At 39.0% G+C, this 288,358-nt stretch overlaps 1 protein-coding gene and 1 pseudogene across 4 annotated transcripts; both read left to right on the plus strand.

The window, feature by feature from the left end:
* The first annotated feature begins 33,855 nt into the window (after nucleotides 1–33,855).
* Nucleotides 33,856–191,917, plus strand: ARAP2 (ArfGAP with RhoGAP domain, ankyrin repeat and PH domain 2). Of its 4 annotated transcripts, none has more exons than XM_070398186.1 (33): nucleotides 33,856–33,928; nucleotides 49,257–50,323; nucleotides 61,214–61,272; nucleotides 62,959–63,035; nucleotides 63,740–63,831; nucleotides 65,586–65,939; nucleotides 77,620–77,689; nucleotides 85,219–85,339; nucleotides 91,381–91,559; nucleotides 104,508–104,623; nucleotides 107,214–107,413; nucleotides 110,734–110,819; nucleotides 111,579–111,761; nucleotides 113,639–113,813; nucleotides 114,271–114,405; nucleotides 123,088–123,232; nucleotides 124,980–125,082; nucleotides 125,746–125,944; nucleotides 126,150–126,213; nucleotides 135,141–135,304; nucleotides 139,494–139,706; nucleotides 143,081–143,186; nucleotides 146,622–146,769; nucleotides 148,258–148,326; nucleotides 151,056–151,130; nucleotides 154,234–154,351; nucleotides 162,542–162,670; nucleotides 170,166–170,305; nucleotides 176,726–176,808; nucleotides 178,341–178,376; nucleotides 180,284–180,347; nucleotides 185,869–186,003; nucleotides 189,760–191,917. In XM_070398186.1, the coding sequence occupies exons 2-33, from the start codon at nucleotides 49,416–49,418 to the stop codon at nucleotides 190,150–190,152; spliced, it is 5,139 nt and encodes a 1,712-aa protein (XP_070254287.1). In that variant the 5' UTR covers nucleotides 33,856–33,928; nucleotides 49,257–49,415; the 3' UTR covers nucleotides 190,153–191,917. The 4 variants fall into 4 exon arrangements, with proteins under 4 accessions (XP_070254287.1, XP_070254302.1, XP_070254311.1 ...); XM_070398194.1 differs by lacking the exon at nucleotides 33,856–33,928 and adding an exon at nucleotides 34,543–34,605; XM_070398201.1 differs by lacking the exon at nucleotides 148,258–148,326.
* LOC138999545 (U2 spliceosomal RNA) lies at nucleotides 89,741–89,883 on the plus strand (annotated as a pseudogene).
* Nucleotides 191,918–288,358: the final 96,441 nt, after the last annotated feature.

Raw genomic sequence — 288,358 nt, forward strand, 5'->3', positions numbered from 1 at the left:
GAAATGAAAGCTCTTTAAAGGGAGCTGGAATGCTTCCTCCCACGGGCATTGTGTTATCTCATCTGAGGCACTGGAGTTCTTAGAACTACACTCAGGACACCTGGAATGCAAGATGGGGAAACTCAAACCTAGTGCCTAAAGAACAAGAATGAATGCCACAGGTCTAAGTCCTACCCAAGCTGCGTGTGGTGGGAAGAGCCCGAAAGAAAAGGGAAGGAGCAGTGTGAGGAGTGGTGGCTAGGAATGGTGGCTAGGATTCTCTAGGAGAAATCGGATTTTTAAGTGACCTGATTCAGTCATAACATGAGTCCATATCACATCATGAATCACATTGTTTTAATACTTTTCATCCTCTTTCAATACAAAAGACTTTCTGGTTCAATTTTCTTTTTAACTCCTGAAATAAGTGTGACTCTCAATAATAAATGTATACATGGCTTTAATTCAATGCCAGTTCTGAAAACTTTCTATATCATTTACTGTATCTAGTCGCTGGGAATAGGGCATGTTAGAACTTTGGAGAGAGGCAGACACATGAACAAATTATTAAAATACAGCTTAGGCTGTGTTGAAAGCTAGCGCAGAAGTATGAATAAACAGAGCCATAAAAGCTTTGAGGAGTAAAGCATGAGTTCTGATTAGAAGCCTGGGAGGTGTTTGAATTAGGAGCTAAAGGATGATCGGGATGTGAGCATGCCAGACAAGGGAGGGAAGAAACGCTCCAGCATAGCAAATATGATTGAAGACATCGGAACATGAAATGACAGTGTGGTCAAATAGGGGAAAGTTGCCTTAGAGGAGGGTTCAGTCAAGGAGTCAGGGATGTGGCAAGAGCGGAGTGTGCTAATTGTGGGGAGTCAGGAGAAGTTGGAATTTTGTTTTGCAGTTAAAAAAAGAGAAACTAAATATTCTTGAACCAAGTTAAAATATGATCAAACCTTTGCTGGAGGGATGCAAATGGTTAGGTGGTTAAGAGTTAAGAGCGTTAAGGGTTATATTAGACCAGCAACAGTGCAGGCCAGGGTAGGGGATGCTTTGAGAGGGGATTTGAAGCAGAGTGAATAGAACTTGCTGACCCACTGGTGAGAGGGAGATGAATAGAAAGCATTGAAAATCCATCCTTTTCATTTATTTGAGAAACAGTTATTGGTTGCTGGTGCAAGAACTGTGCTGGTAGTGGACTATGACTATAATTTTTAGTTTAGGTGACTGAGCAGATGGTAAAACAAATAATTAAAGTAAGGAATTTAGAAAAAAGAGGCTTAGTATCTAGAGTCTAGACAATTTGATTAATTTTGGATTTGTTGAATTTGAGATAACTCAGGAAAATTTTTTGGAATGTGTTAGAAAATTAGAAGAAAAGTCAGAATATTGGCATATTTGACTATCATTAGTGAGTGGGTGGCGAATGATTCCCTGGAAGTGGAAGAGACCATTGGAGATCATTTTAAGCATTGAATAAAACTTATAATAAAATGCTAAATCACTGGACCAATGTATATTTTTTTCCCTTTTGTTATGTAGAAAAAAATTCTTTCTCAGGGCAAGGAAAAAAAATCCCAAAGTATTTCTCCTTAGCCTCATTGACATTCATTCTTCTCAAGTCTAAACTTGTTCTCTGTCTGGCTTCCCAAGAACATGTAACATTTGCAAAGTGAGACCTTCCACAAGCCATGCTGCCTCTACTTGTTAAAACAGGCATCTGTATGCTCCTGCATCTTGTTTTTCAATCAACTGATGTCACTAACCACAGAAAGAACCGACACTTGCAGGCAACATTTGTGACACCCACAGAAGTTGTTTGTAAAAATTTATCCTGATAGATTTAACATTTGATTAACACCTTAACCCTGGCTATTAGTTAGTATGACCTTTAATCCTTTCTTATACTTTTTTTAAAACTAAGAATTCTGTTCTTCCACTAACATTAAAGGAATTAGTATGCAGTCTTGAATATACAATACGTTAGGTAGTTGAAAAGACAACTGTTCTTTTTTATATTAAAAGCAAAATGAATAGAGACCAAATTCAAGTAAGTTGGATAGTTGCTTGTTTATTCTGTCAGGCAGAAGATGAGTGGAAAAACTCAACACAGGAAGAGAAAAACCCTATCAGCAGTGAAACTTTTAGTGTCCCTCCCCCATCCCCCACCCTAAAGAGCCCGCCCTGCTCCTGCCAGATATCAACAACAAAGCACCTAGTCATAAGCCCAATCTAAATATATGAACTTCCAATACCTCACTTTCAAGTATAAGATAACAGTCAAGGAGGGCAGGCATTGGAGAAAGACTTTAACATAATGCTAAAGATTAAAGAAACACAAACAAAGGACTTGAAAAAAATAGAGGCAACACAAAGAAGAGTAGAAAATATCATATAAATCTATAATTGACATTCTTAGAGTCAGGGACAAGAGAGGTTAATGTGCCCACAAAATAAGAAACAATTTTCTAAAAAAGGGAGCTTTCAGACAATAAGAAAGATTACATTGAAATTAAAATATGGTAACATACATTTTTTTTAAACTGGTGTAAGGGTATGAAGAAGCAGTTGAGGAGTTCTCCCGGAAGGTCAAACAAAAAGACAAAGAGATGATAGGGAAAAAAGGAGGTTAAAAATATTAATGGTTCAATGCAGGTGGTCAACTTATATGAGTCCTAGAGAGAGAGAACAGAATAAAAGAAATAGTATTACAAAGTTTCCCAGAATAGAAGCACCTGAAATCTCAGACTAATAGGCCCAGAACAGTACATGCAAACAAACAAACAAACAACAGTACAACTGGTCATAGTATCATGAGTATTCAAAATACCAAGAACAAAGGTCCTCATAGCCCCCCAAAAGGGAAAAAAGGTCACATTTAATGAGTAGGCATTTGCTGTCTCAACAACAACCACTGAGACCTAGAAATAAATAGAGTTGTGACTTCAATATTCTGAGGGAAAGCTCTTTTGAATTTAGAATCCTGACTCCCCCAAAGTCTCATTCAACTGATGTGAGAGAGAGGGGGCGTTTTCAGGTATGCATATCAAAAATTGGCCTCCTGTGGGTCTTTTCTTGAAAAGCCATTAAGGGATATACTCTAATAAAAGCAACAGAGTAAGAGAAGAAAAAAAAGTCAGGGAATAGAAAATCCAGCAGAGAGACGTAGCGCAGATGCCTAAAATGAAGCCGTAGGTGACAATAATGTCATGGGCCTCAAGAGCTCTAGTCCAGGTTATAACAGCCACCTGAGCATCCCAGGAGGGCTGGAGAACTACCTGATGTTTAACCATTTTAATAGAACATTTGCAATTCCATTGGAGATTTCTGGGAAGAATTATTGATAACTGAGCAAATGCAATAAAATGAGACAACTGATCAACTAAATTCAAAGGAAAGGGCATGCTTTGAGAAGGGATCTATAATCATAGTATACTACCCTTGCTATGCATAATATTTACATAGCCATAATAACAAAAATATTTATAGTTACTTTAACTAAAACTGGTGACATAAGTCCATTACCAGGACCTGTGGCCTTTGGCTGGGTGCAGGGGCGTATATGTGGAGAATGAGTATAGTAGTATGGGTATGAGATCAAAAAGGCTTATTTCTACAGTAGGAAGTCAAATAATTAAAGAAGAAACTAGTATTTAAGAATCTGGAAGTAAGTGCCAGATGAAACTGCTAAAAAATTAAATGCTGTTGCTTCTGTAGAAAGATGTGGGAGAAAGGAAAGCCACTCTTGACCTCTAGGAACTAGTCCAGAGCTATCTGGTAGGCCTTGGTGTCCACCTGTCAAACATGAAGAATTTTACAGAACATCAATATCAGACAAGGCCACTCAGTGGCCATGATTGATCAAGACAAAATGAAAACCACTCCATAATCATATCCAAACACAGACAAGATATGAACATTGTCCGGGCCACAAAATACCAAACATATCTTCTTCTTCCAGTTACATGAGTGAGGGCTGCTTCCTACTGCATGTAGCTTTAGCATCTTTCTAGTCTGCCCTGCCCACTTACAATTTATTGAGATATTCACTCATGGAATTGTCCCCACTTTTAAACAGCATCCAATCTAGAGCAGGAAACTTTCCCAAAATTACACAACCAAAGCCCAATCCTATAATACATTTAACGCTCTTTAACTGAGATGCCCCACAGCTTCCCATGGTTTAAGTTTATCATTTCCTCACTGAAATGAGTGATAAGCCCATCCTGTTCAATGACAGGTGTGTTCCTACACTGTCAGATACTTGGGTACTTGGGTTGGGAGGAGGATAAGGACCAAGTATCTATTGCTTTTCTCAGAGTTGTCAAATTTTGGTTCTTTAAAAGCACTAAACATGTATTACTTTGAGACAAGCTAAATGCACATATTAAAAAAGAACTATGGCCAAAGGTTACATTCACTACAGATCCCTTGACAATGAGATTAAAATTGACATAGCATATTCACCTCATGTGGGTTACTTAAGAACAGCTAACACATACTCTATTAACTTTATAAAGAGTAATTTAGCATTTGAAATGCTTGGAATTCAGTGGCAAGTGTACAAGAATGAACTTAAATTATAAGTAGTCAATGGGCTGGGCATGATCTTCAAGCAGAGGTGGAATAATTACCACCTGACCATGGCTCAGTATAAAATAATTGGAAGGTCAACAAATGTTTGATGATTAAGACAATAATGAAATGTAATAAGTAATCCACATGTTCTTTTAAAAAATCAACATACTATTCTCCTAAAAACATAATTTAAAAAATTTCTTCATGTCAAATACTTGGGCAAGGTTCAAATCTCCAATTGTCTCATAAAAGTCACAAATGCCTTTATTAAAAAACACACATTTTAAAAAGTGAGCTCTAAATAAGGTCCACACAAGCAACTAACTCCATGTTATTGATTTTCATATAAATTAAAACAACTGAAAACTCATTTTAAAAACAGCAACTTATGCCAACAGAAATGGTGATGGAGCAGTTTAATTATAGATTTGAAATGTCTTTTATTTTTGTCATTTTCATGTGTTGATGAGAAGTGGTTGTAAAGTTGATTCAGACAAAGTCCTCAAATTTGAAAATGAAAGCAGACAAATTTGCAGGGATAGTTTCATTTCACTGAGTTTAAGTACATTCTTGAATCTTTACCAGTCAATGGCAGTGAGGATTGATTTTTGAGATGTTTTGTCGTACCTTGGATGTTAGTAGTGAAAGTTCTTATTGGCAAGTTTGCATTTACTATGGAAAGAGCCTGGTTGTTCAGGGTGTCCGGAACTGTGTTAGAATTGAAAAGTAGGCCCTGGCCGGGTAGCTCAGTTGGCTAGTGTTGTTCCAATACACCAAGGTTGCCAGTTCAATCTACAGTAAAAACACATACAAAAATCAACCAATTGCCCTAGCCGGTTTGGCTCAGTGGATAGAGCATCCACCTGTGGACTCAAGGGTCCGAGGTTCAATTCTGGTCAAGGGCACATGCCTGGGTTGCGGGCTTGGTCCAACATGCAGGAGGCAGCCAATCAATGATTCCCTGTCATCATTGATGTTTCTATCTCTCTCTTCCTCTCCCTTCCTCTCTTAAATCAATAAAATTTTTTTAAAATTTAAAAACAAAACAAAACAAAAATCAACCAATAAATGCTTAAATAAGTGGAATGACAAATTAATGTTTCTCTCTCTCTGTCTTCCTCTCTCAAATCAATAAATAAAATTTAAAGAAAAGTAATGAAGAGTATTTCATTAATTGGATAGCACACACTCCTTTTTTAAACAGCATTAATGGCCTCTGAAATGAATATCAGTGTTTTGGGTAAAGGTTTTGCAACACTTCTCTACTGAGTCATTGTGTTTGTAGAGATTATGACTCATTATACAGTCATGGGCCTATGATTTAAAAGCAATGAAGTAAATTTTAGTGTGAAATGAAAACTAGACAGTTTTCTGCTCTGCCAGACTTTCTGAGACAGATTTTGTAAATGAGGGTGTGCCGGGTGCACTCCTACATGACACCCCAGTATTTAGAAGATGTTTCTATACCTTCCTCATGCTTGACTTCTACCAGGGCATGGTCAGAGATTTGAGAAATAGTTCCGTCAAAAATAAAGAAGAAATAGTTTTTTAAAAGAAGAAAAAGAAAGGGTGTAATATATTCTGACACTAGGTATCCCTCCAAGTTCACGGCTAGGTTCCTTCCTTCCCTTGGGGCAGGAAATCCAGTGAAATACACAACTATATTCTAGATCTCCCTCCATAGAATGTCTGTTCTACCTACACACTATCACACCTCTTAGCAACCTTATGGCTAGACTTATCATACAAGGATGCCTCTCTCTGGAAGTGGAGTTGTCATCAGAAGTCTTATTCCTCACACTGCAAAAATAAATCTGAAAGACACAAAGTCTTCTGCATAAACTATACCCTTAACATCATGGAAACTTTTTTGAAGTGAAAAAGTATGCTGAGGGATGCCCGACTGGAGGCTTTTCAGAAATAATTGAAGGTTTCCCACTAAATTTGGATGGGCTGAGGTCCCCCTCTTAAACCGCCCCCCTTGTCCATCATTACTAGAAGAACAATATTGTGCACGTTGAATCCTCAAATGTCTTTGTTTCTCAGAAATAAAATTCATTATAAACTATTAAGTTCATCAGAATCACAACTTCCCTCCCCACTTAGATCTTTATCTTGCCACATTTGATCTCACACTTACCAACTGCTGTCTCAAATTACTTATTAACCAGATATTAACCATATTTGATATCAGAAAAAAAACACTAGCCATCTTTGTTTTTTGCTTTACTTTCCCTCTTCAGTGCTCTCATCACCCCATTCAGGGCCATCCTAGGACTCGGTGAGTGGGAACGGGAGGGAGGACCAGCCGAAGGTGGCCCGGGGCAAGCATTTTCATTGTGAAATGATCACTGGCGTCTTTCTGGCCTTGTTTTCCACAATCCCTCCCTTTCAGCATATCTTCCATGTTGTTCTTCTCTCCTGCTTTCTTGAATCACCTGCCAAAAGTCATTTGGATAAATCCATTTGCACCAGAGTCTTGGCAGGTCTGTGAGTTTCCTCACCAACATGACTTGAATTTCTTTATGAATCTGTAATGGTAAAATCGGAGCTTCTGTGTGATGTCTTTCCAGGTGCCGCGAAGCCTACATGTTAACCCTGCAAGTGAAGTGATATCATTGGGAACATTTTTCTCTTTCTGTTATATTGAGCACTATCAGAAATGCATGATTTTTTTACTGGTCCATTTCTTAATTCAGAATTACCTATAAAATGTTAAGGGAACCTCATTTGATTTTTTTTAACTCTTTGTGATAAGAGTGAGAATGTGAATGAGTTAGTTTCTATTCTCATTAAGGACTCAATTATTGTTAGGGCACAGTTGATCCAAGAATGTGCCACCTTTTAAAGATGCTGTTACAGTTGCTGGTGGACCCAGATAATAGTGCCAATGTAATCCCTGGTTCCCATACTGAATTAAACCTGCTTTGGGTTATTTAGGTCACATACTGCATAGATGCCCTTCTCTGTGTCATTTCTCTGTAATGAGTGAGTGTGCTTCAGTTTTTCTCTATAATATACGTTTATTTTGGGAGCTCATTAAATGGGTTAGAAAATTTAAATAGGTCTAGCGAGTAGACGGAAGCTAAAGCTGAAGTTAGAAATACTCTGTGGTATTATCTAACACAAGACGAGGATCCTTTTTAACTCTTGGCTGCTACCTACAAAGGAACTGCGAAAGCTGTGAAAATCAGGCCTACACTTCTTTGATATATGTTTATTGTTATTGCTCAAGAACATTAGTTTTGTTTTAAAAGCAAAAATCCAAATAGATCGTGAATGCTCTAAGCCATTTTGTCCATGTGGGGGTGAAAGTAAGAAAATACTAGATTATATAGTAGAGTCCAATTTATCCTCCCCACCCCACCCCTCATACCGCCTTTTGCTATAAATACATGGTTGTAATCCCTCCTTAATCTTAAATTGGTTTGTATTTTTCTAAAGTCTAAGATCACTCCTGAAAAATAAAACTAGGTGCTTAGGGATGAATGAATTAATTGCATTTCAGTAAAGATGCTCTATGGATCCATTTGAGTACACAGGACGGTACAGTTAGTCTGCATCTCTGCATGGGAAGTGGCTACCTTGTGTTTTGAAGGAGTTCATTCCCTCAATGCCTTATTTATATCCTAAGAAGGAGAAACAGGCCAGAATGTCCAATACCAGAGGATTTCTCTTGTTTCAAATGTACAAGAGAAATAATATATTCATCCATGGGAAGAACTGACTCCTGTTTGGGAACTCTTAAAAACCATGATTTCATTCATTAAAGCTTCAAAATTTTAATGATAGCTTACAGTAGTAAAAGAGTTGATAATTACTAACTTAATAAGTAGAAGTGTAAGGAGTTTACCTTGTGTGATAAGCTATAAGATTTTAAATAAGAATTTCTCACATATTCAAAATAGTCTCATTAAGAAATTCTAGATTTTTTTAAAGTACCCGGCTCTCAAATATTTTCTTGTACTTTGTTTGTTCTCATTTCAACAAGCTCTAAACTTAATGCGTGGAAAACAATGCCAACATTCTTAAGAACTCAGAAAGTGGAGTACTTCAAGGATGGACAGCAGAGGACATGCTAGGAATTAAAAAAACAAGAAAACATTTTCTACACGGTTTTGAGAAGAAGAGGTGATCCACAGAGTGGCTATTTGTGAGTAAATAGAAGTGTTTTGAGGATTTTTACAGTTGAAGTCCTTATTTTCTTTTTTTACAAAAAAGGAAATAGCAGTGTGTTTGCATGACCTTGAAGACTGATATTTTCAGCCATTACTTATTTCAGCAGCTCTGGCAATGCCCTTGTGTATCATACAAAATAAACAAAGAAGCAGAATATAAGAAGGCCGTGAATTCTTGAGAAATTTTGCTATGTGGATACAGCTTCAGCCTCTGTGCGCTGCTTTTTCAACATGATAACCGTGATATCCTTCCTACAGCATAGCTGTGAGAATTGGGCCAATAATAGATATTGCAACTCATTTGGAAACAACTTTAAAATATATTTTAATTGATTTCAGAGAGGAAAGGAGAGGGAGAGAGAGATAGAAGCATCAAAGATGAGAGAGAATCATTGATTGGCTGTCTCCTGCACACCTTCCACTGGGGGTTGATCCCACAACCCAGGCATGTGCCCTGACCAGGAACTGAACCATGATCTCCTGGTTCATAGGTCGACACTCAACCACTGAGGCATGTTGGTTGGGCCATTTGGGGACAACTTGAATCAATGTCACCTGTGAACCATGACTAGACCAAACAGCAAGATCACATCATCTGCAATAACCTATTCAAGTGAAGGCCAATTTTTATCACCAAATCTCTGCTAGATAAAGTGAGGACAACTGACCCGTGCACATACAAATTCCAGAGACGGGTCCTGATGTGAGACATTTGCTGACCAAGCAATGTATGTTTGGGTTTATTGTGTGCTAAGCACTGTCCTAATATGTAAATAGCTTAAAAGAAATAGTATTGGGTCCTTGTGGATCTAAAAAATGTAGTTGGAGTGACTAAACATTAAATTTAGTGATGATCATAGGAAACCAAAAGTTTATATGAAAAGAGCCAATTAGCCATGTGTTAAACAGGGTTTTTAAAGAGAGAGTGCTGTAGATTAGACAAGAAAGGCAAAGGGAAGAGACAGCAAGTAGCACAGGCAGGCAAATGGAGTGGTAGATGTTAAATATAAAAAACTTTAGACATCCTCAAGTGCAACTTCAAACCTGTTGGAAAGTCCCCAATTTGCAGAAAACAGCAGGTGAACCATGAGTGTGGCAGCCAGGAGAGCTAAATGGTGAAACCATCCCCAGGGATGCTGCATCATCTAGTTATACCAAGCACATCCTGTTGCCGTGGGGACAAGAATTGTAAAGCAGCCAACATCTTGAACTTAAAAAAAAAAGACCTCTAGGTTATATACCAATTTATTTTTTAACAATGACATTTTTATACTCAATCCTTGACTCTCTCAAGCTGATATATACTTAAATTTGGTTGGCTCAGAGAAAACTTCATGGATGTGTGAGTTTGAATGAAAATGTAAGCATTGTGTGTGTGTGTGTGTGTGTGTGTGTGTTTGTGTGTTTCCTAACCTACAATATATGAAACACTAAAAGAAATAGTTTACTCACACCTGCTTCCTCTCTAGGATATCCTGGGATTTTTACTACTATTCTATGTTAATTGCCAATATGACCCCCCCCCCCCATGTTTACTCTCAAATGATGTTCAGGGACACAAAAATAGCAAACCAATGGAAGCATGCAATAGCCAGTCATTATTTCTAGCCCCTGTCAGCTGAAAATTGAGAGTTAAAGCCTTGAGGAAAGTGCTGTTTTGTGCTGTAGCTGATTGCATCTGCTACATAAAATATAGTTTCCTTTGAGGTTTTGAAAGATATATCCTTTGGAAAGCCTCAATACCGTGATAAAATCGAGCTTATAACACTTTGTCAGCTCAGACTCAAGGGATTTTCCATAAGTAGAGAGTTCATGTTCAATGTTTAGAAGAAAACAATAGCCACCACCTCAAACAGTTGTGTCCTATACCGGAAATGTAAGGGGCGTCTGAATATACATACATATTTACACATACATTCTAAAATGTGTTCCATGTGTTGTGAAGAAATGAAATCCATCCATTTTGGTGAGCAGTAATCATTTCAATTTTAAGCCCTAAATTGAACGAGATAACTTACATTCATTCATTACGACTGTTTGCTAGGCATTTACTGTGTGTCAGGTGCCCTTTAAGCACAGGACACAAGTCCCATTCCTCATGGAGCTGGGTATTAAAGTGGGCGACTGGCCCTGTTAGTGTAGTTTCGCCTACCAGGAGAGGCTAGCTAGCCACCTAGTGCAGACAGACTTAAGTAAACAATCTCTAAATACTATGTAATCTGAATGTATTATATATTTTTGTTTGGTATTTATATGAATGCTACAGGTAAAAGAGCTGTTCTCAACATGTTGCAGCATGTAAAGATTATCTGATATTTCACAACAAAGTTAAAACCAAATGCTTTTAGATCTGATTGTTTTGTTTATCTTGACTGTTAGAGTAAAGTAATTATTAACAGTTAGGCTTGAAGCAAAGCAAACTGCTCTATTTCACAGAGTTACCGAGACTATTCCCCATTGTTGTCAAATATGGTGTCTGCTTTATTCACTATTTACTAAAAAAATGGTTTAAGTTGGTTATAGTTGCACAAAACTACTACAATGACTAAGAAATTGTAGATATTTATAGGATCGTTTTTTCCCCCTATAATGAATTAGCTCTTTTGACTGGTTGAGGATCCATTTTCATGAGGTCAGATCACTGGATGGAATTTTGAATTCTGGAAACTTCAAAAGGCTCATTATGTGATATAACATTCAAATTAAATTTGAGAGGAAATGCTTCACTAGAATCCATTTCCTGACCATGTCTTTGTAAACAGATGTGTTTGGAAACTTCCTCTAGCCAATGCCACCTCTTTTTTGTCATTCCTGTTTGTGTTCTTTTGTGATAATTAGATATTTAAATGTTTAAATTGATTAAGCTTAAGTTTATAAGGTACATACAATGCCAGAGCTGAAAATGATTCCTACATCCCCTTATCCCGCCTCCTTGTTTTATGATCGAGGACACTGAGGATGAACTAGCTGCAGAGAGGAGGTTTCACTGCAAAGCTACATCTGCAAGCAATCAGTTCCATATTCCAGCTCCAGCACCTGACTTGGGTGAAAAGGAAAGATTTATTCTTTTAAGTAAAAGAGTTACATGTAAGCTTTACACACTCACCTGAACTGGAACTGTTAAACAGTCCACAACTCACTTAAATATTATTTCTTTCTGTAGGGGATGAAAATGGTTCCTTTCTTCCCTTCTCCTCTTTATATAGAGGAAGGAATTGGAAGAGGCTTGAGACTTTGAGTGAAGAAGAGAGAAAGAGAAAAGGAAAGAAGGAAGGAAGGAAGGATGGAAAGAAGGAAGGAAGGAAGGATGGAAAGAAGGAAGGAAGGAAGGAGGGAGGGAAGGAAGGAAGGAAGGAAGGAAGGAAGGAAGGAAGGAAGGAAGGAAGGAAGGAAGGAAGGAAAGAAGGAAAGAAGGAAGGAAGGAAGGAAGGAAAGAAGGAAAGAAGGAAGGAAGGAAGGAAGGAAGGAAGGAAGGAAGGAAGGAAGGAAGGAAGGAAGGAAAGAAGAAAGAAAGAAAGAAAGAAAGAAAGAAAGAAAGAAAGAAAGAAAGAAAGAAAGAAAGAAAGAAAGAAAGAAAGAAAGAAAGAAAGAAAGAAAAAGGGAAAAGGGAAAAGAGAAGGAGAGATTTTAGATGGACCTTGCTGTTCTAAGGAAAATTTAGCATTTCCATTTGGGGGTCTTAATCCAAAGTCTCCACTGCTACAGGAATCCCAGGTCTCCCAGAAGCTGACCTGCCTTAGTATCACTGTCATACCCAGTCACTTGCTAGCAGCCAATGGGAAGGTGTGGCCCTAACACATTGAGGTGGTGGGTTCCAGAGCTTAGCAACTGGGACATTAGTTAGTTACACTCTCAGCAGTCAGATAGTCAGAAACCTCAGAGACACATTCCTTTTTTTTTTAAATCTTCACCTGGTCACATGGTTTTATTGATCTTAGAGAGGCAGGGAGAGAGAGATAAACATCAATGTGAGAGAGAAACATCGATTGGTTGCTTCCTGTACATGCTCCACTCTGACCAAGGATTGAACCTGAAACCTAGGTCTGTACCCTGTCTGGGAATTGAACCCAAAACTTTTTGTTGTGCAGGATAATGCTCCTAGCAATTGAGCCACTGGCCAGGGCAAGACACATTCTTAAAACCACTTTAGTTTACCTTGTACATATTATGGTCTTAATTTACCTTGAGCAGAGTATTTTCCATTTTTGTTAATCTATTTAATATGTAATGATAAAAACCATTTTTGAGTGTTTACCATGTTGTAAACACCTAAAATCTTTATACACATTATGTCATTTCATCTTCACAATTACCCCATTATTACTATTATGCCCATTTTACACAAGATTTCTTGGTTTTTGCACAGACAGGCTGTGATGGACTATTACATCATCTTGGTTAAACTGAGAACTGTTTCCCAGCATCCCCTCACCTATATGATCTCTTTACTATTGAGCTCGTCAAAAGAAGAATTTCAAAAAGTTTGACAACTAGAAGTAACATGGCAGACATTACTCTCTGAAAGTTGTTTTGCAGCCAGAATAGATGATGGACAGATGAAGTGGTGATCACTGGGTTCTGCATGTCTTAGTTCTCCTTTGCTCGGCTGGTAGGTCTTCTCCCAGCCTGCTGGCCCTGAGGATCAACAGAGGCGTCATGTACACCCCTGGGTGCTTCGCCGTGGTCCCAGAGAGTGGGTCTTCACAGAAAGAACAACTGTTTGTAGCTCTACTTGGGACCCCCTTTTATGATACTTAATTTAGTAAATGGATGTAGTGGTCATCTCAGAATGGCTGCTTGCTAACATGTCTGATCCTCTAAACCAGGGGTTCTCAACCTGTGGGTAGCGACCCCTTTGGGCAGCGGTTCTCAACCTGTGGGTCGCGACCCCTTTGGGGGTCGAATGACCCTTTCACAGGGGTTGCCTAAGACCATCAGAAAACACATATATAATTACATATTGTTTTTGTGATTAATCACTATGCTTTAATTATGTTCAATTTGTAACAATGAAATCGGGGGTCACCACAACATGAGGAACTGTATTAAAGGGTCGCGGCATTAGGAAGGTTGAGAGCAAGCATTTCAAACTCATGGCCCGCCAGCAGCATGCCCCACTTATTTGGCCTGTGTTAGCCTTTGAGTTTGACATGCTTACTCTAAACTCTTCCTTTTAGACTTTCACTTTGCTGGCTCCTCCCACAATTGCAAAGTCTACTTTCTATAATAAATCCCTTTTGCCAGAACAGATGGTGACTCTCCTCCCCTGCCTGAAGCTGACTGATAGAATAACAGTGTAATAAACATTTATTGAATGAATGGGCGATTTAGACCTAGTTTAGGGATTGAGATCTGTGCAGTTAGGCTTTAAAGTCCAATAATATGCACTTTGGGTTAAAGTGAGCACAATCCAATTTAGTATTTAATATTTGTTTCAAATACTAAATATTCAAGAAGAAAATTTGACTGGACATTATTAACATTAAAGTACCTCACTATAGTTTTCCTGTACAAAAGTTCATCCTACTGTTATACAATGTGTGATGTGAGTCCAAAATTTCATCAAATAAAAATTAAATAAGTTCAAATGTACCTGGCTGAGAACCCAGAATTTTGTGTCCTAGAAAGCAGGGCAAAGCATTTTAGTGAAGAAACTTTTCAGAGCAGGCATTATCAGACACGCCTCTACTATTAAATAATTTCTAATGTGCCTAAAATTGGCTGCAAAATATACTTTCAGGATGCTGAATGGAGTCATTTAATATTATTATGTCAATATATAAAAATAAATGTTAAAAATATCTTTCCAAAGCAATGGCTTTCTCATGTTATAGCAAACATTTTTATGAGAGTAATATTACAAGACATTTATCTTTCGTCTGCTTTTTTCCCCTTACCACTATATTTTTATTGAGTTCAGAGAGGAAGGGAGAGGGAGAGAGAGATGGAAACATTAATGATGAGAGAGAATCATCGTTCAGCTGCTTCCTGCACACCCCATACTGAGGATCAAGATGGAAACCCAGGCATGTGCCCTGACTGGGAATTGAACTGTGACCTCCTGGTTCATAGGTCAACCACTGAGCCACGCTGGCCGCGCTCTTCTGCTTTTCAACTTTAAATATTGAACAATACAGCATCACACCAACCTGGGAGGAAAGAAATCCTATATAATAAAGAGCTAATATGCTAATTAGACTGAACAGCTAAATGACCTTCCGGACAACCTTTCAGACAAAGCCAGGGCAACAAGGGCTGAGCCCCCTTGCACAAATTTTGTGCATCGGGCCTCTAGTAGGGCCAAATAGCAGTCACACCACACAGGTCTTTCCTGTGTTTGCTCTGTGTATCTACTGTGCCTCAGCCCCCAATCTCTTTTTCTTTAAGCTTCTGCATGTTACAGCTCTGCCAGCTGACATCTTATCTGGTTCTGCCTGTGGGAGTCACTGGAGGCGTTCATAAGGGGGAGGAAGAGCAGAAATGACCTTCCTTCTCGGTCTTGTTTTTTTTTTTTTTTTCCCTCTCAGTTCTGCCTAGCAATGCAATTAACCCCCAGAGTGATTGTTCCCACTCCTTTTGGCATTTCCAGAACAAGTCTCACCAGATGCCTTAGAGAAACCAGCACCAGCCAGGTGGGACCGCGATCAAAAGTCTGAGCCTCAGTTCTGTAGGCCCTCCTCTAAGTTGCTACTCTAGTAAATTCCATTTTTCCATTTTGTTCGCACAGCCCTTGGGGAAGTCATTGTTTATTCTTTTTAGCTCTGGGTGTATTCCAGTGTTCCCTTTATTCTCTCAGGGCCTTCCACAACTGGGTCACCATTTCATATATTAAAATCCTCTTTGTGGAAACACTCAACGTGAAATCCGTTTTCTTGAAAAACCTGGTTTGATATTCTCACTGTTATATGACTTATAACAAATAAAAGGGGATTGAGATCTTCCCTGCCTCCTTCTTCCTTTAATTATTGATGAGTGATTCTAAGGTATGTCTTACATGGCTTCAAGAAACATCCTATCAGCTACCAGGGGGCATCTGCAGTTTTTTTCTTTTTGATTCCTCGTGACATCTGTTGCCAAGACCTTGAAAGCTATAAAACCCAGGTTCTGCTAATAGGCATCAAAGGTGAGATCTTGCCTGGAAGTCCAAATACAGACCTGCTCCTCATTCTGCTGCTCAACCTACTGTGCCCTCTTCTTCCAAAAAAATCCATCATGATATAACCTCTACTTTCCAGAGCTGCTTTCTTTGAGGTACTTTGCATATGAATTTTGTGTTGGGCGCTCAGTATCTTTTAGACAAGGAGGCAACAGCTTTCGCTTTTAGACTTATTTTATTACAAGTCCTACTCCAGGGCATAGGTCTAAGTCACAGGGCGGAGCTGCAGGGCAACCTGTGTCACTGATAGAAGGAAGTACTTAGAGTTACCCAAGATCCCACAGAGGTGAAGAGATCCCACCCCCATGCCTGCCCTGATTCAACCAGATTATCATCAATTTCATCTGTTTTATTTTCATTTCCTTTGAAGATTTCATTTGAATAAAGGAGTCTTCTGCTATAAATATATTTTCAACGCTGCTAGCATAGGACCTCCAGGTGTGCCTAGATTGAACCTAAATCCGAAGATAAAAATGACCAAGTTTCAAGCTGAGACCACTATAAATGTAAAAAAATATTTACATGGCCCATGATTCTTAGGATTCAATATATAAATTTCTCCCAAGTTTTATAACATTGAATAAAGAATAAATTCTTCCTTTATTTGTTGAAGAATATTAATGTGTGTACATGATCTTCTAGGAGATTCAAAGCTTACTTTCCTTAAAATTGTATTTGAGGTTTCAAAGAAGTTATTGGAAAAGATGTGGTAGTTACACTTAGTGCTTTGGAGGCTCCAGAGTACAAGAAAAACTCCCATAAATTAAAAAGATCATAAATCAGAACCTGTGAATTTCACTAGTTAAACAAGAGAAAATTAAAGAATGTATTGAACTTTAGAGATCTCTAATAACACATAGTACCTTGAATTAATATGCATTAGTTTCAAGAAGTAAATGAAATTTTCATATGAAAGCTATAAAGTACTAACAAAAGTGAGGTGTATATATTTGTAGTATTCTTCTCAATAAAAGTCAATACTTAGGCAAATATTTGAAAAGGTAAAAAAGAAAAGAAAGGGAAATGAAAATACAGAAATTTAAAAGAAGTCAGAAGTCTATATAGTGGAAGCCATTAAAAACAGACTTATTTCTGTCATTGTGTTAACACTATATATTAGTGTTTATTAGTTAAAACTAGCAAAATGTGAAAAAAATAGTTCTCAAACATTGGGTCATTTACTTGTGATATTTTCAATAATTTCTGTATGATTCCATTGATTTTTCATATTGTTTTGCAGAGGAAAATGGGTCCCAATAGACATTTCTATAGAATTGTTTGATGTGTTCTGTCCTTATGGATTTTGGAATGGATTGCTCTCATAGATTTTTCTCTCTTGTGTTCTCCAAGTTAATCTCATAGATAGCTCAATGGTTTTCACAGTGTTTTTAATTAGGATAAATATTCTTTACTGCCTATGATGTGACTTTTAATTGGTGAGTAATACCTGTTCATGTTTAGTTTTCTTATTTATGATCCATTTAACCCAGTAGAAATAAATGAGACTGTTAATAGCTTTAGTGATTAATCCTTGACTTTTGTGGACATGTATCATTCATGGACTCAACTGCATGAGCTCAATGTTGATCCTTTATGCTTTTATTCAATCTACATCTTAACAGCATCACAGAGACACAGCAAGTATTTTTTTAAATATATTTTTATTGATTTCAGAGAGGAAGGGAGGAGAGAGAAAAGAAACATCAATGATGAGACCCACCAATTGGCTGCCAACTGCACACCCCCCCACTGGGGATTCAGCTCACAACCTGGGCATGTGCCCTGACCCGGAATCAAACTGACCTCCTGGTTCAGAGGCCGATGCTAAACTACTGAGCCACGCTGGCCAGGCATAGTATGTGTTTTTTATCTCTAGGTTGATCAATGATTTCCAATGACTTTATGATAATTTTGGAGAGTTAGTTGTATCTTCCATTAGAAAGATCAATATATTCCCATCCTTATGAAGAAACTTTTGTTGACTCAGACTTCACATACCATTCCAGCCAAATAGCCCCAGTATTCAATTTCTAGCAGAAAAAAATTAGCTAATATAAACATTCTAAAGCTAAAACACTATTTTTGGTAGGAATCTCTAGCTAGCCTGTAGCCATGACTCAGATACAAAACTGCTAGTTTTCCTTAAAGGACATTTGCCCCTCATTCTTGTAGTACTAGAACCCTGGGATTTTAACTGAGCATATCATTGCATAGGATAACGATTTCATTTCTCAGCCACCCGTAAAGCTAGTTGTAGCCATTTGTTTAAGTTCTAGTCCATAAGATATGGGTAAAAGAAATGGCAACTTCAGATATGGACTATAAAATAGTATATTGTGCCCTTTCTTCTTTTTCCTTTCCCTTTTCCCACTAGCTTGGATGTGGGTGTGATGGTGAGAGCTACAGTAGCCATCTTTGTCCATGAGATATGCACCACATGTTGATAAAGACGTAAAGAGCTTAACCCATTTCTGAACTACTTTCACATGAGTTAAGAGAGGAATAAACTTCTATCTTATTTAGATTGACTTTTATTTTTGCCTTTGTTCCAACATCTAAACAGGTATCCTAACTCACAAAAACTGAAATACATTAAAATCCTATAATAGGTTCTTGAATAGAGTGGGTAATTCTGGCTCAACCACTTATTACCAGTATGAATTTGAGCAAATTAGTTAAAGTCTCTTATCCTCAAATTCCCCTTCCTTCTAAAAATTGTGGGTTGCTATGAGGATTAACATAGTTAGGCCATGTAATTGTTCACATTGGTACTTGCCACAAAATAAGCCTTCAAAAATATTAGCTATCATTATTATTAAAGCAGTTTGCCAACCCATTTAGTTATATGGATGTACTAGAGGCCTGGTGCATGAAAATTCATGCACTGGAGGGGGGCGTCCCTCAGCCTAGCCTTCTCCCTCTCACAGTCTGGGAGCCCTCAGGGGCGGAAGGCGACCCAGTGATCAGGGGAAGGTGATGCCCCCATCACACCTGTACTGCTGCCACTGCGGGCAGCGCAAGCCTCAGCCAGCCCTTGTTACCTGAGCCTCGGGCGGCCCTGGGTGGCTGGGCAGCTGCCACCCAAGGCTTTCCTGCACCCCGGGCCGGCCCTGGGTGGCTGGGGAACTGAGGGGACTAGGGGACTCTGGAGGCAGGCGTGCGGAGCAGCTGGACCCGCCTGGGGGCGGGCCTGGCTGTGCTGCACACCTGCCACCCCAGCGGGGCCGAGGAGACTGGGCACCGCCATCTTGTGGCTGTGGGTACCTCCATCTTTGAGGGCATGGCAGTCAATTAACATATTCCCTCTTTATTGGCTGTGGGCACTGGCATCCTGTGAGGGCATGATAGTCAATTAGCATATTCCCTCTTTATTAAAAAGGATTTTTGGCAAATAACAATTTCAATAGTTTCTTTGGAAATCATGTAACCAAGCTAGTTAAACTAGTTATTGATTGTAAGGATACTTTAGTAAGATCTTTTAGGGTTTAGATCACAATTTTTTTTAAATCATAAATTCACAAATTTTCTAGGTTAAATTTTTCTATGATATGGAACTTTATGATATTTATTATTTTTATGCTATGGGTTGGATTATATTCAGGACTTATTTTTAAGTAAAATCTTACCTTTACCCAGAGAGGCATCTTCTTTCACTTTTCCATGAAGAGGTGGACTGATCTATTGCTGCTCATATCGCTGAGGTTCTATAATTCTCATTTGAGTTTGCCAGTCCTATACCCAGCTTGGTGTCTATGAAATTTGAACAGAATACTGCATGTTGGCAACATTTTAAAGATTATGTCCTTAAACCATGCCCATCAAAACATTCTCAATAGCCTTGTTGTAAGAAGCTATAGTTATTCATCTTCTTTGAAGGACTGATTTTTAGAATCTGGGGTTCCCCAATTATGCTGGATCAGCTCTTCTGAAAGTGTGGTTCAGTAAACTAAATGTGTTAAACAAAAAGATGATTTCTTTATCAAATAAATCTAGGGGATGCTAAATTAAACAAGGTTCAACATATTTTTGGTGTGTTTTTTTTTTTCTGCAGGACTCCTGTGAAAAGTTTAATATGATAAATATTCCATAAATCTCTAGGAGAGAGTATTAATTGAAGAATTTTTCAGAACTTACTTGATCAAGTAGTGTTTGCTTTTTATAAAGCAGTATGTGGACCTAATATGAAAGCCTAGTTGTGAAATGCTAATTTTATGGTTGCTTAAGCATGGCCATTGGAGAGTGGAATGGTCATATGGATTCTCTGTTGGCATAACCATCCCATCAGGTTCAACTGTTAGTCAAAGGCTTTATTGGATCTGTCCCTTCTTCCTTAACCCCCTTTAGACACTATGTATTAAAATAATGACCATTCCCAGGGCTTATCCTCAGGCCTGAATCTCGGCTTTCTCTTCTTCCTTGATTCTTGCTACTGAGGTCCCTGTTGGCCTACTAGCCAAGAACTTTTTTTTTTCTTCAAGACTTTGAAGTGCTGTCTTGTCTATTAAGCAAATCCATCTGCTCTGAATTCACAATGATACCAATATGGCTTGTGGATGACCCACCTGCTAATGTTATTGACTGAACCCATTTTTTTCCTCACAAACTATTATAAGTAATAAGATTATTTTCAGTACTCAAAGATGCCACCAGGAACCTGTAAGCTGAAATTCAAAATGAATAGCTAGACTCCTAGAAATCATAACTAAGTAAACTATAAATTTCATTAACTGTAAGAAGAAAGTTGAATCAGAACATTGTTGATTGTACTCTTGATACAATATACTAGATGATATTTGAGGGAGTGGATGGATGACTCTGGAGACTTAGGTCCTGTTATTGTTTTGTATTGTTTAATAGGAAGATTACAGTCTTGTACAGGCCTATACCTGGGACACGCCTTGCTCAATGAAAGATTTTTATCAATAACACAGAGATGAAAGCTGCATTACAGTTTGTTATCTGGGTAAACCTTTGGCTAAGGATGCAAGAATCCAGTTAAGTAGCCTAACTGCAGTCACTACTTATACTAATAATACTTTGGTTAAAGGAGAGGTGGCCTGATGTTGTAATTATGGTGAAGTCGGCCTATACCTCTGATAGTGGTACTAAGCTTGAATTCCAGATACTGTATACCATTTACAAGGTATGTGGCCTTGGGCAAGTTACTTAAACTCTTAAACCTCTAAGTATCCTCATCTATTAAGTGAGACTAATAACAGAATCTAATTAATAGAGTTACTTGGGGATGGAGGGAGATAGTTTATGTGCTGAGCTTGTATATTAGTAACAAGCACTTAATAAATACGACCACCCACACATGCAGGCACTCCTACAAACATGAATGGCTCCAGCTTGGTGGATGTAGTGACACATTCTTTTTATAATCTGTATCTACCAAATGATATACTTAGCCCTAGGCCAGTGGTTCTCAATCTTCTGGCCTTTTAAATACAGTTCCTCATGTTGTGACCCAACCATAAAATTATTTTTGTTGCTACTTCATAACTGTAATGTTGCTACTGTTATGAATCGTAATGTAAATATCTGATATGCAGGATGGTCTTAGGCGACCCCTGTGAAAGGGTTGTTCGACTGCCAAAAGGGTCGTGGCCATAGGTTGAGAACCGCTGTCCTAGGCTGTTATTCAATATATTAGTCATGTTAGATGTAGTATGTAAAGCAGCTTGAGGGGCAGCTGTGAAGAAAGGTAGACAACAGTTAGTACGTCTGTAATAATGACGGCAGTGTATCTTGACCCTTGGTGAAGGCTGTGGAGTATATGTGAGAAGTCAGGGTAGGCATGCAATTTGTTGAAAGAAAGCAACTTAATATACTCAAAAGGGGGCTGAGGAGGGGCGTCAAAATCTGGCTGAGAGGATGTATTCGAAGCATCTCAGGAGCATCTAAATCAACAGGTAGACTCCAACAGTGGTTTTTGGGGATAGTGGAGACAGAGTTGGGGAGAACTAGGAGAGAAATAGCTAGAAAATTACAGCTGTACGCACTAGTTAAGAGACTACCTTTCCTCTCAATCTCCATTTCCCAATGAATACACCCTTGAGGGAGGGATCTGATGTAGTGAATGAGGGAAGAGGTGAGTAGGTGAGAGAAGAAAGTTCTCTCTGATTCCACTCACTACCTCCAGGAAGGCTTCCTGACCTGAAGCAGGCTTGTAGGAAAGGGGTTGGTGACTGAGGACAGCACATTATATATTGAATGGACTGTACTGGATTTAGACTGTCTTGCTAAATCATTTTGGACATTTTTGTCATATAATTTAGATTGTTCTTGTCATTGACACAGAACAGAAAATCTAAGGGCCCACCCTATATTTCATTCAGGGGCAGGAGAAGAGTTAAGTTCAAAAGCACAGTTTGGAAGGAACAATGGAAGAAAGACTAAAGTTCTTTTTTTTATTTATTTTCTTTATCCATTTATTTATTGGCAGATACTTAGGTTCTTTCCATGTCTTGGCCAATGAAAGCGGGAGCAGATAACTTTTTGAGTTAGTGGGTTTTGTTTTTGCTATTAATTTTTTTTTCAATTATAGTTTGCATTCAATATTATCCTGTATTAGTTGCAGATGTACAGCATAGTGGTTTACAGAGAGGTCTCCTGCTCTTGCAAATACCCACCTGGCTCCATACATAGTTATTACAATATTATTAACTATATTCCCTGTGCTATAATTTATATCTCTGTGACTATTATGGTTTTATTTTTCTTTATTTGTTGACAGTATTACGTATGTCCCAGCTGGCTGAATAAGACATTTACCAATCTAATGATTGTATGAATGTCTTGCTTCTTATTTGAAAGTGCACTCTGCACTTTATAAAGATAATCTCATGAGTTAAATTGGTGCGTGTTTTTTATTATTATTACTGCTTTAGTAAAAATTGTCCACACCCAGGGCATAAAGAAAAGTGACAGATTTCAGTGCTGTTTTCTTTTCTTTTTGGAAATAAATGAAGAAAAAAAAAACACCCTCCTTTTTTAGTGGCCTAGTAACTGTAATGAAAACGCCAAGCATTCGTGGCTGAATGAATGCACGAGCAGCAGTTCCTTTACAAGTGAGAGAAAGGAAAGTTCAGTCAAGCATGACTGCCACGGTCTCCTTAATACGCTTGCAAAATGTGCCAGCAGACACCATGTATTCAGATGGCTAACCCAGATTGAAGGTGAAGTATTGTGGGTAAGAGTTTCCACAGGAAAAAATATCAAACCATTACACAGGATGCTTCAGAAGCCATGTGGAGAGAAGGAAATGCAAACTTGAGAGTTGGGTCTTTGAAGGGCTGTGCACCTGCTGTGCAGCATTACTGAGGTGGTATGTCATATTTTACACATAGAAAATGATCAAATGGCAGATGGATATCTTTTCTAAAAATGTGTTTTAAAAAAATGGAGAATACTATCTTTCCAGACAGAGAAGGCTATATGGAACTTTGTTTTTCTCTAAAGTAAGAACAGACATTGATGGCATAGAAGTTACTAGTACAATGTACAAACGACCTGAAGTCAATGATGACTGAACTTTTAAATCATGTGTCCATTTCTGGCATTCTTAGATACAGAGAGATTAACTTGGTTAGTATCTTCATTCTCAAAATCTGCTGAAACTTTTTCATCAAGTGCTAGGATATTCTTATCTTCTATTCCCCTTCTTAATTACCTGCTTCAGGGAAAAATTATTGAATTTGTTTACATAACACAAAAGAGGTGCTTCACAGTTAAAAAGTTAAATTTCCCCTAACATTGGAATTTTACAGTAGAAATTGGAATGAATTTGTTGTCCATTTTATTTCCTAAACATAGAGGTATCAAATGACAAATACCAAATAATTTTTATAAATCACTCAAAAAATGGTTAGTCATATCTACTATTTGTAAGTCATAGTCTACAAATGCATATTCCCTGAAATTTTTACTTATTAGACTGTAGAATCTTTTGGATAGGTACAACAGAGAGTGATTAAAAGGATGGTCCCTGGCATCATATATATGTTCCATCAAGTAGTAACATTTGCCATTTAACCTCTCTGCATCTTAAGTTATTCAGTTGATACATAGGCATACTAATAATAATACCTTCCATCAAGAGTTTTTTTGAAGACCATATAAGATAAGAAAATAGTTATGTTCTTCTCTGCTTTAGTCCCTTTGATGACTTCCCATTCCCTTCTGATAAAATCCCCAGACCTCAGCACGGCCTATAAGGCCTTACATAATGTACCTGCCCGTCCCTCCAGCTTAAACTTGTTCTATTCTATTCACTACCCAGCTGATAGACTTTCTTTCAGTTCCTCCAAAACAAATGATCTTTACAAATGCTCTTCATTGCCTGGAATATTTCTCTATCCACCCCCCCCCCCCCCACACACACACACACAGCACATGCAGCTGACTCCCAGCAGCCTTTCCTTCCCAGTTTAAACGTCACTTGTCACTTATTTAAAGAGGACTCCTTTGATTTATCCATTAAAAACCATTCCTTCCCCTATTATTCTCAGGCATAAAATCGTGTTCATTCCTAATACAACAAATGTTAGGTACCTTGTTTGAAATGAATGGAAAGATAGGAATCAAGCAGATGAAGAAGGAATTATTACTTTTATTACCTCTAGACAAATGTCAGACTATGTAAGCCACGGAGAGATTTAAACTTCCCATAGGTTTACAGCTCAGAAGAGCAACACAGAACGTGTGTTGCAAAAATGAGGGAATGAAAGAGCAGGGCTCATGGGCCAGTTTCTCCTTCCAAATGCACTAAATAAACAAGTTACCATAGTATCACACAGGACAGTGAGTGAGTGTGTGTGTGTGTGTGTGTGTGTGTGTGTGTGTGGTGGGGGGTGGGAGTGGAGACGGGCAAAGAGAGATCAGGAGGGGTTAGAAAATTCTTCTACGTGAAGTAAAGATTGGGAGTAGGGGGAAAACATTTTCTCCATTCCAAATTAAATTGTATAAATTTGAACCCTATACAATAATCATTTTTGAAGTTAATATCAGCAAATTCAAATTGTTTAAACATAACCATGCATGCATATGTTTTACGCACATGAAATATATAGATATGTTTGCATATATAGAAATGTTATATTGTGTATGTAATATATGTGTCAATGTATATGAACTTTATACATATAGTATGCAGGCATACCTCGTTTTGTTGTGCTTCATTTTATGCACATTATAGGCATTTTGCTTTTTACCAACAAAAGGCAAGACCCTCCACCAACAAAAAGAGTACAACTCACTTTATTTTGACACTTACTTTATTACGGTGGTCTGAAGCAGAATATGCAGTATCTCTGAGGTATGCCTATACTCTACTATACATTATATGTACATGTCATACATATATCTGTGTGATTATTATTATACTAGTGGCTCAGTGCATGGATTTGTGCACATTGAAAGGAAAATAATTAAAATAAATATTTTAATATTGCTATTTGCCCTTTCTCCTTCAGCACCTGGGAGCTGGGTGGTGGCTCCGTCCCCCACTGCTGCCACTGTTGTTTGCCGTCTGTGGGGAGAGAGATAGAAACATCAATGATGAGAGAGAATCATTGATTGCCTCCTGCATGGCTCCTACTGGGGATGGAGCCCACAACCCAGACATGTGCCCTGACCAGGAATTGAACCATGACTTCCTTGTTCATAGGTCAAGGCTCAACCACTGAGTGCACCAGCTGGGCTTGCCTTATTTTAAGAACTCAATAGATACTAGCTATTGTGATGATCACACTGCCACTACTTCTGCTGAGAAAAAATCCTTAATATTTGTATATTAATTTTTGATCCGGGCTGTGTAAGTTCCATTTCACAAGTCCATAACCTTGCTCCAAGATTCCCTCATATAGTTTATCTTTCATGGAGCATATTTTCAGCTAATGTCCCATAGTTGCAACCTCCACAGTTCCTAAGGCATAACCTCAAAGAAAATAGGGTGAGTAGCAACTATGGCAAACTTGAAAGTGTACATCCTGTCCAAAAAGGGCAGCCAGTTTTCCAATCCCTTCAAACTTGTTTTGTGAAAATGTGATGTTAGTGCTGTCAGACATTGATTTTTTCAAGAGAAGCTGGAAATCCACATCTATATATATAAAAGCCTAAGCAACCTACCAACCGAATGACTGGAATGACCAGAACAACCTATTGCTATGATAAGCACTGACCAGCAGGGAGCAGATGCTCAACGCAGGAGCTTCCCCTGGTGGTCAGTGTGCTCCCACAGTGGGAGCACCGCTCAGCTGACCAACCTGTCCTGGTGGCCCTCCAGCCCAGTGACAGCCACTCACTTCTTCAGTAGTCTTGCAGGTCCAATCTCCAGAGAACGGGCCAGGCACCAAAAGACTAGCACCACCGGTCTCCTAAAAGTTGGCCTCAGGCACCATCGTCGCGTCCCTTCCCAAGATGCTCCGCAAGGAAGAAACAATATAAAAGTAGCCACCAGGTAGCTACGACAACCAGTGTGAATGTCAGCAGGATAGATCTGGATCCCCGGCTGGTAAGGGCATCTGACAGCCTGCCTGGAGGGCCAATTGTGTCCCGGCTCCCTCCACAGCCATCAGGACCCCACCCATACACGAATTTGTGCACCAGGCCTCTAGTTTTAGTATAAAATCTTCTAAATTGGGGAAAGTAATTAAAAAATTGCTGAACTCTATGTGGTTTGAAAGATACTTGTACTTCATACTACCCAGGGGCAGCTAGTTGGTGACCTCTGCTTTTATGGCAGTTGTCTTGTGGTATGGGGTTTCATCAATCCTTTGTTATTCTTTATTTACCTTTAACATAGATATTAGCCTGTGCTTTTCAAATTATTTTTTTAAAAGTTGAATTTAATTGCTTTGCAGGAGATCCGTTTCTAGCTGTTGTTTTTGCATTCCAACCTCTCTATCTTCTGCTTCTCTAAATTCCTAACTCTTTATTTTCTTAATGTCAGAAGAGTTTTCAGGTATATTACATTATAAGGGCAGATTTTTTAGCAAAAAGGAGAAAAAAAGAGCTGAACAGTATTTTCAAGTATAACACAAATAAATAGAATTTTGTGATGTGTTTAGTAAACTCAATTTTGAAAATATCTGAGAAAAGTGGACACAAAAAGTGGAGGCAATGATTTTACACTCAGTTGATATATTTCATCTATAAACCCATTGGGCAATAGTTACACTTTCTCTTAAAATTATTTTTCCTTAAATCATAGAAAAACAAGATTAGCTTTTTATGTTAGCAGTGGTAGAAACTACTGGATGTCAACAATGCTAAAATGCAATCAAATTTCAGATACATGAACATATTCCAAACTATGAGAAAAAGTACCACTGTGGCCTAAACTGTGTCATAACACTATTCACTTAGAATTTTTATTATATATTACTGGAAATGCTTTGAGAATTATTTAGACATAGATTTTTTACCAAATATCATATTGTTCTGTTTCCTTGCCTTTCTTCAAAAAACTAGAATAACAATTTTGAGGACATTTCAAATGATAGTTAAATTCAACATGCATATCACTGTCAATGCAAGTAACTTAAGTGAAGTGCCAAGTGAAGTGACTTGGTCAACATCTGTGACCAAGTTCATGAGCATGTAAGACAATCACAACTATGTCAGGACTACTGCCTTGACAACAGCAATTCTCTTTAAGATAAATCCCCATTTCAGAAGAAGTACAGTCTAAAAATATGTGTTTCAACATCAATGATATATTCTAATCTCTAGTGCCTAAGTGAGTTTCTGAAATATTACTTTTATAGGAAAACTTAAGTTCACTTTTTTTTTCTGAATATCACTTAATGCTTTCTGAAAAACTTGTATTTTAAAATAAATTAATTCCAGAATACCACCAAATTTTAGTCAGTAATTCAGTTGATGGAATATTTTATACTGCTCCTTTGTTTGCTTCACAGCAGACTTCCACTAAGCTGTTTCCTTGTGGTGAAAAAGAGTTAAAGAGGAAAATCTTTCAAAGCAACTCTTAAAACTTATAACAGAGTACCAAAAGAAGCCACCCTAATGAATATAAGTACTTCAACTTAATAAAACAAAAATTTATCTAAGGCCTTATGATAGATACTTCAGAAAATTAAAATAGTAATAAAGATTCCAAGTACCCATAATGCAAGGCAAACTGATCAGAGTACTCCAATAGAGGTAATGGTATACAAATAGTAATAAGGAAATATTCTCAATATCCACAATGCAAAGCCCACTGGCAAGCTGAATAACAGTAAAATCAAAGGGCAATGGGAAAATCCAAGAGAGAGTATAATATGTGCCTGAACATAAAGCACATACATCATTTCTCCCCAAAATTAGGCATCAGAAATGCGGTCCTTGTGGGCAAAACGTCAGATCTTCTCAGAGGCATCGCCGAAGAATGCTTAAGGCATAGACTATTAATCCACCTTATCTGGGTTCAAATCTGATACCTTGGTTTCTTTACAGGCCAAGAAAGGACGTAATGATTATTCCTACTTCCCAGCCCTGTTGAGAGGATTAAGAGGTCATCATGTGTAACTATGCTTGATACACACAATCTGTATCACAGGATATCTACCTGTCTTCAGGGTTGGGGAGGTAGTATGAAATATCTTTAGTCCTAGTGTAGGATCCATACAGAGGTCATCTGACAAAATTGGTTTAAAATACAAGAAGGCAAAGCTATTTAAAACAGATTAAATAATTATTATTGGGGTATCACCCACAATTTTTAAGTGTTCCATATTAGTGCAAGCCTTCTCTCTCTCTCTCTCTCTCTCTCTCTTTCTCTCTCTCTCTCTCTCTCTCTCTCTCTCTCTCTCTTCTATCTCTCTCTTGTTAATCCTAACTGGAGGATATTTTTTCCATTGCTTTTCATAGAGAGTGGAAAGGTGAGAGGGAGGGGGATAAGACAGAGGAGAGAGGAGAGAAACATCGATGTACACATTATTGATTGGTTGCCTCCCACATACTTTCCTACCGGGCAGGAATCAAACCTATAACTCAGGTACGTGCTCTTGACTGTGAATCGAACCCGATAGCCTTCAGTGTGCGGGTCCATACTCTTATCTGTAGTAGGCAGTTAGATAGACATGAGCAGAGCAAAGAGAATGGGCCAGGTACAGAGGTTACTAGGCAGGACATCCCAGACACCTAGCAATGAAAAAAACCCGGTAGAGCAGATATTGAACATATTCAATTCAAGACCTTGAACCTAGAACTTCTCTCCACCCTAGAATGCCTCTGGTCATCGAGGTGGGATTCTCCTGACCTTTCTTCTCTGGCATGTGGTTAGTCACGTGGCAGACCATCCTCCTTAGAGGAGAACATAGGGGCTGGAGGAAAGCCCCATCTAACTTCCATGCAAAACCAGAAGATAACAGCACAGGACCTGATAGGTCAGTCTGAAGAAGAAAGCAGTTAACTGCCTTCTAAGGGTTTAATAGGAATCCTAGCCCACTCCCCAGGGCAACTCTTTGAGCTGTCAGCTTGAAATTTCTCTTTGAGTGTACTTTCTCTTTACTTGCTCAAAAGATTTTCTCTAGTGAGAATGAGTCTTGATTGAATTATTTTCTTAGCCAGAACTCAAGTACCAAGGTTGCTGAACCCAGGTTTGGTCTGATCCCACTGGTCTGACACCTGGTGCCGTTCCTGCTGCCTACAACATATCCATTAAGCCACGCTGGCCAGGACAGTGCAAGCATCCTTTTAAAAATCATTCAAAAGCTGACCAGTGTAGTTCGACCTATGAACCAGGAGGTCACAGTTCGATACCTGGTCAGGGTACATGCCCAGGTTGCAGGCTCATTCCCTAGTAGGGGGCGTGCAGAAGGCTGCTGATCAATGATTCTCTCTCATCATTGATGTTTCTATCTCTCTATCCCTTTTTCTTCCCCTCCGAAAGCAATAGAAATATATTTTAAAAATCATTCAACAACCCAAAAACTGGTGGAGATAACTCATTTACATATTTAGGGTGAATGAGAAAAAAACAACTTCTTAATATGAAGCAAGTGGAAACATGGTTTGTAACAAAATTCCCAGTGACAGAATCATAAAAGGATTCAGGAAGTTATAGTGTCAAAAATATAGACAGATGTGAAGAAATGCTCTGAAAAAAACCCACTGATGATTCAAAATGTGGCTTTCATGATGAAGTTACTGATGTCAAGTTGCATGTTATAATTTGAATAAAACTTTAAAAAATATAAATGGAAAAGGCAGTATTTATACATTAATGCATAATTTTACTTTTATATTTGTTTATCTAAAATGACAAATTAAGTATTAAGTAAATAATTAAATAAGTAGACATGACTATTTTCTCTATCTCCCTAAAATTTTATATTTGGCAAAAATAATAGTAGGTTTTCTTTTTGAGAACAATGAAGAAATTACTTTAAATTCTGTTGTGTAAATAATTCTGGGTATCAGTGATTCAGAAAGGCTTGAGAGGGAGGTGGGATTTGAACCTATCTTGAAGAATCATTGGAGAAAAGAGAAATACATATATTAAGGGACTTCTATTTTCTAGGGCCTTAGACATGTAATCATATTGAATTCTCATAGATATTATTCTTCCCACTTTACAGATGGGGAAATTGAGGCTAAGAGAAATTAATGAGTTTGCTCCAAATGCCACAACCCACACAATTAACTTTCAATTCCAGCACTGAGCTTTCCCTGAGAGGCAATCTCCAGCAGAGAATGTATCTAAAAGACTATGTTGGACTTCTCTCTCCCTTACCGTCCTAATTGGTGTAAATTGCTCAACCTCTCTTAAGTTTCTTATCACAGGGATAATAACATCTTCTCTTCAAGGAGCTGTTGAGATAATTAAATGAGCTTTTACAAGTAAAGTGCTGGGAATAGCAACTGGCTCTTAAATGCTCTGTGGGTGTTAGCTTCCATGATGCAAGGAAAAGGTTAAGGAGGAAAAGGAGGGAGAGGAGGAGAGAAGCAGGAGGACTTTCAATCTCTCAGATGCCTCTTTCAGAAGCACAGGGCATTCTGGGTAGGAGGGGTGGGAGGAGCATAGATGCCAAGTCTGGCCAGGACAGAGGTCTGCCTGCTTCTTACTCAAAATGGAGGAGCCGGTGGGAGTGGGCATTTTGGGATAAATCCAGCTTAGATGAAGACTGCTGGGTATACATACTCCAATGGCCTTGGCAGTAAACAGATTTTCATACCTCAATTCTTAAGTTAATTTTCCTGTTTTGTTCCCTGAATGCCCCACTATGAAGTCTGCTACATAAATAATTTACAGCCTAGTTGTGTTCAATTTATCTACTATTTATTATTTAACCTCTTTAAGTCTCAATTAAGCCTGTATTTATAAAATTGGGAAAAAATTTCCAACTCATAGAGTTGTTGTACACATATGACATAACATATATGTTAGATATTTGCCTAGAATCTGGTACGATTAATAAAAGGTTGTTTTGCCACATTTCCTTTGCCTTTTATTTTCCTCCATACACTAAGGTTCTTTTTTAAAAAATGTCTGTGGACAATTGGACTCTTTAAAAAATGTTTTCATTGATTTTAGAGCGAGTAAGGGAGAAGGATAGAGGTAGAAACATCAATCGGTTGCCTCCTCCATGCCCCCTACTGGGGATTGAGCCTGCGACCTATCAATGTACCCTGACCAGGAACTGAGCTGACCTGTTGGTTCATGGGTCCACTCTCAAAACACTGAGCTGTACGGGTTGGGCATACTTAAAACCAGAATACGTCTTATAACCAATGTATACATTCATTGGGGGAACTTTTTTTCTTTTTTCACTTCCCGGAGCTATTATTAAATCATCAGTGTGCCTGACACAGCTCTGAACTTTATTTCCCCTCAGAGAAGACTAAATCCAGAGGTTGTATTGTATGTACTAAGCACTGTATTCTCAAACTATTAAAAAGTAAGTGCTCAATAAATTTTTTAAACAATAAATGACTGAATGATAACCAAGGAACTAAGATATTGTTACAAAGAGGCACAAAGTCCAAATTAGTCTACAAAATTTACTAAAAGAAGTAACTTGATCACACAATGCTTGATATTCTGAGACATATAACTGATGTAAGAGTTTTTGTTTATTTATAACCCACCGTATTAAAAAAGGGATGTAAGATGGCTCACACAGATAAAAATAAATGAAAAAGTATGTGAGAACCCTGAGCGGGAGAGAAAAAAAGACCCAAAAACAAACAAACAAAAAAACCCAACAAAAACAAGGGTATGGAGTTAAAATGAATATGGGCTTAAAATGAAGCCAGGAAAGAGCAAATAAATAAAATTCTACAGGAATCCAAAGAAAAGAGAATTCCTGAGGTTTAGAAAATGTCAAGAAAACTTCCCTGGTGGAACTAGGGTTTGCTCTGAAGTACTGGTTAAACACAGCCTCCCCCCTCCTCCCCCTGGCTTGGTACCAGCCCTTTCAGAGCCTGGGGAGCAGGAATTTTGATGAAGATGAGCCTCCCCAGGGCCTGGGCTCCTGGGAAGCCTTCCACACGCTGGATCTCACCAATTATCTCATTTTCATAATAAGTTCACCGCTTTCCCTAATGGCTCCACTTCCATCAACAGGTACCGGGGAAAGATCAGGACACTGCATCTTTTAAGGGAGATAAATTCAGGTCAGTCTGTTAAGAGATGATTATTTTAAAAATAAAGCCCAGCCAGTGTGGCCCAGTGGTTGAGCCTCCACCTATGAACCAGGAGTTCACTGTTGGATTCCTGGTCAGGGCACCTTCCCCAGTCTGGGGCGTGCAGGAGGCAGCCAATCAATGATTCTCTGTCATCAGTGATGTTTTTTTGTCTCTCTCCCTTCCTCTCTGAAATCAATAAATATATAATAACAAATAAATAAATAAATAAATAAAAATGAGTTGGCCTTTGAACTCATGGCAAACAAGTGGATTTTAGAAACTCTGGTACTGGGGTGGGGGGGGGAGCACAGATTTTTTGTTGTGTTTGTTTTTGTCCCTTTATTTGCTTTTGCTGCCTCCTTAGGATCACTTCCAAGAGCACAGTGTCAGCTCCAGGGGGAAATGTCTTTCAGGCTCTAACAATCTCAGGTGTGGGCAGGACTGGGGCATGGTGGTGTCTCCTCTCCAGCGCAAAAGTGAAGAAAGGGGAATTTATTATTCAGAGGCTCTGTTTCTCAGGGGAGAGCGTTTCAATCTAAATTGAAAACCACGTTCAGTCTGTAATGCTCTGTCTGCTCTGGCAAGTTGCTCTGCGTTCTCAGACTCACTCACCAGAAAATGGGGATCATCACCCCTTCCCTGCAGGGCTGACTTGCAGGAGAATCCTATGTAATGGGCTCGGCTTACTCGTTGGCACGGGGCGTGGTGAACAGATCCCGGGCCCACGGAATGCACCTTGACTGGGAGCAGCCTGGGAAAGCGAGCGCCTTAGGTGAGTCTCAAGTTCGGGAAACGCTGAGGCCACCTGGCAAGTGCAGGAACACGAATGATCAGGGGTGGGGAGGTGCCGCCCCGCTGCCAAACCACCCCCAGCAGGCCGTCCGCAGACACCCACCGGCTGGCAGGAGCCGGGGAGCGGTCCCGGGCATCCTCCTCCCGGGCGATCTCTATTCCGGGACGCGCCCTCGCAGTGGCCCCGCGGGTCGGCGGGTCGGGAGCTCGGAGCCGAGGTGCGCCAGGTGCGCGGGGGGCCCGGCGCGGCCAGGTCGCTGCGCACTGAGTCAGCCGCCCAGCTATGCCGCCCAACCAGGACGGCCGGCTCAGCCGCCCCCGCCGCTGAGCCCGCGCTGCCCCCGCGCGGGGCGCCGGTCCCCGCCCCCGCCCCCGCCGGCCGGGAGGAAGCGGCCGAGGCGCGGCGCCGAGCGGGGCACCTGGGCTGGGCGCCGAGGCGGGCGCGGCGCTTCCGGAGCTGCGCGCTCCCCGCGCTCCCGCCTCCAGGTGCCGCGGCCGCGGCGCCGGCGGGTGACAGCGCCGCCCGCGTGGCCGCCGTCCGGGCTGCAGACGCCGCGCGGGCAGCCGGCGGGACGGGAGGAGGCCCTGCGCCTGGGAACCACGGGTGAGGACCCTGCGAGCCGGCGGGGAGAGGCGCGGCCCCCGGGCTCCCCCGTCCCCCTCTCCGCCCGCCTCGCCTCCCGAGCCTGGCGGCCCTCGCGCCAGGCGAGTCCCGGGCCCCCGGGGTGGGCTGGGCGGCGTGGACCGGGCCGGGGTGGGAGGACCGTCTCGGCTTGGGTCTGGGCTTTTGGGTACTTTTTTCGGGTAAATTTCCAGGACGCCCAGGGCTGGACTCTGGTTTCAGCCCCTTGGATGGCGTTCCCGCGTGTGGGCGTCTAAAAGGAAACCAGAAGCGGGGAAGGGATACAGAAACCCACTTACTCGGGCGCGTTGGCCCGGGCGGGTGACCATCCGGACAGTTAGACTCTCCCTTCATCCCCCCGCCTCCGAAGGGACATACACGGAGAGGAGGCGCCCCGGAGCGAGTTTCAGGCACCAAGTGATTTCCTCGGTGGAGATGATGAGTTTGCTCTGATCTTCCAGCTCCCCCGCATCCTGCTCCTGGTGCGCGGGGGACGCAGGCCTGTAAATACACGCTCATGACTGTCATCTGACTTCACCTGCCGCCGCCGCACACCTTGCGCGGCGACCTGTGGGCAGTGAGTGGACCAGATTGATCTCGCGCCTCTACTGTGGGAGGCAGGTCTCTTGGGGGGATGGGTGTCCATCTCATTTGGAAAAGTAAGTTCATCCTGGTTTGTTTCTTAAACGCTTGCGCTCTCCTCCTGGCAGAGATCTGGAGTTACTTTGCTGTTTGGCTGTGGGGGAAAGCGTCGTGAAGTTAGATTGTGAACTATAACCTTGGGTAAATTAGAGGAAAATGGAAGCTGGTGTGTGTGGAATCGTGTGTTAGGCTCTTGCAAGTTTGTACGGTGATAGCAACTTTGACATTTTATTTTCTGCACGTTTGCCCTTGAAGTAGGCTGCTTTTGGTTTTAAAAAAAGTGTCCTGAAACAGGAACTATTTTTAAAATTACTTTTAATCGGATGTCATTGTGATGACCAATAATAGTATTGTACTTACAAGCTCAGTATTGATTTTCCCGCACTTAAGCACTCTACACCCCAGAGAATTTGTGGAACATTGCCCACAAGTAATTGGAAGATGAAGTTATGGCTTTTCTTTTTCTTTTTCTTCCTTTTTCTTTTTTTTCTTTTAAAGGAAGCTAACTTTTTTTTTTAGGAAAAAAAGAGAGATAAATACCCTTAAACTTTTTTTAGTGATGACTTTCATGCACTTACAAGAGAAATATTGAGGGGAAATTCTCAGGACATTCCACTGTTTAACCATGTTTTAAAAAGAAAGAAAAAGTAAAATGGGTCATGGAACTAGGCTAGAGTTTTAAAGTGGAAATATCTCCTTGGCTCCTTTTTAAACATATAGGGTGGGGCTGAAGTAGGTTTACAGTTGTTTGTATGGAAATTAAGACAAGAATTAATAAATAATAATACAAAAATGAATTCTGTATTTCCTGTACTCACAACTGTAAACCTACTTTTGCCCACCCCTGTATATTAAACACACATGTACTATATCTTAACACCAGGAGTGTTTTATATGGAGTTGAGTTGTCATACTCAAAGATTTATATAAAATACCTGGAGGGTCAATCAAAGGATTTAAGCTTATGTATGAGGGCCTATATGTGTTTGCGTTTTTTCCTTCTGTAAGCCTATTAAATTTTATGTGTTGTCCATGAAAGGAGAAGCTGGTGGTACATTTAAAAATATATATATTTCTGTTGATTTCAGAGAGGAAGGGGGGGAGAGAGAGAGAGAGAGAAACATCAATGATCAGAGAGAATCATTGATCAGCTGCCTCCTGAATGCCCCCTACTGGGGATTGAGTCCACAACCTGGGCATGTGCCCTAACCTGGAATCAAACCGTGGCCTCCTGGTTTACATAGGTCAGTGCTCAAGCACTGAACCACACCAGCTGGGCTGATGGTACATTTGAAAAGAAATTTGTAATCATCTATCACTAAAACTTCCTAATAGTGTGAGGCTCACAGATATTCAATTAATAATTTTCAGTTTAACTATTCTTAGTTATTGTGGTTAAATTTAGGATTCATTTTATAATGAATTGCTATTTTCTTGTAAACTCTGAGACTATGAAGGTTTAACAACCTGCTTAGATGGAAAACAGTATGGAGTTTCCTTAAAAAATTAAATATGGAACTGCCATTCGACCCAGTGATCCCACTTATAGAAATATATCCTAAGAAACCCAAAACACCAATCAGAAAGAATGTATGCACCCCTATGTTCATAGCAGCCAGATTTACAATAGCTAAGATCTAGAAACAGCCCAAGTGCCCATCAGTAGATGAGTGGATAAAAAAGCTGTGGTACATTTACACCATGGAATACTATGCAGCAGTATAAAAGGCTCTCTTCTCCTTTGAGGCAGCGTGGAGGGACCTGGAGAGTATTAATGTCAAGCAAAATAAACCAGTCATAGAAAGACAAGTATCACATGATCTCATTCATATGTAGACTCTAATGAACAAAATAAACTGATGAACAAAATAGATCCAGAGGCAGAAACATGGAACAGATTATTCAATCTCAGAGGGAAGGTGGGGGTGAGTGAGTGGGTGGGTGGGAAGAGGTCAACCAAAGCACTTGTATACATATATGCAAAACCCATGGACACAGACAATAGGGTGGTGAAGGCCTGGGGCAGGGCATGGGGATAGACTAGAAGGGGTCAATGGGGGAAAGAAGGGGACATATATAATACTTTTAACAATAAAGATTAAAAAAATAAAAGCCTGCCTAGGATTCTGGGTTATAGACCTCATGATATCAAAGAAGGTATTTCTTCTTTTGCTGCTTTCTACCCCATGTCCCTGCAACTTGGAGAAAGTTTGGTGAAAGATGCTATGAAAATGCTAAGATAGACATTGCTGTTATAGCCTTATTTTAACAAGGGTCCCCCCCCCCCCCCCAAGTTATTTATTGACTCTTTGGATCCAGTCTTTTCATTAAACAGAGGGGTTTAAAAAATTCTCTGTAAAATATTAATTAGGTAGAGAGAACTTGTTATTAATGTTGGAAATATTTCATAGCTTTGACAAGAAGTGATTGATGAGAGATTAGAACTAGGAGATGTCTTCTCATCTTTTTTTGTGAAGGCCTAGACCCCTGTAGTTGATTATTTCAGGTTTCTTTTAAGCATTAGCCAGGTTAAATATTTAATGATAGGTAAACCATTTTGCTTATTTCCTTAATTCACTAACAGTTAATGATACTCTCTTCACATGATCTTTTCTAGTTAGAAATTTGATCTGTGAATTTTGTTACAGTTTTGACTCAGCATAAACTTACTTCCTTACTTTTGCCATGGAGGAAACAAAGGAGTCCCAATCTGGGTGGAAGAAATCGTTTTGAGCAGCTTCAGGGATAAAACTACTAGAGGAGAAGTAGGAAGAATGATGTTTCTATATTATACCATTTGTGTACAGAGGTGCATGGGTAGGTGAGGGAATACTCAGGGAAGGAATACTCAAATAGTGCATCTGCCTTCGTAGCTCTCACAAAAATGGGTTGCAAAGGGACTGTTATGTCACATAGCTTTAGGAAGAGAATTGTTTAAGCCTTTGGAGTTGGAGAGATAGTCAAGAAAGAGCAAAAGGGAAGTATTGTCTCCATGCTGATGACCAGGAGACTTGGACTTGCTGGGGTGGTGATGGTTGAAAGTGGTTGCCAAGATGCGTTCGCAGTATCTTGATGAAGTTCAGAATTTTTAGTCTGCCCTTGAAGGCCCTTCATCGCCACGTCCAGCTTCCTTTTCTGGCATCACCTTTTATTGAACTCTTGGTCCCTCCCAGGTACTCCCATCTGCTTGCTATTGCCTGCAGACATCTTCTCCCTCTTTGCCCCCTTTATGGCATTCCTTCTACCCAGATACTTCTGTCTCCTTTTCGCTACATTTCTTCTACACATCTTGCAGCTCTCTATAGCTCTTTCATTGAGCACTCCATCCTTGAGGATCAAATTACTGCATATTTCACTTATATTCAGGAAGCTGATTGGAGATTTTGAGAGTTCCCCTGGCACTCATGAAAGATGTTGGTGCCACTTCTCTCTGTACTAAAAAAATAAAAAAAAATACTTAAAATGTAAACCATGTGAAAGTCAAGGTCACATAATTTGATTTTTCTTATTATTATTTAAGTGCTATTTTGGGTACATCAGAGTCTTCCAATTTTTGATACTCCTTCTGCATTGGTACTTTTCGCTGTCGTAAGGAACTGACTGTTCATATGCATGCTGTTTTCCTTTGGTCATGTCCAATCTACCCTTTTTGTTTTAAACTCTTTGAGAGAAGACATTGCATCTTTACTTTTTTTTGTAGCACTTTAACACACTGTTCTCAAATGAGATAAATAGGTGCTGTTATCTTGAACTGCAAATATTTCCCACTATTATCTTGGAGAGAGTATATTGTGTACCTTAAATATTTATGGAATGAATAATTATAAATAAATGAATCAATAAGTTGGGAGACACTTGCTGAGATATCCTCTTTTCCTAAGAAAAAAAAAGAGACTTTGACAATTACAGAACCACTAGGAATAAGCCCTCAAATTCAGTTGGAAAAGAGGTCAGGGTGCTATTTATAAATGCAGAGAGAGGAAACGGTTCACAGTAGGCTATTTTGAAACATCTGGTTGTTAGTCTAAAAATGCAGCTCAAATTCAGAGGAATGGTGGGGTACACATTTGTATTAAATTTTCAGATTTAAAAATATAATGTATGTATGAAAAGGGCACATATTATGAGTGTATATTTTAAAATCTTTTTATTGAAGTATAATGATCATGATAGCTTTGATCTGAGTAAATTAAACATTACAGCTATGTTCATTGTAGCATGCACTGGAATAGAGTCCCGACGAATACGTGCCTATGTTCATATCAAGGGTTCTCAGGGGGTCTGATTTCTCTTCTTCCTGCTGGATGTGGCCAGATTGCAAGGGGTGGGAGGGGGCTGGCACTGGGCAGAGGGAGCTGTCCAGGTCGGGGCACGCAGCTGGAAGTCCTCCATAGTGATGCAGGCTTCCACTTATTATTACTTTTAATTATCCCCACTTCTGCTCTTGTAGGAACTTGGGAAGATGAAATCTTTCTCTGGTTGCCCAAGATTTATGGCTCTACTTTAAAGATCTCTAATGGAAAACAAGTCTCAAACGTTAGCTAATTAACTTAAAATCTAGGTGGACAGCTTGAAAGACAAGCTGCGGGAAGCTAAGGAGATTATCAACCACGTAACTATTGAGATAATACCTAAAAACTCTAACCTACGTACTACTTCTGCCACTAATAGCTTCTCATAAGAAGTGAAGGAATTGCCGTTTCTGGCCTTCACCGGATGTGGAAGTGGGCATGGAGATTTAGATTTTGAAAGAGTTGTATTTTTTAGGTAACAGTAAATAAAATAATCAAAACATAACATAGAACAGTCGTTTCCCTTTGATCCAAGCCATGAATGCTTTTGCCCAGAGACTGGCTATTTCCAACCTCAGCAATGCTTGTTAGTTGCCAGGGTCTGTTCTAAGACCTTTATGTATATTTACTCATTTCATTCTCAAAACAGTCTTGTGTTGTAGGCACTATTGTCATCACTGCTTACACGTGACAACAGTGAGGCTCAGAAAAATACAGGAACTTCCCCAAGGCCCTGCAGCTGGTACACGGGCAGAGCTGGGATCGCTGATAATCACTGTGCTCTGTGTCCCAAGTCTAAAGTCTTCAGTAAGATCATCGTTTTCACCACTCTAACTACATCTGTATTTTGCTAAATTAATAAAACTGTGTTTACTGCTGTGTTAGGTGGTAGGTTTATGAGAAGAAGAATTTACAGTGTTATTTAAAAGGACTGTAATTTTACTAGGCAGGCAGAAGAAGACTAGTCAAACTAAGTCCAATAATCTATTATGAATATGACCAAGTGCAGTATTGTATACAACAGATGAAGTAATAATAATAATAGCCAACTTTATAATTCATGTCAGGTATTGTTATATATATATATATATATATATATATATATATATACCCTACATATTTCACTTGTTTAATCCTAATAGAAATCCTATTAGATCTGAGGAATATTGTCCTCATTTGACAGATAAGGAAACCGAGCTCCCAGGAAGTTAAACGGTCTAACCAAGGTGCCCGGTTAACAAGTGGGAAGGCCAGATTGGAATTCAGGCAGCCTGACTCCAGAGCATTTTGCTCCCTCCTTGTAGTGTGGACTAGGTAGAATTTATGAGGAATTAAGGGGAATGGAATAGGTAGGGAAGATTCATGGATGTGGCGGAACACACTTGTGAGACTTGAATTGCCCCCAAAGGAAAGAAAAAAGGCAAGGTATGTACGGAGAGTTCCTTTTGAATGAAAGCTGAAATGTTGGCCAGAATCTTCCCAGTGGTCGGCAAACTGCGGCTCGTGAGCCACATGCGGCTCTTTGGCCTCTTGAGTGTGGCTCTTCCACAAAATACCGATTTCTGCGTATGGGCCACGAAGTTTCAGTTGCACTGTATGTGCACGCCCGCACGTGGTATTTTGTGGAAGAGCCACACTCAAGGGGCCAAAGAGCCGCATGTGACTCGCAAGCCACAGTTTGCCGACCACGGTCTAGTCAATCTCCCTATCTCCTTATTGTGGTAAAAACACATATAGTAGTGAACTATTTTTAGGTGTATAGTTCAGTAGTGTTATATATGTTTACACAGTTGTGAAACAGATCTCCAGAACTTTTTCATCTTGCAGAACTGACCCTCTCTATCCATTAAACACCTCCCCCTCCACTCCCAGCCCCTGGTAAACACCGTCTACTTTCTACTTCTATGAATTTGACCAGTTTATATATCTCATGTAAGTAGAATCAAACAGTATTTGTCCTTTTTAGATTGGCTTTGTTTATTTAGCCTAATGTCCTCAAGGTTCATCCATGTTAGTAGCATATTGCAGAATTTCTGTCCTGTTTAAGGATGCATGGTATTCAAGTGTGTATGTATAGCACATTTTGTTTATCCATTCATCCATCAACACTTCCATTCCCTGTCTTCCTTTGCACCACATTTCCAGTTAAACCTTTGCAACCACGGTTAAGTACCTTTTGAAACAATGCTTTCATACTTTCTGTTCTAGTCAAGCAGTTGTTTTGTTTTGTTTTTTCACCCCATCACCATTGACTGCTCTGGTGAGCAGTGAAATCTTTGGCTGTATTTGACGATTTTATTTTGGCTTCATACTATTGTACTTACTGTATCAGTTGTCCTACATAGTTCTTTCTGCAATCACAGATGCAAAATAAATTTTAATAAACTAAATTCTGTGTTAATATTTCTTTATACAGTAATTTCAAAGGTGTTCTCCCTTAATTTATTCATTGGCTCTTAAATCTCAAACAATTAAATGCAAATGAATGTAGGCTCCCATATTTAACCACTTCCATGTACTTATATACCCACAGTCAAATTGAAAAAGTATATAAAACTTGAGCTTGTACCCTAGCTGGTTTGGCTCAGTGGATAGAGCGTCAGCCCATGGACTAAAAGATTGTGGGTTCAGTTCTGGTCAAGGGCACCTACCTGATCCCCAGCCTCCCATGTGTGAGGCAACCAATCGATGTCTCTCTCTCACAACGATATTTCTTCCTGTCCCTTCCCTTCCTTTCCACTCTCTCTAAACATCAATGGAAAAATATCTTTAAGTGAGGATAATTAACAGCAACAATAAAAACAAACAAACAAAAAACTAGGGTTTCACGACTCAGTATATTTAAGTAGCATTTCTTTAGTGACTGTAAGTACTTAGCTAGACAGAGGAGATAGAAAATATGAAGTCTTTCGTATCCCTCTACTGTTAAATAAGTTGTATAGTCTTAGGCAGCATAGGCGGTGGAGTCTAACTCTTAGAATTCTGGCTCCACTGTGTGGCTTTTGGCATGAGACTCCGCCTAAGGCAGCTGTGAGGATTATGGGAGATCCTCCACAGATGGTTTGTTAACACTCCACAAACATGGCTATTATTATTAGCAATAAAATTCTGAGGGAGAATGAAAGAGGATGGACGTGTTTTGATGGATGGAAAGTAGTAGTGATCAAGGTAGAGAAATTGGAGGCAGAGGAGGTCAGAGCACAGGAAGTGGAGGTGACCACAGTGAAGAGTGATGGCCAGATTGAGAAAACTGGACTTCCTGTCAGGGGTTTGATGAGCGTATGTTGCCCCAAGCTAATGTAGGTGAATGGATGGCAGAGAGGAGGGACACTAAATGACCAGTTTTACCATGGTCTGGGGACTGGGCACTCTGGGTAGAACAATAAGTTAGGATCCTTGACCTGTGACCTTTTGCAATTCACTATATACTAAGGGATGGAGTAATATGACAACAAGTGTATTTCCTCCAAACCCCTTCCTATTCTGCATGGCTGTGGGGAACAAAGGAGAACGTGTTGTTTTTATGAATACTTAGAGTTGAATATGTAGGTATTAAACAGTGGTTTTGCTTGATGTGCAAATACCATGATACCTATTTCTCGTGATTATATTCTGTGCGGATGCAAAGGTGGAATTCTGTTAAGATCTGTAGCCTGAACTAGTTCAGCAAGTTATCCATATGGAGTGAGCCCCCTAATTTTTATTCTCCACAACAAGTTTATTAGCAATTTAAAGGCAGGGGCACATCTCTTACCTATAGTGCCAGGCACCCTACGGGGTGATTAGTTGTAGAGGATTGGAGGAGTAAAAATGGTATCTGAAGGGTGTCATAAATCACCTTTCCTGTCTACTGGTGCCACGCAGCCATTATGGCCAGCAAAGCATTTTCTTTCACGTTTTTGGATTTCCCCGGGAGGTGGTTTCACTCTATTGAGAACCATCTCATTGTATTCTGGAAGACAGTAAACTCTCATTGTTCTTGCAGTGTGTAAGGCTTGTATTGATAACATTATAAAGTTTCACTATTCATGTGGCAATTTAATATATTTTTGTTGTTTTTTTCCTGAGGTTCCTTTCAGTCCTGTGGTTCTTTGGTTGTTAAACCTATTATTTTGACACATCTGCAGTTTTGAAAGTCTCTAAGGTTATACTTCTGATTTTAAAATGGTGTGCTTTTTAAAAAATGGATTAAAGTTATCAGCTAATTCAATTGTACTATGTTAATTTTTCCTTCCCATAAGATATTGGAGTCAGGCACAGGTGATTCCAGAAGTTATCAGCACTGAATAATTAATGACCTTCTGGTAGGCGACCCGTGGTTTTACATGTTTTCTTTCCTAGCTCAACTAAGGGAAATGACAAAACTCCACTGGCAATGGCTAGGGGTTGGGGGCTAAGGGTGTGGGGGAGGAGAGTAGATCATTGTGGTGGTTTTCCTTACTTTGGGGCATTGGGACAGGGAAGGCTCTCCCAACCCATGAGATTTTTAAAACCCCATGAGTGGTTTGTATGTTTCCAGCTGCCCTCCTGCCAACCCCTAACTCCTGATTTGATCTCTTTTTGTGGTTAGATGGATTCGAAAAATCTGTATTTGGATCCTGTTCCTGCTCCTGAGAAGTTTGGTTACCTACATAGACAAAACTTTAAAACTATGTATGCTTGCACATTTCGTCTTAAATCTCCTCGAAGCTGGAAAGAAGTTATTCAACAAACATTTATTGAGCACCTGCTATATGCCTGACAGTGTTCAAACTTCAGGGCTAGAGCAGAGAACAGTAGACAAGATCCCTGCCCTCTCGCAACAGTCCACAGATGTCAGGTAGTAACAAATGCCATGGATGTAGGTAAAGCAAGGGTAAGGAGCAGTGAGGCACATGCTTATATACATAGGGGGATTAGGGAAGGCCGCTCTAAAGGGGCCCATTTGAGCAGAGACCTCAAAGGTGATGTAGTGAGCCATGAGTTGTGAGTATATGTTGGGGAAACAGATTTGAAAGAGATGCAAGGACGAGAGGTAAGGTCATGAAGTGGGAATAGGAATGAGACCAACCTGGTGGCGATTGAATGATGGAGGGGGAAAGCCAGAGAAAGTTAGGAAGTCTTAGGGAGTGACTTTTATTATCAAATATATCATCTGGCTGCTATATTGAGATATACTGTGGGGAAGGAATAGGGGTAGGAGACCAGGATAGAATCAGGGCTATCAGCCAGGAGGCTATTGCAATGGTATGAGATAGAGAAGATAATGGTGTGGACTAGGATGTGAGCAGGGCAGGTGGTGAGAAGTAGCTGGTTCAGGATATAGTTCTGAGGTAGAGCTCAGTAAGGCAATAAGATCACATTTATTAGTGATGTTGCAAGCCAGGCATGTAGCAGGTGCTCCTGGATGCTACTTTCCTTCTACTCAGGATAGGATGGGAAGATGCACAACCACATCTGTCATGCCAACTCTTTGTATACTCTCTAAACATGCTCTACATGTACATCATGCACTAATTTTATAAACAAGTAATTTGACTGGAATTTATTGGGCAGTTTATAAGGGCTGGTCATCATCTTGGAGGAGTTATTAGTTTATAATAGGCTAAGAAAAAGTAATTACAATTGCAAACAGTTATTTAGCATTTGTTGTGTGCAGTTGGTGTTGAAAATCCTTTACAACAGCCCTATGAAATAGAACTATTATTAGTCTCATTTTCCTGATGAGGAAACTGAGGGACAGAGAAGTCAAATACTTGTTCCAGCTCACAAAACTTAAAACTGGAGAAATTGGGATTTGACCCAGGTTTTTCAGTTCCAACATCTTGGCTTTTGTATTATCCCACTTCTGTAGGTTACTATTAAATGACTAAAATATAATTTAATCCTCTGAAGTAAATGCTGTGGGAATATAAAGAAGAGGGTTTATTTCTTGTTCAGTAGAAACCTTGTGAAGGAAATAGCATTTGAGTTAGACTTCAAAGAATGGGAAAGATTTCAGTTGTGGGAAGATAATGACTGTAGTGATGAAAAGAAATAATTATAATGATGGAAGTGAATGTTTGCTAAGCACTTACCATATGCCAGCAATTTTCAACCTTTTTCATCTCATGTTACAGGTATACTAATTACTAAAATTCTGCTGCACACCAAAAATAACTTTTTTTTCTGATCTGACAAAGTATAGGTATTCTTTTGATTGATTTATAAAAGTAATAATAATAGTAATTACCTACCCTTTTTTCTCCATAGTGACCTTTTAAAAAGTCAGTTGCTGCCCTAGCTGGTTTGGTTCAGTGAATAGAGCGTGGGCCTGTGGACTAAAGGGTCCTGAGTTCTATAGTGGTCAAGGGCACATCCCAGAGTTGTGAGCTTAGTCCCCAGTAGGCGGTGTGCAGAAGGCAGCCAATCAATGATTCTCTCTCATCATTGATGTTTCTATCTCTCTCCTCTGAATGTATATATGTAAATAATAAAAGCATAATATGCTAATTAGACCAGACAGCTGAACAACCTTCCAGACGTCCTTCCGGATGACCTTCTGGACGAAGCCAGGGCTTCGAGGGCTGGCTGACGCTGCGAGGGGCTGCGATGGCCAAGCGCTTGCACGAATTTCGTGCATAGAGCCTCTAATAAATATATATATATATATATATATATATATATATATATATATATATATATATATTTTCAGTTGCCTATACTTGTATATAAAGATTTCTGGTACCAAGAATTAACCAATCACATGCAACCTTGTTATGCGATGTGACCAATAAAATGATACTCTATTAAATGACCTATATACTTATGGTTCAAGACAGGGCATTCACACTAGATGGCTATTGTGTTCACTGTTGTCATTTTTTTATTTGATAGTCTAAGGCAGTGGTCAGCAAACTGCGGCTCTCGAGCCACATGCGGCTCTTTGGCCCCTTGAGTGTGGCTCTTCCACAAAATACTGACTGCGCATGGGCCACGAAGTTTCAATCGCACTGTACGTGCGCGCCCGCACGTGGTATTTTGTGGAAGAGCCACACTCAAGGGGCCAAAGAGCCGCATGTGGCTCGCAAGCCACAGTTTGCCGACCACTGGTCTAAGGGAAAAGAGGTCAGTGCCCATGACTAAATAGTCAGTTATTGCATGCTTTAAGAATTCTTGTGGCACACCGGTTTACAATCGCTGCCATATACTAAGCACTATTTTAACACTTACAGATGGATTATCCCATTTAATCTTTACCAGTGCTGAGGTACTTTTGAGTGTTTCCATTTTATGGTTAAAGAAACTGACATACAGGTATGTGCCTGTGTTATCACTGGTAGAAAGTGGGGGAGGTGGGATTTGAGTTGGACTCCAGACTTCTGGGCAGAGTGTTAGGGGGGTGGTTCCATCCTAGGGGAGGAGAGTGATGAGCTTCGTCTCAGATGAGATGGTGTAAGGCACACTGGGGAGCATGAGGAATTTAAAACTGTAATTACCAGATTTTGTTGCACATCCTGGCCATCAAATTCAGATTCCCGGGCCTGTTATTAGCACTTGTTGCTGTACAACAGATCCACAGACCAGCACCTGCAGAGCCCCCGGCCTAGAGCATGGCACACTTGCCATTGTGCCCAAGTGGAGGTCAGAACATGGAAGCCTTCGATTTCATATTAAGGAGACGTTTATAGTTAGGCATGTCCGTCTCTTTGCCTCTGATGAGTACATATGGGCTTTCAGAAGCCTCTAAAGAAAGAAGTGGTTCTATGAACATCCTTGGGTGGTAAGACAGCTAAGGAGTCAGGTGATTGGAGGATGAGCTGATATTAAAGTTCATGGGATTGTGAGGCCTTTGGGAGGGAGCCTCTTCTGGGCCAGGAGAGGGAATCGGGTTCACTAGCCATATTCAGCATGTTGACTGAGAGTGGAGAAAGGTGTTTTGGGTAGAATATTTGCTGTATCCATCCCTGAGTCTGCCATGGAGGAAGTATATGTACATACTGCGAGAAGGAAAGTGTGTTAAAACACTTACACACCAAAAAACTAACGAAATGGACCCAAGCAATTCTGCCATCCCCACCAACCTCTCATCTCTTATACATGTTCCAAGCACTTCAAGGATCCTACTCATATATTGAAAAAGGAGCTATTCTATTTAAGGTCAATAGGGAGCCTTCACAGAGGAGGTAATACCTGCCTATTCAGAATTTTAAATAGTGCATAGAACTTTGCAAAATGTGTAGATTTGCAGGTATAGATATAGCATATGAAAGAGGTATGGGGCTATCAAACAGTTGTTTGCCTTGGGAACAATAATTAACAGTGAGCTAAAGTGCGTGAAGGATGTGGGTAGAATGGCACAGTTTGAACTTGAGCCTGGAGTGAGTACATAGGAACGCCTACGTTGCAGGAAATATATATGAGGTATGTTGCTTGGCACATAATTGCTGTTTATATCACTAGTACTGTTATTATTGTTGTTAGACCAAGACCGGGCTGTGTTTATGGCACCATAAGAAACTTAGACTTTATCCTGTTGAGGATGTGGCTTTATATACCAAATTTGGATTTCACTGCTACATGGAGACTGGGCTGAGGGATTTGTTTAGAGGGTTGCAGTAATCCAGGCAAGAAATATTATAATGAAGGTCTGAACCAGGGCAAAGGCAGTGAGGATGGAAGAGTGTATTAGTCAGTTCTGGCTGCTATAACAAAATAACCATAGACTGCCTGGCTTAAAAAAACAGACATTTATTTTCTCATGGTTCAGGAGGATGGGAAGCCCAACATCAGGGTGCCAGCAGATTTGGCAATAATGATTCCCATTTTGTGACATGCCAGAAAATTGGAAAATAGGTTCATTTACAAAATAATCATGTATAACAAGAGTGGTATATCAGAGATCTAGGTTTGTATGTGGTGTTGAGGTTAAACTTTCTACTTTTTTTTTACTGACATTTTGTCATTTTGAGTGTGATAGAGGGATATCTTACTGATAAAGGCATTTCCTGCCTTTCATCTCATTGTGTTTTTATTTCTCTGCTTCTGCAGTGCTGCCTAAATATATGTACTTGGCCTCTTATCCGATACCTGCTTGTCAATATTTGCTGATATTTTAAATAGTTGGGGCAATAGTTTCTGGGTTGTTGGCATGTAAGACATGCAGTGTCTGAGAGGTGCCTTTTGGAGAGCTATTTTGAGGTATGATTTCCAGAAACATTGCATCAACACTTGTTCAGATAAATTTCCCTTGTTTGGGTGTGTCTCATTTTACTCCTTCGTTATATGGGTGTTAGGCATATTCTGTACTTTTTTCTTTTTATTAAAGCGTAATATTCAGAAATTTGCACATACGCATTTTCACAAAGTGAACATAGCTATAAAAACAGAACCTAGATCACTAGACTTTTTAACAAGTTTATTGATGTCATTTGGGAGAAAAATGAAGCCATGCGAATCTGCTGTGTATAAAGGAAAATGTGACCTTTAAACTTTTCCTTTTACTTTCATATCAACTTACTTCCTGTTATATACTGATTTAAGAAGTAACTAATCATTCAACTAGCCTTACCTCACATGTCAGTGCTGTACGTATAATGCTGATGCTTTTTTGAAATGAAAATTATTGACCTGAGAAACACGTTCTAACTGTGCTTGTTAAGAAAGTGTTTGAAGAAAGTGTAGTAAAAGAGGAAGTTGTTCATATCTGGTTGCTGTTAAGAGAAATCATCTAAAACTTGGTAATCAAAGAAATATACAGCATGTTCTTTCAATGCCTTGTTGGGGGTACTGTTTAATCAGCCCACCCTCAGGATATTAATTCTAATTCTTGTGTTCCACTTTCTATTTATTATTGGGTTAAAGCCCAGGACTGGCAAGCTACCTATTCACTTACAGATTTTTCTCCAGTAGATAGACAACTCTACAGCCTGTGATTTTATTACTGTGGAGGACATTAACCAGTTTGTTTTTTTAAATAACCTGCCAGTCTTATTCTAACACTAAAAGAGAAATAGATAGGTAGGTAGGTAGGTAGGTAGATAGATAGATAGATAGATAGATAGCTTTTTCTGATGGAACTGTGTAAGTCTGTTTCACAAATGATCTTGGAACTAACTTTACCATCTTATTGGTTCCTTTATAAACAAGTCAAATAACATTTTTGACACAAGTTCATTTTATAGTCCTGTGAGAGTCATTTTGCCTTGTTGAAAATCATTATTTGATGCTACCACAGCATTTCTGTCCTGTCCCTTCATCCTCTACCTAGGAGTCGACTTTCCAGGGCATCACAGTAATGCACAAAGATTCCAAACTCTCAGTGGGTGAAAGTAATTCTAAAAATAATGTCATAGTTTATAATGTAAAACTAGGTTCTAACTACTAAAATTTCCTAATAAATTAATTTGTTTTTCTAGGCTGGAGCACACAAAGCACTCACTATGGAGAAAATACCATTTTGAGACATTTTTCTGTTGCCGGTGAGAGAGGAAGAACCAATACAGAAGCGCACCCTCCTGTGTGTGTGTCTCATTGTACTGCTTTTTATAAAGCAGCTTAGTGATGAAGCCACCATTATGTCCTCAGTCAGTGAAGTAAATGTCGATATCAAAGATTTCCTAATGAGCATTAATTTGGAGCAGTATGTCTCACATTTCCTTGAGTTTGGTTTTAATACCGTGAAGGACTGTGCAGCCATAGATGACAGCGTGCTACACAAAATTGGAATATCACCTACAGGACACCGGAGGAGGATCATTAAACAGTTACAGATAATCTTGTCAAAAATGCAAGATATCCCAATATATGCAAATATTCATAAAATAAAGAAGAATGATGAGACTTCAAAGGGTCACCCCGCTCCATCTTCTGGCCAGGATACCTGCATAGAACTGTCAGATTCATCTGGTGTTCAGACACCTAGCCCGGCGCACTTGGAGACTGTTACAAAACATCTCGATCAAAGTGACATTGGTGTGGAAAATAGCCAGTGTCTTAAATCAGATGATGAGCTCTCTCTTCCTAAACACAGCTTTCCCATTCATGAAGAAGGACACCATCTGAAATTCGGTTCTTTTCAAGATTCTTTATTGGGTAGTGAAAATATTCAAATAGAATCTTTGACTGCAAAGGAGACTGTGGATTGTACAACTAAAGAACAACAAACAGAAAAAGTCGATTTGAACTCAGAAGATGTGAACAAGCTTCCGAATGTAGACCCTGACCGCCTTCCTTCCCTTGGCTGTTCAGTATCAGAAGCCAATTCTGGACATGGAACGAATGGTTTATTAGAAAGGTCACCACCATCCCCTCTCTTTAACTTTCAAGGACAAATGGTTATAAATGATTTGTATGTTCCATCATCACCATTCCTAACACCTATGAGAAGTCGTAGCAAGTTGGTTTCAAGGCCATCTCGATCTTTTCTGCTAAGACATCGGCCCGTACCAGAGATTCCAGGGTCAACAAAAGGAATTTCAGGGAGGTAAGAACTTTCATGATAAGTTGTAAGTGTATTCAATTTGGAGGAATTATTTTAAACAATTATATTTTCAGTGTTTAATTTTTCCTAAATTGACTTCTGTTAATTTACCTATTTAACTAACCTTTTCTTCTCTTTTACAACTTTTTTCGTTATGCCATCTCTCTTGAACACTATTCCCCAGAGTCTGTTTCCAACTTATAACTGCCTGGAACTCTTTCACTTTCGCCCACTTCATCTCTTTATTTTATCTGGCTAGTCCTTCCCAGACCTTTCCTCCGCACCTGGTTTTGCATTCTTCCATGAGTGCTATTTTCATATTTGAATTGTTGACTCTGTCTCCCCACTAAATTATTTGTTCTTTGGCAGGGGCCATGTTTCTAATGTTTGTACTTCTGCTTCCTGGTACAATGCTTGGCATGAATTAATAATTCAACAGACATCTGATGAATACCTACTTGGTACTCTTGGTCACTGTGCTAGGTGTGAAGGAGGTAGTATTTAAAAACAAAATCCAGCCAAGTAAATTGAAGATCTAATTGGCTTTGCTCAGTGATGAATGAATCGGGCAGCATCTCATCTAGCAAATAGAAAGGAGCTCTGAGGAGCTGTACACAATGGAAGACTTCTCTAGGCAGATGGAGGCAGGGGGAGGACGATATTCTAGCAAAGAATGGATTGTTTCAGGCAAGGTCACGTTCCTTGGGGAGTGAAGTCGGGGCTGTCTTACAGATTGCCTTACTAGCGTTGCACAGATAATTCTATATTATCCAGCTAAAGGTTTCATTCCAGGGAGAGACTGAAAGTGCTGTTGGGTTAGGTTTTGTGGAGCTTAGCACGGGTGACTCCATTTTGAGTCTGTTGTTTCTTTTCTTTTTTTAACAATATAGAGGAATAATGGAGTTTGAAGTGTGGTGTGGGAGACAGATGTGAAATGGTGGTAACAGTACAGTATGAAACCAGGTCCACTAGAGATGGGAACTCAAAAGAGGGGCCTGACCAGAGTGTCTGGTCATCGGTAGCATGAGGTAATTGCGGAGTCTGAGATGAGCCGACTTACAGCAGAGAGAGCTTTTATCTGTTTCTCAAAGCTAACACCTAAAATAGTCGTGGTTTTCCTCTAGTGTTGCAGTGGAATATTTTTTTCACTTAAAGCGAACACTTGTCTCTCTGGCGGGAGCCATGAGGCTGTTCACGTTTGGCTGTTACAGATGTGATACTGAAAGCTATGACCGGTTTCTTGCACTGGCTGGAGGCTGGCATTTCTGCAAGATTCCCCCTCCCACGTGCCCCCCACCCCCATCTACTCTGTGCCCTTGCTCTCTGGGACCTTTGGTAATTACAGCCTGAGATGATGGTTGTATTTTCAAGAGAAAACATGGAGATTTAATATTTGCAAGAGAAAACATGGCAATTCATAAGACTGTTAATTTCAGTAACTCCCATTAGAGCAGCCACTCTTTGAGGGCAGAGGCTCTCATTTGTTTGTCTCCCTTGGTATCCCTAGTGCCAATAGCAGTGTGTAGTATTTATTAGGAAATCAGTAATAATAGTGTCATTTATTAGGTGCTACATTGGCTTATAATTTTCCATGGGTTATCTAATTCTCACAATGGCCCTGTGAAGTAGGTAATATTCGTCCATTTTCTTACAAGGTAACTGAGTCTTCTGAGGTTAATTTTCCTAGGATCCCAAGGATAGTGAACTGGATTTCATTCCAGTAAATCTGACTTGTATATAGAGGTATACCTTAGGAATATCGCAGGTTCATTTCCAGACTACCCCAATAGAGTGAGTCAAATTCTTTTTGTTGCTGAAGGGTCTTGCCTTCAATTTGTAAAAAGAAAAAGTAAAAGAAAGGCAACATCTGTGGAGCAGAAAAAGCTAAGTGCGATACAATGAGGTATGCCTGTATAAGAATTGGGATATAGCTCAAGAACATAGAAGACTCATTCTGGTATGACCCGTTAGCTTTAAAAATATTTTGCTAATTTTAAACAAAGTAACCTGAGAAGGGCTGCTGTGACTGTGCACATTAAAATTGCATCTTTGCCAGAACAAAATCCTTTTGGGAGCCATCAGGGTACCTTCAGATAAGAAACATTTGGCTTAAGTTTTAAATAAGATGTGCTAGTTTTCATAACTTGGAAGGCTTGTTATTCCCCTTATGACCACGAGTTCTTGAAAATGAGAATTGAAATAACATTAAAATTGGTAGAAAATAACTTGATAGCTGCATTACAGCCAGATTACCTGTTGTAACCTTTCTTTTCTTCTTTGATTACAGCAGTAAGGGTAGTTACTCATTCGTGGTGCTTAGATCATAAAAGAGAAAGTAACTAAGTTATTTTTAGACTATACTGTTTATTTTTACTTGTGGTCCTCACCAGAGTTGCAAATAGTAATTGCAAATTTAAAAAAAAATATTACAATTTGACATTTAAAATAAAAATGTGGATTCTGTAAACTGAGATTCTCTCCAGTCAAATAACATCTAAATGATATTTAGTACATTCCTTGATGTATCAAATAAGAACTTTTTTTTGGCCAATGCTTTCACCTAATTTCTTTACTAATTAAACTTTTCATATAACTGTTATAAGGAATATGATGCTAGAAGTGCTTTTCTGAGGTGAAGCCCTTTGGGCCCCACCCCTTTATCTACACACTTGAATCTCCAGTCACAGGGATGGTTTTCCCTCTGCCTTGGGCATTTGACATGAGTTCCTGTCCTTTTCTCTGGACAGTTGGGCTGGGTGGTGCTGTGCCGAACAAGGAATCGCAAGATCTCTTTTAAACGTCTACCTCTTGAGGGAGGGGTTAGCACGAGGCTGGAAGAGCCAGTTTCTTCCTTACTACCTTCACTTGGAGCTCTTCCTAGTGCTGTGGAAACCTCCAAGCAGAAAGCCAGTCCAACCAGCTGTCATTTCCTCTGGAGCCATAGGTGTGTCCTGTGATCCTTATGGGAAGATCCCCCATAGTGCTCTAGGCAAGAAGGAACAGGTAAATTTCTTATCCTCCCCAGTTGAATGATTTCATACATCTTTCATGCAATTATTTTTTTCTTGACACAAGTCAAAGAGCCCTCCCTTTTAGGTGTTTTGCCTCTGAATTTTTTGGGGGGACAGGGAAGGAAGGAAGCAGAGAGAGGTATTTGGGGAGAAGGATAGTATGCAAGGCAGCAACCCAGGTGTGTGCCCGACCAAGAATCTAACTGTGACCTCCTGGTTCGTAGGTCGACTCTCAACCACTGGCCACACAGGCTGGGCTTTACAATGACTTTTTATAAATTCTGTGAAAAAATAGACTGTGAAATTTTGACTTGAACATCCAAATAAATCAAAATTTAGAGAATTAATAGTTTGATTTATTGTTAGAGGATAAAGATATCTTTCTGCTTAATTTTTACAAGAAAACATGATGCTTATACTTCCTTATTTTTCATAATTAAAAAAGGCCCACTTTGAAAAAAATATTTTTGTAAACTAAAAATAACTTTATAATAAAGAATAAAAAGCATTAATTTGAGCAAAAGAAGTTGCAGCTCTGGAGACACTGATTTAGGTAGTAACTTCAATTGTATTCCACCCAGAGAAAGGGGAGGCGTTCTTTTACATCCAAAGTTTTCATCCAATCAGGTCCATTTTATGTAAATGAGATAGTCAAATTAAACTTCTGATTTGTCCAAATCTCAAAATCCGTTTGGTTGGCACTATGCATTCTGATTGGCTATTATGGAGTAGTTCTGATTGGTCTTGGTAGGTCTTTGTCCATTGGTTCAAAGATAAAATTAGGAACTCCTTTTTTAATTCAGTTCTTTAATGACCTATACTCAGTCTTTTATAGTTAGTCTGTTAGGAATTGTAAGAACTGAAATTTCTTTTTAGACAAACATTCTGTGAAATGATGGACCCTTTATGGTCTGTAAATTATTTTTTGGTGTGTCTGCCTCACTTAAGTAATAGGTAAGTGTAAATATAAAGGGAGATTTTTGACATTAATTAACCTGTGTGCCACTGCTTTTCTTGGCAATTTTAGTGATTAAAAATATGTGAAAAAATAGCATCTGTAGGTATGATGGTGATTCTCCTTGATGATCAGTTATTCTTTTGCAGTTATTTTATATTGGTGTTTCATTTAGTATTATTTTTAAGATTTGTCTGCATTGATGCACATTATTTTGTGCAATAACTCCTGTGTAGTATTTTATTATAAGAAAAAAAACACACAACTATTTTCCTACTAGGTTGTTGACACTTTTTCACTATTACAAATGAAAAGAGTTTATACTCTTAATGGCTTTAAAAGTTTACTAGGAGGACCAACCATTATTTTTTCTAATAAAAATAATAATGATTGGGTCATTCTGCTGCGTATTTGCATTGTATAGGACACAACTTATGTCCTTTAAATGCATTAGCTCATTAATTCTCATAATATTCCTAGGCAGCAAGTCCTGTTTTTATTTTCCTTAATTAAATGAGGAAACCAGGCTCTGAGCTGTTAGGTAACTTGACCAAGATGACAAAAGCATAATAATAGGAAGGATGATGACTCCTGCTTTTCTGTATGGGTTTTTAAATTTCATAGATTAGCCATGCTTTATATTTAAAATTTAAAAGCTATTTGCAGTTTTCAGGCTAACTGGTGGGAAAATAATAAGGCAGAAAGGAATAAAGAACATGAGTTTTGTTCTCACCACAGACTTGACCTTGACTTCTGGCTTTGCCTCATACTAGCGGTGGGACTAGGCCAGGAGAGCCGCCTTTTTCATTATTGGTAGGATTAGGACACCAGGTCCTACCTTATAGGGCTGTTGTGAGAATGAAATATGAGATGCAGATATATAAACCCCTAACATAATGCTTTGGGCATAATAGGCATTTGAATATAGAATAGCTTGTGATAATTTATTCACAATAATATAAATTGCTAATCACCAGTTTTCAAAACAACTTGTTTCCTATATTGAGTGAATCTTTCAGCTGGAGTAGATCAAATGATCTTGATTGGTACAGTTGGAAATCACTTGCAGGTGGATATTGAATATCAAAATAAAAAATGGTCACAACTATTTTTACATTTTAAGACTAATAGTTAAACCAACAAAATATGCTTTAAAATACCACTAATGGATGTACTTAAAATAGTTCAAAATCTTTTTCTTTAATTGGTATATTTTTCGGTAAGGTGGCACTTATTAAGCACGGTAGTTTAGAATAGAGGTTATGGAGCTGAGCTGCCTGGATTTGAATCCTGCTGGTTACTTATCAGCTGTGTGATCATGGGAAAGTTACTTAACTGCTTTATGTGCCAGTTTTCTTATTTAAAATGTAGATAATAATAGTTTTTACTTCTTTGGGTATTTGTGACTATATATATGTACAAATATATCTATGTAAAATTTTACATATGTATGTAAAATTCTGATACCTATTTCTGGCATATAGTAGTAAGTGGTCATAAGAATTAGCAATATTTATTATCAGAGAAAGTTAACAAATATGTAGAAAATTTGAGTGCTGCTCTACTAAAGGGTTCAAATAAGAGGTCCTCAAACTTTTTAAACAGGGGTCCTCAAATCAGGGGTCCTCAAACTTTTTAAACAGACCGTTGGAGGGCCGGACTATAGTTTAAAAAAAAACTATGAACAAATTCCTATGCACACTGCACATATCTTATTTTGAAGTAAAAAAGCAAAATGGGAACAAATACGATATTTGTATTTGCATGTGGCCCGTGGGCCGTAGTTTGAGGACCCCTGGTTCAGATCATTAATATGTGCATGTGTCAGAAACATACAAATTTGAGGAAACAATTATAGCTGTACAAGAGGCCCAGTGCATGAAATTTGTGTGCAGGTATGGTCCCTAGGCCTGGCCTGTGATAAGGGCCATGTTCCCTGGCTGCCCAAAGCCGCCCTCCCCCCCCCACCCCCCCCACCACTCACCCTCAGTTCCCCATTCGCCATTGGGCAATGGGAGCCATGGCAGCCTCCGGCCAGGGAATAGGACTGAGAAGTGGTCAGTGTGCCTCATAGTAACTGGTTGAGTGGCCGTTCTGGTCGTTCCGCCATTAGGGTCAATTTGCGTATTACCCTTTTATATAGAATAACAGTATGAAGAATCTGGAGATAATGAACAAATAGAGGGTGAAGTATTTTGTAATCCTTTGTTAAACTTGTATGCTCCTCCCCTGCCAAAGACAACTTTTATCTTTTTTTAAAAAAACATATATATATATATATATTATTGATTTCAGAAAGGAAGGGAGAGAGATAGAAACATCAATGATGAGAGAGAATTATTGATTTGATTGTCTGCCTTCTGCACGCCCCCTACTGGGGGGGATTGATCCTGCATCACAGGCAATGCCCTTGGCCGGAATCGAACCTGGGACCTTTTAGTCCGCAGGCTGACACTCTATCCACTGAGCCAAACCAGCGAGGGCCAACTTTTATCTTGACTTTAAATAACAATTACTTTCTTTATTGAAAAAAAAAGTTTACTTCTTAAGTATGCCTCAAACAATATAGTTTTGTTCTATAATTTTTTAAAAATACAATAATACAGTGAGTATTCTTTTAGTCTGGTTGATTTTACTTAACTTTGAGACTCATCTGTGTTGGTGCTTGTGGTTGTAGCTACTTTTACTACTGTACAATATTTCATTGTCTATATCAGTGATGGCGAACCTTTTGAGCTCCGCGTGTCAGCATTTTGAAAAACCCTAACTTAACTCTGGTGCTGTGTCACATATAGAAATTTTTTGATCTTTGCAACCATAGTAAAACAAAGATTTATATTTTTGATATTTATTTTATATATTTAAATGCCATTTAACAAAGAAAAATCAACCAAAAAAATGAGTTCGCGTGTCACCTCTGACACGCGTGTCATAGGTTCGCCATCACTGTTCTATACCATGATAGTCATTCCATTGACAGATACTTGATAATTCTCAACCTGGTCTGGTATTTTGCATAGATAGTATATGTCTTCGTGCATATATAAATTATTTCTAGACAAATGTAAGTCAGATTTATATCTAATTTCCATATAAAATAGACTCATTTTAAGTATACTGGTTGATGAGTTTTGGTAAATACATATACCTGTGTGACCACTACCACATCAAGATTTAGAACATTCAGTCACTCATCCACTCCCCCCTAAGAAATCTCTTTTGTCCACTTGCAGTAAATTACTCCCTGTATCCTGCATCTATTGATCTCCTTATGTCAATCTTGCCTGTTCTAGAATTCCATATACATGGAATCATATAGCAAGTAATATTTTGTATCTGGTGTCTTTTACTCAGCATGGTGGTTTTGAGACGCATCCATATTGCTGCATGTCAGTTTGTTACTTTTGTTGTTGAATTTGTGTGAATGTCCCATAACTTGTTTATTCATTTACATGAGGACATACATTGGGTGGTTTTTTTTATTTATTTTGGAGCATATATATAGGTGCACGTCTGTAGAGTATATACATAGGAGTAAAATTGCTCCGAAGTGTTATTGGATATGATTGTCTTCCATTTTGATAGGCAATGCAAAACTGTTCCTATAAAGTGATTGTGCATTCCTTTTGTTTCAGACCCTCTACCACATTGGGTTGTATATATTGGTGGGTTTATATTGATATTATATTGTGATTTTAATTTGTACTTTCTGATGACTAACAAAATCGAGCACCTTTTAATGTTTTTATTGGTTATTGACCATGTTTATATCTTCTTTTGTGTGGTGCCTTTTCAAGTATTTTACCCATTTTTTTTTCTGTTTGTTGTTTTGAATTACATTTTCTGCCTTTCATAATGATTTTTTAAAGTTATTTATGGACTGTGGGTATGAGCCTTTTGTTGAATATATCTTCTCCCTTTCTACCTGTTGCTTTTTTACTCCTTGACGGTGACTTATGAATAAAAGTTTGTAATTCTAATTTATTCAAATTACCAATGTTTTCCCTTGGGGTTGAACTTTTTGTGTCTTAAGTCACATGAAGATATTCTATTTTATCCTCTAGTTTTGTCTGCTGTCACTCTGGGATTTATAGTCTGCCTTGAATTGGTTTCCATATATAGTCTGAGGTAGGCATGAAGTGTCGATTATACTGTGTGGATATCCGAGTGATCTACTTATTAAGAAGACCATGCTTTCCTCATTGCTCAATATTGACATATTTGTCTTAAATGAAAATTGGGTCTGTTTATGGACTCTATTCTACTTTATATTTATCTTTATATCTACTACTTATTTATCCTTTTATCAGTAACATAGTGTATAACTACTACAGCTTTATAATAAATCCTGATACCTGGTGGAGCAAATCTTCTCGCCTGTTCTTCAAAAGTTTCTTAGTTATTCTTTTTTTTTTTTTTTAAATATATTTTTTATTGATTTTTTACAGAGAGGAAGGGAGAGAGATAGAGAGTTAGAAACATCGATGAGAGAGAAACATCGATCAGCTGCCTCCTGCACATCTCCTATTGGGGATGTGCCCGCAACCCAGGTACATGCCCTTGACCGGAATCGAACCCGGGACCTTTCAGTCCGCAGGCCGATGCTCTATCCACTGAGCCAAACCGGTTTCGGCTCTTAGTTATTCTTGTTATGTTGCCTTTTCATATAAATTTTAGAATTGACTTGTCAAATTACATACATATGTGGGCGCGCGTGTACACACACACACACATGCACACATTCACTCACTTCTGTAATTTTTTTGCATTGACTCTATAGATTAACATAGAAAGTATTAGAGTCTTTGTAATATTCAGTTTTCCATATATTCTTCCATTTAATTAGATTTTCTTTAATTTTTCTCAATGTTTATAGTTTTCAATGTGCAGATCTTGCTCATATTTTAATAAATTTATCCCTTAGCATTTCACAATGAAAGTTGTCTTTTCAAACTATTTTTTTCAGTTGTTCATTGCTAATATTTAGAAATATTATTGAACTCTAAAAGTATTTACCTTTTATCCTTGTGCCTTGTTAGACTTACTTTTTTGAGAAGCTTTTTAGTATATTCTTTAGGGTTTTTGGCTTACCTGGATACCTTTTAATTGTAAGATACCTTCCAATCTGCATACCGTTCATTTCTTTCTCTTGTCTTATTGTACTGGTCTGGACCTCTGAAATAAGGTGAATATAGGTGGGAGAGCAGACCTTTTTGCCTTACTCCCAATCTTAGGTGAAGCCATTCAGACTTTAACCATTAATTATGATGTAGTTTTTTCATAAATGCCCTTTATTAGGTTGCAGAAGTTTCCTTCTATTCCTAGTTTGCTGAGAGATTTTTCATGAGTGGGTATTGAATTTTGTCAAGTGTTTTTTTCTGGATCTATGGTCATGCGCATGAGATTTATCTCCCATATTTTCTAAATTTGGTGACTTACATCAATTTTTCCATGTTAAACATATTTTATTTCCTGTCATGTGCTTATATTATTCTTTTTTGCTTTCCTGCCTTGTGCTTATATTATTTTTTATTTAATCCTCACCCAAGCATATGATATATTTATTGATTTGAGAGAGAGAGAGATAGAGAGAAAGAGAGAGAAAATCGAACCGCAACCTTATTTGGTAGAAGGGATGGCAGTTTAACCAACTAAGCCACCCAGTTGGGGCCATCCTTTTTATATATCTCATTGGATTTGATTTGCTTTTTCTTAATTATTTTTGCATTCATGTTCATGGGGTCTATTTATCTAACATTTATATGTAGTTTTGTTTTTGACTCGTTTTGTTATCAGTAATACTGGACTTAAGAATGAGTTGGGAACTACCCCTCGTTCTGTATTTTCTGAAACAGTTCGTGTAGAATTGGTGTCACATTTTTTCTTAAATGTTTGGTGGAATTCATCAATGAAATATCTGGACATAGAGTTTTTGTGGGTAGGTGATTAATTACTAAACTCAATTTCTCTAATAGATATAGGGATATCAAGATTTTCTATGTATTCTTGTGTCATCTTTGCTAATTTGTATCTCAAGGAATTTTTCAATTTTATCTTAGTTATTTATTGGCATAAAGTTTTCTTAGTAATCTGTAGTTATCGCTTTCATGCTCATAGGATTTGTAGTGATGTTCCCTCTTTCATTCCAGATATTGGTAATTTATGTCTTCTGTCTCTCTTTTATTGACCTTCTCTGAGGTTGATCAATTTTATTGATCATTTCAAAGAACTAGATTTTGGTTGCAGTCACTTAAATTTTGTTCATATTTTATTTTATTGATTTCTGTTCTTTTTTTTTTATTTACTTGCTTTTAGTTACTTGGACAGATAAGTATATGAGGACAGGTGTCCAGATCTTTACATTGAGAGGGAAAACTAGATAGAAGTCTTTCATATTGTGGTAGGTATTTCATTATCCTCTGCTTCCACAGTGTTTTCCTCTGGCTTGCTGTTAGGTTGTATACTAACTAATTGCTTGGAAAGTCTCTCCCCCTGGACTATCAGATCTTTGAGAAAAAAAAAAAAAAGTCTTGTGTATTTTGATATTGTGCTCATAGAGCCAGGCAGACTTTTTATTCAGTATGATAAAACTAATGACAAAAACACTACATATATACTGAAATCTAGTTAGAAAATTTGTTTCTTAGATGGGTATGGATGGGGTTTTGAAATTGCTTTATGTTCATACTGGCATTGGGCAAATATGTTTGCTTTTGCGAGTTATGGATATGAGAAACACTTGTAAAATTCTTTGAAATCTCTTCGTTTACGCTGTTCAGAAAAACACATTTGTGGAATTTGCCCATTGTGTTTATTTAAAATCAAATTTACTTTTGAATATATGTTTTGCTACCTAAAAGAATGTATGTCTCTATAACTAATCCTTTTACATATCTATTTTAACCTGTTTTTCCCCTTTCCTTTAAGCTATTTCCGTGAGAGAAGAAATGGTGCTACCTCAACTGGAAAATCGGTGACACAGCACAGTGAGTCTTAGCATTTCAAGTCTCTGTAAATCATTAGCACTCATTGGATGGTTTAAATGTGTTTAAATCATGATGGAGAAGGTAACCCACCTGAGGAATAGGGACTAATGGGAATAGTGTCTGCTAGGGTTCACACGACTTCAGACACCTTTAAAAGTGAGTGAATGAAAGACAGTAATAGACACACAGACACCTGGAAATTTTCACATGGTGATGTAAAAAGATTTTTTTTTTTTGTACAGGCTTCATTTATCATTAGCCGCAGTTGAAGGCATTTAACTGAATTAAGTGGTTTCTGACAGTTTGAGCTACAGAACATAGATTATGGAAAGTAATTTTTGCCATGGTAACAGGAAAGGGCTGACATCGCTCTGGTGAATTGATCATTGACAGGGGCTTTTCTTTTTTTCTGAAAATTCTGTTTCCACAAATTCAGGAACATTCTTCTCAACAGTAAGATGGCAAATAAATACTTGCTACTGAGCCTTTAAAAATTGTTTTGCCCTATCAGAAAATGAAAGTGTTGAGAATTCTTTCTTGTAGATTGGTGTAATTCAAAGATGGTGGCAATTCTTTTGAAATAATTTATTTACAGATGTATTAGTAGCTATGGAATCAGAAGGATTATATTAAGTGGATTCTGGTATTTTGAGTCATATAACATCTAGTTGTTCTGCTAGTGAATTTTTAATAATTACTTATTGAAAGTTATAGTAGAATTAAGATTAATTTTTTGCTGTTATACTATTCTCTTATTTAGGAACTAGAGGCCCGGTGCATGAAAATTCATGCACTTGGCGAGGGTGGGGGGGGGGGGTCCTCATCCTGGCCTGTACCCTCTTGCAGTCTGGGACCCCTTGGGTGATATCCACCTGCTGGCTTAGGCCTGCTCCCTGGGGGATCAGGCCTAAGCTGGCAATCAGACATCTCTCTGGCAGCCTGGGAGCCCCTGGGCGATGTCCGACTGACAGCTTAGGCCCGCTCCCTATGGAGTGGGCCTAAGCCGTCAGTTGGACATCCTTAGTGCTGCTGAGGAAGCAGGAGAGGCTCCTGCCACCACTACTGCACTTGCAGCTGTCAGCCTGGCTTGTGACTGAGTGGCACTCCCCCTGTGGGAGCTCACTGACCAACATGGAGCAGCTTCTGCATTGAGTGCCCCCTGGTGGTCAGTGCGTGTCATAGTGACCAGTCGTTCCTGGGTGTTCCACAGTTAGGATCAATTTGCATATTACCCTTTCATTATATAGGTTTAACATTAAAAATGGCACTATGACTTGGGGGGGGGGGCGGTATGGGTGGAGGTGGAAGAGGTATTGGGGGGGAAATGATGATGGGAAAAATAAAATAAAGAAAAAAATGGCACCATGACAATTTTCATTGTATACAGTGGAAAATGTGCTTGGTTATATTAATGTAGATCTTAGAGGTTAGCAAGGACATATATATCTGACACATCACACTTTAAGAAATAGTAAATTTTTACTATTGTACAAGTGAGGGTATATATAGCAAGTGCTACATCATGAAGAGTTTATTTGGGGGTAAGAATTATGAGCATAATTTTGGACCCTCAGAAAATAAAACTTAAGTTGTGATATTGCTTTAAAATAAACACATGCCTTTTAAAAAAACAATGTTTCCCATTATTTACATCTTTTCATTCTCATCCTATAATTTCCCCAAAAGATTCAAATGAGGAGAATTCATCTTCCATCTTTCCTTATGGAGAGACCTTTCTCTTCCAGAGACTAGAAACTTCCAAGGTTTGTTCCATTCATTTTAATTTTTTTCATATTATTTACTCTTCTGTTTATACTTGCTGTTTCATTTTCCTGCGTGCTGTTTGAAGACTGTGTTATGTTGAAGAATGAAATTTTCAGTCAGTAAAATTCTATTCCATAAAATCATGATAAAATTTTATCTTTAAATATAACAAAAACAAATTTTCAGTTTGATTTCAGAAATAAGGGTTAGTGTGTGTTCAAAGTTTTGTGCAAGAGAAGTAAAAAAAAATCATAAAAAGCAAAAGCAAGCAACCCCTTCTCTCCCTTCCCATTTGCTTTGCATTATACCCAAATACAGACCTCTGACTAGTTACATGTCTTAATTATTCAGTTTTAGTCTTTTCTCTTCAGTATCTATGCTCTTTGCTATTTTATTTCTTGGTCATGATAAAAAAGAAGTTAGAAGACAAAAAATATTGGGAAAGTAAAAGTAAATAAATTTTATTCTTGGTTAGCATATTCTGTTTTTTTTTTCTTGAAATGATGAGTTATTAATGATTGAAATTAGTTATTGAAAAAAGCATCCAAAGGCTACTGTTTAATGGAGTCTTCCTAATTACATTGTTTTTACTGATAATTGACCTAAGCAATTAGACATTTGGATAATAAAACTAAACCCAGATATTGTGGAACTTTGTAGAATATTGAAACCCTAAAAAAACTGTATGTATTTTTTTTAATAGAAAAAGTCTATAAGGAATGAATTTTGGGCCCATGAAGAAACACCCAAAGGGAAAGCAACAACTGAAAGAAACTCTTTTTTTGTCCAATCAAGGTATGAAGTCATGACTAATGATGATTAATTCTTTGGAATAAAATGTTACACAATGTTGACTTCTTGCTCATATTATGTTTCGAAGAAAATAGTTAACATTGGTAAGTTCAAACCTTTTTTGATATTTTTTCCATTGATTTTTGGAGAGTGGAAGGGAGGGAGGAGAGAGAAACATCGTTATGAGAGAGAGACATCGGTTGGTTGCCTTCTGCTCGTGCTCTGACTGGGGCCAAGGATCAAACCCGCAACTCAGGTATGTGCCCCTGACCAGGAACTGATCCTTCGACCCTTTGGTGCATGGCCTGGTGCTCTAGCCATTGAGCCACACCAGCTAGCGCAGCAAATCTTTTCTTTTTAAATGCGCCAATAGCAGAACTCATTTTAATAATTGAATTTAGAGTCTGTAGACCAAGTGTGTTCTGTGACAGATTATTTTGGTCTTCCTCTAATTTGAAACCACTCTCCCCTTCCCAATGTGGCAAATATGTGGTGACTGTGATTGCATTTTAAGGATTAAAAGAAGTTAGTTAATATGGAGGAGAAAGGAGCAGTGCAAAAAACTCTCTGTGAGTTTTCACAAATGTAACTTCGTATTTTTTTATTGAACGTTCTGCATTGACAAGTGGCTTGAAAATTACCCACTTATTTGGATCACACATGAAATTAATCAGAATTTCTAAGGCTCCAACATAAATTTTGTTTTTCTCTCAGCTTTATTAGGACTTGGTTTACTGGTTCATTACTTAACATTCATTTTATCTTCCATTTTATCCTTCTCTTTCTGAAGGCTAACACTGTTGTGGGTTTCCCTTCAACAGTTGAAACTAAACTTAAGGAAAATAGAAAAACTTAAGGAAGATACTAAACTCCTAGTGCAGCAAGCACTTGATATGACTCTATTACAATGCATAACGTGGAAGGGGCCAGGCTAAATCATTCTTTAAGGAAGTTCTGGCTTTTAGAACACTGTATCCAGAAGAATGTAATTGGACCCCTAAACATATGTTTTATTGATTAGAAAAAAACCTCCTTTATGGGTTATAGGTTTTATTATACATAAATTACTCAGTGACTCTGTTTTGTCATTCCTGAAATGTATAGCGATATGCTTAGCTATTATGAATGTGTTCCAGTAAATAGTATATGCTACACTGCTCTTCTTAGTGTAACCCTGACCCTTTCTCATTTTCTAGCTAGCAATGTGGTCTGGTTCTTCCTCATTAGTGTTGCAAAATAATACTAAAGCTCTCATCAGTCAGGACTCCCTGTCCTATTACATTGTAATGGAACATAAGGTCCTGGGAGTGGAGAGTCAAAGAAGAGGCAAGAAGTTTAGAAGAAGATCTCCAAAAACATAAGTTAGTCGTTCATGATGTTGCCCAGGGACCAGGGTTGGGCTGGGGCTGGCTGCTCAATGGTGCTGGTGAAGATGTTTAAATTGTATTGCAAAAAATACAGCCTGTCTCCCATCCTTACCACCTGTACTCAGCCCCCCCAAATAAGCAGATAGGATTAAATGATACGCAAGAAAAAATATACTACTTCTAGTAGTGTTCAAATAGGTCTTAGGATAATGAGAGATTTGTATTTAATTTTCTTGGAAGAATTTTAAAAATTATCAGGTGGATTAATTGAATGCTAAGATTTTCCTGGTCTGAAATTTCGGTAGTGGGTTGTTTATAAATGTAAAACATAACCGATGGCTTAAATGGCATAAGCACTTTGAAATGTTTACACTATTTTTTTCCCTTTAGCATATATGATAACAGGAAGGAGAATGTAAGTGAAGACAAAGTGGAAGATATTTGGATACCTCGAGAGGACAAAAACAATTTTCCGACTGGCGGAGCTGCAGATTCAGAATATTCAACAGTAGAAGAATGCTTTCAGAGTTTAAAAAGAAAAAATTCAAAGGCATCTAAATCCAGGACTCAAAAAGTATTGAACTTGGACCCTGTTAATAGGCACAGTTATCCCTTAAGCTCCACGAGTGGAAATGCTGATTCATCAGTCATTTCTTCAAGTCCAATATCTCCTTATGCCTGCTTTTATGGATCGTCTGCGAAGAAGGTTAAGTCGGGCTGGCTAGACAAACTCTCTCCTCAAGGGTATGTATTTGTTCATTTATTTTAATAAGTAACATATTTTCAAAAATTCAAGTTGATCCATTTCTAAACCTGCAAGGTTGCTACTAACCCCCCTTCCTTCACCCCTCGTCACCATGCATACAGATTGTTTTTCTGGACTTTCAACATGCTTTTGAAAATGCTGTTGTTTAGACATAAGAGAAGCCTGTGGAATATGCTAAATGGAATGAGAGGTTAAGGGGTGCTGAAAAGCAGATTAAAACTGGAAGTTACAATTTCACCTCTAGAATCTTAGGGTTAGTTTCTAACTTTGCACAAAAAATTCACTATTGTGTCCCGATTTGTAGCAAAGAAAAAAACAACACAGATTGAGTTAGTATCACTCAGGCCACACTGTTGGGCTTTTGCTCATCTCATAACAGTGTTCTGTTTGGGAATACAAGGCTTATTGTAGTTAAGGGAAAACACGTCATTGTTAGATTTCAGCCTTCACTGTTATTAATATATTGTTTTGAATTTTGTATGTTGCACAGAAGGTCAGAGTTCCCTGAATATTATACTTTTAAAAAAGACTTATCGTTCCTGTTTACGAAGAAACTTCTGTCCCTTAAGCATTTTATAGTACTGAGAAATCTTTGGGGAGGGATTATGTTTAATTAGAATTGTTTTGTAGCATCTTGATTTTGGATGTCTTTTTGCAATATTTATTTGAAATGTTCCTCATGAATCATTAAGTTATTTTTGGATTAAACCTCTCCTGTTTAAGGAATTAGTGTGGTGGATCTCTACAATGTGCTGGTTTTCTCTGCTATCCCCCCCCCCCCCCCCCCGCCAACTCCCGCCCCTCCCCCCCCCCCCCCCCCCCCCGCAAATGTTCATCATTTCCAGAAGGCCTTGGTTTGACCTGAAATAGATTTTATTAGCAAATAATTACCAGAAGAAGTATCAGTTGCCTAGTGGGAGCAGGTATTGCATGTCTTAAGAAAGCCAAAAGACCCCCAACACTTTTATGGCTTTTAATTATGTGGTTAACATTTCATATGATTGCATCCTTCCAGCAAATTAGATGTTGAATAAACCAAAGTACTTCTTGTACCAATTACTTTGTCTCTCTTCTTCCTGGTTACATTAGGATGATAAAGTAGTCAGCTGTGTCTGCTTTTCATCAGTCATCAGTATTATTGGTAAATAGCAAACGTATGAGTCAGCACTCAGATCATACACACGGGTGGAATGAAGCAGTGAGCTCGCATATTCTCAGCTCTTTGATTTCTGTAAAATTAAGCGTTGAGGGAGATCCGAGTGGGCTTCCAAAATATCACCGGAAGGTTTTGCAGACTCTGGGTACAGAGCCCTCAGCAGCTGTGGTTTCCTGCGTATTCTCTGGCGGCACCTTGCTCTTTACGGGGTTGGCATGTTTATGCTCCAGGCACCCTGAGAAAGCGTCACCATTATTGGCCACTCCTGGGATAGGTAGAACATTTTCTCCCTTCTCTTTGTCAGAACTCTGGCTTTTCCTTCTTTCTCTTCTGAATCTGCCTAAGGTTAGATGCTGTAAGTTTTCTAGATTTATATCTCTCCATGTTAGGAGAAATAATTGAGTTTTCTGGCTTAAATTGTTTTCCCCCGAATACCAGGAGGAATGGATATAGGAAAGAAAACAAAGGAGTTTGTTATAGCACCAGGAAATTTTTAAAAAAATTTCTCCAGGATTGTATTGCCATGACTGGAGAGAAACAATGTGTCACTGACCAAGAAGCATGTATTAGACCAGAAGTAGAATCTGAATTTTTCCTTTTCCTAATTAGACTTTGGCCATTGGAAGGGTGTTTAAGATGCTCATTAGTTAGACAATGGGTACCTGCCCATTCCTTATGCAGAGGTTACCGAGCTGTGCTTAGCTCATGGTCACATGTTGCTTTGGTGCAGGTCACACTGGTTTAGATGACATTCTGAATTCCAAGAGAAGGTATTAGCAAGCTTTTCCTGTAAATGGTCAGATAATACATATTTTAATCTTTACAGCCATGTGATCTGTATGGGGTATCAGCACTCAGCAGTTGTAGCGTTAAAGCAGACATAGAGACTATGGGAGCCAATGAATGAGGCTTTTTCAACGAAACTTTATTTATAAACACAGACAATGGGCCAGATTTGGCCTGTGAGCCATAGAAGCACAAAACAGATGAGATGATTGGCTAAAATCTTATACCATCTTCCTCCATCTCCCCTGAGCCCCAAATAGAAAATTATATCCTGATAGATCACAAAATAGAGAAACCTTTTTCTATTTCTCTATAAAACTAGAAGAAATAAGAAGCAGGAGCCCCCTCCTGGACCTTTGCACTTGTTCTTTCTGCCTGGAATGCTCTTACCCGGAGAGTAATAGGGCTTGTACCCTATCCCCTTAAGTGCTTGCTCTAATGTCTGCCTCCAAATTTGAAGTTACCACTGCCCCTCCCCCACCACCCTGTTACTCCCTTAGTTACTTTAGTTTTCTCTGCCCAGCTCTATACTAGATGACTTATCTATAATAATAAAAGCATAATATGCTAATTAGACCGGACAAAGCTGGGGCTGTGAGGGAAGCCTGTATCCCAGGTGCCTGCCAGTGGCTGGAGGGAAGCCCGGGTCCTGGGTGCCTGCTGGTGGCCGGAGGGAAGCCCGGGTCCCAGGTGCCAGAGGGAAGCCGGTGCCAGCAGCCAGGGGAAGGAAGGCCTACTCTTGCACAAATTTCGTGCATCACATCTCTAGTTTATTTTATATACGTTCCCTGTGGACAGCATCTAGATTGGCTTTTGTTTACTGCAGTATCCTCAGTAACCACAATGTGGCACGCGATAGATTCTTTAATATTTATTGTCAACAGAATCAGTAAAAAACTAGCATAAGACATCATTTTTTTCTTTACATTTTTCTAGGGATTTTGTAAAACTGAACTCTGAACACTGTTGAAAATCTGCAGGTGCCATTGATGGCGCTAATGTACATTTCCAGAGCAGTGGTCCCTCAGTGTTCTTATAATTCTGTTTCCTCCTTGGAGACACTTACATGTGTTGTCAAAACACAGTTTAAAAATAAATAGCCACACTCAGTTATCCTTCTCCAAATATTGTTTGAAACTGTTGTCAGTCATGAGTGACATTAAACAAAATAAATTCATAATCTGGATTTATTTCACATGGTTGAGTATCTATTTGCTTTTGAAATGAAAATGCCAGTTCTGAATTAATGAACAGTATGTAAAAAACCACCAAATATTTAGTAAGAAAATAATTCTGTAACATTATGCAGCTAAAGAAGCACTGATCCTGGCTGGCCTGGCCCAGTGGTTGAGCATCAACCTATGAACCAAGAAGTCACGGTTTGATTCCCGGTCAGGTCACATGCCCAGGTTGAGGCTCTATCCCCAGTGTGAGGTGTGCAGGGGATGGGGGTTGATCAATGATTCTCTTTCATCATTGATGTTTCTATCTCTCTCTTCCTCTCCCTTCCTCTCTGAAATCAATAAAAAAATATATATTTTTAAAGAAATACTGAAACATTTCCAGTTGAGCTTAACGTATAAAGTTTATTTAAAAATTTGAATGATCCTATATAATAAAAGGCTAATGGGCAGATCCATCAAACGGTGGAATGACCAGTCGCTATGACATGCACTGACCACCAGGGGGCAGACGCTCAATGCAGGAGCTGCCCCCAGATGGTCAGTGCGCTCCCATGTGGGAGGGCTCACAACTGGTGAGCACAGCAGCAGTGGCGGGAGTCTCTCCTGCCTTGGCGGCAGCACTAAGCCTAAGTCAGACATCCCCCGAGGACTCCTAGACTGTGAGAGGGTGCAGGCTGGGCTGAGGGGATCCGCCCTCCCCCCCCCTGAGAGCACGAATTTCGTGCACCTGGCCTCTAGTCTAATTATAATGTAGCTTGATACTATTGCTTTATAAAATTGTATGGAAGAAACTTGATAGAATGTTGAACTTGGGTCTGTTATTACAACTAGGGCAAGCAGATGAAAAACTTAAATAAATGGTACCTGTTTTAAAATACTCACTGAGTTTAGAGGATAAAAAACCAATATGCCCCTCTTGCCTTTTCTAGCTGTAATTAATAAGCTCAAGCATTTCAGCAAATCTGAAAAGATGCAAAAATGAACGATTGGATATAATTTATTCTAGCATTTTCCAAATATGTAATTCAGACGAAGAATCCTGTGAACTCTGTAAAGAGGAGAACGTGGTGTAATGTCTGTACCCTTTGTGGGGGATGCACATATCAAAATAGCCAAGAATGTCTGCAATAAGGAGACTCTTTTATCTTTAGTTTGCTGTTTTCTACTTATGTTTGTGTGCTCAGCATAATACACTGAGCATATTTATAAAAGCTACCATATATCTCCAGGAACTCATAGTTTACTTGATAAGTTGTTTTAGGACTTTCTTACTTAGCTAAATTCTCTTTTTTTTAAAAAAAATTATTGATTTTTGAATCATGGAGAAGCATCGTGTGGTTATGTAAATCTGGGGCAGCAGAAGCTGAACGCATGAGGCTGATTCAGCAATTTGAATGTACACTAGCTGAAGAATTTATGGAGTCATGCAATGATAAGTGAGATAGATGTGTGCGCTCCTTTTGTGTGTCTTCCATTTAGGAAATTAAAAGTAAAACATAAAGACAGAGTATAATAATAATGGTACAGACAGGTCAGGTCCATAGAGTACAGAATTGTGGGGTTACAAAGGGATTGTTGAGAAAACATTTCTTCAAAGACCTGGTTCAGAGAAGTAGCAGTTCAGTTGGTCTTTGGAAGATGGATACATTTTGAACTGGCATTTTCAGATGAAATGCTTTCTGGCTAGAAGGAGGGGAGGAGGGACATGACTTGGGGCGATATCTGGAGGACCTGCAGTATGTGAGATGGATAGCAGGGGTAAGCTGGGGTTGTTTTATGGGAGATGCAAGGTTGGGCACTAGGCTGAGGAGGGAGAGACTGCCAGTGACTTGCATGTTCTGGTTGGACAGAGGACTAGGGCAGAGGGAAAAGCCAATGGCCAAATACCAAGATGAGGTCAAAGCCCACACAGTGGTTAGGCGTCGGCTCACCCAGAAGCCAGTGGCCCATGTTAAATATAGGGATTCTAGAATTCCTGGTACTTTGATATTGGACTTCCTGCACCAAAATGCTGATAAAATGTAGCTTTTTCATTTCTGGGAAGTGTCTTCAATTGCACTTTTGAACCTACTTTTGTGTTTTGTTATCCTATATTTAATATGCAAAGCAGTTTCTTACTTTTGACTGTTCTTTTTATAGTATGCTAGTATTGTTCCAGGAGTGCAATATATTCTCTTAATATCTCTGAGGATATTAATATGTTTTTTTCAAGTTTTCTTCTCTAGTTGAGTCTGTTTCCTTGTTTGGGAGGGAGGGGGTCATTCCCATCTTTTACCTTAGAGATGTTTTCCTCAAATGTTTTGTTAATCTTGGGCTGTTGCTTTTTAAAATGAAATATTACACAGCTGATTGGAACAGCCTCTGGTGGGTATGGCTGTCTGTTTTTCAAGAGATGATGTTCCTTGGAGTCCCCTCATGCCAGATCTTTTAAATGAATTCCCTTCTTGCGGGTGATAAAGCGATAAACAACTTTTTGGGAACTTAATAGGGAAAGTGGACTTTGAGCATAATTATTTATGACACAAACTGTCATTGGATTGTTTCTTTTTTATTTTTATTAAATTTATCGGGGTGGCATTGGTTAATAAAATTATATGGATTCCAAGTGGACAGTTCTATGATACATCGTCTGTATATTACATTATGTGTTTACCACCCAAAGTCAAACCTCCTTCTTCCACCATATATTTGACCCCTTTTACCCTTTACTCCTCCTCATCTCCCTTCCCTCTGGTAACCACCGTTCTGTTATCTGTGTCTGAGTTTTTGTTTGTTTGTCTTTGTTCATTTTTTGCTTTCAGTTTTGTATCCTACATATGAGTGAGATCATATGGTTCTTGACTTTTTCTGCCTGGCTTATTTTGCTTAGTGTGATATTCTCGAGATCCATCCATGCTGTCACAGATGGCAGGATTTCTTAGCTTCTTATGGCTGAGTAGTATTCCCTTGTATATATGTACCACATCTTCTTCATCTAATTATCTATTGAAGGACACTTCGGTGGTTTCCATGCCTTGGCCACCATGAAGAATGCTGTGATTCTGCTGTTCTTAAGACTGTCCCCTGCCTTCAGCCCTGTCTTAGTCTCCCCGTGCAGAGCCCTGTGTGACCTTCCACATGGAAGAAACTACCTTTCTGTTGAGGAAGAGGAAGGGCAGTTTTCTAGCTCTGCACAGTGAGGGAGGGATCCTGGGATGCAGCGAGGAGGGCACACACCTCTTTAATTGCCTTCCAACAAATGTTTCTGGCCTCAGCACCCCATTGCCCTTCATAGTCACTTCCCCAAGTGTCTCCACCTCCTGAGATTTTTCTGAGATTTTGTGGGTAATTGGTTTTCCTCTTGCTATGATCAGTCACAGGCCTAGCAGTCAGCTCTCTGAAGCCTCCGAAGGCAGTCCCTGTCCTTTCTTCTGCTTTCCCACTTGCTAAATATCCCTGCTATCATCTACTCTGGTCAGTATTGGTTTGTAGGTATTTATTTTTATTTGCTTTTTTAATTGTTTGAAGTTTTGGGAGAAGTAGAGGTAAACAAACTTTTAAGTGATCGTCTTAACTAGAAACTGGTTAAATGTTGGGTTTTTTTAAAAAAATAGAGTATGACGCCATAAAATAAAGAAGTGTGAATCTTTTAACATAGCTTTTCATATGCCATATCATTTAAACACTAGGTTCTTTGTAAATATTGTAAAAATTGGTATTCACACACACGTTCATGCTTTTTCATTGACTTTCCAGGGTCCTTTTAGCACATATTCATGTTTTATTAGCCGCAAGTCATTTTGGCTTATATAATCTTAGAAACTCTCATTTGGGTTTGCTTAAAAGTGAGGAAATGCATTTTAGAATAGAAAAGTGCTGGTGTTTCAGAGAAATATAATAACTCCTTGGATTTCTATCTATAAAATACTTTATAACTAATACTGCACTATTAAAAGCCTCATCCTTAAAAGAATAATTAGGTAAAATAATAATTAGCTAAGTAAAAATGAGTGAATACATCAATAAAAGTCTATATTTGGGGGAATTATAGTAGTTTCAAAACATACTGAGTCTAGTTAGGGTTAGAGCAGAGAGTACGATACAGTGTGCACATAATGCTATAGGGTTATGTAAACAAGGCCCCTGAATCTGGTAAAGCGTATTAGTCCCTTTGTTCTTAGGTACTTTGTAGAATGAGTGAGAAGTACTTTTGTGATGGCTTAAGAATCATGAGTTAATAAAATCCATACATCTGACTTAGTGCCTTGGAGGTTCATTCCAGCTGGGTGATAGTTGAAGGTGACAGTTCGGTAGCCTCTGCCACCTTGAATTGATATCATTGGTTAGCAAGCTTGTTTGATTTTGGGATTTTTTTCTCTAAGCTATCAGATGTAATCTTAAAAAATTCTGCTGGCACTTAGGAGTGATATTGAATAGAAGTGCCTCCGTGTGAGCACTTAATAAATGCAGTTTTAATTGTATATGCCCTGTTGTTAAAAAAGAATTTTAAGATACATGATTTTGAGACAACAAAAACTGACACCAGGTGGTAAGGTGTGTTTGTTTATGAAAGCCGCGGAAACCTTACACCCCCTGCCCTACCAGAGCTCCAGGGAAGAGTTTGTAGAAATCCGTTCAATAACACTGCACAAGCTTTAGAAACTATTCTAAAAAAGCTGCTTAAAGAAATGTTTCCCTTTAGAACCCTAAAAACAAAAGTAGGATAAAACCGAGGCTAATATGTTTTTTGTCTGCTTTACCTTTTTTCCTAAAGGAATTCTGAAGGACTTCGTGAAATTAAACTCACATATAAAAGGGTAGAGGTCAAATGTTATTGCTGCCTAAAGGGATGTTCAGGATTTCTTGCTATAAACCTGCTAGAGTCAGGTTTGAGTAGTGATTAAGAGCACAGATTGCCTGGGTTTGACTCCCAGTTACTCTTTACTTGTCTGATGTAGGCAAGTTATTAAACCTAGCAGTGCCTCTGTGCCTGTATCTGTAAAATGGGAATAATAATATTTCTTATCTGGTTATTTGGAGGATTAAATGAATGAATAGTTGTGTATGGCTTGCAACAGTGCCTAGAACAAAGCACTATGTAAGTGTTTGTTGTTTTTTATTACCAAGATTATTGTGCCAAATAAATTGCTAATTGACTAAGGCTTTAATATCTCTGTGTAATAATTCATTATTTCAGATCTAATTTGTGTTGTGTGATGATTGGTGATGTTGCATTTCATACCTTGTCTTTTTTTTTTTTTTTTAACACTTACTACCTGTTAAAAGATATTTAAGGGAAAGGCATAACTTATATCAGAGAAAATATTTAAAGTATTTTAGCAGCCTCTAATTGTGTGTAGTAGATTAATTTTACATAATTCCAGTGGAATTAGTTACCTGATGTCTAAAAGACTTTTATAAATACATGAGAGAAATATTTAACTGTTGCTCAGAAATGATAATTCTTAAAACTTTAGTATTCACCAACATATTTATTAATTTAAAATTGTACATTGACATTTAGAAACACATCCTTCTTAAGCTAGTTCTTTTAATATTTAGTTGAAATTTTGATTAATTTGTAGGTTTTAGCAAATCAAAGTTTCATTAGGTAAAAAGGGGGATAATGGCCCTAACCGGTTTGGCTCAGTGGATAGAGCACTGGCCTGCAGACTGAGGGGTCCCAGGTTCGATTCCGGTCAAGAGCATGTGCCTTGGTTGCGGGCACATCCCCAGTAGGGGGTGTGCAGGAGGCAGCTGATCGATGTTTCTCTCTCATCAATGTTTCTAACTCTCTAGCCCTTTCCCTTCCTCTCTGTAAAAATCAATAAAATATATTTTAAAAAGGGGGGGAATAATGTCAAAAAGGATCTAAGTGTAAGTTCTTTAATTAACCAGTTATTAGAATTCGCTATTAAAGTTCACATGCAGAAAATAGCTAATTGAATGTTGACACATTTAATGAGCAAAATAGGTTGTGTATATAAATTTAGTTTTAGAAACATCTTAAATTGACTAACTTGCATTTTAAATAGGAAAGTACCAAATAAATACACTTTTAAGAATGTATTTTAAAAATGTTTAAAATATATTTTAACATTGCACGGACATTAAAATGATCATTTTTTTCGTGTTTTCTGTACTGTATAATTTTTCTTTAATAACGAGGTAGTTTTACAGAGCTTTTATATGGTCATTTCGTGACCTGATCTTTATTAGTATTTGGAAAAAGAAAAAAACAAGGAAGTTAAAGGTAGAGTGTTTCAGTAATGTTTATTTTCTCTATGTGAAATGCAAATTGGAATTTTTCACTGAAAAATATATTTGTTAAATATTTATTAAGTACATTTTATATGCTAGGAACTGTGGCAATTGTTAGTTTTACATTGATAAACAAAACAAATCTTTTCTATATTCAAGTATCTAAAGATCTATCATGGGAGATGGATAAAGCAAAATAGATATATAATTATAAATCTGTGAAGTCTGATTCAAGAAATGGAGCAGGAGACCCAGGGGACCTGAAGGATCCATCTGCTGGCAGGGATGGCTACTCAGAGGGAGTGACTTTCAAGCTGAGATCTCACGGATAAGGAGCCAGCCACATAATCATGTCACTCATTCATTCCACAGATTCTTTTTTTTTTTTTAGTGCCCTATTTCTCTCTGGGTTAGTTGCTGGTCATACAGTAGAGAATGAAACGTTCTTGAACTTTGTCCTTGTAACACATAAGGGCTGGTGTTACCAGGAGAAAAGACGTTAAGCATGTAGACAAATATATATTTATAATGGGAGATTGTATTCAGAGCTATGAGGAAAAAGAGGGGGAATAATTTTGTGATCTGCTCTGAATTGGCTTATCAGGGGAGGAATGTCTGTGTAGGCGGTATAGGTGAAATTCTGAAAGATAAGGAGTAGTTAGCAAAGGGAATGGAGCGATAGTGGAAGGTTCTAAGGCCTTTATCGCCATAAATGTTGATTACTTTTATAATAAAACAGATTATTTTACGTTACTGAGCTTTATTTTACCACCATTCTCAATGTAAGGCAGGCAGGGCTCAAACAAATCTTGTTTTACAGAATTACTGTGGAGTCCTATGGGAAGATGTGTATTTACCTGCCTTTAAGTATGACAGAGATCAGCATGAAAGGAATGCGCAGTGATTTTGTTCAGTGTATTATTATTGTGTGTTTGCTTAATGTTCTTTACTTTTTAATTTTAATGCTGGGAATTTGAAGAACTCTTGGGTTGTTGAAAGAAGTGAAAACCTGTTGTATGTTGCAATGTTAAGAAAACCAATTGCAAATCATTAGAAGTTAAGAAACCGAAAGAAGAGGGAATAAGATAGAAAGAGGGCTGGATAGTTAGTTGTGGTTCTATGATCGTAAAGTCTTTACATGTTCTTATTATGTCATAATTCGGTGCTTATATGTGAAAATGTTGTCTGCACTGATGAACTTTGAAACTTTTCTCCATTTGATCCGATTTTCTCTAATTTTAAGCGGAATAAATTGGCTAAGGATGAATGTGGGAGGCTTGCTGCATAATAGATGTGTGGTACTCAGGGAAAAGCCCGGAAGGAAAATTCTCTACACATTTCTGAGGGTTTTTTTTCTCTATCTTTAAATCTTCTGAAAACCACAGAAAGTCATGCCAATTCCTTATCTTAAACATGCCAGAACAGTGCAAAAGGAAAAGATAGACAGTGGTTTTTCTGTCTTTGTGTAGGTGAATTTTTTTCAAAAAGTTAGTTTTCGTATCTGTGTTAAAGGCTGAAAGTATCTGGATTGTGTCAGTCCACACTGAGAGGTCACATAGAAAGTAGGATCTTCAAAACCTTTAGGATTGTCTGTCTTCAGGAAAGGAGACTGAAACGAGACAGAACAGAAAAAAGACCACGCAGAAATTGTTTTTTACTTTTCCCTTGTAGCCAGAAAAAGGTTTTTCTTTTTTAAGCTTCACTTGGAAACCCGTGATTCCGTTATGTTGCTTTGTTTCTCATCTCAGTATCTGTTTTAAATGGCATTTGCCTTTCATATGATTCTTTTTCAAAACATGTTCATGAATTTTGGATGATTGTAAATGATTCTCTATGTGGACAGGGCTTTTTCAGCTTATAAGATCATAATTAGTTTATCTGTATAAAACCCAATTGACAACGCTTTATTATTTTAGCAAAATATTATTCATTCTCTAAAGCAGAAATGAAGGTAAAATAAATGTGTTAAGCTTAATGAGGGATGAGAAGTTCTGTTATCTGCATGAAGGGGATGGGTATGCTGAGAGGGTGTCTGACAGCACTTTGTTTTGCCCTCAACCTTACAAATGTGGGTGACAACATTGTTAACAATGTCATTGTTTTAGACTCCTATATAGGTGATTAGAAAGTGCCATCACACATATTTTTCTCTTTGTGTACAATTGCCAAACTGTGCATTGTTGTAGCCTATTGTTTTCTGCATTAACAGCAAGTGCAGTCACATTACAAACATCTTTAAAATTCCAGTTCATGGTACTTAAATGTAAAATAACAATTTCATATGTTTTCCAGAAAACGCATGTTTCAGAAGAGATGGGTGAAATTTGATGGCTTTAGCATTTCTTATTACAATAACGAGAAGGTAAGTACATTTTACAGTTTTCAAAGATTGCTTTACGCATCCTAAGTGTACTTCAGTAAACTAAGCAGTCAACTTTTGTGTTTTTTTTTTTTTTTGAGAACATGATTTGGATTATCACATGAAAAGAATTATAATAGGGTAAAACACTCTTCGTAATTTAACTTTTTCTTGAAACATCAAATTGGAATAAAAAACACACACTTTAGATATCTAACAGTTATTTATGGAGTATCTTGTATAGCCTATAGAAATTGCTGCAAGCGATATACAGATGAACAAGGAAATGCCTTTAACCTAGAGAGCACTAAGCAGTGTTTGCAAAATTACATCACGGTAGGGGATGGCAAAGCAAGGAGAGTTACTCCGAAAGGGCTTGTGGAAGAAACAAAGAAGGTTTCCTGCACGGGATTTCATTTGCTATTTGTCTTGAAAAAAAGAATGTACTTGGAGAAACTAGAGAAATGATCGTGTAAAAAGAAACTAGTGGGAACAGGACTGATAGCAGAGAGAACAGTGAGATGCTCAGATGGGAAATCCATTCTACTATGGATGTAGTTTTCTCCAAATGGGGGATAGTGTTTGTTAAGGAAACTTGTGGGAGATGGAACTGAGAAGGATGTTTGGAGTTAGAACTCACTGAAAAATCTTGATAATTATGTTACAACTAGAGGCCTGGTGCACAAATTCGTGCACAGGTGGGGTCTGGCCGGCCTGCCCTGATGGGGGCTCATCGGGCAGGGCCGATGGGAGGGAGGGGCCGTTGGCGGTTGGCTGGCTGTCCCCGTCCCCAGTCAGGGTGTTGGGGGCCGATTGGGGGCCGGGGCAGGGGTTGATCGGGGCCCAGATCAGGCTGGTTGGCTGCTGCAGTGCTTGTCATAGCCGCTGGTCGTTCTGGTTGTTCTGCCGTTCTGGTCGCTGGGCTTTTATATATGTAGATATTTGCACAAATGCATAGTTAGATAAAACAAAAATTAAAGATGCTAACAGTTGTCAGATCTAAATGGAGGATACATGGGTATTCATTGTACTAATCCTTCAACTTCTTTGTGTTTAAAAAATAATTTCCTTAATCAAAGGTTGGAACCTAATAAATATACCATATTTCAGTTAAATTAAATCAGACAATTTTATAGCCTTAACTGTATACATTATTTTAACATACTCATTTAACACTTATCCACATTCTCTTATTTAAAATCTAACATTATTTTTCCATTATTTAGAGATTTCCACTGTCTAATATTGGTGATATTTGTGGCTTGAATAGAGATTTATATTCCCTTTCATATATTGGTTCTTCAGTGCTGCAGGGCAGAAGAGAATATGGTTTTAGACATAAGATAACACAGGGCATAGTATAACACTAAGAATGACAGAGGGCAACCCGCTTGGGTCTTCTCCCTGCAGCAGGGAGCTTTTCTGTAATAAAACTTTGTTTTTGCTTAAAAAAATAATAATGATAGTTTAGAGAAGTGCTAATTGCTGGATTTCACTTTACAGTGGTCCAGATAAAGTATCAAATAGGTTTCAGTACACCTCTTGGAAATTTGCAAGATAGTGAGATGAATATTTTTTAATAGCTGGTTTTCTGCTTTAACTACGGTTTTTAGTTTATTTTTGTATTTGATTTTTTATTATTTTTTAAATATGTTTTATTTATTTTTAGAGAGAGAGGAAGGGAGAGGGATAGAGAGATAGAAACATAGATGAGAGAGGAACATCATTAATTGGCTGCCTCCTGCACACCCCCTACTGGGAATGGAGCCTGCAAGCTGGGCATGTGCCCTGATCAGAAATTGAACCCGTGACCTCTTGGTTCCTGGGTCGATGCTCAACCACTGAGCCACACCTGCAGGGCAATTTGTGCATTTGAATGTTGAGACAGTTTCTTTGCCTGGGGAGGTACAATGTGGTCTCTGTATCTGATGGAATATGACCCCTAGTTTTCTTCAGTACCTGTGCCCTTCTCTGGTCTCATTGGAATGAGGAGGAAAACTATTCAGGAATGAGACAGGCTTCCATGCAATGAAGCTCTGTTGGTGGTGGTATCATTATGGCCATTTCGGGGAGAGACTTTCTAGTATTTGTGACCAACTGGACTCACTCTGTCCTTTTGAAAGCTCATTTCCAGTGCAGTGAGGGGATGAGTACCTATCACATTTTTGAATATTGATGCAATAAAATTGATGCAACTTCGGTTTAAAATTGAGGTCAAAAGTTCACCTTAAGCCCTAGCTGGTTTGGCTCAGTGGATAAAGCATTGGCCTATGGACTGAAAGGGTCCCAGGTTCGATTCCAGTCAAGGGCACATGCATGGGTTGCAGGCTCAATCCCCGGTGGGGGGCGTGCCGGAGGCAGCCATCGATGATTCTCTCTCATCATTGATGTTTCTCTCTCTTTCTCTCCCTCTCTATCCCTTCTACTCTTAAATCACTAAAAATATATTTTTAAAAAGTTCACTTTAAAATGAATTATTATAAATCCTTTAGCTTAACATCAAATTTTTAAAAATTCAAATTGTTGTTTTCTGTGATATTTTCCCCCTTTACTATTCAGATGATTTGATTTATCTTGGCGAAAAACAAAACACTGGGATGGGTGTTTCTAAAAGGAGACAGTTTCTTTCCCTCTTTTTTTTTTATTGTTTTTAATATATGTATTAAAAACATATATATTTGATTTTTTTCTTTATTGATTAAGGTATTACATATGTGTCTTTTTCCACCCATTGCCTCCCCTACCCCCCCCCCCCCCCCCCACTCATGCCTGAACAAAAACAGATCCAGAGACAGAGAAACATCAATCAGACTGTCAAACCTCAGAGGGAAGGTAGGGGAGGGTGGGGGTAAGAGAGAGAGAGATCAACCAAAGGACTTGTATGCATGCATATAAGCTTAACCAATGGGCACAGACACTATGGAGGAGAGGGTAAAATATATTTTTATTGATTTCAGAGAGGAAGGGAGAGGGAGAGAGAGATAAAACGTCAATGATGAGAGAATTATTGATCGACTGCCTCCTGCATGCCCACTACTGGGGATCGAGCCCACAACCTGGGCATGTGCCCTGACCAGGAATTGAACCATGACCTTGTTTATAGGTCAATGCTCAGCCACTGAGCAACACCAGCCAGGCAGGGGACACAGTTTTTGTTGTGACCTTTCAGGCAGAAGAGATGAACTGGGAAGAGGGTATTTCAGGACCAGGGAGCAGAAGGCATAGATGCAGTCTTAGCTACTGTGTCAGTAGGTGTGCAGTTTTAGTGGTCATGTGCACTGAGTAGGTCCATCTTTCAATGTTTACATGTGCACTTGGGGAGCATGTATTGGGCTTTTAGGAGGCAGTGCACAGAGTTGCCTGTTTCCCTGGTTTCCTTCCACTTTTCTCAGCACTGCTCAATCATGTCTCCGCAAGGACTTTTCATTGTGTTACTGAAAATGGCAGCATCCCCATGGCCTTGATATCTTATCACCTGCCAAGAAATGGAGCTCACCCCCATTCTCACTCAGCTGTGGGCAGAATTGCCCTGTGGTTGTTTCATTGTCTGAAAGTGGTAGATAAATGACAAACTTGACATAGATATCTGTGTGTTACAGGCTCAAGGGATGCTTTAAAATTTCTTCTTCTAAAGAAAATTTCACACTCTGAAAAACATAGTCATTTTGAGCCTGTTGTCACTGAGTTGTTATTTCTAAATTGTCTTTGGTCTTTAGCGTGTGTTGTTTGAAGAGAAACATAAATGCAACTCCACAGTGTTAAAAATTATGAGATTTATCTTGTAATCATCCCATGACAGATTATAAATGAGCCATTAGAGGAACTACAACTTCCTGAGGTTAAAGTGACACTGTATTTAGCATGTTAAGTACATTTTGATCATTTCTGGATAATTGTTTTTCTATTACTCTTCTATAAATACTTGTTAGATATGATTTCATTATTACAGGCATGTAGGTCAGTTGTTACTTTTTTAACGACTTGTTTTTTTAATCTCTTTAAAGAGATCTAGAGGAAGGAAAAAAAATCTCCTTTTTAAAATTCCTGTTTCTTTTTCTATAATGCTACTTGATTTTTTTCTACTGAAAAATGAGTTAATGGTAATATTTTATTCAGTATCTCACTGGAAATATACCTTTATGAGCTCCTCTACCTAATTCTTAGGCAAACTGAAATTCGAGAATGGATCATCTAAAGGGTGAAGTTTAAATGTTTTGGACCTTCTAGATTTTTGACTGTTTAGTCTCAGCCACTTACAGCCAAGAGGGGCCCTCACACTGTCCCCAGGGGTGCTGTGCCCTTTCCCAGGTCTTAGGTTGCCTCACAGTAGGGAGACATCCCCCCGACCCCGTCATTCCTGGAGCACTTAGTGATGTAGTATTGCCTAGTATTGCCATTGTAACCCACAGTTACTGGATTTCCTTTGTTAAAGCCAGTCATTTCATTTATTTCTTGGCAGTGACCTTTTCAGTAGTGTCTGGACATACGGGGGGAACCTGGAGCATGTTTTTCCTATGTTTTCATCTCCATGTTTTTGCTCTTTCCTCTCAATTTTCCTGTCCATTGTCATCCATGAAAACCCTGTATAAACTTCTAGACCCACCTTTTTACCCTCCTTTGTGAATCTGTTCTTTTTCCAACTGCGATAAATGAACAAGATGCAAGAAAGGTTAGAGGGAAGACAAGCTGGAAGTGAGGAGGCAGATCAGGAGGGTGTGCAGTAACTCAAGCGCTCATTTACCAGGTGTGGGCTGTATAGGCCAGTGGAGGGGTTCAGAGAAGGACTTTAGAAATATATTAAACATGAGCTGTCAGAGTTTGGTATAACTGTGATTGATTGGATGTAGAATTTATTCATTCAGAAAATATTTATACAAAACTGATATGTGAAAGGTGGTGAGGAAAAGAGATGTGTGACCCACAGTCTGTTTGGGGAGACTGTATTAACCAAATGATCACACCGTAAATATAAAAATCATCATTTAAATTATATTTAGTAGTTGTTATACAGGAAAGGTACAGGTTGCTGTTAGCTTAAATTAGGGTTACCTGCCTGGGTGAGGACGAAGGACTGAGAGAGGAGGCTGGTCAGAAAGGCTTTCTGCAGGAGCATGTAATTATGCCGAAATGCAAAAAGTCATAGGGGCATCTTTAGTGAAGTTGGGTATGAAAAACATTCCTCAAGAAATAAGTCAGACAGAAAAAGTTAAGAACCGTATAATTTCACTGATGTGGCATATAAAACTGAAAGCAACAAATGAACAAATGAGACAAAAACTCACAGAGACAGCAGCATGGTGGTTATCAGAGTGAGTGGGTGGGTGGGCGGGGTAGTAAGGAGTGTAAAGGGTGTCAAATATATGGAGATGGAAGAAGGTTTGACTTTGGCTGGTGGGCACACAATGCAATATACAAATGATGTATCATAGAACTGTATACTTGAAACCTATATAATTTCATTAACCCAATAAATTTAATTTTAAAAATATTTAAAAACCATTCCTTGAAGAGTAAACAGAGTATGCAAAAGGTATGTTTAAGGGACAGCAGGAAGGTCACTGTGACTGGAAAGAGTCGAAAGAGACATGGAGAAGTAGAAAACAAGTTGACACTGTAGCTGAAGGGAGAGTCCCAAGTTATGTGGGTCGGGTCAGCACAGGTCAAAGACTGTTCTGTTGAAGACTGATTGACTAGAAGAGTAATATTTTAATGGACAGATATAGAGGCATGGTATATTTGAGGAGATAATTGAGTTTTAAAGTTTGAGGTGCTGATGGTACAGTTACATGCATTGTTGATGACTTGAAATATGGGAGTGAAGTTGACTGAAATGGATAAGGAAGGAAGGAGCAGATTTTGGAATTCTCTGCATGAAATTGGTAGTTGAAATAGCAAAAACAGAAGATAGTAAAAGGAAAATAACAAGGAGAAGATACTTCGTAATTACGTATTTCTTGATATCCCTCTTCTTTTTTTGAGAAGTTGCCCACTCATCTTTCTAAATCACAGTTCAAATATCTACTTCAGTTTTTTTAAAAATATATATTTTATTGATTTTTTTACAGAGAGGAAGGGAGAGGGATAGAGAGTTAGAAACATCGATGAGAGAGAAACATCGATCAGCTGCCTCCTGCAAACCCCCTACCAGGGATGTGCCTGCAACCAAGTTACATGCCCTTGACCAGAATCGAACTTGGGACCCTTCAGTCCACAGGCCGACGCTCTATCCACTGAGCCAAACCGGTTAGGGCTCACGTTCAGTTTTTAAAAAATGTTTTTATTGATTTTTAGAGGGAGAGGAAGGGAGAGGGATAAAGAGATAGAAACATTGATGAGAGAGGAACTTCATCGATTGGCTGCCTCCTGCATGGCCCCTACTGGAGACTGTGCCTGCAACCTGGGCATATGCGCTGACCTAGAATCACTCTCTTGGTTCATGGGTTGGTGCTCAGCCACTGAGCCACACCGGCTGGGCTCACATTCAGTTTTGGTAGGATTTTGATAGACCCATAAAGGGATGGGAGATTGGAACAGAGGCTCTGGAAGAGAAGAAACTGTCAAAGAACTAAGGAGATACCACGGTAGTACAATATATCCTCTCAACGAGCAGAGGATAAACCCCCCGGCGGACTGCCGTGTTGTTGACAGTGACTGTCCCTCACCTGAATGCCCCTTACTGTCTGCTAGTAGCGCAGTTTACCCCTCGGGGAATATGAACTTGTCTTTGGTTCTCTTCGTGGAATGGTTGAATACATTATTCGCCTAGAATTTTCTTTCCAGCACAGGGCCCATTAAACATTGTACCCTTAGTAAACAGCTGAGTTTGTGTGACGGTCATTATGCCAAATGGTTTAGGAGGGTCCAGGTAAAAGAAGACAGAGTTACCAAGAGTCTTAAGAATGACCCTCTTGAGCAAAATTATGATCTGTATATATCGATTGCAAACAGCCACATCCATATTTTTTCCTTCTTTTTGTCATTGGGGTAATAAAAAGTGAAGTGATGCAGTTATGAGATTAAGATCATCATCATCAGAGCATTGAGTAATATGGATAATTGATATAATCCAACAGTCTTGTTTCTTAGATATATTATTGTTGTTCATAATATGTAAGAGCAGTCATTTTGAAATGGTTCAGTTACAGTACCTGTTATGGCCAGCAGATGCCTGCAAACACCACAAAATCATTTTGACCAGATTGTTTTAAAGACCAAACTGCTGTTTTTTGGAGCTATATATGTATATATATATATTGCTGATCTAATATGAGTGTTTATATTTCATTCTTTGCCTTTTAATTCCAGATGTAGAGACTAAAGACATTTTACTTAAAAGGAACATTTAATATTTTCTTTCTGGGAGTATTAAGTGTATATTAGGATATCTACTATTTGTATGTCATTTAAAAAATTGAGATGAAACCGTGAAAGAGAAGCACTTGAAAATGTTGTGCCATTCTTTTTTCCCCCCCAATAAGATCAAAAGAATTTTAATGTCTTCTTTTGTGTATCTTTTTCTCTAACCAATATAGGAGAAGTATTCAAAAGGAATAATTCCCCTTTCTGCTATATCTACAGTACGAGTTCAAGGAGACAACAAATTTGAGGTTGTTACAACACAAAGAACTTTTGTTTTTAGAGTAGAAAAGGAAGGTAAGATTATTTCTTTGTTCCTATGAAAACACTTGCAGATATTCAAGAAATCTTTAAATATGTTACTTTTAAATAATTTACATTTTATGTTAATTTTTTAAATGCCATAAGCAAGCTGACAAGTATTTGTTCACTATTCTCACATGCAGCTAATACTTGGTGGGGATCTACTAAGGGTCAACAAGGACTCTTCTAAATTCTGAGTATACAGCAATGAAAAAAAGTAGACAAACATCCCTGCTCTTATGGGTAATAATGCAAAATAATTATTTAATATGCAAAAATCCGTTTTTCTAACCATTCCAAGGTTGGTTTTACAGCAGGTTTTAACTGAATGCACAGGCACAGTAATCATTCTAACATAGATTTTGCAGCATCTTTTCTTTTTCTTGAATATTTTCACCTGCATCAGCTGCTACAGGTCACTTGATGGTGAAAATTGATGTAAAGGTGGTTTGGGGATATAATCTAAACCTTTAAACCTTCTCTGACTTTTTGGGTGGGAGTGAGGGAGCTAGAACCAGGGGAGTTAAAATTTTCTGTTGTGTATTTTGATTGACTGCCAATAGCATCATTACTATAAACACCACTACTTTTAAATAATATAGGTAAGGTTCTATTCATTAATTAAATAGGATTTTAACTTATTTTAAAGCCCACTTTTAGGATAGATTACAACTCAACTAGATTTTTAAAAGTACTTTTACTTGTTGGCACTTAATTATTTGAATAATGGTGATATGGAAAACTTACTCATTTTCACAATAGTTTCATGATATATGTAGGTATTACAATTATTATTCCATTTTACACATATGAGCATTCACTTTTTATAAACTACAACAATATTAACTGTTACGGAGCAATATTTATTTATTTTTAAACTGCTAGATTCCTAGAACATATGCTTGGGCATGGCGCATAGAAAACATTCCATAAATATTATTTATTTCTAGAAAGCTTCCTATATTGCTTGGGATAATCAGTAAATGAGTAAGTCCCAGCCGCTGTTTATACTGGAGCTGCTTTTGTCAAACGGTGACTCACTCACCACTTGAGAGAGTAACTTAGTGGTTTCTAATGGTATAAAAAAAAATACCAAACAAACATAAAAAAGAATAAGAAATACCAAAGTACATCGCTTCTGGTACGTCTAAATAATATATTGTGAAACATACCAATGCATATATTGCACCCATGTTATGTAAAAGTGTTTCTTACTTGCTATTAGACAAATGTTGAGCGCTTTGGCCTAGAGCAGGGGTTAACACAACATGCCCAGGTGCCTAAGTGTGGCTCAAGGCTTGTTTTCCTGCACACAGTCTTGTTAGATCCCAACCACTGTCATTCCCTGACATCTCATCTTGTTGCTGTTTGTGCCTCAGTGGCAGTGTTGAGCTGTTGCAGCCCAGCCTGTATGGTTAGGAGAGCCTGAGATATTTACTGTCGGCCCCTTTACAGAAAGAAAGCTCGCCGACCCCTGTCCTGTCCTGGAGCACTTTTTATAGACCTGCTGCTTATGTGAGAAGCTACTTTTTGTGGTTCATTGCCTAAAATTCAGGAAGTTATCCACAGTTGTGATACTCGATATGGAAGTTGTCTCTGAAATCATAGTTTTCTCTCAGGCTATTTCTTCAAACACATGGCGTTGCTACTCTTGACTGGCTCTCATGGTGCTCTTTCCTTCTGCTTTGGTTTCCACGGCCCCGAAGGTGACTGCCTGTGTCTTTGAGGTGCTTGTCACCTTCCCCTTGGCCTGTCAGAGTGAATTCCACATATGCCACGCGGCCTGCATTTTAAGAGACATACCAAGTGAAGTTTCCAAACTGTTCAGCCACATTTACTTGCTGCAGTTAAAAGTTAAACAGACACATTTTCTTGAAGTGGAATTTGTCAACCCACACATTTAAAAGTTACGTGTTTATAGTTGACCCTTGAATCCATCTGTGATACATAGTGCATCTTTGTGATATGAACTTAGTATAAGAATTTCATTAACTTTGATATAAATTATTTGTTAAATAAGTTTTAGGTCTTTAATTTTTGAAAGCGTGAAAATACTGCTTTAGTGAAAATTCTACTCACATAGAATTACTGAAGGTAATTTTCAATGGAAGTCATTTTTACAGAGTAACAAGTCACATTTTTAAAGATAAGTGGATATAGCCGGTCACAGTGGCTCAGTGGTTGAGCATCAACCTATGAAGCAGGAGGTCATGGTTCGATTCCTGATCAGGGCATATGCCTGGGTTGCGGGCCCCAGTAGGAGGGTGTGCAGGAGGCAGCTGATCAGTGATTTCCTCTCATCATTGATGTTTCTCTCTCTCCCTCTTCATTCCTCTCTGAAATCAATAAAAATATATTTAAAAAATAAAATTAAAATAAAGATAAGTGGATGTAGAGATGTGTGTGTGTGTGTGTACATATACATAAACACTATATATGTGTCCATATCTTTAGTATGGAACTTTCAACAGGATACTAAATGTGTTTCATTAAGTGCTGTTTTCCTTCCATGTATACAAATGATTACTTTTTATTTTGTAGGAACTGAGAAATCAATCAAATGAAATATGGTTTATGAAATATTTGACTTAATGAATTTTAAGCCAAATTAAACTTTGCTTCAATCTATTCCTCATACAAGACCAACATTTGGAACAGAAAGAGGAAATGGTTTCTTATTCTAACAGAGCTGAATTCTTCACTTTGGGCAGGAAGGTTCTGAGTGACCTACATACAGCAGCTCCTCGTCTTCCCTGAAACCAGTGTCACTCCTTCCAAACTGCGGCAGAGCCCCCTGCTGAGACGGGGTTACAATTTGGCATCTTTTCCCCACACATTTTCAAAGGCTCAATTCCCCCCGGTTGCCTAGTGCCATACTGTCATTCTCTTAGTTGAAATAATAACATTTTAGAAATGCTCTTCCTCATTTAGAAAATGTAGTCTGATTGTTTTTGTCCTCAAACAGAGCCGTGGGCACTGGTCATAGAAGCTAATGATCTCTTCATTTAGTCTGTATCCCCTTGGCCCTGTGGACACATGCAGATGTGTTACTGCACACATGCAAAAAGCAGGTGATGTTTGAGTGCGCAGTTCTCAGTGTTAAAGGGGGGCTTAAGAATTCTGCGGGGTCCTTCCCCTTCCCAGGCCACGTGCAGCACTGGCTCTCAGCTGCAGGTCCCGTGTCCCTATCCATCTTCGCCCGTTCTGGACTCCTGGGAGACAGGAAGTGTCATTCTCCCAGCCATGTTTCTAGAGTCTAGAAATCTAGACTATGTCACACAGCCCTCCAGTGGCCACTGCAATACTGCAGGGCTCCCCCCCACCCCATCCCCCACCCCCCACTGTTCTTTTCTTTTTAAAGCACACTTGGGCTAAGAAACATAAATTCCCCTTAGTTGTTTTGGGCAAGCAGACTTACCTGTTTTGAAATCGCCAATGTTTCAGAAGCAAGGCATGGAACGTTCATCCCTGGAGGGAGAGCTGGGCGATTAACAGGTCTCTGTTGCATCCTTTGATAGGCTTCTCATGATACAGCCGGCCACACACTGTGAGTCATTGTCCTATCTTTCTCTCTCCTATATCACATCCAGTCCATCAGCAGATCTTATCAGTTGGAGTTTGGAAATATGTCTGTATGCAGGCCAGTTCTCAACACCTCCCCCACTTCCACTCTGGTACAAGCCACCACGTGTGTCTGGATCATTGTATTAACCGCCCTTGATCGACGACAGTCACGTTCACTACAGCTGTCGGAGCAGTCACTCAACAAGAAAGTCAGGTCATGGCAGTCCACTCCCGGTGGTCTGTGTCTTTCCATCTCACTGAGAGTAAAGCCGTTAGGATGCCCAAAAGCCCACGTGGGTGGCCCTGGTCCCTCTGTCCTTATCTCCTGTGCTCTCCTTAACTTGCCAAACCTGCTGTTGCCTTGGGGTCTTACACTTGCTGCTTTTGTTTTTTTAAAAAATTCCAGAATGCTCCTCCTGCAGCCATCCTCCTGACGTGGTCTGTTATTCCCACTTCCTTTAGGCTTTTGCTCCACCATCACCTTCCGAGGCTTTTTCTATTAGTCTATACAAACTAGCACTTCCCTGTATCCCTCATCTCACTCTTTATTTTATCCTGTCACACTCCTCACTGTGTAACAGACTTGTCTATATTTTATCGCCTTCCTTTTTGCACAGAGTGTGAACTCCAGCAGAGTAAGGCCATGATCTGTCTTGTTCCGTCTTCCATTCCTGGTGTGCAGAATAGGTCTTGGACTGTGGTGGGCACTCAGTACATATTTGTGTGAATGGTAGGTTATTGATTTCAAGAACAAGCCCTGTGTGCAATACTTCCTTCCCTAAAATTGATCATGGGCTACTTTGAGGGATTTTTTAAAAATGTTGTATTATCATCGCTTCTCGGCCTTTTGGCTAAGATCAAGTGTAAAAATGTTGTATTATCATATCAGATTATATCAAAAGTAAGGATCCTTTTAAACTTGGTTAGATCCCGTTATTAATCTGTCACACAGCCCCTTGCATAGTAATAACCTAGTGCAGTGGTCGGCAAACTGTGGCTCTCGAGCCACATGTGGCTCTTTGGCCCCTTGAGTGTGGCTTTTCCTAAGCCTTAGGAGTACCCTAATTAAGTTAATAACAATGTACCTACCTATATAGTTTAAGTTTAAAAAATTTGGCTCTCAAAAGAAATTTCAATCGTTGTACTGTTGATACTTGGCTCTGTTGACTAATGAGTTTGCCGACCAGTGACCTAGTGTAATACATTCTTTGTTGTTAATATTTATGCCTACTACTCAGTCCAGTAGTCTGGAGAATATTCAGTCTCTTCCTGTTGAGTTTTTGAATAATTTCCTTTTTTGAGTAGTATACCGTAGTTGGCATTCCCAAACACCCCAAGAACTAATTTGAGGTTTTTTTTAAAAAATATATTTTATTGATTTTCCACAGAGAGAAAGGGAGAGAGACAGAGAGTCAGAAACATCGATGAGAGAAAAACATCGATCAGCCGCCTCCTGCACATCCCCCACTGGGGATGTGCCCCCAACCCAGGTACATGCCCTTGACCGGAATCGAACCCGGGACCCCTCAGTCCGCAGGCCGACGCTCCATCCACTGAGCCAAACCGGTTTCGGCACTAATTTGAGGTTTGAGGGAATTCCTGTTAACTTTTACTTACATTCTAGCATAATTACAAGTGCCAATTTGACTTCTCTCCTCTCCTCTCCCATCCCCCTTCTGTCTTTCTCCCGTCTGAAATATTCTACTTTGAGCAGGGCCACATCTAGGGCAGAGCATGTTCTCAGAAGGAATGGTGCACAGACACTCAATAAATATTTGTTATTGGAAAGACCTGTAGCAGCGGATGCAGGTGAAATTATTCAAGAAAAGGAAAAGATGCTGCAAAATCTATTAAAAGAAAAAATCAACCTCACAAATAATCTAAAAGAGTGCTTCTTAAAGATGAACATGGATACAGGTCATCTGGGGACCATATTAGAAGGAAGATTATTATTTTTTTTATAAATATATTTTTATTGATTTCAGAGAGGAAGGGAGAGGGGGCGAGAGATAGAAACATCAATGATGAGGGAGAATCATTGATCGGCTGCCTCCTGAAAGCTCCCACACTGGGGATCAAGCCCACAACCTGGGCCTGTGCCCTGACTAGGAATTGAACCGTTACCTTCTGTTTCATAGGTCGATGCTCAACCCCTGAGCCACGCTGGCCGGGCTAAAAGGAAGATTCTTATTCATCATGTCTGGGGGTGGGTCTGAGATTGTGCATTTCTGACAAGCTCCAAGGCGGAGCCGGTGTCACTGGGTGTAGGACAACTGAGGAGTGTTTGTTATTTGCTTTTCCTTACAGAATTGAGTATTGGCCCTGCCTGCAACAGCATGCACAGTGTATTTGTGGGAAAGAATCTTTGCATTATCTGTTGTAGAGAGAGTAGATTCCCGGTCCCTGTTCCTATGTGTGTATAATGTATGTAAGTATGGATACATGTATTGTGTTCCCATCTTTATTTTCAGAGGAGAGAAATGACTGGGTCAGCATACTACTGAATGCACTGAAATCGCAGTCCCCCTCCTCGCAGTCTCCAGCAGCTGCTGCGCCTGAGAAATGTGGATATCTTGAACTGAGAGGGTATAAAGCCAAAATTTTTACTGTGTTAAGTGGAAACAGCGTGTGGCTCTGCAAAAACGAACAGGTAAGCTATGTTACAGCGACTGCAAATTGCAGTCCCTGATTACATTAGCAGCTGTGCTCTGTTGGGCTTATTAGTGTTTTTACTTACAGTCTTGCTTATGCCCTGAGTATTCCACTAAATATAACAAAAGAGAGTTGTTTTGTTGAATTTTCTCAGTTCATTTAGCAGCAAAAAAATGTCATCTATATTAGATTTGAGACTAGACATCACCTTTCTAAAGGACTGAGGTATACAATCATTGAAAATAATTTTTAAAAAGTATTCCTCAGCTGAAGTAACATTATAAAACTACATGAGAAAGTAATTAAGAACAAATTACACATTACAGCTGTTGATGAAATAGGCACCTGTTGTGTTTCTTTTGTTTTTGTGACAAAATTATAGAGTAAGCACGTATTTTCTTGACTTTACAGCATTTTGGCTTTTGTTTTGAGCAGATAATTTGCTCGCAGAGTAAATAATTTACTAGAGACAAGTGATTGATATACACGCATTCACACATATGAACATAAATACACACATATCATATATATATGTATATATATATATGTATATATATATATATATATATATATATATATAATGGGCTTAACTTGTTATTGAATTTGGTTACTATGGAAGGACTCAATAGAAAATTTCAATGTTATGAGAGACTGATGTTAAAGTTTTAATAAATTTCATTAACTTCATTTGATTCTATACACTTCCCTTTCTCTAACATATCTTGTTTTTAATATGTATAAGAAAATTCCTTATCCCTTTTTGGGAATTAATTCTTACTTAATCTTTCAGCTTAGAATATATTAAATGCTTAGTAATTATTTGTGGAATTAAACGGTATGTTTTGGATAGCTGATCTAAAATGAACTCATTGTATGATACAGTATAATGGGTTATGATATTGTGAACTATAAATGCTAACTGTTTTCATAACAAAAAGAGTGAAATCAACTTAAAACAAATAGTTTCAAAAAACATCAACTCTAGATCTATATCCAAGGCATTCTCTGGAACTTCAGTGCGAACTTACTCATTACATTTTTTGGGATAAGATTCCTTAGCCAATTAACTGTGGACAGCATCGGTTGAACACTGTTGGCATATTAATAACTTGGATAGTTAGCCTATTTCTCAAGAATAGTGATGTGCAGCTTAATAATATGTATGAACTCAATATGAACATTTGCCGTTTGTGAAGTAAGATGATTAAAACTTTTCTTATTGGAATGGTGGTTAAAAATGCATAATTTGCATATATCAGTATGGAAGTTTCTTTGTTAAATGAGTACCACAAAATAATTGAGGTATTCATCTGTTAGTTGCACAGACCTGATGGGCTTCAAATTATTAGTTTAATTGCTTACATTCGTTAGAATGTCTGAGTTTGTTATTCTCTAGAAGTAAAGTACAATGCTTTTAAGGTTTTACTGATATTTTCTGATTAGCAAGAAATATCTGAAATTTTTGCTTTAACATTAGCATTTGAGTATAAAAAAGGATAATAATGACTACCATTTGTTGAGTACCAGCTACTGTGCTAATTAATTTATAAACTTTCCCTTTAATCTTACCCACAAATATGGGAGGAAGATATCATTATTCATGTTTTATAGCTGAGGAAAATGAGGATTAAGTAACTTGGTAAGGATTTCAACTCATTATGCAGAGTTTAATTTAATACCAGAACTTTGTAACTCTAAGTCTAGCTTCTTAGCGGCTATAGCAAACGATCTTTTTAAACTGTATGTTGAAAAGAAAATTTGTGGCCTGTGACCTTTTAGAAATAGACGGAGATTCTTTCCTTGAATAATTTAGTTGCCTGGAAGGTTCACAGTGTGCATTCAGTAAGCGTTATACCATGCCAGGCACTCAGAAAATGATGCTCTGACGGGAGGACACAAGTCTTCCAGGAGGAAAAGTCAGAGAAGACCAGTGTCCATGATAGATGGTGAGCTCAGTGCTCTGTCAGGCTTGTGTAGGAGTTACAGGGAGGTGCAGAAATGGGCGTCTAATGAACTCCGAGAATTAGAACACTTCCATGTACACAAATAATGAGTATATTCTCCGTAAAATTAAAGCATTAATACTGGACCCCTCCTCATCTTTTGAGAAATAAACCTCTTTTTTAAAAAATATGTTTTTATTGATTTTTAGAGAGAGAAGGGGGGGGAGAGAGAGAGAGAGAGAGAGAGAGACATCAATGAGAGAGAAACATTGATTGGCTGCCTCCTGCAGGGATTGAGCCCACAACCTGGGCATGTGCCCTGACCCGGAATCGAACTGGTGACTTCTTGGTGCATGGGGCGATGCTCAACCAACTGAGCTAAACTGGCAGGACAATAAACCTATTTTTGATGGATGTATATTTCAAGTCCTTTTTAATGCATTAACATATGTGTATGTTACACACACACATAGACACACACCCTTGCAAAGTGCATATTGCTGTTCGTATGTGTGCTCTTTTAAAAAAATTATATCAGATTCATCATGTTGCATGGAGCCAGGTCTTAAGGGACTTAGTCTAAAGAACTAGTTGGCTAAAGACTGGCTGGATAAATTGAGGATGGCCCTCTGTGTTTAGGCCCTGACATACTCTTCCAATTATATTTATTTTTACATCGTAGGGCATGCCATTCCCCCAGAGGAGAGTTGCCCATTGGTTTGTTCACATGTTTAGCAAATTGTGTGAAGAATTTGGGTGACATGCTAAGTAAGGAGTCTTTCTTCTGAAAGGGCAGGGCTTTAAGCTAGTGTTTTAGGAAAAGTACTAAAAGATAATAAAATAGTTTGATGTAACTTCTAAAAGTTTTATACATGCACTATGCAAAGGTATCTTGTGGTTTTTTTAAAAAGATGATGGAAAAAACTCATCATAAAAATGTAAGGGGTGTTGATTCTGTATTTTAATTTGTATCGGCTCTCATTTAGATCCATGTATCCAAGCTTAATTGTTTTCATTTTTAAAAAATTTAAGACAGTGGATTTATTGCCCACATATCTTATAGTTTGACTAGAATAAAAAAATAAAGAACATTGACTTACACCACCCTAACATGAACAGTTTTCACTTTCCTTTTCTCTATTTGTACATAGTCTTACTAATGTACTTTGGAGGTGACTAGAGAGAGTAAACGGAGGATAGAGGTGGGAGGGTAGCTGTTGCAGCATCTGTGGATGGGCTATTACAAAAGAAGCTTGGGAGCGCATTTAGAACAAAGAAAACTGGACTGGGTGGTGCCAGTTCTGTGTTTTCATTCTTGATCTGCTGTTAATTGGCTCAGGTAATTAAGTTAATCTCCTTAGATTTAAATGGCATCATGTGAAGAAGAGAGATAGATTACTGTCTTCAAGGCCATTATTAAAATTCAGCTATCTGGACTCATTAGAGCCATTGACTTAGGGTTTCTGGAGATGGTGTTTTGGAAGCTGTGTTTGTAGAAAGTATCCTGGGTGAGTCAGTGACAGGTGATCCAAGACCACACCCAGGAAAACACTGCTCTAAGCTCTCTCTTCTGCAGAACTAGAAGCATCCAGGTTAAGTGAACAAGATATTGCTGGAGTGGGAAAATGTGTAAAAACAGCCTTCCAGAACTTTGAGTGGTTCTTTAGTTCATCATTCATTAAACTTGGGGTTGCTAAACCTCTTTTTGTGATTGTTGCATTTGTAAGCATATCATTTTCTTGATTGAACATTTTGAAATGTGCAACATTTAAGTGGAAAATTACCAAAATCATTCTTAGTGGTAATAATATTTTTTTAAAAGTTTGAAGAACTGTTGCTAATAAATTATATATGGTTCTAAACCAGGGGTGGGCAAACTTTTTGACTCGAGGGCCACAATGGGTTCTTAAACTGGACCGGAGGGCCGGAACAAAAGCATGGATGGAGTGTTTGTGTGAACTAATATAAATTCAAAGTAAACATCATTACATAAAAGGGTACGGTCTTTTTTTTTTAGTTTTATTCATTTCAAAGGGGCCGGATCCAGCCCGCAGCCCGTAGTTTGCCCACGGCTGTTCTAAACTATAGCTACTTGGGTTTTTTGTTTTGTTTTGTTTTTTTAAATGCCAATAATGTTATATAAATTTTCATTTTTTCAGGTTAAAATCCTATTATTAGTTTCTTCACATAGACTTTTATTAACAGGAGAATGCTCTATTGGAGAAATTAAAACTCCATTTGCAAAGTCAGCATAAAAGAAGGTGTTTGAAAAACAATTTGAAACTGTTATATCCCATATGTTCCTGTAACTCTGTGTATGTCTGGAAATTTACTCTAATTTTGTTGATTATTGCTAATCTTTTCTAAAGTTGTTTCTCTACTTCCAATAGGTGTCCCTAAGATTCCATGTGAAGCATCCCTACAAATATATTTTTAGTAATTCTTTTACTTTTTCTGGATCTGTCCCTTCTACTGAATCAAGAAGTTAGATTTTCTAAGTGTAAATAGAAATTTCTCTCCCCCAGCCCCCCATTGACTTCAGACCTAGAGGAAGGAATAGGGAGAGAGAGAAACATCTATGTGAGGGCGAAACATTGCACAGTTGCCTCCTGTATGCACCTCAACTGGGGATCAAACCTGCAACCTGGGTATGTGCCCTGACTGGGAATCAAGAGACCCTTCAGTGCACTGGATGTTGCTCCAAACGACCCAAGCCACAGGGAAAAATTTCTCCTCTTTTAACACTCCGGTGTGGGGTGAATTTCCCGCCAAAATATAAGATGGCGCGGGCAATTATTTAGGTTTCCCGCGCAAAATCAGGGATTTTTATGATACCTATTACCCCAATGGGTATGAAACGGTTCGCATACGCAGGTAGGTATCTTTGTGAACGGCAAACAAACAAATATTTGGTAATACGCAGTTACAATCGGCCCGAGTTTACACGTTTCCCGCACTCCACCGCAAATCTATATGAACCGAGTTAAGACGGCTCCCGCGGAGTACGCGCAATTCACGCGAGCCGACTTAACTTGTTTCCCCCACTCCAAGTGTTAAGAGAAGTGGCATTATAATAGCAAGGGGGATGCCAGTCTTCACATTCTCTTCGATGTTTCACTGACAAGTCTAAACTCTGTGGAATTAGCATGGATTTTTCTTTTTCTCAGATGGACAGTTCCAACATTTACTTCTTTCATCTTTTTCTTTCCCTTTCAATAATTAGCAGATTGTAGGAACTGAAACTTGAAGTAGATCTTGGCTAAGTAGGAGAAATGCCTTAGGGAATGTTAGTTGTTTGTTTTTTCCAGATATACTGTAAAAAGTAGAAAAGAACCACAAGGAGATATCAAAACATTTGTTAGAGAGTAAGATAGCAAAGTAGAAACTGACACTAAGATTATTTTTTAAAATTCATTTTTCATTAAAATTGATACACTATATTATATTAGTTTCAGGTGTACAGCATAGAAATTCCTCATTTATATACCTTACTATGTGATCACTATAATAAGTCTAGTAACCATCTGCCACCTTTAGTTATTACAATATTATTTTCTATATTCCCTATGCTGTACATTATATCCTTGTGATTTATTTTTTAACTGGAAGTTTTGTGCTTTTTAATCCCCCTCCCCTTTTCCACCCATTTCCTCCCCTCTGTCAAGCATCAGTTTGTTCTTTGTATCTATGAATTTGTTTCTCTTCTGTTTCTGTTTTTTTGTTTTGTTTTATTTTCTTTTAGATTCCACATATAAGTGAAATCATATTTGTCTTTTTCTGTTCAAATTATACTCTCTAGGTCAATTCATGTTGTCACAAATGGCAAGATTTCGTTCTTTTATGGCTGAGTAATATTCCACTGTACACATGCACCACTTCTTTATCCATTGATCTATTGATGAATACCTAGGTTGCTTCCATATCTTGACTTTTGTAAACAATGCTGCAGTGAGCATAGGGGTGCACATATCTTTTTGAATTATTGTCTTCATTTTCTTCAGATACATACCCAGCAGTAGAATTGCTGGGTCTCACAGTAGTTCTATTTTTAATTTATTTTGGAATCGCTATACTGTTTTCCTTAGTATAAAATGATTTACCTATTTACTCATTTGCAAAACACTATGGTGCTATCATCACAGAACTTAAATATCAACCAGTTAAATATTTAGCACCATTTCACAGCACTACCCTCCAAAGTGTTTAATTTTTGCAAATTTCGTTCTGTTTCTTGTCTTGGCTTATGTTTTATGTGCCTGTAATGTAGTATAATTATGATAGTTTTTCTCCATTGTTTCCTCAACTTTGTATAAAATGAGTTGTGTAATTGAGTTTGTGTAGGTTATACTACAGTTCACTCTACTTCCGTATTTATTCATCTATTTTACAAATTTTTATTGGGCACATTCTCAATTTGGGGGACTGCTCTAGTAGGGGTCCAGTGGGAACCCAAAATATCCCTCCTGTTTATTACATTGTGATAAGTCAATAAGATTTCTGGAGCCTTTTGTATGTAATCTTTTCCTTTTTGATTACTTTTTGGCAAGAATATTTATGACCTTTTTCTAAATAATTGTTTATATTTAAAATGCTCTTAGCCATGTGAATAGGTATCAGTTTCATTTTAACCTTAAAAGTGTTATGTCATTTTCGTATTCCCCAATTAATGGAATAAGTATTTACTGTATTCACTGCTGTGTCCTCAGGAATTTCACACAGGTAGCCAACAGTTAGCAAACATTTTGTAGAATGAACTTGTTGAATTAATGGTCATTTACAGCTGTTTTCTTGATAAGAGAGTTTATCTTTTAAAATATATTTCTTTTAAAATTTTTCTCTATGAATTGTCTTTGTATTTTCTTGACTTATTTATTGGGATTTTGTCTCTTCTTAGAATGTCTTTAAACTCTTCATATATTAGTCCTCATATTTTCTACAACTACTTTTCTGAGCTATTGCTCACTTTCCATTTTTCAGTTATTTGTTGTATAGAAATTTTATGTAATTAAATTATTTTTGTATTAATTCAAAGCCTATAGATTTTCTGTATTCTGGAAAAATAATTGTTTTTATAAATTTATTTATCTTGAAATAATATGGATGTTGAATGGAATTTCTGCCCATGAATGTAAGACAAATTGGGCTTTGGTTTCCATTTGTTATGTTGTCCTGAAAGCCAATCTGCCATCTTTTTCTAATGAGTATTTTTGAATATCATGTTAATATTAGCGGAATCATAACAGCCAGATGTCTTGCTTGGTGGGTTTGCGTATCCATTTAGTGATAATTGTGGCATTGAGGTTTTAACTACATAAATTTACTTGATTGAACATTCTCAAATCAGGGCATAAAAAGAGGCTCACTCCCCCCACCCCCTAGCATAATGTTCCCTGGTGTCTGGCGTGGGCCTGAAACTCTGATAGAATTTAAATAGACCTCATAGGGCTATGGGTTGTGTGGTGCAGAAAGAAGCAGCAGGAAGTAGGTGGTGGCCTCTGATTCTCTGGGTTCTGTATCTGGCCAAACTGTGCATCTGGTGTTTCCCAGGAAGCCTGGTGCCAATGTCATACAATGCCACATCTGTTTTCGACAAATGTCTAAGCATTGAGCTCTTAAATGCCTGGCATGGAGACCTGGCATCCAGTATTTCCCAAAATAGGCTTTGAGATTTCAGCATATTTGGGGTTAATAGACTCTTCTTTTTTTTTTTTTTCTGTTTAGAAATCAAACTTTTATTTTGCAGTTTTCACTGTATAGTTTTAAAATGTAGTTTCAACCAGATTTCGTTGTTTCAAATTTGTACAAATAACCCAGTAGCTCGGTAAATACTTAACCATTAATTCTAATCTGGATGTTTAATATGGAGTCATTGGTGTGACTACTTTCAGTCGTTCTAAGTAAAATGGAAATGTTTTTATTGAAGACACATTCTGGCTTTGGAACCCTCAAATGCAAGGATTGTCTGGATGTATTAGGCCCTCGGTTTTATATTCATCAGTTTTTATAATAATGCATATAAGGTAGATATTGTGTATTTTCATAAATGAGAATGTTGAGGTCTAGATAAACTAAATGACTCACCAGCAGCTAGTCATTCAGCCAGTGAGTGGCTCAGCCAAGGTTGTCCCCAGGTCTGACCCCCAGTGCCTCCTGGTCATCACCGCTTTTGCAGTCATCCAGGCCTGCACTGCCAACCACAGCCGTGGTTACAGCTGTCGCGGTGGGGGATTCGTGCTTTCTGAGAGTCCACGTTCTCTGACAGCAAATTAAATGTAAAGTATTGTTTATTACACAATCTGTGTTTAGCTTTATGTTTTCTAAAATAATATTCTAGGCATTTCATTTTTATGGTACTGTGGTTTTTTGTTTTTGTTTCAGTCCCGTTTATGGCATTTTAAGGGTTGGAAGTTTGGCTTATTCCTGACTTGTGCCTATTTTTCAAAACGAGAATAGTGCTGACAATCAGATTGCAGTTAGTGGGTAATTTACTTTAAATTTTCTTGAACGTCTAACATTCACATTCCATCCCATTTGAAAAATGTATATATGCTTGTTGTTTCTATGCATGTATTCTCTGGTAATTAGCTTTTTAATAGGTAATATCTCCAATTGGCTTTAAACTTAAGCAGGTAGAAAATAACACTTGCTCAGTAGAACTGGTAGCACCCACTGCGTACCAGGTGCTTATTCTGCTAAGCATTTTTAATTGTATGAATTTAATGCTCCCCACAGCGATGCAATAGCTACTACTGTTATCTCCATTTTACAAATGAGTGAACTTCATGAAGCAAGAGAGGTATCGCGTATCAAGCTGGTCTGGGTTTTGTCATTTGTCCAGTCAAGTGTCACTGCCTCTGGGAAGCCTCCTATGGACACAGCTCTCTCCTCTCTGGGCTGGATTCGGTGCTTCCCCTGCAGCAGTGGTTCTCAAACTTCCTAATGCCACGACCCTTTAATACAGTTCCTCATGTTGTGGTGACCCCCAACCATAAAATTATTTTCGTTGCTACTTCATAACTGTAATTTTGCTACTGTTATGAATCGTAATGTAAATATCTGATATGCAGGATGTATTTTCATTGTTACCAATTGAACATAATTAAAGCATAGTGATTAATCACAAAAACAATATGTAATTAACAATATGTAAACAATATGTGTTTTCCAATGGTCTTAGGTCACGTGACTCCTGTGAAAGGGTCATTCGGCCCCCAAAGGGGTCGCGACCCACAGGTTGAGAACCGCTGCCCTACAGGCTTCTATGCACTTTTCTTTCAGTGCCTTTATTGCAGTTCCCCCTCATTCTCGCCTTAGACCGAGTCTTCTCCAAGGCGGGTACCCTGTCTTAGGCTTTGGGGCTGACCCAGGACTTAGCACACTTCCGGGCACTTGCTAAGTACTTCATACACGCTGTTTTGCCAGGACAAATTTTCCCATTTTACAAAAGGGTATATCTGCTCTGCCTTCTTCATAGAACCTTCAAGAAAGCAAATGAGAATTCACATCTGTCTGTCAGACTCAGAGCACTACACACACATAGCTACGGAACCGATCATGGAGTGCTCTGCCTATGCTCAGTGAAGACTGATGCTTTCAAGCCTCTAGATACCAGCACAGGGGCTGGCACCCAGGACAAATAGGTTCTTGATAAAATCCAATGTATCACTGAGTTCTGACCAGCCTCTTTTTACCCATTCGTCCTAATGATTTCAAAAAATTTTTGTCTGATTTGATCTTGTGCTTTTTTTTTTCCTGTACAGAAAGAAGAGAGAAGTGTTTATATCCTGATATGTAAATATTGCAGACTCATACTATCTTGTTTCCACCACTGGTTCTGCTCTCTATTTTAGTGTTTCTCAGTATTGGCGACGTGAAAATCACAGGCTTGTAGTTTTGCTTTGCTTTTTTAAAATTATTATTTTTAAATATATTTTTAATTGATTTTAGAGAAGAAGGGAGAGGGGGAGAGAGAGAGGGAGAATCATTGATCGGCTGCTGCCTGCACACCCCACACTGGGGATCGAGCCTGCAACCCAGGCATATGCCCTGACCAGGAATCGAACCGTGACCTCCTGGTTCATTGGCTAATGCTTAACCACTGAGCACAGCAGTCTGGAATTTTCTTTGTTTTTTAATGGAAGATTTTTAGGTTCTGCTTTCCAACTCATGGAATCAGAATCTCAGGTGGGAGGCAGACATCTACACGGTTAAATTCGATGAGCATCAAGGAATGAGATCTATTCTAAATATGTTCTAAATACTGTTGAAAAGATGGTTTAATGTCACCACAGATATTTTTAATGAGAAACGCAGTTGTTTCTTATTTAACAGCTCTCCAGAGCACTGACATTTATCTTGTTCCTCTGCGGTACATTTCACAGTCCATTTGTGCTGGCGAGTTCACTGGGTCCTCTAATTACTCCAAACCATGTGGCCGTAGCAAGCGGCTGATAAATGGGTTGTAAATTTTTTTCCAGGCTAAAAAATCATCTTTGCCTTGCTCAGAAGTTTGGGGCCTTGAGCCGATCCTTACGTATTTTGTTTTTAGCAGAACTTTCAGCATTGTGAGTAGACATTTCATGACTTGCTTGTAGAAAGGAAGGGCATCTATTCAGGCTGGAGCCTTGAAGAGGCTCATCCGTTTCCATAAAGGTTGTCAGTCTTCCCATCTGCTGGTCTGATGGCTGAGTGTGCACTCTGCTCTTAGTAACCCACGGTGCCTGCAGGCCAGACCCCCCCCTCAGAAAACACAACGCGCAGCGATCTGATAGCCAGCTCTTGTCAAATGCTTCATTACTCACAACGGTTGGAAGGACATGCAGTTTAACGATTGTATTCTAGAGTTATCCCTGTATCAAGCTGAGCCATCATAAACCCTTTACAAAAATATCTTCTCTTCTTACTGCCCCTACTTTATTTCCTCATTTTTAAAAAAGAGCTGTGTTTCCAATCTCATGCATTGGGGTTTCTCGAACAGTTGCATTATCCCAGCCGATCCTTTGCTATGGATAATTGAGAATTTGCTTTTAATTTAATTAGTAAGTATAGCACTGAACCAATATGTTGAAACATTGATATGGAGCAAGTTGCGAAAGTTCGATCCCCTTTCTCTGTCTATATAGGTCACGTTAAACACTAATTTTTGTTAAGTGGGCTTATTATAAAAAGTAGAAGTATACCACATTCTTCTAATTATTTTACAACACTTGGCATATCTCTACATCTTTTATATTATCAACTCAATTTTTAGCTTGTTTCTCCTAGCAGAAGGAGCCATTTGTTCTTTCATCAGAAAAAAAAAAGTTTTAATTGATGATTTATTTTATGACTCATTTTCTTATCCTAACTAAAAATTTTTAAATTAAAAAACATAAGCCAAAGAACTTACATGCTTATATCCATAACCCATGGACAGACAATAGTGGGGTGAAGGCCAGGGAAGGGGGCATGAGAAGGGTGGAGGGGGTCAATGGGGAAAAAAAGGGGAAATCTGTAATACATTCAACAATAAAGACAAATTTTTAAAAAATTAAAAAATGAGACTTTGCAATTTCTGATGGAAAGTCTGGATACCTTTGCAAGCGGGGGGAAGATCTGTTATTTTATTTCACTTATTTTATGTCAGGAATGCATTCGTATAAAACTCCTGAAGGACAACTCAGTCGCAGGGATTTATTTGTTTTAACAAATCTCTTGGTGGAGGCAGTGGAGAGCGGAGGCCACCAGGGAACAGGGTTCTCTCTGTTTGTTAACTCACTCTGACTCCTTGGCGTCCAGGAATCTGTCCTGGGGCTCAGGCTAACGTGGCTTCTGTGTGTTTGGATGTTATTTCCCAGGAAGATAGAAGAGCAAGCTTTTCCCTCCACCTTCCTGCTCCAAGCCAGGAATTATCTATATTTTATTGACTAGAACTGTGAGATATGGCCCCTCCCACCTGCAAGCAAAATTGGAAAAGAGTGCCTTTACTGTTGACCCATGTAGCAGGAGGGACCAAGGGAAGAAGGCCCAGGCATTGTTACTTTCACAGTCTCTGCCAGAAGTGCCCTTATCGGAAGTGAGCCGGTGTTTTTTTGCAGTGTGCCTTTGTTATGGCTCCTTTTCCCAGCCATAATTTAATTTAGGAATTCAATTCACAGCTATTCTGCATCTGTTCACATAGATACTTTATTTTCTCGGGGTACAGATTAATTATATTTTTAACGTGTTGAGCTTATTTATTCGATACATTCCCAAGCCCTTCTGACTAGACAATATATTGCAACCTTTAATGTTTTTAAAATGCAGACTTGTGTAGCTTTTTGAACGATTTCTAATCCTGGTGAGACATACCAAGCATAGTGGCCATAGGTGTTGAACAAAAGGCAGTTTTCAAACCAAAATAGCAATGGAAGAGCTTCTTCAGAATCTGACTGAAGAAAGAGGAATGTAATAAAGTGTTGGAAATGAGATAAAATTGTAAAATAAGTAACGCATATGTTTGAGAGTAAATGAGAAACAACATGACAGGACAGAGATGACATACAGTAGCACAAAGGAAGAGCAAAGAGATGGCTTGGGTTTCAGCCTCTTTCTACCACAGACAACTGCACTTTCCATGTAACTATCTTTCTGTGCCTTGACCTACCTTTTTAATATAAATAGCAATTATAGCAACCTCACAGTGTCATTTGGCTCCCCCACCTAGAACACAGCTGGGTACTGGTAATAAAGCCAGGTGTGTGTAGCTCAAAAATCTATGTCCTACTCAACTGATGTTTCATGTGAAAGAAACCCATACTTGACTAATAGCCAATTGTCAAGCTTAGAAGGGACCTTGTTATCATGTACTGAAAGTGACTACCTAAAATAAACTATTTAGTGCATTTTTTAATGAATTAATTCCATTCATATGTGTGTAGTCAAATTTAGTAAGATGTGTTGTGTTTTCATTTGAGAATGTAATTGTACTTTTGAAATTCATATTTGTGTTTTAATCATTTTTTTTATATTTTTCTTCAAACTAGGATTTTAAGGGTGGATTTGGTATTACCATAATCCCGATGAATGTAGCCAATGTAAAGCAAGTGGACCGGACTATGAAACAATCTTTTGAGATAATCACGCCCTATAAGAGTTTTAGGTAAGCTGTACTTAAACATTTTGTGCCTGTACTACTGCGAGACAGCTTTGGGCAGCCACTTCACATTGCTAGTGGCAATTTTATTTCTTGCAGGACATTTAGTAAAACAATGTTTTTACTTTGCATTCTGTTTAATTTCTTAGCCAGTCTCTGTAAGCACCTGTGAAAGTGATTTGAATATCATAAGACCTGCAGATACTAATTTCATGAAATTTGAGTTGTTTCTTTTCTTAAAACATCTTTGTCTTAGTGGACTTAGTATGTTACATTTTTGTTAGCAACAAATATATGAAAACGTACTTCACATTTTGAAGGAATAAAGTAAAAGGGGAATATTACATTGTCTTTAGGCTGTGTTGTTGTTTACCTTCTTTTAGCCTAATCAAGTATAGTCCCTCCTTTAAGATCAGCTCCTAATTATAAATGCTCTGTAATGATTTACTAAAAGGAGCTCCAGTTTAAAATGATGCTGGATTTATTGGATCTCCTAGCATTTACTGATAAAATATTTTAGTGCTTTGTTATATATCTTGTATTATGGTATTCTAGTAATTATTCATTATCACAGTGAAACACAAAACTCAATATATGTTCTTCATATGTGTCAGAATACTCCATAATGACTCCCTAGCTTTAGTGCACAGAAGAGGCCTAAGTCAGTACCTGCTGAGTGCAACCACATTAATTCATTTGTCACAAATAATCAACATACCACAGGGTAGTATAAATGTCATAGGCAATTGTCAGAGTTCTTTAAGGACTAGCAATTACTTACCAATTTTAAAAATACTACCAAGTCTAGTACTCAATTTATCTGTCAAAATATGTCTGCTGACTCAAATTTTAGCAACAATCAAAAGACGTAAGGAATAATAAGCTTTATTTTCACATATGCAGATTCATGCTTTCACTGAAAATGTAGACATTGACTGAGCTGTTTTTACTCACAACACTCTGACACCAAATCTGTGGGGTTTTCCTCTTACCAATCAATTCTCCAACTCTCTGGACTCCAATCGTGTGTTCTACAATTCAGTTCTATTCTGCCATACCAGAGTGAGCATCAGACCCCACAGGCTTATGGCTCAGTCCCACAAGACTGTCCTCCAGATACCAGTTGCAAGTATTGGGTCCCTGGGTACCCACACTTCTGTGCACATTGACTATAAAACGGGGTTCCCCTGACTCCCTTTCGCCCAGGTTTGATAAACTGCTAGCATTGTTCACAGAACTCAGGGAAACAGTTTAATTACTATTACCAGTTTATTATAAGGAATACAACCCTGGAAAGGCCAGATGGGTGAGCTGCATAGGGCAGGCACAAGGGACTAGTGGTACAGAGCTTCTATGCCCTCTCTGGATGTACCACCCTCCTCAGAACCTTGTTGTTTAGGGGTTTTTATGGAGGTTTCATTCCAAAGGTATGAGTGATCAAATCTTTGGCCATTGGTGATTAACTCAATCGCAAGTCCTTCCTCCTTCCCAGAGGTCAGGGGGTGGGGCTGGTTGAAAGTTCCAGAGCTAATCAAACGTTGGTATTTCTGGTGTCCAGCTCCAGTCTAGACTCCCAGCCACAAGTTATCATATTAGCATATAAAAGACACTTTTATCATTCCAATGGTTTTAGAGCTATATACCAGTAAAGACCAAATATCTGTTTTCCATAGAACCATATTGGCTGTGACCAATCTCTGTATAGAAAGAGAAACCACTAAGAAATGTCTAACTATTATAGTGACGATGGTATCATAAAGAACGTCAAAAAAATCCACAGGCCACTCAGTTTTCTTCCTGATTGTGTAACTTATGCTAGTCGTCTATATTTTCATTGTATTTCAAAGCATTTTTTTCTTCAGAACAGAAAATTGTAATGCGAAGCATTGTTCTGTGGGTGATTGAGTATGGCACATTTCTGGGCACACGATAGGTACTCAGTAAATATTTCTTAAAGGAGTTTAAGAAACTGATCTTTAATGTTTTTATTCTTTTACTGAGGCACCCAACAAACACTAAGATTTAGAATAAATCAAAACATGGCTAAAAATGAGTTAGAATTCTGTTGAATAGTAATCACTAAAACTTTTGATTTCTCAGTTTCTTAAAGCCATCTATACATTCTTTGAAAGACAAAATAATCTATTTTTAGTACTAAAAAATTTAAACTTTCTGGTGGGTATTTTTGTAGTTTAGTTTCAGACTACCCTGGCATTCTTTCTTGGAGAAGTAACCCTATAGATCTGAAACTCTGACAGTCTTACGTTGATTATTAGACAACCACTACTTAGGAAACAGGGCCTCTCATTTAATCTCTTGACCTAAAAGGGCAATTTTATATCCTGGTCAGAAAAATATACACATTAATTTTGCTTCAAGATACATAAATGAAGTCATAAGCAATGTGAAAAATTAATTAAGAAAATAAATAGATTTCTAAATTAGATGATTGACAGAAGAGACTATCCAACTGCCTGGAAGGCATATTTTTCAGCTGCTGTGTAATGTGTGAGTGAAATGAATATGCAAACTGAACATACCGCTTAATTGGCCTTTACCAGGGAGATCAATAATGCAGAAACGTTAATTGTTTCAGCTTTGTAGCCGAGTCTGAAAAGGAGAAACAAGAGTGGATTGAAGCTGTGCAGCAATCGATAGCAGAAACTCTCTCTGATTATGAAGTAGCTGAGAAGATTTGGTTCAATGAGTCCAACAGGAGCTGTGCAGATTGCAAAGCCCCGGATCCGGACTGGGCATCCATCAATCTCTGCGTCGTCATCTGCAAGAAGTGTGCAGGTAATTAGTGATAAGTTATGCTCATCACTGTCTGGTGGCAGGTTGGCACTGAAGGCTCTTTATTGTCATATATAATGTGTCCCGGCTAATGGTTGTGGAAAATAAAAACAGAGAAAGCTTATTACATTTAAATCAATTTTAGAAATGCAATTCTAAGTTTCTCTTATGCATGGCTTAGGTATCAAAATTGATTTTTAAGCATGTAATCATTTTTTTGTGGCTACTGGTCCATGTATGGATTGTAAAAAGAGCGTTGACATTTTTAGATTTTAGGTGAATGTGTTCCAGAACACATGCTGAGCACACTTGCTCTTTGTATGATTTGTCCTTTTTCCTTCGGTCATCTTTTATCAATCCTGTTTTTCACATCAACGTTGTTCAGAGCTCTAAACTGCGTATACCAGGTCTGGTACCTCTTCTAGGGAGAATTTTTATACAGAAGCATTTTCCAAGTGTAGTGAGAGTTATGAAAGTAACTAGTGCCATGACTGATTTTTCTGTTGTGGCCTTACACCCTACAGACTGTCTACTAGTTCACTGTATTGGGAGCTCAGACAGTTGTCCAAGTGAGTGCAGGCAGTGGACCCCAGCTTAAGTGTGAAACCATGGAGATCTTGGAGAAAGTTAGCCCCAACCCAAACTTTATTGCATCTTTTTGCTCTGCCAGGTACTGTGCTGGCCTAAGAATTAAAAAGATGTAGAAGGCATGGGCTTTCCTGCAGCAGCAGATCAATAGTGATTATAATAGAGGAGGATGAGGGCAAGAGTAGAGTACAGGTTTCATTGAGTGACATGGAGGAGAAGCACCTAAGTCATCTGGAGCCAAGACAAGAACAGTTGCTTTAAACTCTTTTTTTTAAATTAAAATATTTTCTGTAATATATTTTATTGATTTTTTACAGAGAGGAAGGGAGAGGGATAGAGAGTTAGAAACATCGATCAGCTGCCTCCTGCACACTCCCCACTGGGGATGTGCCCGCAACCAAGGTACATGACCTTGACTGGAATAGAACCCGGGACTCTTCAGTCCTTAGGCCGATGCTCTGTCCACTGAGCCAAACCAGTCAGGGCTGCTTTAAACTCTTAATACTCTCAGTGCTACCACATTTCTCATAACCACAGGATAGATTTCCCAAACAGCTAATTAACAATATCAATAGCAGCAACAAAGAGCATCCATTAATCCCCCTCTACTTTGCAGATGTTCCTTTCCAGTCTCAGGAAGACATAGCCTTTGTGTTGTCCAAGGCTGTTCTTTCTACCTATGCTCCCTTTCTTTCCTTTCTTCTCACTCTCTATGTAGCTGTTCAACTATGGTTCCTTTTGTTTCAGTATATAAACCAGCCTTAGTCTGTCCTGTTAACAACAGCTTTCTGAAAATGTAACCATTCCCTTCTGTGTACCAATCTGTGTCCCTTTTTTCTTTAATAGACAAATGCTTTCAAGAGTAGTCATCTGCAAGGGTTTTCTTCATATCCTTAACTTCCTAGTTTTTCTTTAGCATCTCTAATCAGTCTTCTTTTCTCTCTACTCTAGTAAAATTATTCTCCCCACATTTACCAATGTATTCTACCTCTCCATGTCTGTGCGGTCAGCTCCAGTCTTTATTGTCTTCTGGGATATTTAACAATCTGACGCTTTAAGACTTCCCATCCTCCCTCAGCTTCCAGGAGACCATTTCCTCGTGTGCTCTTTCTACTCTGCTCATCCTTTCTCGGGCTGCTTTTCCTCTGCCTGCTCCTGAAATAGGTGTTTCCCTGGAGTTTCATGCTCTGCTGTCTTCCACTGGATGTTCCTGAGGGGTGATTTTTATCATTGGAATTCAGCACTCATTTTTATGCAGATGACTGTTAGAAACCAACACTCTTATATCTACCTACTAGAACCTCTTCTTAGATTTGCCCAAGATCCCTCAAAAAATAACATGTTAAAAATGGAGCTCTCATTGATGGCCAGCTCATTACATAAAACTGCACTTTCTCCTGTATTCCAGATCCTGGTCGGAACAGTCCTGCCCACCTACAGTAAAGCTTACAATCCCAGAGATCCTCCTGACCCTTCCCCTGTCCTCGCAGGACACCGGGTCCGTCAGTTTCATCTTTGCAGTGTTTCTAAATCTGCCCTCCACTTTGTTTCTCTTCCTGTTGCCTTAACTCAGATTCTGTCATTTCTTGTCTAGGCTACTCTGTCCAGTTCTTCCTACTTGGTTCTCAGTTTGACCACAGTTGCTTTTAGGTGTTCTTTATAAATGCAAACCTGTGCAAATTCCTGCCCTGGGAGTTCTAGGGCTTTGTGTTCTGAGTAGTTTCCATCTCAAAGACCAGAGGAGAGGAACCTTTTTAAGGTAGAGAGAGGAACTTCTTCATGCTTTAAGGAAGAAAATTCTTAAGATCAAAGGTAATGTCTTGTATACCTTTTTCCTTCTCGGGAGCTTAGACAGTAAAGCATCTGAACATGCCTGGGTGCCCAGTAACGACTGAATGTTGATTTATATGGCAGAATTGAACTGATAATAATAGAGTAGAATAATAATAATACTAGAATGCTGGGCTGTTACTCTCTACCACGCATACAATAGTAGAATACAGAATCCACTGAAGCCTGCCGGAGTGGCTAAGTGGTTGAGTGTAGGCCTTTGAACCAGGAGGTCACAGTTCAGTTCCTGGTCAGGGTACATGTCCGGGTTGTGGGCTTGATCGCTAGTGTGGGGTGTGTGGGAGGCAGCCGATAGATGATTCTCCTCATCATTGATGTTTCTATCTTTCTCTCCCTCACCCTTCCTCTCTGAAATTAATAGAAATATATCTATAGATATAAATATAGATATAGATATTTTAAAAGACTCCATTGAAGATTAAGTACCCATTTATTAGAGTTGTAGCTAGTTTTTTCAAGAGTAAAGGGATAATAACTGTTTTCATATACATGTAATTTACACAGACCCATTATAAAATATTTTCAGTGACCTATTTCTAGTTAATTTTGCAAACGATGCAAAAATTAGATATGTATGGATGTGCATACATACGTGCATGCACACATATGTACACACATGCACACACACATCTATACACACCTTTAAGAGTATAGCTTTATGCCAGTACAAGATGGTGATGAAGGTGATAACTGTTAACTTCACTGTGGTTGGTTATGATTTCTGTATAAACACCATCACTACTCCTGGGTGGAAATAGACATCAGTGTATTTTCAGTTGAAAAAAAAATATATAAACACAAACATCCATGCACACATAAACACTGTTTTAGAAAGGTAAATACATTTGCATATGAATTAGAATGCAACTGTTTTTTGACTTTAGGACAACATAGATCTTTAGGACCAAAAGATTCCAAGGTTAGAAGTCTAAAAATGGATGCAAGCATTTGGAGTAATGAACTCATCGAGGTAAGTCTGGTCTTACTGTGGTGGTGGTGGTGGTGAGCAGAGGTCTGGGAGGAGAGATGCCCTTAGGAGCTTACGTTAGGAACTCCTTGAGCAACTTCTCGCCACAGTAGAGTAATGGCTTATAGCTTCTTTGATAGTAGCAACTTTCTACTTTAACTTTCGTAATGCTTCCTAAATGAATAGTTATTTTAAAGATAACGAAGTACAAGGAGCTTTAATTGTAATAACTATTTTTAAGGGCTTGGCAACTCTGTCGTTTACCCAGAATTTACTTTCTTTTTAACCCAGCATGGATATAATATTAGAAAAGTGATGAAAACATTGGGCAAAATTTGCCATTCTTTATCTTGGCCATGCTGTGTCATTAACTGCAATTATGTCTAACTTGCTGTCTCCCAGTTCCATTTTCTGCTCTGTTTCAGCACCACTCTCAGCCGCGTTAGTCCACCTACTCAGCCATTTTAAATGAATCTGTCTCAATGTGAGCTTCAAAAAATAATCATGCTTTGGCTGCAATTTGTGTGGCTTGCAATTTCCTTCCTCGCTAATCTTCTACTGTTATTAAGAGCAGCTAGACTGTATTTAAAATAGAAATCGTGTCTGCTTTCACACTCCATCTTCCTGAAAAAGTTAAATCTTTCCTGTGTTTTTGCATATTTTATACTAAGTTATGCTTTCATTTATCATGTGAGTCAGTTTTCTGCAGATTTAAGTAATATTTTAGGAACTGATATATCTTATAATTTTTTAATAATTCAGCTTTTTATTGTCATTGGAAACAAAAGAGCAAATGACTTTTGGGCTGGTAACCTTCAAAAAGATGAAGAATTACACATGGACGCGCCTGTAGAAAAGAGAAAAAGCTTCATTACCCAGAAGTACAAAGAAGGGAGATTCAGAAAAACCCTTTTGGCATCTCTCACCAAGGAAGAATTAAATAAGGTATCCAATAAAACATAACAACAGACATGCATTTCAGTATCTTATTAAATATGTGCCAAGGATTTTGGAAAGAAATAAAAAATATTTTGCTATTTGATGAAATTATTGCACAATCTCATTTTATTTCCTCTTGTGAGACTTTATCCATGGTTTCTCATTGTTTCTCTTAAGAGTTGTCATCAATGGCAGATAAACTCTCTGTCCACAAGATTTCAGCTAACGTAGGCATATCCCATTATTCTTAAACCCCTGACAACTTTCCCTATTTTAGGGACAGGACACGCTTCAGCTCATACATTGCTGACTTGCTGTCACCAGAATTAGCATTAGTTACTTCATTTATTGTTACAAGCAATGCTTTGCTTAGTGCTGTTGATTTGAACTGTCACTTGCTTTTGGCTGAGTGATTCCAGGTCTTTTGTGACCATTTTATGCTACCCACTTGATCTTCACTCATTTAATGAGGGACACTTGGGTTGTTTCCATATCTTGGCTATTGTGAAAAATAATGCTGCAATGAACATCAGAATGCTGATATCTTTTCAATATTCTGTTTTTATTTCATATATATATATATATATATATATATATATATATATTCAGAAGTGGGGTTGCTGTATCCTATGATAACTGTATTTTTAAGTCTTTTGAGGAATATTGACACTGTTTTCCAATGTGGCTGAACTAAATTGTATTCCCACCAGCAGTGCACAAGGGTTCCCTTTTCTCCACATCCCCATCAACACTTGTTATTTCTTGTCTTCTCCAACATAGCCATTCTGACAGGTGTGAGGCGATATCTCATTGTGGTTTTCATTTACATTTCCCTGATGATTAGTGATGTTGAATATCCTTTCATGTACCTGTTGGCCATTTGGATGTCTTCTTTGGAAAACTGTCTGTTTCTATGCCCATTACTGAATCAGATTTTTAAAAGTTGAGTTGTATGTGTCCTTGATTCTGAAGTGAAGGAAATTCTGGATGTCAGCTTAGACCATGGTGGAAAAGAGAAGCACTTTTTAACTAGTAGACAGGAACTGTGAATACATTCTGAGACTCCTTGGCTGCACACTCTGAGCTGCCCATTGTGATAGCTAATGAGCGATTATCCTGAGGTTGCAGTGTGGAGGGCAAATTAATTAGTGATCTGTCCAGATGCACCACGTCAGAGAGAAGGTAAATAGTGAACCTGAGGCTGAAGTCAGATGGAATCAGGGTGCAAAATCAGAGGGTTTGGAAGAAAATGGGAAGCCAATAAAGTGAGGAAGTAGGAAGAGAGGATGAGAAGAGATGTAAAGGTAGCTTATTAATATAGGTCCGCAATGTTTTATTGTGTCTGTTTACTGTTCCTGCTCGCCACATTACCCCTCCCCCAAAGGGAAAGATTCAGAATTGGAGCTCATCTTTCAAATTACCACAACACAACAATAATTGAATGAATATACAGATCCCAATTAGGCTGGAAATTACATACATACATACATACACATACAAATGCATATGTACATTAATATGATAAAACATTGAGTGGATACCTCATTATTACATTTGAAACATTTAGAATTTTGTGAGCATTAGTCATTATTATTGTATGTAAGTACAAAAAGTGTCTTCCAGAGCAAATATTCTGGATTAGAAGGTTTGGAACATCACAGCTACAAAACAATGAATTGAGGCTTGGAGGTCTTGGGTTATGATTTAAATTCATGCAAAGCAGGTCTTGTGCCTATTGTTTAATTCAGGGCACACATATAATTATATTTCTTAGTTAAGAAGGAATACAAACTTCATATCGTAAATGGACAGACTTGCATTCATTTTAATAGCTAGAATTGCATTTTCTTCCTTTAAGAGTTACATTTTCTTCCAATGGCCAGGCTCTGTGTGCTGCTGTGGTGAAATCGGATGTTCTGGAAACAATGGCTTTGCTCTTCAGTGGAGCAGACGTCATGTGTGCAACCGGAGACCCTGTGCACAGCACCCCCTACCAGCTGGCCAAGAAGGCTGGGCAGAGTCTGCAGATGGAATTTCTCTACCATAACAAGTTCTCGGGTGAGCCCCATCCCTTCATTAGCCTGGTTTCTTCTGATGTGTCCCTAAGTGGACAGAAACCCATATCTGTTTATTTCTCAAATAAGAAAAGCCATCAGAATGAAGAAAAATATAACTACCAAAAAGATGGAAGATGCGTCAGAGTACATTTTAAGAAAAAGTCTAGGAAATCTCTTACGTTTCTCTAATCTTACAAATGCAAGATTAAAACAGTTAATCCTACGTTATCATTTCCACCAAAATCAAATCCGATTTTCATATATGAATAATAAACACAACGTAAGTGCTTATTTTTGCAAGTTTTATGCAAAGTAAAATAAATATTTCTGTGTATTTATTCTGTGGTATATTTGAAGTAGTTTTTCTTCTAGCTCAAACCTCACCTACATATTCATAAGCAAAGGGAAAGTTGTTTACATTTTAGATGTCAAATGCATTATTTCTGTAATTTCTCCAGATTTTCCTCAACACGACGTTCATTTTGAAGGTGGATTAAGTCAAGAGTCCGCCCAGTGCACGTTCCTCTGTGACTTTTTGTACCAGGCTCCTTCTGCTGCTTCCAAACTCCCTGCAGAGAAAAAACTGCTGGAAGGTACCTTTCCTGCTCCTTTTAGATTTGGTTACCGATAAAACTGTCTTTCATTATCGAAACAATTAGGTTTACATTTTGATATTTTTTCCCCTGAAGATATTAGATTTGATCTTGTGGTAGAAAATATGTTTTTTTAGGATTTATAAATGCTTCCAGGCACAGATAATATTTCATAAGCTGCAACAGGGATTTACCACTGGGTTGGGATGCTGAGGGAATTCTCAACAGAATTCACTGATGTCTACTGCAGGGCCAACCAATTCTGTTTCAGGTTTTAAAGGTTGTCCCAAAGAAATGTGAAACTCAGCCCCTTCCCTTAGGGACAGACACCCTAACTGGGGAGATAATATAGGTAAATGTGAACACAGAGGAAGAAGTGACAAGTTTCAGTGCTTATTTTATCAGCATACTAAGTAATATTAGGTAGTTCAGTTTGTTCTAGTGGACTGTGTGTGTGTGTGTGTATGTGTGTATAAAATAAGCTTAAGCATGATTTCCAAATACTGATGGGAATTGATTTGATTCAGCAACCTATATTCTAGGTTTGGGAATTACCTGAGCCGAGGCCCTGTAGGCAGTTATTCATCAGCTCCTTGTGTCAGGCGTGTGCTAGGCAGGCATTAGAAATACCAAAATGAAACAGACACAGGCCTCATGCTCCTGTGACAAATATTTGAACTAATTTTAGAAATATAGCAGGAAACTATGAGCTCTGTCTTCCTGGAACAAAGAGAATTTAAGAGATTAAGCTCCACAGGCCCGGTGACGATGGGCGTCCCGAGGCTCCGAGCCTGGCATTCGTTCCCTGGGTGCTGTGACCCAGCTCTGTTACTCCAGCAAAGGAACAGTAGGATGAAGAACTCACTTTAAAGTGTTCGTCTGGGTTCTTGTGCACTTGAAGTGATTATTTCAGTGTAAATGCTTTATTTCCAAAAAAGTATTTCCCCAAGAAGAATTCTACTGGGATTAACTGGACTTCATTAGGTTTTTCTGAAAACAGTAGCAGCCCTTTAGTAAGGCTTTAGGTATTTACATACATCAATTATAATCCTCACAAAAACTCGGTAAGGCAGCTGATATTATGCTGATTTGCACATGAAAAAATGGAGGAATTCAGCACAAAGCAGTGTTTTCCATCTGAGCTGTGTTATAATTGTTATTGTAACACTTTGGCCAGTGGCACAGCATTTTTAGTTTTTGAATTTAGATGTTTTTGCTTCTTTCAACAATTGGTTTTTAATGTCTTCCTTAACTCACCCTAACTCAGTTATGAACGATGAATTTCACAGACATTTTCTCATCTTCTGTTCCTCCTTACCAGTGTTTAACCCTTAAATAGTCCAAAGTTGACTGAACAGAAAGGAGAAAGTACCTTAATGATCTGTGAATTGACTACAACAGTTATCTATATTAATAAAAGGGTAATATGCTAATTAGACCAGACGCCTTCAGGACGACCATCTGGACGTCCTTCCTGACAAAGCCACAGTGGCTGCAAGGGCCGAGGGCCAGTGGTGCAGGAGAGGTGGTGGCCGTGGGAGCGGAGGAAGGCGGCTCCATGGCCCCTTTAGCAGAGGCGGCGCTGGAGAGGCCTCAGCGTGGGCTGGTCCAGCGCCAAGGCCCCTTCCACAGAGGCAGCGGGAGAAGGGCTGTGTGGTCCAGGTCCCAGTGCTGTCCCTTCCACAGAGGCAGTCACAGAGGCAGCAGCACAGACCTGGGCCCAGTGCCACGCCTGCACAGAGGCTGGACGGGGTATGACCTGCTGTGCCTCAATCTCCCACAGCCCCTCCCCGAGCTGGCCTGGTCCCAGATCACGCCCCACCCACCAGTGGATGGGGGGGGTGGGGCCAGCGCTAAGAAGTGAGGGCCGAGAGCTGGCAGCAGAGCCGGGTGATGGGGGCGGTACCTTCCCCTGATCTGCCCAGTCACCTCTTGCAGAGGAGGACATCCCCTGAGGGCTCCTGGACTGTGAGAAGGGGCAGGCCGGGCTGAGAGACACCCCCCCCAGTGCATGAATTTTCGTGCACCAGGCCTCTAGTTAAGTAATAAGTAATAATTGAGTAATAAGACAATTAATGTACTTGCAAATAAGTTTACAAATTTTCTAGAATGTCTCATCTAAATAGTAGGAGATCCTAGACTTAACTCTTCAAACGATTGTAGGAGGATGAAATAGGAACTTGAAATAGAAGACTTTCTTCCTGAAGCTTTTCAATAAAGCATGAGCACCCTGCAGGCTAAAAATAAGATTAGTTATTTTTTGACAATTGTGGTTATACTGTTTATAGACTTCCTTGAAATATGGTTTGATTTTTTTCTTAATCACTTGAGGACTGATGTTTTAAACTTTAACTAAATCCTTGTTTCCTTTTATCTTTTAAAATTAACTATAGATTTTTTTGGTTAAAATTTAAAAAATAGAAACTAGTGCATTCTCTCTGCAATTTAATTAGGGATGTTTTCTCATTTTGGAACAATCTCTTTTAAATAATATGAAATTGAACTTTTATACTTTGGCTATGTAACACACAGAAATTATTGTATTGGATATAATCTCCTGGCAGGGTATTCTTTGATCATCTTCTTTTCTTCCATCCAATATTTCGGCAAGGTCTATCATTTCAAACTCAAAATGGGTTATGAATCAGTTGGCTACTCTCCATCTCCCCTCATAGCCTAGCCCCGGCACCATCATGCCCTCCCTGGGCTGTTACAGCCTCCCTATTTGTCTGCCAATACCTATTCTAGTTCCTTCCAAACCATTCTCCAAAAAGCAGACTCAATGTTTATTAAAAATGTAAAGCAGATCATGTACTTCCATTGGTCAAGTACATTTAGCAGCTTCCCATCCCGGAATATATTCCTTCCTTTGCTGCATCATGCCTGGCCATACTGGTTTCCTGTCTGTTTCTACAACATGCCTGTTCTTTTCTGCCTCCCTTTGCAACTGCTGTTTACTTTGCAAGGAGGCCCCTCCCCATTTTGGCTCCTTGTCCTCTTTCAGGGATCAATTCAGTGCCACCTACTCAGAGAGGCCACTTTGGCACTTTGCTAAAGTTTGTGCCCACTGCCAGCTCTTCCTTTTATAGTCTGCCACTTATTTCCATCGTAGCACTTAGTGCATGAAGGTGATTCTCCTTCATTGATTTGTTTCTCTTTCCCTCTGGAGTGAAAGCCCAATGAAGCATCAGCATTTTCTGGTTTATTTGGGATTATCAAATCTTTGGTGCCTAAAACTGTGTCAACACATAGTAATCATGTGATAGCTACTTGTCCAATAAATGACCATTTCTCTAGTCACAGTACTACCAGTGTAAAAGTGTAAGTGACTTGTTAATGTTTTGTTTTTCCCCTGTGTACAAACATGTATCATTGCTGGCAAAAAAGCATATTTTGTTCAGAAAGAGCCTACTTAGGAATGAAGAAGAAATGGGGCGATAAGGACACATATGTAATACCTTAATCAATAAAAATAAAAATAAAAAAGAATGAAGAAGAAAAAGTCGAACTACCAAGAAGCAGAAAGTTCTGGTGTTTTTGTTTTTTCCTTTCTCGCTTTGCCCTCAGGATCCTGTAGTGGTGTTACTCCTATTGAGTGCCAGCTTTATGGAAAGATGAACTATTCGGAATGATATAGAGATTAAAGTGTGGTTGCCACCTTGGCCTCTGAATGGCAAGCAGCTGGGCCGCACCACTCCATCAGTGCTTGTCCGGACGCCATGGGGCAAAATGATTAAAAACCAAGGAAAAGCCAGGGAACAAAGTTCATGCGGCCCTTCAGAGAGTTACGGAGGCTTCAAACTGTCAGCTCAGGTTTTCAGGGTTTGAAGTTCTTCTAGCCTCTGGTTATGAAGACTGATCTGTATTTTTCTTTTCCTTCTCAATTTAGTGTTCATGGAAAGAAAGATTGATAGCTCCTGTTAAACCTAAGTACAGAGCTGAAGAATAACATCCTGCCTTTGTTTTCTGTTTTCTCCCCTCAAACCGTATTTTTCCCTTTTAGCATCTTACTTTGATTTGTTGACACAATGTTTGATTTCTTTTTTTGTTTTAATCCTCACCTGAGGATATTTTTCCATTAATTTCTAGAGAGAGAAAGTGGAAGGAACATTCTCTCTTTAGAGGGAGAGACACAGAGAGAGAAACATTGATGTGAGAGAGACACTTCGTTTGGCTGTCTCCCACATATGCCCGGACCAGGGCCAGAGTCTAGCCTGCAACTGAGGTACATGCTCTTGACTGGAATCGAAGGTGGGGCCCTTCAGTCTGCAGGCCAGTGCTCTATCCACTGAGCCAGACTGGCCAGCGCCAGTGTTTGATTTTTAAAAAGAAAGTCATTGATAGGGTTTACTATTAGAAACTGTATCATTTATTTATATTTAATTTCAGAGGTTAGCATTGAGGATTTTTGATGATCTGTTAAGTGCCTAGATTGTATAGTTTTTAAAAGTTTCTTCAAGGCTAAAACACATTTATTTAAAATGAAAAGGATACCTAGTGTGTATTCTTAGTTTCAGTGGAAGCTGAATATAATCAGATTAGGAAATTCTTCATGAGGAAATGACTTATTTATGCTTTCTACAAATAATAGTTTTGCCTGAATTATCTCAGCCTTATTGTGCACATAGGTATTAGAAGGTATGACCTCCACTCTACCCTAACACATTAAAAATGGGCGTATGTGCTTCCGAGGTGTAACAGGCTCCGAGAGGTAGTATGTGAAGTAATCACAACCACAGCTTCACGAGCTGACCGCCTGGTTCACCTCCAGCCCTGATGCTAAGCCCTTGTGTGACCTGGGGAAAGTCAATGGGCTGCTTTGTGCCTGTCTACAGGATACAAGGAAGGGGTTTGTCATAACAGGAATGACCTAAGAGGGCTGTTCTAGGACTCAGTGAGTTAATGAACATAAAGTGTGTAGAAGAATGCATGGCACGTCAATGGTGATGAGGGGACCATGAGGAGGAGGCGGAGCAGCAGAGGGGCTGCTTCCAGTTTCCAGTTGGCCCTTGAGTTTAGATATGTTCTCCTGGCTGTAGGTGACAGCCCAGGTATCAAACTATGGTATCCATATCACTCCACAGCCACATTTCAATAGATCACCTCCAGAGTCCTTTACCTGTGCTTGAGGACATCCTAGTAATGTTTGTCTTCCCTGGTCTAAACATTAAGATAGAATGGAAGGAGTCAACAGCCCCTCCAGTCAGTCCAACCACTGTCCCCATGGCCTCTTATCCGTTAAACAGCTTACATTCTTAGGGTTATTCGTTGAGAGTGGCCCCTGCTTTGTTTCTGGTGGATATCTTTGAGTAACTGTATAACAGGAAGACTACTTCTGTAGCCAACAAGGTGTCATGGATGGTATTGACATTTCTCAAGGTCATAGTCTGCAGACCATGTCCAAATTGGCCTACGCAGACCAATGCAATCCAACATAATTTTGTTAAAGCTTTTCCTTGCTTCCCAAATGAATAGGAATGTCAAGATTTACTATCCCAGCTTTGTCATTATAAATCCTCAAAGGTAATATCTGCCTCCCTTGTCTGACCTCCAGCCCGTTTTCCTTATACCAGTAAAATGAAGCTAATCAAGGGTAGTAGTGATGATAGTGCAATAGAACTAGATCTCCTTAAGCCCAAATTTCTAACTGGAAATGAGTTTGTACTCACCTTTTTAAAGAGCTCTGTCATTTGTTTTCCATTGAAATTTGCTTAGTTAGATTCCTCATTTACATTTATTGTATGCAGCATGTATTTGGCACTTTTTATTTAAGACTGTCCAAGGGCTCCCACTTGTCTGCTGAGAAAGGTACAGACTCCTGAACACCTGTCATGTGAGGCTCCAGGGGCCTGGCCTCTGCCTTAAGCCTGCAATCTTGCTTCCCTTTCCCGACTTCACGTGTAACCTGAGTCTCTGGCCAAATAAGCTTTCAGCACTGTCCCCTTCCTGTGACTTCCCCGAATTATGGAATGACTGCAGTTCAGAATGCATTTTTTGCTGCTTTAGAAATATGCCTTTTCAGTCATAAGTGACTATTTCAAAAGCTGTGTTTTCCTATGTAATTTTTCTTTTCGCTTCAGACTGAGGGTGGCTTCCCTCCGTGAATGATTCACACCTGAAAGGGCCCACCTAATGGTTGTGATTCCAAACACAGCTCCCCTTCCATTGGTTTACAGACTGCCTAAGGCAGTGGTTCTCAACCTTGGCTGCACATTAGAATCACCTGGGAATCTTTTTAAAATCCTGGTTTCTGGGCCTCATCCTCCGGAAATTCTGTTTCTTTGTTACTAATGTTGTGGCCCCACCCCATAACAAAGAAACAGAATTTCCGGAGGATGAGGCCCAGAAATCAGGATTTTAAAAAAGATTCCCAGGTGATTCTAATGTGCAGCCAAGGTTGAGAACCACTGGCCTAAGGACTGGGTGGAATTCCTAAAATGTGCCAGTGATCAGCCGAGTACTGAATAAATGTACATTTTGTGCTTTATTCTCCATGAATTTATTCTAGGCATCTGAGTACATTGTTTCAAGATCATTTCATAACTCCAATTGATAAATTCTTTAACTTTTGTTTTTCTTACATTTTAGAAATCTACAATAAATACTCATTTAAACATAATGGCCTTTTGTGACTTCCATGTCAGGGTGCAGAGTTATATATACTCTGTGACTCAGAATTTGAGGCCCCGGAACAGTATATCAGGGATTGGTTGGGTCTTGGTTAACTTCTTTCTCAGGACCAATAAGAAATTCTTGGTGCTGTCTTCTCCTGCCCGTTTTCTTCTGTTGGTTATGATTCAGCTTTTCATTTGGCTGTCAGTTTCTCAGAATTCAGTGACCCTACAGCTCTCAGGGGTCTACCTGCTTCTCCTTGTGCCAGTGTTTGAGACTAAACACTCTTATTTTTCTTTTTTGTTCTACTTCTCAAAACGACCCCACCTGTGATATAGGGAAATTTAGTGAGTGACAATACATATTTCTTTAACTTTTAATTTTTAATTATTGTAACATAATTTCAGACCTACAGAAAAGTTGCAAGTATAGTACAAAGAATTCCCATATAGCTTTCAGCAGACATCCCAAATATTAGCATTTTACCTGTTCTCATGGGTATACATATCCTCAGAATTACTTGATGCCCCTTTAGTCCTAGGTACCTCAGTCTGTATTTCTTCAAAATAAGGGCATCCCTCTGAAACATCCACAGTACGACGATCAAAATGAGGAAATGTTTGAATCTATAGGCAGATCCTCTTTATTACCTCATTATTATGAGGACCAACTGACATTTTTTCAGCCCTTATTTTATTAGATCTCTTTGCTTATTTATTAGCAGCAATCATTCCTTTTCTAATTACTCTACCCCTTTTCTCTCTTATACACTGTCTCTTCTCATTTGCATCATTGCTTTCATGGACCCCTCTACATCTGTTACTATATATATAATTATTATTTTTAATTAAAGTATAGTTGACAACTCTTTACAATTTTAATTTCCCTAAGATTGTCTCCTTGGTTACTTATATTTTTAAATACTACCTACATTCTATAGACTTTCTAGTTATCAAGATCTTTGTTTGCTCCAAGATGCAAATCCATAAGGTAATCACCTAATATATATCTCTGCTTGGGTTTCCAAGATATCTCTAATTCAGTGCTCTAAAAGGAAATTTATATTACATGCACTAAAACTCTATACTTGATTTTCTTTTAAGTAAAGGTAGATATCTCTGTCTGTTTTGTAATCAAAGCTAAAAATAATGTCACCATTAATTAGTTCCCCCTCATGTATCCAATCAATATATGTTTATGTCCTTAGAACACAATGCATGTACTCATTTCTCTCTCCCTCCTCCCCTCTTCTCTTTCTCTTTTCTTCTCCCTACTACACTCCCACTGGCCTGCTTTGGGCTGTTTTCATCTCGCAGATAGACTTCTGTCAACACTATCCTAACTAGTTTCCTGCCTCTGGCCTCACCTTCTCAAATTCATTTTCACAGTGAGCAGAGTGTGTAAGACTCAAATCTGATGATAATCCTCTGCTGAAACATTCTAATGGCTCACCACCAACTACAAATCAAAACTCAGCAGACTTCTGAAAAGTAGTATTTTGAGCTTTGTGGGCCAGGTAGTCTGTGCCAGGACTCAAATCTGCCCCTGTAGCGAGAGAGCAGCCACAGATAGTCTGTAAATGAGTGGGTCTGGCTGCATTTCAGTGACACTTACTTACAGAAACAAGTGATGGCTTGGATTTGGCCTTTTGGCCTCCGGGTCATAGTGATGAATTTAAGTTTCTAATTAAGGCATTAAGGGAACTCCATGCTCAGACCCCTTCTTCCTTTGCACACCTGAGGTCAGCCATAGTCTTACTTTTCAAGTCTATATGGACCTCTGTCTTTGCTGTTTCATTGTTTTTTGCAGCTGTCCTTTTTGGTTCTGCCTGATTCACTGGTCATCAATGTCATAGCTATTTTTGTCTTGTATAGCCCTTGCTCCTGGATTGTTAATATTTTGAGAGCAGAGTATGACAACTTTGTATGTCATGAACCAAGAGCATGCTCTTTTCACAAAATAGAAAATTAGCCGATTTATTTGAATCCACTTATTATTTAAACCGTGTATTTTTTTAAAAAAATTAGAATATGATGCAGTTCAATTGTTTGTTTTGTTTTAAATTCTTAGAGACAAATAAAAAGTGGTGTGTTTTGGAAGGAGGCTTCCTGAGTTACTATGAAAATGACAAGTCTACCACTCCCAATGGCACCATTAACATCAGTGATGTCATCTGCCTGGCTGTGCACAAAGAGGACTTCTATATAAACACCGGGTAGGTCTGTCACTGCACGAGCAGGAGGTGGAAGCATGTCTGGTATCTGTCATACCAGGTAATAGTGTTCTAAGGACATTTGTTACTTCGGTTCTTCCATTGCTTATTGTGGAAGGGTTAAGTGGATTCTTGAAGCCGACTCATTTTGCAGCTTCTGAAAGTTCCTTAGGGAATTCACTAAAAAGAGAAAATTAAAATATTGCATTAGGTAATATGAAAGGCTGACATGTTTGCATCTAATCTTAAGTAAATTTATAGTAATTCCTTCATGACATATAGTCCTGTAATTTTTATGACATACTCATTATTTAAAGTAGTGGACTAAGGGCAAAATTTATGCATCTGTTTAAGGCACCATGGTTCGAATAGATGACAAAGGAAAATATCTGTTGATGATTTATTCATATTAATATCAGCAAAATACTAAGTATATATAGTAACATATGGAAGTGCTAAATTTCTTAAAGATCTACTTTGACATTTTAATTGTCTCAAAAAGGTTGCAATTCTAAGAAGTAAGCATTATTTAATATATCGTCTCACAGATTAGTTAAACAGAAATTTCTATGAGGACTTTTAGAAACAGCATCAAAGATCTTTGTTGTGGAAGTTACTCATCACATTTTGTGATGAAATTAATGAGAAAATACAAAAACCAAATCTGCAAAAGTTAACTATAAAGGAGCATAGTATTTAATGAAAATTCTGTATAAAAAAAAGATTTGCGAAGCTTTTTCCATTACATGATATTACATGAAACATTATTAAGTAATGATCAATATATTCTAGTTGAGGTGACTGTTGTTTTCTAATAAATCTAGTTTTATTTTTTATGCAAACAAAATTGATTATTAGTTGATTTGTTTTTATTTTAATTTAACAGAGCTTTTATCCTAAGTGAATTATCAGTTTACTGTGTCTTATTGTGGAATGTTAAAATAAGTGCATTCAATGCATTAAGATACTTAATTAGTAAATAAAATATAATTTAAAATAATATGAGTTTATGTCAGCATACAGTTATTTAAAAATAAAATATTCTTGGTAGAGTGATATTGATACAAATAGATGTTCAGGAGAAAGCAGCCAGATTCTGAATTGCTTTAAGTAGCACATTACAGAGTTTGAACTCAATAATGTAGGCACTGAGGGTTAAGCAGTTTTGGGAGAAAGTGGTAAGGAAGAGTTTAGAGGAAAAGGGATCCTAATTACTGAGAGTTTAACTAGAGGAAGAGATGATTAAAAAAGTGGGTTGAGAGAATATTATGATTGATTTGATAAGATTAAACATCTGATTAACCAGATGAAAAACTGACGATAAAGGGAAGAATAAATTAAACGAGATGGTTTTGAGCTTATTGATGAGGTAAATTGGAACATGAAGGATATGTAACAGGCTTTGGGTAAAAAGGAGGAAAAAGGAAGATAACTATATGATATAGGGTATTTTGAGGTCTTTAGGTAATAGCATACACGCTTAGCATGTTCCATGAAATAGTTTAAGTTGTGGATGAGAAACCAAGGGAAGAATTCAGGACAAAGGGATGTTACTCTGATTTTATCTATAGGAAGGAGCTGACATGCACATTTACTCATTTGAATAAAATACATACCATCAGCAGAAAACTGTGAGAGATTGATTTCACAGCATTATCCAGTTTTCAGAATGCATTTAAATGAAAAAACTTGACATTCATGTGATTTGTTTTCATAACTGGCGGTATTGTTTTATTCGTGTGTGCCATAGGCCCATCTTCACCTTTGAGATCTATTTGCCCTCAGAACGTGCGTTTTTATTCGGAGCTGAAACATTTCAAGCCCAAAGAAGATGGACAGAGGCAATAGCTAAGGTATTTAAAGATTGCATTATTCCCCTAAACCCAGAGAAGTTTCTCAACTTGGGGACTATGGTTGAGCTTTAGAGGTCCACGAAAATTTATACAAGATTCTGGGAAGAATGTCCATACTTCATTAGGTTTTTCAAAGGTTATAATCAAAGAGGTTAAGGGCTACCTTCCTAGAGCCCTAAGCAGAGAAGAAATTAATATCGGACCCCGGGGAAATTATTCTTCAAATAAAGGTCATGTTTTGATGATTAAGATTTTTTTTCATCATTGTAAAGTCGTTTCTGTGAATGTCTTTTTATGAGTAGTTATCTTACTCATGGTATACACAAAGGGGAAATGGCAGATTCAGTAAAAGATGCAAATGAAGACAGCGAAGGCTGACATTTTGGAAAGTACCACACATCAACAGAGAGAATGTCTTTCTCTTTCGATTCTATATTTATGGAGAAAAATGGTTTAAGATGTTGCCGCTTGAAACTGCGTTAATAGCTGTTCACCTTTAGGACTGAGAGCAAGTTTAAAAAGTTATTCTGAAATTTAGGTTACTTCTAAGTCTTTAAGATAGAAAATCAAAGATAATTTTCCTGCCTTCCCTCATATCTGCAGGTAAGGAAGGGATTTCCTATATTCACTCTCTTTCTTACTTTTCTGTATTTGTTTTAATAGCAATTTGTTCCCCTTTTCGCTGAAAACTTAACACAAGCTAATTATGATTTGATTGGTCAACTCTACTACAAAGACTGCCATGCCCTGGATCAGTGGAAAACAGGCTGGTTTGCTATGGACAAGTCTAGTCTGCGTTTTTGCCTTCAAACGCAGGAAGTTCAGGAAGATAGAATGAACTTAAGAAGACTGCAAGAGCTAAGTAAGATTTTTTTGCCCTCATCTTATATTTTGGACACAATTTTTATTGCATATGTTAATAGTATCTTTTACATAAAATTATATGAGGACTCACTCCAAAATATATGACTAAGGAGTATTAATAATTGTGTCTTTATGTGTATTTAGTGGGTATTTAGTAAAATGTTCTTAAGAAATGTGTTGATGTTTTTCTCTTCTCCCTCTAGCTATCAGCACAATGGTTCAAAATGGGGAAAAAGTGGATATTTTGCTCTTGGTAGAGAAAGGGAGGTAAGTGAGTTTTGTCTTTGACTCTTTAATAACTAGGGAGTGGGATATTCTGTTTATCTCCTTGGGGGACAATCCATGATTTTATAGCCTGCTAGACATTTTATGAATTGTGTGTGTGTGTCTGTATATATATATTTATATACTCTTCAGTAGGAAGAGTATATGAGTGAAGCTTACGTATTTTTTTGTATTTGCTATGAGAAACTCAGTAACACTAGTTATTATAATTTTCTGTAGACCTAGATGCCTTTGGGACATTCACATTTAAGCATTTGGAAGCACTTTGGTCGTTGTAAATATATTTTCAGTGTAGATATGTGAGAAATAAATAATATCCTGAAGTATTTTTGCATGTGATTCATGCATAGCTAATTTATTCACTTTTTTCAATGAATACAAAGCATCTACTGTGCATCAGGTAACTGTTGAGGATATGGTGATGAATAAAATAGACATGGTCCCTGCCTTCATGAAGCATGCACACTAATGGGGGGAACAGAAGAGAAGCAGAAAAGAAAATTACATTTTATTGTGTCCATAAATTTTAACTGGCTTAAAGCAAACTGAAGTAAAGAGAGCGGCTGATGGAGAGTGTTCTGTTTCAGGTAGGGGTAAGGGTAGGCATCTTCTGCATAAAGTGAAGAAGCAAACCATGCAGCAGTCTTCATAGTGTTCCAGGCATCAGGTCAAGGCTATTTTTAAGACCCTAGTGCATTGTGCTTGGCATTTTCAAGGTCCACAAGAAAGCTACTGGGGAGATTTGAATGAACAGGAGAGTGGGAAGTAATGATTTCAGAGATACTCTGGGGCCAGATTCTATAGGGCCTTACAGGTCATTATATGTAACGTGATGGAGCCTTGGTGAATGCACATCATTTTGGAGGCGGGGCACTTGTCAGGAGGAGTAGCTATCCTGGAATATTAAGCTGGTTTACCCAGGGAGTGAATCCAGAAACCAAGAGAGAGTGTCACAAAACCTAGAAAGAGCATTTCAAGAAGGAAGGAAGAGTCAGAAGCGTCCGGTGCTGCCTGATGAGGACAGATACTCCCTAAGTAAGTGGTGCGGACTGCACCTGCTGACTTTGAGAAGCGCAGAGGTGAGAGAGCAGAAACCGGGTTAGGTGCAGGCTAGGAACCGAGTACACGGAAACAGTTACTGAGGTTACTTTGTCAAGGAAACTGGAGCTTAGTAGGATTATCGAAGTAGAAGGGATTTGACCTAGAAAGGGAATGTGTGTGCCCTTTGTTTTTAGATGGCTTGGAATTGTCCAGCTTTAAATTTGGATGGGAAAGAGACACAAAGGAGTCAACAATTTAGAATTCAAGCATGAAGGCTTATAAAAATTTTAATTCAGGAAGGTTCAGGTTTATTCAGTAGTGTGCCATGTTTTGTTATGGGATTACATATACATTTGTTAGCCACCTAAGAACATAGGGTTTTGTTTTTTTTTTCCCAAATAGTAGTCCCAACAAGTTAAATCAGCTTTTCACTAGAAAAACCCACCAGATTTTGTATATTGAGTTTTGAGTGATGATGGTTTTCAATTTTAAAAGTAAGAAAAGGGCCCAGATAGTACAGACTTTGGTCATAACCCAAAATTTCAGAATAGTTTGTGATTCAAATATTTGTCTGAAGATAAATGATTTCTAATATGGTGACCTTCGTCTCAAACTCCAATGGATCCTCTCTCACATGGCCATAAGAGAATTTTTTTTTGTCTCGACCAATCTTTGAAACCATAGGGATAAGACTGATGTTTAATAATTATAGTTTCAGAAGTAAGCTTATTCTATGTTGGTTAAAGTTTTATGATCCTTTTCTTAAAAAAAAAAGAGAGAGAGATGGAAGGTATAAGAGAGGACAAGAGAATAATTATAACAGAAGGAGAACAGGAATTGATGAGTGGTTTTGATGTGGGTAGCTTTCTAGATTTGGTGGTAGGATATTGAGAGAGACACCAGTCTGATGGTGTTCAATTCCTTATAAACTAGGAGGTAAGGTGACTCCTGAGCTTTTGGCCTGGGTGACTTTACGAATGGTTGTGTCATTAGCCAGATAGGGAATATATACTTCTCTCCCACCACTCAAACAAGCCCATTAATTATAGGCGCGATTGTTTAAGAGCTATTTTAATGTCATGTCCAAATAAGAGAATTTCATTGCAGTGCCCTCTCTCTCATCTCTCTTGTGATCTATTAGCCCCTTGGGAAATAATGCGTGTTAAAGTAGATTGTGTTAGACTTGTCAATGACAGATAAAATTGTGGCTTTAAGAAATAAAACAACTTCCAATTACTCATGTTGATGACATATAGAGATAGTGAATAATTGAAAGAGCGAGAAACCAACCAGCTGTAAGTTTTAAACTTTTTTTTTTTTTTTTGCTAGTAACTGCTAGAACCGGAATAGGAAATCATAAGTAAATTTAATGAATTAATTTCACATTTTCCCCTTGTCCTTGTCTACCTTTGATTAAAGTGATAAAATATATTAATGTTCCTTAAAGGCAAGGAGGAGAAAGAACCCTCTGAACTGGAACAGTTCATAAATTGATAATCATGCACTGAATAGAGTCACTATTTAGATATATATTGTAATCTTCACGGTCATTTTCTCTATATGCAGAGCATGAATGCCTTTAGACAGAAAAATACTGCAATAATATTTTCCACATACAGAGCATTTTTGCTCTAAAAAGCTCTAAACAGAAGGTGTTCCAGATGGTGTCGCTTTAATGGGTATTCTTTGTATACTTTAAACATTATTATTTTGGAAAAATAAAGCTTTCTTGATTACACTTAGGGGTTTCTGGCATGCTCTTTGGTGCTGTTACCAGGACTGGGTCCTGTGCTTCTCTGTTACGCCTCAATCAGAATTGCTGTATGAAAAAAAAAAAAACATGTTTCTGAATATCTGTTGTTTTTCAGTGACTGTTCTAGATCACAAGGTCAGAAGGCATTTTCCTGGACAGTAGGTTATATATTCACTTTAAGTTCAGTGTTTAGTAGATTACAACATCCTTTTCTTAAAATTTAGAAATTATTTCTGCACTTTAGCCCACACTTCTGCATATCCCTTTCTGATAAATAAGCTCCTATGTTCACCATCTTCACATTTCATAACTGCATAACCATTTGTCAAACACACCTATAATTAAGCTTTTACTGAAAGGTTGTTGGTTGCAATAAATACAGTAAACATGAATGAGTAACTCATCTGTGTTATCAGAAATAGAAAAGACTGGTGTGTTTTTACTTCGGTTTGCTGTTTTTTCAATCCTCACCTGAGGTTATTTTTTTCATTGCTTTTCCAAGAGAATGAAAGGGAGGTGGGAGAGAGGGAGAGAGAGAAACATCCCTGTGAGAGAGACACATGGACTGGTTGCCTCCCACATACATGGGGGGTGGGAGCGTGGCAGGTGCTGGTAGCAAACTGCAACCCAGGTACATGCCCTTGACTGGGAAATGAGACACTCTAACCATTGAGCACACCGACCAGGGTGTGTGTGTGTGTGTGTGTGTTTTAAGATTCCTTGGTTGACCTATAGTAGAGCATAAAGCACTTAATGGTTCCAAAGCCTGACTGCATTCACTTTTATTTGCAAATTCCAGACATAAAGTATTCCTTGGGAAAACACATTATATCTATAAGTTCCAAATTATGAAACAGACTACTTTTCTCAATTCAGGAGATTAACAACTTAAGTTTAAGGCTCTTATTTCATATTAACTTACTCCATGTGATATTTTTCCCTCCTTGAGTTGTGCTTTCTGGAAGCTATGTTAGCAATACTCCAGAGGGTGAATTATCCTAAAGTGGTTTCTAAATTGTGCATGTAATTGCAAATTAAACAGTAGCCGATTGCCCACAATATCAGCTTGACTGCTTTTATAACTTTCTGATGATTTAATTCAAAGAGATGCTTTAATTTGAATGTTGCCAAGGTAAACAAGAGATTCTCTTTTCTTACCACCCCCCACAGGCTTTGCAAAAAGGAAGAGTATTCAAATTTACATTATGAAGTGATTTTCTTTTTGTTTTGTTAAAGGGAATACAGGACTAATAAAAGGTGGATTTTAAAGTATATATTTGCTTGAAAATTTATTTCAATCAATTCAAAGCCCCTTCTATATACTAAAATGTAAGCATACAAATATGAGATACATGAAAAACAAAAGGATGAGCCATCTCGGCTCCATGCTCATCTGCATATTTTCAGGGTGAAATTCCAGGAAGCAGCGCCCATGGGTGTGCTGTGGTTTGAACAATCCCAAGAGCATAGGCAGTGTTGGGTATGTGTAGAGATCCCTTCCATCCATGCTAGACAGCCCTCATTAAACACAGAGAGCATTAGTAAAGACCCCAGAAAAGTAACTCTATAGTGTAAAGGCCAAGCCAGCCTCGTAGTAACGGCTGCTCTATTTCTACCCGACTAAGCTTTAGACCTCTGAAGGATCAGCTGCTCTACAAGTAATGCAGTGCCCAGGGTCAAACAGGCACAGGATGTTCTCACAGGTATCACCATCTCTAAAGGAAGACAACACAATCCTGACACTCCAGTTAACATTCCTAATGTCTGGCATATCATTAAAATTACTAGCGATGTGAAAAAGCTGCAAATCAGTTGGTAGGAATTGACCCAGAAATGAGAAAGGTAATGGAATTAGCAAATACTCTAAGCAGTGATTTTTACATATTATATATTACAAATATTTTCAAAGATGTAAAGGAAAATATAAACAGTAGCAAGAAACAATATGGGTAACTAAAAAATGAACTAATGGAATTTATAAAGCCAAAGAATAGGGTATCTGAAAAAATTTCATTAGATTGCCTTGACATAAGAGTGGACTCTGTAAGATTAATAAACATGAAGGCATGACAATAGAAATGATCAAATTTAAGCACAGAGACATAAGACTAAAATCACCAGAGCCTCAGTGGCCTGTGGGATAATAACAAGCAGTCTCAGTATAATTGGAATCCGAAAATGAGAGAAGAGAAAGATGGCTAAAAAAAATCTTTGCAGAAATGTGACCAAACATTTTCTGAATTTGATGAAAACTCTAAACCCACACATACTAAAATCATCATATCTCAAGCATGATAAAGCAGACCACATCAAGACGCATCGTAATCAAATTCCAGAAAACCCGTGTGAGGAAAAAAAGTCCCAGAGGAAAATACACATTAGACATAGGACAAAAGATGAGACTGTCTTGTTAGAAACAGTGTAAACCAGAAGGTAGTGTAATGACATCTTTTAAATTGCTGGCACAAAAAAAGGGAAATAAAAAGAAAAACAAAACAAAAACAACAGCTCAAAACCAGCAGCTGTTAACCTAAAATACTCCATTCAGCAAAAATATCTCTCAGAAATGAAAGGAAAAGAAAGTATTTGTGGACCAAATAAATGCTGTTATACTAGAAGATTCGGTGCTTTTATTTATTTTTTTTAAATGCTTAGGGTATTATCTGTTCAGTCATGTTTGTGGAGTCTGTTATTCGCTTTTTAGAATTTTTTATACAAATTTATTGATTCTGTTATTTGTGAAGATACTTCTGATTCTTGTCAGTAGACTAGGCTCAAATACGATAGCCTACACTTTGTGGTTATTATATTGCAATTTTGAGAAGATTGTTTTTATTCGTCCTGGCACTTGGTTTCTGGGTCTTGCTGAACTGATTTGATTTGTTATAGGATATAGGGATGTTTCTCTGTATGACTTTGAAGTACCCTTTAACATTTATGCTTGGGCAGTGGCCAATTAGAATGATTCTCTCTATACCAGTACTTAGAATTCTTCAGAATTACATTTCAGATGCTGAAGATATAAATGAATGTTTCTTTGGAATTCTTATCCGGAAAGGTAGCGTGGTTGTTTGGTAACACTTGGAGTCACAAACTCCACCAGCATTTGTGCTGAAAATACCTTTGTTGTTTTGTTCGGTGTGCACAGAGTTTAGAGAAGCATCAGAGAGGAAAGTTGTTGGACTGATGCAGTTAAATGTCAAGCATCCGCTGCGCTAGATGATATATTTAAGGATTCAGTCCTTGACAGGTTGACTCAGGAGTTGTCATTTGTTCTAACCCTCACTAGTTCACAAGGAGGCAGCTCAACCTGTCATCATAGGATTTCTTCTTACTACAAAGGGACTTGACGTCTGGAACATTCACTGTTGATGGCAGAATTACAGTGGTACTGTAGGAGGGCCGTTGCATTTTGGATGTTTCACTGCTTGCTGAAATACTCACCCATTGAAGTAGTACTTTGTTTAAAAGCAAACAGTTTCAAATATTTTATGTTAAATTTAGAGCTTAATCATGAGATTAAAACTCAAAAAATAAAGGTAAAATTTTCTCTTTACCTAAACTCCTGAATTTAGCAAGATGTTATGTTAGTTAGGTCAAACAGTGTAGGGGCTTGATTTTTCTCAGGAAGATTACTTGAGTGATACAATTTCATTTAGATAAATATACCGAGCAATAGGATGCTTTCAAGCTAAAGATAAAGTAAGGTAAGCGAAAAGGCGAAAGCACATCAGGAATATTAGAGTGGCAGAATTCTTCAAAAAGAAAATTACAAAACCTGGAGGTCAGGTCTGCTATAGTGATGTGGGAAAATAAAAACAATATATAAAAGTGAGAGGTGGAGACTGTGGACATGACTAAAGTAACTGTAGTTACTGCCAGTTCAGAAGATGTGGATGTAAGCGTGGTGAGGAGCCAGTAACTTTTGTCTTCTTAGGGGAGCATTTCAAGAAAAGAAACCAAAGGAAAAAAGGCCTTTTATTTTCTGTTTAAATTAAATTAGGGCCATCTATTATCAGGGAAGTAAAAGACTACCCTCCCCCTGAAAAAGAACAACAACAACAAACCACAGCAACTCAGAGTTTGTGCAGTTGATGCCTTTCTCTTTGTTTGAATCCAAAGTAGCCCTCTTACAGTTTGAAATGGAGATTAAATCGTTTTACTTTGGTGTAAATATACTTAAATATGTCAGTGAATATACTTAAATAAATCCATTTTTATATCTAGTGTTAGGACTTTAAAACGATTATGTACCTACTAAATGTCAGATGCTCTGCTAATGACGACAGATACTGAAATGCTTTCCTTGGTCGCCTGCGTGTGTTTGGATCTAGCAGCTGAAATATTCTCAGACACGGAGCTGGTGGTATAATGCAGGGCAGGGGGCCTCCTCAGGATTAAGAGGGGCACCTGTTACCACTAAGCGTTGGAGGGCTATCAGGGAGAGTGTCAAGGAGGATCACCTGAAGTAAACCTTGGGGAAGATTTGGAGTGGCCCGTCAGAGAGCAGGAAATATTTATTATCAAGATAAGGCAGTGTGATTGTTTAGTGTGCCCTGAGTGTAGGGCAATGGCAAAGTTGAAGGGGAATTATGGGCCAGACCATGAAGGCCTTTTAATCTTGAAAATTCCAGAGCTGTAGACGAACAGTGACCAAGAAGTGACATCATTAGCTTGGCATTTCAGAAAGATCATTCTGGCAGGCCCAAGGAGCAGGAGCCAGGGAGGTGGAGCACCGAGAAAGGAGTTCTGTGCAGAGGGTTGTATTGGTTCAGGAGTAATAAAGACCTGAAATACGGCCGCATTGGAACAAAGGGGGCAAAGCGAGTGTGTCAGGGAACCGGAACCAACAGCGTTTTGTGACTGAATTCATGTGGCAGTGACAGGTGGGGGCAGGGACTAAATCTATAGTTAATCCTAAGTTTCTGGTGGGATAAATGAAGAATTGTAGCACCAGTTTGTCGTGAGAAGGTAGAATGGATTGAAATGCATGTGGCACATTCCGGAGAAGGTGTCCAAAAATCGATATCACTTAGTATTACGGTTTATTACTTAGTTCTTAATACACATTTACCTAGTGCTGAGGCAGGAGCTATTCCCTTCATTGGGCCAGTGATGAACCTGAGGCCCAAAGAAGGTTGATACCTTCTCCCAGGTCACAAAGGAAGTACGTGCAGAGCTAAAATTTGAGTTCTAGAAGTGATTGGATTCCCCACTCAGCTGTTTTAAGCTTTTAAATATATATATATAGATAGATAGATAGATAGATAGATAGATATAGATATAGATATATAGATAGATTTCAAAGAGGGAGAGGGAGAGAGAGATAGAAACATCAATGATGAGAATCATGGATTGGCTGCCTCCTGCACGCCCTCTACTGGGGATCAAGCCCACCACACCAGCATGTGCCGTGACTGGGAATCAAACCCTGACCTCCTGGTTCATACATCAACGCTCAACCACTGAGCAACACCAGCCGGGCTGTTTTACGCTTTTGCTTTTTTGATTACATAGAGATCTGGTTTGTAAGACAAAATTATAGCCTGGAGATAGGTACTTGAGAGTTAACCAGTTTACATACGGGGATTGAAACCACTGTCCCAGGAGAGGCCTTGGAGTTCATCTGAGTTCACCGAGGTTACAGCTTCATTCTCAAAAGGAGTAGGTGGGTTTGGAAAAGAAACTGACCAAAAAGATAGGAGGAACAGCCAGAAAGAATTGTGCCACAAAGCCAAATTGGGTGGAGTTTTTTTTCCCCTCTCTCTTTTGTTTTTATAAAGAAATGAAATCATAAACAGTTCTAAAATCTTGAAAAATACAGCCACATATACCCAATAGAAGTCACTGGTGATGCTTACCAGAACAGTTTCAGTTCATTTATTCAGAAAGAGAATGACAGAGGCTGGGGAATGAAAGGAGGTGAGATCACAAATCCAGAGAACTGCCTCCCCTCTGTGCAGGAAAAAGAGGCATTTGGGGTGAGAGATGGAGGGTTTTTCTTCTCATGGGTGAGACAAGATCACCTGTGTATGGATTTAAAGGATCATCTGTCTAGACGTAAGAATTTTTTTTAAGCAAAACTATAATGTGAAATGCTCTTTAAACTTCACAGAACATTGTACATCCACGGGCACACCAAGTTGGATTTCACAGTCTGGCATGCTGCAATTGAGAAAGCAGCAGGTACAGATGGAAATGCTTTGCAGGATCAGCAGCTCAGCCAAAACGATGTTCCCATCATCGTGAACAGCTGTATAGCATTTGTTACGCAGTATGGTACGTATCACCGAGTTTTCATTCAACCCCCAGACTCATGGTATCACTCTTACAGTTTTTAAATGGTACCCATTGGACTGAATGAGAGCCTTTTATATGTGTTAAGTATGTCAGTGAAAATATAAATGTAGTCCCTGTTCAGTTAAATGCCATTCCTTTGCCCAGTGAAACGCATTTAGATATAACGTACTTTAACTATTTTCTGCTTCCTTTACGCGCATAAACACTTAAATAACATATTGAAAGAATATATGTTGTGAAATGTATATTAAAAATAGGTTAGAGACTGTTTTTCAGATGTTACAGCCCACGGTGAAACCTAGGGGAATGCAGTGTGCTGCCTCGGCATGTTTTTAGAAGTGGTGAATGCTGGGACAGGATGGGAAAGAATTTTTTAGCAGGCATACAAGTGTGTATGTATTTATTTTAGTTACCGTTCTGTTGGTCACATGGGTATTGATTGTAACAGTTTTGACTTAATTATAACATTTTCTTTGAATAGTGTACAAGTAAAAAAAAAAAAACCAAACAGCTCGATACCTACATGGTCCAGTTTTATTGATGTGCTAAGGTAGTATTTTAGATGTGCCCAAAGAATATAAGTATACCTTTATTCTTCATGTTCAATTTCAAATTACTATGTATTCTTCAAAATCTTTCTTTCTGTTACATATTTCCTTAATACTGTAGAAGATAGAAAAATCTTAACTACTTTTTTAATATAAAAATATTTCTACTTTTAATTTGCAGATAAATGCCATTGAGTTACATTGTAAAAGTAGAAAAGGGTAAAATGATTGGTCTGGTATTTCGGAAGGTGTAGTAACTTTATTTGTTCTCCTAAAATTAGAAATGCGTTTGGGAGTTTTTAATTTGAAAGAGATTATCTCAGTGAGAGAGCTGCAGTGAAACACTGTGTTACTGGTTCCTTATGTCTTCACTGGGTGTCTGTTGTGTGCCAGCCGCTGACCTTGGTCCTGGAAATGCAACCATAGGAGTAGGAAGTTAAAGACAAATCCATGAATCATGTGTTTCTGCATGAGAACTGACAATAAATTGATTGATATGTACCAAAATACCAGAAATAACAAAAAGAAGAAAAGAATTTCTGAAAATTTGTAACGTGTATATTAATCTACTTTCTTCTAAGAAGAGCACTCTTACATGGTTTTACTTATTTCATATGTAATCCAAGAACAGTTATCATTAATATTCAGATTTGTTGTGTGTTTAAATTATATGTCTAATGTGACTATGTATTTAATCACTTTATGTGGGCATTACTGTGAAGTTTCTTCCCATGGTAATATGTGTATGTATCTTACCAGCTGTAATCATTTGTTTTGTTGGAAATGGGGGAGAAAGGCGGTCATCATCTTCATTTTATTCGTTGTTCAGTATTAGTGCACTTGCATTCTACAGGTGTGAATGAATTGCACACGTTATGTTTTGTCATCAGCATAACCTCACTGGGAATTTTTACATCGTGTTAGTTTCATAATGGCACAGAGTCTCTCGTAAGCTGACAAATGATTAAAATAACTCGACTACCTCCAGTGAATACAATTTCATGTTTCTCTAGGGAAATCAGAAGCTACTTTGTGATGTTTGTTTGAGTTTAAAATCATTAAGCATTAGATTGTTTTCAACTAAATTTCATACATTATGTCTACTTTGTAACACTAACACAAGGTACATTAACTTGCATATTACAGTAATAGAACCAGCGAAAGACTCTATTTTTTTAATGTTTTTAATGAGCAGAACATGGGGAAAACCCCAATCTTATTAGAAAATGTCCAGCGATTTTAGGCTATAGGTGGTCAGCCCAGAGCCTTTTAAGTCACACTTATTTTGAACTTTCTGACTTTTGGGTTAAAATTTAAAGGCCACTTTTTGTGTGTGTGTGTGTGTGTGTGTGTGTGTGTGTTCATTGTGTCAATATTTGAACTTGAAAGAGTTCACAGTATAACTTTTAGAATTTTAATTTTTTTTAAATGAGTTGCAATAGTTAGTTCTTGGGGGAAATTAATTTATGTAATTCACATTCAGTTAACTTATTTGATTACCAGCTATTAGAAATTCACTTAACTAGGAACACAGTATCTCAGAAACATAGTCATTATTGTTTTTTTGTAGAATTTGCTTATTCTTGCATTAAGGGGTTACTTACTGAATACCTGCTGAGTTCTTCTAGGCACTAGGTAACTACTTTCTACAGAGAATAAACAGGACTCTTGCCATCTAGGACTTTACAGATGTGTGGATCAAAGACAAACAAGTGGGCAGTTACATCCCAAGTGTACAAACTTCTGTGGCAGAGAGGCTCTGGGGTTGGTACAGGAGTAAACCGCACCCAGAGTTGGGGGGTCATGGAGGGCTGCATGGGTGAGGCGGTGCCTACCCTGAGTCTTAAGAGAAAATAGGAGCTTATTAGAAGGTAGAGGAGGAAACAATGTGTGCCCATGTGTGGAGTCATGAGGGGCATTGTCTGTTCAGGGAATTCTGTGTAGTTAACTGTGCCCAGAACTTGGTGTGAGAAGAGGGGAAAGATAAAAGAGGCAGAAGGGTAAGGAAAATTCACGTAGGGACTTATATGCTGTAATTAAATCCTCACACTAGTCTTGTAGGCCGTGAGAGGGCATTATGCAGATTTTTAGTCATGTGGTGACACTGGTGGACCTGCATCTTAGATCATACTGGCATTGTCAAGACAGACAGGCTGCACAAGAATATGGGCAGGGAGTTGTAAAAATCTAGTAAGGAACTGAGTAAACAGATTTGCAGCCTGGAGGATGGGAAGAAGGGAAGTCATAATGAAAAATCTATGTGACATAGTTGTTGATTTGTTTTTGGTTTTCTAAATCTGGAATGTGAGAAAGAAAGGTTCTGAGTTGGAAAGCATTGGGGAGAAGGCGATGCCATATATCAAGATAGAGGGACAAATAAAAAACAGGTAGAGATTGGGAGGTGAAGTAGTGAATGGAGCTGGGAAATTAATTTCTTTATTTTGATTGGTCCATATGTGTAAGTATGGTATGTGTGTGTATGTGAGTGTGTGTTGCATGTATATGGTATATGTTTCTTGAAATGTATTTGTGTGTGTTTGAGTCTTAGAAATTAAAACCTGGGTGAAAAAGTATATGTAAGTGGTTAAAGTAATGAGGTTAGGTGGGTTTACCCAGATAATTCTGTGGGGAGTGGGGAGTGAAGAGCATTGAGTTTGGATTCCGGGAATCACCAGTAAATACTAGAGCAGAAACAAATGGGAGGGTGGAAGAGTAGCCATAGAGGAAGAGCTGGGGAATATGGTATCATTATGCCATGAAGGCCATGATATTAACATAATTCTAATGCAATTCATTTGGAGTGTCAAACGCTGCAGGGGATTCTCATTAGATAAAAACCAAATAGCATCTAGAAAATAGGTTGTCATTGATATTCTTGATGAAGTTTGTCCTAATAGAGTGGGAATTGGGCCTTTGATGAATCAATAATTTTCTAAAAATGAAGACCAAACTCTTTATCTAGAACAGCGGTTCTCAACCTGTGGGTCGCGACCCCTTTGGGGGTCGAACGACCCTTTCACAGGAGTCGCCTAAGACCATCAGAAAACACATATATAATTACATATTGTTTTGTGATTAATCACTATGCTTTGATTATGTTCAATTTGTAACAGTGAAATTGGGGGTCACCACAACATGAGGAACTGTATTAAAGGGTCGTGGCATTAGGAAGGTTGAGAACCACTGATCTAGAAGAAGGTGAAGGTGGGAACAGGCAGACATTAATATGCAAATTAATGGGCAGAGGATTGAGGAAATTTATATGGGGGAGCCTCACTTTTGTCAGGGAAAGGGGAGGCAAGTTTCTATCCCAGGGACTAAGTGAAGATAGAGCACTGGCTACAAAAGTACAATTTAAAAAGATACTATGAACAGCTGGGCAAAGGGCTGACCAGAGTCTTGTTAAAAGCCAAGGATGGACTATTTCGTCAGGTTTACCCTGTAAATACTAAAATTAGGGGGACAAGCCTTCCCCCCTCAGACATGTTTATATTAACTCAGGTAACGATTTCTTCTTGCTCATCATCCCAGCACAAAAATGTGTTCAAATTTTTAAGGTATCAAAGTGGATTTTGATTTTAGACTTTTTTTCATATAATCTTTTTTCCTTTTAAACAAAGGTTTAGGGTGCAAATATATCTATCAAAACAGTGGCGACCCTTTGCACGTAAGTGAACTCCTGGAAAGTTTCAAAAAAGATGCCAGAAGCTTTAAATTGAGGGCTGGAAAGCATCAGCTTGAAGATGTGACGGGTGTGCTGAAAAGGTTTCTGTCCGACATCGACGATGCGCTTCTCACTAAGGAGCTCTATCCATACTGGATCTCTGCTTTAGGTAATACACGTCATGTATATAATCATAAAGGCTTGTCTTTTAGCTGGCTAGCTAGGTTTTTAAACTCTTCTTTGATGATCTGAAGTTTTAATTGGAGGCGAAAATGTACATATGACTCAGAAGAAAAATTGTGTAAATGTCAGCAGTTGTTTATATTCATCTAAAAAGAAATTTATACTAATAATTGCTAAGTAATGTTTTATATACTTAGTTTTCTGTGGGTTTCTTAGTTCTTACTCTACTTGAAGTTGGGAGGTGTTATAAGCAAGTCCATGTATGCTATTAATTTCTCATTGAGGTTAAAATGGAAGTTTCAATACAAGGTTGGTTTTCTAAGATTTTATGGCTCTTGTGGCTTTTCTGTGTCATTTATTCTTCCTCTTTGGAGTACATAATGACAATTTTTTTACTCTATTATTTTCTCTAGATTCTGTTTAATGAAGTTAAAAAGCTTTGCTACAGTGTAAGAGAACCTGTTTAAGAAATTACTCTAGAAAAGTAGTTCATTAAATGACTAATTGGGCCAAAATGATTTCAGTAAATCTGTATTTATATCGAGGAATTCAAAACAACTCCTTTTATAGGAACATTATAACAATACTTTCAAGTATAGTGTCTTTAATCCCATCTTTCTACTAGAACTAATTTTACGTTTTATTTTATCGTCTTTGCCCCACACCTATAACTTATATCTAAATCTTCATTTTATTAACAAATCACAAGCATTTTCCATATATTTAATGCTTTCAAAATGATTTTCAATCTTTTTTTCAACTTTTAAGATTCAACATTGAATTATACCACAATTTACTAATATATTTCTTGCACTTTAATCTGTTTTAAAATTTGATAATATATTCCTTTATTAAGGTATGGGTAATTTTTCTTTGAAAATATTTGTTTATTCTGAAACATAAATGTGATATTTGAAGGGATTAATTTTGAAATGATATTACAAAACATTCATAATTTGAAAAATTATCCTAAGAATGACCCTTACTAGTGCCAGCAGGAAGAGTAGTATTATTAAAATAAAGCTTTCCAAATTTTACATAATTCAGAAGTCTTTTATTTGCTCCCTAATATTTCTCAAATCAATAGGTTTTTAACTCGAATCACAAGAAGAGTTGATTGTGTAATTCTCTGGGATATAAAATATGGAATTAGATGATACATCTCTGTAAGCCCTGTTAACATGCCATCCTCATTTTTCTTTTAAAAAGATTTTATTCTAATTTATAGCCATGAAATTATTTATAGTATCTGTCTTACAAATACATACAGTGTGTCTTTATTATAAAATTAGTGATCAAAAATCTGTGACAAATATGTTTTTGCTGAAGTTTCAGATTCCCTGACAAAGATGTCTTTGATGTCAGTCTGTCAGGAGGAGGAAGGTGGGAAATGAGAGCGTGTGTCAGAGGAGAAAGTATTCACCTTTCACTTGGATGTGAAGTCTTTGAGAATTGACCTGGAGAAGGCTTTGACTATGGAGTCAAATAGCCTTAAAGTCCTTTTCGTTTAAATCCAGTATAGCTCTGGCCCTGACCTTTCAGAAGGGCCCTGTGCTGGATCTGACCAGGTTCAACCAGACTCTCTGGGTGACCTCGTAGGAGAGCTCTGTTGGGTCCCGTGCAGCCAAGACCAGGAAATCCTTACAGTGACGTCGCACCTATTTATATGATCTATGCGTTATTCTTCTAAGAATGCTATTAAATTGTCTGGTGTCTGTGGCTAGTTGGGTAGTTCATTATACTTTCTCTGTGACCTGAATCTATCTTAAGCTTTGCTTTCTACTTTTTAAGCTTTGTTTTGGAAATGTCATTTATTTTCTTTTTATAAAATTTATGAAAATTTACTATACTAGCCTGTCTTCTTGTTATAAGTGTAGTAATATGAATTACTTTGTATTGAATAATACAATTACTCCTGCAGTTAAAAACTGGATGACATGAGGGTAAATGTTTGATTATACTAGGGATGATAGTTAATTCTTAATCTAGTAGAATCTCTGAATGTAATTCTGGCGTTTGCCCCTCTTGCTTTTAGAGAGTCATTCACCTACCAGCGCAGGTAAGACAGTGTTTACTTTCATAGATCTCTGCAGGCTAACTCGGAACAAAGGAGCTCTCAGGTGTAGTTTTGAATAGGAGTGCATTTCAAAAACATGTCATGGGGTATCTTACCTCCCCAAGGATCCTAATGCCCTTTAGTGATGACCATGTACTTTTAAAGATTCATCAGTGTGCTGCTAGCTCTCTGTGAATAGAATAGGCAGGGCTAAATGGAAAATGAAGAAGTCTTGTTTCTAAAGGTAGTTGGGAATTGAGCAGGGGTATGTAAGTGCAATCCCCTTGAGTTACGAAGTCAGCATAAGTTATTAAGTTATTTATTTGAAGAAAGGTCTTTTATTTCCCCCATGTGAGCTAGTAGATTAGACCAAACCACCATTACATATCTTCTTGAGACGAGAATTTTGGGGGTTCCTGTGTCTAATTTTTCCAAGTATTTGACTTCCTGGGGTTGGGAGAGCAGAGAGAAATTCGTCCCTGTCCTCTTTTCCACGATTCACCAAGTCTGTCCATGCCTTAGGCAGAGGGTCCATTCTGCTCTAAGTCAATATCGTAGTTACCTATTCTTCTCTTGTCTGCTTTCCTTTTCCAACAAGTTGAAAGTACCGGGACTGCTGGGTAATTCACAGTTCATAGCTCTCGGATGATTTTAGTTTGGGGAAGATTTTTATGATTTCACAAGAGAAAAACAGGACAGAAATGTCATTTTAACATACAAATAGTGAAATCTTTCCATAGCCAGAGTTAAACTATTTTGAAAAAATGCATATTTTATTGATATCAGAGAGGGAGGAAGGAAGAGGGAGAGAGAATCATTGACTGGCTGCCTCCTACACATCCCCTACTAGGGATCGAGCCTGCAACCCGGGCAGGTGCCATAACAGGGAATCAAACTATGACCTCCTGGTTCATAGGTTGACGCTCAACCACTGAGCGACACCAGCCCGTCACAGAGTTAAAATACTTTTTGCTTATCTCTTCAATTTTCACTCCACTCTGAGTTATTGAGTATATTTCTATTAGATGAAGTTCAATAGTCCAAAAAGTAAAAGATAAAATACAACCTTGGGTTTTGAAAGTACTATATTTTTAATTAACAAAGTATAAGAAGTATAGCATATAGCCATGGAATGTTTATGTAAGTCCTTTTCCAGAATTATAGAAGTTTGCATATTTTTATTGAAACGTGCTTATATCACTTAGTGAAATGCAATTGTAATATTGTTTTATAATACTGCTAAAAGGCAAATTTGTAACACAGATTAATATCTTAGGCCTAAAGATTTTTTTTTTAACCTCTAGATACCCAAGATGACAAGGAAAGAATTAAAAAATATGGAGCATTTATAAGTACTCTTTCAGGGGTCAACCGAGCAACATTGGCAGCTATAATTGAACACCTTTACAGGTGGGTGGATTCATGAATTTTCTAATTTATTTTAAACCTGCCACTTGATAAGTCATTATTTCTGAATTTAAAGTACTGTGGTTCACTTTCTACATGTGACTGCAAATCGTTCACTCAATCTTAAGAATGGTTTCAAAGTGAAATTCCAACTATCACTTTAGTGTCCCTTTCTGTAAATAAGATGCATTTCAAATTAGCACTAGTTTCTTAAAATGAGTTAGACATTATCATATATAGCATCCTCAAGTGCATAAGCAAGAATTTGAAAACTCATTTAAGAGAGAAGTCGGAGAAGAGAAGGAAGTCCAGGGGCCAGGCTTCTTTAGCAGGACTCTGTGTGTGAGTCCTCCTCTCATGGTGGACTCTTCCTAAACTCTTATCTCTTCATCATCAGTTTGCATCTAACCTGCCTCTAATATGTTGGTGTCAGACTGTGAATCAGATGAGGACACTTTAAGAGCCAAACTCATTTTCCATGTCAGGGCATGTAGTCCTCTGCATTTGGGAGGGTAGGAGGAGTATAATGGTAGCTTGAGAAATGACACCTGAAGGAAGAGGATGTTTGAAAATAACCTTTCAGGTTAAAACCAAAGGTTTGTTTTGCTACCAGCGAAAATTAATTACAAAAACCTCACTAAGTATAAATATTGCTTAAGGAATATATTCCTGCGTGGACGCAACACTCCCTTGAATGAATTTCTGTGAAGCTGAATTCTGCTCACAGTACTTCGTTTGGAGTCTGTATTCAGAAATCCTCCACAAGTCTTTGTCTCTTCACCCTTTCCAGCTACCGCTTCTCATGCATGTAAACTCTATTACTGTAAAACTAATTTTCTTACTGGGCCATATAAATATAGTTCTTAATAGTCCCATTTTGTGCCTGTGAGACATTGGGGCAGATTGTGTTTTATTCAAAAATTTTAATAGTGACCAGGTTCCTACAGTTTATTAATGAGTTACATATCATTATTCTTATTCTTAATTCAGATTTGAATTTGAGATAATGAATTCCTTCCCATCTTTCCTCTCGCTCTCCTTTTCTTCAACTAACATATATTTTATCTTCTATTGTGTACAGGTCAATGCCTATTCAAAGTCCATGTGAATAGAAATATTTGATAATCTATAATAATAAAAGTGTAATATGCTAATGAGACCAGACATCCTTCCGGATGACTTTCCAGATGAAGCTGCGGCAGTGAGGGGCTGAGGCAGAGGCAGCCACGGTGGCAGCAAGGGCCGAGCCCCTTGCATGAATTTCGTGCATCGGGCCTCTAGTAATATATAAATGACAAATAAAATCCCAAGTCTGCTGTACCCAAACTGAGCACCAAGGAGTCCTGGGACTTCACAGTGAACTCGTGGGGTGCTATAGGGCATTTTATGTGTCCTAAGGAAGCACAGCAACATCAGGACAGATTTTATTACAGAGAATTTTAGCATGAGGCATGGGCTTATAGAGGAGGCGTTGATGCATTCATTGTGTGTTGAGGTCCAGAGATACTTCTGATTTAAAGAGACACGAACTGGGCATGAAATACTAAGACATGAGCGAAGTGTGTTTTCTAGGAAATAGGTGTTCTGGGAGACAAGATGGTTTGTAGTTGTCTGGAAGGAGGTTGTGAAAGGCCCTGTCCATCATGGAAAAACATGTTGGATTTTATTCCTTGAAGTGATCAGGAGTGACTGATTAAATCTGCTTTAGGATAATAACCCCCACAATGGGATGGGTTAGGAAGAGGTTAGAGTAGAGGCAGAGAAACTAATCAGGAAACAGTTTCCTTGGGCTTCTGCTGAGAAGGCCTGAGTGAGAAGACACTGAGCAAGTGGAATAGGGAACACTGGGGGATGCTAACCTGTGGGAGCTGAGAAATAAAGGAAAATACTCTATTGTACATACTCTTGCCAGAAATGAAGGCAGCTTCAGAAAGTAGAGAGAGATGAAGAGTACCAAAGGAGAGTGCTTTTGCAGAGGGAAGTCTCGAGAAAGGTGGTGATGTCTGATAGTGTCATCAGAAGTTTGAGGTTGGTTTGGATAGGGTCAGGTTGATCGAGCACTTAATTCCATCTTTTCCGTAGAAAAAAGATCACTTCCCCATGACTAACATCTCCTTAATTCCATTCACAAGATATTTATTGTGCACTGTAGTGTGGTTAAAGCAGCAGTCTCCGACCATAAGATGCTTGAATTCTAGGAACAGAGGCAGACTTGCAGGTAATTTTCCAGATATTCACACCATAGTGTGGTAAGAGTACAGAAGTGGTTGTGAGAGGCGTGTCCACAGTTACTACATTCTTCTCTATCAACTTGTAATTCTTTGTGCCTCTTGTAAATCCTATAGGATGAAGGCACTTGCTCCATCTCTGCTATGTCATTTGACATTTTTTTTTTGTTTCTTTCTTACATTATCATATATATTGCTGTCATGTTTACTCACTTCTTGTACCTACTAGAATCTCTGTTCTCACAGGCAGGTGTACCTTCCTTAGTCTTGCTTATTCTTTTGATGGAGTTGGTCTCCCTTGTATAGTATGTGTCCTTAAAGTTTGCAGATGTCATTAGGCTATTAAGCAGCTGCTATATGTACAGCCAGTGTCAAATAGGGAGCATTAATAGTTACTTCCCTGTGCATGACTTCGTGTTCTCACCTCAGGCGTTTTTATCAGTGTAATGTTCTTTTATTATGGTGATGACCATATATTTTTTCCTTCATCTTTTTGAACTTATATTTGTGACTACTTTAAATGATCTTTATAGGACTCAAGGGTGGTCTACTGATTGAGAGATTTGACTCCTATTCACTTCTCTTCATTAGAAGAAGACATTCTTGGTTATTATATTCAAGAAAAGTGTAGTTGTGTTTTTAAATTAGGTATTTGTTTTTTGAGAGCTAATACCCTATTTTGACTAACCATTCAGACATAGCTGCCAGGTCTGTTTCTCACTTAATTATACACTTTCTGGGACATTCAGCCCAGCCCTGAACACTGAATTTGGAACTCTCTACTATATACCTCCTGATTCACCTTTCTTGCCTTGTTTCCTATTTACCCGCCACCCCGTTTTTCCTCTTTCATTTATGCTTCAGGCCCAGGGGTCTTTTCACACTATTCTGCAAGCATACCTTTATGCCTTAGCCACAGGTTGTCCCATTGTCTGGAGTTGTTTGGATACTCTAAATCAACACTCAAGTACTACTTTTTAACTTGTAGTGATGTTCTTGAACAATAGTTTTTTTCTTATGTTCTTAACCACACTGTTAGCTACTTGGAAGAAAGAACTGTGTTGTTGTTTTTTTCTTTACATGACCACTGTGCCCTTTGTATCTGAGACCTTCAATATCTGTTAAAATGATAAATGAGTATTATGACTTACAGTTCTATGAAACTTTCAAATAGAAGTGTGTCATAATGAGCTATGCTTTTCTTCAACAGGGTTCAGAAATGCTCAGAAATCAATCACATGAACGCCCATAATTTGGCCTTGGTCTTTTCATCCTGTTTGTTTCAAACTAGGGGACAAACTAGTGAAGAAGTGAATGTAATCGAGGACTTAATTAATAATTATGTTGAAATATTTGAGGTAAATATTTTATATCTTGTTCTCATAAAAATAGTTTTCTTGTTACTGTTTGCAAGCAAAAGTACTTATTTTAGGATGTTTTTATTTCAGATCTTTATGAATATTTAAAAATAAAGACAAAGTATTAGTTATATTTGATCTTTAATTTTTTAGATACAGCTAGCTTTTTAAAGTATAGTCATTGATTTAAACATTGATTTAAACTTTTAAAGCTGTTTTACCATCTGGTGTCTGTTGGACAGAATATTTCTATTTACAGTGTTTTTATGTGTGTTTTTTTCCCTACTCAGTATGTGTGTATGCACTAAGTATGTGTACTTAGAGGTGTGAAATTATGAATTTACAAATTCAGTAATAAACGCCAGGCTGTTACATTCTGCAGTTGAAAGTGTTTCCATGTTTTCTTTTCACTGTGCACTGAATTGGAAAAAATGAAAATTCTGAAATATTGCTCTGTGGGCTTTACTAAGTCATCTCTGTTCTAATTATTTGACTTTTCAGTTTGCTATTTTATGAAGTTAATATTTTCATGTTTCATTAGAAAATTGTTAGTATGGGGGTGGTTTCTTAGTTCAAAGACATACAAATAGAGGAAGCAAACCCAGGCTTTGGAACTGTAGGATATACCGGGATCTAGCACCATTATTATTTCTGGCATCTCAGTTTTGTCATTTATCCTTTTTGAGTATTCCATTAAATGGTGTTTTATAAGATGCCTTGTTTTCCACGGCTATAGGTACACTAGATGAAATGAAACGGGTTAATATAATAGGTTACTACTTGTAAAGTTCTTACATTCTTATAATAACTGATCACAATATTCCTTAGCAAAGGGAAGGAAACTATTTTAATAAAGGAAAATAACCGTTTGTATCTTAATTTATATAGGAAAGGACACCAGAGCTGTCGGATTCTCTTTGATCTTCTTTTTATTTCTTTCTATATGTGTTCACTGTTTTTGATCAACAGCAACCTCTGTGCAATAATTCTGATGCTGAGAAATGAAAGAATTAGGAAAAAGTGTGTGGCTTTTGCATGCTATCTTTATTGTTTATATGTGTACTGTTTCATTGATTAAAAAATAAATGGCTGTCTTCATGGGTTTGTTAAATCCTACTTTAAATGGTGGAAATTTCAAAAGCACTTAATAAATATTTTAGTTTGAGAAATGATTCTTGTCTCTCAACTTACATAGACTCCACAAACCAGTCATCTGCCCCTTTGCTTATTAAACTGCCTCTGCAAAGGGGCTTCCATTGATGGGTTCTGTAGCCTGAAGTAGCATCATCATAAAATGTTCTGACCTTTACGCAGCTCTGTGTGGTTGGCTTTAAGTCTGCCCTCGCTGTGCGGGCCTGCACGGATTGAGATGGCCATTCTCATTTATTTCTACTTGTTGGTCTTTAAATTCCTGAAGAAGCTTATGTGAGGATGAGTACCATCACTCCATGTATTTTATTAGAATGTCCCAAATTATATTTTAAACAGGTTAAAGAAGACCAAGTCAAACAAATGGACATAGAAAATAGCTTTATTACCAAGTGGAAAGACACTCAAGTGAGTAGTAATAGTTAGATCTCCAGAGAATAAACAGAATTTTTCAAAAAAACCCCAAAAACTTCCATTGTAAGTAGATACATTTGTTGTGTTTATTGTCAAGTTTCTATTTGAAGCAAAGTAAAATTAATGGGCAAGGAGACCCAACATAAAAATAGTTACGTAATTCAGCAGCATGATGCATAGATGCAAAATGCCAAAGTTTATCATGTAAATTTTTCAAAATATAAAAGGAAAAAATCAGTGTTAATCTTATCAGAATATCCTTTAAAAAATCAGTTTTCATTTATAAAAGCACTATTGAAAATGTCAGTGGATTTCACAGGAAGCATTTAAAGCCAAAAATACTAGAGTAAATTGAAAATTCAGACTCCCTAGTGATTCTATCCATTCCGATTTTGAACATATAAATTATTTCTTATATGCTTTTGCTTTGCCTGCTCTTGGATGATTGTATCAGTGGGAATGTTTCATGTGATCTCTGTAACATATGCTAATTTATGTCTGAAGTTGACGTTTCTAGATCTTCTCTCGTTTTCCTCACTCCCGTTATATTGGCTTTGTGTGTTCATGCTGCCCTACACTTTTCCAGGATGCCTCTCTCCTTATTTGAAGACTGTTCATTGGCCTTGCTTAAAATTGACCTTTAATCCTCTTTACTGGATGTTGTAGAGCAGTGGTTCTCAACCTTGGCTGCACATTAGAATCACCTGGGAATCTTTTTAAAATCCTGATTTCTGGGCCTCATCCTCCGGAAATTCTGTTTCTTTGTTATGGGGTGGGGCCACAACATTAGTAACAAAGAAACAGAATTTCCGGAGGATGAGGCCCAGAAATCAGGATTTTAAAAAGATTCCCAGGTGATTCTAATGTGCAGCCAAGGTTGAGAACCACTGTTGTAGAGGATTCAGGGTACCAGTGTCAATAATAGAAATCGGTCTAATATATTCTATTTATTAGATGCACTCAGAGAACGAGGCAAATGCTGCCTTATTAGTCAAACCTTAAATCCACCTCAGTACTGAACGATCCTCTCCTAATTAGAGAGGCCACTTGAGCTATCATTCTGTATGAAGGAGATGAGGAAAAGCCTTCATTCTAGTGCCTAGATCCCTGAGTACCAAAGCTCTGAAACTGATTTCCTAAAGGAGTCTTTCCTCCCTTTTGACCCAAAGTAATTAACGCAGCCTGCAGGGGAGTTAGCGGTAACACTAAAAACCTGGCTCATTATTAGCTAGTTCTCTTGGGTTCTTGCTTGTTGGGGAAGAGTTTCATTCATGAACTAAGGGATTGTGTGAGCCCAAGAGATCTTTGACAGCATTATCTGTGCTGTTTTACATAAAGCACAAGGACCCCCCTGAATTTTTATATTCATAGTACTTCTTCCATATTCATAGTACAATAAGGGGATGAGTCTGGAATGTGTTTCTACTTCCGTATAAGACAGAAGAATAAAATATTATCTATAAAACAGAATAATAGGGGGAGGAAAGTAGCAGTGTTTGGAAAAATCTCTTATTCGTTTGTGTTTTTCTCTGTTTCCTCCAACTCTCCTCTGGAGTATTTTTCTGACAGTTTCTATGTCTTATCCCTGCTCAACTTTCTTAGCTGGGCTTGTTTTTGGCTTCACTCTATGAGTTTGTGGTGTTTGCTCTTTTAATTTTTAAAAATGTGTCCTTCCTGGAGAGTTGATTATGCAAACACAATGAAAAGTAAAAATGTCACCTGTATTTTCTCTTCCCTAGGATTTTTGTACAGCATCAAAAGTGAGAAAGAAAAATGGGAAATCAGCTTTTCTAAACCTGCAGTGTCAAAATAATTAAGAACTCGTTTCCAAAGTACATTTTTAATGTTTTCCCCACAAATTTACTCAGTAGGTTTTACTCTGAGGCAAATTTAACTTTAGAATGACCCTTTCTCCATTAAAAATTAGAGGATGGATATTATTTCCAAGTGGTTATACACTTAAGGGAATTTCTGGAAAAAGCTACTCAAAATATGTTTCGGAGATTTGTGTGGTTCTTTAACTTTCACATTATATTGTCAATCCATGACGATATCTTATTCTTTTTATATTCTGGCTTGTATCTTCTTCACTTAGAATGTCTTCTCAGGTATAATAGTGACCCAAAATGCCACTAATGCTTGGCTAAAGAGAATTAAAAACGTATCTTTATTATCTACCTTATTACTTCACTTCCATTTTTTTCTTTCTAAATATACTTTTTTTATTTGTAGTTTTAATACAAATCTAACCTAATTTACTCTCAGATTTCAATTTTTGGATATATTATCTCTGAAAATTTAGCAGGGCATATTTTCCCTTTAAATTGTTAGTATTAGACCCATACTATAGCTTAGAGCAGAATTCTATATGACTCATTTTATGCTCTTATTTTGTTGAACAGCTTCTGTTTTCGTAGCAAACATAATTTCATTCTAGCCAGATTCATTATTTCTGTAAGAATATGAGGGTGTTTGAGGACTCTCAACTCTTCAGTAAGAGAGAAAAAGGCTCACTGTGACTTGTTGATTGTAACATTTCTGTACAGTCCTTGTCCTTAATCCACCATATCTGGTGAATGGGTACCATCATGCTCTTACTGGAGATTGGCTTCTTTTATTATTATAGAATATTTAGAGATAGGACTGGGACTTTGTCATAAGTGTTGTATGTGTGTTCTTGCAACAGACTTACACTTGCTCTCTTCACATCTGCCCTTTCCCAGGTTTCCCAGGCTGGAGATCTGTTAACTGAAGTGTATGTGGAGAGGAAGGAGCCCGACTGCAGTATTATAATCCGGGTGAGTCCAAGAGATGGAGGTAAAGACCACTGTTGGAAATTGCAGGTGTTAGAATGAATTTACACGTTCTGAATTTTTTATTGTTTCTTAATAGCTAATGTTACTTGTCCATTTCAAACCACAAATGGTACAGGATGGACTTTTTAAACCAGTTTCTTCTGGGAATTCCATGTTTCAGTCATTAGGAAAGGGCACATCTCACGTGCTTTCAGTTAAGGTTAGGATTTTTTGTAGGTACTAGAAAACAACCTTAGCTTACATTTTTGCTCCTTCTTAGGTTCCTAACTTTAGGCAAGTTACTTATTCTATTTGTGCCTCTATCTTCTCACCTGTAAAGTGAGGAAAAATTACAGAATTTACATTGTAGCATTGATATGAGGCCTCAATAAACCCATACATGTAGAACACTTAGCAAATTGCTCGACACACAAGTGTTTAATAACTATTACTGTTATTATTCTCCCACCCTTGTACCCTATACTTTGGCTTTTAGTCTACCAATTTTCTTGAGTATTGGATAACTCTGTTCTTTCCTAAGACTATTATTCATTTTTTTTAGGAATTAAGAAAATCCTGTTGTGCTATCATAACTAGTACTTAGTCTGCCTTGGGAAGAATAACCGTGATATTTCAAATTCCTACTCAGTAGGAATACATTCTCTGTCTAAGGAATAGACATTCCGCCATGTAGCAGGAGAGATTCAGCTTTATCTTCTTATCTTTTTTCAAAGTTAAAGATTAACTTAGATATTCTGGACTTTAGTTTTGTTAAACGTGTATCATATTTGTTTGTTTATGTATGTTTAATAATTACGTGTCCTGACTATGTAGCACTGGTAGCCTCCCTTTGATCATGGAGCTGATCTGTGATCATAGGCTTTGGTCACAGCATATTCCTTATGCTGTCACAAGGTGGTGGTAATAGGGAACCGGAGGAACCAATACAGGTTAATCAGCACAATTCCAGTGTTAGAGCTGGTATTTACGGCCCATGACTTAATTCCACCCACACCTGAACTCTTTAGTAAGCTCAGTTTAATCTTATCTTAATAATGAAAGCCATAATAGAAGGTAGTACAACTGAGCACAGTTTTTGTTATTTTAAGTACAGTATTTAGACAAAGGACTGTCCAGTTTCACCTTGCAAATTTTCTTTAAAATCATTGCAAAAAAAAAAAAACTATACAAAAATAAATGTTAACATTTGCTTAATGCTTAAGCCTTTGCCAAAAATCTTTTAAGTTGCATTTATCTCAGCTGATCATTACCTCCACCCAAGCAGGTAATGTCCCAAGTTTATAAGAATAGAAATTTGGAATTAGTAAGCATTAAGTCTAGGACACAAACCTGGATCATCATATTCCAAACCTGATGATCATTCCACTGACTTGTATGTCCTTTAGAAAAACGATTTCCCATGTGTCCCTCCTGGAATTGTAGGTGTTCTGAAGAGGGGCCCTGGGTTTTCCCTGAGACAAAGAATGGAGTTGAGGCACATGTTTTATTGATTATTTTGCAAGTTTGGTTTCTCAGTAATTTATTATTTTAAGAAAAGGTTATACTGAAAGAAAAATTAAAGCTATTCAGATGAACAACATCATTAAAAAGGTTAACCTAATGTTTTTACTGCTTAAAGTTCTCTACTTTCCCCAGATACTGTTTTTTATTGTGTTTTTTTGTTTGTTTGTTTGTTTTACCTTTAAGTTTATACTGTATTGGGCTTTTCTAAGTGGAAAACAGTGGACTTCATGTATAATTAATGTATTCCAAAGAAAGTACTGGATTCCACAAAGCCCAAAAGATAGACCATAGCAGTTGCCTGTAATGAAAAATACGTATATTGTTTATATATGTGCAATATGCTTATAATCAATAATGAACTGGAGAAATGGGAGTTAGCACATTTCTAAGAAATTTTAAAATACTTAGTTTGCTGAAAATGAGCAGTTAGAATATTCTAACGCTTAAGACATCTTTTATTTGTTTAACATTGTAACTAAATTCTCATGGAAGAAAAGCCGGCTTGCTTTTGGCCAGTATGAATTTCAAATTAGCATAAACAAAAACGGGAAGAAACAAATCAGAAATCCCCTAAGTTCCTGAAGAAGGCGGTGTGCGTGTGCGGCGGCCTGAGGCTTTGGGTCTTGTAGAGCTGGCCCCAGGCTGGCACTGCAGACCCTGCCCTGTGCCCGGAAATCCTGGCTCCACGCTTTGGTATCCCACCATCTGTCACTTGGCAGGGCAGGGCACACCACAGACCACTACAACCCTAGGGCTCTTTGGCATGGCAGACAGCAGTCGACTGTGTATAATTTAGGCATCAGGCTGAATAATAAACCAAGCCACTGTGAACTCTTGATTATAGAGCTGACGAGTGAAAAGTCTTACTCCTGGGAGGCCACTGGATTTGCTGCCTTGTGACAGTCTTTGCATGTGTAGGTATAGTCTTCCCTCCTGAGTAACCTAACTGCTCACTCACTGAAAAAAAAAAATTCTTCCTGTCAGAGGGAAGGTAGGGGAGGGATCAACCAAAGGACTTGTATGCATGCATATAAGCCTAACCAATGGACACAGACAATAGGGGGGTGAGGGCATAGGTGGGGGTTGGGGAGGTAATGAGGGGTTGAGGACACATAAGTAATAAAATATATATATACTAAATAATTCTTCCTGATTATGTCTATGTTGTAATAACTTTTTAAAATTATGTGTTTTCTTTTTATTGATTTTGGAGAGAAGAACAGAGAGAGAGAATCATTGATCAGCCTTTTGCACATCCCCTACTGCGGATCAAGCCTGCAACCCGGGCCTGTGCCCTGACCCAGAATTGATGGGTCGATGCTCATGGTTCATGGGTCGATGCTCAACCGCTGAGACAAATCAGCAGGGCCAAAGTTGCAATAACTTCTTGCATTCACATTAAAATGTATTTTATGAGACGATCTGAATAGGCTATCTTTTCTATGTGCTTAGAGCAGCTGGTTAAACATGCAAAGAAGAAACTTGGGGTATCAGAAGATGTGCATGGCGAGTATTATCATCCTAGCATCAGGCTGTGTCTGGGTCTGACGTATATTTTAAAAGGGTTTTGCCTCTTTTACAGATATCTCCTGTGATGGAAGCAGAAGAATTAACTAATGATATGTTAGCATTAAAAAATATTATTCCGACCCCAGGTGATCTCTGGGCCACATTTGAAGTCATTGAAAATGAAGAGCTAGGTAAGTGATTTTCATACCAGTTATTCTTAAATTCCTTCACTGTGGAGAAATGCTATTTTTGTGACATCATTGCTAAATTTTATGTTATTCTGATGATTAACATTATGAATCCCCTTATGCGTCAGTGCATGTGCCGATATATGTAATTGTCACTTGAGGTTGCCCTCCTATGCTTTTACTCATCAAAATAATTGGATTATTTTATTGACTCTGAAAATATAGTGCAAAGCATTGGGCAGCTACGTTGCTGCCTTAGGAAATAAGGCTTTTGTTTATAAGGAAAAGCAATTTCATTTGTAACTATATTCTAAATGCCACCACCACCATCCACATTACTCCTCTACGCTACTAACTGAACAAAAAGAATGTTGATTTAAAAGATTATTTATTATTTTAAAAAATGATTTGCTTTCAGACTATCGGGACCCTATTTTGTCAACATTTTTCTTTCCATACATCTCTTTAATGGAGTGGATAGATGTTTTGTCATCTCTTATCTCGGATGTGCAAGTATAAGGAGAGCTTTTAAAACTCCTCAACTACTTCAGTAGTAAAGTGCTGAATAAGCCTAACATTCTAATGACATGGTTTGGTTTCAAAGACCTCTAGGAAAATAAAAAATAAGATGCAGAATGTCTTTGTGCTTTGACCATCTGTCTAGCTGGTACCTACTAAGGTCTTGGGACCCTGTCAAGCATAGCTGTCAAACTGCCAACAGTAAAATGTTGCCACTGCAAGCTCAAGATAAAAATGAAAATTCAACAATGAAATACCCCATCGGTTATTATGAGGAATGTTGTAATCAAATTAGAACAAAATGAGATTATCACATAGTTTCTTTCATTACTCCATTCTTGATGTTTTTATGCCGTCATTTTTTTAAATCATGCACAATTCTTTAAGAATCTTATTTGTAGCTCTGGCTGGTGTTTCTCAGTGGTTAGAGTGTCAACCCATGCACCGAAAGATTGAGGGTTCGATTCCTGGTTGAGGACTTGATTCCTGGTTAAGGGCATGTACCTGGGGTGCAGGTTCTCTCCCTGTCCCTGCTTGGAGGAGGCCACAGATCAATGTGTCTCTCACATCTATGCTTCTCTCTCTCTCTCTCTCTCTCTCTCTCTCTCTCCCTCATCCCTTTCTCCCTTCTACTCTTTCCAAAAACCATTGGAAAAAATATCCTCGGATGAGGATTAACAGTAACAAAAACATCTCATTTGTATTAAAATGTTAATTTGCAATATTCACTGTCAAGAGTCAGTGACTCTGATGCTTTGGTGTCGGTCCACATGCGTCTCCTACCCAGGCAGGCTCAGCCTTTCCTTCTCACAGAAAGTGTTCTGGCAAATGACTCCCGTGACCACCCACCCCCAATGCCAAGTCTGATGGCTTTGCTTCAGGCTTCACAGCACTTTTCCTTTTTGTGGCATTTATTGTTAATGACCATTCACTTTTTCTGGCCCTCTGATTATCATCAATTCTTCTTCCTTTGTCTCCTAAATGGTGGGTTTCTGCTGCTCCAATCTCCTTTGCCATCTTTTCTCATTTGACATGTTCTTTATAGATAAGGTTCTTCCATTCTTTGTGTTTGACTAACACGTGTGAATGGGTGTTCCCTGAATGTTCTTTACTCTTTCTCCATCTGACCTCCTTTAATATGCAGACTAAGGGTTTTAGTGCACTTTGTACTATCTTTCTTTATAGAGCCCATCACACGGACTCATCTTTTTCAATGGGAGCTCTGACTCATCTCTCTCAATGGGAGCTCGTCAGAAGGAAGGAGGAACTCTCTTTTTCTATCTCTGGCATTGGGCACAGTGCCTAAAATGTAGTTTCCATACAATTAAAATCCCTTGCACAAGCGAAGCACAATTTTGCATCACTGTATGGTTTAATAGTGGTAGAGTCTTTGATTTTTGATGTTTAATTTTAAGGCGAGGGGCTAGGTTATCAACTTCATCATATTTGTGAATAAAAGGCAACTGTTGGCATTACTGCCAGAATTACCTTTCTAAATCACAAATAAGATCATATTGCTCCATCATTTAAAATTGTTCCTCTCATTATTTACTCATTGCCTATCCTTTCTGCAAGATCCAGCTCAAATGCCTGTTCTCCATGATGATACTTAGATAAACATAGTTCTCACTGGTCTTTTTCTGATTATATGCTTGTCCTATATAATAAAAGCCTAATATGCTAAGTGTCAGGTTGGCCATTCAACCAATCAAAGTGTAATATGCTAATGATTTGCTAAGGCCGCTCAACCGCTCGCTATGACATGCATTGACCACCAGGGGGCAGACAGTCCGACTGGTAGGTTAGCTTGCTGCTGTGGTCCAGCCGATCAAGACTGAGCGAGACGGACTGGACACTGCCTGGAGCCCTCCCCAAGTCCCTCCCTGGCTGGCCAACCTCCTGCGTCTCTCCCCGGCCCTGATCGTGCACCAGTGGGGTCCCTCAGCCTGGCCTGCACACTCTCACAATCCTGGACCCCCTTCAGGGGATGTCAGAGAGCCAATTTTGGCCCAATCCCACAAGGGGAGTGCCTCTCAGCCAGAAGCCGGGCTCACGGCTGGCAAGCGCAATGGCGGTGGCAGGAGTCTCTCCCGCCTCTATGGCAGTGCTAAGGATGTCCGACTGACGGCTTAGGCCTGCGAGGAGCGGGCCTAAGCCGTCAGTCGGACATCCCCCGAGGGCTCCCAGATCCTCTAGTAGATCTATAATACTGTGTACTGTCTGATTATTGAATAGTAGTATGTACACATCTGGCTCTGCCCTAGACCACATGTTCTTTAGGACCCTTATATCTCTCACTGCCTCTAGCACAGTGCATTGATGTGGAACACATACTGCAAATATCTTGTTAACTGAGGTGGCACCTAAAATAGATGTATGCTGAACCTGAGTGACCTGGATTGTTGCTTCTTGGACAAATGTATCGAAATGCGGCAGGCACGTAAAAAATGATTTCTGCTTGTAGATGAGCAACTCCTAGGATATCTCAGGGCCCTGGTGAGGCCTGAGAGAGCAGATTGTCCCCTGCTTGCCTCTGTATCTGTTGTGTTTCTTGGAGATCCACCGCACGATAAGGAATCACGGATTTGGGGGTAGGCATCGTCTCCCTACCACCCTGTCCTCTCAAGGGTTGAGTCAAAGCATGCCCCTCTGTCACAGCATGGGGGCCCTGTGTCTTTGGGCATCAGTCCTCCCGACTAAGAGGAGCAAGCAGAATGCATGAGGGTAGGAAGGAGATTGTAATAAACTTAGAAACATTGTCTTTAAATTTCATCTTGGAAAATGAAGGGATTGCTTACCCTGAAAATGACTGAGCATTTGCTTGCATGTGACAATGAGTACATCACAAATGGTACAGTTGGGTTGGGGTGGGGTTGTTGTTGTTATTTTGGTTGCTCTTTTGGCTACTTGTCTAATTAAAAAAAAAAAGTTATCTTGTTGGAGCTATAAAAAGAGTAGGAGTCCTCAAGTTGTTTTGACATGTGCATGTCCAAATATATAATCAAAGGAACACCCCATATACCTCAAGGAAGAATACATTTGATGGAGTGAAGAATTCAGATTTGGCATGGTTTTAATGTTGGGTCAGCTGTTCAAGTAGAAACGCCAGCCGAGAAAACGAAGATGGTTTTCCCAGCTTTTAGAGGAACAAAGTGAGGGGCGCCACAAAGGGGCCTGTGATTATGTTGGCTTCCTGAAGCAGACGGAGCCGTGGCTCCACCTGACCTTCCGAAATGTTAAAAGCTTTATTGGTGGAAACATGCAGGGAGGATAAAGCGAAATATGAAAAGAAGATGAAGGTGAAGGTGCTGGCAGTCACAAGATTGCAGCTGATAGGAGGAGTGTCAGCAGGGAATCGGTGCCTTTTCTAATGTAAATATAAATCCTCCAAGTACGCAGGTAACTGAAGATACATGAATACACGGATAAATAAGTGAACCAGAAGTACTGGGTTTTACTGTAGATGTCTGCAAATTTTAAAGCAACAGTCTCTGCCCTGTCATATCCAGTGCCTGCTTTGTATAATAATTATTCTGTAAGATTCCCTTTACTCTCTTGAGATAATCTATTATATTTATTTTTTAAAATAATATAGCACCCTAATGGTAATATAAAATGAGAAAGGAGAATGTGCAGTAGAACATATAACTGCCGACACACTCGTGTATGGTCAGAGGTAATGAAAATGGATTCCACACCTGTGTGAACTTCTCAGGGATGTGCCAGCTCCAATGCAGACTGATGTAAGCATGTCAGTTTGTGGCTCACACATCACTGGAAGCATTGCTATTGTTGGTGAAATGGTGTCTTAGTCCATTTGGACTGTTATAACAGAATTACACAGTCTGGGTGGCTTATAAACAACAGACAGTTATTTCTCACAGCTCTGGAGGCTGAGAAGTCCAAGATCAAGGTGCTGGCAGATTTGGTGTCTGGAGAGAGAGATCAGCTTCCCAGGTCACAGAGGGCTGACTTTTCTCTCTTTTCTCACGTGGTGGGAGGAAGCTTTGTGAGTCTCTTTCATAAGGGCACCTGTCCCATTCGTGAGGACTCGGCCTCCCAAAGGTGCTGCCTCCTAATACCATCACACTGGGGATTCGGTGTCAACCTAACAATTTTTTTGGGGGGGGGGGGGCGGGGGGCGCAGGGGACAGACATGCAGACTCTCACAAATGGTGAACAATTCCTAGAGAGTGCTGACAAAGCATGATTGTTTTCTTCCCATATGGTAGTCAGACTCATGGAAAAAATACATCAGGTTAAAACCATAGAACATATTTTGAGAATTTGTAGGCATAAAGCGGAGTTTGAGTCTAGGTTCAGTTATTTATAAGTAGGTTTTCACTCTAACTGCCTGGTGGAACACCTGAAATTACACCACCATTAATGCCACTGAATTGTACATGTAAGATGTGTACGTAAAATAGTACATGTGAAAAGGGCAAATTTTATGTTCTCTGTGTCTTCCTACAGTTAACAAATGGTCGAAAGAACAGAAAAATAATTTTTTAAAAGAACTGTTAAAAAATGTTGTATTGGATAGAGAAAAAGTCTTCCTTCGCCCCATCTTCTGAAAGATGCCAAGCATCCTTGACCCACTGCTGCCAATCGTTAGACAAGCTGAAACCCGCCCTGGGAGAGGCTGTTACCTTCATCAAGAGTTACTCTTCTAAAGGGTGCTTTTATCTTAATGCTTCACCCTAAAACTGAGCCTGTCCTCTGCTGGTATAGCCCCATATTCTGTAGGTCCTTGACTTGCTGAAAAACAGTAACTTACATTGAGAAGGGCCTCATTGAAGTGGCTTTTTCACCGAGCAGGTCAAGCTTGCGAGACACTTCCTGTGCAGCAGTATCGCAGTGAAATGTTTTACTAATTCTTCCTCAGAGCTGCTCTGATGCAGAAGATCTGTTCATTGTTCTCTGGAGTCCTTTCCAGACCTTCTCTTGATTGACACAACGTGCAGTCGCCCTCTAATTATATGGACAGGACAGGGACAGACTTGCACCACTCGAAGTTTGGCACTAAGACTTTAATTATTGGGGAAGTCGTAGTTGTCTAGGGAAATCCTGTGTCATTATCACCAGAAATTTAACCACAATACCTATAATTTCAAGTGAAAAATGGATAGTTCTCGTTTTAACAAGGGAGGTCAGGTATTTTTCTGTAAACAAGGTTTGAAACTATTAATAATGTGATTTACCTACCTAACTTCCTCCATAACCTGTTGTTTTTGAGTAACTACACTGAATTTTCAGCAATTTTTTATGCTATGGATAATACATAAATGAGTTATTTCTAATAATAACTTAATGCCAGATCATTTATACACCATATGATCTATCATGACAGATGATTGTGAATGTAACTATACATAAAATTATTTGCAGGCATTCATTCAAATACTTTTTTGGTGGAGTCTAGGTTTTTCTATATAAAGTTTTATGTCATCTGGCAATAGTGACAGTTTTACTTCTTACTTTCCAATTTGGATACATTTTTATTTCTTTTTCTTATCTGATTGCTGTGGCTATGACTTCAAATTATAATTAGTTTTATTTTTAAATACAGTTCAATTGAATTATGACCTCTATTAATAGAAGACTACCAATTAATTATAGCTTTGGCAAATTATGGGCAATTATGATCTTGTCAAACCTATTGCAAAATTACTTGAAGAAAAGCAAGATTGCTATAGCATAAAATATTTTCTTTAGTTTTACAAAGAATTATATTCTGCCCATTGATCCACTTACAGATATTTTCCATTAATTATAGTCCACCATAGAAACTCATAAGGTACTTCATTACTCAAATATTTATTGAACATCTATTATATACATACTCAGCACTCTACTGTGTACAGGGATATATTTGTAAACAAGAGGGAGATAAATCTTCAAGATGTGTGGCCTAGTTGCTCTTCTTTCTTTCCCCTCCCTCTCTCCCTCCCTCCCTTCTTTCCTTCCTTCCTTCCTTCCATCCATCCGTCCATCCATCCATCATTTCTTCCTTTCTTATTTGAATTGCCATCATCATTGGCTTGCTCCAATAAACACAGAATGCAGAACTGCATTACATTGTACTGAATAGTAAGCAAAAATCTGGTATTTACATTGGAGGCAGAAAATTTCTTTTCTTCTTCTGTGGACCTGAGGTTGTTGATAAGTTCTGGAATGCCTGTGGTCATAGCAGGGCAGACTAGTAACTACACTGAATTTTCAGCAATGTGTATGCTATGGAATATGTTAAGAGGAATATTATCTATTTGGTTGTCATTACTTGTGATTTTATCACCAATTAAAATATGGTTCATATGTGATTATGATATGGACAGATTCTTTCTTGTTTGTCATTGCCATTCCTACTTTAACCAAAATGAAAATCTCAGATGCTGTGTGCTTTACAGTTAGAAGGGTGTGAAAGAGTTGAATTGACTTACGTTTGGTGATTTTATTGGGGAAGCTACCTCAGCATCTTCCTGTTAGAGCTTATGTTCTTGCTGTTTCAATTATACTATTTTTAGAGTACTGTGAAAGGATTGAATTTTTCCCCAATATATGCTTTTGTTGTAACTTTTTATTAAATGATTGGCATATTTTGATCAGCAAAAAAACTTTTCTATGAGGCTTTCATTATAATTGTAAAATCTATTTTTTTTAACTCAGTGCTAAGGACTTCTCATGCATTAAAAAATACGATTGCCTAAAACAAAATGTATATGGATGAGTATTTATCAAGGAGAAATCTTTAAGAGGTCATTAACTTCTGGTTTTGGGTTCTTTATATCAACAGTTGATGTATAATATTGTCACATAATGTTTTTCTGATTAATGTTTCCACCAATAGTTAAACATAGATTAACTATTAGAATATTGATTGTTTTCATATGGTCTCTGTTGAAGTTACATTTTATGATTTTATATTAATTGACTATATGAATATCAGCTATAAGTTGTTCACTATTGATCAGATATTATAATTTGCTAATCTTTAGGATTAATTTATATTATCACTTGCTATTGGACAAGAGTAATTTTGCTAGTCCTTTCACAATTATTTAATTGCATGTGAAAAATAGACAGATTTCCATAAGCAAATCATAATATTATTTTAAACTCAAAAGAAGGTACTGTAAGCCTGGCCATTCTTGCTCAGTGGTGAGCATCAACCTATGAACCAGGAGGTCATGGTTTGATTCCCGGTCAGGGCACATGCCTGGGTTGCATGTGGAGGGGTGCATGTAGGAGGCAGCTGATCAATGATTCCCTCTCGTCATTGATGTTCCTATTTCTCTCTTCTTCTCCCTTCCTCTCTGAAATCAATAAACATATATTTAACAAGATAAAAAAAAGAAGATAGTGTAAGATACTGATTTGTTATATATAAGGTTAGCATTATTTCTGAAATTATATCTAAAGGATAGCATCTGTGATATTTTAAAAAATCATTGAGCAAACCACAAATGTTCCTGCATAGATTCATTTATACAGTAAATTTTATTATGTACTGGTGTTCTAGGTGTTAACAGTCTCTTTTTATGTAGTCTTAATGCTATTTTTATGTAACGTAAGATATGATTATGCTTATTGTTGAATACAGATTTTTTAAATGGATTTAAAGAATGTGTAATTATAAAAAATGATATTTTAATTTGCTTTGGTTTTACTTTGCAGAACGCCCTCTTCACTACACAGAAAATGTGTTGGAGCAGGTGCTTCGGTGGAGCTCATTAGCTGAACCTGGCTCTGCTTATCTCGTGGTGAAGAGGTTCTTAACCACCGACACCATCAGACACTATAATGGTAGGTGCTGCTGTTATCTCACATTGCAACTCTGACGGAAAGTTCAAGTGGTTGAAGGATAGTGACTACAGCACAAGTGGCATTTGCAAATGTCAAAAGTAAAAATGAGTAGCTAACTGCAGATCCCACTGACATAGTATTGTCCAAGAGGAGGAAGAACAGGTGTGTGCACAGGAGTGCCATGTGCCAGAGTCACGTTTCCTGGAGCCTAGCACTATGGTAATAGTTGGCTCATCTCATGGTACCAAGTTAACGTTTTTGGAAGGATTGGTTTATGTTGGAAGGGCTTCTTGCCATACTTCACTGTTTTTCTGATGTTCAGATAGCTGGTGAACCTTCTTCCTGAATTATGAAAGTTCTCTGGGTACTCAGTGGCTCTCAGGGGTGGGGCAGTGTTGTCTCCCAGGGGACATTTGGCAATGTTTGGAGACATTTCTGACTGTCACAACTGGGTGGGGTGGTGCTTCTGGTCTTTAGTGGGCAGACAAAAGGTATGCCACTAAGCATCCTACAATCCACAGCACAGCTCTTTACAACTAAGGATTATCTGCCCCAAATGTCAGTGGTGCCCATGCTGAGAATTTCTGATTTAGATAATCTATGAAACCTGTTCTAGTTCTTAAATCCTGTATTTTTCATTGTAACACTGAGATAAAGAAAAATTATGGAGCTTAGGAACCAAGTCCTGTCAACATTATGAAACATATGTAATAAGTTCTTGTGGTTTCTTTTCTTTTAGAAAATAAGCCAACTTTTCAGGTAAATGTATAGTGTTTTCTGGTGAGAATTTTCTAGTATTCCTTAAATGTCTAATTCTTCCATGCTGTGAAATACTTGAAACCCACACTTAGAAATAATACCTCAGCTCTTGTTTGAATGTTAATGGGCTGGCTATGTGAATGGAAATAGACAAAAATAGGATCTTAAAAGGCTGTGGTGTAAAGTGAGGTTTTGTGCAGGTGGAGTGAAAAATAATCCAAATAAGGGTACCATTAAGTTCTGTTGGTCTTGGGGGCGGTTGGGGTGGGGGGAGACAGAGCAGGTTGAGAGCATTGACATTTGAATTAAACTCTTTATGCTGATTAAAGACAAGAAGAATGGTAGTGTGACTGAACATGGGCTCTGCCCACAAGCTAGGTAGGAAGACTGGGCAGTATAATGACGCCTCCCATACTCCTGTGCCTTCGGTATGGGGTTGTGAGTGTGTCCTTCTGTTGTGAAAGCATCACGCCTCTGTAAGGTCTAGACCGGCACTTTGCGTAAGAGCTGGAGAACCCCAGAATGGAGGCAGGCTTAAGTGACAGTGTCAGGATTTGGGTGAAACATTCTCTAGAGTAACTTTGGTGTTACTCTCATGCCCACTCCTTCCTCGAACAGGGTGGAGCTGAAGCACATCCCGGTCCTTGCACTATTCCTACCTCCATTTACCAAACCAACATGCAGCTTGTTATCATATCTATAGTTCTGCCTACCAGGAAACGGTCTCCATTGCATGAACAACATCAGGTTTTAGTGAAACACTGTCAGCAAATGCATTAATTGGACCATTTCACATTAGTAGTTACGTATTTTGGGTCAAATATACGAGGGCCTATGAAGTACATTTTTAAAATACTTTTTATAGTTTTCTAGCCAACAAAATATGTATAAATGTTTTTCATTAGAGCTTGATTTATATTTAGATTGCCAAAGCAAAACAATCGCTTTCACTATGGTGGTTCTGCATCTGTGTGGATTTAGGCTGACCCTTTTAAATCGGCTCTGGCCTGTGGTTTGTGTGTGTGCGTGTGTTTTTAAATCAGTTTCTTAAATAATGATTTTTGTCCCCTCTACTTGTGTATTATAGCAGCCTGGCATTTAGAAGCACGTTTTATGGGATATACTTGGTGATAGATTTTCGGGGGGTTAGATGTTCAATCTGCTTTGTCTCTGTCTTGGCAAATGTCTCCTAAATCAATCACAATGACCACCAACTCCAGAATCGTTGCTCCGTTCCATACATCCACTTCTTCTTAAACTTGGCATCTGAAAGGAAAATAATGAAAGTAAATGGAATGTGATGTCTCTGTCAATTTGTTAGAAATATTGGCGTCATCTCAGAAATACATTGCTCTTCACAGTAAGATGGAATAAGGTTAAATATTTCTCTCGCTGAAGATTTTCTTTTTCTAAGCTGGGGCCCAAGTAGAAATCAGCTAAGTTTCAAAGTAGGGTGGTTGGCTGCAACCACATTCTCTCTCAGTAAAACAATAGCTAATGCCTTAACATTTTTAGAAGCATTGAGTAGCAATAACCTTTGCACTCTGTCCCCGCAAACTTGACACCTAGTTGCCACAAATTTTACTCTCTGGCCACCTAACATTATTCCAACTATATATTTACACACAAAAATATCTGTGTGACTTGCATTTTATTAATTGTATTGTTACAGGAGAATTAAACTCCCCTGTCGCTCGTAGGAGCGAGGTATAGGTTCTTAGGAAATGGCTGAAAGAATTTTCAGAAGCCCCACGGGCGGATGGGAGGTGGAAGAAGGCTTTATTTGCGTGAAGTTACGTCTCTCGGGTTCCAAAGCCCCTGCCCCTTAAGCTGTCCTGGAAAAGGTGCAGCTGGGGCTCCAGCAGAGCCAGAAACAAGGCCATGTCCAGAGCTTCCCTTCTACGTTGTAGCCAGTGTGGCTCAGCACCCACACTCATTAAAGTCCATTAGTCCATGTGAGGCGCCTCCCCACATGGCCGTGAGCCCTGCCACAGGAGACACAGGGCCCAGTGTGTGAGAAAGAAGAGCGAGAACTTCCATTGTTTAAGTGTATTCAGGTTTCATGTGCTTGCAGTGGCCATGCCCATTCTGACCACTAATTTGTTTCGGGCTGTGCCGGGCAGATAGGCACCTTCCCACATCACTCAGACCTTACTGGGCATGGTCCCTTCCCCCATCACTCAGTGGGGAGCAGACTTGGAGAGTGTCAGATGCAGCTTTTTGGCAAAGCTGTGTAAATGGCATGCCTGCCTCTAGTCTTCCCTTTCCTCCTTTCCTGTGAAGTAATTACCAGGTTATTACAATGACATCCATGTGATAGTTGTTGTTTTTTAATGTAATAAATTCTAAGCATATCCTTTCAATTGACATGTTTTCACCACCTTCATGCTAAATGAGAAATTTTTATCAAATAATACGTTTGGAGGTTTAGGGGTATTAGTTTTCTGAGTTTTCTCACTTTTTCTGAACAGTTTAAAATGTAGACATAGCAGTAGGAATAGATTTAGAATCAGCCAACACTTAAATTTCTGCTCATTCATTTAAGGTAATGAGGTAACATACTTTGCTTTTATAGAAGTATACTAGAGTAAATGAATTTTCTGTTGCCTCCACTTAAAAATCAATTCTGTGCTTTTCCAAAGCGGCATTTGATTTCTTAGAAACAGTTTGCACCATTGTCATTATTGTAATGAGGAGTTAACTAACTTGAAAAGAAAGATAATAGTCCTCAAATTTCTTTTCTACCCCATGGATTATGACCGAGACATTGAGATAGGGAGAATAAAACTTCATTAAAATGGCTAAATAGACTTTGTCATAGCTAACCTTATTAGACAATCTTTTATCATTAGCTCTCATATTGAGTTGTTTGAACATCTCTATCACAAGTAAGGCATATATTTATAGCTTCTCTAAGGTTCCAGAATAAATAATTTTATATTGCTGAAGCCTTATTTTAAGTGCTAAAGTTCTTTAAAAATTACCTCCATAGAATGTAATGCATGGGAGTCTAGTTTTAATGATCTCAATGGGGAAGAAATACTTTTAAGATATAAGATGTAACTCAAATGCAGATCCCTGTGGGTTTCTAAATTTAGATTGCTGCATAGGACAGATGCTTTGGAATTAAATTTGCATTAGAATCCAATAGTTTAAAATGCATCTGCTTCCGGCAAGTTCAGACCTGGAAAGCTGAGCCATCCACTATCAACTGACTCAAGAAAATAAAAAGAAAATGTCAGCAGAAATAGTATGAGTCTATAAATCATAGTGGAGCTAAAATAATTTACATTCCACTTCCATCAAATCTTTTTAAATCCGAAGGTAAGACCTAGTCCACTTCAAGTGGAAGTATTTTCTTGGGACTTGATGATAGTCTTTGGTTATTCACTGTAGATCGAGTAGGAATGTCCTTTTTCTCATGTTACTGTTTGGTACTGAGAAAACCAATTGATAAGTTTCTGTTAGCTCTCTATTTCATTCAGGAATCTGTGGAAAATATAGAGGATTATCTTTTCCCACAAGGAACAGAAAAGCTAAATGTATGAAGACTGTTTAAAAATAAATGTAAATACAAACACAAGATGCTATAAGTGACTACTGTAGGCCAGGACGCGTATGTTTATGCAGAGCTTTCAGGCACAGAAAGGTGATTTAGCTCCAAGGTCATTGACATCCTTCCTAACACTGAATGTCTCTTGGTCAAGGAAATATCTCCTGTGTAATTTTTCTTGTATGTCTTGATCTTCCATTATAAGACTCTATCTCATTCCTTTGCTCACTAAAAGTACCCGTTGAGTAAACTTTTTAAAAATATAAATGAATAAAACACTTTGTAATTGAGGAAATTTCAGACAAAATTTCACTGGACTGCTCTCTCACTTTTATCTGGGTAGTAAGGGCATGTTTTCTAAGGGAAATTAGCAGTGTATTGTTACAGAGACCATGGTGTGTACTTCTCAGTCTCTTGCTTTGGATGCTTCCTGAGCCATTAAGAACGGGAGCCTAGAAGAGGTTACTATTTGGGTTGACACAGGGGTAGGGTCACTGAATTCTCTTTTGGATGTGTTGGGTTTTACTTGTCTGTGAAGTGTGTCCAGGGGTAGATGTCTGGAAGGGACCTAAGGAAGCAATGGAGCTCATTGTAGGGGATGTGGTTTTAGCCTTGGGAGAACACCAGATCATGCTGCTTACTTATTACAGAACATTAGGAAGCTGAGTATAGAGTTACCATCATTTACATGTAAGGGATGGGTGTATCAAGAGAGGCCCATGGAGTATGAAGGAACAATTAGAAAGCTTTCAAGAAAACCAAGACAGAGCAGTGTCACGGAAATCATCAAAGGAGTAAGTTATAGATAAAGAGTGCAGTGTAAAATGGTACATGAGTTCAGGAAAGGCACCCAGATATTTATTATTGTGGTAATGGTGGTGATCATAATTGTGACAATTACTTAGAAGTGTCTCAGTATAAAAGACAGGATTCTGTGTTAGATATTAAGAGACCTGAACTGTGATTCTAGTACACTTGCCTTCTAAACTACATAACCTTCGTGAGCCACAATTTTCTCATTTATAAAATGAGATTGTTTGGCTTAGTGGAAAGAGCATCTGCCTGTAGACTGAAGGGTGCCAGGTTCAATTCTGGTCAAGGGCACATGCCCAATTGCTGGTGCGATCCCCATTAGGGAGTGTGTAGGAGGCATCCGATCAATGATTCTCATCATTGATGTTTCTATCCCTCTCTCCCTCTCCCTTCCTCTCTGAAATCAATAAAAATATTTATCTATATATATATATAAAAGCCTAAGCAACCATTACAACTGAACAACCAGAACAACCGGTCGACCAGTAGCTATGACGTGCACTGACCACCAGGGGGCAGATGCTCAACACAGGAGCTGCCCCCTGGTGTTCAGTGCGCTCCCACAGCCAACCTCCCACGGCCCCTCCCCCTAGCCAGCCGGCCCCCATCGGTCCCTGGTGCTAAACTATTCATAGAGACCCAGAAACTGTCTCTGGGTCGGGGTTTTATACGTAGCAGAGCAGCTCCCTCCCTGCAATCTATTGAAAGTCAGCCCTTGACACAAGGGTCTGCCTCATTCCCATCCTCTCCCTTCCCCGGGGGCCGCCTGCCCACCGCAGTGGTGGCGCGGTGGCGAGGGAAGGCAGGGAACTGCACGGTGGCGAGGCACCAATGGCAGCATCGGTGTCCAGCATCCATTCCTTCCGCACCCAGCCCAGCAACTGTTGCCTCGACCCAGCCAGGACCTTTGGGTTTCAGGCTGGGATGGGGAACCAGGGGTGGGTGGTGGCAGATGTGGCCCCTTTTCAGGGCGGCCAAGGGCCGGCTCCCTCCTTGGGGCTGGCAGCCAACCTTCCGTGGCCCCGCCCCCTCCCCACCCCATGAACAAATTCGTGCACTGGGACTCTAGTACTTAAATAAAAATAAGATGAGATTGTGTTACCTCTACTCCCTACTTCAGAAAGTTGCATGCAAATCACATGACATAAAATACATAAACATTTTGAAAAGTCTAAAATGTATACTAGTTTTATGTAATGTTTATTTTTTTTCTTGATCTTCCAGTTGTATTGAAACATGTCTTCAAGTCTTTTAACTGGAAACTATGCATGAATATTTTAAAATTGTATAGCCTTAGCACTAACAAATTGCTAAAGGTCCAAGTCCTGATATGGTGTCCCACTCTGCATCTTTTGTGGACACCATCTAATATGTGGGCCACAGCAACCTGCAGGACAAGTGTGATTTTTCCTGTTTTACAGGAAAAGCAGGCGTTGACATCATAATGACAGCGTCATGGCTACTCGGCTTCAATGTTCTTTCTGTCCACTGCACTTCAGATCTCAGGCGGGCAGCTGATCACTATCTGGATTTCCAGGAGAAAGTTTTAGATTGGAGATATATTGATACACTTATACATGATACATTTATGGAGATAGAGTGATAAATTTATGCAAATACATACAAATTTGGTGTTCTTACCAAAAAGTGTTTTCTAATAAAATTAGTTGAAAAGACTCCTACGTGTGAGATAATCACAGTATTGCATATGAAATATAGTTGATGTTAAATACTCTACCTTAGCCGTTTTGCCCTGTTAGTCTTACCTGTTTCATGTTGACAAGAATATCTCGATTACCTTAAAAATTCTTTGATTCCTGTGTCAGAATTCTGGTAGAGGTTTCCCTCTTTACCTGTGTATTTGCATTCTTATATGAGTGCTGTTGAAAAGAAATATGAGGCAAGCTGATGATGTAATTTTAAGTTGCTTTGTATCCACATTAATACCTATGTATATAGTGACCTTAATTTTACTAGTATATTTCATTTAAACTCACATATCCAAAATATTATCATTTCAACATGTAATTAATATTGCAAAATTGGGAGATTTTTTTTAACTTTTTTGAACTGTCTTCAAAATCTGTAAGTATATTTTATCTCGATTGAGACTCGCCATGTTTTAAGTGCTAATGGGACAGTATAGGCAGGCCTGTGTATTACTGATATAAATAGATCCAGTTGGTGGGTCTGCGGCTTGTCCAACACGCCCCTGACATGTGCTATTCCCAGAAATTAACCATAGGCTTCTTAATGATAGGAAACAAGTTATTACTTTATAATATCAAAACTGCAAGTATAGAAATGTTTTATATTCTGTTCCAAATAAATGAAAATGTACCTCACTTACAAAAACAATGTACTTTACAGAGAGAAATGCCCTGGAAAGTATCAAAGAGGGAGCCCTGAAAATCAAAGAAGAACCATCTAAAATACTGTCTGGAAATAAATTTCAAGACCGGCACTGTGTTTTACGAGATGGATATCTGATTCTTTACAAGGACCTGAAGGTATTTGCATATGAAATATTTGACTATGTACACGTTTCTGTGTGGGTATTTACATTCTTACCTTAGACCTTTCTCAGCCCTCTCTCTTGGAAGTCAAGGCCCGTAGTAAATAAAATAAAATGCAGAGTAAGCTGAGGATTCCTCTCAGCTGCTGGACTTGCCATTAATGCACTCAGGAGCGCAGTGAAGAACTCCACATGCAGCCTTTATGAGCACCTCACATTTTTTAGGGCAGGGGGTGACTTAAGTCCTAAAGAAAAGTCTTATATGTGTTACTTCAATGAGCATATTAGTCAGCATCTCAGTCAATAAAATCGATTGGGAGAGTGTGTCATGCCCTAAGGCAAAAGTGGCTTGAGTTTAGCTAATGGAAATTAATAAGTGAAAATTAAAACTCTGATATACTATTTTACTCTTTAAGTTGACTAAAATTGTAAGAGTGACAACACCTAATGTGGACAAGGATGTTGGTCAACTAAAACTCTCATAAATTGCTGACAGAAGGGTACAGTCACAATCACTGGGTAGAAATGTTGGGCAGTTGTTAGATAAGGTTTTATTAGAGCATCTACCCCTGGACCCAGCAATTCTGTTCCTGGTTATTATGTCCATAAAAGTGTTTATTCAGGAATGTTCATAAGCAGCTTTATTCATAAAAGCGGCAACCTGGAAACATTCCAAGTGACTGTCAATATAAGAATGATAAGTTCATACAATGGAATCCTACTCGGCAGTAAAATAAGTGAATACTCATGCATGCAGCAACCTGGATGCATCTTGAAATCCTTGTGGAGTAGAAGCAGCTTCACATAAAACACTACCATCTGAGTCTGTCTGTAAGAATTCTAAGATCGGGCAAAACCATGAATGGTGATAGAAAGTAGAAAGTGCTTGCTGAGGTGTCAAGAAAGATTGTAGGTTCGATTCCAGGTAGGGCACATTTCTGGGTTGTGGGCTCCACTCCCAGTAGGGGAAGTGCAGAAGGCAGCCGATCGTTGCACTCTTAATCAATGTCTCCCATTTCTCTCTCTCTCCTTCTTCCTTCCTCTCTCTCTAAACATCAATTAAAAATCTTTAAAAAAAATATTCTCTATTTAGTTTTCAGTGGTGGTCACATGGGTATTTGCAGTATCATCTCTAATTCCTTGAGATTCTGGTAATACCCATGCAATTATTTTAAATGCTAATTGACCCCAGGACCTAGAGATACTTTTTTATTTTGAATTATACAATTCACTTGAGGTAAACATTGCTTGCATACTACTGTACCTGTGTGGCACTTCACTATTTTGTTTTGGTGATGTACAAAGAAAGAACAGGGTAGTAATATCTGTTAATATGTTATGAAGAGAGGATAGTGAGCCCCAATTTGGGGAAGTATCTGTTGAGCTCTCCACACCTTTAACCCCTTTCCCTGTATGTTTCTCCAGGAAAGCCTCCATGTGTGGCCTTACATAAATCTTAGCATTCCAACTTTGTGTAGACATCTCATACTCACTTTTAAAGACAGTGGGATGTCCAGGCATGGGGGCTAGTAGGACAGCACTGAAGTCTGCAGCCCTTATCCCTCCATTCAGAGGTCTGTCTTATCTTCCCTACTTGAACTCCCACTTCGCCATTCCATCTGATAGACCCAGCAGGGAGTCTGTGCAGGTACCAAGATATTGTTTGTTATTCTTCTTCAGATTTTTTTTTTTCAGTAGAAGAAGGGTGGAGTTTGCAGAAGTAAGCCACATAAGAATTTGGGGTTAGTGAACCGAACATCAGATTTCAAGGTTCATGAACTTAGGTTTATATTCCTGAGAGGAAATGTTAAAAACCACAGCTGACTTTTAAATCTTCTAGGTTGAATTTTATTTGGTTTTCTTCAGGGGCTCACCCACCTTAGTTTTTTTTAGACAGAGTTCCTTCATCCTTGTCCTTCTGTATAGTTATGTTGATTAAGAGTCATTTTGTAGTTGGATGGCAAATTAGTGTATTTAAAAGTCAACCTGAAGTTTTTAGCCTCAATAAGGAACTGATACTCCATTTCTAGAAATCTAGCCATAAAGGAAAATATATCCAAAATATATATGTTATTAAATTATCTACTATGATTATAAGAGCAAACATTTAATAATAGTGACTAGGAGCAAATCCACCATGTAAATTCCAGGCCTTAGCATTGCTGCCACAGAGGCCATTGGTCACCAAAGCATAATTTTTGATCTTCCTGCTTACTTTTTCTGCTATATTCTCGTAACCTGTGTTCTCCGTGGAAACTAAGTTTTTATTTTATAAACATACTAGAGGCCCGGTGCACAAATTCACACACAGATGGGGTCCGGCCAGCCAGGCAGGCCAGGGGGGAGGGGCCGCCGGAGGTTGGCTGGCCAGCCTCACCCCTGATTAAGGTGGGGGAGCCGATCATAGGTGTGATTGGCTTCTGGGAGAGGCCTGAAGAAGACCCACTGAGCTTTGGCCAGGCAGACTCAGAGCTGGTGTCTCTGTGTGTACATTAGACACAGCCTGGCACTCGCCTTTGTCTGTTGGTCAAATCCATTACATCGAAAAACTTGTTCCCCTTCTTTTCTTTGGGCCCTTACAACACATACAGGCCAATTGGAAGACGCAGGCCCAGTGGCAGAGCCTGGCCCCACAATCACGCTGAATTTAGGCCTAACACAACTGGGTAGCAATCTCCTAGGAACAGAACACAGGGAGAGGGGTGCCAGCCTGGTGATGATCATCTCGGTGCCCAGCTGATTGAATTCGTCCCACAGAGCCTTCATCTCAAGCTGCATGCTCACGCTGGTCACCTTCGCGCTCTTCTTTACCAGCACCTTCGCAGCCGCACAACTGGCCCCAGGGCCCTCGGGCTATGCAGCGGTGCTGGTGGTGGCCCCTGCGGTCAGTGTGTCATAGCAACCAGTCGTTCCACCTTAACAGTTGCTGGGCTTTTATTATATAGACTAGAGGCCCTGTGCACAAAAATTTGTGCACTGGGGCGGGGGGAGGGGGTTCCCCAGCCCGGCCTGTGCCCTCTCGCAGTCTGGGACCCCTCGGGAGATAACGATCTGCTGGCTTAGGCCTGCTCCTGGGTGGCAGAGGGCAGGCCCAATCCCTAAGTGCAGCCCCTGGTTGGGCTCAGAGCAGGGCCGATTGGGGGGTTGGGGCACCACCCTCTGTCACACTCAAGGCAGGGTCGATGGGGAGGTTGCGGTGCCACCCCCTGTCATGCACAGCAGGGCCGATCAGGGGGTTGGGGCACTGCCCCCTGCCACACACAGAGCAGGGCCAATCTGGGGGTTGAGGAGCTCCCCCCTGTCGCTCACAGAGTAGGGCCGATAGGGGAGTTGGGGCACCACCCCCTGTCACACACAGAGCAGGGCGGATCAGGGGGTTGGGGCACTGCACCCTGTCACACTCAGGGCAGGGCCAATGGGGAGGTTATGGCTCTACCCTGTCACACACAGAGCAAGGCCCGTGGAGAGGGGTTGGGGCGCCACCCTCTATCACCCACAGAGCAGGGCCGATCAGGGGGTTGGGGCGCCACCACTGTCACACTTGGGGCAGGGCCGATGGGGAGGTTATGGCTCTACCCTGTCACACACAGAGCAGGGCCTGTGTGGGGGGTGGGGGATTGGTGTGCTGCACCCTGTCAAACACAGAGCCACAGGGCAATCAGGGGATTGGGGAGCTCCCCCCTATCAGGCACAGAGCAGGCCTGATCAGGGGGTTGGGGTGCCTTCCCCTGTCATGAACAGAGCAGGGCGGATAGGAGGTTGTGGCCCCGCCCCCTGTCACTCACAGAGCCGCAGGGCGATCAGGGGGTTTGGGCGCTGCCCCCTGTCACGCTAATCCCAGTGCCGGGAGCTTCGCTGCTCCGCTGATTCCGGTGCTGGGAGGCATATTACCCTTTTACCATATAGAATAGAGGCCTGGTGCATGGGTGGGGGCCGGCTGGTTTGCCCTGAAGGGTGTCCTGGATCAGGGTGGGGGTCCCCACTGGGGTGCCTGGCCAGTCTGGGTGAGGGGCTGAGGGCTGTTTTCCTGAAGCGAGTGACTGAAGCTCCCAACCGCTCCTTGTTTTCTTTTTTTTTTTTTCTATTCTGGGCCAGCTTTAGCTCTGAGGCCTGGCTGCTGAAAACATCGATACAATGTTGCAGTCTGGCTGGATGAATCCCGGCTGAATGAAAGCCGGTTTCTGGGGTTTTGTTTAGCTTCTATATTTGCAACATAGTTGCTTAGAGTTGCAGCTGAGAGGCCGGCAAGTTAGGCGGGGAACGTTGGAGTCCCCAGTCACTGGAGCAAGCGAGCCTCCCTGCTCGCTTCAGTGCATGGCTGCCGGCCGCCATCTTGGCTGACAGTTAATTTGCATAAGGATATGCTGATTAGTCAATGGGAAGGGTAGCAGTCGTACGCTAATTACCATGTTTCTCTTTTATTAGTGTAGATTTTCCACCCTTTTCAAAGGTGGCTGCTTTCATAAAGAGCGGATTTCATAGTAAGAGTTTAAGTTTTATAGAACTTGTACAGATTTGAGCTACATATTTGTCAAGTGGGCTTTTGTGCATTGTTTTAGGATCCTAATAACTTGTTTATATTGCTATTTCTGTGAAGCAGGGTATTCTAAATTTATAATAATGGCTATAATTCCCTGCGTGCTTTCTACATTCCAGTTACTAGACTAAAACCTTTATAGGCATTTTTCTCATTTAATCTGTGTAATAACCCTTCATAGTAACTCTACTTTCTCATGTAATCATCATAATGACCCTATAAGATAGTCAATATTGTTATTATCCCTGTTTACAAACAAGAAATAAGGCCCTAGCCAGTTTGGCCCAGTGGATAGAGAGTGTTGGCCCTGAGACTGAAGGGTCCTGGGTTAGATTCCGGTCAAGGGCTTGTATCTCAGTTGCAGGCTAGATCCCTGGCCCTGGTTGGGGCTCCTGCGGGAGGCAGCTGATCTATGTGTCTGTCTCTCTTTCACATCTATGTTTCTCTCTGTCTCCCCCTCCCCCCCCTTCCACTCTCTCTAAAAATCAATGGAAAAATATCCTCAGGTGAGGATTAAAGAATAAAGAGCTGAGAGAAGTACATGAGGCCACAAACTAATAGGTAGCAAGACAGATTTGCACCTTGGTCTCTGTGACCCTCACACCCGTGCTCTCAGCTATAAATGCTGTCTGCCTAACAGTTTGAAACGAGATTTCCTGGGGAATACTTAGGATATAGGGACTGCTTGTGTTAATTACTTCCATGGCTATTATCTTTATAAAATCTATTGCAGGGTATGCAAGGATAACTCATAAAATTTGTGTGATTTGATATGAAGGTTTTAAATTAAAGTTTTGTAAGGATTCAAGTTTTGCTTCTGTCAGGCAACTTTCCTGATGTTCTGTGTTCAAGGATTAACATTTTAAAAATATTAATCACAAATAAATATGCCAGAATGTGTACGGAGAATGTGTAATTGATCTAAAGCAAATGTATATAAATTATTTTTTATAGTCTATTTTCATGAATTTAATGTTCATTAATATGGATATTTGAGATAGTTCAGTATGTGCCCATATAGGTTCACAATATGTTTTCTATAATTCTGAAATCCAAAAACCAACATGATTTTGCCTCAGCTCAGGCTGCTGTAAGAAAGTCCTATACATGGACCAGGTGGCTGATAGACAATAGGCATTGGTTTCTCACAGTTCTGGAGGCTGGATGTGAGATCAGGGGGCCAGCCGGGTCAGGTCTAGTGAGGCTCTCGTCCAGGCTGTGGACTGCCAACTTGGATCCCCACTTGGTGGAAGGAGTGCAAGCCAGCTCACTGGCCTCTTTTTATAAGGGCACTGATACATTCATGTGGCTCTACCTTCATGACTTAATTACCTCCCAGGGGCCCCCCCTTCAAATACTATCATATTGGGGTTTAGATTTCAACATAGGAAGTTGGGGGTAGAGGGGGATACAAGCATTGTCTATAACAATATTTATAGCCTTTATTTATCTCACATTATATGAAATATCATGCATTTTAATGTGGAAATATGAATATATTTGAATAAAGGGTGCTGCCCCAAGCAACACTGTAGTGTGGTGGAGTTATATAACATATTGCATATGCATTGTATTGTATTTTTAAAACATGAAAAAAATTATCAATTCTGATATACATCTGGTTCCAGCTGTTTTGAATAAGGGATTATTATGTGTGTGTTTAAATATACATATATAAACAGAGATATATATCCAGAATTATATATTTAAATTTACAACATTGTAATCAAAACAATTTCATTTACTAAGAGCTGGTATTACATTCATAAAGCATTGGAGAAACTAAGCAATTCTAAACCAAATAATTAACATTCAAGGCAAATAACAAGGATATTTGTAAAGTCTGTTCAATTACATACTATTTTGTTTTCCTTACAGAGTAGCAAACATGACAAAATGTTTCCTCTCAGTTCAATGAAGTTTTATCTTGGAGTGAGAAAGAGAGTGAAACCTCCAACCAGGTAAAGCTTGAAAGGGAAGGGTGGCTGAAAAAGTTATGGGAATGTATGTCTGTTCAAGGAATTAGGGTGGGAGGCATTGGTCTAACTTAATAAACTGTGCTTTAGACAAGTTTCTTAAGATGCCAGATCCAGAGAACGTGTGTGGGTAGCTGAGGAGGGAGCCCGTTTCCCTAAAGGCTCCTCCTGGATGAGTGTGTGTCCCCTTCATAGAACAAGAAGTCCCAGGAGCCCTGTCTGCTGGGAAACACCTGGGTTTGCCCTCATCCTACCCCTTGCTCAGTCAAAGCCTGGGGGACACAAGGAATGTTCCAGGCAAGTCTGCCCACAGGAAGACAGACAGCTGCCCTCAGCCTGGCTCTCTAATTTGCCCTTTTTGCTTTGCTGAATTTGGTAGTAAATCCACAGCACATGGATGGACCCCTCTTAAACATTCTGTTCCTCTTTAACACTTGAATCAACCCAGCATTCAGTTTACACTGTGCTTACTTTCTTTTAATCCTCACCTGAGGATATGTTCAGTGATTTTAGGAAAGGGGACAGAGAGAGAGGAACACTGATGTGAGAGAGAAACATCAATCGGTTGCCTCCTGCACATGCCCCTACCCGGGATCGAACCCGCAACCTACGTATGTGACGTGATTGGGAATTGTACTGCAGCCTTTTTTTTTTTTTGGCGTAAGGGACGATGCTCCAACCAACTGAGCCACCTGGCTGGGGCCATACTGTACTTTCTTATCAGAAATTACTTTGATTTAACTAATTAATGTTTCTACTTCATGAAACTTCATTTTAATGAACTGTCTATGGTTTGTGAGTCTGAAAACATTCTCACTTTTGCCTCCATGCTTAATTTATAAGCTCAACACAATTGCCTGTGTTGCAATTGGCATATTTTTCAAATTCTCACACTATCAGCAGGTCAGTATGAATATTATCTTATTTTGGCCATTTTTCTAGACATCCGCTTTTACTCAGCCAAGGCTGTCTTCTGAGAGATTTCCCCCACTGCCCCATGACATCACGAGGCTCCTTCCCTCCGTCTCCCTCTGCATATTTAAATGTGTAGCCAATATAATGAACAACATAAACTGATAAACAAAAACAGATCCAGAGACAGAGAAGCATCGATCACTCAGTCAAACCTCAGAGGGAAGGTAGGGGAGGGTGGGGTAAGGGGGAGAGATCAACCAAAGGACTTATATGCAAGCATATAGGCCTAACCAATGGGCACAGACAACAGGGGGGAGAAGGCATGAGTCGGGGGGGGGGGGCGATGGAGGGTAATGTGGGGATAAGGACACGTATGTAATAACTTAATCAATAAAGAAATTTTTAAAAAATGTTTAGCCAAGTCCCTCAACAGTTACCATTTATGTCTAGATAAATCACACCGGTGGAATCTTCACTGTGGGTACCAATTCTATTATGCATTTCCACCATTAAGTGTCACCTCCTTAGCACCTCATCCTGTTCCGAGTCTGGTAAAGTTTGTCATTTTGAATGTGTTTGTGTTTTTTCCACATGTGGCGCAGTTGGGGATTGACAGCGTATTCTGAAAAACATCAGTGGTAAGTTTCAGCTGGCAGTTTGGGGATCTGGTGTATTGATAGTAACTTCAGTAAATGGACAATGTTGTGACTTGGCAGATAGATCTATAGACAGGAAGTCTTTCACCTAAGCAAAGGTGAAATCTTTACTAAACAGAGTCTAGGAAGAGGAAACTATATTCGCTTTCAGAGTTTAGGTCCATTCCAGTCCCATGTATCCTAATTGCCAGTGCCTCTTAAGAGCAGCTATATCTGATTTCTTCCTAGTTACTGGGGTTTATTTACATTGAGTGTGGGATCCTGGCTCTTATGGGATAAGCAGGCAACATTCAGTTTTAAGTAAGGGATAAGAACTAGCTAAAACTCAGCTAGAAAGGAAAATCTTGGTTTTAAACCTGTTTGTTATGTATATGTACTTGATTCCACTGATGTCATCGGATCGAGCCACCTCCCTAAAGGTTATACAGGGTGTCTCCTTCTCTCTCACCTTCCAGCGTCTGATGAATCCAAGCCATACCAGACTGCTTCTTCACTGTCTTTGATCCACCACACCCCATATCCTAGGGCCCTGCCTTCATTCACCTGCCAGGATTAGTCCAGGAGTTCAAAGCGCTCTTCCTGCTTCTGACCTTGCCTCTATCTTCTAGGACATTCTCCACCCGGCCCCAAAGAGACTTTCTAAAATGTATCACATTACTTTCCTGCTTTAAAACTCTCCTCTGAATCCTGTCACCTTACAGGATAAAGCAGGGAAGGGTTGCCCTGGCATGCAAGGCCCTCAAATATTTGCTCCATCAGCTTCATTGCCCATGACTTTCCCTTTTTGCTTAATGATAAAACAGTTATGTCTTGAATTCACCGCCCATGCCTTGCTGTCTCACATCTCCATGTTTAATAGATGTGGTCTCCTCATTGAGCCTTTATCCATACGATGTGCTGCCTCTTCCTCATCATTGTCCTCTCCCTGCCCGCCTGGCACACTCCGCTGTCCTTCATTCAAGCCATAACTCAGATGCCCCAAAGTCCTGTAACTCTCACCTTTAATCTTTATGTCTTCTTTGTATCTACAGTATTTTGTACACAGTGGTGTGTAATTAAAATGATCTGTAATTAAAACCTTGAGAAAGGTTCTCTTGGATATGATAAATGGAAAAGGACAGTATCTCTATGATAATCTTTCAATGAAGAATATTTCAGAAATGTTAACATTTTTAAAAATTAATTTTATTATACAGGAATATAAAAAATATGGTGGCATCGAATGCCCATTTTCTCATTTTGCCATCAGTCACAACATTTTCCTCTTATAGGAAACAACCTCCATCTCATCCCCAAGTGTGCTGTTTCTATGTTCGTGTTCAACTTTGCGCTTCTCTCACTGTTTTAATTTATTTGTTTGCATTCCCGGCTCCCCTAATGGACTGTGTGAATCAGGAGGGCAAGCGCTGTGTATATACAGGTTTTCAATAAAAGGTGTTATTGGACGGGCAGTGGTTTTTTCATTTAGCTTCTTTTTCACAAGTCTTGTAGGTATTAATGTTTATAATCATAACGATGGAGACTGTCTAAACCTTTTTAAAAATCTGCCGTTAAGAAAATATGCACACATTTTTCTTCTTAAGCTGGGAGTTTCTAGGGGAAAAGGTGTTTTACCAAGTCTTGCACCTGAAAAAGCAAATGAGGTTGACCTTTCCAAAAATACTGCTGATCATTGTTCAGCAATTATCAAAACCTTAGCTGTATTTTGTTTAAAATAGCATATGTACACTCTTATCCTGACATCGTACACTAAGCAACCTGTACTGAAATGCTCCCATTTTGAGTGCATTAAGCCATCAGTCAGAGAAACCAAAGGGATTTCTGATCATTTACCAAATACACTGGAGATAGACTTTTTTATCTATATAGTCATACCTCTTGCTTTGCAGGCACCTGTGTTGTGACAGTTTACAAACTCAGATGGAGTGGATGGCCAGTGTCTTCCTTGCCCAGGTAAGATATCTGTTTCCAGTTTTCCAGGGAAGCGTAATGACGGTGTATGGGAAATGGCGGTGGTTTTCAATTAACGTTTGAGTTTTACGCATATTCTTCTATTTACTCATGTATGTATTTTTAATACATAAGCATCCGGATTTATCCCTTCTCTTTGGAAGAGAGTTCACTCTCTTCATAGAGGCTTTTTGCAGCCCAGCAGCGCTGCAGCCTAGGGAGGTGCGTTGCTTCGAGATGACAGAGTAAGAAAGAGGGCCTTGTGGAAGCGGCCACCCTACCAGAGCCCCACATGATCCTACTCCCCCACCCTGCCTGTCCACAGATACCGACAGGAGCCTACATTTCTTTATACTTGTTATTTGCTAGAAACTTCAAAAAGAGTTAATGCCTGTGTACCTTGCAACAAACTATGCATGGTGATTCTTAACGACGACGAGGAAATAGAGATGAACAAAGGTTCCATCATTTGCTTAGGACCATATATTGAGTTAGTGGTTGAAACCCAGAGGCAAACACATACACTCCATTCCCCATTCAGTCTCCTTCCTGGAGGAGGGCTCACTTTTGGGGGGAAGGTTTCAGTAGTCCCATTAGTGGAATTGGTCACCCCCCCCCCCCCCCCCCCCAGCCCTGTCTGGCTGAATTCCAGCATTGCTTCGCACAAGAGCATTGAAATTCACGGTCACGATTAAGTTGCCACTCTTTGTTACCGAGGATGTACTTCCCCATTTCTCTTACTAGAGAAGTTAATTCACCCCCCAAATCTGGTCATTTTCTCTGTTCCTTTAATTTATTATCCTCTCCAGTGGTTAATAAACACTGTTCTCAGCCTGACGCTATTACTACCTGGGAATACATTTGCAGAAAAAGACTGGTTGCTAACTTTTTTTTAGAGACTTTTCTTCTTTTGGGGGGACTTTTTAATAGTTCAGATATTCAGGTCCTACTTTAAAAGACTGGATTTGAAGTATTTTACTGAAATTGGAGCTGTAGAGTCGAAAACTGTTACGTTGTGTCTTTGTGGTGCAACTAAATTGATTTTTTGTTTTTATAATTGAAGTCAATCCATTCTGTAGTTTGAAAATCAAAGTATAAACAGCCAGGATGCTGCTCTCAGAGTGAAGTTATTTTCCCCCGCCTCGCCTATCCTGTGTGGTCTCAGCCCGGTTACCTTTCTTTGTCCATTCCCCGTTTCAGGATTAATGTCAACACAAAGATCCTTTGGGATTTAAGGATTTAGTGGGTTACCTCCATAGAGAAACAGACAAGAACTTAGCAGATGTTAAAAATACATACACACACAATAGTAAGTGTCCCTCCAATTTACATTAATTGAAAAAATAGCGTTGGTTACTTTGTTGAAACCGTACTCTCAAGGGTCAGAGATGGAAGCAGGAGGAATGCCTGTGTGGGTGAGGATGGCAGCTCTGACTAGGGTGGATCTGCTAAGACGTTCAGATTCAAGAATACTGGAAGGCAGAGCCAATAAGGCTTTTCACATTAATGGGCTATACCAGTTTGAGAGGATTAGAATCTTAGTTTTTTGGCCTTGGGCAACAGGCAGATCTAAGTGACATTATCAGAGGCAAAGGGGGAAAAACGGGAGAGTTCTGTTCTGGCCACATGGAATTTGAGTTACCTTTTAGACATACACGTGGGTATGCTGGATAGCAGGTTGGATATAAGGATGAAAAACTCAGGCAAAAGGTTGGGGCTGAAATGTAAATTTTGGGGAAGTCAGTACTTAGATTTTCTTGAAAACCATGAGTTTGGGTGAGATCTGAGAGAGAGAATGAGAGAGGGAGTTGTATGGGAGAGAGAAAGAGATGGCAGACAAACCCTGGAACATTCTAAATTTAAATGCCTAATATATATATATGTGTGTGTGTGTGTGTGTGTGTGTGTGTGTGTGTGTATGTAAAACAGCAAAAGAAATGAGAAGGGTTGAGGAAGGAGGAAAATGTAGGTGATTGCTACAGAATATTCTATCAAGGAATTTGCCATGTAGATAAATGAGGCTGTGACTAGATAGAAACAAGGAGTTGAGGTAGGTTTGGGGCTATTGATTTGTCTTTAAAATGGGAGAGTGTATACTTTGCCTCTATGCTGATGCAGACAATCCAGTAATTGGAAGACAAGTTAATTTTTTTAGGAAGAGGGTGATGATTAAACCAGCAGAGGCCCTGGGCAGACGTGAAGCAATGTAAATGCCCATTGGTTCATCATTGCTGGAAAAATCAGCAGCAGCACAGTGTGGCACATTTGTCCTCAAATTCCTGACTATGTATTCTGGCCACTGAGCAATTATAGATATGAGTGGAGAAAAGTTATTTAAGCAGACCAGTACTGATTGAAGAGAAGGGAGCCTCGCTTACATGGCTGTGAACACAGAGGAGATTGGTACATTTCATGATGGGGAAAATGAACATCTTGAATGATTATTAATAATCTTAAAAATTAAATCAGCATGGTCACTCCACTGGGGTATATTAGAAGTGCGGGGAAGAGTAAAAGATGAGATTTCTTCAGAGAGGGAGAAAACCAGTTGCACGGTAGTCAGGTAATGCTGCGTGCTCACTTGAAATTTAAAGTTAATTTAAGATGAGATGCATCTCCAGAGTGATCTAATTTATTTCCCACCATCAGTCCATAGGTACCCTTAGAGTAAGCAGAATTGGATTTAGGTTCAGGGCTTAGCCACGCACATGTGAGGGGGAGAGAAAGAGCACAGGACTTGAACGAGTTGTTAAGGAGGTGAGTATACACTTTGGCCATGAAAGTGAGGCCAGGCTGTGAAGGAAGTGGGGAAAATGAGCAAAGTGGAATTGATTGAAGGTCTTAAGGAGCCTAAGAATGCTTCTAGTGAATGAAACTAAATGAAGTGAGCTGGAAAGATATGAGGTAAAGGTCAGAAGTGAGAGGCAAACCCGGTGTTCACTGCAGCATCATCACCCTAGCCAAGGTGTGGAAACAGCCAAAGTGTCTGTTGGCAGATGGATGAGTGGGTCAAGAAAATGTGGTGTACATGCACAATGGAATATTATTCAACTTTTTTTAAAAAGAGAAATACCATCCTGTGCAACAACATGGATTAACCTGGAGGGCTTCATGCCAAGTGAAATAAGCCAGACTGAGAAAGACAAATACTGCATGGTATCACTTACATGTGGAATCTTAAAAAACACCACACAACTCAAACTCAAAAACAGAGAGTGGAAAAGTGGTTGCTGGAGTGAAGGGAGGGGGGTAGAGAGGTTGGTCAAAGGATAAAAAATTTGTAGTTATAAAATGAATAAGACCTGATGAGTTAATATATAACATGGTGACAAAAGTTGATAACACAGTATTGTATAATTAACATTTATTTAGAGAGTAGAACTTAAATTTTCTTACACACACACACACACACACACACACACACACGGTAAATAGGTGAGGTGGTGGATGTATTAATTAACTCAGTGGGGGGGGAATTCTTTCACAACACATGCTTATATCAGATCATCATGTATACCTTAAAATATTTTATAATTTTATTTGTCAGTTATACCTCCAAAAAGCTGTGGGGAAAGAAACTAGAAAGTGGGAGACAAATGAGGATTTGGAGATGTGATCATTGGTTATAATAATGGAAGTATGGTCTCAGCTATATGGTCTATGCGGGAGAACATTGGAAGTCACTTATACATAACTAGAAGTATCAGAACATATTGCTTAGATCTAATGATTTCTGCTGTTGGGAAAAATACCTCTTGGGTCATTCAGTGAGATCTAATGAGGCAGTATCCAGAGCATTGTTTATCACGTCAGGAAAAGAAATGGTGTTTGAAAACTGCATTTGCTCTTAGGTTCTTCAGAATGTCATTTAATGCATGCACTATACACCAGTGAGTAAAAGCATAAGCATAACTCATAGGATTGCCTACTTCCTTCCCAGCCAGTTTTCTCCCAGCTTTACACGTTGGGAACATCCCACGTATATAACATCAAAATTATTTTATCAAGTGTGGGACCATGGCATAGAAATGTTATGAAGCTTGTCACTTTCCCTCTGATTAAAATATTGCAGACATCGACTGTGTTTGGTCTGTTGAACCAAGGTAAATACTTCCTTAAAATTCAAGAACAGACCTTATGCATATACACTAAGTCTAGTAATAAGTAGGACCTACACTGTAGGATCACTGAGGATGAAAGGCGATAATACATGTATATCGATAAGCCCAAAGTCTAGCAGTATGCTCCTCAATATAAATCAGCTATTCTATAATGGGTATGCAGTCAGCCTTTGTTGAAATGAATTCGGTGCTATAATACCCTACATTAAAATACTAATTGCAACATAAGAACAAGACTCTGTTGAGTCTTAAGAGTAGTGGAAAATAAGAGTAGGCATTCAGCTATATAGCTTACCAAATGTTTTTCATTTCACCGTAACATCTGTAAGCTGCTCATTTTATAGTTGGTGTTCTGTATTTCTTTCATAGATTGTTGTCTGAAAATCAATTTGCTTTTCCCAACATCTGACAAGTGAATCTACCCTGAGGAGTGGAAAAATCTTTAAAGATTTTTCTTTTATCTGCATATCTCAAGGATTTATCAGTGAAGAGCTTCTATTTTTACCTGTGGATATTTTTCCCAGCTGCAAAATTAACTTTTTCCCAGTCATATCTACAACTGCTCGGTGACAAGAATATGTAGTCAATAATTTGAGAACAAATGTGCCACACTCTCTGTTGTACAATGATTTTCAGTATAAATGTCTGTGTATGAGGTAACATTTCTCTGGAACTCAATTAGATGAAAAAGTAACATTTTAAAAAGGTCATACATTAAGGCTAATTTTTCTGGTGACGTGCCTAAGGTATACTTGGGCTACATAAGGTAAATTTATTATGTTTACACTGAAGCCCTCTGGCGGAGAGAACAAACGTGAACGCATAGTTACGTTGATTACAGGGCCGAGAAGTGTAGAGAAGTATATTCTTTTTCTCCCACGAAGAGATGTGCCAGTTTTTAAAATATTTCACCCCTTGCCCTGACTGGTTTGGTTCAGTGGATAGAGCGTCGGTCTGTGGACTGAAGGGTCCCAGGTTCGATTCCAGGCAAGGGCATGTACCTTGGTTGCGGGCACATCCCCAGTAGGAGGTGTGCAGGAGGCAGCTGATCGATGTTTCTCTCTCATCGATGTTTCTAACTCTCTATCCCTCTCCCTTCCTCTCTGTAAAAAATCAATAAAACATATTTTCAAAAATTTATTTTAAAAAAATAATATTTCACCCCTTTTGGTTTTTGGTAAGTAGTACCGAACGCATGTATTTGAGACTTAGAAATTGAACTGAGACCTCAAAGCTCAGTTCACTTAAGAGTTTTACGTTTTCCGGCGATGCAGCGATGGCGTTCTCATAGGAAGCAGGTTACTGGATGTGTGTGTGTGAAAAGCGAGCCACGTGGCTCTGTAACAGGGTGTACACCACAGAATAACGTCACACACCAACGGCAAGAAATTGTGTTTCCACAGCATGAAAATGATATACGGCCACCCGCTGGAAAGCAACGGAAACGCTCTATAACCAAAAACCCCAAAATCGGAGGTTTGCCTCTCATTCCCATCCAGCAGGAGAAAAATGCCACCCAAGCCTGGAGAAATATCGAGGTAGGTCAGGATTTTATTTCGTTTATGTTAATTCTAGCATTTGTTTTCTTCGGTCTTACTGTGATTGAGTGCACTCATTAATTCATTGGCTTCAAAAAATCAGGAATAATATCTTTGAAAAGCATAAGAAAAATCACATCCGTCAAGAAAACATGAGAAATTCTATGGCATGTTTTAGAAGTTTTGTGTGTTTATTTTAACTTCTTTGAAATGATTAGTGTAATGATGCCATTGACTGTTAAATATGCACAGTACCACCTGTTTGCTTATCCCTAAAGTAGCCGAGCCATTGTAAATAAATACGTGTACAGAAGCTCTGGTGGTAAAATCACAGTCTCAAATTAGTCTTACAGGTTTACTTCTAACAATCTGAGAATGAGCCCATAGCAGCAGATGTCTGCTGAAGCCCTGGCCACTAGACTTCCTAGTGACATATTCAAGCAGTGGTTTGGGAACCGATGGGGTGTCTCAGTTAATTTAAGGAGCTGCAAGATGACCTCTGAGCATCAAAAAAGATTTGCCATTTTTTTTTCCCTGAAAGCTGCGATTTGTTCCCCTTCTCACCGTGAGGGGCAGGGAGAGCAGAAGTGGCATCAACCTGAGCTTGAAGTGCAGGCTCTTCAGGAAAGAACGGAGGCTATTTACACTCAAAACGCCCTGCTCTGGGGCTAATGCACATTTCAGTGCCTCCATTGAGTCTCTCAGAGCAGAAAGAAACGCATGTAAAAGGTGTCCTTCTTCTTCGAGGCTGGGTTTGGAATTAAGCTGTTTGAATTTCTTGCTTTCCAAACAGAAATACCTTTTGAAAGACTAAAGCCATTTTAACTTACTGATCAGATTTTAAGAAATATTTGTCCATGCCTATCTCTCTTTGAACACTTATCTCATTAGAATATTCCTCTTCTCTAAAAAGACAAAAGCTTTGGAAACATTGATTTATTACCTTTGTTGCCTACTTGGTCCTTTTGCACTAATGTAATCAAAGAGAAGAATAATCTTCCAAGAAATCATGAGCTTGTTTCTCCTGCCATTCTGGGTAATAAACTGCCCTACAAAACTATGGATTCCTTAGCTAATCTAGAAGCTTAAAATTCCAAGGGCTGCATTTCCCAGAAACCAAGGTTGGGAGAGACAGGTTGAACGAGTGAAGCCAACATAGGGAGTGGATATGCCCTATAGTGACCCCAGCTTGTCCTGACATTGTCTTGGGGTCAATTATAGCCCAAAGCAAAAGCTATAGTATTGGTATTAAAATAAATTAATCAGTACCAGTTAAGAATTGGGATGATAATTGAATATATAATTGTTATCTAATACAAAATTCAAAATTTCAGAGACAATGTTTTTAGCATACTTAAGACCAGGGAGCTGAACTAAAACACTGAAGATATTGTTAAAGGCTTTTAAAACAACTCCATGAAATATTAATAGGAAAATTAACGAGTAGTTAAACTCAAGATTTTTTTGTAAATTTAAGTGCGGTGATTTGGTGATTCAACGTATAGGCAAAGAGTGCTTAAAAATATTCCAACGTTGGGGGAAAGTTGAAAGTTTAAAAAGCATTAAAACAAAATTAGTGAAAATTGAAAAATTTTTCTATGAACTATAAACCTTCTAGAAAAAAGACAAAACATAGGCAGTTAGCTCTGACATTGCTCTTAGTAATATTTTTTTGAAATATCTCCTTGGGCAAGGGAAATGAAAGGAAAAAAAATGAAAGAAAGAAAAAAAAAAGGGACTACATCAAACTAAAAAGGTTTTTCACAGCGAAGGGAACAAAATGAATGAAACAACCTACTGAATAGAAGATATTTGCCAGTGTTACATCCAATAAGGGATTATTGTCCAAACTCATACAATTTAACACCAAAAAACAATCCAATTAAAAAATGGGCATAGGGCCCGCTGCTGGTGCTCAGTGGCTGCGCATCTACCCACGAACCAAGAGGTCATGGTTTGATTCCTGGTCCAGGCACATGCCTGGGTTGTGGGGGCTCAATCCCCAGTAGGGGGCGTGCAGAGGTAGCCAATCAATGGTGTTTCTCATCTGTGTTTCTATCTCTCTATCCCTCTCCCTTTCTATCTCTCTAAAAAAAAAAAAATCAAAAACATTGAAAAAAACAAATACTTAAAAAATAAAAAATGGTCATAGAACCTGTATAGACATTTCTGCAACAACAACAACAAAAAAAAACACATACAGAAGGCTAATAAACATATGAAAAGATGCTAAACATCACTAATCATCAGGGAAATGCAAATTAAAATCATGAGATATCATCTCACACCTGCCAGAATGGCTGTCATCAATAAGTCAGCAAGTGTTGGCGAGGTTGTGGAGAAAAGGGAACCCTTGTGCACTGTTGGTGGGATTGTAAATTGGTGCAGTCACTGTGGAAAACAGTACAGAGGTTTCTCCAAAAAAAATTAAAAATAGAGCTACCTATGAGCCAATGATTCACTTCTGGGCATTTATCTGAAGAAATCCAAAACACTCATTTGAAAGATATATACATCCCTGTATTGCAGCGTTATTTACAACAGCCAAGATATTGAAACAACCTGTGTGTCCATCAACAGACAAAAGGATAAAGAAGATGCAGTACATATATAAAATGGAACACTTATCTCATTAGTATTGAACACTATTTCTCAACCATAAAAAAATGAGATCTTGGTACAACATGGATGGGCTTGGCGGGTATGCTAAGGGAAATAAGTCAGATAGAGAAAGACAAATACCATATGATGTCACTTACATGTGGACTCTAAAAGAAACCTCACAAAATAAATGAACAAACAAAACAGAAACAAACTCATAGATACAGAGAAGAAATTGATGATTGCCAGACAGGAAGGGGGCTGGGAAGATGGGTGAAGAAGAAGGGATTAGAAGTATTAAGTTTCCAGTAGATAAAAGCAGTCACAGGGATGTAAACACAGCATAGGAAATATACTCAACTCTATTACAATAACTGTAAGGTGCCAGGTGGGCACTAGACTTACCGGGGTGATCACTTCATAAGGTATATAAATGTCTAATCGCTATATTGTGCACCTGAAACCGTAATTGAGGGGAAAAATTAAAAGGAAAGTGTACCTCTATACCATCGCAGGTATTGTGACAGTGAATTTCCATGCCTGTAGGTCCTTACAGTTTACTGAATGAACATGTACTCTAATCTACTGGTGTTTTTAAAAATACTTATGTGGAATTCTAATATTATGTGGGAGGAAAGATTTTACTAAATATTTTGGGAGGAAATTTACAAAAAAAACACAGGAAGAAGTTAAACAGATTTCTCTGTCATAATACTCCTCAGCGTCTTTAATATACTGCTATCTTGAAGAGAGGCTGTGGTTCAAAGAGCATTTCCCCAAACTCAGGGGCCACAGCGACTTCCTTTTCTCTGTGAGTATAACTACAGATACACGGACATGTGTCACATCCAAGCAAAAGGGAATCGAAAGAGGCAAGTTTGAAAAGACACTCAATTTAAATAACTAACCTGAAAGGCATCTTTAGAGTTCTGCGTTAAATGCACGTTCAAATGAATTTCCATGGTCTTCATTTTAGTCCACATTGTAGCTCTCGGATCAGTATTTAAATTTAGGGAAGCCACTTGTGTCAAAATTAGAACCTAAATCCTAGAAATAAGCTGTAATATAAGAAGCATCAGCTTTTATGTGGAATGCGTTTTTCAAATGTAAATTGCCAAGTCCAGCTTTCCCACGCAGTGTTTCCTTTTACCCTAGAGCGCCAGGGGAGAGCTGGAGAAGCTGCGGCTCCATGAGAAGCACCACCAGGAGCCTGGGGACAGCACCCTGAAGGACAGAGCCTCCATGGTGGCCCACTGCCTGGAGCACAGGGACGATAAACTGCGGCATCGAGCCCGGAAGCATCGCAGCCTCTACTGTCTGGAGGACACAGAGGCCGAGACCGAGGCCTTTCATGGGCAGCAGAAGGGCCCTAAAGGCTCATCAAAGACCCTGGGGAAGGCTGAGGACAGGAACGGCAGAGCCACTCTGGACGCTGATAATAAGTTGCCGTCCCAGGTCATCAGAGAACTCAGCGTGGTTCTACAACGGTCAAGAACCCTTCCGAAAGAGTTACAGGGCGAGCAGATCCTGCAGAAAGAAATAAAATAACTTGCAGATTTTTTTTAAAAGAACATTGCATACAATGTTTGTGTACAAATCAGAAAGCAAACTATAATGGTTTGTAACATTTGTCTGGCTGTATGTACTCATTTGAAGAGCATTTGGGAATATATATGTATATATATGTGATAAATGTAAGATTTAACTTTATTTTGGTCTGAACAAAGCTTGTACAGCGCCACCTGTATTAACCGTGTGTAAAAAGTCCTTGGGTTACTTTGAGTGGCCAGCCTTTTGAAGTAGGTGTCTTTTAAGTGGTGTAATTTATGAGCACAAAGATCCCACTGTACTGTATTGTATAAAATGCTGTTTAAACGAAGCCTATGAAACTATGTGTAACACATTTTGCACTTTGAGGAACCCTGTATATTAAGTTAGCACATGTTTTTAGGTTTACAGAGGGTCTACCTTAGGGAAAAGAAAGGGAAGTAAGTTGAAAGTGGGGAGGGTTTATTTTAGTGGCTGCCTGTCACACAACACCGGGGTTTTAAAAAGAGGCCAGAAATTAACAAACACCCTAAAAACCGAGGAGGTTAGGATGTATTCCAATTCACTTTTGAGAAATGGCTTGTGAAGAAAATGTGTAGTGACTGAGTATTTCCCCAGAGTCCGACTCAGCCAACAAACATGCCTGCTGGCACTGGCCACTCACTCTTCGTTGGGGTGTGAGTGGACCAGCCACAGTCGACACTCACTACACTGCAGGTCTCCGTGGGTGGCTGCTGAGAGGAGACTTACACTGCCCGGGAGGCGTGTGCACAGGGCCCGGCGTGGACGCCATTTGCACTGTTGCTGTGTCCAGGAACGTGGTCTTGGTGTTCAAGAGTTCCTCGCCATGGTTTTGGTACGAACACAGTTCATCATTGCAGCGTTTTGTTATTGTGGTTTTTTGTTATTGTTTTACTGTGTACGCCCCCTTCTTGTTACTTTTAAGTGAGGTTGTAACATGGTTCTCTGCACTGTCAGAATTAACTGGAAGTATGCAGCATGCGGCCATTTTGCAGCGGGAGGTAGGGGAACAAAGCCCTATCTATCTTGACATCCACTTCGGATCAGCTACTGAGTCCATGGTTCCCCCCAGGGCTTATAGTACTTATAGCTCATGGAAGGGGCAGCACTTTTCAGCAGTGTCTTTAGAATTCTATCAGATCTGGCAAGTTTTCATGAAAACTTATTTTATATATGGATGCTTTATCCCTAGCATTTCTTTTTACTCCCCTCTACTTTTTGAGTATCTTGATCAGAATTTGTATACAAAGGACCATACTTTGGTCGGTCTGATCACAGTACAGTAGTCTGCTGCCAAATGCTCTGAGTTTCTTCACTGTAAAACACTTATATTTGGTGGGGATAAAATTGTTTGCCCTGGATATATGATATTTATTCTTTTAATCCAAATAGATTGGAATTTTTTTAAAGAAGAGAAAACTGCGGGTCAGTTTATAAAATAGATGGGCACTGCTGGGGAGACTTTTGGTATTTTAGAAAAAAAAACCAAACTAAACAGTGATCCTAATAAGTGATATTTATGTTATAAAGTAAGGAGGCATATAAAAATTAATGTTGGACAACGTTGGACAATGGGAACAGTATCTGGAGTGTACCTGTCTTATCTGAATATTTTTGAAACTTGAGCTTCAAATCTAATAGCTTCTGTTTCCTGTACAATGCTCTCTGTTTTTCCAAGTGTAAGATAAGGGCTAATGATATCTCATATATTTTGAGTAAAAATTAAAATTGTTTTACAAGTCCACCTGAGTGTGACTGTCTCTATTTTCAGAGTTTCAAGTTGTCATGAATTAAATAAAATAGGTTGTCTTTCCTTTTTTCCCTTTTAAAAAAGTTGAGTTTAATATATATGTAAAACTAGCTCATTCATTTTTTCATGTACATCAATACAAATATGTTCTATTTTTAAATGATGAATATATGCAGACCTGACACAAACAGAGTGATGTTACGTTAACTTTCATTTCTGTAGCCCTAAAAGTAATTACTAGACATTGGAACAGCCGTATGATCCAGCAATTCCACTTTTGGTTGGTTATTCTTCTGAAGAATAACTACACAAAAAGATATATGGACCCCTGTGTTAATTGCAGCATTCTTTATAATAGCAGGATATGGAAACTACCTCAGTGTCCATTGATGGGTGATATATATACCTATAATGGAATGCTATTCAGACATAAAAAATAATAAAATCTTGCCATTTGCAACAACATGGATGGACATTGAGGACAGGCTTAGTGAAATAAATCAGAGAAAGACAAATACCATATGATATCACTTGTATGGAGTATCTACAAACAAACAAACCAAGTTCATAGAATACATTGCTGGTTCCTAAAGGCAAGGGTTGGGAGTGGGCAAAATGGTGAAGAGGGTCAAAAGGTAAAAACTTCTAGTTGTAAAATAAAGTAAGGGGATGTAATATAAAGCATGATGACTGTCATTAACAATACTGTATTGCATATTTGAAAATTTCTAAGGGTAAATCTTAAAAGTCATTGCAAGAGAAATTTTTGTGAATGGATAGAGACAGATGTTAACTTGACTATTGTGGCATTGTGCAACATATACAGATATTGAATCATTATGTTATATACCTGAAGCTAATATAATGTTATATGTCACTTATCTCTCAGTGAAAACAAAACATACATACATACATACATAAATGTAACCTTCCCCAATTCAGCTCAGTCCCTGATTAGGTCAATGTCATCAGGCTCTTCTCTGCCAAAAGATAAAAAAGTGCATCCTCTCTAAAAAAAGATAATATTTTCTAGAATTTCAGCAAGTTTTTTCACTATCTGGCATTTTAAAAAATCATTTAAAGAGATAGGAACCTGTGAATAACAACAACAAAAACGAAGGGAAAAATATAAAATGAAAGAGATCTACAAGTGAACATGCTATTGGAATTATCAAACAAGGATTCAATGACAGCTATGATTAATATGATCAAGAAAAGTAGAGGAAAAATAAAATACAGGAAAAGTTGGATAATTCTGCCAGAGTATTAGAATATAAAAAATGAAATGGAAATTCTAGAGCTGTGCATAGTAACACCAGAGGAAAACAATGGAAAAGTGAAGAAGGAACTTTTAAAATTGGAGAATAAAGGAACACTAAATTTAAAGTAACAACAATATAATGATAATGGCCTCTCACCATGGAAAAAAGTAAGGTGGCAGATATAAGGTCGAATATATCAAATGCAAAATAACTAAACACTTAAGTTAAAAGCAAACAACAAAACCTTATGTGTTTGCTGCATCTAAGGACTCATCTATAATAATAAAAGGGTAATATGCTAATTAGACTGGATGTCTTCCGGATGTCCTTCCTGACAAAGCCAGGGTCAGAGGGAAGCTAGCCCAGTTCTGGGTGCCTGCAGGCAGCCTGAGGGAAGCCAGCCCGGGTCCCAGGTGCCTGTGGGCGGCCAAGGAAGCAGCCTGGGTCCCAGGTGCCGGAGGGCAGCTGGTGCTGGCAGCCGGGGGAAGGAAGGCCTACTCTTGCACGAGTTTTCGTGCATCGGGCCTCTAGTTAAATATAAAGATAGATGTTGAAAGCATAAAGTTGAAGAAAAGATATACTATGCAGACAATTATCTCAAGAAAGCTGGTGTCCCAATACTAATACAAAACGTAGTTGACTTGAAGGTAGGAAACATTGTATTATACAGAGGCATTTCTTATAAAGGAAGATATTATTAAATAAGATCCTTATATCTCCCATGAAAATTGCAATTCAAATTTCAAAGACCGGGATCCAACTCACCCAGTAAGAAGATGCCATCTGAACAGGTAAGAGCTCAATACACCATATTTCCTGGAACTGTTACATGGTTGACTACATTGCCGTCAGTTTGTAAGCCCTCTGCCGGCTAAAATTTTTCCTTTCGGTGCTGGCTCTCACAAATAGAACCTACTTGGTCCAACTCATGAGCAAGGATAAGAGATTATTACAATGATAAAGAAAGAGCCGTTGCACTGTTAACTTGTCCACTGACAGAAAATGCCTTAAACACCCTTTCTAACAGCTGTGCAAGATCTAGCTCGGACCCACCTGAACAAAGAGAATAATGAAGCTGGTTAACTCTGTTGAGGAAAAGCTTTGCCAGCTAACAACTGTTGAGACCATTCGCACATAGAACTAAGCAATCACCTTGGTGGTTGATGCTTTCTCCTTCCTGGACACCGAAGTGCTGTCAGTGCCTTTAGAGAATAAATACAGGGATGCCCCACTCCAGAAAGGTAAACATTTCCATTTCAGAGATGGAGAAGCCTGGGTGCAATACAGAGCTATCAGCCATCCCCCAAAATCAGGAACTTCCATCTCATTTCTGCTGAATTCCTTTTATTTACCAAGTCCCAGCAACATAAGGCAACACTTGCTTGAACAGCGCATCTGGACTTGATGCTAAATGTTGGATCCATTTACAGGTTCCCCATAGCTCCCTTTGGGGTGTACCCAGGGCTGTTGTTTTTGAAAGTGCTGACCACAACATAGATAAAACTCTGCAAGTGTGCCTGGATAGAGTAAATTTGAATTAATCCTAATATTTTTTCATCATGTTCTGCCCAACTGCTCAATTACCTCATAGGAACAGGAATCCTTAATCCTTTTGTGAGATATATTTCTTCCTTGGCAAATGAACTTACTAATCTTTGCTTCCAAGGAATTGGTCTGGCTTGTGTTTTCATGTATATACTAGAGGCCCGGTGCACGAGATTCGTGCACTTGGGGTCCCTCAGCCTGGCCTGCGCCCTCTTGCAGTCCGGGAGCCGTCAGTTGGCTCCTTAGCACTGCCGTGAGAGGCTCCCGCCATGGCTGCTGCACTTGCCAGGCATGAGCCTGGCTCAGGGCTTCTGGCTGAGCGGTGCTCCCCCTATGGGAGCGCACTGACCACCAGGGTGCAGCTCCTGCATTGAGCGTCTGCCCCCTGGTGGTCAGTGTACGTCATAGTGACCTGTCGTTCTGCCATTCAGTAGATTTGCATATTAGTCTTTTATTATATAGGATTATTCTAAATATACACCAATTCTTTTTTAAAATATGTATTCATTGTTTGTTGTTGTTGTTGTTTTAGAGATAGCAGAAAGGAGAGGGAGAAAGAAATAGAAACAAAGATATGAGAGAAACCTCGATCGATTGAACCCATAACCTGGGCATGTGCCCTGACCAGGAATTGAACTAGTGACCTTTTGGTGCACAGGACAATATTCAACCAACTGAGCCACACTAGCCAGGGCTATCCACCAATTCTTGTCTCTCCATGAAATAAAGTTATAAAATTACTTTACACAAGTAACCAGTAGAATCGTTTAGTCAGTAATCTTACAACTGTCTAGTTACCCAGTTGAGTAAGGAAACTACTAGACATCTAACTAATATTTAAGAACAAATTGAAAATTATACATTTGACATGCTAGATTAAATTTCTAGAAATGTGATGGTTTTATTAATATGATTTTATAAAACAGTGACCTTTTATTTTACTCTATCTCAAGAAGAATGGTGTGTGCACATAGGCAAACAATGCTACACACTCATTCCGGATAAGTCAGACCTCATCTAAAATTTTATAATTGTATTACAAAATAACCAGGATTGAGGCTTCTTTAGTGAAATAACTGAGCCTAACCTAGTGACAAATGGACACACAACTATAGAGGTATTCAATCACTTTTTAAAATATTTTAAACGTGCTCCCTTATACAACCACTATAATTCAAATACTAGAAAAATTTAAATCATTTCTATCAGTGGACTGTTCAAATGACAACACCAGACTTTACTGCATATTTTAAAAGATAATCTGCTCATCAAAGTCATTAAACTTGAGTAATAAATTCCTGGTAATACACATTTTAAATTGTTACTGCAAAACAAATTCCTGGTCTCACATGTAATCAATCATTATAAAATGCCCTAGAAGTAGCCCACAGGCCCTTAGGGAATTTTCTCTCATGCCTCAGAAAGAAGTGGGTAATAAATATTTCTTGGATGACTGCATAGATATGAACAGTCACCCCCTACACTTAGTTCAAATTATTTCCAAATCTTGATGTTTATCTGATAGTTTGTGGTAATGGTGTAATAGTTTCTGTTTAGTGTTATTTTGTATATTCATTAGTTTATTTTGCCTTTTCACCTTTTTTATTTGCTTTTTTTTATCCCTTTGTTACTGGTACTTAAATGTCAAATTGGGACAGACTCTTTCATTTTTTCTATATAAACATAATTTAATAGCAGAAGTCCAGTTCAGGTCTCCTTCAATTCTGATAAAATTCATTTTCAATTATGGTTTGTGAGAGGCATATTTTTATGAATTCCCTACTGTACTTCCCAAATAATTAGATTATAATTTAATTGCCTTTAGGAAGGAGTACTAGAAGCATACATCCTGTGTAGCAAAAATTCTGTTGCTTTTTCTACTTACTAATAGTAAAAAAAAAAAAAAAATTCTGACACTGCAATAATGTTGCTAATGTGTCCCATTTTTAGAATAATTGAGCAATAAGCTATTATCAAATGCCAATCATTTGTAGTCATAAGATATTTCCCAGGCTCCTCCTCTCTGGTCCAAACAAAGAGAATTTGGAGATATAAAACAGTAAATATTAAGCCTATTGCAGGTGAGTATTCCAGTTGCTGCTGTGATGTTCTGGAGCAGTGGTTCTCAATCTTCCTAATGCCGTGACCCTTTAATACAGTTCCTCATGTTGTGGTGACCCCCAACCATAAAATCATTTTCATTGCTACTTCATAACTGTAATTTTGCTACTGTTATGAATCGTAATGTAAATATCTATATGCAAGATGTATTTTCAGGGGTCGCGACCCACAGGTTGAGAACCGCTGTCAGGATTAAAACCCTTTAGGAAGTTAGAGCCTACACGTTTCAATAGTCATAGTGATGCATTTTACTGGTGAAAGTGATATATTGAGCATTTACAATGTACAAGGCATGAGCAAAGCATAGGTAACTCAAAGGACTGTTTCAAGGAAAAGAATGACAGGTGATTTATTCAAAACAGGTAGCATTCTGTTAGTCATACTCCTGAACAGTTAGTGAAAGTGAGTTCCTTCCTCAATCATTCTGTTGTTCTTCTATTCGCTCTTGTTCCACTTAACAAGTATGTACTTTGTACCTACTATATAACTGGTATTGAGCTAGTTAGCAATTTCATAGTTGGATCTAAATTTGTTAGATACTCAACTAGGTGAAGAACAAGCAACGTGACTGGGGTTCATCCACAATGCAGATAACTTGCCAGCCCTCTGCAATTTGATGGACGTTGCCTAACATTCCACTCATTCTCCAAGTAGACACAGCCTTCCTTTAAGTAATTTTTACCTTAAAAACTCTTCAGTTTTTACTCAACTATGTGAAAGATGCGTACGTATTTTACAACTACAATTAGAAATATTTTCTTTTAACCAGAGAAACATTATTAATGTATTTGGAAAATAGATGCCCAGCAGTTGAATATATGACCATTCCTTTTTCCTTAGTCAATCACGTTAAGAAATGTGCAGCATTATAGTGGGAAAATGGCATAAGAGTTGATAAAGACTAACTGGAACGTTAAGCAAACATAATTAGTCTGGAAAGTCTATGCTAGGAGCTAGGGCTCATGGAAGTTCTCACTAAGGAATTGTGAGAACACTGCATGGAGAACCCCACAGGAAGAACTGTATGTCTATACTAAAGCTCTACGGTTCTAACTTCCCCTTCCCTTTTCTTCCTTTTCCCTTCTATAACCTCCCCCCTTAACCCCCCACCTCCAGGCACACAGACTACAGTGTGCACATGGCTTGCCATGTCTACATGCACAGGGTTGTAACCCTTTTTCACCAATTATTCTTTTTGGTGATAAAACACCTAGTCCATATTAATTTTCAGTTAACTCAATAGTTAAGGGGTTCTGAACATCAATTTCCAATGTGTGTGGAAGAGAAGGGGGTTCCCACACCCTCAGACACCAGCTGGGTGTCCTACAATTCAGCTCAGTTCTGACACTGTCTACCCACAGGTAGCATCAGACCCCACAGGTTGACCACAAGACCCCCCACCTCCCTCTTCAGATGCCAGTGGCAAGTCCAGGTGATCTCCTGTGTTTCTGATGGACCAGTGAGAGAGAGGAGGTTCCAACAACCCCCTTCCTTGGGTTTGACTTGCTACAGCAGCTCACAATACTCAGAGGCACGTTTTACTTACTGGTTACCCATTTATTAGAAAAGGATATATCTGAGAACCGCCAGATGGAAGAGATGCACAGGGCAAGGTATGGCAAAGAGCAGGAGCTTCCAGGCCCTCTCCCAGTGGCCACTCTCACCAAAGCTGCGTATTGAATCGTGTTTACCAACCCAGAAGCTCTCCTTCGGGCTTTTATGGAGGCTCATTGCATAGGCAGGACTGGTTACATCATTGGCTGTTGGTGACTGAGCTCACTCTCCAGCCCCTCTCCCTGCCCTGGGGCGGGACCTGAACTTTCCAACTCTAATCACATACAGGCAGTCCCTGAGTTCCCTAGACTCCACCTACGTCATTTCGTGGTTACGTTGCCATCTCCCATTTATTTATAATAAAAAAAAAGTTCCGTCATTTTGACATATGTACATATGTGCTTTATGTTCTTTATTATTTATTTACCACAAGTAAAGGTCAGGAATTGTTATCTTTCTTTTAAATTTGTTTTGCTGTTTCACTTCACTCCTGCTGTGTATGTGCTCCATGGGAGTGACGTAGGTGCTTATGTAGGTGGGTTCCGAGTTACGATGAAAATCACGTTACTCGCCCCCTAGGAACGGATCTCCCACGTAACCGGAGAACCTACTGTAATTGGTTCCACTACCATGCAGTCCCCATCCTTAAGGGCTTCCTGAAAGTCCCCTCATGGATAACAAAAATAATATAACAAAAGATACCATTATAGCTCTCTTCACAGGAAATTCCAAAGGTTTTAGGAGCGCTGTTTCAGAAACAAGGACAAAGATCAAATACATACTTTTTATTATCAATCAGAGTATCACAGCTGTTGTCTGAAGTGGGGACTGAGATTGACTGGGATGATATTGGGGAAACTTTATAGAGTGAATGAATGGATGTATCTTAATAGAGGTCTGGGCTATCGAGAGAATGTTCCAACTTAGCTAGTTTACTTTCTGTATCTTGATAGAGGTCTGGGCTACTAAGGCGTATGTGTTTATCAAAACTCAGAGAATGTACATTTAAATATGTGCTTTTTATTTTACACAATTTTATATAAAAACTGCATGCTAAAGTATTTAAGGAAGTTGTTGAGATGTTTGCAATTTACTTCAGAAGAGTAGAAAAAAGGATGAATTCATGGATGAACAGAGAGGGACAGATAGCATGACAGAGCAAGTACAGCAAAATGTTAATGGTAGAATCTAGGTGAGGGCTTTAGGGGTATTCACTAAAAAGTTTTCAAATTTTTGTCATGTTCCAATGTTTGCATAATAAAGCATTGGAAGGAAAAAATACAGCATTAAGGGTGCGTGTAATTTATTCACTGTCTAGCATTTTTAATGGTAACAAAAGTACTCAGGGCTGAATTAAATTATATTTAATTTCAATGCTGCTTTTTCATATGTATCCAATGTTCATAATAGTGAATGCTGTCCCTGCATATGTTCCTTTTAGAACTCAACTAACATTAATTTGTCCACTGTTACAGACTACATTAACACTAACAACTTAGAATAAATTAGTGTTTGCTCTTTATGAATAAGTTCAATAACTTGCTTTCATTCTGACTTCCTTTCCAATGTGTTCTAATTAAAAGCTAGTAATGTTTGTGTTTCCTGGCAATTTTATTTTTATATTCATATTCAAATTACTACAATACTGAAATGTATATTTTTCCTAATAAATGTCAGATTTTATTGTTATTTCTATTTAAGTGTTCAATGAGTATTTGGATGTTCAACATTCAACTTTTTAAAAAATTTCATAGTTCAAGTTTTAGCATGCCGTATTTTTTCATGTATAAACTTTTCTAGTAGGTAGCATTGGGTAGTAGTCCAGAACATGCTTAGATTAATTGAAAGTGTTATTAGAGTGTATAAAAACTATCTGAATTTATTCTTACTCCGGAAATCTTTATTTACATTTAATATGTAGATTGACCAGGATACGCTCACCTGGTCTTTATTAGCCATATATCACATCCAGTATTTGAATTTCCTGAAGAAAAGAGGAGAGGCCCTGGCCAGGTAGCTCAGTTGGTTAAAGCATCGTCCTTAGACACCAAGGTTGTAGGTTTCATCCCTGGTCAGGGCACATACAAGAAACAACCAATGAATGCAAAAAGAAGTCGAGTAACAAATCTCTCTCTCTCTCTCTCTCTCTCTCTCTTAAGTGATCAATAAAACAATTTTTAAAAGGAAAAGAGGAGAGTTTTACAATGTGGAAGAGTCAGCAGTTAAGCTTGTATTATATTGTAGTTCAAACTTGATCCGTTTAAGTAGATTTATAAATACTCATTTTAACAAAATAAACTCTTAGAAAAGGACACTTTGTTTAAAAGATTTCTAAAAGAGCAGGCAAGGAAGGAGGAAGAAAGAAAAAAGAAAAAAGAAAAGATGAACTGTATAGAATGAAAGCAGTTACTAATAATGCGAACATAAGAGAAAATGACAAAACCAACTTACCTTCCTGACCACAAAATTGGAGCCCTTCACAGCCTCATTATCCAATAAAGATGACCCTAAAGTGATTTGACCCAAAGTCACCCAGAACTGTTGTTATTAAGGAGCCTATTTGAAATTGCACCCACTGCCCTCAATGATGAACTCGGCCATAAAAGAATTACATGGACTGTGATGGTAACTGATACCATGAGAGCAAGATTTTCCAAACATGGAGAAAATGAAGACAAATCTCTGCAGTGTTTCAAAGGGAATTTTAAAGTAATTTGATACTGATTGTACTCTATAAAATCTTACCAACCTAAATGACAAATGTTTAGAAGTCTTTTTTGAGTGCAAGACATTTAAAAAAGAATTGAGCAAAGATGTGTTCTTTCTATAGTACAGAGGTGGAGTATCACATGAAAAAACGAACGTAAATGCATTTAATAAATAAATATCAGAAGATTTAAACAAACAAGTGAATTGGGGGAGGCATAATATTTAATTAGATAAAAATCCCCATATTTCAACTATGTCCTAATTTATGGTATTTTCTAGATGTTACATCAATAATGAAATTCATAAAGAACTCCTTTGTTGTGATCCGCTGAAGAAAAGTATAGGGGAGAAAACAGATTTTCAATGAAGTCTTTCATGAAATCAATGTTTATTTGAAACACCTGCTGAAGGGTAACTGCCCTGGGCAGCATCCTTGGTTAGAGTGAAGAGAGAGTTCCAGGATGAGAAATCCATTCCATCCCACTAAGAGACAAGCTTGGGCAGCAGAACGTGTTGTTCTAAGCCAAGGGTGGGCAAACTTTTTGACTCGAGGGCCACAATGGGTTCTTAAACTGGACCGGAGGGCCGGAACAAAAGCATGGATGGAGTATTCGTGTAAACTAATATAAATTCAAAGTAAACATCATTACATAAAAGGGTACGGTCTTTTTTTTTTTTTTAGTTTTATTCATTTCAAACGGGCCGGATCCGGCCCGTGGGCTGTAGTTTGCCCACGGCTGTTCTAAGCTAATGTGTTTCTGCCGGGAATGCCCACATTTTATGAGAGAATTCCAAACAACTAGTGCAAAGTTACCTTTACACTAATTTTATACTAACTGGCTAAACCTGAAAGTCAACATTTCTGACACACTTTACCAGATGTGAGTTTCAAGTGATATGATTTTGACTTTCTGATGCAAGCACACTACCTAGAGTCTGGCTTCAGATATCCTGTGATCGAACCTACGGGAACCCAGGCAGGGACTTCTGAAATATGCCAATGTCTTGTCCATCTCCAGAACCAAGTGTAAGAGGTTCCTTTCTAAGCATGGAAACAAGTCTCAGGTCATCTGCTCTGCAGCTTCCATGAAGTACACCCTAAATAAATCAGATTAATAAGTAAATGAATAAGTAAATTAACAATTGAATAACTTACAATACAATTGAATAACTTACAGATACAATCCCAAAATGCTACTATCTCCTCTCCACTAACTTTGTTTTTAACATGGATGTTATTTCTAAGAAGAGCAATGTAATTGAAGAAAATTTCAAAGATAAACCCTATACTGTAATAAGGTAAGATATTTATGTGTATATCTGTGTCAACTCAAATGAAATAGCAAGCATTATATTCCACATCCAGTGGCTTCTTGTAAATCTCTCTACATTGAAGTGTTCCTTTTCTTTAAGACTCTCTTTAATGGGCATTTCGTGAGCTCCTAGCATATCCTAGGTCAGTGATGGCGAACCTTTTGAACTCGGCATGTCAGCATTTTGAAAAACCCAACTTAACTCTGGTGCCGTGTCACATATAGAAATGTTTTGATATTTGCAACCATAGTAAAACAAAGACTTATATTTTTGATATTTATTTTATATATTTAAATGCCATTTAACAAAGAAAAATCAACCAAAAAAATGAGTTCGCGTGTCACCTCTGACACGCGTGTCATAGGTTCGCCATCACTGTCCTAGGTTATGCATTAGTTTCATACATCCTACCTCGTCATTTCAATTACAGCCGAATACCAGTCTGTGAGGCCAAGCCAAAGCTATGAAATATTAAGATTTAATCCTTAAAGTATTTCTAAATAGCTGAATGCATAAATCCTGAAATGGGACATGTGTACATAAAACAATTGCAAGAAGTCCATAGCAATTTTACTCTTTAAGAAAAGGCCTAATTGGGGACACAAGCGCAGCCGCTCCTTAGATGCCTGTGGCCATGGTTTTCAACAAGGCCTGGGACTCATTAGGAAGCCTGTTTCTGGAATAGGGATAGCAGTTTGCCAGCCGCTTCTGTGTTCTTCAGAAGGATTTCCCCCCAGAGGACATACTTTCATAAAAAATGATGGAACAGCCCGGCCAGCGTGGCTCAGTGGTTGAGCATCGACCCATGAACCAGAAGGTCACACAATTCCATTCCTGGTGAGGACATATGCTGGGGTTGTGGGCTCGATCCCCAATGTGGGGTGTGCAGGAGGCAGCCAATTGATAATTCTCATAATTGATGCTTCTATCTTTCTCCCTCTCCCTTCCTCTCTGAAATCAATAAAAATATATTTTAAAAAATGATGGAACACATTGATTTTAGAAAAGCAAATATTTTAGTTACATAGGAAGAGTCAGGGAAAAATGTTTAATCTTAAGTAAATTTAAGGTTACTTTATCACTATTGAAAACAAGGGTGATTATAGTTAATACTGCATCGAATATTTGAAAGTTGCTAAGAGAGTAGACCTTAAATGTCCTCATCACAAGGTAAAATAATTTGGAACAGTGAGGGGTGGATGTTAACTATACTTATAGTGATGAACATTTTGCAATATACACAAATATTGAATCTTTATGCTGCACACCTGAAATGAATGTAATATGTCAATTATACCTCAATTTAAAAATTAAAATAAATTTTAAAAAGCTATAATATGCAAAGGCTCAAAACATTTTAAAAAGAAGTTTATAATTGTGATTTCTTGGGCATAGTTCCCACTGTGCATCACCCTCATGTGCCCAGGTAACTATTTTTGCATAATGAAAGTTGAATAGCACAGTTTATTCTTTGTGAAAGAGTGAGACCATGAGAGAACTGGTTACAGATGAAACATATTGAATATAAAAGATGTTCACCAGAGTAAATTAAACTCCTAATCTTAGACCCTAAAGTTAAGCTGAAGATAACAAGTGTGGCCTTATAGTTTGTCCCAGCGGTATGTTGTTTATTTTGCATGGTTTTCGGTGTTTAGAGAATCAAAGTGGTGGTTCACAAGAACCTCGATACTTTTGAGATAGAACTAATCTTTGAGAAATAAATTACGAAATTAAAACATAACGGACCAGAGAAGAGATAAAGGAAGATGTCTTACAGGAACAAACCTGGTTTGAGTAACTAGCTGAACAAGGTTCTATTTAGGGAGCTGTGATTTAGTGATAAGCAAAATACATAAATGGTTTTAGTTCCCAGGAAACTTACTTCTTAATTGAGAAGTCACATGTGTGTATACACACACACACACACACACACTTGATAAATGCTTTTGAAGAAAAGGTATAGAAAGCATATGACAGGGGGACCAAATTTTAGTGTGCAGTTTTCATTTTCTATAAATGATACCAGAAGAATCATGAGCAATTGGATAGCTTGGGCAAAGAATGTTCCAGTAACACATTTGAAATCTCAGAGGTGATAAACAGTTTCATCATTACAGTAGTACTCTTCAATTTTTTATTTTTTTATTTTACACTTCTAGCAGTAAAAACCTTGTAAACATGCAGTGCCAATAGCTAGTTAACTGTTCTCCCCTCTCTAGTTTATTTCCTAGATACATTTATTATTTACATTATAAAACATGTATTATGCTTCAACAAAAATAGGCATTAATAAAAGATGAGATAAAAATGTGATTCTAGGGCTCTAGTGTTTTCTTTTCACATAGCAATATATTAGCTGGCACACCCCAAAGATCAATGCATCTTGAAAGGAAAATCATTGCAATAGATAATCCAAAAGATCAATGTGTCTGAAGTTTAGTAAGCAATGATGGGAGGATAAAGCTAAAGGACAAGTAAGCAGTGGCTAGATCATGCAGGGTCCTGACACACAATTAAATCTTTTCAGTTTTTTCTCTAGTTCACTTAAGAAAGGTTTAGAGCAACCCATTTCCAAACATATTGAAGCTACCAGGTGGAGAATGAATTGGATAGGGACAAGAGTTAAATAAAAGAATATTATGATAATTTAGGAAAAAATGTTGCAGACTGAGATTAGACTGATAGGAGTTGAGGTGGAAAAAATGTGATTAGAGATATATTTTAAAGGTAGATTTGTCTGGCCTTAATTATGATGTGAATAAAAATGTGTCATTTATCTAACAAGGAATGTGTGAGTCAAAGCAGGGATTAGACTGTGATAGCAGTAGAGAAAAGGGGAGAGGCAAGACCTGGCCAAAGAACCTAACTCCTATTTTAGAAATGGATGCTTTCCTAGTATGATATATCCAAGCTCAGACATATAGGTATATGGTGGTTGCCTGAGGCAGGAGGCTAGGGAGTGGGCCATATGGGTGAAGGGGGCCAAAGGTACAAATTTCCAGTCATAGTATAAGTCATGGGCATGTTATGTACAGCATGGTGACTATACTTAATACTATTGTATTTCATATTTAGAAGTAGCTAGAATAGTGATCTTGAAAATTCTCATCATAAGAAAAATATTTGTAAAGGCATACGTTGGAGATATTATGTTTTGTTTCAGACATCCACAGTAAAAGGAGTATCTCAATAAAACAAATTGTAATATTTTTGCTGCTGCTGCTGGGGGGTGGGGGGGGGGAGGGAGGTCCTGCCTTCAATTTGCAAATAATGCAACATCTGTGAAGCACAATAAAGCAATGCATAGGGAAAGGAGGTATGTCAGTAACTATGTATGATGATAATTTAAACTGGACTGTGATCATTCTGCAATATTGAATCATTATGTTGTTTCATGAAACTAATACTATGTTATGTCAATTATACCTCAATTGAAAAAATGGTATGGGTATGATGCCAGCCTGGAAATTGGAATAGGGTTTTCAGGCTCAGCATTCAGGCAAGAGATTACTTACAAAAGTTAACGCCATCGAGGTGCATAAGCAGATGTAGACAAAGGTTGTACAGGCCAGTGTGGCACAGACCCAAGGAGGTCAACCTGCAGAGACCCACATCGGCAAGGAAGGCGTAAGAAGAAACAATCCAATCACACAGGCAGCAGCCCAGCATTCAGGAGAGGTCTGAGGAAACTAGGAAGCAGACTTTTTAACCAGGTGATTAGAAGCAGCTGTTCAAAATCTGGATGAGATGTGCAGATTTATACAAACAGTGGGGGGTTGATAACTCCAGAATGGAAAATAGTTTATTCTTTTTTTAAATATATTTTTATTGATTTCAGAGAGGAAAGGAGAGGAAGAGGGAGAGAAACATCAGTGAGTATTATTGATCAGCTGCCTCCTGCACACCCCTTACTAGGGCAGAAAGTAGTTTATTATTTGCCATTGTTTTAGTCCCTTTTCTGGGTGTGAGTTGGAGGGGGTGGATGAAGAAGGGATGGAAGGCTCATGATGCTTCCAGAGAGGGGCAGAGCTTTGCTGTTTGTAGCAGAGGGAGAATTCCTCACTGAACTTCTTCCTTTTATCATTCTGTCCTTAACAAATATCTTGAGCCCATCCCTTTTACTCCATCGATTTTCCTTTGTCTGTATCTGTGCTGAAAAAGACAGTGATAATTATTTAAATAATATGACACTAGTTGTAAAAGGCATTTAGCCCTATTGTTTCCCCCCCTTTAATGAGGTAGGAGTGATATTGGGGAAATTTTACATTTAGTTGGCATAAATGTTCTCAGAAAATTAAAATAAATGCAAAAGATGACATTTTACAAGATTGCTTTCCATTCTGAACACAATGAGCAATTCAGTCACTGTTGAATAGCCCAATCTATTTTATTTCTTTGAACAAATTCCATTGTAAGAGCCAACATCATCCATGTGCTTCTAAAGCAGAAAGTAATTATCATTACAATTAGCTTTTAGAAAGATACGCATCTTTCTTATGGCATTGCTTCTCATCTTCACCTTCCTCTCTGATTTGTATTCCTATCTTCAAAGTGGCTGTATAAAAAAAGATTATTCCTCCTGCGTCCACTTATATAGCTCAGTTGAGAAATTCTGCAGAGATATTAAAGTATAGATAACTGTTGCCTGAGTCAGTGAAGGCAAGTTAGCCAATATGTATGGTCTAGATATATTGTCAGGGTCTTCTGAGATTCTGAAAGAACCTCAGAAATATAGATGTTATGTTACACTGAGAAAAAATATTCAAAAGAATTTATTTTTGAATATTTATGGAAAGCACAAGGTGTTTAAACTGCTTTTCTGAACTCCATTATTCCCTGATCCTTCACAGTCTTTTGTAGGAGCCAAGTGCCTTAACTATAATTGGCTATGCCTTCGCAAGATGGGAAGCCAATGGGAGGTTGGGCAGATGAGACCTCCTGCCCTCACTATACAGCTGTATGGGCAGGGAGGGTCCCATCAGAGATATCACTGGCCTCTAAATATGCCAGGAAGGCCCAGCTGGCATGGCTCGGTGTTTGAGTGTTGTTCCATGAACCAGGCAGTCATGGTTCAATTCCCCATCAGGGGACAATCTGGAGTTGAGGCTCCATCTCCAGTAGGGGGTGTGCAGGAGGCAGCTGATCAATGATTTTTTCTCATCATTGATGTTTCTCTCTCTCTCTCTCTCTCTCTCTCTCTCTCTCTCTCCTATCCCTTCCTGTCTTTGAAATCAATTTAAAAAATATTTTTTAAATAAAATATTCCAGGAAGATTGATATCCCAAGGCCTAATGCTAATCACAACTCCCATGGTCAAATTGTCCAGAAGTCACTAGCGCACCCATTAAATGGCACAAAGGAGAAGGCAAAAAAGACCTTGCATATGTGTGTAGCCACACAGTCAAATTTTTGTAAGACTATTTACTTGGCCATATAAATTCATGTGAGTGGTAGTTTCTCAGAATTTGGAAAACTGAGAAATGAGATTGTTCTCTAAGAATTAAATTATAAAATCCACGCTAAATTATAAGAGAGATTCAAAGTCACCTGGAAGAGACAAGTTGGCCCCCTGAGCAGAGAAAGATGAGAGAAGACATTAATGAGTCTGAAAAGAATTATTTATTAGAAACATAGATTAATTAGCATAAAACATAGAAAAGCAAGACCATTAGGCAATCAATGATAGTAATCTCTCCCCCTAATCCTGTTCTGGGCAGAGAGCACATTAATAAAATATTCACCATGCTTGGTTGGGGTAGCAGGTCATCTCTCTATTCTGATGAGGGATGTATTTGATTATCCCGGATAAAGTCAAATATTGAAATGCTCAACTAATTCTCCTTACTCTGATTCTATGTTCATCAGTCAATTGTATGATTATAATTTTATTTTGCAAGAGGCGTTTTTCATTCAGGGAGAAAACACCACCTAGAGTACATGCCTGGCTAATCCTCTCTTTCAAACTTAGTTAGTGTGATCATATCCCTGAAGTATGTATATGTGAGTTCCTACTGCTGCCAAAGTCACCGAGCAGACAAAGCTAAGGAGTGACAACAGTGGAATGAATAAGGTCAATGCCAACTGGGAAGGCTTCTCTGATGACATCATAACTCCAGCACACACTGACAGAGGTAGAGAACCTATTTCAAAGTGAGAAGATATTCCTCATCTACATTCATTTTCCAGACGACACCCAGAATAATGGGCCACACTGCAGAGTGCAAAGAGAACTTGAAGGTCCTTGAGTGAATTCAAGAAAGAGTAATGTTTCTCTTTCTCTCCCTTCCTCTCTCTCTAAAATCAATAAACATTAATTTAATCCTCATTGGTGAGGATTTAAAAAAAAGAAAGAGTGGGCAATTCTCATTAAACTGACTCAGCAAGATTCTTACTAAAGCCAGACCAAGGACAAGGCTTAGTTGAGAAGAGGGCTCCAAGTTTTGTCTATGAGACAAACAGAGAGATATCCCATGTTCATGGATTGGAAAATTTTAAACTGTTACCCAAAGGAATCTATAGACTCAATGCAATTACTACCAAATTTCAATGGTATTTTTCTCAGAAATACAAAAACAATTCTAAAATTTATTTGGACCCACATAAGACCCCAAGTAGCCAAACTAACCTTGATAAAGAAGAACAGAGCTAGAGGCATCATACTTTCTGATCTCAAACTATACTACAAAGCTATAGTAATCAACAAAATAATATGGTATTTGTATAAAAATAAATATATAACCTAATGGAATAGAATCGAGAGCCCAGAAGTAAAGCCTTGCATGATGGTCAGCTAATTATTTACCAGGGAGCCAGGAAAACTTAATGAGAAAGGAAAGTCTCTTTAATAAATGTTGTTGCTAAGAGTGGATAGCCATATACAGGAGAATGAAACAGACCTCAAAATTCACTCAAAATGAATTACAGTCATTAAAATGAGAATCAAAACCATAAAACTCTTAGAAGACATAGGGAAAATGCTCCTTGACATTAGCCCTGGCAATGATTTTTGGATATGACACCAAAAGCAAAAATTAATATGTGGGATTGCATCAAACTAAAAACTTCTACACAGCAAAGAAAAACATCAACAAAATGAAAAGGCGATCTACAGAATGGGAGAAAATATTTACAAATCATATATCTGATAAGGGGTTAATATCCAAAATATATAAAGAACTCACAATACAACTCAATAGGAAAAAATTAAACAATCCAATTAAAAAATGGACAGAGTAACTCAGATTTTTTTCAAAGAAGACATACAAATGCCCAAAGGATACATTAAAAGTCGCAACATCACTACACATCAGGGGAATTCAAATCAAATCCATGGTGAGATATCATATCTGTTAGAATTGTGTCATTGAAAAGATGAGATAACAAGTCCTGGTTTGGATATAAAGAAAAGGGAACCCCAGGTGGAAATGTAAATTGATACAACCACTAAGGAAAACAGTATGGAAATTCCTCAAAAAATCAAACTATCATATGATTCAGCATCTTACATCTGGGTATATATTCAAAGAAATATATGGTACAACCTTCCAGTTACAAGACAAATAAATTCTGGGGACCTAATGTACATCATGGTGATTATAGTTAATAATACTATATATATAAAAGGCTAATATGCAAAATGTCCCCTTGGGAGTTTGACCGGGGAATGGGAGTTTGATCGCTCCCTATGTGTGCTGACCACCAGGGGGTGGCGCAGAACATGGTGGGCGACCAGCAGCTGCAGTGCGGCATCGAGGGAGCAAGAGAAGGAGGAGGTGGGGATGCGGGGAGGCGGGGAACCTGATCAGCCCTGATCGCCAGGCAGGCCTAGGGACCCTACCCATGCACAAATTTCGTGCACCAGGCCTCTAGTATTATATATTTGAAAGTTGCTAAGAGAATAGACCTTAATGTTCTGAACACAAAAAAATAAATCAATTATTTGATGTGATGGAGGTGTTAGCTAACACTATGATGGTAATAATTTTAATAATTTTGCAATACATAAGTATATGAAATCAACATATGTATACCTTAATTATACAATGTTATGTGTCAATTATATCTCAACAAAACTGGAAAAAATAAAGTTTGGTTAAGGTGAAAGTTTTTGTCAATACCATCAAAACAATGTCTATTCTTTAAGACAATGTCGCTTTTTTTTTATGCTCAGTATATAATCAAAACAAAACAAAATGCCCTCTGAGTCTTTTAAAAAACTGAATATTTTCAAAAGAACAAAAAGTGTCAGATAACATCCATACAAGGGAAACATAAGAAGAACTTATAAAATGAGAAGAAATTATTTTAGGTAAAATTTGACTTTAAAATTACAGAGAAAGACAAGTATCACATGATCTCATTCATATGTGAAATCTAATGAACAATATAAACCGATGAAAACAATAGGTCCAGAGACACAGAAGCATGGAACACACTGATGAGTCTCAGAGGGAAGTGGGGGTGGGGCGGTGGGTGGGGAGAGATCAGCCAAAGACTCATACATATATGCATAACCCATGGACACAGACAAGATTTGGTGAAGGCCTCCATTGAGGGAGTCAATGGGGATCAAAAGGGGACAGCTGTAATACTCTCAACAATAAATGTAAATTTTTAAAAAATCACTATCATGCAGATGAAAACACCTTGACTCCGATAGACACTCAGGATAAAAATACTAGCTCCCTCGGGTCACTGCAGGCCAGAAGTGTGTCCCCAGTGGCCAGACTGTAAAGACCTCTTATGAAGGGGACTCAGAGCGCTCAGAAGGGCATTGCCTCAGCAGTGGGGCTGAGTCATGCACAGACTGAATCCCCTTTCAGTCCCAACTGTCAGAGATTCTAATCAAACCATATACAGTGGGGCCTTGACTTACGAGTGTCCCGACTAACGAGTTTTTCGAGATACGAGCTGTCTCTCGGCCGATATTTTTGCTTTGAGTTGCGAGCTAAAATTCGGGTTACGAGCCAGCTTCAGATACCCCACCGCTAGTTGGCGCAGCGAACGTCACAGTGAACGCCACAACATCAGCCCGGCATCACCTGTCTCACGCTTTCACTTTTTGACTTGACATACGAGTAATTTGAGTTACGAGCTCCGTCATGGAACGAATTAAACTCGTAAGTCAAGGCCCCACTGTAGAGTCTAAAGCATCAATATGATTCCAAGTAACTTACGGGCATCACAGAACCAAGCCCAACATTATTTAAAGGAACACAAAATACCCAGCACCCAACCGTGTACTAAAATGCAAGATGCTGCTCTCCTACCTAGAATGACCAGGTGTGCAGTGAAACAGAGAACTATCATCCACCACTCGCAGGGAAATGGATCAACAGACCCAGACATGACAGACGGCGGAACTGGTACAGGAGGACTTCAACACAGCGTGATAAATGGACTTCCTGCGGTCAAACCTGGAGAGGAGGCAGAGCATAAGGAGGTAATAGGATGACACACAAACACCTAAATGGAATTTCTAGAGAGGAGAAATGCAAGAACTAAACTGAAATATGGAAGCAGACACACAATCCCGTTAACGTCAGGGATTTGTGGAGAGATATACCATCAAGCAGTGAAGAGGCAGCACAGCGCGGCTGTCAAGGTCATGGACAAGGAGCTGCAGTGCTGGGTTCCCATTCCCGGCTCTGAAACTACAACTGTGGATCCTGTTCAAGGTAGTTACTCCACTGATCCTCAGTTTCCTTCTTTGTAACATGAATATAATAATGGATGGTAAATGGGGACATGGCCCCTTCCCAAGCTCCAACTCCCCCTCCCACCCTGTGGTATCGGTAAGCAGACTGTGGGACCCACCTCAGGAGCCTGGCCAGAAATGGCCAAACACAAACTGTTCTCGAATGTGAGCCTGGACTGTAAACAACTTCCTTTGGCTCTCACACAGCTTGGGCTTGAGCTCGCACCCTCCCCGTTTGCTTTGTTTTCTGTACTCTATGTAACCTGGCCCTGGGAAAGTCTGGGTGGCAGTGAAATTTCACCTGTCAGTTGCCCCCGGTGTGGCCCGTCCTCAGGCCACTTGGACTTGGTGGAAAACTTCACCTGTCAGCCGTCACCGTCACCGGTGGGCACAGAAGTCCTAATCAACCCATGTCTTCCATGGCCAGTCCTCCCGGTTAGTTCTTTGAAATCGACAAACAATATGCTAAGGTTTGGATAAAAAGTAACAACTTCTTCCTTGGGGCTTGCTGTGAGGAATTAAACTAGTTTATAAAGAACAGAGGAGGCCCTGACTGGTTTGGCTCAGTGGGTAGAGCGTCAGCCTGCGGACTCAAGGGTCCCAGGTTCGATCCTGGTCAAGGGCATGTACCTTGATTGTGAGCACATCCCCAGTAGGAGGTGTGCACGAGGTAGCTGATCGATGTTTCTAACTCTCTCTCCCTTCCTCTCTGTAAAAAATCAATAAAACATATTTTTTTAAAAAAGAACAGAGAAGTTTACTGGGCACACATTTTCATGGCAGTAAAAATGCTTATGAAAGAAAATGAAAGACAAATAACCCAGCTATCATCCCACAAAAACAGGAAGCAGGCTTCTGCCCTATTTTCCTCCACTTTTCTTCTTATGTGTTCTTAGCCATAGGGCCTAATCCGGGGCCTGCAGAGAGCTGACACTGTCTGCCCGGCTGGAGCTCAGAAGGGTCCTGGTGTGTGAGAAGCCTGTTTGCTCCTCTCTGCTTCTGGCAATCTGAGGCCCATGGGAGGTCTAGGATGCGATTGCTCCTCTCCCATTCCCCACTAATGCCCTTCATCACGCTGGTGTATGCTCCTCACACAGTTCTCAGGTACTCACGGAGCATAGAGGCCTTCCCCCAGGGCAACACCCGCAGAGGTGTTTCCCTGTTATTCTGCCCTTGACCTTGATGAACACTTTGTACAGTTCTATGTAACTTCAGGTTAAGTGGAGCTCTCCCACCAGCCCAGAAGCTCTGCAATCTCATGTACACCGTCTACAAGTGAATTCAGCAAAGAGCTTCCTTACCCTGATGCTACAGTGGACTCAGCTGGAAGGCATTTCAAAGACCAACCCAGGTGATGCAGCCTTAATGATTTGGGGCTGGGTCCCAGCACTTGTGTTTGTGACGCGCTCTGTTGGCGATGCTAACCAGCAGTCCCAGTGAGCTGTGTCACCGTGCACTCTGCTATGAGTGCACCTGAGTGCAGGGGCCTCCTCGGTCCATTCCCAGGTCTTTGTGTTCCAAAGAGGTGGGGCCTTTAGTAACCGGGAGGCACTCCCAGGCTTCCAGGGTTGAACTCTCCTGGTGAGGATCGCTTTCCAGAGATTCTCACTTAATGATAAACATTGGGGCCCAGGCATCAGGACTTCTGAAGGCCTCAGGTGATTCTAATGTACCAGCACGAGGGAGGAGCTCCTCTTTAAAAGCGTCTGGTAGGGAGGGCCTTTGTTTTGTCTCCTGACACAGGATGGTAGTTCTCGGAGTCTCAGGGGCCTGAGGCAGAAGACGAGGGTCTGCTCTAGGAAAGACTTGTGGAGATTTGGTATTTATTCAAGAGAGGCCTGTGGATTTGAAGAAAAAGATTTCACACAGGTTTCGAGCTGGTTGTCTTTCTGAGGTTGGAGAAACTGCGGATTGAGTTTTAAAGCTTTCTCGGACTGGCTTATTTCACTTAGCATAATAATCTCCACATCCATCCATGCTACTGCAAAAGGTAAGATTTCTTTCTATTTTTATGGCCTTGGGGTATTTCATTGTGTAGATGTACCACAGCTTGTTTATCCACTCACCTATGGATGGGCACTTGGGCTGTTTCTAGATTTTGGCTATTGCAGATAATGCTGCAGTGAACACAGTGGTGCCTTTTTTTGAAGCCATGTTTTGGGATTTGTAGGATATATTTCCAGAAGTAGGATCGCTGGGTCAAAAAGCAGTTCCAGTTTTAATTTTTTGAGGAAATTCCATACTGTTCTTCACAGTGGCTGCACCAGTCTGCATTCCCACCAGCAGTGCAGGAGGGTTCCCTACAGCCTTGCCAGCACTTCAGTTTGTTGACTTGTTGGTGATAGTCATTATGACAGGCGTGAGGTGATATCACATTATGGTTTAAATTTACACCTCTCTGATGATTAATGACATTGATTTTTTTTCATATGTCAATTGGCCATTTGTTTGTCCTCTTTGGAGAAGTGTCTATTCAGGTTGTTTGCCTATTTTTTAATTGTATTGTGGTGAGTTGTATACATTCTTTACAGATTTTGGAAATTAACCTATTATCAGATGTACTGGTGAACATATTCTTCCATACAGTGGGTTCCCTTTTCTTTTTGTTGATGGTTACTTTTGCTGTATAAAGGTTCTTAGTTTGATGTAGTCCCATTTGTTTATTTTTTTTCTTTGTTTCCAATGCCCTAGGGCAGTGGTTCTCAACCTTCCTAATGTCGCGACCCTTTAATACAGTTCCTCATGTTGTGGTGACCCCCAATTTCATTGTTACAAATTGAACATAATTAAAGCATAGTGATTAATCACAAAAACAATATGTAATTATATGTGTTTTCCGATGGTCTTAGGCGACCCCTGTGAAAGGGTTGTTCGACCCCCAACCTGTCGCGACCCACAGGTTGAGAACCGCTGCCCTAGAGGGTATATTGGCAAAAATAGTGCTATAAGAGATGTCTGAGATTTTATTGCCTATGTTTTCTTCTAGGATTTTTATGGTTTCATGACTTACATGTCAGACTTTTAGTCATTTTGAGTTTATTCTTGTGTATGGTATAAGTTGGTGGTCCAGCTTCATTTTTGTGTGTGTATCTGTCCAATTTTCCCAGCACCATTTATTGAAGAGACTGTCTTTATTCTACTGTATTCCCTTGCCTCCTTTGTTGAAAGACAAATACCATATGATCTCACTTATATGTGGAATCTAATGAACAAAATACACTGATGAACAAAATAGAAACAGAGGCCTGAATACATGGAATAGATTGACAGCTCTCAGAGGGGAGGGGGGAAGGGAGGGCTGTGCGAAAGAAGGTGAAAGGATTAGCCCCAAACCATGTGTATATTTATAACGCATAGACACAGGCAACATTGTGCTGGTAGCCAGGTGGAACTGGGGGCTGGGGCTAGATGGAGGTGGGCAAAGGGTGGGAAATGGGAACACCCTCTCGGTCTCCCTCCTTCTCCCACCCCCACCCTCCCTCTCTAAAAATCAATAAATAAATTTTAAAATAATGTAATTAATAAAGTAGGCTTTATTCATGTGTTAGCATGTGTTAACATGAAATTTTATGTGCTTATAACACTGAATATACTTTTTATTCTCAAGCACTCATTCAGTTTTCACAAATATTGATTATATATTAAGTATCAAAGAATACATCTTCAGGTTCCTTAAAGTAAAAATGATGCAAAAATATTATTTGATCACAATACAATGACACTAGAATTAATAATAATAAAAAAGAACCCTTCTATCTGGTGGGAAATATGTTATACAACTATGGGGGGAAAATAAAATTAATATTGTAAAATATTGAAAAAATAAAAATGAAAATAATCAAGGAGGTAAAGCATGAAATAAATTCAAACTTAAAAGCCAGTAAGAAAAAAATAAATGTAAGGATTTAAAAAAAATTGCAGGATTAGTAAGAGAGAAAACAAGAAAAAATTAGATTAATAAATTAAAGACTGATTCTCTGGAACAAAAGACCAAAATAGACTAATACTAGGTAATCTAAAACAAACAAAAAGCAGAAAGTACAAACTTATAAGTTAAAAAATAGTAAAGGGGCCCAGCCGATATGGCTCAGTGGTTGAGTGTTGACTCAGGAACCAAGAATTTATGAGTTCAATTCCAGTTTGGGACACATGCTGGGATTTGGGATAGATCCCCAGTGGGGGTCATGCAGGAGGTAGCTGATGAGTCTCTCATCGATGTTTCTATCTCTCCCTCTCCCTCTTTCTCTAAAGTCAATAAAAATAAAAAAGGGAAATAACTTTTGAAACAAAAAAACTTCAGAAAAATCACTATAGATTACTCTGTATAAATCCAAACAAATATATTTGAAAATCTAGATGAGAGGAAAATAAAGTTAATGAAAATAAAATTTATGAAATTTTATTAGAGTAGGAATAGAATGATTAAACCAATATATGTTTATAAAAGAAATAATGTTTTTAAAGAAACACTACTTAAAATAGCACCATTTCTGGATGCTTTCCTGGAAGAAGTTTTACCACATTGTAGAAACTAGATAATCAAAATCATAATCTATAATAATAAAAGTGTAATATGCTAATTAGACTGGACAAACTTCTGGACACAGCCTGGGCCTGATGGAAGCCCGGTCCCGAGTGCCAGAGGGGGGTGGTGCTTGCAGACAGGGGTGGGGGGGGGGTGGGGGTGAGGGTCGGGGGGGGAAAAGCCTACTCTTGTGCGAATTTTGTGCATCGGGCCTCTAGTGTTACATAAATTCTTGAATGTTTTTAATGAAGCATATATTTACTTTGATAACAATAGCAATTAGAAATATAGATGTAAAATCATAAGTAAAACATTGGCAAGTAAAATCCAGTACCACCTTAAAAATATACATCAGTGAAATTTATTCAGGATATGCTAGAATAGCTCGATATTAGCACATCCATTTGCGTATCTCAGTTCTAAAGCCAGTAACATACCCAGTAATTAAATGAGTAAATACTTAGTTGTGTTCCCATTGTGTCCTGCCAGGGATGGCTTCATGGGTATGCATTCAGTGCAGTCACATAGGTACTTGTGCTGAAAAGAGCACACACACACTTGGTTTAATGCTCTTAATTTTTTCACAAGTGGTCTCAAATTTGACATAGGCAGACCTGGATTTGGATCCTGGTTGTCACTCATTATCTACCTGTTCTTGGGCAAGTCGCTCAACTTCTCTTGACCATGCTACCATGCAGTGCTATGGTGGAGACTGAAGTTGATATATGACCTTGCCAAGTACATAGTAACTGATGATACACGGTAATTATTGTTGCTGTTGTTGTGGTGGTGGTGGTGATGGTAGCTATTGTTGTGACTAGTTTTTCTCTAAGTCTAGTGTTGGTTAAAAAAAGAGAGAATAGGTAACTCTGATTTCAAGTATCAGAGATTACAAGGAAATCATTTCTTTAGCTGAGTTTTGAGGGCTGAGCCCAGAATTAAGTTTATATAGAAGGGCACCTGACAAATTATAAATGTCAAGAAGGTGATATATTATAATCTGAGGAAATCTGAGTCAGACAAGAAATGGAAAAGAAGTTGGCAAGGGCCACTTTACGGAGGACTAGATCAGCCTGTCATGCTAAAGACCCCGAATGCAATCTTGCAGGCAGTGAAAAGTCATTAAAGGGTGGAAGTGTAATTGTGATGGGAGCTGACCCACCTTCTAGAAATTGCTCTGACAGCATTAAAGAGACATGAAGAACTGTGGAATAAAAGCTGACTTCCCGTTACCATTGCTTTCCCTGCTGGCACACCTGACAGAGACAATTTCCATGTCTTCCATAAGTCGTAGTCAGCACTGAGCAGATACATTCTCAGCTTAAGGAAGTGCCTTCGGGCAACAGCATCGGTCCCGGGAGGCATCCTGGTGAAGAGTCAGCCATAATTCACATCCTAAACACTGCTTCCACCCTGCACCCAAGCAGGAGTGGGAAGATGCTCCTGGTGGCCACTGCTCCTGCTGTCTTTTCCAAACCCACTCCAGGCTTGCAGTCAGAGCCAGGCCCCTGCTGAGGGCGTTAGCACTTCCTGTCTCCTGACACCCAGTGGATGTCCTCACCATATGCTAGAGCCCCCAGAAGACCCTGGGTTGCACTCATTTTCATTCTCAGTTGGTGTCATTCTCAGTGGCAGCCCATAAACAATGCTTATTCTGCGCCCACAGTGCTTAGAGCTCAGAAATAGGCCTACAGATAGCTGCCACAGCAAAGGAAGCAGTGGGAGCAGGTAGTATTTCCAGTGTTGTGTGTAGACACGTGTCCATGGCATTAGCTTTTCCATGCCATTAAGAATTACTCAACACAACTAAACAGGTGACTCAGACCACCCCTCTGCCAATTTCTAAGGTGTCTGACAGCTAGAGATTCACCAGGCATTGGACAAACTATTCTTAGAGAGTATTTTGAATTTCTCTTTGTGAATCACAGAAAATGTCAATTTGTCATGCATGATCAATTGGCTCTGGGATTCAATTTGATTTTGTACTCTGTTTTGAACAGCAACAATTATTTAAAATGGTGAGCAACAATTTCTTTGAGTATTATATTTCATTTTTAAATTTTCAGTAGCATCAATGCTAAATGTGTTATTTCCTCTTGCTGTTTGGGAGATTTAATTTGCTTTGTGAGATAAACTGCTTTGAGCTCTCAGAGAGGGTTCATACAATAAAACTGCATTTTGCAAGTTCATTTCTCTAAAATGTATCCCGGTACCAGAGTCCATTATTTAAGATATTCTTGGGCAAAAATAATCATTAACATTTAAAAGCAAGCTTCTTTGTTAGAAGTATAATTATCTTTTCCTGGGGTATATAAAAACCATTTCACATAACACCATTATCTCATTGTCAGTCACTAAGTAATATTGAGCTGTTGTGTGTGGTTACTTTCTGCATTTCATGTTTTCTTTTTTCTGCAAAACATAATTCTCCACAGCTATTTCATAATTATATTTACAAAGATAGATGAAGGACCTTGTTATAGATCTCAGTCCCATCCAAAAAAAAAAAAAAAAAATGAGATTGAACGGGGGTGTCAGGTTGTTCAAATCTTCTAAAATAAAAACATTCTGGAGATCCAGTTTGTGTGACAACAACATGCATTTAACAAAACAAAAAATAATCAATCCCATGCCAGTGACAGGAGGTGACTCAGCTAGCTGGCTGGCAGTAAAGGTTGTTTAGCGGGTTTCAGATTCCTAATCGGGTGTCTGGCTTGCTAAGTAGCAGCTGGTCTTTAATTAGTTGAAAAATTATTACCACTAAGAGTTGCTTTAAAAAGAAAAAGAACAAAATAATTAAAATGTTAGAATCCATATGGTGGGTGCTTGTCCTCACTTGTCAATAGCTGTTTTCTTTCGTTATCACTAAGAAGTTTAAAAATATTCCTATGCCACTTACTTTTTAAAATGTAACTCATGTAAATGTAAAATCCCCGAAGATTCCCAGAATAGAATAATAAGACAACCGCTGCTTGCCATTTAATTATTCCTTTTGAACATAAAATTCTATCAAATACTCCCCACTCCCTGGGTTAAATATATAGTCGATAAGTGAACCTTATAACAGGTCTCATTATTATAATTATTATTTTGTTAATCCTCACCTGATGATATTTTTTTTCCATTGATTTTTAGAGAGTGGAAGGGAGGGAGGGAGTAGGAGAGAGAGAGAGAGAGAGAGAGAGAGAGAGAGAGAAAGAGAGAGAGACATCAATGTGAGAGAGACACATTGTGTGGTTGCCTCCCCCACACCCCTACACTCTCCAACCAGAGCCGGGGGATCAACCTTCCACCCCTCAGTGTGCGGGCCACTGGCCTCATTATTGAAGGGATTTGTAAATTCCCTGACTTGATTTGTTATAAATATAAGGACGCTGGTGAAAATGTCAGTATCTTACAGATAACAGGAAAATGGCCTTTGCACACAGACTCCACTTAATGATTAGTAGGAAATCCCAAGTTTGACATGATTTTCTAATTATACTTGCATCCTTTTTAAGGAGAAAGTTTTGTAAAAATACAACATAATACGTTACTTAGAGATAAATAGTCTACACCAGTGGTTCTCAACCTTGGCTGCACATTAGAATCACCTGGGAATCGTTTTAAAATCCTGATTTCTGGGCCTCATCCTCCGGAAATTCTGTTTCTTTGTTATGGGGTGGGGCCCCAGAAATCAGGATTTTAAAAAGATTCCCAGGTGATTCTAATGTGCAGCCAAGGTTGAGAACCACTAGTCTACACAGAGTCTACATGAATATAGCAGGAAACTCTCTAGTTAAATATACACGCATAACAATGCTCTTACCTCCCATATTGACAAAACTGTACCACTTAGACCAAATAATGTTTTTTAAGAAAATTTCTATATTTTTTAGTTGGAGGTGGTGGTATAATAGAAAGTGAATGAGTCTCGTCATAGATATAGATAACAGAATGGTGGTTGCCAGAGGGGACGGGGGAAGGTGAAGTGAATAGGGGGTCAGGCACAAGGAAACTAGACTTCAGGTGGCAAGCACACTAATAGAGTACGCAGGTGTCAAATTATAGTCTTGTACACCTGAAATGTATGTAATGTTATTAACCAGTGTTACCCCAGTAATTCAGTTTTTAAAAAGAATGTACAATTTTTGGTTCTAGTAGAACTGGATCCAAATTTAATCTTCCTTTTTTTACTACCCTAATGTTCCTTAACTCACCTTTGGCTCTATTTTTTTCTTCTATTATGTAATAACAATAAAATCCAACCTTTTAGATTATAATGAACTCTACAAAGTAACTAGCATGACTATTTCTGGAATGCATTATCCCATACATTCTTTCATTCTTTTCTTATATTTACTTTAATGTACATGGGATGTTTCAGTTACCTGGAAAATTCTTTTATGGGGTCCATCTCATGCTCTTATGGTATCCATGAGCAATGATTTATATATGTATCCAATCTACTTTTGAGTAAATATATCATTTATTAACAAATGTTTAACCACTTTTGGAATGTGAATATCATGTGATATTTATACCATGTACGCCACAGCTGCTAGAAATAATGAGACTGACTTTAATGGAAATTAAAAAAAAATTATATATATATATATATATATATATATATTATTGTTTTCAGAGAGAGGAAAGCAGAGGGCGATAGCAACATCAATAAGAGAGAAATATCAATCAGCTGCCTCCTGCACACCTCCTGCTGAGGATCGAGCCCACAAACCAGGCATGTGCCCTGACCAGGAATCCAACTGGTGATCTTTTGGTGCATAGGCTGATGCTCAACCACTGAACCACACAGGCTTGGCTGAATGGAAATTTGATATAATATTTACCTTGCATCCTCCAAAAGTTTCTAACTCACAGGAGGAGGAACATTTCTTAGATAGATATTCAAGTCAGCTCTTTAACTGAATGCATGTCTTACGGTGCATGAACTTACTGAACAGAATCCTAGTTTTGCCCAACACTGTGGTCCTTTGTGGCTGCTCTAGGACACCATGCCTTCTCCCTTGACAGAATTAGAAGCTCATCCTTTCTTTTTTTCAACTTTAAGTTCTTCTTTAAACCACTTTTTGTGTGTCTTGTTTTAATATTAGTATTTCAAATGCATTGCAGGATAATAAAAGGAATCATTTTCAATTAAATGTTTTGTTTCAACATTGGTCCCTACTTTTCTGCTTACATTTCAGCACTATCTAAAGTCTCTGCCCATGAAATTTTTCCATCATTATGTTCTGCATGTTTCCGAGTTCACCGCTGATATTCAGTAAATATCAGATTATCATGATCAGTCATTGCCAACTGGGAGAAACACTAACATGTCTTCCAGTGAGATACAAATCAGGCAGTATAGATTAATAAATTAGTAAATATTTGGTTGACATGTCTAATTTCACTTGGGTTGGACACTCTATTGTACTTCTCTGTGGTCTGCCACACCACCAGCTGACTTTTCTACAGATGTTCTCAGCACACGAAGGGGAGGCTGAGCATTAACCTCCTGCTGCATATCAACTAGATGGAGAGGTTGCAACAATGTTCTCGCTTTTCAAGACCTGATGATATGACAGGATGGAAAACCTCATGCTTCTCCACTGTCACAAATGTCTGTAATTACTGCTGCTGCACAACGAAATGATTCGGCGTCTCCGTTCCCATCACTCTCAGAAGACACCCCAGTGACATTTTACGTTGCCCTGCCCTTGGTTTTCCCCAATTCACTGAGCCAGGACCTACATGGTTTGTTCAATCTCTAAAGTCAATGTGGTAGTAACCCAGCATTAAGAGAATTCACTACAAAACGACATTGTGTTCCTGGCACATTCCTCTTTGAGAAACAGTTTTTCACTTTTAATTTGATACTAAATTGAATATATATTTAAAAATAAGTTTCATGAAAATTATGTCCGTTTTTTTTTTCTTTAAGTTTGTAACTGTCACTTTATGTCCTGGGCTTCAGGCTTTTCAGGATTGTATGGCAAACAGCATATGGTAAAACAAATGAGCATGGGTTCGACACAATCTGACCTTTAAGTGACAACGAGAGCGAAAGGGCAGAATGAATATGGCCTTGTCAGACGCTTATAAAAATAGAAAATTTCCAGCAGCCCCAGAGAAGGTCAATAAAAATGTTCCATAAATGGAATGGGGAATCAACTGAAAGTTTTTCATTGAGTGAGGGTGACAGACAGAGGTCTCTCCAAGAATATCTAATGAGGATCACCCAAGTCATTCAAACTAAAGAACGGCCAAGAGGTTATGTGATTTATCTCACATTTTCAAGCAAGGCATGGCCATTGCAGAGAAATAATGTATTTTAAAATGTAATACGTGATCATGTTAGAAAAATTCAGAGTATAAAAATGTATAAAGTACCATTCTGCATACCCCTTAGCTCTCTGATTCCCTTCCTCAGAGTTACCCATTGATACTAATTAGTTTTATAAGTTTCCAAATGTATTCTATGCTAACACAATTTGGAATATATACATGTATATATATATTATTGAAACTATTACAGATGTCCCCTATTCCCTCCTCCTTTACTCTCCGCCCAGCTCCAGCCCCCTCCCACCCCCACTGGCCTTCACCATACTCTTGTCTGTGTCCATGGGCTAAGCATATATGTTCTTTGGATTATATTTTATTTAAAGTTGTCTTAACTCTGAAAGATTTCAGGCAACAATTATAGAGAATATTAGAATAGCACCAGTGTACACACTAAACAGATTTTATGACAATTATTATGTCCAAATTACTATTCTTTATAATAAAAGCATAATATGCTGTCAGACCATTCATTCGACTGTTTTTTCGACCTTTCCACCAGCCGTTATGATGCACACTGACCACCAGGGGGCAAACGCTCCAACCGGTAGGGTAGGTTAGCTTGCTGCCGGAATCCGGCTGATCAGGATTGGACGAGATGGGCTGGACATGCCCTGGAGCCCTCCCACGGCCCCTCCCTGGCCAGCCGACCCCATCAGCCCCAATCAGAACTGAGTGAGACGATCCTGATGGGCCATGATCACCAGCCAGGCTAAGGAACCCCACTGGTGCACGAATTCGTGCACCAGGCCTCTAGTGTATGTATATGTGTACATATATATATACATATATATATATATACACACACAAACACACAAATGTTACAGGTATAGTTGAAACCAGTACTGCATTCTTATTCACTCACTAGAGGCCCGGTGCATGAAATTCATGCACGGAGGGGTGTCCCTCAACCCAGCCTGCACCCTCTCCAATTTGGGACCCCTCGTGGAATGTCCAACTGCTAGTTTAGGCCCAATCCCACTAAACTGGCAGTCGGACACCCCTCTCACAATCTGAGACTGCTGGCTCCTAACCATTCGCCTTCTTGCCTGCCTGATTGCCCTTAACTGCTTCTGCCTGACAGCCCAATCGCCCCATAACCACTCCCCTGCTGGTCTGATTGTTGCCTAAGTGCTCCCCTGCCGGCCCAGTCACCCCCAACTGCCCTCCCCTGCAGGCCATCTTGTGATGACATCACATGAGGGCATCGTGCAACACCACCTAGGCTTTTATTATATAGGATTCCCAGATTAAACATAATCCTGAGTCTGATTTGCATCTTTCCTAAATTTTTTCAATGTTCTACTTACATATCTTACCTAATAATAGACAAACTTGCAAATTGACCATACCTTCGCTATGCCTTAAGCCACGCTCATCAGCCAATCAGAGCGACTATATGCAAATTAACCCAACCAAGATGGCGGCCAGCAGCCATGGAGCTGGAGCAAGCAGGAGGCTTGGTTGCCCCAAATGATGGAGGAAGCCAAGCTTCCCGGCCAGCTCTGAGCTCCACTCAAAGCAACAAAGTTTCAATTATAGAAGGTAAATAAACCCCAGATACCTGCTTCCAGTCGCCATGGCCACAGAGCTGGAGCGAATAAAAAAAAAAAAAGGAAAGGCTGGGAGCTTTGGTCTCCAGGGGGGTTGGTCAGTCTGAGAACATCCATCAGCCCCTCACCCAGGCTGGCCAGGCACCCCAGTGGGGACCCCCACCCTGAAGGGGGTGTGGGCAGCCTGAAAACGGCCCTCAGCCCCTCACCCAGGCTGGCCAAACCCCCATGGGGTGAGGGTCCCCACTGGGGGGCTTGACCAGCCTGCAAACAGCCATCAGCCCCTCACCCAGGCTGGCCAGGCACCCCAGTGGGACCCCCACCCTGATCCAGGACACCCTTCAGGGCAAACCAGCCGGCTCCCACCCATGCACCAGGCCTCTATCCTATATTATAAAAGGGTAATATGCAAACTGACCCTAAGAGCAGAACGACTAGGAATGACTGGTCACTATGACATACACTGGCCACCAGGGGGTAGACGCTCAATGCAGGAGCTGTCCCCTGGTGGTCAGTGTGCTCCCACAGGGGGAGCTCTGCTCAGCCACAAGCCAGGCTGATGGCTGCCAGCACAGCGGTGGAGGCAAGAGAGGCTCAGCAGTACTAAGGATGTCTGACTGCAGCTTAGGTCTGCTTCCTGCTGGTAAGTGGACATCCCCCGAGGGCTGCCGGGCTGCCAGAGGGATGTCTGACTGCCGGCTTGGGCCTGATCTCCCAGGGAGTGAGCCTAAGCCAGCAGGTGGACATCCTCCGAGGGGTCCCCGACTGCAAGAGGGCATATGCCGGGCCTCTAGTATATGTATAACAATACATAATTTTATATTACTTCTTAATTTATATGTCTTATATGCTTTTTGTAACTTGCTTTTTTATTTGATATTATAATTTTAAAATTAATACATATTGGCACATACAGCTCTAGTTCATTCATTTTAACTATCATATCATTTCCCATTTATGAATCTACTCTATGTATCCAAATTGTATACATTTAATTGATTTCTAAGTTTTTTATTTGTAGATAATTCTCTTTTCTGAATTATTATACTTGTTTCCTATATACATATGCCAGATTTTCTTAGAACACATCCATATAAGTGTGATTACTAGTTTGGAAGATAAGTGCATATTTAATTGATAGGTATTGTCAAACTCTTTTTGAAATTTATCAAACTTTTTACACCAGCAGCAATCTGTGAGATTTACACATATTCTTGTCATGGCTTGGATAGAGATTGAAAGCATAGCACAGCATTTTGTGGCTACTCCCTTCAAGAGATAGAGTCCATTACCCCACCTACTGAATTTGGGCTTTGACCTATAGAATATGGTAGAAATTACATATGTGAATTCCAAAGCTTAGGCATCAAGAGACATTGGAGATTCTGCCTTCTCCTCTTTTGAGCATATAAACAATTGTGTGAAGAAACCCAGTCTGATTTACTAGAAAAAGATAAAACATGTGAACAAAAAAGATGCCACAGCCAATAGTCAGACATCTGAGTGAGGCCATCAGGTGACTATAACTCAGGAGAGATCCCCCAGGGAACAGGGATATTTCCTCTTTGTTCATGTCCACTTTAATGTTTTTTTTTTTTTTTTTTTTGAGTTTTCAATAATGGCCTCATATATGTTTTAAATAGTTCTTATTAAATTTATTTCTAGATATTTTATCTTTATTAAGCCACTATAGAGCTTTTTTCTTTTCCATTATAGCTTCTAAATTGTTGTTTGAAAAAACAAAAGGTATTTATTTTTAATATTAATTATGTATTTTGCTAGTTCTAATTTTTTGACTTATCATTGATTCTTGTAAGAATTAATATCCAATCACCAACTAGCAAATAGAAAAAAAAATTACTTTTTTAAAAAATGTATTTTTATTGATTTTAGAGAGGAAGGGAGAGAAAGAGAGAGATAAAAACATCAATGATGAGAGAGAACCATTGATCAGCTGCCTCCTGCACACCCTCTACTGGGGATGGAACCCAGGCATGTGCCCTGACCAAGAATTGAACCTTGTGACTTGGTTCATAGATTGATGCTCACCCACTGAGCCACACCAGCTAGGAAAAACATTTTTAGTTTTACTTTTTTGTTGTTGTTGTCAATTCTTACACCTTGATATTCTTGTCTAATTCCATTTGACTAAGATCTCCAACACAATGTTAAGTGACAATGGAAAAGGGGGGCATTCTTGCCTTACTCCTGGTTATTGTGGGGAGACTTTAAACTTTATGTTACTAAAGTTCTTTGCACACAGTAGGTGCTCACTATTTGTCTTTGAGTAGGTAATTTGTGCAAATATGATTTGTTTGAGAGTTATGCTTCTCTTTGTCCTTTAAGTTGTGAGGAAGATAAAGTGTGTAGCAAACTTGCTGAAGCAATCATTGAAAGATCCGAAAATGAGAACAGCAGTCTTCAGCATTTCACATTTTCTTTTATGGTGATAATATCATGAGCAGATTTTACATTACAAGAGTGTTTGATATTAGAAAAAAGAGCACCCTGCAGAGAGTACTTTTCACTAAAAATGCTTTTCTGTCCTTTAAAACCTAATGCTGATAATTGAACAAAAATATCATTTGTGGAAAATAAAGCTTTGTTAAAAACTACAAATACACCAATTGTAACATACTGTGTATGTGTTAACTCTTCCAAAATCTTTGCAAGTGCAACCTACATTTTCTTGTTTTGAAAGTTATTTCATTCACAGAACTTTGGACTGTAATTCTGTTTTATTCATTTTGATGCATATTTCTTGCATGAAGTTTGGTAAAGCAGGCAAGACAATGCCAAAGTTTCATAATGATTTTACTAAGCTCTACAGTCATGAGTTTTTCAGAAAATGCTCCATTTCCTCCACAGGGAAAGGTGAGGTCAAAATGAGACGCCCCCCTCCCCACAAGGGAGTTCTGACCATCAGTCACACAAGCGTGCATAGCTTCACAGCCCTAGAATTCCTTTCTCCTTGGAGGAGAACCAGATGTACAACATGAAGAGGCGTACATACAGTTAAGGACTACACAGTCCTTTGATATGTTTTTTCTGATTTTTTTGGAGCTGGGCATTTTGAAAAATATGGGTGGATGAGAAATTCGAAGTGGATTACATGGGCTGCTGCTAAAGAGTTTATGAAATTATACAGGCAGGCTAAGCCAGAAAACGTCTGTCATTTTTATATTCAAACTAGAGGCCTGGTGCAGAAATTCACGCACAGGCGCGGTCCTAGGCCTGGCCAGCCATCAGAGCACAAGCATCTGGCATGGAAGGGCAGGTCCCAGCTGACCTCTGGGCCCTGGGAAGCACCTGGGCCCCCCGGCCCCGGCACACCCCCCTCCACCTGAGTCATTGGGCCCCTGCCTGGTTCCCTCAACGCCTGGGAGCCAAGCAGCAGCCCTGCCACTGGCCGCGGTCTGCAGGGCGATCAGTGGAGCGATCGGGCCCCACTCACACCCGCCTTGGACTGGCACCGCCAGTTCTCCTGCTCCACCATCCCGCTGTGGTCCAGCTCTTGTTGGGACTGGCAGCACCTCCACTGCCACCTGCTGCCAGAGCCGCATCACCAACGCCTGCCATGTTCCACGCCATCCCCTAGTGGTCAGTGCACATCATAGTGAGCCGTTGAACTCCCAGTCAAGGGGACAATTTGCATATTAGGCTTTTATTATATAGGACAAACAAACCCACTTACATGCATATTGATAAAGCAAGGGCATACTCAAAACCAAATAAAGATGAAATAGTCAGTATTATAAAGATATCAGTGAAATAGCTGCCTGGATGGAGTATTTAAAATAATAACTTTAACAATGAAGAAATGGCATATTTTATTAAAGTACGTATACTTTAGTGACCTAAGCTCAAGTTGTACCTGACAAAAATGAAATGTCCTGAGGTCATGGCGCTAACACTTCTTGCCTCAGCAAAATTTTACATCTACAGACGGAGCAGCTTCCAAGTGAAAACCACAGCCTTTTCTGAAAAGACTGCTTGTCACATTTTCTGAATAATCATAGAAGTTCATTCACACACTCTAAAAGTTACAAATTAAGCATCCTCTGTGAGTTATTTAAAAATGAAAAATGTACTCAGAGACCACTTCACTTATAATCATTCCACCACACTTCGGATATTTTGGAATTATTCACACATCTAACACATTATTGATTTAAATTATAAAATACTGCTGATGAGTATCACTTATAAGTTTAAAAGTATTTTCACTCTCATTAGTTTGTTTAGGAAATATTCTCAACATGCCATCATGTCTTCTTCCCTGTGAATGTCTGTTTTGTGTTTGAGATTTCCCTAATCCTACTAATGTGTTTACTTAAAACTTTAAAATTGTGACATATGCCACATGTAGTTGATATATTCAGTTTAAATAAGAGTAATGGGAACATATGTATGTACAACTCCCAATGTAAGAAATGGTGGTGCATTTAAATAAAATTTTCAATTACAGTTGACATTCAATATTATATTAATTTTGTGTGTACAGCATAGTGGGTACACTTTTATATCACTTGCAAAGTGATTCCCCAATAAATCTATTACCCCCAATGATGCCATACATAGTTATTAGAATATTATTGATTATATTCCCTATGCTGTACTTTACATCCCTATGAGAATTTTGTAACTACCCATTTGTACTTCTTAATCCCTGCACCTTTTCACCCAACTCCCCACCCCTCTCCCATCTTGCATCCATCAACTTGTTCTCTGTATCTATGAATCTGTTTGTTTTGTTTGTTCATTTATGTATTCATTTGGATTCTACATATAAGTGAAATCACGTGGTATTTGTCTTTCTATGTCTGACTTATTTCACTCAGCATAATACACTTTAAGTCCATCCCTGTTGTCACAAATGGTAAGAGCTCATTCTTTTCTGTGGCTAATATTCCAGGATGCTGGTGCATTTAAAGATTCCCTGTGTGTTCCCCCAATTGTATTCCTTATCTCCCTGCTAGAGGTGACTGTTAATAACAGACATTGATATTCTGCTGATCAGTGTGCTCTGTGGGTGTTTCTGAGTGGCTTTGGCAAAATGGTTCTGTGGTAAAATAGGCTTGGAAAAATTAATGTGAAAGCCAGATGTTAAATCAGAGTTTGTTTCCTGTGGGAATTAACAGAACCCTATTGTGCTAATGAACTTTGAAATCTATATACAATTTTATTTTCTGTAACTTGCCATGAATCATATTTTAAAAACTATATGTCTAGGAATTTTTCTAAACTTTTATGTGGTTTGTAATGAACTAAAGATCAGACAAATACAGACATCCTATATAATAAAAGACTTATATGCAAATCGACCGATCAGCGGAACGGCCGGTTGCTATGATGCGCACTGACCACCAGGGGGCAGACGCTCAATGCAGAAGCTGTCCCTGGTGGTCAGTGCACTCCCACAGGGGGAGCGCCACTCACCCAGAAGCCCTGGGCCAGCTCACGGCTGTTGAGTGCAGCGGTGGTGGCGGGAGCCTCTCCCACCTCTGTAGCAGTGCTAAGGATGTCCAACTACTGGCTAAGCCGTCAGTTGGACATCCCCTGAGGGCTCCCAGACTGCAAGAGGGTGTGGGCCAGGCTGAGTGACCCCCAGAATGCACGAATTTCATGCACCGGGCCTCTAGTTTATTTATAAGATTTCAATGTAGTATAATGGAAACTGAATCTGTAAGGCAGATGAGCAAGACAGAACCTCAGCTCAAAATCTCAGTGGCATAAAAGAGAAAATATTTATTTCTCATTCACAATAGATGTCTACCATTGGTTTGCTGGGGCTCTGCCCTGAGCAGTCTTCCCTTTGAGCCAGTCCCTCTTGGACATTGCTGATCAAGACTTTTGCTCACAATTCGCCTGGCAGAACTTGCCAAATGGCTCTAATATTTGGGGAACAGAATTAAGGTTTATTATAGACAATGAATAGTTTCCTAGGGTTTCTATAACACATTACCATAAACTTGGTTTCTTAAAACAGCAGAAATTTATTCTCTCACAGTTCTAGAAAGCATAAATTCTAAATGAAAGTTCAGCACGTCTTGTACTTCCCTTGTAGAATCTAGGAGATCATTCTATATTGCCTCTTCTAGTTCCTGGTGGTTCCAGATGTTCCTTGTCTTGGTGCCACACAATCCAAATCTCTGATATTATCTAACGTGGACTCCTGTTCTTCCTGGCTGTGTCTTCTCATCTGGTGTGGACACTTGTTATTGGATTGAAGTTCTGCAGTGATAATCCAAGGTACTTAACTTGATTGCATCTGCAAAAACTCTTTTCAAATAAGGTCACATTCACAGGTTCCAGGTGGACATATCTTTTGGGAGGTCCACTAGTCAACCCATTACAGGTACCAACCTAAATGCATTGTACTTTGGCATTGTCCTAGCATGTTTAGATATTCCATTCAGATTTGTATGGGTATGATGCCAACTTTTATCTATATCATTCTTCCTCTGAAAAATTCTATCTGCTAGTCTTTTCTTCGAATTTTAATTCTAAACATACATATATAAATAATATATTTTCTTGTATATTTCATAAGTGTATAGACAAGTCACTTTCTTCTGAGCTTGCAGAAGAGTTCTGTTTGCTTAGCAAATAGATTGCCAACAATATTTGATACATTTTTCAAAATAGTCCACATTCCAGTATATAGCAATTTTGCTCAGACACATAAAAATAATTCCAAGTTACATTTTATTTTCTGTTCTAAAGGGAAACAACGTTTGGAGTCTTTTTTTTTTATTAAGTAAAACAAATGCTATACAATATTCAAATTGTTACAAACAACACTTCATTCTAACCCCCTGTGATTCATGCTAGCAGTAAAAATTCTAGACATTGGAGCCAAAAATCCTGACTTCAATTGTTGGTTCCACTAACCACATGATCTGAGGCTAATTTCTTAATTTCATTTCTTACCTATAAAATTGAATGATAATTCTTCAACCCATGAGTCAGTACCCTTCAAGTGTTTAGAACCCTGGTAACATTCAGTAGGTATTTACTAAATGCTCATTATAATGATAAGTAGAGGCCCAGTGCACAAAATTCATGCACAGGGGCGGGGGGTGCCCTCTGCCCGGCCTGCACCCTCTCACAAACTGGGACCCCTCGGTGAATATCCTGCTGCCAATTTATGCCCAATCCCTGCAGTCAGACATCTGCAGTCGGCCATCCCTCTCGCAATCTGGGACTGCTTGCCCCTAACCGCTTGCCTGCCTGCCTGCTCGCCCCTAACCGCTTGGCTGCCTGCCTGCTCAGTGCACATTTTAGTGACCGGTCATTGTGGTTGTTCTCCCATAATGGTCACTTAGGCTTTTATATATATATATAGACTAGAGGCCCGGTGCACAAAAATTTGTGCACTCGGGAGGGGAGGGGGGTCCCTCAGCCCGGCCTGTGCCCTCTCGCAGTCTGGGACCCCTCGGGAGATAACGACCTGCTGGCTTAGGCCTGCTCCCGGGTGGCAGAGGGCAGGCCCAATCCCTAGGTGCAGCCCCTGGTGGGGCTCAGAGCAGGGCCCTGATTGGGGAGTTGGGGCGCCGCCCCTTGTCACAGAGCAGGGCCGATCAAGGGGTTGGGACACTGCCCCCTGTCACTCACAGAGCATGGCCGATCAGGGGGTTGGGGCGCTGCCCCCTGTCACTCACAGAGCAGGGCCTATCAGGGGGTTGAGGAGCTCCCCCCTGTCACTCACAGAGTAGGGCCGATAGGGGAGTTGGGGCACCGCCCCCTGTCACACACAGAGCAGGTCCCGTGGGGGGGGGGGGGGTTGGGGCACCGCCCCCTGTCACACACACAGCAGGGCGGATCAGGGGGTTGGGGCGCCGCCACTGTCACAGTCAGGGCAGGGCCGATGGAGAGGTTATGGCTCTACCCTGTCACACACAGAGCAGGGCCGATCAGGGGGTTGGGGAGTTGCACCCTGTCAAACACAGAGCCACAGGGCGATCAGGGTGTTGGAGAGCTACCCCCTGTCAGACACAGAGCCGCAGGGCAATCAGGGGGTTAGGGAGCTCCCCCCTGTCACACACAGAGCTGCAGGGCAATCAGGGGATTGGGGAGCTCCGCCCTATCAGGCACAGAGCAGGGCTGATCAGGGGGTTGGGACGCCTTCCCCTGTCATGAACAGAGCAGGGCGGATCAGGGGGTTGGGGCGCCACACCCTGTCACACACAGAGCCGCAGGGCGATCAGGGGGTTTGGGCGCTGCCCCCTGTCATGCTGATCCCGGTGCTGGGAGGCATATTACCCTTTTACTATATAGAATAGAGGCCTGGTGCACGGGTGGGGGCCAGCTGGTTTGCCCTGAAGGGTGTCCTGGATCAGGGTGGGGGTCTCCACTGGGGTGCCTGGCCAGTCTGGGTGAGGGGCTGAGGGCCGTTTTCCGGCTGGTGGGTGACTATAGCTCCCAACTGCTCTTTTTTTTCTTTTTTTTATTTTTTTATTCTGGGCCAGCTTTAGCTCTGAGGCCTCGGCTGCTGAAAGCCAGGTTTCTGGCCTTAGTTTTTCCTTCTGTATTTGATACAATGTTGCGGTCCAGCTGGCTGAAGCCCGGCTGACTGAAAGCCGGTTTCTGGGGTTTTGTTTAGCTTCTATATTTGCAACATAGTACATAGTTGCTTAGAGTTGCATCTGAGAGGCCGGCAAGTCAGGCGGGGAACGTTGGAGTCTGCCATCACTGGAGCAAGCAAGCCTCCCTGTTAGCTTCAGTGCATGGCTGCCGGCCGCCATCTTGGCTGACAGTTAATTTGCAAAAGGATATGCTGATTAGCCAATGGGAAGAGTAGCGGTCATATGCTAATTAGCATGTTTCTCTTTTATTAGTGTAGACATCCTTTTTGGGCTCCTCAGTCCTCTAACCATTCTTCATTCTCATTATACAGTTGACTTTTCTTTTTTTTTCTTTTTCTCATTTTCACTTAACTACTAACAGGAGAAGAGCTACACTCTTAAGAGCCCACAAGTGAATACAGAATCAAACTCCCTGCTATATCCTATTTCTTAAAAGGCATGGAAGAGAAATAACAGCTGAAAGGATTGCCTGGATTCTGTTGCATCAAATGGTTACTTTTTTAGGAATTTTTGTAGGAATTGCACTTATGTTTCATGCCACCAGTTTACCTAGGGAGACTCTCAGAGGAATAATGGGGCCCTAACGCTGTTCACGCCATTACACAGGTCTTCATATTTAGAATCTTAGGAGACATTTTTTCTGGTATTAATATCAGGAATAATTGGTGTTTATCTTAAGAAAGCTTGAAATATGTAACATATTAGATTTTCCTCCTGTCTGTTAAATATCTTAGTGGACTATTTGTGGTCAGCTTATGGCAAATGTATGGAACTTGATGGTATAAAAATCTGATTAGCCTCATTGGTGGGTTGATTTTTATGTTTTGCTTTGTCTTGTATTTACCTATATTCTCACTCTATTAAATTTATTCTTTTTAGCTGCACTGGGTAATTGTTTTAAAGCCACCTGAAATTCTTAAGCCCTCTTCATAACTTTATAGATCCTTTAAGAAACATTATATGTGACCGATATTTAAAACAGAAATATTTAAATGACAAGCAGAGAAAATTTAAAGTATTTTGGGACTAATGCAATTCTAATGTACTAGTATAGCTTTATTATAAAAACAGTGAAAAATGCTAACTTTTCTGCTTATCAAATATTAGTTTTAATATCTATTAGATGTTAAAATTATTTACACAAAACATTTTAAACTGCTTTGAAATAACATTTTATATATTTGGAACACATATTTTTTTTGCCACACATCTAAAACTTTTTCTATAGAAGTTCACTTAGGAAAAAATTTTACATGACAAATTGTTATAATAAATAGGGTAAGACAAACAGTCTATTAGGAAAATTGCTTTTGCTATATAAGGTACATCTCTTCAATTAAATGTTGTAGTGTAGAATTTAGGTTTATACCAGGTGAAGGATTAAAATTCCATGTTAATAAGAATACTTTATGAAAAATATGAGAACACAGTGTTATGTTTTTTTCATATCCATTTTGGCAAAAATGCTAAATTAAGAAACAAGGAGGTATGCCTCATGAGAAATATAATTATATAAAGTAGCCATCATATTTTTCCTCCATATATTATGGGTATATTTTAATTTAAAAAGACATGACAAGAAAATCATTAGAGAATAAGGTAGCTTCTTGTGTGAACATACATTTGTCAAGAGAAATGCTCTCTCTCAGATCTTGCTCTTTGAGCACTGGGAAGTGACAAGCATTTGTTACTTACACTCAGCTGACAATGAGGCTGTCTCTCATGAAAGACAAATGAAAAGAATTGGATTAATTTAGTGATAAAGAGATTTACATTTTGCTCTTTTTAGCATGTCTTTTGGAGATTGATGAATAAGAGATGAGATAAGAAAGCCCTTCAGAAGCTACTATTGCTGAATATGGTAGAAAAATTGCTCTTGCTGGAAGATGAATCAAGTTTCTGTCAGGTAAAGCCAAGGAAAATTCTCTTGTGTTATCAACTAATCTTACCAGAGAGGGACTATTATGCAAGATGTATGACATTGCTTTCTCCCTCTCCCAGAAGCCAGGTGGCTGTGCACAGTGCCAATTTAACAAGTTTCTTTACCTTCATTTAATTTATTTACCAGCTTAGTCATGAGTCTAAAATATTGTTAGCCCGGCTGCTGTGGCTCAGTGGTTGAGCATCTACCTATGAACCAGAACGTCATGGTTCAATTCCCATCAGGATACATGCCTGGGTTGCAGGCTCCATCCCCAGTAGGGGGCGTGCAAGGGGCAGCCCATCCATGATTCTCTTTCATCATTGATGTTTCTGTCTCTCCCTCTCCCTTCCTCTCTTGAAATCAATAAAAATGTATTTACAAAATAAGACAAATATTATCTGATCTTGTATATCCACGAAGCTTCATCTAGTTTTCACTATTTAACATTAGTTATGAAATCTTTTATGACAACTATAAAATTCAATGTACTGAAGTTACTTGTTTTGCTCTATTTTTCTAAAAATTTTATACTGGTGAACAAAATATAATCTAAATTCAAGGAATATATATGATGTTATTTTTCCTGCTTGCAATCTTTTAAGTACATGCTCCCCTGTTAACCAAAATCCTAATTTCTTTTTCTTCAACTCAGTATGCATAATTGCACAAAGTTACAAGGCTGTAGTTGTGTATAATTCTAATGCTATATTGGGATTACACTAGTGTTTTGCCAAGCACAACATTTGCAATAAAAACTAACTTAGTGTGAAAACTCATTCCAAGATAAAAACAAGTAGCCTAGTATTCTAGCATGAAGAAGCATAAGAAAGCAAGTGCCCATTTCAATCAGCTAGGCTATTTTTCAACCCTTCAAAGAGCTATTCAATCCAGTACTTCAGGGTCCTGAAATAACACTGAGAAAACTGGGAAGGCCTTTGGCTCCTGGTAATAATAGCTGATCCAATAGCGGTACCTCAGGGGGAGAAAAAGAGGAGATGCATGATTCAAGCACCTTTTACAGTTAAAACGGATACAGTTGCTTACAATTTAAGTCATGCCATTCCACTGCTCTTCAAATTGAATCCCTGTTCTTGACAAGGCTCTCTATCCTGCCACCGCCCTGCATGAGACTGCCACTCATTCTTCTCCCTTACCCTGTCAGGTCACACCAAGGCTCTCTATCTCTCTGATATGCCCAATCCCTGCCTGTAGGCATCACACCGGCTGTTCTCCCTGCCTGGAATGTTCTGCCTTGAGATTCCTGATCTGATGCCCCTTTCAATACTATTGAGTTCTCAGTTTAAATTTTACCTCTTTAGTTATCCTTCCTTGATTATTGAGTCTAAAGTTGACCTTCAATTCCTTTCTGAGACATTACCCTGTTTTTGTTTTTCATTGCATATATGGACTACCTGATATCTTCATTCAGTCGAGGGCTCCATAATAATGTTTCTGTGAAAAATGGATTGATTGTACAGCCCCGCCGGTTGGCTCAGTTGATTGGAGAGTCCTGCACACCAAAAGGTTTCGGGTTGGATTCCCAGTCAGGGCACATACCTATGTTGCGGTTTTGATCCCAGGTTGGGGTGTGTATGGGAGGCAACCAATAGATGTTTTTCTCTCACATCTATGTTTCACTCTGTTTCTCTCTCTTCCCCTTCCTCTCTCTCTAAAATATCAATTAAAAAAAGCATATCCTCAGGTGAGGATTAAAAAACAAACAAATAAATGGACTGCATACACCACGGTGGTACCATGGCAACTATTGGTCTACCCTTAGAGCATCATAGCCCTCAGAGCATCACAGTTGGGGAAAGGTTACAGCCATCCTAGCATTGTAGCAGTCCTAACCTGGTAGTTATCCAAAAGCCATAGTGCAACACTATGCTAATTAAAAAAAAAAGTGTAGCCTAAATGTATAATGGAGAAAAGGACTACAGTAGTGCACATTAATATCCTAGGCCTTCACCTTCACGTGCACTCATACACTCACCTGCAACAGCTTCCAGTCCTGCTTCATTCATAGTAAGTGTCCTATATAGGTGTACCATTTATCTTTTACACTTTATTTTTAGTGTACATTTCTTATGTTTAGATATGTTAGATGCATAATTGCCTATGGTATTCAGTACAGTAACATGCTATCTACATATATAAAAACCTAAGCGATCAAATGACTGGTCGACTGGTCGCTATGACACACACTGACCACCAGGGGGCAGACACTCAACATAGGAGCTACCCCCTGGTGGTCAGTGCGCTCCCACAGTGGGAACACTGCTCAGCTGACCGAACCATCCCAATGGCCCACCAGCCTGGCGGCAGCCACTCACTCCGTCAGTAGTCCTGCAGGTCCAATCTCCAGAGAACAGGCCAGGCACTGACGGACCAGCACTGCTGGCCTCCTGTAAGTCAGCCTTGGGCACTGCAGCTGCTTCCCCTCCCTAGATGCTCCGCAAGGAAGAAATAATATAAAAGCGGCTGCCAGGTGGCTCCCAAAAACCAGCACGAATGTCAGTAGGATGGATCCAGATCCCAGGCCGGCAAGGGGAGGGACGATTGCAACCCGGCCACGCCCCGCCTCGGGAACCCACCCTTGCATGAATTCATGCACCAGGCCTCTAGTACCGTATAACTTAGGTGTGTAGTGGGCTATACCATCTAGGTTTGTGTAAGTACACTCTGTGATGTTCCCACAATGATGAAGTTACCTAATGATGCATTTCTCAGAATATATTCCTGTTGATAAGCAATGCATGACTGTACATGCTTATTGCTCATCTCCTATTATAACATACTAGAGCCCTGGTGCACAGATTCCTGCACCAGTGGGGTCCCTCAGCCTGGCCTGCGGGATTGGGCCAAAACCAGCTCTCTGATATCCCCTGAGGGGTCCCAGATTGCAAGAGGGTGCAGGCCAGGCTGAGGGACCCCACTGGTGCACGATCGGGGTCAGGGAGAGACGCGGGAGTTTGGCCAGCTGGGGAGGGACTGCAGGAGGGTTCCAGGGCATGTCCAGCACATCTTGCTCAGTCCCAATCAGCCGGATCCCAGCAGCAAGCTAAACTACCAGTCAACTGTCTGCCCCCTGGTGGTCAGTGCATGTCATAGCAAGTGGTTGAGCAGCACTAGCATATCATTAGCATATTGTGCTTTGATTGGTTGAATGGCCGACTGGACAACCAGATACTTAACATATTTTATTATATAGGACTAGAGGCCCGATGCATGAAATTCATGCAAGAGTAGGCCTTCCTTCCCCTGGATGCTGGCACTAGCTTCCCTCTGCAACCCGGGGCCCAGGCTTCCCTCTGGCCCCAGCTTCATCCAGAAGGACATCCGGTCTAATTAGCATATTACCCTTTTATTGTTATAGATGCCTTCTAATAATTATCTATATTATTTGTTGCCCAGCATATTGTTTCTGCTCACTAAGTATTGTTTAATAAATAAATACAATCCCCAAATTATCAGAGAGAGAGAGAGAGCATCCTGATATTATAGGGTTTGCATGCCTATTAAAGGGTTTCTATTTTTAATAAATTTAGTTAATGGATAAAATTATTGAAATTTATCAATTATTGAGTATAAAAATGCATTCAAGTCTCTGTATATTGCTGGACTTAGATTATATGGCCACTATAAGTGGTCGTGGAGTAGAATCACAATTTTGTTGTCTCCTGATTAAAACTTGGAGTACATTTAGTATGTCCTATATATTTCAGGTTCTGATACTTTTTTTTTTTTAGTTTCTCCTACATGGCAGCTATTGGTCTACATAAGTCTACACATTTTAGTTATGCACATTAGTTAATATCCCCATTTGGTCCAAGAAAATCAAATGCATGTCTTCTGATTTCAATGTCAAGGCAGTTTCCATCATATCACTCACTCTTTCTTAAAATTAAGGTACAATAAACATACTTTTTCTGTATACCCTCATGATAGTGAATGTAAAAATAGTAAAAATTTTAAAATCACTGATATGAATTAAAATGCATACTAATGTACATACTTTCTAAAGTTAAAAATCCAGGTGATGGGACAATATTGAATAAAATACGGTTAGAGTTTAACTAAATAGAAAATTTTGGTTTTCTATCAGGAGATAAGAAGGTAAAGTTGTTCATTGGAAATAGAATGGGATTGATGGGAAAAGCCAAACAAGCCTGGCCAGTGTGGCTCAGTGGTTGAGTGATGTCAACTCATGAACAAAGAGGTCACTGGTTCGAATCTTAGAGCACATGCTCAGTTCTCAGTAGGTGGTTTGGTCTGCAGGAGGCAGCCGATCAGTGATGTTTCTCTCTTATCGATATTTCTATCTCTCCCTTTCCCTCCCTCTTTCTCTAAAAATAAACAAAAAAAAACATGTTTAAAGAACAAACAAAAATGAAATCTAACCAAACAACATAGGAAAAATAAAACCCTATGGCTTCTGTTTTTGGGTCTGAAATCAGTGTTGAGATGCTAGATGTATGATTACATTTTTGTAGCTTGGTTTCCTCATTTATGAGATAAGGATCATCCAATTCCTCATAATCTTTTAGTACCGCTAAAGGCAAAGTGTGAAGCAATGTGAAATTTGCTTTGATAAGGCAGAGTGAGACTCCATTAGAATGACAATGACAGAGATGCAAAGGAATGTATTGCACTCAGAAGTCTGTGGTCCCCACTGGCGGAAGTCAGAGTTCACATTTTGGAAATTGTGAGATTTGCTTCTTTGTTTGGGGAAGAAGTTTGGAGTGTCTACTGCAAGTGAATTTTAAATCAAATTTCAATTTTGTTTTAGATGTGTAGAGCCTTAGAGTTAGGACTATTTTAATGCCAATCTATTACTTTTTTCCCTTGCATTCCATATGTACTTATTTAATATGAAATAATTAAATTTAACATAAAGAAGTAAATATTGCTTAAACAATGTGAATTAAGGACTAAAGAGGGAGGTACCGTGGCTGAGACCTAAATCTGAACTTATGGACATGAGTTTTCTTTTGTTTCAGGAGGTAGCTGGTGGGGACCCAGATGCTTTTCTTGGAACTGTTTATGGTCATAGCAACCACTGTGATATTTTTCCTTCTCTTCTCTCAGTCACCCATGCCTTCTTTCTTACTGATGTTGTTGTAGTTAGTTTTTCTTAATAGAGTGACTTCTTCCTTGAGTATAAAAAAAATATTTGAAACCATAAAAACAAGCATTCAGTGTGTAAATACTGAAATAACTATGTTGGATAGGACCCCACAAAAGCTATAGTTTATTATTCTCCCGGCAGTGGGCAACATCATTACAGAAAAAAGATTTTCTCCCCAATATTAAAAATGTTCAATTGCCTCCAAGAATACTTAAAGCATGGAAAAGGAGATAATCGTTTCTACAGAATTATTAGAACATTTCATGCTAATAAAATTAAAATATAACTGGATTTATGGCCAGCCTGTGCGGCTCAGTTGGTTGAGCGTTGTTCCATGCACCAGGAGGTCAAGGTTAAGTTCCCAGTCATGGCACATACCTGGGTTATGGGCTCAATCCACAGTAGGAAACATCTCTTTGATGTTTCTATCACACTCTCCCTACTTCTCTCTGAAATCAATAAAAGCATATTTTTAAGAAATGCTGACTTAAAAAAATATAACTGGATTCAGTAAAGTGATTTGTTTATGGAAATGAGATGCCTCATTTGTCAAGGAGTAAACTCAGTATTTGTGGGTTGATCATTTCACTTTATATTTAAGTATTTTGATAAAGACACAGTTTATGTATCTGGAGAGGTGACATTAAATGGGAAAATATGAAAATGGATTTGTTCCACATGAACAATCAAGTTAGAAAGATTCATTCTAGCATTGAATCCCCTTTTTACCTATAATACGTTATAATTCAATATAAACTTATTAGATCACTTCAAAGATCTAATTTTGCCTATTTCATACTAGCATGCTACCTTTGAGCAGTAGTATGCAAACTTGAATGTTTATGGGAATCACCAGGCGGGCTTGTTAAAACATGGCTCTCTCGGGCCACACACCCCCTGCCCCCAACCCCCGGAGTGTCAGGGCCTCTGGGTCTGGTCTAGGGCCCAAGACTTCACATTTCTAATATGTTCACAGGAGCTGCTAACGCTGCTTGTCCAGGGACAGGTTTGAGCAGCTTGTCTTGCATGAACCATTACAGTTTCTTGTTTCTCAACTATTTTATCTGTGACATAATGGTCTGAAGTGACTTTTATGTATCTATTTCTATGCTCCCTGCCTTTGAGAAAATCATGGAGAAAAATACGTGACTGATTCTGCCTGTGGTAGAAGAATATGGAAACCCTTTAGAGAAGAGATGAGTTTGAAACCAAGAAAGACTGCTGTAAAAGTTAAAACATACAGAAATACCTTAATTTAGAAAAATCGTTACCTCTTGTTCTTCATTCCCCCCAAATCCATCTTATAATTCTCACTTGAGAGCTATAACAATATTAATAATTTCAAGTGAAATCTGTCAAAATGTCTCCACATTCAGCCCTTGGGAGTAATTCACTAAATATCCAAACAGAACAACCTGTGCTTCATGTCTCATACACATAAGAAAGTTGAGAAAATATATCCAAGTATTTTCTAGGATTCTCTATTATGTAGGAAAGGTTTCACTGTGACTTCCAGCTCCAAATTGCTGGTATTGACTCTTTTCTTATTCCTCACTCTTGGTTTCTGTTCCTTTGGTGCCTTTTCTCTCTCCATCCTGCATTTCTTAAGGCAGGGACACCTTTAAACCTTTATTCCCCAATGCAGTGCACATCCAAGACTGTTGTGTACAACAGACTTTACTAAATATAGTGAGTTCATGGAGGGTAATTTTAGTACTGAGCAGGAAATGATTTTTCAAGTATTACAAATGTCAAGTGTTAGAGCTTCAAAAGCCTGCCAGACAGCCTTCACCACAGGAAAGCTATTACTGGCTGTGGCTCTATCCTTAAAACCAGATCCCCTGCCTTGCTGTCCACGTTCTTTTCTTCCTCACGGAGAGATTTCACTAGTGCCCATGACACCTGCCCCTCATTTAGGGACAGACAGAGGTAACCCCAAAGATCTATTTGTTCTCTCCTAAGCATCATCCTCTTCTCCACTAGCTGAATTCTCGCCTTACCTGTCATAACTAAAATCAAATTATTTCCTACGTGGGGCCTACACCTTTAGAAACACAAAGCAGAAATTTTAAAAACATCTATTTAGTCAACAACGAATATTTCCAAGTTTATTTATATACTAGAGCAGTGGTTGGCAAACTGAGGCTTGCGAGCCACATGCGGCTCTTTGGCCCCTTGACTGTGGCTCTTCCACAAAATACCGACTTCTGTGCATGGGCCACGAAGTTTCAATCGCACTGTACGTGTGCGTCCACATGTGGTATTTTGTGGTATTTTGTGGAAGAGCCACACTCAAGGGGCCAAAGAGCCGAATGTGGCTCATGAGCCGCAGTTTGCCTACCACGGTACTAGAGGCCCGGTGCACAAATCCATGCACAGTTGGGGTCCCTCGGCCTGGCCAGCTATCGGGACCAATTGGGGCTGTCTCACTCAGTCCCGATCAGGGCCAATCGGGGCCGGCTGGCCACGGGGAGGGGCCGTGGGAGGTTGGTTGGCCAGGGGAGGGACTGTTGGAGGTTGGCCGGCCATGGGAGATTGGCTGCAGGAGTGCACTGGCCACCTGGCCAGCTGTGGGGAGGGACCGCAGGAGGTTGGTTGTGGGAGCGTACTGACCACCAGGGGGCAGCTCCTGCATTGAGCGTCTCCCCCCTGGTGGTCAGTGCACATCATAGTGACCGGTCGACCGGCCATTTGGTCATTCAGTCGCTTAGGCTTTTATATACCTTTAGTGGCCAGATTATTATGACCACCTGATGTTTGTAGGTAAATTAGGTATAATTTTGCAAAGAAGTTGCTAGAGGGCCAGACCATTGTAAATAGGGAAGCAGGTTGTTTACCTCGACAGTAGAATTGATTTTTTTCTGAAGATAAGGGTAAACAATGTGATTTAACAGCCTTTGAACGTGGGAGATATATATATATATAAAATGTTTATAAAAATCTTCCTCTTGTCACAGTCCGGGGCATGCCATGGAATGCAGAGTCAAGTCCCCGCCCACCTGTGGCATCTCAAAATTGCACGAGACCCAGACCCAGCTGGCCCCATCCCCATTGGGTGAGATCCAGACCCGACCGGCCCCACCCTTGTCAAGTCCCGCTGGGTGGGGGGTGCAGCCTCAGGTCCCCTGGCCCAGTGCCAGGTGTGGGGCACAGCCTCAGGTCCCCTGGCCCAGTGCCAGGCATGGGGAGCAGCCTCAGTTCCCCCAGTGCACCCGCAGGTCCCCCCGGTCTGGTGCTGGTGAGGGAGGTGCAGCCTCAGGTCCCTCAGTCTGGTGCCAGGGTGGGCATCATGGCGTGAGATCCCCCATCAAGCCCCACTAAGCGGGGGGGCACACCTTGAGGTCCCCCATCAAGCCCCACTGCGGGGGGGCACAGCCTCAGGGCCCTCATCAAGCTCCACAGGGTGGTGGGTGAAGCCTCAGGTCCCTGCTGATTGCTCGTTAAGGCTCATTATGGGAACTTGGCCTCCACTGTGGGTGCAGCTATCTTGTATTACAGAACCACCCCCCCCCCCCCCCCGCTGCCTCCGTTATGGCTGCCTCTATCTTTGTGGTGGAGTGATGGTCAATTTGCATATTCCCTCCTTATTATATAGGATTATTTTGTCATTTGTGTAAAAGTACTTATGAAAATAAAAAGATTGTTTACCCTAAGGTCTTATTTCTCCTGATGATATTACATTTTATTCCACTTTTAAAACATCTTTTTTAAAATGCAATTCACATGCCATAATATTTCCAAAGTGTACAATACAATTCAGTGGATTTTAGGATAGTCAGAGTTGGGCAATCATCAACATAATTTAAGACATTTATCACCCAAAAAAAGAGACCCCATAATCCTTAGCTGTCACTCCACATCATGACCCTCCCTCTATTCCCCAGCCACAAACAACCACTAATCTATACTCTGTCACTATAGATTTGCCTATGATGGACATTTAGTATAAATGCAAGCATACAGTATGTGACTGGCTTGTTTCATTTAGCATAGTATTTCCATGTTTCATTAATGTTGTAGCATGTATCAGTATTTCATTCCTTTTGATTGCAGATGATATGTTGTTTATCCATTCTTTAGTTGATGGGCAATTTGATTGTTTCTCCTTTTTGGCATTTATGGATAAGGTTGCTATAAATATTTTTGTTCAAGTTTTAGTGTGAAAGTGTCTTTTTTTCTTTTGAACATGTACCTTAAGGTAGAATTGTTAGACCATATAGTAACTCTATGTTTAAGCTTTGTAGAAACTACCAAATTGCTTTGCAAAGTGGTTGCACCATTTTACATCCCCCTAAACAATGCATGAAGGTTCGGATTTACCCACATCCTCACCAACACTTGTTACTATGTGTCTTCTTGATTATGGCCATTTTAGTGGTTGTGAAATGGTATATAATTGTGGTTTTGATTAGTATTTCCTTAATGTGCTTATTGGCTATTTGTGTATCTTTTTTGGAGAAAATTCTAGCCGGATTCTGGGCTGTTTGTCTTTTTAGTGTTGATTTGTAACAGTCTCCATATAAGTCCTTTATCACATATATGGTTTACTAAATTTTTCTCTCATTCTGTGGATTTTCTTTTTACTTTATTGATGATATCATTTGCAGAGCAATATTTTTCTTAGTTCTGAAGCAGTCAAAAATTTATTTTTTTCTTTTGTTTCTTATGCTTTGGTATCTAAGATGCCATTATGTAATCTAGCACCATGGAAGTTCACTCATATGTCTTTATTGAAGAGTTTTATAGTTTTCAGCTATTATAATTAGGTTTATGTTGCATTTTGACTTAATACTTTTGTATTTTTTATGGTGTCAGATAGAAGTTTAACCTCATTGCGTGTGGATATTCAGTTGTTTCACTTCATTCCCTATTAAATTGTCTTGACACTGTATGAAAAATCTATTGTCCATTCATTTATGAGTTTATTTCTAGACTCTCAATTTTATTGTATTGATATATACTTTTATTATTATACAAGTACCATGCTGTATTTATTACTACATTTGTGTAGTAAGTTTTAAAACCATAAAGTGTGAGTCCTTAAAATGCATTCTTTCCAAGGTGTTTTCTATTTATTTGTTTGGTATTCTAGATACTTTGCACTTCCATCTGAATTTTAGTATCAATTTGTCAATTTCTGCAAAAAAAAAAAGGCAGTTGGTAATATGATAGGGGTTGTGCTGAATTTGTAAATTAATTTACAGAGTATTGTCATCGTAACAATATGTGGGAAGTTTTAAATTAGTAACAATATTTACTTAATATAGTCTATTTATAATTTTCTATTCTTCTCTAGTCAGTTTTGGTAATTTGTGTGTTTCCAGGAAATGGAAATTTTCTACTTTATGTAGGTTATCTAATTTATGGGCATACATGTTTTTTTTTTTTCATATTCCCTTTTTATTTATACAAGGCTGGCAGTGATGTTCCCTATTTTATTCTTGATTTTAATAATTTGATCCTTCTTCTTTTACCCCCTGGCCAGTCTAGTTATATGTTTGTCAATTTTGTTGATCTTTTCATCTAACCAACTTAAAATTTTTTTTCCTATTTTTCTTTTTATCTATTCCATTTATTTGTTCTCTCATTGATTTCCATTTTTCTACTTGGTTTGGGTTTAACTTGCCCTTCTTTTTCTAGATTCTTCAGGTAAAAACTTAGGTTATTGATCTTTCTTTTTAATTTTAATATTGGTATTTACAGTTACAAATATCTCTGTGTAGCTATATCCCAAAGTTTTTATATGTTTATTTTCATTTTCATTCCTCAAGGTGTTTTTGAATTTCACTTGTGATTTCTTCATTGGCCCATTATTTAGGAGGAGTTTGTTAATTTCCACATACTTGTGAATTTCTAAGCTTCCTTTTGGTATTGATTTATAATTTAATTCCATTGTGGTTGAAGAACATGCATTGTATTATTTAAATCCACTTAAATGTGTTGAGGCTTGTTTTATACCTGCAATTATTGTTGTATATTTTGTAAGTCCAACAATACAATTATATTTATCTTGTATGCAATTGTGTTTAAAATCAGTTAAGAAAAGAATAGGCAAAAATATGTAATTACATTATCCTTTATAATTGTGTATAATTACCTTTACTCTGATACTCTGATTTTTTAAAAAATATATGTTTTTATTGATTCCTGAGAAAGGGAGAGGGAGAGAGAGAGAGAGATAGAAACATCAATGATGAGAGAGAATCATCAATTGGCTGCCTCCTGCATGCCCCCTCCTAGGGATGAAGCCAGCAACCCCGACACGGGCATGTGCCCTGACCCAAAATGGAATGGAACTATCACCTCCTGGTTCACAGGTCCATGTTTAACCACTGATTCACACCAGCCGGGTTCTTGGATATTCATATATATATATTAATGTGGATTTAAATTATTGCTTGATGTCATTTTAGCCAGAAGAATTCCTCTAGTATTTCTTGGGAGGCAGGTCTGCTAGGAACATTATCTTTCAGTATTGGTTTACCTGTAAATTATTTTATTTCATTTTCACTTTTAAAAGATAGTTTGGCTCTATGTAAAATTCTTGGTTAACATTTTGTTTTTACTTTGAGCCTTTAGAACACGTCCTTTCATTAGCTTCTGCCTTGTTCTTCATTGTCTCTAAAACAAAACAAACCTCATTAATCTTATTGTGTGTGTATGTGGGGAGTGGGTCTCCTGTAAGTAGATAATGAAACATTTTTCTCTTTTTGACTCTAAGATTTTTACCTTTACCTCTGGCTTTCAAGATTTTGTCCATGCTATGCCTGGGTATAGGTCTCTTTGTGTTTGTCCTACTTATTGATTATTAGGTTCCTTGGATATGTAACTTAATGTTGTTGCTTTTTTAAAATCAGTTTTAGGAAGTTTTCAGTCATTATTTCTTTACATATATTTTTCTTCCCCTTTCTCTCTCCTCTCCTAGTAATTCCGATTACATTTATGATGGTGCACATAACTATGCCCTACGTTTTTCTGAGGCTCTGTTTATTTATTTACTATTTTTTCTCACTGTTCTTCAGATTGCATCCTTTCTATTTGTAAGTGTGCTGATTCTTTTGACACCTCAAATCTACTATTGAATTCCTCTAATAATATTTTTATTTTGCTTGTTATACTTTTCCACTCTAGAATTTCTGTGAGTGGATCTTGCCTAACTAAACACTTGACATTATATATTTATTCCCATTCAGAAAATTATTTATATTTGATTAGAAATGATATTTTAATTTACATGATCATATATAGAGAAAATGTTTTCAGTTAAACAAAATTTTTGGAATAATAAAACAATTTATTTATATTAATTGCCCTTATTATGTTTATTGTATTATTTAAATCCACTGTGTGTGTGTGTGTGTGTGTGTGTAAAACAAAATTCTGGCTGTTTTAACATTAGTTGGCTGTAGCAGTTCCTAAATTTGATAGTCATTAAGAATGATTTAACTATAATAAACTTTAAAGATGTTTTCCATTACTGTAAATGCTTCATGGCATATATATTTCTTCCTAATTTGTTAATATTATTCAGTAAAGTTGCAAGTCTTCTGCAATATTAATTTGTTTTTATTAAGAGCAAATATTCCTATTTTAATTAAAAATCTGAAGCAAAAGTTTTGAAGAAAAACTTCATGTCACCACAAATAGAATCAGGATCAGGTAACAAATAAAATTCCATATACAAGCACATATAATTCATATCTGCCACAATAGAATCTTCCTATGTAATCATATATTATTTTTATAAATCTTAATAGCAACATACAGGAATTTTATAACAACATTTCAAGATTCATGGCTTCCTATGGTTACAAAATCTGCTGTGCAGAATTCTCAAGAGAAGACATTGTTATGTATAGACTAGATATCTAGTGGGTGAAAGTATTTATTAAAAACTGAGAAATTACATTCCTTTAAAGTTGCAGTTTGTATTCTAATTTCTAATGGAACGATCTTCTGAATTGTTTATAATTTCTGCTGAAATACATAAAATATTCAACTAATATTATAGGATAATGTTAATAGCTAATTGGATAATTTATAATACATTGTAGAAATCACAACCATCATATATTAATTGTTTTACTGATAATTTCATATACCAAAAATATAAATGTTTACAATTAAGTTTTTTCAAAGCCTTAATATATACCAAATAAACCTTTCCTTCAAGCTGAACAAAAAAATCACCTTTTCATACTCTTAATATACTTCTCTTTTATTCTGCTTACTACAATATCTGAAATTTTTAAAATCCCCAAATAAATGTTCATTAGCAGTTAATTCCTTAATTAACATCAAAGAATTGGTACAAAATCAAGAGGAAGATTTTTACAGCTCTCTTCCCTGAGGCCATATAATAGGTAGTGAATGGAATAAAAAATGGACTGGCTATCAGAAGGTCAGTTTCCTGCTTGTAACCGTATCAGTGATGGCAGCATGACCTTGAAAACCAGCACTCCCTGCAGAAGTCTCTTAACCTCATCTGCTAAAGAAAGGAGAGCTCTTGACTCGATAATCCCTATAGTCTCTTCCCAAAGAAAAGGTGCCTCAATAGACTACTTGGTTTTGAGTGCGAATGTGTGTCTCTCTCTGTGCCTGCCTGCGTACCAGTATGTGTGTTTGTGTTATACATTTGCATAAGCATTCAGTAAAATCACAGGTGACTGTCAAAGCACCTACATTCAAAATTACTCCTTTTGTCCTTGTTTCTCTGCGAGCATTTATTAAAACCCTATAAGGGGTTTGAAGGGAAGGGAAAGACCATACTTCTGGAGACAGAGGTAAATGTGCCTTAAATTCTCTGCACTGAGGGCCAGCACAGTGCAGGTACTGTGCTGTGTCATACGCTGCTGAAAACTGCAGAAACCCCAGAAGCTCGTTTTCCTGATCCCCATTTTACAGATGAGGGAACTGAGTTTTAGATCAAATAACTTGACCAGGGTCACATAACTAAACGGTAGAGAAGAAGTGAGGAGGGGAACAAAAGGTGATTGAGGAGAGCGGCATCTCAAGAATGTCCAAGAGGTGATGCGGAAATAGAAGGAAACATGTCAGATTTACCAGTTCAGGTTTTTTATTCAGAATCTGATCAGCTTGGATAGTTAAATCCACCAAAAGGAAAGTGCCTACACCGGTGGTCTACAACTTTCCCAGTGCCAACTGCACATCAAATGGTGTTGACATGCACACACAAGCAGAAAAAACATCTAAATCAGAAAGAAAAAAAAAATGATACTGATGTTCTGGCCGTGGTTCTGCACTTATTAAAAGCATTCATAATTCTTACGAACTTTGAATACGCCTGGCACGGCTCTGTATCCTTAAATACTAACTCATTTAATCCCAGTAACAACTAGTAGAGGTAGGAACTATTGTCGTTATCCCTACGTTGCATATAAGGGAACTAATCACAGGTTTTGGGGAACTTGCTCACAGTTACACTGCCAGTTAGTGATGGAGCTGAGATAAGAATTCTGGCATTTCCTCTCTAGAGATAAATGCACTGTGCAACGTGACATGACAACCTCATGTGCCCACTGATGGGGTGAGTCCAAAATACAGTGTGCTGTGGGAGGCAGCGGAGGAGAAGGAGACTGAGAGTAAAGAGAGCTGTGTGTTTGCTCCCCAGTGTGAGGACCACTGCAGAATCAGCAGGGGGTGGGGGAGCAGGCATCACTCAAGATGCCAAGCATCTGTCTTGCATCCTGCACCTGGATGGTGGTGTGAATGAATGGCAGGAAGAAGCACAGGCAAGGAGTGAACCCATCAGCTATGAGCGCTCTCCCTGATCCACTCTGGGACTCAGTTCCTGAGGCTTCTGTTATTCTTGAAAGGGAGGCCTCAGCTGGTACAGTGAACACCACCTGTTCACCCTGTTGGTGAGGGAGGGATCCCACAGCCTGGAAGTACAATATGAACACACACACCTGACTTGGGACAGATGCGAGAGAAAGCAATTTGTTCATCACATATACTCCCACCCAGGGGAAGGTACTGCACCCCACACAGGGACCACGTGGGGAATGCACTCAGAGTGAACACACAGCAGCGTTGAGAGGCAGGTTTCGCAATAACAGAATGAAATGCCTTTCGGTACCTCCAGGAGGATGCAATAGGCTTGTTAGAATAATTTCTACAGCTGGCCGAAACGTGACACCTATTAAGTTGAGGACCAAGTGGGTCCAGCTGATCCAGCTGATAAAGGAGCTGACATGTCCCTCTGGCTGGCAACATATCAGGCCGGAGCTACGGAATCCACAGTTAGACCTTTGGGGTCCTGTGAGGTTCAAAGCCTACAGGGCAGCAACTGAAAAGGTAGGCTTTATGACAGAGCTGGGAAGTCTTGGACTTCTGTGATTGGCCAGATGAGTACCTGGGCAATGAACGGGCGGATGTGCGAGTTGTGACTGTGTTTATATTCTTGAAGGTAAATACTCGGGAAAGGTAGTTTTAAATTCTACAGTAGGATGCAATTTTCCTTTTGCACACGAGTACACGAAAGAGCTTCAGAAACTAGAATGTGCTGAACAATTGTATTTTTGTGGAGAAACGTGCTGAAATGCCATTTTGGATTTTTTTTTCCCCATTGGAATTGTTCAAGCTTGAAATGGCATTTCGGAATCTCATTTTAAAATAAAACTAATTCAGATGTGTTATAAAGAAATACATGCTATCTAAAAATGAAGGTTATTATTGGAACCAAATATATTATTTCTATGCATTTGCAAAGCTTATTTTCCTCATTTACTTAGGGAGCAAGCACTTGGTTCCCAAAACAAAATTTACTCAAATGACTATATATAAAAGAAATAATTTTATTGGAAACAAAGGGGGTATTTTAGAAAAGTGATGAGTAAGCAGTAGCATGAAGCCCAATGAATGAATGGAACAGGGAACTGATAACAGACAAACCTCAGATAAAGTGACAGTTTTGCAGAAACTTGAAGAAAGTGAAAGAGAATTAAGATTTATTCCTTAATTGTTTACTCCCATGATAATTTGTGCTTTCCATTTTAAACTAGGAAGTTAGAGTTACTTAATTATTTGAACCTAAAAAAATGTCTGTTTTAGTGCAGAGTTGAAGCTCCATGAGTATAAGAATCATGCTTATCTATAATAATAAGAGCGTAATATGCTAATTAGACCAGACAGTCGAATGACTTTCCAGACATCATTCCGGACATCCTTCCTGATGAAGCTGTGGCAGCAGGGGCCAAGGTAGAGGCAGTTAAGGACGATCAGGCAGGCAGGTGAGCAGTTAGGGGTGATCAGGCAGGCAGGCAGGCGAGTGGTTAGGAGCCAGCGGTCCTGGATTGCAAGAGGGATGTCCTGGATTGCAAGAGGGTGCAGGCCAGGCTGAGGGGCTACCCCCCCCCCCCATGCACAAATTTTGTGCACTGGGCCTCTAATCTTTCCATAACTATAGCAGCTCTACTGTCTAGCCTGGGTCCAGGCATAGGTCAATCTCATCCTGTGTTGCTTGCTGTTTTTATTATTATTTCTTACAGGTGCTAATTTAATGGTTTTATGTTTTATTTTATAAGAAACTAGAGGCCTGGTGCATGAAATTCGTGCATGGGTAGGGTCTCTAGGCTTGGCCCACAATCAGGGCCGGCTTGGGCCTTCCTTCCCCCGGCTGCTGGCTGCCAGCTGCCTGCTGCTGGCTGCTGGCTGCCGGCCAGGGCCTTCCTTTGTTCTGTGCCGCCCCTGGTGGTCAGTGCATATCATAGTGAGCAGTTGAACTCCCAGTTGGCCGAACTCCCGAGGGGGCAATTTGCATATTAGCCTTTTATTATGTAGGATGATAGATCCAATGTTGTATTGTTAGGGAATAGACTAGCATGTTCTATTTGAAACCTAAAAAATTCAGTGGCTTACACAAGATCTATGTTTACTTTCGGGAAGACAGGTGGCTCAGTAGAGGGAGGACATTCTGGGATGCTCTCTGCCCGGGTGGTTCTGAAGTTCTCGTGATATTATTTCCACCTCTGGGTGTAAGGTGGCTATTCACATTGTCAAGACTACTCAGCTAGTGGGAAAGGGAACGGGAAGTTCCAATGTAATGACCTTCCTTTTAAGGAGATGACCTGGAAGTCACATTCATTACTTTCTTTGCAGCCTTTAGCCCAAATTCAGTCATGTGGCAGCATCCACTGCACAGAGGGGTGGGAAATGTGCCCATCTCTTGGGCTTGTGATACTAAAGGGATGAAGCATAGCAGGGACACTGAGAGGCAATATATGCATACTTACATGAATACACAAAGGTATAGCTATTGTTTGTGTTAAAATGTAGGCCAGGATATTCTAACACACACACACACACACACACACACACACACACACACACTTATATACAGGGGTGAGAAAAAATAGGTTTACAGTTGTGAATACATGAAACAGAGTTTATTCTTGTATTGTTCTTTATTAATTATTGTATTATTTTTCAATTACACAACTATAAACTGTGTTTATATATTTCCCCACTGTCCAGTATTTGGAGATGCAATGATTTGTTTATTCATCTCCCTACAGGTGGATGTTTTATTGTGACTTGTGTTTTCTGAAAGTTCCCAGGTGATTTTTAAGCAGCCAATCTGACATATTTTCATGAAAAAGCAGTTGCGAGGCATTTATAGGATAATTGGGACTAGAGACAGGTAAAGAAAGAGGCGATGCAAAGGCAATTAAGGGATCAGATGTAGGTGACGTAGTTACATCTTTGTATGTGGTAGTGCAGTGTGAAAAGCATGGTCCACAGACAGGAAGTGCTGACTCTTTTTTAAAAATATATTTTATTTATTTTTTTTACACAGAGCAAGGGAGAGGGAGAGAGAGTTAGAAACATCGATGAGAGAGAAACATCGATCAGCTGCCTCCTGCACATCTCCTACTGGGGATGTGCCCTCAACCAAGGTACATGCCCCTGACCGGAATTGAACCTGGAACCCTTCAGTCCTCAGGCTGACGCTCTATCCACTGAGCCAAACTGGTTAGGGAAAAGTGCTGACTCTTTATCAAGCCAAGTGCTAGGGGTAAGGCTAAGAGATGGTGTCTCTTTTGGGACACAGTATTTTGTTTGTTTGTTTGTTTTGGTCCTGCTGACTTCACAAAAGGGTAGTCAAAGCAGGTATATGTATTGCTATTTTACATGTGAAAAAAAATGGACACATAATCACAAGTGAGCAAGTTTCAAATCCCCCCTCTGGGATCCTACTACTGGGTTTTCTTTCTGTGACTGCCTCCCAGGGGACTGCAAATGAGAAGCAGCACTTATATGCACACAGTCAACTACATGTTTAACCTTCAGACCAATGGATCCCAGGGACTATAAATAACAATTTATTTGATAGTATAAAAAAGTGCCTATCAAATATGACTCCTTGAATATCCTTCCTTTTGTAGCAACTGTTTTAATCCTGATAAAATAAGATGAATGAAACGGCAAGTGACAGCAGCTGGGCGTTCCATACAGGGATGTTTACTATGTTTATTGCTAACATTAGGGGATGGCCCCCAGGGAACAGATCTACATGTCCGAGCCCTGGAAAACTTCTTCTTCATCAAATTATTTGCGAATTCATTTCAAAGTCTAAGGTCATGGCTCAGATGAGAGAGCTTTGGAGAAACTGAGGAAAGACTCAATACTGAAGTTATATATATTTTTAATGTCATATAAACTCACTGGTATATTTAGTGGTTTATCTAGCTCAACATGTATCCTTGGTCTGATGCCATTCTCAAGATACTGAAAAAATAGGTTGCTTTTATCTAGATTTATCTCTAGTAAAATGTGCCAGCTAGTGTAAGACAACACCGTTTTCTTCTGTGAATCATTTAGTAAGAACAGTTTTTCCTTTCCTATTGGTATGCCAGTCGTCGGCAAACTGCGGCTCGCGAGCCACATGCGGCTCTTTGGCCCCTTGAGTGTGGCTCTTCCACAAAATACCATGTGCGGGCGTGCAAGTAGAGTGCGATTGAAACTTCATGGCCCATGCGCAGAAGTCAGTATTTTGTGGAAGAGCCACACTCAAGGGGCCAAAGAGCCGCATGTGGCTCGCGAGCCGCAGTTTGCCGACCACTGGTATAGGTTATATTCTTTCATATGGTTCTCATTGATTTCTATCATAAGTTAGGCTCACACCTTTTTTCCAGTGGTTGGTTACACAAGTATTATCATCCAGGTTTTATAAATGGGGTAAGTGGGCACCAGAGAAGCTGAAACAATACAAGTGGCACAACTGTAAGAGTGGAGAAGGTAAGAGACAAACCGTGGGCTCCACGAATCCTTGCTCTCCCCTTCTCACTCCTACTGCTGTATGGTAATGGAATGCTGGTGTTTGAAAATTCACCTTGCTAAGAAATATACTAGGTATATACTAGCATAGTATCAAGCACATTGAAGGCATACTTAATGCTCAGACACCCTGTAACTTACAGGGACTTGTCCCCATTTTATAGGTAAAGGAAAATGATGCTTGGAGAAGTGAAGTAACTGGCCCAAGGCTACAGGGCTGCCCTGGTAGAATACTAGAAATGAATACTAGAAATGAATACTAGAAATGAATGCTAGAAATAAATACTAGAAATGAATGCTAGAAATGAATGCTAGAAAATGGCCCACCTCTCTGGTAAGATAAAGACCTCACTGTACTTTTTGAAGTATTGGGTTAATTTTTGATACTTTTGAATTTTGGAGGAAGGGAATTATGGAGAGGAAGAAGGAAAGAAAGAAATCTGAGAGTTAAAGCAGTTTGGTAGCTTTTTGAATGGAAAAGCCATGCCTGAGTCATCTTTTAATTTTTGTCAAGTCTAATGGTTTGAGTAGACTTGAGCATTAATGAGCGTTTACTATGTGCAAAACCTAAATCTTTTATATCTTGCAATCCTATCAGTTATATATTACTTAATATTGCCATTTTACAAATGAGAATATTGAGACAAAGAAATTAAGGAGCATGCTCAAAATCACAGCTATTAATGATCAACATTAAAATTGCAATTCAATAACCTAGTCATCTTTTCTATGTTTGAAAACTCTTGCCCTGATCATGACCAAACATTCAGGGCACATGCCTGGGTTATGGGCTCAATCCCCAGTAAGCGGGCATGCAGGAGACAGCAGGTCGATGTTTCTATCTCTTCCTCTCCCTTCCTCTCCCTTCCTCTCTCTCTAAAATCATTAAAAAAAAAAGAAAGAAAGAACTAGTTCCTGTAGTTTTGGCTTCAGAAAAAGCACATCGAAGCATGACCATTATATTTGACTCCCTATATTTTTAATTCCTATAGTCTTTTCAGTTCTATAGTAACCAGTTTTCTTCTTTTCCTCTTATTTTTATCCTGTTTCTCATGCTTCCCTCATTTTCTTCTTCTTCTCCTACTCTTCCTCCTCCTTCTTCTCTCTATTTTGCTTTGATTTTGTAAGGGCCTTAGCCTTCCTTCCTTCCTTCCTTCCTTCCTTCCTTCCTTCCTTTCTTCTGCCCCCCCTTTTTCTCTCTCTTTCTTTTCTTTAATTTAAAACATTCAGATTTTGATAATTAACATCTAACAATTACAAAATCAAGGAAAGAATTAGATAGCTATTAATCACCAGTGATTCCGATTACAAAAAGGACCTCAGAACACATTACGTTTTAATGAACGATGTGCCTGAACTGGCTTTTCTTCTATTTTTGCCAAGTAGGAAGAAAATGCATCATTAGCTACAAGGAAATCATATAAGCACAAAATAGTAAACTAGCCAACTGTGGACAAACACTGCACATTTAAAATATTACATTTTCAGAGCCAGTGGGAGCGATGTTTTTATAAATGCCAGAAAGTCAAATGTGAATATGAGCCAACGAAGTGTAAAAAATGTAGGGTTGGAAGCAGGAGAGGAAGGAAAACACGCTTAAAATGGTGACTATGTATTCCTAGAATCAAATGTTTTAAAACTTGGATGAGTATACCATCAAATGAAAAATTATTAGTTGAAAATAGTAGCTATTTAAATATGATGAATAATTTTTAAAAAGAGGTGATGAAAACATCAATTTATTCATAGATTTAAATAGGTCTACTTCACATTTAAAATGCAACCCACTGTAAAATTTTAGAAGCATAGACTCTTGATTTCAATCTGGACTATTGAAGTATATAAGCATAATTAAAAAGCATTTCTTCACTGTTCCTCCATCCAATACTGCTCTTATGTTAATGAAATGGTGAGGTATTTTTTGTTTTGTTTTTTTAAGATGCAGTAGCATTTTATAAGAAATTTATTCTAGCATGAAGTAAAATTACATAATTAAATGTTTATGGAAACTCAAGATTAATTTGCAGCCACATATGTATTTGGAAGAATGTTTCTGTTTATCTGTCTATATTGCTTTTTGTAGCACTGATTTGGGTTTTGTAGGGAATCCAGATTCACCCTTGTAGTGTTTTAGCCTTCTTGGTTTAGTTTCTTTGGGGATATAGTAGGTCTGCTTAAAATATATCTTTTAATTACAAAAGAGAAAAGTAACATCCTACCACATAATTAAGTGTGGTTGCTGTCCTAGAAACCCTCCCTGGAAAACTGAATCTTAGATTTCTCATTGAGGTTTGGCTTAGAAACGGATGATATATTTACAAAGTATATTCTACACACACATTAAGGGACATCTGTATTACTGCATGTCTGGAGAAATACAGTCTGTTCGTTTTCATTCAGAGGTTGCTTTGTGGAGTCTGCTATGCTTTCGTTTTGTATAAGCTTGCAAACAGTTTCCAACAGGTTCATTCCTCTCTTCTTTTATCAGAATACTATCCAGGAAACATGAGAGTTTGATTGGCATCAACCATAATCTTTGCAATATATAGATCAGGGCTAGTGGGCTGTAACATAAAGCACTGTGATTTTTGTCATCTATTATCTCTTTAAGTTAATTTAGAGAACTACATCTTCTCTTGTCTTTGGGTTGGGAAGCCCTGTGAGTTTTGTGCTTATTCTGTCATTATACAAAGCTATTTAGTCAGCACTTAACAAGCTCAGACCACCTTCCCCACTCCAGCTTGCTTGGTGTAGACAAGGAAGCATCGAGCTCAATAAAGGGCACATACATGGCTTCTTCTTTCTCCATCTGGATATTTTACACGTTTTCCCCATCTTCTAAATGTTCTTTTTCTTCCCATTTTAGAGATTCTAAGCAGCACTCTCTCCTCTTGGAGGATGAAGTGGGGTTGGAAGAAGAAGTAAACAGAAGAGGGAAAGTTCTCTTATTACTCCTGTTTTGAGCTGATGGTGAGCCTTCTAGGCCTGGGGGCTTAAATGCAGTTATGCAATGTTTCCATCAATGCTGGGTGGCATGTACAATCGTGGCCCCGTAGATTATCATGGAGCTGAAAAGCTCCTATCGCCTGGTGGCATTGTAGCTGTTGTAAAAGAGTGCCGGAAGGTCACAGAGCCACGCATTCCTGTTTTGTGCTGGTCTGAGTCTATCGAGTGTAATGCTATCCGCTAGGAATGTCTGGGCGCACTCACCTGGTCACCTGTAACATCTCTCTTTTCTAAACCAGTGTTACAACTGGACCGACCTTTGTGGTTCTTACTATGATTGTGAAACAGACACCCTTCAGCAACAACTATTAAGGAACTTTGAAGAAAAAAAAAGGATTTGCTTTTTGTAGGTCCTGGAGCTTACAAAGTAAGACGGGGGGCACATGGCAAGAATGTCACAAGTAAGCGGGGAGCGCATGCACGTGGCCCTGGGGCCCGGTTTCATCAGGGTTCAGGGCGGGGGCATAGGTTTCCACAGGTTCACTTTTTAGTGGTGAATTCAAACATAAGAGCAAGAATGTAAAGCATTGGAAGAGGAAAAACAGGTAGCCCAAGTGGTCAGTTATAGAAATCAAGATATAAAACAAAGGATCCTGGGGGTGGGGGTGGGGAAGGGGAGGGGCGTGGCTCATTATTTACCCCTGCGGCTGGCAATGTGTTTTTTCTTTTCCTTTTTTTTTTCCACAAAGGAAATCTTGATATATATTTCACAGTATAAAACAATTTGAGATCATAACAGAAAAGCACCATAAATGATTAAAAAGCAAACACCAGTTTTGGAGAAACAATTTTTTTTACAAATATGACAGACATAGGCAAAGGGTTTTTTATCTGTGACATATCAAGCTCACCCAAATCAGTAAGAACCAAGTAAAAAATAGGAAAAAGTAAGAGCAGACAATCCACAGAAGAGAATATAACTAAAGAAGCAATAAACATCCCAGCCAGTGTGGCTTCCTGGTTGAGTATTGATCTATGAACCAGAAAGTCATGGCTTGATTCCAGGTCATGGCACCTGCCCAGGTTGTGGGATCCATCCCCAGTAGCAGGTGTGTATGAGGCAGACACTCAGTGATTCTCTCTCATCACTGACGTTTCTGTCTCTCTCCCCCTCTCCCTTCCTCTCTGAAATCAATAAAAAATATATTTTAAAAAGCAATAAGCATGAAAAGAATTTACCTAAATGGTGACTAAATAAATACAAATGAAAACAATGATTAGATAAGTGTCATATTTTTTTTTTTTTCAAAATAGCCTCTTTGAAATGGATGCCTTGGCAATTGAAGCTTAAGTCAGGCACTTGTATTACAAAAATAAAAGGCAACTGTCAGGGCTGATGCAGCAATTACTGATCAGTTTGAGGTGATGTTGGTGTAAATAAACCTATTGTGCTGCTAGTCCTGTACAAGTATAGCAAATATAATTCCAGCCATGGGCTATGCCATCTAGGATAGTGTGTGTCTAACTGCATTTCTCCTAATAGATCCTGGTCCTTAAATGGCTCATGACTGTACTCTCTCTTGAGAGTGGCTGGGTTCTTTGCCAGCACCAGCTCCACCACCGTTGCTGAACATTTCTTCTCTGTGGTTGCATTGATAATGGCCAATACACTGTTATTACTGGTTGCTTATTCTCCCACAGCCCCTAGTTACCTGTTGGTATGGTCTGTTCTATGAAAAAGAATGTTTCTGCAACACATACTAGGTAACACAGGAAATGGTAAACAGCGAGAGGATATTTATAATGCAGAAGTGCCAGGGGATCATATGTGATTTTGTTTTCTAGCATGCTAATATTTTGGAACACTTTTACCTGCAATTGAATGTAGAGTACATGAATAGAACTAATCACAGCAAGCTCCATAAATATACAATTCTGAACATGATGCCCAATTAGCTCACATTTTCCCTTTTGGCCCAGCTTGGCCATACACTCTGCCTACAAAGTTCTTATTGCATTACTGGTGTCCTGGTGCATGGATTTGTGCACATTGAAAGGAAATTAATTAGAAGAAATATTTTTAAATCGCTGTTTGCCTTTTCTCTATAACAGAAGCATCAACCAAATTCACGATTGACAATGACAGATCGAAACACATGCGTGCAATTGGCACCAGCAAGTGCTTTATATGTATCATGTGTGCGTAAGTCAACTCAGCCTTTTTATATTCTAGGGTCCCAGTGCATGAATTTGTGCACCTTGAAAGGAACTGTGGGCCGTGAGGCTGCGGTAGGCACAGGGCAGGTCTTGGCTAATCCTCTGCGCCACTGCCCAGCCCCTCCTTCCATGGCCCTGGTCCCATGTCTGCCAGCAGCCCACTCCTGCCACCGCCACTCCCACATGCTGATGGCGTCGGCCCCGCTCACACCTGCTGAAGGCGCGGAGCGATTGGGGCAGCACCAGCAGCGGTTGTGAGCAGGGTCGGCACCCAAAGTGGGTGCGAGCAACAGCTGCTTCCCTGATTGCCCCTCAGGAGCAGAGGGAGGTGGAGAAGCCCTTAGTGGTGATCAGGGCTGGTAGTCGCTGCTCGCACCCGCTGATGGTGCCAAACAATTGGGACCAACACCGGGCACTGGCAGCAGGTGCGAGCAGTGGCTCTGGCACTGACAGCAGGTGAGAGCGGGGCCATCGTGATCAGCGGGTGTGAAAGGCAGCTGCCGGCCCCCATCTCCTCTTAGGAGCAGGGGGAGTTTGAGAAGCCCTGAGAGGTGATCTGGGCCAGCAGCTTCCACTCACACCCACTGACAGCACCAAGCGATTGGGGCCAGCGCTGGGTGCCAGCAGTAGGTGCGAGCGGCGGCTCTGGTGCTGGCAGCGGGTGTGAGCGGGGCTGGTGCCAGCAGCAGGTGTGAGCACCAGGTGGGACTGCAGCGCATGGGGGCAAAGAATTTTCAGTAACCACCAGAGACTTGCCCAGATGACAGTGAATGGTGCCCCACCTTGGTCTGGCGCCCCCATTCACCTGCTCCACAATCCCGCTGTGGCCAATGCCCATCATGTTCCACGTGTGCCCCCTGGTGGTCAGCGCACATCATAGTGACCAGTTGTTTGGTTGTTCCGCCATTTGGTCTATTTGCATATTAGCCTTTTATTATATAGAATATAGATAAGCTTGGTTAATTAGACCTGCTTTCTGATTTAGGTAAACGTTTTCCAGCCCAGTGAAGCACCTCAACTTCTCTTTCAGGTAATTGTCAGCAACACAGCAGTAAATATCAACACAAAGCAGATTATTGTTGTAGATCATGCAGGGAGAAAAAAGGGTAAAATATTTAACTGCAGCAGTGTTTGACTATATTCTGTGCAGTGAGAAAACCTGAAGTCATTTTCATGGTCCACCATTTCTTCTTTTCAGTTGGGTCAAGTTTCTAAACTTTCTAAATCTCCATTGTCTTGCTAATGAAAAGAAAATAGAATTCCCCTGAGTCTCCTATCTACCTACTCCAGGACTTCTGTGAGTATCAAATGAGATGAGGCATGGGAAAATGCTCCACAAACATTTGTTTGAACTGTAAAATATTTGCACCTGGCTATAAAGCAATTTGTGTTCCTGGGCTGAAGAAACTCCAAGGAGGCTAGTTGCTAGGGAGAGGAAGCCAGGCATTGCTATGTGATGTCATTAACTGGCACCCACAGCCACCATTTCAGGGCTGGGCTGGGCTATGGGGTCTTGGCAGCATTGGCTGTGATTGGTGGGGTGTAGTTCTGGGGTGATGGCGGGGCCTGTGTCTCACTTAGGGGAAGCCGAGTGTTGGTTTGTTGGGGCTAAGTCCCTGGTGCCATTTATTTTTAAATGGCCAGTGTGCATCATGGCAGCTCCTGCATTGAGTGTCTGCCCCCTGGTGGTCAGTGTGCATCATAGCTACCGGTCGGAGGGAAGGACAGACACTTTGCCTTTTATATATAGAGATTACCTCTATGCTTTGTTCATTTTGACTTTTCCTTTATTTACTAACAGGTTCAACTCTTTTTTGTGTGTGGGTGCCCTTCCTTTGATCAATCTTTATTTTTCAGATAAATTCTTCATTTACTATGGTATTTATTTATTCTAAATTTAAAATGTATTTTGGCATGTTAGAATTATTTTGCATTTTTGGAATTGTGTGTGTGTGTATGTGTGTGTGTGTGTGTGTGTGTGTGTGTGTGTATTTTTTAATCATAAGACTATAAAGTTGTCCAGGTTTTGGATGGTCTTCCCCTACCATTATTATCCCATAAGCTCAGGTTATTTCTGCAGCTTGTGCAGCATCATGTGTATCATTACTTAAAAATGCCCACATCATGGCCTTGGTCCTGTGAGCCCTGATCTACCTCCCAGGTGACCCTTTTGGATAGGACTCAAGAAGAGTTCATGCTGATTCTCTTCCCTGCTACATCGCATCCACAGGAATGGTGATGGCTTTCTTTTCTCCACAAAACTTTGGGAGTATGAATAGAAATACATTTGGAAAGCTGTTTTTTGCTTTGCCAGCAAAGTGTCCAGGATTTCTTTATCTTGCCTATATACTTCCTGGTAGGTGGCAGACACAAGTCCATTATATTTTCCAATAGGGATGCATATTAAGCATCACAAGTGGTATTTTAAAGCCTCTTTCTCTTTTTACTGGAAGTTAGGAAGTAGTACCACTGATATATCCTCCTTGGGGTATATATCTCTCAGCACAGTTCTCTCCAAAGAATCATCCCCACCTGGCTGTTGTGGGTCAGTGGTTGAGCGTCGACTTATGAACCAGGAGGTCCGAGTTTGATGCTCGGTTAGGGCACATGCCCAGGTTGCAGGTTCAATCTCCAGTGTGGGGTGTGCAGGAGTCAGCTGATCAATGATTTTCTCTCATCATTGATGTTTCAGTCTCTCTCCCTGTCCCTTCCTCTCCGAAATCAATAAAAAAAGAAAGAATCATCTCCAACTTTACTTTCTTCTGCTCTCTGATCTTGTGACTGTTACATTCCTGATGTGGCATGGGATTTAAAAGTCCTCTAATCCACTTTGGAAATTGTTGGTCATTGCGTATTCTAGAGTTTCCATTTTAATTTCCTGCTGCATATGTCTCTTTCTCTATCTGCACATATCTATAAGTATTTTGAACCATATTGCAGAACAAGATGGTAAACTAGTACATTTTATTTAACTCCAGAAACATGCAAAGCCTGCATTTCTTTCCGTTTTAGAATTGCTTGTATTTTTAAAATATAGAGCGATTTAATTTAAACAGCCAGACTTTTAATTTATTTGAGGAAGTGTTATTGCTCTGAAAACAAATGGAGATGCCTTACACGGCTCCATGAGTTATGAAAACATGGCAGAGTATTGTAGAGGATAGAAAAGGATGAATCTCATCCCTCAGAGTGTTCATACTTCTTGATCAGTTGGGTCAGAATAAATGTTGTCTGATTTCCTAAATATTTACCATGCAAGGGTTTGTTCAAATTTTTCTTCTTGCCAGAATATACTTCTGGAATCCATGGTTTCAACTCATCATTCTTGGTTTTTGAAGGAGCAAATCCTAAAAAGCACCATCTATAATAGCATATGAACCCTGTATTGGATCGGAAATGTAAGTAACATTGGTAGGTAAAAGGCTTTATCTGATTTAAAGTTTCTTTATTCACTTGTTAAATAATAATTAGAAAAAAAAGATAAAATCATGATTCTTATACAGATATAAAATGAACACATATCAAATAATTTATTTGACTCATTATTTAATGAGGAACCCAGTGGTTTAAAAGATAACTAAAAGAGCCCCATATTTATAATCAGATAAGGAATTCTGAAAGAAACTTACAAATGGATGCAAAATGGCAAAATTCTTGAAACCCTAGGGCCATAATCAATTGCACTCCAATAGACATCATTTGAATATACGTGGATGGGAATTATTTACATCAGTATCAGTTTATGGTAAGTTAAATTCTATCTGTACAGAGTAGTAAAATGGCCTAGTAAGAGACAAAGATAACCTTCATCTTTGATGAATGAGCTAACCAGGAGAAACACTAAATTCCAAAACCTTTTAACAAGTTTTCCTCAGTAAAGTGTATCTTCGATCCTTTTAGGCACCGCTTCATGCATTCCGTGGGAATGCTAAGGGCTTCCTATCCTACATTTGCACAATTAGTCAAAGCTTTATGGTAAGTTACTACCTCTGTAGGGGAGCTTCTGAACTGGCCCTATAGCTTGCTTTGTGTGTGTAACTGAGTTCTGATGGTCTTCCTGTGAGTCCCCCATTAGAGTAAGGGTTCTCAGAGACCAATGACTGTGCTTTGTACGCATCACCTGACCTAATCCCTGATTCACATTATGTGTTTAGTTAATGTCAAGTGAAGGCATGAATGGTCTGAGAGACAATTATTCTAAGGTCACTTGGTTAACTCAAAAGGATAATTTCTTTCTCCCTTCCTAGAAAAATTTAATTATTCAAATATACCAACTAAAAAATACTGAACCTCATAATACACTATGCGTATTTCTAGTACAAGTAAGTATTGAGTTCACTTTTTAGTTTCATGAACATTTTTGCTTAGGAAAACATTATTTGCAGACAATTGTGCATACTTCCAGTTATTTGTCACATTTCTTCTAAGTTCAAAGTATTCTTTGTCCTTACCTTGAAGCCTTTGGCATTTAAGTTGCAGAGAGAGGCTCTGGTAATAAGAGAATATGTTTTGTGCACTCTTGGTGCTGCCAGTAATGTTTTCAAACGAAAAATTAATTTTTAAACAGTAGACTTCTGTGACCATGACACTATTATTAAAATCCCTTTTTGGCACAATATCCAGCTTTCTTTAGTCATTATTGATGCTTTTATTTTTAAGAAGCTATATTTTATGTTACATTGGTACCTTTACCTCAAAATTAATATTTAATCCAAAGTATATTAGAAAATAAAATAGAAATGCATTAACATTACATAAGCCTAAAGTCAGTAGGGTCTTAAACTTCCATTTAGCATGTTGGAACAGGGCACATTTTTGTTTTTGTTTTTCTCTTCTGGAAACAATAAAAAGTACGAGAAAGAATTATGCTAAGGGTAAATAGTTTAGAATAGGCTACAATATTTGGAGTCAAAGGTAAAATAATAATTAAAAGTAATTATCCATACATTTCCATAGTCAAAATAGACTGAATATCTTAGAAATTGGCACTTGTATTATTTTCATACATAAATATAATTTTTATAATTTTAGAAATATTATGGTTTTGAAAGGAAGGACAATATCACAATTATTCCTGGAAGTTTCCTTGAAACTATTCCTCATTGAAACGCTCACCCTCTTTCTCATTTTTAGTTTTAGAATAGTAATACTTGGTTTTTAAAAAGCAATAGCAAGAACATTTACTTGTAGATTATAAGTTCCTTTTAATAAAGTCAGGCTGTCAAGGGCATTTGCTGTACTTCTCTGAATTAATCTCCTGGAGCCTCCAAATGGATTCATTCCCTTTTGGGGAAAATAGCACCTCTAATCTAAATACACTTCTTCCAGAGAAAAATTGCTGGTCAGTTTGGTTCAGGTCAATTTATTAAGTACTTCTTGACCATCTATCAGGTGTAGGACCTCAGTTTTAATTATAGGGATACAAAAATGAATAGCACTTTCAGACCAGTGGGAGAGATAAACAAAAATATAATTTATTGTTCAAGGATATAGTATGAGAAGGAATCCCTTAAAATTCTAATAAGTTCAAAGAAATCTTCTTGGAGTATATGGACCCCGGCCTGAGGGTTGAACAATAATTAACATGGTAAAAAAAAGTATGTGCATATATGTGTGTGTATTTTCTATTTTTTTTCTAGTTACAAAAGTTGGTGAAGTGGGATGGGGTAAGGAGATGTGGTATGAGAAGTTTTTGCTGCTTTTCATCTGGGCTTCTTGGTAAGGAAGCATGTACTATGTATGGCATGGGGGGCATTTTATTGCCTCTCCTCTGGGCAAGCCTGATCAGCTCTGGATGCCAAGAGACCTCCAGCAGTCCTTGGCCGGGTCTCTGAGCCCTTAGTCTTACCCACTCTGGGACGAGAGACATTGCTCTGCTTTGGTGTTTTGTTGTTGTTTGTTTGTTTTTTTTGTGCTGGGCATTCTGAAGTTTCTGTGGCTGGACAGACAAGGAGCATGGTGTGAAGCTCTTGTCTGTAGGTTGTGCGCGCCTGTAAATATTGTACATAGGAGTATTTCTATTGATTGTTGCTTTGTGTCTCTTTGTTGTTTGGTTTAATTTCTTTAAGGATGGGGCATATCCCACTTTGCTGGGCGGGGGGGGGGGGGGGGACAGCTACTCGTGGTGAGCTGAACCTGTGGTAGGGATTGCAGGAACTTCCCAGAAGCTGCTGAGGATTCTTAATCTTGGGGACCCTCCCTGCTCTCCCTCTCAAGGCATCAGCCACCAGAAACTCTTGTCTGTCTGTCTGTCTGTAACGTAACTTTGATTACTGATGTACTTAGCTTGCTTTCTATCTTTTGGTAAATTATATGTTTTTTTTCCCTACCTGATCCCTCCAGAATTTGTCAGTTCTTAAATGAGTGAGTCATGGCAATATGTTTCTTTGCATGAATTCAATAAGACCAGTTTCCAACTGTGATTTTATTAACAAAGACCTTGGAATGTCACGTCTAACATGCCTGGACTCTGGATGTCACCAGAAAGCTTTAAGGAATGAAGCCAATAAGCCCCTTGGAGAAAGCCTGGTGCCTTGCTTGGTCACATGGTTCATGGCAGCCTTTCCATGTAAGGAATGAAGGTTGCTTTCCTGAGAGATGGCAAGGAAGGAACCTTAAGACATCCTTGGGGACCTCAAATTGAGGAATTCACCCAAGTCTACAGGTGTTGCATAACAACCTGAAAGCAGCGAGGTGGCTTAGCTTCTTTGCCTTGTGGTGCTAATTAAATCTGGATCATGAGATTACAGCAAAGCATACCTTAAAACAACAACAACAAACCTATATGATCAATTGTTATTCTTATTGTGTTCATGCAAACAATCAGGCCAAATTGTAATTAGTCTTAGTACAGAAAATTAATTGGTCTTATTTAGCTCTTTAATAAAAAATGAGGATGATTTTAGGGGAAAACTTGTATTTCAATAGGGAATTATTAGAACTGAAGTGTTTTTTTCCTTCCACCAGAGCATTTGTTGTAATTCTTGCTGTTCTAAAATTCACCCAATAATACTAAATTTTATAACACAGTTTGTCTCCACTGGTTACAAGCCCTACTCACACATAGGGAATATAATCTCTAGACACCATTGCCATCTCCTTCTGTGCCCAGGCCTCATTGTCCCTCTGACAGAGAGCAAGGATCTCTTGGCTTTAAAAGAAAACTTCACCCCCCTCAGCATGAACTAGTTTCAGAAGAGACCCAGCACCCCTTTTTCCATGGAAGAATTCAGAGCTAAGTTCCTTGAGAGGATGTGGTAGGCAGTTAAACACAAGCAGAGCAAGAAGGATGGGCCAACCAGAGGAAAAATGGACAGGACCCTGAGATGTTCTCACCACTCCAACTGCTCTGAAGCTGGTAATGGAGGAACCTATGTAGAACAGACCTTTGCATTTTTCCTATTAGGAGTTGGGACACCTATTGCTAATATATAGTATTATTCTATTCATTTTGGGAAGAAAATCACAGAGGGCACCTTTATATGTTGGGACCCACTGTCCAGGAAAAGGATGCAGGAATGTTTGCTCTAAAGGTTGCTATAGTAACGTCCTGTGGTGAATGTCTGACTTTTATTGGGTGTTCTAGTTATTTCCTTTAAGTATCTAGTAACTACAATGTGAATTGTTCTGATAATTTCACCCTCCCTAATGGTAATGGACACACTAAGCTGCCTGTCAGTTGGTTTCTGGTATGTGGGGTAAGTGTTGATTCATATAACCCTGCGGACAGCACCTGGTGGCTTTGTTCCTTAGGACGACTGACTGTCTTTATGCCTCAGAAACATCAGAGGGTCTGAACCAAAAGAGACCCTCTCAGGGCTGTGGCACCAGCCTGCAATGGTAATCTCCACCTGTGGAGCCCTGCTGAGTATTTTGCTTTAACCATTTTTGTTATGCTGGTAATGGTAGGCTCCCTTAATGGAGAAGTGACTGGGCTGGCTTGTAGCATGGTAAAGGCCCTGAATGCCATTTCTAGGGCTATACATGGGATACATCCAGAGCTGAGCCAGGAGAGGGAGGTAGTTCTAGAGAATTGGACAGCAATAGATTACTTGCTGTTGCAGCATAACCACGGTTGTGAGGAATTTAAAGGAATGTGCTATTTTAATCTTTCTGACAATTCTCAATTGATAGAAAACAACATTCAATAAATTAGGGAAACCATCTCCAAGGTAACACAAAAAGGGTTTTTGGGATTTGACTTCTCCTACCTAACTTCCTGGTTACCTAACCTGTCTGGGTTGTGGAAATTCTTTTGAATTTTTCTCCTGTTTAGTTTTTTTGTAGTCTAATTGCTTGTTGCTGTATTCCATGTCTTCCTCTTTTTAGATTCTGCATTCGCTGTATTCCATCCCCCTGAGACTTTTCATTTAAAACTAATCTCATGGATATGAGATGAAAAAAAAATAGCAGTGGGGAAATGTTAGGGGCAGAAACAGAATCTTGGGCACCAACTATAATTATAAGACATATTAATCATGCTCTGTTAACCATGGTTGTTTTGTTCTGATTAAAGAAGGCACATTCTAACCTGGATGGGAGTTGCATATGAGACCTGGGGGCTCACCTGGAAATGCAGCCCATCCTCCCCATCAGGGAGCTGCCTATTAATCATGAAAAGATTAACAGCCTTGTTGCAGAAACCAGAATTGCCAGCCCTTTGAAGACCCCAGATCTTTGCATACCTGCAGGCCTTTGCAAATCTTCAGACCTGTAAACTGCCCATATGGCATGCTTTTTGCCTACTTCCCCATGTAATCTTTGTCCTTCTACCCAACTTAAGCAGCTGGCCTTTGGGGGAGAGGGGTCAGAGCAGAGTTTTGTGGATGACCTGCTGCTCTCCCATAATACTGCTGGCAATAGTAGAATAAATGCTCATATATGATTCAACCCTATTTCTGCTTAATTGACTCAAGTAGTGACAGACAGCATGGACCCATTGATTGTCTGGGTACAATTTTAGAATAAATACTATTGCACCCCGTTCTTCCCCCCTCCACCAGAACCAAAAAGCAATCTTCCTACATTGTCCCTGTGAGAACCTGGTGAGTGCCTGAAGGTAGGTCCCCATGAAAGTGTTGGTGCCTACCCATGCTGTGGCTTTAATTTCTCATTCTCATGCTGCTTCACACTCAGCCTCTAGCAAGTGGTCAAAATTGCCATTTCAATCCTTCACCAGTTCCTGGTCCCACCTGCTCCATTTGCAGGTGATCAGGATTCTCCTGTCTCTTCAGAGTTTCGGGGTCCTGTTTGCTCTGCAAACAGTTCTCTAATGGTTTCAAGTAAAGTTGTTGACTTTTTGTTTATCCAGCCTTTTGTTATTGTACAATTGGAAGTATTGATTACGGAGATCTGTTTGTATTGGAGCTAGAACTGAACATCTTCAAGCATGCTTTAAAATATGCCTTCATTCAGCTCAGCCAGCGTGGCTCAGTGGTGGAGTGTCAACCTAGGTCATGGTTCGATTCCTGGTCAGGGCACATGGTGGGCAGCCAGTCCATGATTCTCTCTCATTATTGATGTTTCTATCTCTTCCTCTCCCTTCCTCTCTAGAATCAATAAAAATATATTTAAAAAAATTGCATTCATTCGATCTGACTCTGATCCCCATTCCACTGAAATGGGGGAATCTTCATTGTGGCTTGTATTCCCTAGAGTGAGAACAATAATTCACGTCTCACATGGTGCCGGAGCATGGGGCGGATCTCTCGGGTGTAGGTGTTGCTCCCACAGGCCTTCCTGCTGAGGAGCCCACCATGCTGTCCTAGAGCACATTTGGAGGACTGCCCCTCTGCTGCTTCTGTTCAACTTGGGGCAGAAATCTTAGGAAGGTGGTAGTCCCTGTACTCCAGGATCCAGCCATCTCTTTAGGATGCATCGCTATCCCTCCGAGGCAGTGTTGGAGGGTGGCCAACAGGTGCTAGGTTGCAGATCATTGTTGATCACAGGACACATGGATCTCCAACTTTCCCTCATCTCTGCCAGCTCATCCAACCTGCCTTTTCTGGCTGTCCTTTTTTCTTGCCTTCCCTCTCCCTTTTCTCTTAGGATATACACTTCATTATGGCTCCGGTATATTAAATGTTTGAATATCTCTTTCAGAATATTAAATATCTTTAAGAAAATGAAAGCCAGAAAGAGAAGTGTCTTCCCGATGAAAATATAAATTTCCCCTGGGCTCTGTCTTTAAATTCAACAGATTTGGTATTTTCTCAATATAAAATGCACAACACTTGTAGCTTTGTGAGCATGTGTGTGAACACATCCTTGAAAATACACGTGTACAGGAAAAGAAGTAATGAAAACAGGAAGAATATTGAGAAATACTTTCATATAACAACAGTCAGGGCTGTTTTTTCCCCTATTACACTAACATCTTTCATCTAAATTTTAAAAGTGGGAATCATGCCCTGGCTGGTGTGGCTCAGCTGGCTGAGCATCATCCTGTGTACCAAAAGGTTGCTGGTTCAATTCCTGGTCAGGGCACATGCCCAGGTTGTGGGTTCGGTCCCCATTGGAATGAGTATGGGAGTCAACCGATCGATGTTTCTCTTTCATAACGATGTTTCTCTCTTCTTGTCCCTCTCCCTCCCTCTCTTTCTAAAATCAATAAAAACATTTTTTTTAAAAAAGTGGGAATGTTCATTATTTTTATATTTGAGCACACAGAGACTTGTTAGAACTGTACTTGTAATGTATTCTGGGAATTCGAAAATCCAATTCAGTTTGGTATTTAGATTAAAATGCCTACATTTCCATGTTCTCCTCTCATTATTTCCTGTATGGACTTCTAAAATGAAACTTCTACAGTTGTGCTAAATAATAAATACATTTTTAAAGCTTTATCTTACTGCTATAGTATTTAACATAGACAAAGACACATTTAAAAAAGTGTCCTGGTTAAGAGTAAAATATAGGAACCAAAATAAAAGAGAGATTTATCTGTAATCTATGAAGCTTATAAATACTTTATTTCTAGAACATAGAAAAATTAACTGCAAAAAAATTGGGGAAGGAGAGTATCAGAAAGCCCCTACAAATTGAACACACTGGTGACTGCTGATGCTAGGAAATTAACCCCCATCTTCTGCTTCTAGAAGCGATGTTCTTTTCACAATAATTCTGTTTCCAAATAATTCCCATGGTCTTTTACTTGATATATGTGTGTGCAAATTTGGGGAAGAGCTTGTTTGTCTCTAAGTATGTGTACACACATACAATTGAAGAGCAAAATTTACTTAGTCAGTATAACATGCTTGGTGTGTTTTTAGTGCATTGCATATATTTACGTCTTGTGTTTTTACAACAATCCTAGCAATATTACTACTGTTATGATTCAATTTTTACAGATTGGGCATCTTAAATAAGTTGCTGAAGGCAAGTTAGAAATAAACAACTCAACCCTAGTGAAATCCAGTTAGTCTGGCTCCAGAGTCCGTGTTCTTAACCTCTTCTCTGTATGGCTCTCAGGCTGGGCTTCCTGCAGTCTTGTGTGAACATCTATATGAGGAGCAGCACAAAGTAGATATAATATTTTACGTTTTTAATCCATGAATTTTTAAAGATGGAATGACAGAAGATTATTTTTGCTTTCTTTTCAAAATACTTTTCTATACTCTGTTTCACTTTCAGTTTCTCAAATATATGCTAACCTTAGCCCTCCAAGTTCATTGGAGGCAATGCTGATTAACAATGTACTATGATTTAATTATTGATGTCTAGTTAATATTTAGTAAAAACTCAAGTTTAGTCACTTGATATATTACATCGTGTGTGTGTGTGTGTGTGTGTGTGTGTGTGTGTATTGTGTGTAAGGCACCCCTGAGGGTAAATTATATAAGCCATTAAACTACAAATAAGAAATGCTTATGCTTATTTTGCCTGAGACAAGTTCAGGTATATGCTATAATGATACCAAAATAAGGCATTTGTATAATACTAATATTCAGTTTAATTGATATATTATTTAATAGTATGCATTATGTTACATATAATATACTTTTATAAAATATAATGAATACAATATACTATTTGCTGTTGAGAAAAAACATACAGGGATAAAAGGATTTGCTTAATCACATGGTGGACTGATTTGAGTTACACATCATCATGCTTCATTCACCTGGGTTCCCCTGTGCAACCTTTAGATGCCTCCCCAGAGTTTTGTGAATTTATCATTCCGATTGAATCAAAAAACTAAACTCAAAGTAGTCAATGATTATTCACAATGGATGGAATGTGAGAAGGGACCATTCTTCTTAATTCCAGGATGTCCTTGTGTCTTCTGGGATAAGTGGTATTTTGAATACATTCACTATTAACTTTCCCTCCGATACACAGATTGCGTTTGTTATCAGTTATGTTGACGGCTTGTCCTCACATGGTTGAAGACGGGCTGCAGGGATGATGGAAATCTGTGGGCGGAGGAGACAACTGCTGGGCCCGGAGGTGTTAGAAGTCTGCAGTGTTGGGAGGTCTGGTGCTGCCTTTTATATTTCTCTTCCCTGGAAATCTTCCTTCATAACAGATTTTGAACTAAAAATAAAGAAAAGCTTCCATGCTCTGTTAGAAGTTTAATTTTTCAAAGAAATCTCACCATCTTCTTTGAAAAAACTTCTAATGAATTTTACACCTTTTCCTCCTTTTATTATTTCAACAATCTGGCCACATTTTTCTTTTAAAATAGGAACATTAAGGTCAACATTGCCTTTTATTTTTACAACTTCTTTGCTTTCTTTCTAACATTTCTTTAGAAAATTTGAATTCTTGGCGGCAATGTTTATTAGCTATGTATTCTGATTTAATTCTTGATTTCTAGTTAATATTTAGTAAAAACTCAGGTTTAATCACTCAATATATTAGATCCTGCCTATGTGTATGTGTATTGTGTGTAAGGCACACCTGAGATTTTCTGATTGTAAATTATATAAGCCATTAAACTACAAATAAGAAATGCTTATGTTTATTTTGCCCGAGAGAAGTTCAGATGTATTTTGATGGATCTGTATTTGCTCAATGAAAGTGCATATCCACTACCTGAAGAATAATTTTCAAATATATATTCCTTGTCTATCTTTAGCACAATTTACTAGTATACTGAAAAATACTCTCTGAAGAGTGGAATTATATATACTTTTTCAGAAATAGGGTCAACCTATATTAAAACTGCATCTGAGAATCTATCAGATTATATGCAGAAATCATTTAATTGTAAAATATCCATATTATCAGATTAATTTTGATTATATATGAATAATATGTAGTTATAATCCAAGTCCACAGTTTTGGCCCCTGTTCCCAAAACTTCTGCAGTTAGAAATTAATACTAACAAGCAGAGGAGTTGGATTAAAAAAACATGCTAATGAAATATGCCCTACATATTTGGGTTTTAAATGGATGATTTCTAGATTAATTTGGGCATTTTGAAAGTTAATAGTAATTAATTTTTTTAATTGATAGTTAGAGAGGAAGGGAGAGGGATAGAGAGATAGAAACATTGATGAGAAAGGAACATCATCAATTGGCTGCCTCCCGCATGCCCCACACTGGGGATCAAGCCCACAACCCGGGCATGTGCCCTGACTGGGAATGGAACTGGCGACCTCTTCATTCCTGGGTGGACACTTAACTGCTGAGCCACACCAGCCATGCAGTAATTTTTTGAATGCTGGAATTTTATCTCTTTTTTTTCCCTTACAGTTTACATTGAATATTATTTTGTATTAGTTTCAGGTGTACAGCATAGTGGTTACACATATATTTTACAAAGTGTTTCCCCAATATTTCTGGTTCCCAACTGGCACTATATATAGTTATTACAGTACTAGAGATACGGTGCACAAAATTTATGCACTCGGGGGTGGGGGGGGGTCCCTCAGCCAGGCCTACACCCTCTCGCAGTCCAGGAGCCCACAGGAAGCAGGCCTAAGCTGTCAGTTGGACATCCCTAGTGCTGCCATGGAGGCAGGAGAGGCTCCTACTACCACCACTGCTCTCACCACCTGTGAGCCTGGCTCAGGGCTTCTGGCTGAGTGGTGCTCCCCTGTTGGAGCGCACTGACCACCAGGAAGCAGCTCCTGCATTAAGTATCTGCCCCCTGGTGATCAGTGTGCATCATAGTGACCAGTCATTCTGCTGTTCGGTCGATTTGCATATTAGCCTTTTATTATATAGGATTATTGACTATATTCCCTATGCTGTACTTTATATTCCCAGACTATGTTGTAACTACCAATAGAATAATATATTTGAAATAAAAGAAACACCTCTCACAACTGTTTCTGAGAAGACTACATTCGGGCTTTGAGCATATTTCCTGGGAAAAATATTTTGAGAGATAGAAGATTATATTACTGTCAAGAAGAACTAATAGAATCTAAGTTGGAAAGGACCTTGGAATTCACCTGAGTAATTTTCAATCTATTTAGAAATTACCTTTGTTATATGCCTGACCACACTGTTGCTCTTTGGACACATCTATGAAGGGTGTTTTGACCTCTCATAGAAGGATTCTAATTGTTACAGAGCTGAAACTTACCGTTCAGTAATTTTGATATATAAAAATTTCACTAAGTTTTGTTCTTCCTTTTGAATTTAACATACTAAGTCTCATTCCTCATTGACCTACGCTCTCTTTTTGGAGATAGCCAGCCTGTTCACATTAGCCTTAATTTTTTGTCCTGAATAAACTCAGATAAAAGGATACTCAAGAGACCATCAATGTCTACTATTCAGAGTTCTGCTTCTCCCACTTCTCTCCTCCTAAGTCCCCTCTCTCCCTCATTTCCTCTGTTCCCTAAATTCTCTGAGTTGCTATGTCTTATTCTATAAGTTCCCTTTTCTGCTGAAATTAACTAGAATTGGATTTTGTTGTTTGGGCCCAATGTACTCGATAGTAGAAGAGTTATCGTGTGTATAAAATGTGTGAAAATTTATACACATTTTACTTCTCACTCTTTCATTTACTGAGTTTTGTCTTTTAAAAATTGTTTTAGATCCTTTACTTTGCAAATTGAGAGAAATGCCAGATTCCTCTCAATGTTTGACTACCCTATGGCTCACTTGGTACTCTTAGGAGTAAAGATACTCTCATTCAATGAGCACAGTCATGGCCTCTATAGGAAGAAGAATGAGTGCAAAATTATATTTGAACAAGTAGTCAGAGAAGGTGGATTTGACTTAACTCCTCTTTTGGTTGAGATACATGATTTAATTGTTAGTAAAAGTAATGCCTTGTATTTTAGTAGTTAAAACGGGTCTGTTTTGCCTTATGCTTTCCTTAACTGGGAAACACATCACTATTTAAGCTGAATGCTATTTAAGATACTCATCAGTAAAATTGACTAAGTAATTCACTCTGGCAGTGTACTTGACAGCTAACTTAGATGAACGTCAGCTACAGAATTTATTATTATTGCCAGATCATCTCATCTTTAGAAAGGCCACATGCTGGTTTACACCTGAAGAGGGATGGTTTCAATTCATATACATCAACAGTTTTAATCCAGTAACCTTTTCAGTATCCACTAAGACATATAAGAAATACTTAAGCCTGCCTGGCAGGCACATTCAACCTTGCCAGCCTGACTGAGCTCAGCTGGGTTCCAATGGAATGATTCGAAGTACGATATTAAAAAACAGGGAAAAATGAAGATTTTGTTAGGAACAGCATGATCATGGACATTTGGGCACTGCCAAGTATAGACAATCCTTTTATCAGTGTTGCTCTTTATTTCCCAAAGAGAGGGCACATGAAGCACCTGACTAACAGTGAATATTTTGCCCACCTGCAAGGAGATGTGAACAGCTCTGTCATTATAGCTCTGGGTTTTTTTTCCTTAACAAATTTCCTCACTTTAATGAAGCAAGTATAATTGTCCACACAAATGCAGTTGTCACTACCCTCAATTTTCTCTTCTAATGTTAATGTTGATGCAGATTATATAGCAAACAGACATTTATTGTAATCATAGGTGTTTTGTTTTCTCAGTGGGCAAATAAACGTATGCAATTTACTTTATGTTTTTGTTAAATGTTTTAAACTGATCAAAAAGAAAGGAGATGTTCTCCCAGGTAGAAATGTATGTATGCATATACCTATGTATATATTATGTATATGTATACACATATACACTCAGTGGCTAGATTATTATGACCGGCCATATTATTATGACCATCCCATCAGTACAATAAAGTGAATTAGTTATGCAAATAATGATAATAATAAAACATTGAGAGTATTTGCTTAGGAAGTTTTCAATATTCAGTATTTTTGGAAGTGTCAATGAAATATTGATGGGGTGGTCATAATAATCTTGCCTGTCATAATAATCTGGCCACTCAGTGTATATTATATGTATAGATAGAATATAAATCTGGGAGAGATAGTATGCCAAAAGATATGGCAAAACATTGACTAATCAATGTTTCTATGCAAAGGGTATACAGAAGATCTCTGTATTATCTGTGTAACTTTTCTGAAAGTTTTAATTACTTAAAATAAATAATTAAAAATAAAACAATGTATTTTAGATATGTGCCAAAAAGAAGCATTAATTCTCATCATTTAAAAAAATCACCCTGAATTCAAGAGTTTCAAACAACTTAATTCTTTAAAGAAGACACATTTGAGAACAATTTGCACTCATTGTGGCCCTTTGTCTCTTAACATTTTAATTTGTGTTTCCTAGGAGCAAGGATAGTCTCTTATGTAACCACTGAACACAGTTATCCAGTGCTAATAATTTAACATTGATACTTTATTCTAGGAATCACATTGTAATGTTGTCCTGTAATTCCCTTTCTGGTCCTTTTTTACTCTTTTGAGGATGGGGCTTAGGATGCATATTGCATTTAGTTGTCATGTCTCTTTGGTCTCCTTCAATCAGGAGAAGTTCCCTTTCCTTCATGACATGGGCATGTTTGAAGAGTCCAGGCCAGTCATTTTACAGAATGTTTCTCAATTTGCGTTTGTCTGGTGTTTCCTCATGATTGGATGCAAGTTATTTATTTCAGACTAAAGGATAAAAATGACGAGTCCTTCTCAGGATATCAGACCTGGTTGAAACACTATCAAATACCTGGTTTTATTTTTATTGTTTTCTACTGTGGTGCATACATTTTTCTCCCCCAAACCAAGTGGAATTTTAAACAGTGAACACAAGAGGTGAGGCAGCTAGAACTGCCTCGTAGAAAGTATTCTCAGTGGAAGAGGCATTTTCAGCCTGGATCCTGATTGTGAATCACTTTTCCTGCAGAGAATATTGAAACACCTCAGTTGCAGTCTTTTTCCTAGCAGTGACAGACCATTGGTCAAACAAAAAAACCTTACCATTGAGACAGCTGACCAGTCTGCTCAGTGCAGAGGGAGATCATAAGAGTCCAGGGCTGGGCCATCAGAAAGATGCACTTTCCTACAGTGACAGTAATCAGCATCAGGCATGTTTGTGAGAAATAACTATACTGATGGTTAAAAACTGATTAACAGAGTATATAGAATTTTTTTTTTTGTAGGTTATGATCTCTGAAGAGATATCATTTTGACTTGATCTAAACTGTGTGGACTAGCAGCTGGGTGCTTCCGACTTGTGGTATTCCCCGATCTCTGGCATCTGAAAGTAAACTGAAGCAGGTCAGATTTGACCTAGAACTCTAACTCAATACTAACGTGAGCTCTAATGCTAGTTGTGAATTTAGCTCTTAGCTCAAACTAGAATTAAATCTAACTCATATTCCCTCTAATTTTTGACTCTTCTTACACCTCTGATTAAAATATTGCAAGTGAATCCATACTTCTTGATTTCTCTATCTCTATTTCTCGAGAGTTCTGGACGACTTGTAAAGTTTTTCCCTAACTTTTTTCTACTTAACTCTTTTATGCCTCCGTGTCTCCTTTGCTAGATTTCACCGTTATAACTTCTCACTGAACATATCATTAACTACTTTTTTTTCCTGCAATGCTTGAAAAATACCCTTCATTAATTCCTTCATGAGTTGGTAATTAGAAATACATTATCAGAAAATATTCTGCTCAACATCTTTAGTTTGTGGTAAATAGTTCTGTGGTATGCCAATCCTTTATGGTAACTTCCTAAAATCTCTAGATGAAGAATGTGCTAGAATTAGATGCCTGAAATGATATGGATTTTCTAGTGCTTACAATATACATAGGAGGTTAAACAGACCTCTTTAAATATCCTGATTTTTGTTAAGCCACATGTAGTTAAATGTGGGAGCATTAAAACAACAACTCATATCTACGGTTCAAATGCTTAAAATAAACTGGGCAGAAATATGAATTATTAAGCCCCCACAAGACCGAATAGTTAAGTGACACTACATTTCTATGGCCATTAGGCTGTCAAGCCTTTTTGGGGTTGAGATATCACACTTTGCCATTACTATTACTACTTATCCTCCCCAATTTCACGTTATCAAAGAGGCTTTAGCATAAGGCACAGAAACAGAGTAATTAGAAACGTAAGGGACTTTACAAGAAATGGAAGATTATGATAACTTGAAATCTGCCTCTAAAGGAAGTTGTCAGTATTGATGACTGTTGGATTATTTATTATTGAACTAAGTGTTGTCATATAGATTTTAGGGCACAGGTTATAGGCAAAGGATCAGGTGACCTGGAGAAGAGTCAAGTTGTAACCCACATGGTGATCTTTTCTTTAATGCCAGAACTTGGAAAGCAGGGAACATCCTTTCAAGATGCAATGAGAAAGTTTTACCATACTCATCCTTGCTTTCAATGGCTCAACATTTAATTTCCATGTGTTTATTTTCTTTACTTTTTGTATATATGTTTTTATTGATTTTAGAAAAAGGGAGAGGGAGAGGGGGAGGGAGGGAGGGAGGGAGGGAGAGAGAGAGAGAGAGAGAGAGAGAGAGAGAGAGAGAGAGAGAAACATCGATCAGTTGCCTTTACTGTGGATTGAGCCTACAACATGGGCATGTGCCCTGACCAAGAATTGAATGACCAAGAATTGAACCAGGGGCTTCTTGGTGGATGGGATGTCGCTCAACCAACTGAGCCACACCCGCAGGGCAAGTGTCAATGACTTTAGAGGGAACAGGATAGGAGAGTGGCTTACCTATTACTGACGTCATACATTGTCCTGATGATCAGGCATTAGACTTGGAATAAGGAAATTGGTTTTTGTTGCTACCACCTGGGTGGCTTTGATGAAGGCATTTAAAAACACCAAAAAATCTGTCCTGAAATTTACTCACCAGTAACATAAGGAAGTTGGACCGGGAACACAAGCTGGTGAGGATGTGGTGCAGGGAGGCACTTGGCCAAAGCAGTTGCATACGTGCTCTTCCTTAGACTCTCCTGTTGAGAGACTGGCCCTAGGTCAGTGAGCGTGGAAGAGTGATGTTCCTACTGAAGGATCGCCATTTCAGGTGCCGATTTTTTGAATTTAGCTATTTTGTGAGGAATTCTGCCATACTCATGCACTACAAAAAAAAAAAAATGCAATTCTGGCAACCTATAAACTGAAAATGGAGCAATTGCTCCTAAAGACACTTCTATTTAATCCTACAATTCTGAGGCAATTTTCTCCTTTTCATCTATTGTATTCCACAAGGCTAATATGTTTAAAAAGATTTGCTGCCTGAGAATGTTAAGTGATATTTATGTCAGCTCTGAGCACTTTCCTGCCATTTGGGGGAGGTAATTACGCACATCAAGTCAGCGGTGATGGTGACAAGACTCGGGCACATTTCAAATGTTGCATCAAAGACTCATTTTGGTTCCTAACGAAGCCACATTTCTCATGTTGGACGACCAGTTGGGAAGAAATAGTTACACATAGTGTGGACTTGCTTTATTTTCTGCAGATTGATCCTATAATGGAAACCTCAAGGGCTCCCAAGGTGAGAAATATGGCCCAGCTGGAAAGAGCGAGGAGGACACATAAAATAAAAATAGTGTAAATGATTAATAAATGAGCCTGGGCAACTTTGAAGCAGAGTCACTGACATCAGAACTTCATTATTTGTTCCCATTTCTTATTGCTGCCCACTCTTATCATGGTTTCTTCCATCTTTCTCTACTTGAATTCCTTGAAATTAATAAGGACATCCTAGCACAAAGATTCATCAAACAATTTAATACTTAAAAGATACAACTGGCTGGTGTGGCTCAGTTGGTAGGGTATAGTCCCAATGCACCAAAAGGTTGCAGGTTTGATTCCTGGTCAGGGCACATGCCCCGGTTACAGACTAAGTCCCCAGTAGGGGGCATGCATGAGACAGCCAAATGACGTTTCACTCTCACATTGATGTTTTTCTCTCTCTCTTCCAATCTCTAAAAAAAAAAAATCAATAAAAAATATTTAAAAAAGTGCAATACATGTCATGATTATTGTATTAGTTTTCTAGGGGAGCTATAACAAAGAACAACAATTGGTATATTTTTTAAAAAAATTATTTTTTTCACAATTCTGGAGGCTAGAAGTTCAAGATCAAGGTGTTCACAGGGTTAGTTTCTTGTAATAGCTGTAGAAGAGAATCTGAATCTTGCCTCGGTCCTCCTGGTTTGCTGAGAAATCTTTGGCTTTCTTTGGCTTCTGCAACACGTAATCTAGCTTTCACCTTCACATGGCATTCCTGTATGTGTGTCTGTGTCCAAATTTCCCCTACTTTTAAGGACACCAGTCATATAGGATTCATATAGTATTAGTGGCTCAACCTACTCCAATATGACCTCATCTTAAATAATCACATCTGAGCAATGATCCTATTTTTAAATAAGGTCACCTTCTAAGGTACTGACTGAGTTTTAGGACTAGACCATATACATTTTGGAGGGAACACAATTCAACCCAGCAATTAGAAATTTAAAAAATGATCACAAATTTGGCCACCTACTTTACTGTGTCTCGTCTCTTAGATAAAGTGACACCTCACATTGCTGATTGTGCTGTTCACTTTAGCTGTCCAAGTTTTTCTGGGTTACCTCCTTTACTGTTATCAATCTCTACTATCTAGTACATTTACTGATAACATATTATGCCTTTAAAACTGAACTGAAATAGGGCATACTATTGAAATATATCTCTCTTTCTGTTTCCTCTGTTTTCCCCTCTATTTCAAATATTTTTCTTCCTTGTACCCCTTCTATGAATCCTTTGCCCCCCTTCCATGAGCCTTATTTCCATTTTGGTAAATGAAAAGCCCATATTATTTCTGGAAACACCACCTAAATATTAAAAAGTTTGTGTAATTTTTTAAAAGCATGTGAAATCATTTCTATTTTGATATAATCTCCATTTCCCTAAACATTTTTAAAATCAAGACTAAATATTTTTTCTGACACATTGATCACAGTAAATGGACTTAACCTTTATTTTAAAGTATTTTAAGCCTGCAATAGAGTTGTTTTCTAACTTTGAGATTTAGGCAAGCCATTTTATAGAATACTGTAAAATGAAATTTGTGCACAGGTAGGGTCCCTAGGCCTGGCTGGCGATCAGGGTAGATCCGGGCCTTCAGGCTGCTGGCCGGGACCTTCCTTCATTCCGTGCCACCGTCTGGTGGTCAGAGCACGTTATAGTGAGTGATAGAACTCCTGGTCTCTTGGTCAAACTCCCATGGGGACACTTTGCATATTAGCTGTTTATATATATACTAAATGCCTGGTGCATGAAATTCATGCACTGGAGGGGGGTGTCCCTTAGCCCAGCCTGAACCCTCTCCAATCTGGGACCCCTCAGGGGACATCCCTCTCACAATCTGGGACTGCTGGCTCCCACTGCTTGCCTGCCTGCCTGCCTGATTGCCCCTAATAGCTTCTGCCTGCCAGCCTGATCACCCCCTAACCACTCCCCTGCCAGTCTGATTGATGCCTAACTGCTCCCTGCTGGCCCGATTGCCCCCAACTGCCCTCCCTGCCAGCCCAATCACTCTCAACTGCCCTCCCCTGCTGGCTCAGTCACTCTCAACTGCCCTCCCCTGCTGGCCCGGTCGCCCCTAACTGCCCTCCCCTGCAGGTCGGTCATCCACAACTGCCCTTCCCTGCTGGCCATCTTGTGGTGGTCATCTTGTGACCACATGGTGCAGCCATCTTGTGCTAGGGTATGACGGTCAATTTGCATATTATCTCTTTATTATATAGGATATATTAGTTGTTTATGAATTATTGTCGTCAATCACTTATTTGGTGTGAAATAGTATAGAAATAATTGCATCCCTTATCTGGTTGTGAGGACCAGAATTTTATATGCCATTTCAACTTTAAATCAATATACTATTGATGCTGTGTAATGTAAAGGTTTGTACAGATCCTAAACTGGAAGGTTCAATGTAAAATCTGTTGACAATGACATTGAACTTAAGTCACTCTTTATTTTTTGAGGCTATCAAAGCAATATACAGACAATTAACCCTCTTAAAAAAATTCTCGATATTGTGATTAGTAGCATGTTTTCTAATAATATAATTTCAAATGGTCAAAGCAGTGTCAAAGACACTTTTGAATGAAATGATCCTGCTCTGTTTGTCTTCCGAAAGACTTTACCACCCACAGCCAGTCCATGGTGATTTAGACTTATCTTCTGTTGGCAGCAAACGAATGAGCCCGTGAACACCTCGGCATTGAACCCACAGCATGGGCGCATGCTTGGTCTGCTAGATCACTCATGAGAGCAATGCTAGCTAGTACCATTTTATATTTTATTTATGCAGCAGCTTTTTATCCAAGAAACTGGGAAAAGATAAGGATTTCAACAAATGAACTAAAAAATGGGAAAACTACTGTTAGCGTTCTTACACAAAACACAGAGACACTCTCTAATTTCTGATTATTATTTTGTATTTAATTTATATGCTAACCACTTAATAAGGATTCCCATTGTTTGAAAGATAAATTTACCCTTTCCCCATTAGTACTTCGGTTACCTTATACCTATGCAAATAAACAAATCTAAAACAAAACAAGAAAAACAAAGTACTGAAATGAACTTGTAATTTTAGGATTTGGAGGTCATACTTAATTTGTCTGACATTTATTCATGATTGGCATATGTTTTAATTTGTTCCACAAATAGGTCATACATTTTCAGTTCTGTAGAAGATACATAGTTTTAAGTTATTTATATATCAACCTCATTTTTTTTTTTTTACTATCTTAGTAATGGGAATCACATTCCCTTTGTAATGTGGTTGCTTAAGGATAAACAGTGCCCCAATATCTGCAAACATGTTTAAATACTTATACTTTCCTGAGCACTGTGAAGATAAAAATATGTTACTAATTATTTTATTTTCTGAAAAACAATTTATATGTAGCCCACTTATTTGGGGGAAAAACACCGTTGAAATACGTAAGTAAAGGACATTCTAATGTATTACTATGTAAATTGTAACCATTTCTAATTTCACAAGTGATTCACTTGAGCCATTTAATGGAACCAAAGGCTAGAAAGCAAGCAAGATTCATTTCTTCTCTCTCATTTCCTAGCTTATTAACACTGGCATTCAGAATTGCTCCCTGATTCATCAAAGCAGAACTGTTTGAAATGCTTTTAGTTCTTTCCCCAAAATTTATATTCTACATTACACTATAATACATTTTGTGGGAATTAAAAAATTGACTATGTAATCAGAGGTGTCAATTCTAAATCTGTCTCTTGATTCTGGTTGTCATTCATACTTAATATTTTCTTCTGCCATGTAGGGTCATCAGCAAAATAAAAAACATTAATTCTTTTTTCTTTTTTGTGAAAGCATGAATGGACCTGGAGATTATTATGCTAAATAAAATGAGTTAGAGAAAGACAAGTACCATATGATCTCACTTATATGTGGAATCTAATGAACAAAATAAACTGACTAAAGAAAATAGAAGCAGAGGCCTGGGTGCATGGCTGACAGCTGTCAGAGGGGAAGGGGAGGGAGACTGGAGGAAAGAAGGTGAAGGGATTAGCCATAAAACATACATGACATATATGCAACCAGACAAAGATGTGATGATGGCCAGAGGGAGATGGGCGCAGGGGCTAGGTGGAAATGGGCAAAGGTGGGGTGGGGGAGACATCTATATAGTGTCAACAATAAAAATAAAGCTAAAAAAAACCCCAGCATTAAATCTGAAAGAGACTTAAAAAGTCATGCAGTCAACCAGCCTCATTAAAGGGGTGGCAACTCAGGCCCAAGAGAGGTTCAGTGAATTTCACAAGGCTATATTCTCAGGGATGGCAAAGTCATGTCTGGAATCCATATTTCTTAAGTCCAGGCTCATTTTTTTTTCCTGAATAGTTTTATAATTTTCAAAATGAAAGAAAGCTTAATAGTTCGATTAAAATCAGCTAACAATATCATATCATTTCAGACATATTATAGAATGCCAACTTAAACTTTTTTTGTTGACACACACAAAAAATCCATTGGCCCTTACTTAACCTTGAAATCAGATCATAAACAGGCTGGCACATAGCGAACAGTCTTCCTGGCACTGTGCTGGCCACAGAGTCCTCTTGTTCCTCTTGTTCCTGCACTGAACAAGCTGGGAGGCCTCCCGTAACCTCCACACTTCACCATGAGGTGGTTCCTGGGTCCATGGCACGTCCCACAGACACCCTCTTTTTTCTCGGTGTCTGTTTATCCATGGGGACACATGAACAAGTGTCAGAGGCAGCGCTAATCTTTAGTTCTGCTGGCAAGAGGCCACCTGATTGCATATTCCACGAGGAGAGAAATTATCAACCTTTACCCTTTCATGTCACCAGAATCTGATAGTCAGAGGAGCTTAATCATTATTTTTAGAATGAATAAAAGAATGCTTTGAATTACTTTCTCATGGGACTTCTCAATGCCCCAAACCTGAACAACCAGCTTCATTAATAATAGCTGAATAAGAACCCTTCTTCAATAATTATAATGAATAATAATCCTATATAATAAAAGACTAATATGCAAATTATCCCCTCGACCAGGAGTTTGACCAGGGGTTGGGGCCTGCTGGCCAACTGCCTATGGCCCCTTCCCCCGGCCAGCCCTGCCCCTGATCCGCCCCTCCCACCCCGATCTGGGGTGGGGCTGGCCGGACCCCAACCATGCATGAATTCATGCACCAGGCCTCTGGTTCATTAATAATAGAACTGGACCCCTGTCTTCAGAGGGATCCTGTGAAAATGATTAGTTATTTGGGAAGAAGGTATATAAGAACACTAGGACTCAATAGCAGTTATGTTGTTGTTCTTTTATCTGAGGCTCACACACACAGAGGAGATTCTAAGATACTTGGACAGGGGGAAGGCACACCAGAGTGTAGGAGTGTGGAAGCAGGGAGTGAGTTTTAACATAAGCTCTTATTCAAGGCTAAGTTGAAGAAGACCATATCAGCAGAAAGTATCACCAAATGGCACCTCATCCTTTGGGGGCTCTCATGAAAGAAATTGGTTGTGTCTTCATCTAATTCACTGAACAAATACATTTAAAGGGGCAGTTATTTAAATGATGAAGATGCGTGACTTCATACACGCTAGTAATAAACTCCAAGAAATCGTAAGTGGCTGGCAATGAGGCAAGCAGAGAGAACGGTTTTCTGTTTTGCCATTCAGACATTTCAATAGTTGACAGTTAATACGTTTTCCCCTTGTATCGTATCCAAACTATATTTTTGTAAAGTAGCTATTAACTATGGCAACTATTTTTTGTATGTTCACTATGGATAGGGTAGTTACTAAGCGCTGTCTGAAACATCACTAATTTTTCATGACCATCATTGTGATATGTATTATGATCCCCATTGGGCAGATGAGGAGACTGAGGCTTATTGAGGTAAAATAACTTGCCCAATGAGAGTCATAAAGGGACACGAGGAGTTAGGATTTTAACGTATGGGTTTGAGCCATATGAAACCATCGATGTTAACCTCTTGTGATTTATGGATAAAACAAACACCAGCCCCAGCCTGTTCTGTTTGGTAGTTAGAGTGCCGGCCCTTGGACTGAAGGGTCCCAGGTTGTATTCTGGTCAAGGGCAAGAATCTAGGTTGCAGGCTCAATCCCTGGTCCCATCAGGGCTTGTGCAGGAGGCAACCAATCTCTCTCCCTCCCTCCCTCCCTCCCTCCCTCCCTCCCTCCCTCCCTCCCTCCCTCCTTCCCTCCTTTCATCCCTCCCTCCCTCCCACCCCCCTCCCCCCTTCTACTCTCTCTAAAAATCAATGGAAACACTATCCACAGGTGAGGATTAACAAAAACAAACAAACAAAAAGAGCATTCGTTTCATATGATTCCACCTTACAAATCTGAGTGTGACTGTGAAACTCATGATTGCAATTATCATGTTAGACTCCCTCATTTGGAGGAAAATATACTGGGATTTCAGAATCACCAGAGTCTCAAATGCATTTCAATTCTTCTGAATCTTCCAGGTTTCTCACTTCCCATTTCTCCTGAGGAAAGTGATCTAGATGCCAATAAGATTTGGAAATTACTGAAAAATTCCGATTCTCAAAGTGCTCTTTATTTTTGTGATCTCTGAAGTCATTTTTCACAAGATGACTATTGTCTGAAATGTAGCATATTTATGATATTTTTTAATGGGAAAAAGCTGAAATTATGGGAAATTCTTTGTTCGTAAAAGGCTGTGAAATGTAATTTTTCCAATGCTTTTCAATTTATCTATTTTAGAAATTGTTTCTCTTGTGTAATTTACACAATTTATTCATAAAAGTAAATTTGTAGAAAGTCAGAAAAGGATAGGTTAATTTTTTTTAAAAACGGGTGTTAAAGAGCTCATCTTTGCTGGCAAAACCACAAGGAAAAAGTGGATGGAGCTTAGAAAAAAGAATTTTATGTCGGATAAATAAATGATTCCACTAGGTGGCACTGTTGATTTATCTACCTGTGTCATTTGGACACATTTTTATCTTCCTGAAAGCAGTAAGAGTCTGAGTTTTTTAACTTACTTTTTTTTTTTTTTTTTTTTTTCTAATCTAATGAAAATTTCTGCATAGGAAAGAGCTGATTTGGGCAAATCTGAACTTGAAAAATGGGTCCTTCTTGCCATTGAAACCTTATAAATAAGCCTGTACCCAACAGGTTAGTTCTTTTGGCATATAAACAAGAAGGTTGATGACATATGTAACTTACCATCTGGATTCAATAGGTTTAGAAGCAAACTGTTTTCATCTCATCTATCTCTCACTATTCGGGGATTGTTTTAAATAGGACTTAAGTTATTGAAATATCTTTCTCCTTGTCATCTGCTTTCTTTGGAAATCAGAGTCTCTGGCTTGCCCAAGGAATTCAGGTTTTCAATGACTTTGCAGTGCATGTTGAGAGAGGCAATCCCATGGGCCCTGAATGTCCCTGAACATTCTTACTGGCTATTCCAAGAAAGCAAGGCATTGACAACCTGGGCCATTGCTCAGGGTTGTGTTTGCAGAGAGCAGCAACCTTGTGGGATGCAGTAATATCTCCCTCCGGAGCAAGAGTAGGCTTGCTTTTATTTACCATAAAAATGATTATTCCTCCAAGCTCAGTGTTCTTCCTCTGTAATGCAGGCATCCATCATGGCTCTCGACATTGCCCTCATGGGACTTGGGGGACACGGGGGATTGAGGCAAAGAAACATGAAGTTCCGGCTACTGCTTTCACCATGATTAATAAAGTCTGTGTCTCTGATCCAGGAGTCTCATCTTTTTTTCCTGCCAGCATCTATGAATCAGTAAACTCCAGATCCTACACAGTTTTTGACAGCACACACTGTTGTTCTCCATCCTCCGTGCAGCACAATAAATTTATTCAAATCTGATTCAGATGACTAACAAGTCATGTTGTGGAGTTCAGTCTTTTAATCTAATAAAATAAGACTTTCTAGAACTTTTCTGAGTAGTAAATGGCCCATCCTCAGGCTTAACCCTTCAGGGACAGGGATGTGGTAGCTTATTGCAGTTAATAATCGTTAAAAACTTACTCTTTGTGCTGAGCCTTTCTTTTAACCTGTGTCTTTCTCCCAGTGGAATTACTTCTGTCAGTGAAAACTATTCAGATACGTGTTGGTTCTGAATTCTCTTTTTATTGTGGTTGTTCTCCATGTGTTATGCACAAACATGTTGACTTTTATTTTAAACACAGTCCTCAAATATGACAAAATATACATTTTAGATATGATCTGGTTCCTCTGTTCCCCCAAGTATCTCTCTCTATCCATTTTATTTCTTATCAAATTAAATAAGTTAAATATTTATTTTAACTCATCTTTGAATCATGGATGCCAAACATGATCCTTAACACTTGGTCTGTTCTCACAAACATTTCTTGAAAGAATTAATGAACAAATGAGCTGCATACATTGGAATATCATCACTACCATTCTGTTTATTAGGCTTTTAGTGATATGGCCTCACATTTGTCTTTTGTGAAATTTCATTACTCAATTGAGTTATGTCATAAAGATAAAGGTAAGAAAACAAACTCATCTTGCCTGTGTTACTAGATGTATGATATTGGGCGAGTTATTATTCAACCTGCTTCAATCTCTCCTCAGTTTTAAAATGGCAAACAAAGAACATCTACCTCATAGGGTTTCTGTAAAGATTAAATGAATTAATATAAATTATATGAAATGTGTAGACATGAGCATGACATGAAGTAGGCACTATATAAGTTCTGACTGTATAATTATAAGTCAACATGGAAGCAAACAATATCTTTTAAAAAATATTTCTTTATTGATTTCAGAGAGGAAGGGAGGGGGAGAGAGAGAG

Source organism: Myotis yumanensis, unplaced genomic scaffold (assembly GCF_028538775.1).
Source record: "Myotis yumanensis isolate MYYU_CA2020_CCGP unplaced genomic scaffold, mMyoYum1.0.hap1 SCAF_1, whole genome shotgun sequence".
Classification (NCBI taxonomy): Eukaryota; Metazoa; Chordata; class Mammalia; order Chiroptera; family Vespertilionidae; genus Myotis; species Myotis yumanensis.

What these genes read in the sequence shown, in the direction of transcription:
- ARAP2 (XM_070398186.1), top strand. Translation starts at nt 49,416, where the DNA reads ATGTCCTCAGTCAGTGAAGTAAATGTCGATATCAAAGATTTCCTAATG. An exon ending in CTTATTACAATAACGAGAAG is followed by an intron (nt 77,690 to 85,218) that starts GTAAGTACATTT and finishes TAACCAATATAG; the next exon opens with GAGAAGTATTCAAAAGGAAT. An exon ending in CTACCATAACAAGTTCTCGG is followed by an intron (nt 113,814 to 114,270) that starts GTGAGCCCCATC and finishes TAATTTCTCCAG; the next exon opens with ATTTTCCTCAACACGACGTT.